The following is a 288,358-nucleotide window of genomic DNA, read 5'->3' on the forward strand; positions in this document are numbered from 1 at the left end:
CTTTGTTTTCCAGAATCAAGATAAATATTAAGTAAATAGCACAGTTTACTTGCTTTCTCCAGAATTTAAAAACTATTCCATTGCCAATGCCCTGCTGTTAAACTACAAATATTCTCCCTCTAGGCCCAGGGACTGTCATGGAAGAGGAGGGACATGTGAGATTATAAGGGCCAATTTCAAGGGATGGAATTAGTTCAGATCCTATCCAGATCAAGGATGGACACACAGATGCCTAAATAGCCAGCAAAATGAGGGACTTTGTTTTTTGGTGCCACATCATCAAGACATCCAACCCAATCATAAAGAATTTCCTGCTTTCTATAGACTTAAAAAAAAATTACAGAGAGAATATCGAGATACATAGTGACAGAGCTTCCTGAATATAGTTATTCCCAGTTATAAAGTTTATGCAAATAGATATGTAATAAAAAATGTATTGAGTACCTTAGGACAAATTCCTAAAGTGGCTGCAAAAAAATATTGTTGTACCGTAAGTCTCTAAATTCATTATCTTAAATGGTTTGCAATGTTTATGTTTTATATAACCAATTGTTATAAATCTGTAACTAAATCCAAGATTACAATAGCTCAACACTTATAGATAAATTAATTTTATAACCTGCTTTTGACATTTGTTTTTTTTCTCTTACATCGTAAAAATTGATAAATGCCTGTCTACCTCCATTCTCATCCAACCTAGAACATTTAGTTGGCTAGAAGTCTCTTTGACTTTAAGTCCCTTGGCCATGAAGTTCCCACTGAGGGACAGGATGAAGCCAGGACAGGTAACCACACCACCCTGGCAATGATGGTACAAAATAAGTTTAGCCATTGATTCTGCCTCTGGCAAAACTTGGCCAAAAGGCAGGAATATAATCTAGGCACCCCCTGTACCCACCTTCCCACCATATAGACCCTCTCTTGGCCAAGGAGAACAAACAAACAAACAAACCTTAAAACTGAGCTCCTAGCCATGAAGGGAAGGGAAGTTAGACATGCCTACTGATTTGTTTGATACATAAGGGCAATAAACTAAATAATGGGGTATATTCATCTCCTTACTACTTTATCTAAAAATTTTGCTTGGTTTTCAGCAATAGATTTAAAAGACACTTTCTTTTATATTCCTTTTCCTCCTAAATCCCAAGAACTATTTGCTTTTAAATGGGAAGAATTAAAGTCTAAAGCTAAATGCTAGTACTGCTAGACTGTCCTTCCTCAGGGGTTTAAAAACTTCCCAACAATCTTTGAAAGAATTCTGGCCAGGGATTTGAGGAAAGTAGCTTTAGGTGAAGAAATGATTTTATAATATATAGATGATACCCCCATTGCTTAACGCTAAATCAAGACAACATGCTGTAATTATATTAAGTTACTGACAATGGATATAAAGCATCTCAGGCCGTCATGGTGGCTCACGTCTGTAATCCTAGCACTCTGGGAGGTTGAGGTGGGTGGATCACTCAAGGTCAGGAGTTCGAAACCAGCCTGAGCAAGACCACCCCTCCCCCAGTCTCTAACAAAAGTAGAAAGAAGTTAATTGACCAACTAAAAATATATATACCAAAAAAATTAGCCGGACATGGTGGCTCATGCCTGTAGTCCCAGCTACTCGGGAGGCTGAGACAGAAGGATCACTTGAGCCCAGGAGATTGAGGTTGCTGTGAGCTAGGCTAATGCTATGGCACTCACTCTAGCCTGAGCAACAAAGTGAGACTGTCTCAAAAAAAGCATCTCAGAATAAAGCTCAGATTTCACTTCCCACTGTCAAATACGTGGAATTTGAATTGTCTTTTGGAATTTAGAACCTCCTCCCAGATTGGAGAGATGGTATAAATTAAATAAACAGTCCCTACCACCCACAAACAGTTGCAAAGATTCTTGGATATGGCTGGGTTTTGCTAGATTTAGATTCCTAACTTCAGGCTAATAGCAAAACCTCCCAATAAATCCTTAAACGGAGAGTGGGCCTACTTACTTGAACCAGGGAATGCCACAAGGCTTTCTCGAGTATTAAAAAATTAATGACTGCTCCTGAATCAGACCCCTCAGACTTATATAAGCCTTCTGATTTGTTCAATCAAGAAAGACAAGAAATTAGACTCAGGACCTAATCATTAATGACCTGTACCTTATTTGTCTAAACAATTAGATGTGGTAACAAAAGGATGGCCCATTTATCTGAGAATAGTGGCTGCTACTTATGATATTTTACAGGCAGCTGAGAAGATTACCCTTAGGCAACTGGTGACTGTTTATACCATGTATTTATATAATTCCTCTTCTAGAACAAAAGGGAGGCTTTTGGTTAATGGCCAGTAGCTAAATGGATATATATCAAGCTGCTTTGTGAGATAATCCTAATGTAACTAGAAAGGTGATGTCCACTTTAAATCTAGCTGCCTTGCTGCCTATGGACTCTAGTTCCCATTTCTATGATTACATTCAGATTATTGATCAAGTGTGTTCTAGTCTCCCAAATTTGATTGTGCAGCCTGTGTTAGACCCAGATGAGGAGCTCTTTATAGATGAAAATAGCCATTTGGAACCAGGGACAAGACAAAGCTAGGTATACTGTGGTTATTGGCCAACAGATAATTGAGCCACAAGCCCTACTCCCCAGGATATCTGTCCAGAAAAATAAATTAACTAACTAGACTAATTCTAAATATGCCTTGAAGACGGGGTGCAGTGCCTCACGCCTGTAATCCTAGCACTCTGGGAGACCGAGGTGGGCAGGTTGCTTGAGGTCAGGAGTTCGAAACCAGCCTGACCAAGAGAGAGACCCTGTCTCCACTATAAATCGAAAGAAATTAATTGGACAACTAATATATATATAGAAAAATTAGCCAGGCATGGTGGCACGTGCCTGTAGTCCCAGCTACTCAGAAGGCTGAGGCAGCAGGATCCCTTGGGCCCAGGAGATTGAGGTTGCTGTGAGCTAGGCTGACACCACGGCACTCACTGTAGCCTGGGCAACAAAGCAAGACTCTGTCTCAAAAAAAAAAAAAAAAAAAATGCCTTGATGGTGGTACATGTTTATGAAACTATTAAGGAAAAATAAGGGTACCTTACCTCTAAAAACAAGAAAATTAAATATGGATCACAAATTCTTGAGTTATTAAAAGCCATTTTTACTGCCCATGGAGGTAGCCATCATGCACTACTGGGGACATCAGAGAACTGTCTGTGGCAGACTTGAAGGCCAAAAGAACAGCCCAACAATTGTCCAACCAATTGGCCTTAATCCCCTCCCTCCAATTGGTCCCAATAGGGGACCCCTATTTGTGCAACAGTATGCTAGCAAATAATGTTTCCCCAAGGTCTGGGGAAATTAATTACATGCCAGCTCTCAAAGGGACAGGCAAATAGGAGCAAATACTGCTGGTGCTCCTCTGAGTATGTTTTTGTCTGTGGGGTCAATGGAAAATAACCCCTTGGACCTGTGATTGTCTAAACAGCTGAACAATGGGAGACACTTTCTTAGTGGAAATCCTTACTGCCTACTTTTCAGTCCATAACAAGTCAAAAGATGCCCATTAAGCTAGTTCCCTAATGTTTTCATAAAATAATTAGGGAAATTATTTTATGAAATAAATTTTGGATAAAAATTCCATCTGGGGGACACTGGGCCAATATTTCCCAAGAGAGATCCCAGAGGGAAATGGATATTTCTTTTGAACTATTTTTGCTACGTTAGTGGAAAGAGGGTGGCAATTCAACAATATATATTAAAAAGTTTCAGTTATAGGCCCAACACTTTTGTTCTTCGTCAAACCCCAGCCATCTCCATTTCAGCAGAAAACAGCCAGGTAATCTTTAATCTTTAATCTTATGATACATAAGATTAAAGAATAAACTAAAAAGGGAATTGTAACTGGCTCCATAAATAAATTTAAATGACCCCTATATTTTTTATAATCCTCTCCTTAATTAACTACTAATTTTTTGAGTTTTTCTTCCTAGAAATGATGGATTTTCAACAGGACAAAGGAGTTGAGATTCTGAAGGTCCCAGTGCAGACCTCCTGATGCCAAAATTCACCATCCCCCACAACCTGTCCTCTAAGCACATAGCCCCTTATTAGTTATACTACGACCTGCCCCAAGGCACATGGCCCCTCCTTTAAAAGCCCATGATCTCCATTAGTCAGAGAGACAGATTTGAGGCTACTTCTCCCATTCTCTGGACAAGACATCTGACGTATTAAAAAATTTCTTTCTTTCTTGGCAATCCTCATTGTCTCAATAATTAGATCTTTGTGCGACAAGCAATGAGACCTAGACCAAAACCCCCTTGCAGTTTTGACAACAGATCTGTGGTGTGGCAACAGAGCTTAATTTTCAAAGATGATTGTGGGGAAAAGTAGGATCTCAGGCCTGGGGCACCAAGATGAAGTGCCCAAGCCAAGGGTTGAGGTTTAGAGAATAAGATGAAAACATAGCCAATAATGTGGCATACCTGGTGAGAGCTATGCCACAAGGCAAGATTTAACAAGAATAAGACAGGAGCAGAACCGACAGCAGAACCAACAGCAAAACCAACAGGGTGGCTCAGTGCTGGGATCATGGGCTTCGGCCTGGCCCCTGGCAGAGAACTACACTGGTCCAAAATCTGGGGAAGATGCTTAGTCTGTTGGAGGGGGTTACAAGGCCCCAAGCCAGGGACCTGGTGAACTGTGGGGGCAGAAATCTAGACCAGGAATTACAAACTATCCCCAGGCACAGGAGCTGGGAAGAGGTGCCCCCAGCATCTAGTATATCAAAGAAAGTGTTCAGCAGTCAGGGGAGGAGTGCTGGTAATCCTCAAGAACTGACCAAAATAGCTGATAATCAGGAGGTAGGGAAGGGTCAACACATATTTTTCTAATTTATACCTCTGTGCAGACCCAGCTTCCACAAAGAAGTCAGGCAATGAAGCAACTGAGTCTCTCAATTATCTTCTTTAATCAGTCATAATACAGATCAACAATCCCTTATCGACAATTCCAAAATCCAAAGATCTCTGAAAAATAAAAATTCTTTTATAGTTGAGTAATTTAGCAGCAAGACTTGACCTTACATGAACTGATTTGGTGGTAACACATGACTTGAACTGATGTGAAGCTATTTATAGTTGTTATTTATCTTACTTAATGTGAATATTCATGTGTTTTGCTACAGATATATTACTGTTTGATTAGTGTACTTCCCTTGATTCTGATGGGGATATTACATAACATACAGTAAATGCACCAATTTACTTTTCTAAAATTTGATATAATTCTGACCTCCAAAATGTATTTGGCCCTAATGCATTTGTATTAAGATCTGTGAACCTGTATTTCATTTTCATTTCAAATGAAGCATAGTTCAGGGTCCCTGAAATTATTTTCTTGTCCATTCCCTCCTGGACTTGTGCCACATTCCTCAGGAAAGGGAAGTGGAGAAGAACTCAAAGAACTCTACTAAGAAAGGTTATGTTGGAATGTGACCATGAAATTGAAGGCCAGGAGATGGAGGCATCTCTTTGACCCTGCAAGCCCACTTTGACATTTTTGCCCTGATTGCAGAATGCACCAGGAGCAGCCATAAGTCAAAGGTGATAGTGTCAGGCCATGTTGAGAGGAAAAGTAGATATTTGCAGGAGGAATGATGCTCACATAAGAGAAGAAAAAGCCACTTCCTGAGGTTTGGGACCCAAAGGAGGAGGTAGAGGGAAATGAAAAGCTGAAGATACCCTGGTAACTAGGCACTACATTTCAGACTGCCCAGGGAAAGAAATCTGAGAACTAAGGTTCCAGTGATTTTGCTGACAAAGATTGTATTCAAAGATTTTACCGTTTCATTTCATTGCTACACACAGATACCCTTGATTGACCTTGTCTAAGCTGTTGGCCTAGAAAAAGCCATTATATATTCACTAATACACATTCCCATACCAAGCTATCCTGATGCCTCTAAAATGTGATTTGACTCACAATAGTTTGGCTTATGTATACTTTTTCAAGAGTACGTTTGTGTTCTTAAACCAATCACAGTATTGCTTGGATGGATTTGAGAGTAAAGGTATATTATTGATGACAGAGTTTGAACTTTTAGGGTTACAAATGGAAGAAGCTCAAAATATGACTCCTTGGTATAAAGAATATCTTTAATTACCTCTTGTATAAAGAATATCTTTAGGCCGGGCGCGGTGGCTCACGCCTGTAATCCTAGCTCTTGGGAGGCCGAGGCGGGCGGATTGCTCAAGGTCAGGAGTTCAAAACCAGCCTGAGCAAGAGCGAGACCCCGTCTCTACTATAGAAAGAAATTAATTGGCCAACTGATATATATATATATAAAAAAAATTAGCCGGGCATGGTGGCTCATGCCTGTAGTCCCAGCTACTCGGGAGGCTGAGGCAGAAGGATCGCTCGAGCCCAGGAGTTTGAGGTTGCTGTGAGCTAGGCTGACGCCACGGCACTCACTCTAGCCTGGGCAACAAAGTGAGACTCTGTCTCAAAAAAAAAAAAAAAAAGAATATCTTTAATTAAAGGCCATTCAAGATCAAAACGTATTGGAGGAAGTTTTCCCTTTGTCTGCATAAACCAGACTGACCAATCAAAAGATCAAAGGGGCAATTGACTTCCCTTCCTCTCCCTGTTATCTCAATATATTTCAGGAAAGAAGATCAAGGATACAACCAGACCTGACCCAAATAATTTAAATATAATCCCTGTCTCTTGGGTTAATTTAATTTGCAAAGAGAATCAAGTCAATCTGTTTCCCCCATTTATTTGTCCTCCCTAGCACCATTTGTTGTCCCTAAACCAAATTGCCTATACTCCTCATCTCCCACTCCCCTCCAAAAGGACAGGTACAAAAATATCTCAAGTTTATTGGGATATTGAGTAATCATTCTGTGATTCTCCCCATGCACATGGTAAATAAATCTTTATCTTATTAATCCGCCTTAATGATGAGTTTCAGAGAACTTTCAGGGGAAAGGGGAAGTTTCCCCTCACCCCTAAAATACACTACAATTTACATTTGAACAACGCAGGGGTTAAAGGCACCAACTACCTGCACAGTCCAAAATCATTTATAACTTTTTTTTTTTTTTTGAGACAGAGTCTCACTTTGTTGTCCAGGCTAGAGTGAGTGCTGTGGCGTCAGCCTAGCTCACAGCAACCTCAAACTCCTGGGCTCGAGTGATCCTTCTGCCTCAGCCTCCTGAGTAGCTGGGACTACAGGCATGCGCCACTATGCCTGGCTAATTTTTTTTATATATATATCAGTTGGCCAATTAATTTCTTTGTGTTTATAGTAGAGACGGGGTCTCGCTCTTGCTCAGGCTGGTTTTGAACTCCTGACCTTGAGCAATCCGCCCGCCTCGGCCTCCCAAGAGCTAGGATTACAGGCGTGAGCCACAGCGCCCGGCCCATTGATAACTTTTGATTCCCCAAAAACATAACTACTGTTAGCCTAGTGCCTGGAAGCCTTACTGATAATGTAAACAGTCAGTTAACACATATTGTTACCAAAAGTTTGGCACTTGTCCCTAAGGTCACATCAGAAGAATGAGGACAAATGGTTTGAGGAAAAGGAAGGAGAAGTTTATTAATTTACTGGCAAATGAGGGGGATGACAGACTCTCTTCTTAAAATACCATAGTCCTGTCTATAATCAGAAATACAGAGCTTTTAAAGGCTATTTTCAGCTTCAGGCTTTGCTGTTTAACTGTAGCATCTGGGGTGAAGATAATCTCATGACCTCTGTCCAGACAATTTCTTTGAGCCATCTTCTGTGGTACAAAGAACAAAGGATATGCCCCTGCCCCTCTGATTACTGGCCGCAGGCAGGGAGGCAGATTTTACTTCCCAAAAAGAGTGGCAGAGGCAATTTCAAAGAGACAACTTACAAAACATTTTGCCCTTTTTCAGGTTATTCCCTCTGTTACGATATCTTATATGTTCTATATATTAATACTATATTCTTATAATAAAGTAAACTAGAGAAGGGGAAATGTTATTAAGAAAAACATAAGGAAGAAAGAATATATTTATCATTCATTAAGTGGAAGTGGATCATGATAAAGGTCCTTATCCTAATCTTCTTGTTGAGTAGGCTGAGGAAGAGGAAAAGGAGGGGTTGGTTTTGCTGTCTCAGGGGTGGCAGAGGCAGAAAAAGTCCACACATAAGTGGACCTGCACAGTTCAAACCCATGTTGTTCAAGCGTCAACTGTATAGAAATTCCTTCCTACCATTGATATCTCCTTATGGCAAATCCTATTATATGCCAATTCAAATCTGCTATGTTTTCCCCAACTCTGAGAATTCCAGATGCATTTTCAGTTGCTTTAGACTTGGAAAGGTCTTCAATACTAGAATGGAGGGCTAAACACAGAAAACAATACCTTTGAGTATGCATACTATCAGGAGCAAAGCAAAAAGCATCTTGTTGCAATTGTAGGGGAGGGAGAGACTGGAAAGTTTCTAATGAACCAAGGAAGGTAAATAGAAATTAAGTGATTGTGTGCTTTATTATTAATTTTAGATATGGAAATATGTCATTAATCATCTCTTTGTTTAATGAGTTGTCTTTATTAGTTTTTATTAGTGAAAAAATTATATATTATAAGTGTTCATAGATTCTTTCTTGACCTTAGCCCCCCCCATCCTGTTTTCCCCATGACATCTTAGATTCTTTAACCATGAATTCTCCTTCTGTAATAGTTTTCAGAATATTTTTCAAGATTAGAGACTGATTATTATATTTTATATTTTTAAATAGAAACCTGCCCACCATTCCCAAATAATATCCTTTGGTTCTCTACGTGAGACTGCCTACCCTAGTCGGCCATCACTCAGTTTGCCAAATGCAATTTGATCAAACACTATTTCATTATTTATTCAAATCTCTAATTAAATATAAACAATGATACTCACTGGGTTTGCAATATCTATTTAAAGAGAGAGCCTTAGTTTGCTTTTATACTTATCTTGCTTGTATTTGAGGGAAGGGAAAGAAGGACGGAGGATTAAGACTTTCAGATTATAAACTTTTCATTATTGGAAGGACTGAGGTGGGGAAGATGATTATCTGGTAATTTTAGGAAAAGTGTTTCTAACCTGAATTATTCAGATAATTGCTTCAATTCCCTTTGCAGATCAAGACACAGTGCATTGTATTAAAGTAAATCTAACTCTTTCTCTCTAAAGAATAGATAGAACTAGAAATTCCTTAGCAGCTTTAAAACCTTTAATACCCTGTCCTCACGTGGCTGCTGAACCATAGCAGAGTCAGTTCAGTACTTTAAGTCTTTCTTAGTCCATGCTGGTCCCTATTCACCAAAAGACCTGTATGACTTCTCATTGGCTTCTACAGGGGTCTGAACGATTTGATCTGGCTGCAATCTAGTGATTACAGCTGTGTAGACAGGGTACGGGTGTGTGTGTGTGCGCTTGCACATACATATGCGGAGGGCCAAGGAGAAAAGCATGAGCCCTGGGATGTGGGTTAGTGTTTTTCGGATTTTTTTCCAACTTCTTTAATTTGGGGACAGTAGGAGAGATTTTAAAAAAGGTCAAAAGACTAAAATTCTATTAGTAAACCTGTTTGGGGGTTTAAAAAAACTCATAAGCCTGTTTGTTTCTGAACCTTTGGTCGTTAGTGATAATTGACTCATTTATATGTGTTTGTTATGCATTTGTCAAAGCATGACTCCTGACAGCTTAGTAATGATAAATTAAACACGATGTTCACATAAATTCTTCACTGCTTTTTATCCATATGCTAGGACCCTGCCTGATGTTTTTGTGTCACCTCTATAATGTGTGGTTGGCTTTGTAGTGATTTCATTATCAGCCCTTTCCCCTATGACTAAAGCTATTTGCATAACAAGTTTATCTGGTTCAAGTACCGGCCAGGCTTCTGCTTTGTCTGGAGGCTCCATCCAATCTGAAGTAGCCTTTTGATAAGATAAAAATAATTTTCATTTTGCCAGCTTCACTTTGGTCCTAATGATGTCACTTTTTTTTTTTTTACATTGAAACTAATTTCAGATCTTTGGAAGAAACTACAAAAATACTTTCCCAACCATTGCCCAAAAGGTATTTGTGAGCTATACTTTTTCATTTTGCCTCTAAAACTTTGGGGCTTTTATTAGAAATTAGATTTAGACTTCAGCATCAATGGCTCTTGAGCTGATTAGTGAAACAATAAAGATGGATTTCCTTTGGTCAATGGCCATTCCACCAAGGGCATCACAGCTGCTCAGCTTTGGATATAATGGTGACTTGAACTATGTGGTTCATTCACACATAAATTGTGCTTTCTTTTTCTTTTTTTTTTTAGTTTATTTTTCAACTCCTGTCCCGCCTGCACTCCCCCACCCCTACCAGCAAACCTGTGCTTTCTCGAGGTGGCTGACTTGGACAGTGTAGGGGAGAAAAAGTAATATCTTTTCTTCACCCATTGCAAGGTTTATGGGCTGACACTCCTATAACAAAAGACAGATTAACAAGTGAAAAACACAATAAATTTATTTAATATAAATTATATGTGACATGAGAGCCTTCAGAAATGAAGACCCAAAAACTTAGGGAAAATTATTTTTATGCTTAGGTTTGATAAAGAGTGGACAGTTGTGCAGAAATATGATTGGACAAAAAAAGGGGTGTGATCTAATGGTAACAAACTGGGAAAAACTTAGCAAGGCCTCAGTTGCCTCTCCGACTCTCTGTGTAACATTCTTTCCCTCTGGGTATAAGACAGGACACCTGTCACATGAAAGTTTTCAAGAGAGAGGGGGAGGGAAAAAGTCAGAGAGGCCTTTCTGCTTCTGTGGTTTTCTTAATGTCTTTCAGCTTTAAATACTCAGTGTGCCAAGGAGCCATATTTTGGGGTAGCATTTCCTGCACTCCATCAAGGGCTAGTGTGTTGGCATTGTCTATTTCTCAGAGTGAGCATCATGGCTGAACCCTGCCATTTAGTCATGAAATGTTAAGGCAGCCTTTCCTGTTCCTCCAAATGACACTCAAATGGGTATAAGCCGTTGCACTGAATGTTAACCAGATGAGAGCACTCTGAGGCATACAAACGACTAAAACTAATGGGCATTTGCATATATTTATTTCTAAAAAATTAGAACTCAGATCTGGAACATTTGCTTTCGCTGTAGGCCTGAATGTTGATAAAACTAACCATTTTGGGGTGGTTGTTTCCTTGACATTGATTGCATTTCCCTCAAGGCAGCGATTCTCAGCTCTTTGCCTCTCTCCATTTTGTTTTCAAGGCTGCTTAATTCCACATGGTTTTATAGTATCAATGAACAACACACTTGCAACGATAAACATCTTAACTCAGTGATGGATTAAGTTCCACAAATATTCTTGGCTTTTTAAGTCTTATTGGATTCTCAGGAGGCCATGCAAAGGGTTAATACTTCCTAGTAGAAGGACACAATAACCTTTATTTACATTACTTCACAAATTGGTAATTTTAATTAAAATGAGAAGTGGTATCTCCAGTGACAGACTCTCTCCATTTTAGATTTATTTAGCCAATGATTAGCTATTATGGCTTCTTGAATTAATTAGCATTTCTTGAGCTACAGGGAATTAGTGAATTAATAAAAACTCATGGAGAAGCTCAAAATAAAAAAATAAATAAATTAAGTTAAAACCTCCCCAGTTCTCCTCTCCTTTCTTAACATATATTGATCAATATACTTATAAATGCTACCTAACTCCTTTCTCATCTTGAAAAATTGGGATTTTTGTTTTTCCCTTCATGAGAAGAACAAATAAAGCTATAAGTTTCAAGGTTATACCTCCCTGAAGAGTGTCTGATTTAGATTACCTAATAGATCATCTAAAGACACCAAGGACCCGATTTGATCTCACTTATACCCTACTTATAAATTCAGCCAATAAAATATGATTTTCTCATGGTGTAAACCAAGAGGTGGTTGGATGTGACTTGAAATTTGAAACAGGGTGCAGTATCCACATATACTCAGAATATACTATATTGTCTTCCTAGGACCATGGCAGTGCAAGAGAAATGAGGGTGTTAGCTTCATTCAAGATAAGAAAAAGGCATAGTAAAGTGGGTAATCCAGACTGTAGTCAGCATATTCTGTTTATTTCCTGACAGATACTGGGTTTAGATCTCGTGAGAAACCAGATCTGTGGCATATGTCATAAATTTTACATTAGTGTTCATGGCACATTATGTTAGCTGGCTTCTGTGGCTGTGCTATGGATTTGTTTAAACGATGTTACAAACCTTTTTCTCCATGTTGGCTTTTCTTTCTGTTTTTTAAAAAATTATACTTTATTTTAATAATGTAAATCAAAAAGAGTCTGCAACTGAAATAAATGGAAGTGATGGTAAGCTCTGCATTTCCTTTGTGGAGGTCTGTGCAGGGATGGTGGCTCACATGTCCTCCCTTCCCCAAAATCCCACCTGGATCATCATCAGGTAGAGGCAGCTGTGGAAGAGCAGTGGTATGGGTATGCCTCCAGCTTTGTCACTTACTGGCTGTGCAATCTTGGGAAAGATATTTAACTTCTGGGATTTGAACCTGAGAATACTTACTTCAGAGTTCATGCTTAACCAACAGTAGTGATTATTTTTATTACCCTTTGCATTTGGTCCATGCCATTATTCTGAAATGGCTTTCTGAAGATGGCAATGACTTTCTTATCCGTGACACCTATGCACTATTTTAATCTATTGTCCACTTTTTATTTAGACTTCACTGACTTCCACAGTCCAGGCCGCACATGCACACACACATATTCTCTTCCACTCCCTTCTCAACAGCAACAGCATCGCTGCCTCAAAAGGAGTTAAGCAGAGCAATGCCTGGAGTGCAGACTCACCTTACTTTGCCGTGTAAACGACTCTACCTTCCCTACTGCCCAGGGCATACCTTTTCCAAGCTGAGCGATTCTCCCCCTGCTGTTAGCCAGACACACAGGTTTCTCCATGGCAAAGGAACAGTGGGAAGGGAAATATTAATAGATCCTAGGACCCTGGAGGCAGAACCCACAGTGCTTGGCAATTAAATATGGGAGGAGACAGGAGCTATGGAGAGGGAAGAGTTAAACTTGACTCAAGTGTTTTCAGCATTGGAAAGGGGCTTTTTAGAAAATATTTAAATGTTGGCAACATTAAGGGTACAAGATCTGAAGTCAGATTGTATTCTAGCATTGCCACTTAGATTTTTGGCCTTGAAGAAGTCACTTAATTTTTCTGAACCCCAGTTTCCTCATCTGTAAAATGAGAATAAAAATAGTTCTATAATAATAAATACTTGGTATTAAGATCATTTCTGTATGTGATAGAAAACTCCAAAAAGCTGTGGCTTTAAAAAGATAGGCTTTTATTATTCTCTCACATAAAGCTGGGATTTAGGCCACACACGTACTTCTGGTGTGGCAGGGCCACATGGCAGCCAAGTAGGCTCATGCCTGCATGCAGCCCTCCTAAGTATGATTTACATTTCCAAGGGCACCTCATGGGCCAGGATGGTTACTGGAGCTTCAACATTTACATGCTTATTTTAGTTAGAGGGAAGGAGAGAAAAATACAAGTCTCCTTACTTTGAAACTCTGGCAGTTTCACGCAGGATATCATTAGCTACAGCTACATCACAGCTAGCTGCAAAGGAAGCTAAAAAATGTAGTCTTTGAACTGGGCAGCAATGGGCACAGGTCACTACCAGGGCTCTATCCCTGAGTAAAGTGGAGGGTATATAGGTAGATAGCAGTCTGCATTATGCTATTTAAGGTTGTAGGAATTGAGTTATAGAGTGAGAGCTCAATAAATGTTAATGAGTATTGTATTATCAAATGATAATGGTGAATACTATAACTCACAATAGTGTGCCTTCCAAAGAAATGTAAGAGTTAGGAAGAAGAGCCTGTGGTCCCACTGGGTGATGAATCAAAACAAACAGGATCTTGAGGAATGGCAGTCATGATCCCCACCAAGGCTGATCTGTGGCCTGGGAGAGATGGGGAAAGTAAGGACAAGGTGGGAGCAGAGGAGTGGCCATGCTGACATCCCTCCTGGGTCTTTTTCTAAAACTGGCGATGTCCTCCTGGTTCAGTGCAAAGTCCCCTGCTTCCAGCCTGCTCTTTCATTCCAGGGATGCTGTAGTTTCCAAGGCTGCTTCCACTGTGGAGCTTCCATAGGCTCTGGTGCAAAAGAAAATCTGGCTCTGGGTCAGTTAGAATTTTAATTAAACATGGAAATGTAGGCTTATGTTACCAGTACTACATTATTCCAGCCCATTGATGATTTCTGGCAGGGATAAAAATAGCAGACATAACCCTTTGGCACTAATGAAGAAAGGGCTATGTGATTTTTTTTTTAATGAATTCAAAATTTATAATAGCATTTTTAAATATAATATGAATAAGTTGTCATAGATTCTCTTGGTCTTCCATGTGCTTTTGGTTTTATGTGTGCAGCTTCCATTGAAATTTTAGTATTTTAATTCAGAACTTCCTAAGGTTGTCAAATGCATGATATTTAGGTATTATACTAGGTTAATGAGTGGGGAAAAAAAATCTCATAATTGATTTTTTTTTTTTTTTTCCGAACTCCTGACCTCAAGCAATCCGCCCGCCTCGGCCTCCCAGAGAGCTAGGATTACAGGCGTGAGCCACCGCGCCCGGCCCTTTTTTTTTTTTTTTGAGACAGAGTCTCACTTTGTTGCCCAGGCTAGAGTGAGTGCCGTGGCGTCAGCCTGGCTCACAGCAACCTCAATCTCCGGGGCTCAGCGATCCTACTGCCTCAGCCTCCCGAGTAGCTGGGACTACAGGCATGCGCCACCATGCCCGGCTAATTTTTTTTTGTATATATATTTTTAGTTGTTCAATTAATTTCTTTCTATTTTTGGTAGAGACGGGGTCTCGCTCAGGCTGGTTTCAAACTCCTGACCTTGAGCAATCCGCCCGCCTCAGCCTCCCAGAGTGCTAGGATTACAGGCGTGAGCCACGGTGCCCGGCCCTCATAATTGATTTTTGATATGAAGAGCTATAGGATGTTTTTCTGAAAGAAGAATTTTATTTAAAAGGCTATATTTTAGCAAATAATGGGATTCTTGCCTTTAAGAGAGGCCCAAAGATTGAACCCTCAGTCTCAAACTATGCTCCACACACAGGTACAGAAAGCCTGGCCTTGATTCCTCATGTTATGGGCTGAATTGTGCCCCTCAAAATTCATGTTGAAGTTCTAATCCTCAGTATCTCAGAATGTGATCTCTTTTGGGAATGGGGCCATTGAAGATGTAATTAGTTAAGAAGAGGTCATATTGGAATAGAGTGAGCCCCTAATCTACTATGACTAGTGTCTTTATTAAAAGGGGCAGTTTGGGCCGGGCACGGTGACTCATGCCTGTAATCTTAGCACTCTAGGAGGCCGAGGCGGGTGGATTGCTCAAGGTCAGGAGTTTGAAACCAGCCTGAGCAAGAGTGAGACCCCATCTCTACTATAAATAGAAAGAAATTAATTGACCAACTAATATATATAGAAAAAATGAGCCGGGCATGGTGGCGCATGCCTGTAGTCCCAGCTACTTGGGAGGCTAAGGCAGCAGGATTGCTTGAGCCCAGGAGTTTGAGGTTGTTGTGAGCTAGACTGATGCCACGGTACTCACTCTAGCCTGGGCAACAAAGTGAGACTCTGTCTCAAGAAAAAAAAAAAGAAAGAAAAAAAAAGGGGCAGTTTGGACACAGGCACATAGACACACACTCATCATGTGAAGACTGGAGTGATGGTGTTTCAAGCCAAAGAACTACCAGAAGCTAGGAGAGAGACCAGGAACAGATCCTTCCTTAGCACTTTGAGAGGGAACATAGTGTTGCCAACATCTTGATCTTGAACTTTTAGCCCCCGGACTGTGAGACAGTAAATGTCTATTTTTTTATGTCACTCAATTTGTGATACTTTATTATGGTAGCCCTAGAATATTAATACACTGCATGAATGGGTAATTACAGGACCTTAAGTCATTTGATCTTCCAAGCCTTTGTTTCTGAAGATATGAGATAGCAATATTCACCTATTTGCCAGTGAAGATCAAGTGTACCCTTGAATACTGTAGAGCATCATTAGAATGTCAAGTATTAATATTACACTATAAAACCATAGTATATTTTCTTCCCTTCCTTTTTTCTCTCTCCTCCCTCCCTCCCTTCCTTCCTTTCCTCCCCTTTCTTTTCTTTTCTTTGTTTAAATATGTATGTATCAAATGTTAAGAGTTTATGTTAGATTCCTTCTAAACACAATAGTAAAAATGAGGAATTTCTGTATTGATTTTCTGGTCTTTACAAAGGACTTAAGGAACTAAACATATGCTATGCATTAAGATGTCTTGGTCACATGTACCTCTCCAAGAGGAACAAATTATCATAGAAAGAGATGGCAAATTTGTGTCATCTTGCATCCCAACACTGACCAACTAATCACCTTCTTAGCATGCTGTGTTGAGAAGGATAGAAGGATTCTGAGGCTATATCTAGGATAGAGCATTGTGATCACTTAGTGATTTTGCTATGGGCCTGAACTGGAGTAGTTGTAGCTCATACTTTTGTGGACCTAGAGTTTACATTTCTTTTTAATTTCAACCAAGTTCTTTATTATGTGAAAATCTTTGTTCATGGCAAAACTTAGCCAAAAAAAGCAAATTAGCGTAAATTAAACTATTAATAAATCAGGTCTAGCCTAAAATATCTGAGAGCTAAAATAAAATTAGTTGCATAAATTCGTAGTTGTCTGTGTGAGGAGTATAGATAATAATATTAGCAGTAAGACTTATTTAAAGCTTACTGTCAGATGTTGTACATGTGACATGGTGAAACACACTTAACTTGCATTATTTCAGTGAATCATGACTGCTGCTCTATGAAGCAGGTTACTACTCAGATGGGACACTGAGCCTCTTAGAAGTTAGGTGATGGGCTTTAGGCCTTACAGCTAGAAATTAGCAGGGCTGGAATTTAAACTCAGTTCTGGGCGCACACCCTAAGTGGGCAGTCACCTCCAGGTGGCAGAGGCAAGAGAGAGCCAGAGAGCCGAACCACCAGGAGGAAGTGGGCCATTCTATTGCTTGTTGCCATGATGCTGGCCACCCGCCTCTCCAGACTCCTGTCACAGCTTCCAGGAAACACCCTAAGTATGTATGACAGAGAATATGGAGCAAGACGTCCACTGTTGTTTTGCTCTGCCTCCTGTATCCCAGTGAGCCAGACATATGCTGGTGAGGTGGACCCGGTTGGCAGCAAAGCTGTCCTGGTCACAGGCTGCGACTCTGGATTTGAGTCCTCCTTGGCCAAGCACCTGCATTCAAAAGGCTTCCATGTGTTTGTTGGCTGCTTAATGAAGGTGCTGTAGAAGAATAAGATCTGGTCCCTGCCCCGCAGGAGCTCATTGTCCAGTGGCGAGGGGACAGCCATGCATAGACACAGCTGAAGAATTAGAGTGAAGAACATTTTCAGGGATGTGCAAGAACATTCAATGAGAGTACGTAAGAAGATTGATTCTGGGCCATGGAGTATGAATAATGCTGTCATAGGTAGAGAGTAGTAGGAGTGATTTTCCAGACAGAAGGAATAGCCTGAGCATAGGCCTGAAAGCTCAGGGTCATTTGGGACACATCCAGTGGAATGCAGCACTGACACATGAGGCTACGAGAATAAGCAGGGGAGAGTCCCTCAATTTAGAGAGTTGTGCAGCCATCACCACAGTCCACTTCTGGAACATTTCCATCTCTCACAATCTCCCTCTTGACCATTTACAGTTAATCCCTACCCCCGCTCTACCCCTAGGCAGCAACTGATTTCTATTAGATTTAGGTTTCCTGGACATTTCGTCTACATGGAATCACACAATGCATGGCCTTTCATACCAGGCTTCTTTCACTCAGCATTATGTCTTTGAGATTGATCCATGTTGTAGAATGTATCAGTAGTCCATTCCTTTTTATGGCTGAAGAATGGTATTCTATTGTATAAATATACTAGATTTATAAAACAAACAAACAAATAAAAACTCAGATCTGTGTCATATTCCAAAATTTGTTCTTATACTTGTGATGCTGGAGTGTGTGAGAGTATGTGTGTGTGTGTTTATTGAGATGAAATTCACATAATGTTACCAAACCAAACTGGAGTCTGCTCACCTGACACAGTAAAGCCAAACACTGAAGCCGAGAGCTGTAGCAGAAGAAAGAGGCTTTGCTGTAGGGTACCATACAAGGAGTGCTGGCAGCTAATGCTTAAGAGCCACCCTCACCGATGGCTTTCAAGCCATGGTTTTCAAAGACAGGGGTACATTTTAGGCAGGCAAAATTGTAAATCAATACATGGAGGTTATGCATTGGCCTGGCTCAAAAGGCAGGATATCCTAAGTGGAGGTGGGGGAGATTTGGGAGGAGTAATAGTTAGAGTTAGAGATTCTTGGATTAAACAGAAGGAATGGGCCCGGGGGCAGTGGCTCATGCCTGTAATCCTAGCACTATGGGAGGCCGAGATGGGCGGGTTGCTCAAGGAAAGGAGTTCGATACCAGGCTGAGCAAGAGCGAGACCCCGTCTCCACTAAAAACAGAAAGAAATTAATTGGCCAACTAAAAATATATAGAAAAAAAAATTAGCCAGGCATGGTGGCACCTGCCTGTAGTCACAGCTGCTTGGGAGGCTGAGGCAGGAGGATCGTTTGAGCCCAGGAGTTTGAGGTTGCTGTGAGCTAGGCTGACGCCACAGCACTCTAGCCAGGGCAGCAAAGTGAGACTCTTTCTCAAAAAAAAAAAAAAGCAAAAGCAATGTTAACATGGGTGTGACTGGCCCCTGGGGAGAAATTTAGACCAAAGATTGGTAGTCAGAGTTGATCCTATCAGTTTCCCCTGATCTGAATTTTCCATCAAGAAAAACAACTGGGCAAGGGTGTGGTGAGCCATGAGTTTGGTGGCTCATGCCTGTAATCCTAGCACTCTGAGAGGCCAAGGCGGGAGGATTGCTTGAGCTCAGGAGTTCGAGACCAGCCTGAGCAAGAGTGAGTCCCCGTCTCTACTATAAATAGAAAGAAATTAGCCAAACAACTAAAAATAGAAAAAAGTAGCTGGGCACAGTGACGTGTGCCTGTAGTCCCAGCTATCCGGGAGGCTGAGGCAGGAGGATCACTTGAGCCTAGGAGTTTGAGGTTGCTGTGAGCTAGGCAGATGCCATGGTACTCTAGCCCAAGGCAAGAGAATGAGACTCTATCTCAAAAAAAAAAAAAAAAGAAAAAGAAAAAGAAAGAAAAGAAAAGAAAAAGAAAAACAACTCAACAATCTATGTTAAGGTGTCATCTTTTAGTTTCCATAGGGAACTTAAATACCTCATGACTCTGGCTTGCCTGGAGGGCCATTGTCCTCATAAGGTTGCCCATTCATTTTTCAAGGCTAGTCAGGTGCCTGGAAATTCCCCTGAAGGGACTCAAGATTTTCCTATATTTCCATGCTCACGGGGCCCAGCAGGCCCCTAAGAGGTGTCCCTGCTCCATCTCAGTAATATTAATATATTAACCATTTTAAAGTGAACAATTCAGTGGCATTTAGTATATTCACAATATTGTGCAGCCATCTCTTTGATCTAATTCCAAAATGTTTTCATCACCCCATAGGGACACCCTATACCTATACAGCAGTTATTCCTCATTTCCCTTTCTCCTGTATCCCCTGACAACCAGAAATCTGGTTTTTGTCTCTATGGATTCTGGATATTTCCTATGAATGAAATCATACAACAGGTGATTTTTATGTTTGGCTCTTTCTTGTCCATGTTTTTTATTTTTTTTTTCACCCAGAGCCACACCCAAGAAGCCTTGAGCAAGTAGACTTTCATCCATGTTGTAATGTGTATCAGTACTTCATTCCTTTTTATGGCTGAATAATACTGTGTATATGCTTTTGAGGCAGAATGTCAGCAATCACCCCATGCTCTCTCCTCCACCTGGAGATATGAAGAGAATCCAAGTCTGACTACTCAGATACCTCACCCACTTCCCCCTGTTATTCCCCACATGGTGCCATGGGTGACCAGACTGCTAAAATAACAGGTGTTCTTCCTCTCCTCCATGCTTACAAAAGTAAAGAGTATTTGGATATAGTCAAATCATTGAGAGGCTTAAGAAGTAGAAGCACTGGCCATAGCCTAGTATGTGATTTCCCTAAATCACTCCCAATTCGGGGTGGTAGTTTTGTTATCTGGCCTCTTCTGGGTGCCCAGAACATTCCATTTTATAGGTCTTTGGTGAATTTGGGTGGTGATTTGGATCTCTACTCCAACTAGAGTGACAGCTTCCACAATACTCTCCCTGGCTCTACGGCCCCAGTCATTGCAAACCATCAGTATGATCTTTCTGAATCCTCAACCTGATCAAATCAGGCCATACTCATAATCATTCTGTGGCTCGCCAATGCTTATAGGATACACTAAAACTCTTTAATATACAAGGTTATAAGGGCTCTGGCATCTGTCTATGCAGTATTGTTGTCTCCTTCATATTCCCTGCATATTCTAGCAAAATTGAATAAATGGTACTTCCCTGACTGCTAGAAAGACTTGGAGGCCCCTCCCATCATGCTTTTATGTCAGCTTGGTGCCTTTTACAGAACTTCATAATAAGAGGGGAGAGGGGAGCAGGCCAAACATCCTGAAATTATTTGTTTGCATGTCTGTGTCCCCAAACAGTGAGTTCTTTGAGAGCAGAGAGTGTATCTTGGGTGTTAGAACTCATGACCTTTGGATAGTATCTCCTAACTATAAATATAATACTAAGGAAGAAAATGAGGGATGGAAAAAGTGATCAGATACCCCCCCCAACACATACTATCTCAGCGCAAAAACAAAATTTTAACTGTAAGAAACTGATAGCATTGTTAAAATTGAATGTGGTAGTTACATGGTTAGCTGTGGATTCTTTTTTCAGTTGCTTCGAAAATATGAAAATGATGTCAAAGCAAATGTTCCCTGGCAATCTCAGTGGTTATTCCTCTCCAAAACCCTCTGCCCATTCCTCTTCATCTCTTCCACTTCCCTTATTTTCCACCACCACCTCCTCCATCCCCTCTATCCCCACGGAAGGGTTGAAGAGGAGCCTCTTCTGAACTAGAAATTGAAAGGAACAGCTATGTGCTCACAGCCCATGATGTTTCAGGACCGCGGTCAGTAACATGACATTCTACAGAGATGGTGATTTCCTTCTAATTTAAACAACATCATACTAAGGCTGCCTTAGGGGAATATGCAGGTGTGGTGGGTGAAAATCAAGTTGTGGAGAAGTTCAAGTCCTGTGACCTCAACTAGAAAATAAAGTAAGGTTAAAATCAAAGTGTTGGCAGGTAAAAAACAATTAGGGACACTTCTCACAGATGTTAATCTTAGATATACACATTAATAGCTTGATACATTTTCTACCAATAGATTTTACTAAAGAAAATAATTTGGGATAGAAGTAAGCAGAAGAAATTATTGAATAAATTTGAATTTGAAGGATTTTTGCCTTTAGATGTTTCCATGAAAGAGATTTTCTGTCAGGGTGACTCTTTAAGTTTATACTTTCCCCAACACATAACATTGATAGTCCACATATAAAAAGAAAAGGCCAAAAATATATTGTTAAGGAAGGGAAGGGAAGGGAAGGAGGGAGGCAGGGAGGAAGGAAGGTGTGTGTTCTGGTGTCAGGAGCAGTGGTGGCTGGAAGTTTGCTGTTGTATAAAAGGGCTAAGAGGGCTTCAAGCAAGACAGGATCCAGAGTTGGACCCTTGTTTGAATTTCCTGTCTGGGTTGGCTTTTTCAGGCTATAAAAAGAGGCTTGGGAAAACAATGGAACAGAGGAGGGGTTATGTGATCTTATGCTCTAGCTATAGCAATTTCTTCCATGTTGTTCTCCATCACCTGGGGTAACACTATCACCCAAGACTGTAACTTTTAGCCACCTTTTGGCTGAGGGTGGTAGAGGATATGTAAGCTACCAGGCCTTCTGCTGCCACAGTGAGAAGTTCTTCCATGTACCCAATTAAACCATGAGATAGGAGCACAAAATGCCATTCTAAAAATTCGCTGTGGGCTAGAGGCCCAGAGAGCCAAGCAGACATAACCATAAAATTATTAGAGTAGGAGCGTGGGCACAGAGGAAGTAAGAGGGAGAGGAAAAACAGAATCCTCTTCCTCCTCAAAGTGAGCCTGCCAACTGAAATTTCAAAACGCACGAATAGATCTAAGGCTAAGAAAGGCAACTCACCAAAGCAGTAAGTGAAGCATAAACTTGTTTGAAATAAAATTAATTTTGTGGGACAGTCTGAAGGAGTAAAATAAGTAACTATTAACTGTAAGGAGGAAAACAATTTTGGATAATATGTGTACAAACTAACTCTAATCATAAAATTGGGGCGGGGCAGTGTTCAATGTGTGGTTTAGGCATGCATAGGTTTTTGTACTTGGGACAGAATGACTGAAATATTTATAATTAAGTAAATATGTTAAACGAACTTATAGTTAAGGAAATATGTAAAACTATAGAAAAACAATATCTAGTTTCTAAACCAACAGAAGGAAGAAAAGGTCTATAGAAAATTTTATCAATCCAACAGAAGGCAGGAAATGAGGGAAAAGCATCAGAGGAAAAGAGTGGTAAAAAGAGATTTCCATCCATATGACAGTGCTTTTTGAATTATCAGTTTTTCCCAAAATTTCTAGTATACAAGCTAATAAATGTGTGTGCTAATAAATGTTTAACAACTGGTTGGGTGAGGATTACTGATGTTTGTGATATAAATATTCTCACCACAACCAATTTGAAGCTACTAATGTGACATTTACCAGTTCACAAAATTCCTCAAAATGTAATAGCAATGTCTAGGGAGCTTGTGGGTACTGGTTCCAGAAAACTATTATTTGTTTGGGATACACAAGATTTCCTTCATGATCATCATACACGTATAACTTTTGACAATAAAGTAAAAGATTCAACAATGAAATATCTCTATACACCTAATGGAATGAACAAAATCTGGGACACTGACAGGACCAAATACTAGCAAGCATGTAGAGCAACAGGAACTCACATTCAAAATGAGAGTTGTTCCTGTTGCAAAATGATACAGTCACCTTGGAAGACAGTTTGGCAGTTTCGTACAAAACTAAATATACTCTTACCATATGATCCGACGACTCCCCTCTTTGGTGTTTAATCAAAGGAATTGAAACTTAAGTCCACACAAAAATCTGCACATAGATTTTTATAACGGCGTTATTTATAATTGGCAAAACTTGGAAGTAACCAAGAAGTCCTTAAGTAGGTGAATGGATAAGTAAATGTGGTACATTCTGACAGTGGAATATTATTGAGTGCTAAAAGGAAATGAGCAATCAAACCATGAAAAGACATGGAAATATCTTAAATGCATATTACTAAGTGAAAGAGGCCAATCTGAAAAGGCTACATACTGTATGATTCCAACTATATGACATTTGGGGACAGGCAAAACTATAGAGACAATAAAAGGATTGGTGGTTGTCAGGAGTTGGGTGGTTGGGTCAGGGGAAGGGATGAATAGGCAGAACACAGAGGATTCTTAGGGCAGTGAGAATACTTTGTATAATACTATAAGGATGGATACATGTCGGTATTAATTTATCCAGACTCATAGAATGTATAATAACAAGAGTGAATTCTAAGGTAAACTATAGATGTTTGATGTGTCAGTGTAGTTTCATCAGTTGTAACAAATACCACTCTGGTGGGGATGTTGATAATATGTTTGTGTGGGGGCAGGGATTATACAGGAAATCTCTGTATCTTCCTCTCAATTTTGCTGTGAATTTAAAACTGCTATAAAAAATAAAGTATTTAATAAAATAAAATAAAATAAAATAAATTCTCTGCATGCTACTTCTTTAACTGAAACTGTAAGGGGATTTATTGGGAAAGCAGGAGTTGGTGGCATTCTGTTATTAGAGTATTTATCGTACGGTTATGGAAGGCTAGTAATTTATGATCCTTGCTAGCAAAGCCAGATCAATACAGAGATAAATGTCTTCAGCACAATAGAATTTATATCATCCACATGATAATTGACCACTGTGTCATACATCCAATCATTCATCTCATTATCTGATATAACTAGCAGGAAGGCTAATATGTATGTGATTTATTAACATACACTACTGTGAAACCCATGACCTATCTAACCTGTTACCTGACTTCGGCAACATAGTGTACAGTTGTCTACCTTCAGTAATAGGATCCCACAGAAAGACTCAAACAAAGTTGCTTAATGCTAGGCATTTCCTGTGGAATTAGAAGAGATCTAAAAAATGTCCAAGCTAGTGTTACTCCGTCTGTTTCTTTCACTTCTCTTCCCTTTCTCCCAGTTGTGTGTTGTTTTTCCGCCGGAGCATGGGTCCTATCCTTGAGCAGAAGTGGGTAGGTAAATGGTCCTAAAAGAGACTTTCATGTCACTGATTTGCTGCTATATTTTGTGACACAGTCATTCCACATCATCTATCTATGTGTGTCACTGAGTTGCAAGATCTTAAAGTTCAGGACACACCACAATACCAGCCTGGGTGGGGAAGCAGCATGTCCCCTGGGAAAGACGATGGAGAAAATGAGAAAGGAAAACGGAAAGCTAGCCATTTAGAAACCTATGCATAGAGTTGATTCCCTAACAATAGAAGTAGAAACTATTCCAAACTGTCCCCTTCCCTCCCTCTTCTTTCTCAACCTCTTGGGGACATTTGTTGCCTGCAATGTCTGTGCTTTGCTTTGCAAGGGTTAATTAGATGGCCTATTATTCAGCAAATTAAAGGCTTGGTTGCCTGAGAGTTCTTTTCAGAAAGGATTAGGGTCTCTGATGAGGCTTTGGTATAATAGATGGAGCTGTTCTGCTCCATCATGTTAATGGTGGAGTTTTAAGGACTCTCTAGGCTGTCTTTGGCAGTCAGTGTCTTTATTCATTCCCTTGCCTAAAAAAGAAAAATATTTCATCTTATGAAAATTTAGTGTGTGAACAAGGCAGTAGATTGATATCCTGGGGGTGGGGGAGAGGAGAGTAAAGTGTTTATATCTTGGTCTAAAAGCACAGAGAAGCAGCACTTCTGGCTTCCTTGGGTGGCTACTTCTTGTAGAAAAACCATCTTTCCTAAGAGCAGCAGAAGCAGTAATTTGAGCCTGTAGTTCATTGTCCTTTGAAGCTTTTTTGCTCAGAAGTTGAGTGGAAGAAATGGCAGGTGACAGACATTGTAGTAGTTTGTGTCCTCAGGAACATGAACCAAGACAGCCAATAGCTGTGCAAAATTCTGATTTGCATAAAACATTTACAGCTACATATTATCAGATAAGGTTGTTTCCATACTTTTTAGTAGTGGTTGAGTTATTATGAAAACATGGCTTAGTTCATTTTCCTCTATTTGATGTTCATACTATCAATAATGTTCATATAATTAGCAATCAGCCAAAGAAGTGTTTGGTGAATTTAAGTTTTGACTCAACACAAAAGAATACACATTTAAGGGAAAGGCACAAAATGTGGGTAGACATAATGTCAGCAAGACTTTTGCAGCCCTAGATCATTATCTTGCTTCTTTTTCTAATCCCCACAACTGCCCATGTATTACGGCCTGATATTTTAGCTAGAATCATTTTTGTCATCATTTAGGGGACAAATTCAACTGTCCTATTGCTTCCAACACCCATTTGTGTGATGCTCTAGTCCTCTACTCCTACCCTTCCCCAACTTTCACCATTGGGATTTATTGCTCCCTCCTTTGAGTTGCTTTTGCTTCATGGGCTCCACTTTTTCAGCAATCTTCTTTCCATTCTTTGCAGTTAATAAAACATAGTAGCTTGGCATTGCCTTTTCTTTACTTGATTGATGCCAATATGTGGGCACTCAACATGTCAGGAATCAAGGAATCCTATAAAAATTCACCAAGCCATTGGTACATTTGGCCCTGGGTTAAGATCAGAGAGCTCCGCACTTCTATGTATTGGTCACCCACGGAGAATTTTGTTTTATTAGATCATACAAGGCTTCAGTTGGGATTAAAAAGTGTTGTAAGAAACAGCCCTGTGACACTCATGGCTATGATTACTGGAGGGTAATAGTATTCATTAAATTATGTGGAGTCATTTCTGTAAAAGTCCAAGGAAAGCTCTATTGTTTCTTTCTTTTTTTTTTTTTTTTTTTTTTGAGTCAGAGTCTCACTCTGTTGCCCAGGCTAGAGTGTTGTGGCATCACCCTAGCTCACAGCAACCTCAAACTCCTGGGCTCCAGCGATCCTACTGCCTCAGCCTCCTAAGTAGCTGGGACTACAGGCATGCGCCACCATGCCCGGCTAATTTTTTCTATTTTAGTTGTGCAGTTAATTTCTTTCTATTTATAGTAGAGTCGGGGTCTCACTCTTGCTCAGGCTGGTTTCGAACTCCTGAGCCTGAGTGATCCAACTGCCTTGGCCTCCCAGAGTGCTAGGATTTCAGGCGTGAGCCACCGCACCCAGCCAGGAAAGCTATATTGTTAATACTATTACCAATCATCATCACATCAAAGTTCTCCACGCAGCTGGTCTGTTTTTATAGCATGAATTTTAATAAATGTAGAACAGATTACGTTTTCTCTTCTAAGTTGTCTGCTAAAAATTGCAGACACAAATTTGTGGCCACCACTGACGAAGTCATTTATTTGTTATTTTAATTCCTATTTTTGTTCCTTAATTTCTCTTTTGTTTCATTTTCTTCTTCAGCTTATAATTATTTTTTGTCTCATCTTATTGCATATACCTTTATTTATTTATGTGTTGTTGCAACTAAGATACCTTAAATTATCTCTGAAATAAGATGAAATATTAAAAATCAATTACATGCACTGCTGGTGATAATGTAAAATGATGCAGCCACTATGGAAAACAGTCTGGTAGTTCCTCAAATAGATAAACATAAAGTTACCATATGATCAGCAATTCCACTCCAGGAGAAATAAAAACACGTGTCCATAGAAAAAAATTGTACAGAAATGTTCATAGTAGCATTAATTCATAATAGCTTAAAAATGAAAACAATTCAAATGTCTACCAACTGATAAGTAGATAAACAAAATGTAATATATACATATAATGGAAAATTATTTGATAGTAAATCAGAATGAATTTAATATATGTTGTAACATGGATAAACCTAGAAAACATGTTAAGTGAAAGAAGCCAGTCACAGAAGACTACATATTATATGAAATGTCCATTTAGTCAAATCCATAGAGACAGAGAGTAGATTAGTAGTTGCTTGGGACCGAGGAAGTTGAGGGGAAATGGGGAGTGAATGTAAATGAATGCAGGGCTTCTTTTTGGGGTAATGAAAACATCCTAAAATTGATTGTGGTAACGGTTGCACAAATGTGTGAATATACTAAAAATCTTTGAATTATATATTTTAAATGGGTGAACTAACCAAAGCTGTTATAAGAAATAATTTGCAGTCATTAATCAGTTGTAAATTTTTTGGAATAGTTTCACTGGTTTTCTTATATTAATACTTTTGATTTTTCTTAATGCCAGTTATGCACATTATATTTAACCCACTCATTATCAGCAGGATCTACAGACTTGTTTGGAATTGTATGTCTACAGGTATGGGGATGGCCTTCTCCATAGTATACAAACTACCTCTATATTATTTAGTTTGGTACATTTGATCCACTAGACAAAGTCAGTAGTTGTTCAGGAGCAAATTCTAAGCCTGGGTGCATAAATGCTGTCAGTTCTATTTTCACTGCTCTTTATCTTTGCATACCCTATCTCCTCTCTCCTTGTCATCTTATTCTAGCTGGTGATGAAAATAAATGAGCAAGAGTGGTCAGAAAAGTAAGAGAATAACTAAGAGATGTAGCATCAGTTTGGGCAAAGGAAAGAGAATGTTTCAAGAAGGCAGGGCAGGTCAATAGTGGTTATTAGTGTGACAGCTTGAACAGAGAGATGAGTTACAATGAAAACTAAAAAGAGGCCATAGAATCAGTAACTTAGAGGCTTCTGGGGTCCTTTGAGAGAAGTTTCAGTTGGGTAGTGAAGGTAAAAGGTAAAAGAAGGTAAAAGTTATTATGTTAACAAAGATTTACCCTACAGGTCCATCTGATAAATTTAAGTTTGCTTAAGATTCTACTGGTGGCCCCTTCTCTTTTCTTTCTATGCTTTTGACTTATCTTCAAGTTCCAGGGCTACAACCATCATCTTTCCCTTCCCATTTCCTGAATTCAGACTCTGTACTTCCTAAATGGACCCCTCTAATATACTCTCTAATGTGGTACCAGTCACTTTCTAAACCAAAGAACTAGACTGGGCATGCTGGCTCATGCCTTTAATCCCAGCACTTTGGAAGGCCAAGGAGGGAGGATCTCTTGAGCCCAGGAGTTTGAGGTTGCAGTGAGCTATGATGACAACACTGCACTCTTGCCTAGGCAACAGAGTGAGACCCTGTCAATAAATAAATAAATAAATAAATAATCAGTAAATTATCTAACGGTATTATATCCCTGCTCAAGAACCCCAGTTCAATGTGACTAATAAAGCAAGCCCAACCTCACTAACAGGACCTTCTAAGTTCTGAAAAGATCCCAACCAGATTCTCACCTCCATCACTATTACAACTGCATTATTCTATTCTATTCATATCCCCATATGAGCCTTGCATTTTATACCAATGTGCTTCTCCAAGGGGCAAGTAGTACCTTCCACTTGGAATGCCTCTCCACTGCACTTCCTGTCAATATCCCTATTGTCCTTTAAGATTCAGATGTCATCTTGTTCCAATCCAGAACACTTGTTCTCCTAGCTAGAATTGTTTACTTCATCTGAGCTATTCTAGTGCTTACATTTTTAGCCTTGAATTATCATTATTTATTTCCATGTATATTCTACTACTTCTCTCTAAATTTCATGTAATCAGACATCTCATTCCAGATATCTTCCCCCCAAGCACTTATAGTGCCAGTAAATAGTAAGTTTTTTTTTTAATGAATCAATGAATTCAATCTCACCTAGTTCTCTAAATATTTCAGATGGGTAAGTCAGGTATTACCCCAGAAGCTAATAAATTTCTTATGATGAATATAGCATCTTTTGTTTGTTTTGCACTCTCCTAGCCCCCACCCTAGTCCTGGGGTAGTCCTGAACATGAAATGGTCATGCACGGTGGAACTGGTTGTTTATTTCTTATAGGGGATGGCTGGGTACTATTCATTCCTTCCCCTTAAATGTAAAATGCATACAAAGGGGAATTGTGGATTTAATTCAGGGCAGGGTGGCAAGTAGGATCAAGAGAAGGAATACAATTCATATGACCCTGGGCACGTAAGCCCAGACTAAGAAGCAGACCATGACTGTCAAAATGGAAATTGATTTTTGAATCAAAGAAATGAGCCATACATTCAAAAACAAGAGTACTCAAAGGCTCAAACTTGAAAATGCCATAGTTCTTTGCTTTTGTTGAATTGTCAGACCCTAAAAGTTCCTTCCCCCCAGAACTTTGAAAATTCTGCTCAAGACATCTTCTATCAAATAGGAATTTGGTCCTCAGGTGTAGGAATCATATTGATAAAAAGTAGCTAATTAATAGGTACAGTATTATTCAAATCTAACTCAAGGAGTCATTGCACATTAACATTTCCTTATTGCTGTGGTTTCACTCTGTCTCCTCTGAAATTCGAGTTTTGCCAATGTGATAGTATTAAGAGGGGGGTACTTTTAAGATGTGATTAGGCCATGAGGGCTCCTCTCTTGTGAATGGGGTTAGGTACCCTTATAAAAGGACTTGAAGAAGGGAGTTTGTCCCTTCTTGCCCATCAGCCTTCTGCCATGTGAGTATACAGCCAGCATTCCTTCTCTTTGGGGGAACCATCTTGGAAGCAGAGAACAGCCTTCACCAGACAACTGAACCTGCCAACGCTTTGATCTTGGACTTCCCATCTTCCTAAACTGTGAGAAAATAAATTTCTGTTCTTTATAAATTACCCTGTCTCAGGTCTTCTGTTATAGCAGCACAAAACAGAGTAAGACACTTGTGTAGCACTCATCCTGCTAATTAGATGTGCCATAGCGTCTTTCTCCAATGGGCGGACTTACTGTATCTCCAGTAACTAGTACAGTGTCTAGTCCAACAGCTGGCATTCATTGAGTGCTCACTATGTACCACACACTACACATGGATTATCTCATTTACTCCCCACAACAATCTTTCTGACAATTTTATAGATTAAAAACTGAAACTCAGAGAATTTAATTAAAACTTGCATATCATCACATATCTATAAGAGTTAAAGTTAGGTTTAACCCCAATACCTGGCTCTTCAACTTAATATATTACTGCCCCAGTATTAGGCACCAAACATTTTTTTAAATGAATGAGTATGTGTGTCATGATTAGGAGAATAATGGGGTTTGGTGATTGAGTATATTGTTGTTTAAATATATCGGCAGGCTCTTTTAAGGATGGTATCTCTACAAAACAAAAGTCTTTTAAAATGGATTTGCAAACTTCTAAATTATCTTGCCCTTACTCATACATATTTTCTATAACTACTGCCTTATGGATTCAGCCATCACCTGTTTCAGGTGAGGATCCTACTTCCCCAACCCAGATGTGAAGCAAGATTACAATTTCAGTTCTCACCAGGGAGACTTTAAAACACCACCACATGCATGATTTGTAGACTTTAAGAAAACTGAAGTGCAGTTCAATATTCCACTAAACAGGGAGGTGATGTTTCACAAAAGTAACATCACAATGTCAGCCTGCCTTCTTTTGAGGCATTAGTCATTTTGGGAAAATGCCTGTGTTTGTCATAGTCTTGTGTTCCAGAATGGAAATTTTCTTCCAAGACAGAACACCATGAGCTCTGATATTTAACCTATAATTAGTGTATTCTCTGGAGGATTTTCTCCTCTTGATGTAGAGGCCTCTTTGTCAGTCAGGCTTCTGTGTGACGGTGATAGGAACCGCTGGGCAGCACTGTGAATCATGGGGCAGGGAAATGTTTGCTCAGATCAAAAACGTTTAGATATTCTGTAGCAACGGGAACACTTAACAATCTAAGTAGCACGCCTACGAGGAAATAGCAGGCAGTATAAAAGGCAGCATGTTTATAAAGAAATGAGAAGAGACGTAAATCCCAAGTTTTGATCTAGTTTTGTCCCAATGTATGGAATAAGATTGCTCACCCTCACATTTTTCTCACCAAGTTCACCAGTATTTTTAGTTTTTGCCTTTTCAGCTGCTCTATATCAAGTGTTTTATTCATTGGTAAACATCCATCCGGGGCTCTTGATAAATAGCTCCCCCTTGCAGGCATCCGATTTTTTGGTTAAGAAACAGCAGTTTACAAGGACAGACTGTCTGTGTCGCGATAGCATTATTGTCACAGAGCACAGGGTGCACAGACACTGCCACCTCCAGAGCCTGACCTTGCTTCTTGCTAAGAAATGTCTCCTTTTTGCCTGTTTTTGGCAGAAGCCAGGCTGGGAGATTGCTGCAAATGGCTGCAACAACCTGTGTTTAATGTGGTGACACTAATGGATTCTGAGAATTAATCTTCAGCCAAGAAAGCATGATGGAAGGTAGTAGAATTTCAAATTAGATAATGGATTGATTTCCTTCAAGGCTGAGATTTGCTTCCTTTGTCTTCTGGTGGACTTTTCTATCATATTCAAACCACCCACCACGGCCTTGTAAATCCAGAGTCACTTATGTATGTCTCATGGTATAAATAAATTTTTTATCTGTTATTTTGTCTCTTAGCATAGAAAAACCACATCTAAATCCAAATTTTAAAGAAAAAAAAGATGAAAACTCCAGGAATGTAAGAAAAAATTACTTATGATTTGGGGGGGGGGTTTCCCCTAAATACAGTCTTTGTTTAATTTCTTTTCTCTAGAGTAAAAGACTGTGGGAAGAACTGAGCTTGGGAATGTGTTGCCCCAGTTCAAAACATTGTCTTTTGCAGAAAAGGTAGCCCAGAGGTGTCTCAGATGTGGTGACAATTAGTGGCTCCTAGAATGTCCCCTCAGTCCACTTTTCTCCCATTCTGAAAGCATGGTACTAATTGCTAATAACAGAGCTTCCAAGAATGTCATTTGTGGGGCCCGTACAAAAAAGATCTATTACCAACTAAGTTTGGAATCATGGACTCAAACAAAATTAAGCTGTTTTCTCTATCCTGGTACTTGTAGGAACCTTTGATATGCTTGCATGCATTATGAAGTTCCAAACTTATTTGGTTTAGAGAATCACCAATGTTTTCTAGTCCCTCTTTTGACTAGGAAACTAGTTTCTTTTTTTGATGGAATGAATGCTTATGTGTCTAGTGCTTCCCCCAGTGCACCTCACACTGGCTGGCCCCCATCTCCCAGACAGAGTTTAACATTTTATGCATGGTTTGGTAAAAACTTTTCAGTTCTTTGCTGGGGAAGATATTCTGCATCTAGAATTTGCAATCCCTGGTTTAATAAGCAATCCTGAAATGTATATGTATATTAGAACTTCCATAGTTTTACATGTTTGTTCTCCAATCAGGTTAGAAAATTCTGTCTTGCTTTTTAAAAGGACATGGAGAACCCCCAAGGTAATCACTACAGCATCAAAAATAAACAAATGGGATCTGATCAAATTAAAAAGTTTCTGCAGAGCCAAGGAAACTTATCAGTAGAGCAAATAGACAACCCACAGAGTGGGAGAAAATATTTGCTCTCTACACCTCTGATAAAGGTCTGATAACAAGAATCTATCAAGAACTTAAAAGAATTAACAAGAAAAAATCACAATCCCATCAAGAAATGGACAACAGAAATGAACAGAAACTTCTCCAAAGAAGACAGAATAACAGCCTGCAAACATATAAAAAAATACTCAACATCTCTAATCATCAGAGAAATGGAAATCAAAACCACGAGATACCACCTAACCCCAGCAAGAATGGCCTGTATCAAAAAATCCCAAAACAACAAATGCTGGCGAGGATATGGGGACACAGGAACACTCTTACACTGCTGGTGGGACTGCAAATTAGTGCAACCTTTGTGGAAAAGAATTTGGAGATACCTCAAACAGCTAGAAATGGAAATACCATTCGACCCAGCAATAGCATTGTTGGGCATCTACCCAAAAGAGCATAAGACATTCTATTATAAAGACATCTGCACCTGAATGTTTATGGCAGCACAATTCACTATTGCATGGTCATGGAAACAACCCAAGTGCCTGTCAATTCATGAGTGGATAAGTAAAATGTGGTATATGCTCACAATGGAATACTACTCAATCCTAAGAAACGACAGTGAGCTAGCACCATTTATGCTATCCTGGATTAAGCTTAAACCCGTTATCCAAAGTGAGGCAACACAAGATATGGAAAATGGGCTCCACATCTACTCACCATTAAATTGGTACTGACTGATTAAAACTATGATGCTCAAATGGTGGTAATGTTCACCAGGGACTTGGGGGGCGGGGGAGACCCACATCTTAGGGATGTGGCGAGCATTGTGGTGGGGGAAGGGCATACCTCTAACCCTTCTTAGAGAGAGGCAAAGATATACAATGTAACCAAAAATGTAAAAAGAAATCTTTTATCAGGTGGCGGGCAGGCGGGAGGGGGGAGGAGGAGAAGGGTGTATACTTACATAATGGGTGTGGGGCACAACACCTGGGGATTGGACACACTTGAAGCTCTGGCATGTGGGGGTGGGGAGGGGTGGCAGGGGCAATATATGTAACCCTAACAATATTTGTACCCCATAATATGATGAAATAAAAGGGAAAAAAATAAAGGACATGGAGGCTGTCAGGAGTTTTAAGGATCCTGGCCTTCGGTTTCATCTTCATCCACTAAATACTTGCCAACAGGGGTGGAAGTGATGAGCCGGCAAACTTAAACAGTAAAAGTTTAGGAGACCAAACTGCAGAGTCTTAGGCAATAAAAATTATATCCTAGTTAATGGTGGTGAAGGGACTAGAGCCCCTAATTGTTCTCAGGCATTCAAAAGTGATAGTTCAGGAAGGTAAGTGTTCTAGTGGCCTTGTGAGTTATTGGCTAAGCAGCTTGCCTACTCTTGCTTCTTGCATTACCGATCTAGTTCCCTGATCTGAAATTCCTTTTACCATTTCTCCATCAATCTATAATAGTTCAATTTAGTTCCCAAACTTCCTACAATACCTACCTACCTCAACTTTTACCAGCTCCAGGAAATCTTCCCTGACTAGAGCTTCACCCTCCGGCCCCCAGTATTTTGTACATTGTAGCTGTGCTATTTTTAACAACACAGAGTGGAGTAGGAAGGGTTCTCCTGTGGGAGTTGGGGAATTAACCTCATCACTATCAAGACTTGACTTCACCTCTTAAGAGAGAGGGTTAGAATAGAAAATCTTGGTCCCGCGGTCTCTAAAATACTATACTTTTTTTTGTTATTATTTCTTATCTTAAATATATAAGCAAACACTGGCTTTTGCTGTTTCCTATGTTTCTCTTGTCCTTCCATTTTCCTTTTTTCTTTTTCTTTTCTTTTTTTTTTTTTTTTTTTTTGAGACAGAGTCTTACTCGGTTGCCTGGGCTAGAGTGTCGTGGCATCAGCCTAGCTCACAGCAACCTCAAACTCCTGGGCTCAAGCAATCCTTCTGCCTCAGCCTCGTGAGTAGCTGAGACTACAGGTGCATGCCATCATGCCTGACTAATTTTTTCTATTAGAAACGGGGTCTCACTCTTGCTCAGGCTGGTCTCGAACTCCTGAATTCAAGCAATCTTCCATCTTGGCCTCCCACAGTGCTAGGATTATAGGCATCAGTTACTGCTCCTGGCCTCCATTTTTCCAATTACATTGTAGATCCTTGAGGAAAAGGGTCACAATTTTTTGTGAGTTCATTTATTTCGGTTAATTCTAGTACTGTGTAATAAATGTTCACTGAGTAAATGAAATGATATGATGCCAATCAATGCCCGGATATCTAGTAACGCAGGACTTTTAGGTATATCTGCTCCTAAGGGAGAACTTTCCTCTATTTACCTGGAAAATATTAATTCCATTTCAGACTGGCTCTTTGCTCCCCATGAGAAAAAAAGTGTACAGGAGTGTAGAATAAGGCTATACTCTCAAGGTCTTGATGCCCTTCCCCTAAAAATCCTCCAATACAGTTGCATATTTCACAACTCTGCTTAGCATTCTTCCCATATACACTGACTTTCAGTTTTGCTGATGCAGTGGTATGACATTCAGCCACTCCAGACTTATTGAGAGAACTAACAAATCCTCTTGATCATTGCTTCCAGAGAGTGGAATGCCCACCATCTTCATTTTTTTTTTTTTGACCTTTAAGAAACAACAAATTTACTTCTTTCTTCCTTATGTGTTTCTCTTCATTATTCACTGATTTCTCTTACTCCCTCTGTGATATAGAGAGAGACCCTTTCAAACATACCAAATGATCTTACAACCTTGCTGGAAGCCTTGCTTCTTCAGTGGATGCTAAAATTGTGAAACAATGTATTTAACCTTTAATTGCAGACCTAGACTCCAATAGAGACCTGTTTTTATAAGGCTGGAGTATGGGTTTCCCAGACTTTCTCAAACCTATTCAAGGAGATTTATTTATTGAAATCCTGGAAGGACCATGTTTTCAGTCCTCACCTGGAGCACTGTCCTGAGGCACCTATCCCAAGGAGGAAGACTGAGGTAGCTCCAGCCCACTTTTCTTTTCACATGCTATGAATTTTGTTTATATGAATTGCCGCTCCTCCCACCTTCACCCCCAGCTCTCTGAGTTTACTCATGTGAAGTGTTGGGACTAGTCAACAGAGCATTTTTGACATAGATTAAGACATAGAAAAATATGTCATCATAATTATGTTTCAAAAGGCATCATGCCAGGAGAGACCAGATGTTCACCTAATATTAATAGAGACCACACCCAACCAGATAGAGGCATAACTCTTTGCTATCAGTCCTCACTAGTGGACTCAAGGGCTATAAAAAGAGCAGGACTTTACCAGCTAGACATGGCCATCTCCATAGACACTGTCTTGCTGTCACTTGAGATCGGTACCCAGCATCTGAACCAAAGGCTCTGCCCGAATCAAGGATTCCTTCTTGTAAAACATTGATGGCCATCTGGATCACCCAGGACAGTTTCCTTGTCCATGTTGCTCTCCTTGGACTGGTTCATTGACCCCTTTTTCTATCCCCGTTTCTCTTTTTTAAAAAAATTTTTCTATTTTTACTTTTGTAAATTTCAGAATGTTACGGAGGTACAAATATTTTGGTAACATGTCTTGCTTTTGTACAGTTTGAGTCAATGTTATAAATGTGCCCATTATCCAGATAGTGTGCATGGTACCTGTTAGGTATGAATTTACCCAACCCCTCCTTCCCCTCTCACCTGCTTGATTTCTATTGAGTTTTATTTCCATATGTAAAACTTGGAATTGTTGATCAAAAATAATCAAAAAATAATTGTTGATCAATTAGTTGCAGTTTAATAATGAGCACATGTGGTGTCTGTTTTTCCATTCTTTCGATACTTCACTTAGAAGAATGGTTTCCACTTCTATCCAGGTTGTTACAAAAGGTCTTAGTTCTTCATTTTTTATGGCTGAGTAGTACTTCATGGTATATCCACCTTTCTCTTGATGTTAAATGTTACTCTGTTGTGAAAATTTTAATCTATAACATTTATATCTTGATTAAGTATACTACTATGTATAGTTTGCAATATTGACTGACTTGAAAATAGTCTTGAACCTGTGTGCCTATAGCTCTGACTACCCAGTGAACAGATAGTACGAAGGAGAACTGCCTCCTTGGGAACTCCATTTAGCTTGTGGCTTTTATGATTGCATATGCGTCAATAAATGTCTGACCTTGTGGAAAGACACAAATGTTTGTGGGCCTAGTTATGTCTGACCTTGTGCTTCTGACCACAGTGCCGTAGTCCTTTTGTTCTTTCTTCCTTTTTCAGTGAACACCTACTAGTAGTCAGATGAAGCTTCAACAATTAATGCAGGGAGAAAGAAAAAGAGAGGGAGGGGGTATTATATAGGGAAACAAGAAATCTCTCTCCCTATGTTTAGAAAATATTTTGGTACAGATATGCTTGTTTGGTGATGACAGACATAATGTGACCTGTTCAAGATCACTGGGCAGGCTTAGCTGTGGAACCCAGCAGTTCCTTAACTTCTATCCTACTCATTGCCTCTGAGACTCTAGGGGGTGTGCTAAGCCACCAGCTCCTTTAGTAGGAGCTCTCAGAGGACATGGAGACTGTGTTTATTTTAGAAGTTTTCATATACCATCTCTTAAGCCAGGAGGACTGGGCCATACAACTGTATTTCTGTATTACCTCTTGGTTCCTTCTTTTTCATGTAACTACCTCTTGGGTTCCTTTTTTTCCAGGAAACATGGTTATTAGCATTTATTTTTCCTTTTAAAGTCACATATAGAGATGAATATACTTGGAATCAAGGGAAGACTGCGGATGTAAAGACATGAACATAGTCTCTTTAAGCATGTACACTGATTTTTTATTTTTTCATAGGAAATATAATAGATTATACAAAAGGCCCTGAACCTATGAAAGTCAAATGATTGATTTCTTCTGTGGCAAGGCAGAGGTAGTATTTATAGTCCTGCAGGCAGCAGAATGGAGATAATTTAGGTTCTGTTGGCTTTTGTAGCCGAAAGCTCCAGTTCCAATAAATAGGGAATCCCCTGAATCAATTCTAAAATGGACTGACGAGGAAATTTACTGAATATCTTTTCAGGACTAGAAGGTAAGGATATGAAAGTGTTTTGAAGTGAAAACTGCAAAGATTAAAGCTTTTTTTTTTTTTTTTTTGGTAAATCTAACCCTTGAGGATTTCAGAAACTTTGCTTAAATATTCTGAAAAGATGTTCAAGGTGAGGCTGAACTTTTTACCATTTGTCAGTATATTTCATTATTAAAAATATGCTGTCTCTTAGATGTTGCTGGCATGCCACTATTTAGAAAACTAAAGACATTTATTTTATGGAGTGGGCAGAATGGCATTCATTTATCCTAAGCCTCCAATGTGAGCTAAAGACTGATAGCTTAAAAGGGTGGATGCTGAAATTTCTTTCTCTCACTGAGGACAGCTACGAAGAATAAAAATGCAATGCTAATTGGAGGGGTATTCATCAGATTCAATTTCACAGGAAATTTCTTTGTATCAAAATCATCTTAAATAACAGAGCATATAGCAAAATGTACTAAATCATTGTGTTCTTTAAAAAGGTTATCAAATCTGAAACAATGTAGTTATATCAGTACGGTTTTACCAATTAACCCCAGAGGAATTTAAATGTAACCTGATTTTTACCATTTTGAGTGGACTTTTTGTTCCCCATTTGCATAACTTTATCCCAATTAATCTGAATTATATTGTAGTCACTTCCTGTTCTGAGGTTCTCTGTTTCTTCAGAAGACATTAGAAATCAAGCTGCTGAACTTTCTCTTTGAAGGTTTCTTTATGATTATTTCCTTTCCTTGCAAACTCTGAAATGCATTTTCCCTACCATCAAATAATGGATGTTTCACATATTAGGATTTAATTGAGGTGATAGTATTTACATTCCATATGCTTCTCAAATAAAGTGCATAGACTAATTCAACTTGATTCCGTTGAAAACATTTTTCTGTGGTGAAAGTTCAGACAGAAAATTGTCTGACCAGTTTATTTTCCCAATGATTTCAGTACTTCAAATTGATGGTGAAATTTTTTTTTTTTTTAGACAGTCTCACTCTGTTGCCTGGGCTAGAGTATGATGGTGAAAATTGACTGTGTTAAACTAAAATAGATTTCTGATGTTTTCATTAATTCAACTAATAGAGAATTCAGATTTTTTTCTATTTTCTGATACATATTAATAAAGAAAGAGCTATGTAAGATTAATGATCAAGTTTTATAAATGAGCTTTCTCACCTTCTCTCTCTCATATTCACAAGGGAACAGGAAGCCTAAGATTGTACTCTTGATTGTTGATTTTTGCAAACAGGTGTCTTATTAAGGATTTTGAAAAGCGGCCTTCTGTCACACAGCTCCTTGACCACCCATTTATTAAAGGAGCCCACGGAAAGGTTTTGTTTCTGCAAAAACAGCTGGCCAAGGTCCTCCAAGACCAGAAGCATCTACACCCTGTTGCTAAAACCAGGTACAGTACTCAGTGTCTTTTTCCTTTCTCTCTCCAGTTATTTATAAAAATGGCATGCCATGTGTTTTGATTTGCCCAGTGTTATTACTGGTAATTACCCCATCCCTGCATTTTTGAGAGTTTCATTTACATGACATTAAATATTCCATGCCCAGTGAATGAGAACAGGAGAGCTTCAGAAATGAACTGCCCATTTGTGCTCTTATGGCTAATTTCTCTCAGATGGCTGAAATCTCACTCTGCCTTCATGTTCAGTTAGCTCTAATTAAAAAACAACAAATGTATATATTTATTTTTAATATAAATTTGGATTTTTTTTTTTTTTTACCAATAAAGGTAACTGTATGAAAGCAACTATTGCTGAGATTGTGTGAAAAATCTTTACTTGGCTGTTGCAGACTAGAGAACAGAAATATAGCCTGTAAAGTGATTTTAGAGAGATTATGGGTTAACACGTCGACTGCCACTCTAGAAAAAAAAATCTTCCTTGGGGTCACAGTGTTTTATTAGGAAAATAGAATAAAAACTTCAAAAACAAAATCATCCTTTCTAATTTAATGAAAATTTTGTTTTTTATGTTGTTTTCTATGCATGAATTATATGTAACTTGAAAAATAGTTCTTGTGGCTCCCAAGGTGAAGAGACATAAGTTACATATGCTTCAAGAGGTCCTGGGCCCAAAACTAGCATGAGTTAAATACAACTCACTGGGCAATTAATGGGTTAAACACTGGAGGCTTTTTCTGTAATATGTTCTGAGACCATTTTCTCTTTAGTTAAAAATTCCGTTAGAGCCAACTTATTATTTTTAAATAATTTTTTCATATATTTTCTGTGCTATCTAAAGCAATGTTTTTTTAAGGAGAAGATTTTTTTTAAACGTTTATTTTCAGTAGCGAATGCTTAAAATAGTATTCCCTGGTAAATCTCTGAGAAATAGATCTTTCGTTTTTGTCCAGAGGGTGGCAGAATTTCTCTTAAAAAATGTAAATGCAAATAAACCTGCTTCCTCTGCTCAGCAATTATTTGGTTTTATAAAACTGGCCAGGATGTAGATAAGCTCCAGTCTATTATTATTAAAAGAACATTCAAAGTACTAAGGGTAAAAAATGAAATATCGTAAGTCACAAGTTCTGGAAATATTCATATATTCTGCAAAAACTGTTTACAAATCAAAAAACCAAACATTGGCAGCAGAACTCTTAGAGCTGGAGACATAGTTCCAAGGTGACTGTATTTTGCTGATTTGCTCCTCTACCACTAGATTCCCTTTTGGATAGCTCAAAATGGATTTTTTCCTACTCTTTCCCCTTTTCCACTGCCATTTCTGTTTCTGTGGATTGCCTATGGGGTAGAGAAATGCAGAGAAATTCTTGTCACTTGGTGTCTTTTTTGAAGCAGTGGGAACTTGTGTTTAACTCCCTACCCAACTGAAATCCCTTTTCTTCCCCTGCTTTTGTTCCTATACACCAGCCACTGGCCCCCTACCACCCACCTTCACATTTGCACGCACACACAGCACTACCACCAAAAATGAAGATGAAATAAAATAAGATGTAAACCAAGCAAAAAACAAACCCAGCATTTAAATGCCATAAGTCAAATCCAGTATCTCCTCCCTGTCTCACTGTTCTGAGATTTGCCAAGGAACGATTTCTGAGGCTTAGTTTGCCAAGTTGTCCAGCTTTTTCACATTTGCCTGACTTCGCTTGTCCAGATCTAGGTTCTCCCTTTAAAAACTTTTCTCCTTTTACCATAGGAAATTGCAACTCTGGGCTCTCTCATCTCCTTTCTCTAATTTCTCTTTATCTTTGTTAACTCCTTTGATGTCAAAAGCCTCATACAGTGGCAAAGGCTTCTCACAGTGTCTTTGTAATCTTGAGTTTCATTCAATAGTCTGCGTTTCTTTGAACTATCACTTAAAAAAAATACAACCTCACAAATAGGTATCAAAACTTTAAACAGCCATTTCCTTAGGATGTAGGAAAATTAATTCCCAAGGAAACACAATGGACGTAATTAACACTTAACCTGCCACCTATCCCACGTTATTACTTCCTCTTAGCAAGGAGCTGGCTACATAGATGTTTTACAAGCCCACCAGGAAAAATTCTCAAATATTATTCTATGCTGATAAGTCAATATATTTAGAGTTGTGAGTTTGCAAGTTATGGTGGAAAAAACAAAGAAAAATGGAGGTGAGTGCATAGATAAGTGAGGCAAATATCCACTCACCATTTTTATGCACAGTGAGGGCCATGCAGTAGGCAGCACAATGTGGTGGTTAAAAGCACTGGCGCTGCTGCATCTGGATCCCAGCTCAGCCACTTATTGGACAAGTTATTTAATTTTTCTGTTCCAAAGTGTCTTCTATAAAATAAAATTGTTTTGAGAGTTGTGTCAGTATATATCAATAAACAATGCTTAGAATAGTCCTCCATACATTTAACCCTCCATAAATAGTAGTAGTAGTAGTAGTAGAAGTAGTGTACATGGTCTATTTAATTCAGAGTCTCTTGTTTCTTTTTAACACTAACTACCTCTTGCCCTTAATCTGTGCAAATTCATCTTTTTACTTACTGTGCAAGATCATGAAAATAAAGAGTACTGAAGTGCTGAATGTTAAAAATATCCATTTTAATCTCTTATTCAATATGTAATTTATTCATTTATTCATTCAAGAGACATTTATGTGTGTGTATATGTCAGGCCGTATGCTTAACAGAGGAACTACAAAGGCAAATCAGATGCAGTTCCTGATAAAGAGCTAATAGTCTGGTGTGTGATACAGACAAGAATCAGATGAGAACAGCTCAGCATGAAAAGTACCTGGATAAAAGAATGCCTAGGGTATCTCTCAAAGTACCTGTGTAAGGAAGCCGACCTAGGGTTAGGATGGTTGAGGAAGAAGACCTCTGGAACTGGTGGGAAGATGATCCTTGAACTGTCCTGAAGAACAAATAGAAGACAGTAGGGTAAGGAGGTTATTCCAGGTGATGGGGGAAGAATGAGTAATGGGCAAAGGGTAAGGCAAAAGAGCTTGAGAAATCTGATGAACAATTAGTTGCCATGGCAGAAGCTCAGGTGTGGGGTAGGTGGGAGGGAGAGATGAGGTAGGCAGGAGCCAGGTCATGATGGGCCTAAGGAGCTTGGATTTTGTTCCTTAGGCACTAGGGAGCCACTGCAGAGTTCCAGAAGATTGTTCTGATTGCAGTATGGAGAATGGAATGGAGCTAGGGAAATGAGTGAGCAGATCATAGCAATTACAAATGGCAGAATATATCAAGATAATGGTATTGTTAGGATTTATTTTGATGGTTTGATTGAGAGAGATTGGGAAAAAGAGAAGTATGTCAGTGGCTACCCAAATGGGGCTGCCTCCTTGCTCTGGTTCACACTGCAATCAAATAGAAATTGCAAGACACTAAGAGACAGAGAGCCATCAAAAGATTACTCCCTCTTCCTATCCTATCAAATGTAATACCAAGAACTTCCAGATATTACACGAGGCTTCTAGCTTTCTGCCCAAAGTAGCACTCTTCAATGGTTCAAACAGTACTGGGCTCCCCATCTGGGGCAACTCTTTTGGATTTGACAGCTGATACAGAGGAATGAGGCCTATAGCCTATACTGTTCTGCTGTTCCTGCAAAGGCAAGGAAGGTTCTGTCTACTTTAGTACTTTCCCCAGGGGAGAGAGAAGTTGGTAGTTTGAGGGGGCTACAGAGAAGGCAGGTTCTTAAAGGCTGCAGAAAACTTATATAGGTGAAGGGGAAGGATCTTATGTAGAGGGAGATATTGAAGATAGAAGACAGAGAAGGTAATAGAGGAAGAAAGAGGGAGTGGATGAGGGCCTCAGAGGAAGCTTGGCCTTAGAAAGAACCTCTAAGTTGGGAAAGACACAGAGAGGTTAGTTGAAAATACTCAGAAAATTTGAGGGGGAGAGGAGGCACTGTGAGAAAACTCATATTGAATGGCCTTTATCTTTCCAACAAACTAAGCAAGGTGGTCTCAGAGTTGGCAGTAGGCTGTAAATTCCAGAGGAGTGTTAAAACTTTGAAATAGCCACTATGAGGAATATGATAAAGAATCAATTAAAGATAGACATAATGATTACATAGTAGCCCAGAAAACCCAGGTGGGATGTAACAACATCCTGTTGTAGTAAAGTTAGTGTTTAAGATAATGCATGTAGAGCATTCAGGACAGCATTTGGCAGTAGAAACTCTCAGAAAGTGTACCATCATAACTACCACATTTCCCATCTGTCATCTCAAGTAATTCTTAGCAACAAGGAATAAGAGAGCAGATACTATGGAATAAGAAAGCAGATACTATGGTCTTCTTCAGGCTGGAAACTGGCTTCAGTGAACGTGATGGGTGCATAAGGGGGCTAGGAAATGAAGGTTAGTGGGAGAGTATCCCTGGGGTTTTTTGGGGGTAGGGAAGAAAGTGAAGCCAGAGTGGCTTACTGACTTTGAGGCTGAGTCTAGTCAGAGGACTGGCAGTTGAAGATGCAGAGCAGATTCAGTGAAAGGATGGTGAGAAAAGGGATTGTTGAACTGAGATTTTGAGAGATAATTAAAAACTAGGCATAGCTGAGCTTGTGGTCAACTTCAGTAGAGTAGAAATAAATGCTTTTAAATGTTGACAAGTTGAAGAACCCTGAGATCAGAATTTGAGGAGAATTAATGAAGTGATTGGTGGGATATGGGAAAACCAAAGACTGATATCTGGGGAAGGGGTAGGGAAAAAGGAAAATTAGGGGTCAAATGCTAGAGAGGATGGTAGGAGAGTATGATATGGACTTTTAAAAAGGAGACATTGGTTAAGGAGAACAATGTTGGGAAAAGGCAAAGGGGAGCAGGGAGTATACACAGTCCCTTTACCCCCTCACAGTAAGTAGATGGTAGGTGGTGCTGGGACAAGAGCATTATGGGAAAGTGGTCCACCACAGCTGTGATGAGTAGGCAAGAATATTCAAGAACAAGACTAGGAATCATGTGGAGCCTGTTCACAATAGAGCAAGCTGTACTGTGCATGGAGGGCTTTCATTGTAAAGCCCCATCTCACTGCTCCTGGGTCTAAGTGTAACTGAGGTCAAGCTAGTACCACTTGTCACGGGATAGCCAATTAGTTGAGAGGAAAGGTGTTGGGCAAGGAAAGAAACTTTTATTCAAAGAGCCAGCAAACCAAGAAGATGGCTGACTAATGTCCCAAAGAACCATCTTAAGTTAGTAGGCTCCTTTTTATCTTAAGGGAAGGGGAAACGGGGGTAGTTGGGTTGCAAGAGAGAACTGAGGACTGTCAATGAGGATCTGAGGAGGTTGTAAAACTTTGCTCTTGGTCAGTTACCTTTGGAGGATGATGGTCAAGATGTTCCTAAAAATCTCTAACATAGCATTGTTACTCTGTATGTACACTTTCCTTATCTCCCTGGAAGTTAGATTTGGAAAAGGCATGTTTTTCACCTTTCTTCTAGCCTACATGCAGAGCTAAGCAGTTTTTAACCTAAACAATATAAATACAGAAGGTCAGAAGCAAAATGGAGCTAGTTATGCTAAGCCTCCCTTTCAGTGTTAATAAACATTCTAGCTCCTCTGATTGCTGCAGCTTTTTGGAAAGCCTGGCTGTGATCCACTCCTGTTTCACTATATATACACTATGGGTAGATGGTTATAGGTACAGATACAGGATTGCAGAGGCCCCTATGGAGAGGTGACATTGTGCTGTTTGAGATTTGATAGATACCATTACCTGATGCTAATTGTAATGTATGCATGACACCATTGGAATTTAAGTTTTTCTGGTAACTTATAATTTTGCCATAGCATATTTTTGATTCAGGTACAATAGAACAATCATGAATCCACGGCTTATTCTCTTAAAGGAGTTAAAAAGCCCTAAAATTATGTGAATAATAGTTTGAAGCTACAGCATTACTTAATCTGGCAGAGGTGCTTTTTTTTTTTTTTTTTTTTTTTTTGAGACAGAGTCTCGCTTTGTTTTCCAGGCTAGAGTGAGTGCCGTGGCGTCAGCCTAGCTCACAGCAACCTCAAACTCCTGGGCTCAAGCGATCCTCCTGCCTCAGCCTCCCGAGTAGCTGGGACTACAGGCATGCGCCACCATGCCCGGCTAATTTTTTTTTTATATATATATCAGTTGGCCAATTAATTTCTTTCTATTTATAGTAGAGACGGGGTCTCGCTCTTGCTCAGGCTGGTTTTGAACTCCTGACCTTGAGCAATCCGCCCGCCTCGGCCTCCCAAGAGCTAGGATTACAGGCGTGAGCCACAGCGCCCGGCCGGCAGAGGTGCTTTTAAACAGTTTGTTCATTTTTTTTTTATATCAGCTCCGATTTCCTTGACCTTGAAAAATGACTTTTTCTCCAAATGAATTTATAAATTCCTGAATTCATTAACATCATCTGATATGTTGTTTCATCATTAAAGTTCAGAGAAGTAGACTTAAAAACAAGCTTTTAAATCACTTTACAAGGGCTATTTATTGAGAGAAGAGCAAAATCACTGTCTAGAATGTGAATGGAGGCAGGGAAGGCACTAGGTTGGCTGCTCCATGATGGTGAACTCAGCTGTGAACCTCAGTAAAATTACAAGATCCAGCATGTCATGCCCCTACAGATGGCTTAGAACGAGCTGAAACCACAAATGCTAAAACCTTCAAATGCCAAGGGTCTACTCTAAGTATTACTTGGTAGAAGAATTAAGTTGCTGGATTTTTTTCTGCTCCATTTAATGGATTTTGATTCTGCCCTTACGATTTTGCCTGAGGCTGATTGAAACAATGACTTTAGCTTTTCTGATTTCTTTTCAATCTGCAGCAATGACCTTTAAAAACAGATTTCCCACAGTTTAACTACAGAGCTTTCACGGGTCAGCCTTGCTCACTCCCTCCCTCTTCTACCCGTAAATACACACATCCCATATTACATCCACTGAGGTGTTCCCAGGTTCTTGTATAAGTGAATGACTCCTGAATGATTACTTCATAAAGTGCTAAAGATGTTTGACACATAGGAGGTTAAAGATCTTCCTATACTCCTGACAGAGAAGAAACAAGTCTGCATGTTGATATAATTAGTTTCTGCTACCTATTAATATATACCTATATCTATATAAGTGAGTGAATGAATTAATTAATATTGAATTTCCTACTGGTGTCACTGATTCTTGCTGATCAGAAAAGTTAGGTATATCAAATACTGTTTAGTATGATTGATGATAAGATGCTGATTTATTGGGATTCTGGCCAAAACTGTGCTTAGATGAAAAACAGGCAGATACTATAGTATTAATAATTTCTACCCAAACAATTCTGTTTTCTTGTTTGTTTGTTTCTTTGCCTTTTATTTTTTTAATTTTTTTTTATTTTGGCATATTATGGGGGTACAGATTTTAAGGTTTCAATAAATGCCCTTTCCTCCCCTCCCCCCACAAGTCTGAGTCTCCAGCATGACCATCCCCCAGATGGTGCACATCTCACTCATTATGTATGTATATACCCACCCCCCTCCCACCTGCCCAATACCCTATTACTGTAGTACCTATGTGACCACTTAGGTGCTGTTCAGTTAATACCAATTTGGGGTGAGTATATGTGGTGCTTGTTTTTCCATTCTTGGGAAACTTCACTTAATAGTATGGGTTCAAGCTCTAACCAGGAAAATATGAGATGTGCTATATCACCATTGTTTCTTAGAGCTGAATAGTACTCCATGGTATACATATACCACATTTTATTAATCCATTCTTGGATTGATGGGTACTTGGGCTGTTTCCACAGCCTTGCAATTATGAATTGTGCTGCTATAAACCTTCGAGTATAGGTGTCTTTTTTGTAGAGTGTCATTGGATCTTTTGGGTAGATGCCCAGCAATGGGATTGCTGAATCAAATGGTAGATTCACTTGTATCGCTTTAAGGTATCTCCATAATGCTTTCCACAGAGGTTGAACTAATTTGAAGTTCCACCAGCAGTGTAGCAGTATAGAATTTTTTTATTTCCATCTTGATTTCTTCATTTATGAAGTAATCATTTAGTAGGCAGTTGTTTAATTTCCACGTTTTTGTGTAGAAATGTGAGTTTCTGTTAGGGTTGATTTCTACTTTTATTCCACTGAGATCTGAGAAGGTACATGGTATGATTTCTATTTTTTTAAATTTCTTGAGATTTACTTTGTGTAAATCTCTAGGATATGGTCAATCTTAGAGAATGTCCCGTGAGCTGATGAGAAGAACGTATATTCAGTGGATTTTGGGTAGAATGTCCTGTAGATGTCAGTTAGACCCAGTTGTTCCAGGGTTTTGTTTAAGTCCTTTATTTCTTTATTAATTTTCTGTTTGGAGGATCTGTCTTGTGCCGTCAGTGGGGTGTTGAAATCTCCGGTGATTATGGAGTTGCTATTAATCCTTTTGCTTAGATCCAGTAAGGTTTGCTTTATGAAACTGGGTGCACCTAAGTTGGGTGCATATATATTTAAAATTGTTATCTCTTCTTGTTGAAGTGTGCCCTTCACCATTATATAATGACCCTCTTTGTCTTTCACTACTTTTGTTGGTTTAAAAACTAAATCGTCTGAAATTAGAACTGCCACGCCAGCCTTCTTTTGGCTTCCACTTGCCTGGAATACTGATCTCCACCCTTTTACTTTTAGTCTATGTGCATCCTTGCAGGTTGCAAGGTGTTTCCTGAAGACAGCATAGACTTGGCCTGTATTTTCTTATCCATTCAGCCAGCCTATGTCTCTTGAGTGGAGAATTTAAGCCATTCACATTTATTGAGAGAACTGATAGGTAAGGTAGATTACTGTTCATTCTGTTGGGTTGGATGTTGTTGCTTTGATTTCTCTCTTGAGCCATTGTATTATCTGGCCTTTAATCTTTTGGTTTTGGTTGTTTTTATATTCGTGAGTTTTTATTATGGTGTTCCGTGCGTAGCACTGTTTTGAGTAGTTCTTGTAGGGCTGGTCTTGTCTTGGTGAATTCTCTGAGACTTTGCTTGTCTGAGAATGTATTTATTTCTCCTTCATAGATGAAGCTTAGTTTTGCAGGGAAGAAGATTCTAGCGTGGGCATTGTTTAGTTTCAGAAGAGTGAGAATGGGGCCCCGGTCTTTCCTTGCTTGTGAAGTCTCATTAGAGAAGTCTGGTGTTATTCGAATTGGCTTTCCCTTGCATGTCACTTGCTTCTTTCGTCTTACAGCTCTTAGAAGGGCCTCTTTAGTTGATATTTTGGTCAGTGTGATGACTGCATGTCGTGACATCTTCCTGTTTGCATTGAATCTCCCAGGGGTCCTCTGAGCTTCTTGAACTTGTATATCGAGATTTTTGAGCAAGGCCTGGGAAATTTTCCTCTATTATATCTTCAAATAGCTTGTCCAACCCTTGGGTGTTGTCTTCTTCCCCTTCTGGTAACCCTATGACCCTCACATTAGATTTCTTCACATAATCCCACATCTCTTGTAGGCTTTGCTCTTTTCTCTTGTTTCTCTGCTCTATCTCTGTGATGGTTTTATTTAGTTGGAGGGTGTTATCTTCAAGCTCTGAGATTCTTTCTTCTGTTTGATCTACCATGTTATTGAGACTTTCCACTGTATTTTATAGCTCCCTGAATTGATTCTTCATTTCCAGGAGTTCGGTTAAACTTTTCTTCATTGTGTCCATTTCTTTTTCCAGATCCTGGAGGCTTTTTGTGGTTTCTTTGTGTTGGTTATTGAGTTGTTGTTGCAGCTCGGTGAGTGTTCTTATGATCCACATACGGAATTCCTCTTCTGTCATTTTGGTTGCCTGATTTGGGTTGGTGTCCATTTCTAGGGGGCTGGTGCTCCTCTTTGGGGGTGTGTTTTCCGTTTGGTTCTTCATATTTCCTGAGTTCTTTCACTGATTTCTTCCCATGTCGATCCATTGTTGTTTCTTTCCTTTAGGTTTTTGTTTGGATATTCACAGTTTCTGAGCCGTTAGGTGGTGTCTGTGGGTGAGATTCAACCACTCCCTGTATAATGAGTCAGTGGGTGCCGTGATAAGGCTGTGCAGGATGCCGTCCCTGTCAGTAGGCGCTTGCTTGGAGGAACAGGCTATGCTGTTGTTTTTGTGTCCTGTTATCAGCTCTTGTTCTGGGTGGAGCTGGGTTGGGTAAGCCTGCCCTCAGGCACCACCAATGCAATTAGCAGGGGTCAAAGTTCTGTTCTCTGCTTCCAGGAAAAGCTGTCAGGGCGGGGCTGGAATGGTCCCGCTCAGCCAGAAAGTCTGCTTGTGGGGGTGGGGCTGTCTGAGACCCGCAGTCTGGAGCAGGCCTCGCTTCTTTCCACCCTCCCCAACTCCGCAGCTACTCCTGGGCCTCTGCCAGCAGTCCAGACCACACGTCACCAGGCCTCCCCGGATTGTGATGCCGGCGGAGAGGTTCCCTGCACAGAAACGCTGCCTGGGCTGGGTGCACAGCCTCCCTTTGGTGGGAGGGTTTCCCTCTAGGACGCTGATCTGCCCCTGGAGGCACACACACCTCAGCAAGCTGTTCACAAATATCCCTTCTGTGCCCGGGGCAATGCTAGACCTCGGTGCACAGGATCTGGTCTGCAGGTCCGATCTCTGGGTCCCAGAGTTCAAACTGTATCCCCACCAGGGAGAGGAGTTCCAGTCCCAATTCACCCACAGGGAGCCCAAGCTGTGTCTGTGTCTCTCAGCCTCTGAGTCAGCACCGTTCTCCTGGGAACACGGTGCCAGCAGCACCTGGGAGGGCTGGTGGGTAGGGAGCTCACAGTCTGAGTTCCCCTTAGTCAGCTGTAGGGTCCCAAAAGGGAAGGTCCCGTTCCCTGGAGGTGCCTCTGGCTGGTGGCTGTACTGTCTCTCTGGGCAGCCGCAGGTAGGGTCGGCGGAGGGGAGAAAGAGGCAATATGGCGTCTGCCGTGCGGCTCGGGTCTGTGCACACGGAGGTGCACAGGGATTTGGGAGTCTGGTGCCGTGTCTGCTACAGGCTCACCGCTAGCTGGCGGCGGCCGTCTCTGGGCTGGTGTCTGCAGGTCTCTCCACCCGCTTGGGAGCCCACCCACAGTCCCAAATGGAGGGGAGGGGAAAGGTGTTTTATCCACCTACCCTTGCCGCTGGTCTCCGGACTGCTCTGGTGGTCTCAGCTTCCAGTTCTGCTCTGAAGCCTCCTCCCGTGGAGTCTCCCAGGGTCTCAGGTACCCCTCTTTCCGGCCCTCATCTGCTGTATGCTCGCCTTCTTGCTTCTTTTTTCTAATTTCTGCTAGAATCTGTCTTTTCTGCAGAGACACTCTTTCTGGCGGTGTTTCTCGTCCGCCATCTTTGCCTTTTTGTTTTTTAAGACAGGGTCTCACTCTGTCACCCCAGATAGAGTGCAGTGGCATCATCATAGCTCACTGCAACCTCAAACTCCTGGGCTCAAGGGATCCTGCTGCCTCAGCCTCCCAAGTAGCTGGGACTACAGGCACACTCCACCATACCTGACTAATTGTTTTTTAATCTATGTAGTGTAGTGTATGTTTGATTGATATAACCTTCAGTTCACAGTAAAGATAAAGCTCACATAGTTAAAGGTATTCAGGTGGCATCTCTGTCCATATTTGACTCTCAGTAAAGTAGTGTCACTTCTAGATGGTCTGCTATTGTTTTTCTCATTCTAGGTACAGGATTATGTGCTTTAGTCATATAAAAGTTTCTCTTTCATCACCTCTGCTATCAAAGGCTATATTGAAATGGAAATAATGATTTAGAAGAAACATTCAACATTACTGACTTTGGTGTAGTAACAGTACTCTATCCTCAGTTTTCAGTAACATTTTCCTTGTTACAAGGAATCCATTGAATGTAGTGATAAGTCCATGGCCACAGAGGCCTTTGTCTTAGACTCTTGAGAGCCACCATCTTTGAGCCTGGAACTTTTCTCTCATTCTCTCTCTATCTCCCTTTTTTCTCCACCTCCAACAAATTTTATTTCACTTTATTTATGGAATATGGTGGGAGCATCAGTCATCTTCCACTCCTTCCAGTTCCACTCTTGGATGGAGGTGGGAGGGGCCCTGATCCTGGGTGTGAAAAAGCAGAGGCAGAGGTGATCTTCACAAAAGTCCTGACACATGGTGACTAAGAGGCCATCTGGCATTTCTCAGGACAGAAATAAACATCTCACTAGCATATGGCTTGTAATTATTAGGCTAAAAGAGTTTATTTCCTTTCCATCCCTGAGTTATGATTTAGAACACCTTCTTCCATTGCTTTGTTCTTCATCATAGTTGGGGAGTAAAGAGAAGAACACATCCTGCCAAGACTATATGAAGCTACTCCGACCGTGTTTGTATCTACCAACATGGAAGTATCCACTTCCATAGGCATAATTAGTTGGCAGACAGGAAGAGGCTAAGGGATTAAGGAGTTACTGTTGGATAAAATATGTATTTGTCAATATTGTTCATAGGACTTGCAGCTCAAAGAAGTTGGCAGACTCAGTGATGGGATATTAAAGAGCATTCACACAGTAATGATTTTCACCATGATGCAGGCATAGAGATTAAACTATAGTGAAAGCAGCAACACTTTAGGAATTTATTTCATGAGAACAATTCCTCTAGTATCTGAACCAGTTTGGTTTTAAAGCTCCTTTCCCACTCACTGTGGATGGGCCAAAAACATTCCAAAAAAAGCCCTCATCCTCTACCTCATCTATGCCTACTATTGTCTTAGGGGAACTCCCAGCCTCCACCTCTGGCTGTGTCTCACCCACTCTTCAAATCCTGTTCTTACTGTCTGCCCATTTCCTTCGACTTGATGTCTCAGACTTGCCCTCATTTCCATTTTACTTGAACCATGGATTCAGATACCAGTTGCCCCTTTTTCTGATCCCTGAAACCTAAGACAAACCCTATTGTCTATATCCTCCCCCTTGACTACCATGCCAAACCCAAACTCCAAGAACCAATCCAAACCAGAGCTTCCACTATAAGCTCCAACCTCTAAACTCCATTTGTTTGAGAAGGCAGGCTTGGCAGCCAACATACTTAGAGCATCATAAAAACAAGTAGGAAATCTAGCAAAAGGCAGTATAGACTTTGCTGGAATTTGAAAATGTCTTCTGAGCCCTTAAAACTATAATACTTTACCACATTCTCTTGATTTAATAGAATGTCTTTTGCTGTTTTTCTATTCATTTATCTGTCTCTCCATTCTTCTAAGCTTTGGAATACTCAATCCAAGTACCTTTTAGTTGAAAATCTGTAATTTTCACATTAAACAAGGAACTCTTCAGCAAAAATTAATAATAGCTGCTATTCTCAAGTGAGGCACTAGGTGGAGCTTGTGAATTTGAAGGAAATTTTAAGTCTGTAGTTACTAGTGAAAAGTCATTTAACTCAAGAATATTGAAAAATTAAATATTTTTTAATATAAGCCAAATTTCTTTTCTTTTCTTTTTTCACGTTGTTGCCCAGGCTAGAGTGAGTGCCGTGGTGTCAGCTTTGCTCACAGCAACTTCAAACTCCTGGGCCCAAGAGATCCTCCTGCCTCAGCCTCCTGAGTAGCTGGGACCCCAGGCATGCGCCACCATGCCTGGCTAATTTTTTCTATATATATTTTTAGTTGGCCAATTAATTTCTTTCTATTGATAGTAGATACGGGGTCTCGCTGTTTCTCGGGCTGGTTTCGAACTCCTGACCTTGAACAATCCGCTCCATTTGGCCTCCTAGAGTGCTAGGATTAAGACGTGAGCCACTGCGCCCAGCCAGCCAAATTTATTTTCATTAATTTAAACTAAAAATAAGGAAACATAAGACAATATAATGCTTTTTATAAGTATATATAAAGTCTAGAATAATTTTTTAAAAAGAGATAAAAATTGAAGTAAATCATATTTTTTCTCTTCAACAGACCCTCTAAACTCATAGCCAAAGGAAGAAAATGAAGCAGGAAGCAGTTTCAGAAGAATAGTAGCTGGGGAAGGCCAAGACAGGGCTGCAGGATTTTTTATTTTTCTGGTTGGGAAAATTAAATGTTTTTTTGAGACAGAGTCTTGCTCTGTCGCCCTAGCTAGAGTGCAGTGCCATCATCGTAGTTCACAGCAATCTCAAATTCCTGCGCTCAAGCAATCCTCCTGCCTCAGCCTTCTGAGTAGCTGGGACTACAGGTGCTTTCCACCACTCTCAGCTAACTTTTTTATTTTTTGTAGAAACAGGGACTCTTGCTCTTGCTCAGACTGGTCTTGAACTCCTGACCTCAAGCCATCCTCCTGCCTCACCTCCCAGAGTGCTAGGCTTGAAGTGATCTATCAGAGTGCAAATACTTTGCATCTATAAAACATCAATTTCTAGATTGCCTACTTCAATTTTGGGAGCAAATAATTCTAAAGAATTTGATTGCTCGTAAGCAGGGGAAGAGGTCACACATTGCTAATAACAGCAGGTAAAATCTTTTAAAAGTTGTTTTCTGTTAATAAAATATTTGGGGAATTTTTTTATGAGAATCAAGCTTAGATTTACAGACAGCATCTGCATGATTCTTAGAAGTTAAATCTGTGAAATAGAAAGATAGATTGGCATAGCACATAGACAATATGCTGCAGGCTCAGAAGATAGAATTCTGATACTAGTGATGATGTATTGTGTATATTCACACTGAAAATCACAGCTTTCTACTAGAGTGTATCTATTTGTGAGAGTGTGAGGTCTTATCAGTGCTTCCATTTTTAGTTGACTATAAAAATGTCATCCAACATGAAGCTTGACCTCCCTGTATGTACCTCAGGCTGCTTTTAAGTCCAGGTCAGGAGTTATGGGAAGAAAAAAAGCCCTGGAAAACTCACCATTGGTTCAGTGGTATTTTAAATTCTGTTATAAATTTGGTTTTATTAAATAAAATTAAGCTTCTTCTATTTCGGACCTTTATATGAATTAGCAGCAAAACTTGTGCTAGCATTGGAGATGACTACACAGCATGCTTCAGATATCCCTTTTTCAAATCTATCATTGATTGGGATTGGAAATTAAGATTTAATTTAATAGGCTAGAAAGAGAAAAAAGTTACAATTTTGTTTTATTTGCCCATTTCTATTTTGTAATACATTCAAAACTCAGTACGTAGAGCTAATATGTTTATTTCTTCCTCTTTAACTACTTTTATGAAATGCATGTAGCAAGAGGCAGGGTGTACATCAAGATTCTATGACTTCTACATGATACTACATGGTACTTACAGCAAAACTTTCAGTCAAAGCCAGCTTCTGGGACCTGGCTAGGTAGGATAGTACCAGTGGGTGATATCCTTGTAAGCTGTGGTGATGGCGGGCATAAAAAGTGAGAGGGGTTCAAGCACAGTGGCTCACACCTGTAATCCTAGCACTTTGGGAGGCTGAGGTGGGAGGATCGCTTGAGGCCAGGAGTTCAAGACCAGCCTGAGCAACATAGAAAGACCCCATCTCTACAAAAAATAGAAAAATCAGCCAGAAATAAAAAAAATCGTGGGGTGAACCTATAGTCCCAGCTACTAGGGAGGCTGAGGTAGGAGGATTGCTTGAGCCTAGGAGTTTGAGGCTGCAGTGAGCTATGATGACACCACTATACTCTAGCCTGGGCAACAGAGCAAGACTCTGCCTCAAAAAAAAAAGTTACAGGGAAGAGCCAAGCAGTGATGCTTCTCTGCTGGTGAATTTATAGTACATAGGAGGACATTTTACATGTGATGTTTGTTTAGTTAATTGTCTTCTGAGTAATGTGTGGAGTTATGGAAATTGTTGATTCCAAATTTTAACAAGGATGTAACAATAGTACATGGTATATTTTTTTCAATATTCTTGAATTTTTGCATCCATTACTGTATGTGCTTTCACAGCCACCTGTGAGATACATAGATCAGTCATGAGTCATTCTTTTTATAGATGAAAACACTGAGATACTGAATGTTAAAGGATTTGCTCTAATTTCCCTCAGGTACCTCAGCTGGACTTGGTCTTCCTATCCTTATCTCTGAAGTCTCTGAACATGTCATGTGATAAGATTGTGAATGAGCCACCCTCATTGCCTACTTTCTGCTACATTATTTGCTGTCTTAATGGTAATACTCTCTTGATAAATTTCTAGGCATGAGAGGATGCATACCAGAAGACCCTATCGTGTGGAGGATGCTGAAAAATACTGCCTTGAAGATGATTTGGTCAATCTAGAGGTTCTGGATGAGGTACTAAATACTTAGTAGGCCATTCTCATTGATGGCATTTGTTTCATGTGAATGGTCTGACCTTTCTCTTGTAGGCCGTGTTCTCCTAAGGTCATTTGGCAATTTAATTGTTTGTATAGCTGTGGGGTGAAGCTCAGGGAGCATTCAGTTGCTGTAACTATGTTCCTGTGTATGATCATTTATAGTTCCTAGAATGATGAAGAGAAAAAGATTTAGATTTTTCCAATAAAGCCTTTTACATCATAGGCCTAAAAGATAGATTTTATCAGCTAAAATCATTTTCTGTTTAATAAAAATTACAATTAACCCTTAAGTTAATATTTTTTTTCATAAAGAGATGCATCATTTAGGGAAATAGTGGAATTAATATAGCTTGAATTCTAAATTTAAAAACTGTGATAATCCCATTTAAAATATACATGTTTAATAGAGCTGTTAATTGCACTGGATCTGTTTATACTGAGTACAACTCTGGGGATTTTTAGTTTCAATGCCTGAATCACTAAAGTATAATATGAAAGTTTTCAGTTGTATTATATATTCCTACCACCTAGATTTTACATGTAATGCTTTGAGAAATGAACTTACCATTTTGTCAGTGCTTTATCAATAGGAATGATCTATTATATAAAATTCTAAATACAACATTTTGATTGGTTGAGACAATTTTTTCATAATAATAAAAACTGTGTTGAATACTTCAAAGCCTTTTAGCAAGTCCGTAGTAGGCCTAATTCCTTAGTATATTCCTATTTTCTCTTCTTTCAGGGTAAATATTGGCATCACTTTAATGATTTAGGATCATTATGGTAACTATATGATTTAAATAGACTAATTTCATCTTTTAGAGAAAGATATTCTTGTAGGGATAAATTTATTGTCACTTTTAGAATCTCTCTTTTGATTGGAAATAACGCTTACTCTCAATACTATTTATCCTCTTCTTAGGATACAATTATCCATCAGTTGCAGAAACGTTACGCAGATTTGTTGATTTACACATATGTTGGAGACATCTTAATTGCCTTAAACCCCTTCCAGAATCTAAGCATATACTCTCCACAGGTAAGGGATGTTTTAAGAGCACATTGCTCCTTAATTAAAGGAAATTAAAACTCATAAAGGCAAATGAAAAGAAGGAAAAAGTAAGAATAAAATTATGCTACCCTATAGGCGTATACCCCAAACTGCAGATAATGCAACACAAATGGAATTCTTACACTTTGGGGGTAACTTTTTAAAGCAATCTGTAATAATAGCTATTATTTATTAAGTGCTTATTGCATGCCAGGCCCTGGGTCACTTCACTTACTTCTCACAACCCCGTGGCACAAGTATTATTGTTAAGCCTAGTTGGCAGATGAGGAGACTTACCATAGGCTGAACTTCCTTGTACAAGCCCACGAAGCCAGTCAATTCAGAAGCAGGATTTGAACTAAGGCCTGCAGACTCTAGTGCCTGTGCTTATACAGAATTCCTGATGCAGCAAGTCCCCTAATAAGGGACAAAGTCTTGGGTAACAAGTAATGAAGCACCAGATGGTCCAGTAGAGCATTAGAGGTTTCTTTTAAATTAATTTTTTTTCTTCAGTTTTCCAGACTTTATCATGGAGTGAAACGTGCCTCAAATCCCCCCCACATATTTGCATCAGCAGATGCTGCTTACCAGTGCATGGTCACTTTCAGCAAAGACCAGGTAAGAACTCACCTTTCTTTCCTTCCAGTAATACAGTAAGACATGTCCTAGCTTCCTCTTCAGCTTGTAAGTCTTTCTGAAACCTTTCCATTCTGGTTGCTGATACTGACCCAAAGAAATAGAAAATGAAATAGTAGTTCAGTAGAACTGGAATGCTGATAAAGCCATAGTAGCAAGAAAATGTGAAAATCCTTTTCAAGAAAAATGAAACATGCACATAAAGAGCACTCATTTTCTCTGATAAAATGTAATAAAGATATTTCTAATATGAATATAATGAGAACATAGTGCAAACATAACCTGATTACATGGCAATGATTGTAATAAAAACAGGACATAGAATGGCATACGTGAAATTCTTTCCTTAATAGGAAAGAATTTTCATGATCTGGTCCTTTTTGTATGAAATATTACACAGATTGACAGTGATCATACACCACACCATTTAGCTGCTGAGAAATTGTGATGGATTGGGCAAAGACCAAATAAACTTTAAACTCAATGCCAGTTAAACACAAATTTTCCTCATACTTTTACCTTTCTAGACTTCTTTTTTTTTTTTTTTTTGAGACAGTGTCTGACTCTGTTGCCTGGGCTAGAGTGCCGAGGCGTCAGCCTACGTCACAGCAACTTCAGATTCCTGGGCCCAAGCGATCCTTCTGCCTCAGCCTCCTGAGTAGCTGGGACCCCAGGCATGCGCCACCATGTCCGGCTAATTTTTTCTATATATTTTTAGTTGGCCAATTAATTTGTTTCTAATTTTAGTAGAGACGGGGTCTGGCTCTTGCTCAGGCTGGTTTCGAACTCCTGACCTCAAGCAATCCGCCCGCCTCGGCCTCCCAGAGTGCTTACCTTTCTAGACTTCTAATTCACAGTGGTGACATATCCAACCTTTGACCCCTCCTTTGCTTTCAATAGATGGGCATATTTTCCTGTGTTTCTTTATTCTGTTTGAAATAGAAGTAGTCTAATCTGGCAAGCAAATTTTATGAACGAATTACTGTGCACATTTCCTGTGACTTGTAAGGTCCCAGTTTTGGGATTTGTTTGTGGAATAGATGAGATTATAACAGTGCAAGTTACAAAATGGAATACATGGATTCACTGTAGGTTAGAAACTTGGCTTCTCCAAATTCTTACCTTTCCCGGAGACTTATGAAATGTCCATAGATTTCATAGAGAAGAAGTAAAGGAAAGAAATATACGTGGTTTTCAAGTTAAAAAGTTGCCACACTGTGTTGTCTTTTTTCTAACACCACTTCTGACATCAAATGTGTCTTTTTCAACACCAAACAATTCTCTGACACAAACTGGGTGTCCAACAATTCAGTTCAATTCTGACACTAACTATCTGGAGTTAGTACAGACTTCACAGATTAGGGATCAGTCCTACAAAACTCTTCCCACTTTAGAGGCCAGTTGCAAATGGTTTACTCAGGCTTCCCAGACTTTCACCCAGCCAAATACAAATTCAGGGATTCCCACAACATCCCTCAGGTTTGATAATTCACTAGAATGACTCATAGAACTCAGGAAAACAGTTTATTTATATTTACTGGTTTATTAAAAGGGTACAACTCAGGAAAAGCCAAATGGAAGAGATGCATAGGGCTATCTACATGGAGTGAGGGGACATCACACACAGCTTTCATGCCTTTTCTGGGCACTCCAGGACCTCAACATGTTTGCCAACTGGGAAGTTCTCTGAATCTTTTTGTTTAAGAATTTTTATAACTCAATCTCTAAGCCCCCTCCCCTTTCTGAAGTAGGGAGGTGGGGTTGAATGTTCCCACCCTCTAATCACATATTTGGTCTTTCTAGTGACCAGCCCCCACCTGAAGCTATCTAGAGGCCCTACCTTGAACTCTCTTGTTAGCAATAAACTGAGGCATGGTTGAAAGGAACTCCTTGTAACAAAAGATGCTCCTATCATTCCTATCACTCAGGAAATTCCAAGGATTTTAGGAGCTTTATGCCAGGAACCAGGGACATAATTTTATTATGCCACACCTACTAATTTCCTTTGTACATAGAGTTCCTAGAAATGAATGATAAAAAGATCAACAATACAATAAAAAATAAGAAAAGGATATGGACAGGTCACAAGAAAGAAAAGCTTCTTAAGCATATGGAAAGAGGCTCAACTTCACTCATAATTTTAAAAATACAGATTAAAACTGTACTGAGATACCATGTTTTACCTATCAGATTGGCAAAAGTCCACCATACTCTGTTGGTGAGGCTGTAGGAGAGCAGGCACTCTCCTATATTGGTATAGTCCTTAGGAGAACAATTTAATAGTATCTATCAAATTTATGAATGTATTTACCTTTTGATCCAACATCACCATTTCTAGGAATGTATTCTGCAAACCTGCATATAAATATAATGGCTTATATATAAGGTTATTCATTGCAATAACAACATTTAAAAACTCAAGTACCCATCAATATGGAACTGGTTAAATTGTAATACATCTTTATGATGGAATAAGTAGCAGTATAAAAGGTTAAAGAAGCTCTCCTTGTACTGAAATGGGAAGATTCCTGAGATATATTTCTCAGTGAAAAATTAAGGTGTGCATTAGTATATGTTATATGAAAACCATAACTAAACACACAAGTTGTTTCTGTGCTATGAATTCTCCATCTGACACTCCATTTTCTGTGTCAGTGCATTGTCATCAGTGGAGAAAGTGGATCTGGGAAGACAGAAAGTGCCCACCTGATTGTTCAGCATTTGACTTTCTTGGGAAAGGTATTGACTAACCTGCTTTATGTATCAAGTTCCTACAGAGTAACTGCATCTTTTGCAAATGATGAACATACTGGTTTTTTTTCTATATTAGGGGTTACATAAAAACATTCCATCTTTGTTATGTTTGCCTCCTGATAGTGAGGCCTCTTACGATGTCAGCATGCTCTCCTTCTTTCATGTGGAGAGGAGAATAATGCCAGCATGAAGTTACTAGTTTATTGGCAATTAATTTTCATGTTTTCAATGTAATAGAAACATTTAGCCATTAAGTAGTAAAAGTGGGTAAGCACTAGGAACAGGATCAGGGAGAGCCACTACAGTGATTAAAGGGATGGAAAAGAGAAATCTTTGAGCAGAAGATGAGGGAAATGAAAATTTTTAGCTTAGTGAAGTGGACATTGAAGGAATGACTTCAAAAGTAGTCTAGTAGTTACTTATACTCAGAATTAGTGTATTAGGTGACTAAGAAAGAATTTATGGAATTGTCTTATAGGTAAGGTTTATTGAATATTATAATAGATGACTGAGAAAAGTTATGGGATCTGTTTAAAATTCTGTCTAAACTGTTTAGGCACTTCATCTGTCAAGGATTTTAACATGGAGTTAAACAAGGATTCAACATGGAGTGTTGAATTTAAAAACTACTGTTCTAATCTAGCCTAATTTGATTCATATGCACATGGACAGGTGATCATCTGAGAAAACGATGCTGGTGGTTGATGCTAATTCCCCCTAAATGGAGCTCTTCATAAAAGGAAAATGTGAAATTTGGTGGGCAAGGGAGGGGTGCCTGGCAGCTTTGCTGGAGTAATGTTTCCAGAGGTTCCTCTTGACTGTTCTCTGTTTGGCACAGGCCAATAATCAGACCTTGAGAGAGAAAATTCTACAAGTCAACTCCCTGGTGGAAGCCTTTGGGAATGCATGCACTGCCATCAATGACAACTCAAGCCGTTTTGGAAAATATCTGGAAATGATGTTTACACCAACTGGAGTTGTGATGGGAGCAAGAATCTCTGAATATCTCCTTGAAAAATCCAGAGTTATAAAGCAGGCAGCGTAGGTGTACTACTTTATCACTCTATTTTTGTTCTGCAATATAAACTGGGAGGCTTTGGGAATTCTAAAGGTTCCATTTTTCACCCTTGTCCTTAGCGTTTTTCAGATTCCCCAAGAGCAAAGGATTGTTTAAGCAAAGGATCAGTGGTAGTCTTTGACCTAAAAGATGTTAAGGTGTTAAGGGGCAGAGTACGAAGGGCCAGGGCAGGTGTGCTTTTGGGATAGGTATGCCTATTTCTCCTGAGTTGGTTGTGTCAGGTAGAATTTAGCAGCATTGCAGACACTTTTAAAAATCATTAGGCCAGTTAAAATTGAATTTGTCTATTTAAAAAAGCGCTGAGAATATTTCACATGCTACTTTTCTTCCTAGATTGAGAGAAAAGAGAGAGAAAACCCCAGTTATTCTATTTTTAAGGAAAGCAGTGTGGTAATAGTAATCAATAGCATGGACTTTGCTGTTGGTTCAAATGCTGGCTCTGTTACTTACCTTGGGCATTTCACTAACTTTCTCTGTGCCTTATCTGTGAAATGGAGATGCAGCTAGTATGGACCTCGTGGGTTTGTTGTGAGGATTAATGAGTTCATTTGTATAAAATTACCTAAAAAATGCCAGGTATGGTGCATGCTATCAGAATGTTAACCACTCTTCCTATTATCATTAGAATAATAATTACTATTACTGCCAGACATCAGAGTTACTTAGGAGCATGGCTCCATACATACATATCAATACATTATCGAATGCCTGCTGTATGCCAGTGCTTTGCTCTTTGCTGAGGTTACAAGAGAAAACAAAATAAAAAAGATTTATTTTCATGGAGCTTCGAGTTTGTGGTATATGGGAGAGGAATGGGGGAGGATCATAGGCATTAAACAAGTAAAATCAAATGTGGAACAATTGTGATAAGTACCAGGAAGCAATGTAGGTGCTACAAAGGTGAAACAGGAGAAGGGAAGGGCAAGTAACCTAGTCCAGGAAGAAAGAGGGCTCCCTGTGTAGGAGACATTTAATCTGACATCTGAGGATCACTAGGAGTTAGGCAAAAAGGTGGGGACAGGGCAGGGAGGGAGAGAGTGGCAAAGATCAGATGGCAGATGATGCAGGCCTTTGGAACCAGGCTGAGGATTTTGAACCTTTTTCTAAGGGCAGTAGAAAGCCGCTGAATGTTTTCAAGCAGGGAGGTCACCAAACCCAACTTGCATTTTGAAATGATCGCCCTAGCTTCAATGGGCGAGTGAATTGGAGGAGATGTGAGAGGAATTGTGTTGATACCATTAGGAGGCTGTTGCCAAATCCACGTGAGAGAGAATGTTGGCCTGGGCTGAGGTGGTAGCAGTGGAGATGGAGAGAAGTGGAGCAGTCTGAGAGACACTGTGTGAGTGGAATCCACAGGACTTGTTCTAAGTTGAGAACTCAGATGTCTTCCTCTGTCAGGCATTTGCCATTTCCTCACACAGTAGGGACTGGTGTGAACATCAAACAAATGAACAAAAAGATAGAGTGAGAATCATTTAAGCTTCCCTGGGGCTTCTTGATTAATTTTTATGAGGTCCTCCAATTCTTTCTCCCAAAATTAGGATGATTTTTAATTTTAGGGAGGTACCCCTGACAGAATGCAAAGAATAGCACTCTGTGTTAAATGTAAAATGGTCTTTTACAAAGATGTGAGGCTGATTCCACTCACAGCCATGTCACTTGTGATATGTTGATAATTAACATAAATATCCTTATCCATTGCTTTCCTCATATGCAGTATGGGCATAATAATGCCAATCTCACAAGGCTGTTATGAGAATTAAATGAGCTGAAGATAAGATGGGCCTGTGCAAGTCCTATTCATCTAACCTTTGTGTTTCAGCGCACTTCCAGGCATACTATAGAGTCCCCCTTAGGGCTGGGTGTGGTCATATGACCAGTTCTGGCAAACGGGCAGGTAATGACAACCCTCCAGAGTCTGGCAAAGTGTAAGGTGGTGGCTGTCCCATCAGTGACTACAGTGAGCACAGCCCCACTGCTGACTCCTCCCCCCTACCCTCGGGACACATACTCTGAGCAAGAAGTGAGTCTTTATTGAGTTAAGCCCGAAGATCTTGTGACATTTGTTATGCAACAAAACCAAGCCAATCCTGATAGATAAAGAGATGAAAATCAAATTGAATTTATGCTAGGGATGTTGGCAGGAAAAGCATGGAAGAATTGAGAACTAAAGGTATCTGCAGAGAAGTTATAGGAAGGTCAGGCCAAGATGTGTCAGCCAAAGCTTGCACATTTAACGGAGGTTGAAGAACAAGTGATATTCATCCCAGGCATACTGGTTCCCATCTTAGTGAATGATGCCAGCATCACTAGGTGCTCAAGTTAGAAACCTGGGAGCCAGACTCCAAGTCTCTCTCCCTCACCATCCTTATCTAGTATATTTGAACGTTCTTTTGGTTGTTTCTCCAAAATATATATAAGCTCACTCTTGTTCTCCAGCACCACTGCCATTACCCTATCCAAGCTGCTATACTTTCTCAGCTAGACCTCTTAATTGATCTCTGTGTAACCATATTGACTTCTTACAATCTAGTCTTCATCCTGCAGCTGGAGAGTACATTTTCTAACACAAGTCTATTCATGTCACATACTTATATTGCAATCCAGCTCCAGTTCAAAATTTCAAAGAATTCCAATTGCTTAATCAAAAAACAATCCTAATTATAGCCTAACAAGACCTTGTGTGGGCTGGCCCTGCCTACCTGTCCACCCCCTTCTCACAAGCATTGTTTGGTCCACCTACCATACGTGGGTATTGTGCTCAGAGCTTTGTGTCTGAGCTGCTCCCTCTGTTTGGAATGCTTTTCTTCCTTCTCTTTGTAGCTCCTTTCAGCTCTTTCTCATGCTTCAGGGTTTTACTTAAGTGTTATTTTGTTTTAGAGAGTCCTTCCCCTGACTTGACACAAGTAACCCACCCTTACTGTCCAACATGATTCTTTATCTCAATCCCTTGATTGTTTTTTTCAAAGCCCTCAAATTTTCATGTTGTTTCAACTAAAAGCATCACTAGAAGGGATGTTCCAAGAGGACATGAAACCTCTTAGTCCTATGTCCCTGGCCCCTGGCTTAGTGCCTGCCATGACTGGCATGCAATATATTTATTAGTTGAATAGTCAGCTTTTAATTATCTATATGTATCCCATAATATCATATTGTATTCATCAAACATACACAATAAAATTTATTTAAAATAATAAAAATGAATAAAAAAATGAAAATAAATTTATTAGTTGAGTGAACAGATAAATGAGAAATGACATCTAGAATGCAGGGCAGGGATAAAAATGTACCAGAAGAGCTTTGACAAAATAAACAACCAAAGGAAGATGAAGATGCCCAGGAGAGGCTGAAGAAAAAGTTGGAAGCCATGTCACAGGTGGGGTTGAGGGGGAGCAGGAAGACAAAATTTCTTTCCACAGAGCTAGATTGGCAAAAGAGAGATTTGCCAAAATTCAAGGGTATCAATGAAAGAGACTGTCCTCAGGAAAGAAAGGGATCCTGGAGCAGTGCTTTTCCAACTCTCTGTGCTGAAGGACCAGTTTTTTTTTGTTTGTTTTTTTTTTTTGTTTTTTAATACCCAGTATATTGTGAACTAATACCTTTGTAAAATACAATGAAAATTATTCATCAGAAAAATTATCATGCTCTTAGATGTCATTGCAATATCATTTTCCATAAAATGTCTAGGCATGTATTTTCTGGTTCCTTCTATGGTTATATGCTGGTATCAGTCCACAGACCATGCTTAGAGTAGCACCTATCTAAAAGGACTCTGGCCATGGTGGCTTAAAAGAGGTAGATGGCAGGAGACAGAAGGACTCATAAATGACATTTTGAATGGTATTTGAAAGAATACTGTTTGGAGAGAGTGGAGACCTCATTTCTGGGACCATTTCTGTTCCCTAATCTACTGTATGACTGGCAAGCTACTTCCTGTCTGGGGCACCAGTAAAGTAGGGGGTTTGTCTGATCTTTCTAAGCTGAACCTCACTGTCTCTGAAGCAACAGGGGCTATAAAAAGAAGGCATGTGGCAGAGATACGTAGGCATTTTGGCAGAAATAGAAAACTTTCAACATGTGTAAAATGTCCTAGTCTCTAAAACCTCCCTCGGCTTATAGTAAAGTTATGTGTGTTTAATAATACAGCCTTTTGGCAATTACCATACTAATCCCATTACTATTACTATTCTGTAATTAGGAGGTAGCTTATTTAATTGCCTGAAAATGTAAACTTGCTATGGTATAAGATTTTGCACAGAAAGAAAATGGTGAATTACTTGGGATGGGGAAGCACAGAATAGGTTATTAATAAATTCCCTTTTTTTTCAGGGGAGAGAAAAATTTTCACATATTTTACTACATTTATGCTGGTCTTTATCATCAAAAGAAACTTTCTGAGTTTAGGCTTCCTGAGGAAAAGCCTCCTAGGTAAGTGTCAGGGGTTTTGATTATTCATTTTTAGTAAATATACAATTAGCAATTGACAAACTTGGAAGTAAATGGAGCTATTTTCCTAACTGGAAGCTCACAGTCTATTTAACTGAAATACCCAGAACAAGGTGGCAGGAACTGCATCTCACCATTTGCATATTCTAGAAAGTTCAAAAACTCAACTGTAGCCATTTTATTCAGCCCTCTGTATCATATTCAACTGCAGTATTAGACTACAAAGGAAATGCCCTTGCAAAGACGAAGCTCAAGTGGCACCTGCCCTGGCATTTGAGGTGCCATTTTCCAAGTCAGTGCTCATTCTGCTTGTTCATGCTTCATTTCATTTAGGTACATAGCTGATGAAACTGGGAGGGTGATGCATGACATAACTTCCAAGGAGTCTTACAGAAGACAATTTGAAGCTATTCAACACTGCTTCAGAATTATAGGGTTCACTGACAAGGTAAGTGATCATCAAGAGAAAAAGAAACTCAAGTGTTAATATTCTTAGATGAATGTGAGTGAAGATATGAATGTTCTAACTTGGGGCAGGATGCTTGCTTTTCAGATACCAGGGTGGTCTTGCTCCTCCAAGTGTGTTCCAAAGACCAAAAACATTGTCATCATCTGAGAGCTTGTTAGAAAAGTAGACTTTCAGGTCCATCTAAGAATGACTGAATCAGAATATACATTTTAGCAAGATGTTCAGGTGAGCATCAAAATAGATGAAGCACTGTTGTAAGGACCATGTGCCAATAAATTGTTATCATTGTCTTCAATTCACTATGCCTGTAATAACAAATATCAAAGCAACACTGCATTTTCCTGAGTTGAGGATTGTTCCAACCATTAAAATGAATTGTGAATAGGAGTACAGGAATATGTAGGTTAAACTTAAACCACAGAAATATATTTATGCTGGTAGCTTCTTGGGCACCAAGACAAATTAATTATAACTCTTTCAACTTTCTTGCAGTTACTTCCTTCTCCATGGTACACAGTTGCACATTATTAACTGTAGCTCTAAGTACTGTACTACTCTTATCATCCTAGATACAGGCTGTCTCTATTAAATATATGCTAGGGGTGACAGACAATATTTATACCCGTTGGCTCAAATATTATTCTGTGATACATTATGTCATAGTTTCTGGGCTTCATGCCATCAATTTTGCAAAATATATAGATTCTTTTGCTTTTCCAACAAAGGGGGTGAATGATTAGGAGGTAGGTGAGAGTATTAAATCTTAAGGGATTAGATTACAAGACACTCCAGTTACCCTGGGACAGCCACTCCAGATAAAGGATTGCTTCTGTAATCCAATGAGTTTGGCTAGCCCTTCCCTCCCCTGCATGGTTGATTTTAGTCATAATAACACCTTTTTCCCCCCTAGCCAGCTGTTAATTTTCTCTGTCGGCCTCCCACAGACTTTAAGCTGACAGACAGTAGAAAATCCCAAAGGTCAGATAAAAATAAAAATATATTTCCCTTGGCTCCTTAGAGGAGAGCAATTAAACAGGTTCCAGCATTGTTAAAGGACCTTTATGCTTATTAACTTATAGAACTGGCTTTTATCAAAGAAGAGTCAAAGCATGGTAGAGACGGCAATAGAGCAATTTAAAATCACCTGGGTCATGCCAGGGTATTTGGAAGCATACTTCCTTAAAAGGGTACAGGAACCATAGAGAAGTCAGGGTTAATAATAATTATTAATAGGATTAATATTTTGCTTTTGGTGAATACAAAGATGGTTACAGAATACTATGAAGAGATTGGTCCTAGTTCTAAAAGAAAGTATATAATGGTTATGTTCTAATAATAGAAATGTACTGCTAATAATAATAAAACAGCTGCTGTTTTAGGATAAACAACATTAAAAACTGTTAAAATCTATTTTATGCTAACAGCATTAAAAGCAATATTAAAAACAGAAGAAATTAAGTATGTTCAGTAAATGTCCTTGAAGTAAGCCATGGCTAACCTCTGTGGGAAAAAGGAACAATGGAAATGAATGAACGATTGTATGAATGAATATGAAAAGAAAGAAATGTAAAAGATGGTGAACATTCTTAATTTGTGCCTGGGCTGGAATGTTCTGAATAACCAGAATGTAACAGTGTGTGTGTGTGTGTGTGTGTGTGTCTGTCTGTCTGTCTGTCTGTCTGTCTTCACCATATCCATATTATTATAATTCATACTGGAAGTAAAGCAATTTATGTCAGTTAGCAACCTTGGAAATGGAGGAAAGAGGCTGGATCTTCTTTCTCTGACAATGAATTCTGTGGTTCTATCTCTACAGACAACCTGTTTCGCTTACTTTATGCTGTTCAGCTTACTTTATGTTTATAAACTCAAAGTACTGTGAATAAATTCAGAAAGATGCGGTAAATGCAGTCAAGCAGCAGAGGCCAAATGGCTGATGTAACAGAACTTCCTTTTAGGTTTTTCTGGCAGATATCTCTAGATAGAGCTTAAATGAACTGGTCAATTTGTTAAAATTACAGTTCTTGTCTTTTCTTATAATGTCACTAGTTCCCTGCAGGAATTCCTTCAGTTTTTCCCAAACCCTAACAGCAAAATTATGAGTAGCAAACCTTAGTGTGGACTCAGGCAGATGAATTTTAATTCTGGGACACCAGCCAAAAGTATCTGAAAGAACACTTGACCCTGAGTTTATTGTAAAGAAACTTCCCTGGTGGAGGAGTTTTCTCCTGATCATGATGGTTCCTTACACAGGGGTTTGGGGGATTATACCTGAAATCCTATTGTGAAGATTGTATTTTTCAACTCTTATTTCAGAAGCCAAACCATACTATTTTTGTTTATACTTGTCTTGCTGGTAGGAATTATCATAACATGTTAGATAGATTGAGGTTTAGATGTGTTTATATTTGATGCTAGTTGAAAACTTTTTGGGCAGATGATCTATATGATGGTCAAGATTGAACATATATTGCAGATCTCTGGATGCAGAGGTTAGGGAGAAGCCTTTAAGATCAAGGCAAAATTTCTACCCTCTCTTCAAAATAGATTATGAATTGAGAGAGTACTGCTGAAGAGAGATTGAAGGGGTTATGTGTTAAAATAAAACTTGGGAGTCTTGAGGATTTCCAATGTCTTGATGGCAGACAATGTGATACCATTGAGGTTTTTTTTTGTTTTGTTTTTTTTTGAGACAGAGTCTCATTCTATCGCCCAGGCTAGAATGCTGTGGTGTCAGCCTCCCTCACAGCAACCTCAAACTCCTGGGCTTAAGCAATCCTTCTGCCTCCACCTCCCGAGTAGCTGGGACTACAGGCATGAGCCACAATGCCCAGCTAATTTTTTCTGTGTATTCTTTTAGTTGTCCAATTAATTTCTTTCCATTTTTAGTAGAGACCGGGTCTCGGTCTTGCTCAGGCTGGTTTCGGACTCCTGACCTTGAGTGATCCACCCACCTCAGCCTCCCAGAGTGCCAGGATTACAGGAACGAGCTGGGCAAATATTGTGAGCTTTTGCAAAGGAGACTGAATAAAAGCATTGGTGTATAGCTCATAGGGAGAAGGCTCTTCAGCTTATTCTATTACAATGCTTACAGCAGAACTGGTGAAAAACTAAGGAGACTTACCAAAAAAAGACAGTAAAGACAGACTGGGAGGGGAAGTAAATTCCTGGGGAGAAGCCAGAGAAACAATGATCTACCATGCCGATCAGCCAGGCAAGGGTGATTTCCTGAAATCAGCATCAGGATAGCAGAGAAAACCAAGGTTCTTCTCAACTTGCAACTTAACCTCAACTCTATGTAGGGAATACCTGTGTCAGTGAAGGAAATGTCTTCTGAGAAAAAGAGAGATGCAGCTAAGACCATATATCCTACAGTGGGGCTTTTTTTTTTTTTTTTTTTTTTAAGACAGAGTCTCACTCTGTTACCTGAGCTAGAGTGCCATGGTGTCAGCCTAGCTCACAGCAATGTCAAACTCCTGGGCACAAGTGATCCTCCTGCCTCAGCCTCCTGGGTAGCTGGGACTATAGGCACGCACCACCATGCCTGGCTAATTTTTTCTATTTTTAGTTGTTTGGCTAATTTCTTTCTATGTATAGTAGAGACGAGGTCTCACTTTTGCTCAGGCTGATCTTGAACTCCTGAGCTAAAACAATCCTCCCACCTTGGCCTCCCAGAGTGCTGGGATTACAGGCGTGAGCCACCACGCCCAGCCTTTCAGTGGGGCTGTGATGGAGAAATGCTTTCTCTTTTCCGCTTTTGCTGGTTGAGTGAAACTGAATTTATACTCATCAACAATAAATTGAGAAACCCAGTTGGAGGACTTGTTAGTTTTCTTGAGTGAGGGCATTCCATTTTATCATACAGGAAGTTGGAAACTGGTAGAAAGAAAAGGAGGTAGCTGCATAGCAAGATTCTGTAGGAAAGGCAGAGATGCCAGGAAAGGCTGCATAGCAGGAGATGAGGCAAGAGAAAATGGACAAGGTGAAGCAGGCAAAAAAGCCTTCCCAGGCTGTCTGTGAGGAGAAAAGGAGAGAAGTTTGATCAAGAAGTTTTAGGGAGGGAGGAGTAATCCCACAGATGGACATACAACTGATTGAATTCTACTGTGACTGTATATGGGTGATGTTTTGACCTGAACACAGAGGTGGATCTCAAGGCTGTGGTCTTTGACAGCCATTTTCTTTGATGATGATCATCTCGGGGGTGAAATGCCTGAAGGCTTTATGTTGGGAGTTTCTGTGGCTTGTACTGTAATACATGGTGTGTGTGTGTGAGAGTTTTAATTAGAGGAAATACATTTTTTTTCTAAGAGTACTGAGAGTTTTAGATAACCCCTTGAGATAACTGGACATACAAATAGCAGATATAGAGCTAATTGCAAAAGAGTCTCTGTTTTACCCTCCGGGACCTGCCTCCGTGAGAAATCACTCTATGTATTCAGCAAAACTCACACTGTATTGATCAAGATAATTTGGTGCTGTCATGTTAAATCCAAGCAAGACCCAGAAAACCCATGTAATAGGTGTTTTCCTCAGCCACTCTTAAGTTCTATGGTTAAACAGTGATTCTCGAAGTGAAAAACATGACATCTTGCCTTTGATTTAGAAGCTAGAAGAACAACATTTATCTCTAGTAGAAGCCTGATTTAAAATCTTCATTTGTCTCTGTAGCATTATCAGGTATCCAGCAGATGTCACTATTACAGTCTGTGTTCCTTTTTGGTTTTTTTTTTTTTTGACTTTACTGAGTAATGTTTATAGGAAGGCTCAATTTGTGGGGCAATGCTTTATCAGTCGTCTAATGACAGTTCCTATTAGTTTCCTGCTATGTATAGTACTAACTTAAATTACCCGCCTGAGTGTTTTTTGTAGAAGTAATTTTTATCTATAAGCATAAAATGTAGAAATTTCATGGCTATGTATTTTATTGTTTCACATACAGAAAATGTAATTTTTTAAATAAATAAGTCTACTTTTTTTAAACCACTAATGGTATTCAACTTTCAATACAAAAACAGGAATTAGATAATCTGAACTTTTTAAATTCATATTTCTGACACCAAATATGTGGGGCTTTCTTTTACACACCAACAAACACCAGCTGGGTGTCCTACTGTTCAATTCAATACTGACACTACCTACCTGGCATTAGCATGAGATACCACAAGTTAAGGGTTCAGTCCCACAAGACTGCCCAGACTTCAGACACCAATCACAAGTCCCACACCTCCTGTACTTCTGACTGGCTATAAATTGGGAGTTCCTCCAACTCGACCCTCAGGTTTGCTAAAATGGCTCACAGAACTCAAGAAAACACTTTACTTACTGTTACTGGCTTATTATAAAGGATAAAACTCAGTAATAGCCAAATGGAAAAATGCATAAGGCAAGGTATGTGGGAAGGAGTGCAGAGCTTCCATGCCCTGTGAGCACACCCCGCTCCCAGCACCTTCAAAATGTTCCCCAACCTGAAAGCTCTCTGATTCCCTTTGTTTAGGGATTTTTAGGGAGGTTCCATTACATTCTTTTCTTTTCTTTCTTTCTTTTTTTTTTTTTTAGACAGAGTCTCACTTTGTTGCCCAGGCTAGAGTGAGTGCCGTGGAGTCAGCCTAGCTTACAGCAACCTCAAACTCCTGGGCTCAAGCAATCCTACTGCTTCAGCCTCTAGAGTAGCTAGGACTACAGGCATGTGCCACTATGCCCAGCTAATTTTTTCTATATATATTAGTTGGCCAAATAATTTCTTTCTATTTATAGTAGAGACGGGGTCTCGCTCTTGCTCAGGCTGGTTTTGAACTCCTGACCTCGAACAATCCGCCCGCCTTGGCCTCCCAGAGTGCTAGGATTACAGGCGTGAGCTATTACATTTTAATGATTGATTAATCCTTAGCCATTGGTCATTAACTTAATTTCTGCCCTTCTTTCCTCCCCAGAGGTTGGGGAAAGGGGGATCTGAAAGTTCTAACGCTATAATCACATGATTGGTTCCTCTGGCAACAGCTCTCCATCCTAAAGCTATCTAGAGGCCCATCAAGAGTCACCTGATTAACATAAACTCAGGGATGGTTGAATGGGGCTTGTTGCAAATAACAAAAGACTCCTAACACCCCTATCACTCAATTACAAGGGTTTTAGAAGCTGTTGTACCAGGAACTGGGGACAAAGACTGAATACAATGTTTTGGTCTACATGGGGGTTTGGTTCCGGGATACCCCCTTCCCACCATATAATAAAATCTGAGCATACTCAAATCCCACAGTTGGCCCTGTGGAACCCACATATATGAAAAGTCAGCCCTCCATATATGAAAGTTTCGTATCCCGTGAATGCTGTATTTTTGATCTTCATTTGGTTCTGTAAGTGGATCTGTGCAGTTCAAACTCATGTTGTTCAAGGGTCATCTGTATATATTTTTTGTCAAATAACAATATAATTTCACAGATAATTATCACAGATAATTTCTAGTGAGTCTTTCAAAATATTTCCTGACTTCGCAACTATATATCCCATAATTCAACTTCAAAATGTTCTAGCAAGCCATCAATGAATGCCCTCCCAACAATTCCATGAAAACTATATTCAAAAGAGGTTAAAGTCAAAAGAGGTCTCTTGCTTTAGACAAAAGATTGAATTTGGAAGCAGGTATTAGTTAAGGTAAAAGTCTAAAAGTGGTTTAAAGAGCAAAGAGCATTAATTCTCTCTTACATAATCATTCTAAGTTAAGAGGTTCAGGTTGCAGAACAACTCCATGCCATGTGATTGTTGGTGTAAAGCATCGTTGTCAACAGCATGGTTGAGGCTGGGTTGCTGGGAGTTCCACACAGCAATGAGAAAGAAAGCGTGGAGGAGGCATTCTCACTCCTGTAAGGCCTGGGCCCAGAAGTGGCCCACATCATTCTGTTGGCTTCATTGTTAAGATTGAGTTACATGGCCAACCCTAACTACAAAGGAGGTTGGGAAATTTGTCTAACCTTGTGCCCAAGAAAAGGGGGAGAATGGACTTAGGTAAACCACTAGCAGTTTCCACCACAGGATCAATTCATCGGTTTGACTGGCAATGACTTTCATACATGGCTCTTGATGTCCTTTTCAGGAGGTGTACTCGGTGTACAGAATTTTGGCTGGGATTTTGAATATTGGGAACATTGAGTTTGCAGCCATTTCCTCTCAACATCAAACGGATAAAAGTGAGGTGCCCAATGCTGAAGCTTTGGAAAATGGTAATTATTTGATGCTACTTTAATAGTTTTTCAAGACTCTGTAAAATATAGTGCAGCTCTTGCTGATCCTTTTACAGCTCTGGATGTTTTCCACTAGTCAGTATTTCCCCAAGGATGTCCTGTGGAACATCAGTTCCTTCCATAAGCTACAAATAGATGTTCTGCAGAAAAGAATTCCATGGCAGGTAAATTTGGGCAGTGGGTCTTAACCTTGGCTGCTTTTGAAAATCATCTACAAATTTTGAATAAAATACAGGAGGTTTGACCCCATTCTGAATTCACTAACTCAGTATCTGCAGGAGAGAAAGCAGGCATCTTTTTGTTTTTAAGGTTCTACTACAGGCAATTATGGTGACACAAGGAATGAAAATCCTCAGTTATAAAAAACAAACAAACTGATTTAAAGAAAATAAAATCTTTTTGTGTTAAACTACAGCACATTTTAGAGCCTTTAATATACTAAAGTATTTTGTGAGTCTCTAAGGGGAGCATATAGTCTGCAGCTATTCCTACAACTTATTTGACAAAAACCCATTTCCCCCCTCTCTTTTTTTTTCATCAATGAAGAGCCTTCAGAACTGTGTCAGTCTGGATGCTTGTTGGGGTTAGGGACCTAGCATTTTTATCTTTGATTCTGAAGTCCTAGGATAGAGCCTTGTACATAGTAAATGTTGAATAAATGCTAACAGACTGACTGAATGAATGAAGGTCTGACCACATTACCTAGTGTCATCCTACTCCTTGTTCCAGCTGCCTCCGTTCTCTGTATTAGCCCTGAAGAACTCCAAGAGGCCCTCACTTCCTACTGTGTGGTCACCCGGGGTGAGACCATCGTCCGTGCCAACACCGTTGACAGGGCTGCTGACGTCCGAGACGCCATGTCCAAAGCCCTGTATGCGAGGCTCTTCAGCTGGATTGTGAATCGCATTGATACGCTGCTGCAGCCAGACAAAAACATATGGCAAGTTCCCCGGGGAGCAGAGGCCTGGAGAGAGCTGTCACTGCCCTCAGTGTCTCTTAGATTTTGCAAGCAGAAACTTTTAGTCCTCTCTGGGGGTTTTCTTTAGCAAAGCTTTGTAGCCTTCTCCTTTAAAAGACACAGAGAGATCCAGGAGAACTGAAGTGTTTATACCTGAGAGGTGAATGATTGATGGAGCCATTAAAGTGTAGAGTTTAAGAGTATAGGCTTGTCAGGAGTGGGACAAACTGGGTCCACACTCAATCTCTACAGCTTAATCAGCTGCATGTTCTGAGTCACAGTTTTCTCATCTGTAAAATGAGGATACTAATATCCTCCTCACAGTGTTGTGTTTGGGATCAAATGAGATTTTTCATGAAAAGTTTTAAAGCACAGTATCTTACATTATTATTACTACTACTTCTATTATTCTACTTTTTCTTTCCTAAGCATTAGTGGTTTCCTATATTGTAGGAGAATTGACAACATCAAATTGGGAAGAGTACTGCTCCAGTTAAACTTTGCAGGTAGATAGGTGGGAGAATGAATAAGCAGCAGCTACAGCCCCTTCAAACAGAGTGGCCCCTCTTTAATCTGTTTTATATATGGAGCTTCTGAGCAAGATTTTAAAGGATTCTACAGCTAAAAAAAAAAAAGTAGTTGAAAATACTGTTGTAAGATGGAAAGAATAAATTGTTTAAGACACAAACTGTTTTTTCCCTTAGGGGTGGCAAGATGCTGCTTCCCACATGTGGGTGGGTAGATGTGTTGAGGAACACTCAGGCACATATATTCTCATCATCTTGAGATGGATATTTCCTCCCCTAAAGAGTTTTATTCTTCTCTTGCATACAGTCGTGCAGATGACGGAATGAATGTGGGTATCTTGGATATTTTTGGATTCGAGAATTTTCAGAGAAATTCATTTGAGCAGCTCTGCATAAACATTGCCAATGAGCAAATCCAGTACTATTTCAATCAGCGGGTGTTTGCTCTTGAGCAGGTAATCATGAACTCTGAAGTAACTAAACCTGATGGGAGAAAGGTGTCTCCAAGCTGCCCCCAATTTGAAGCAGAAACCCTGTTAGGCTAATAGCTAAAAGACTCTAGAGAAAAAATTGGATGAGAAAAAAATAGGTGTCTAAATAAATAAGCAATCTAAATGTAGTCTAAAAAAGTCTTGATTTCTGTGGAAAGGTACATTTCCTCATGAACGGAGCTGGTGACAAGCCAATTATTTAAATCTTGATTCAAAACTCTTTCATGCATATTTCCCCAAATGCTGTATTCTCTTCTATTTTATTTAACTAAAAATATCAATGATTGTGTCCAGAATGACACAGGATGATCTTGAATTTAGGACATAGGTTCTTAACTCCATCTCTAGTCCCCATCTTCTATGTGCCAAATCCCACAGGAACTGGAGGGGTGTTTCCAGGGTGGAGTAAGATATGTTCTTGGTTTTCTAGAAATGGAAGTCTTTCCCCTATGAGCTTAGTGGTAAATAAAACAGGGTGAGAAACTAGTGGACCCACGTGTGGGGGCCCTTTTCCTGTGGCAACAGCCCATATAGCGGAGACTGCCCACCTGAACCCTTACTCAAACCCCAAGACTCTCTTCTATATGAAGTAGTTACAATAACAAAACATTCTCACCAAGCCTCTTGGATTCAGGGACATTGTTTTAATTCAAGAGTGAGGACACACAAACTATACTGTGATTAGATAAACACAAACACATTGAGTAAAAATACAAACATTGGTTGTATGACTGGAGCTAGATAAATCTGAATAGCGCTCCTCTCCCTACCCACATCGCACAAAACTTGACCTTGTTTCAGTTCAGGGTCCTTTCGTTTATTTTTCCCCGGGGAAATCTGGAATTTTTCTAGTTTCCCAGGCCTAGATGACTCCCTCGCAGAATCCCTGAAGAAGAGAAGTCTGCTTTCCTCGTGGTTTAAACCATATTCACCAAAATAAATCTTTTTTCAGCTTTACTTCATTTCTACATTAGTTTCTGAATTAGGAGTTACTAAGTCTGTGTTTGAGAAACAGCTTTTGCCAGCTTTAGCTGGCTGCCATGGGCCACCTGTAAGTCAGATTAAAACACAGAGCTTCAAGTTTTATATGCAGATTTCTTTACTACACACATAAAACACACTATTTTCCACATTTACATTCAATGTTGCCAGACCTAGAAAGTTCATGCCAAAGTATCCTGGGTGGTACCAAGCCCAGTTTGAGGGGCTAGAGAGATTCACAGTCCATTTCCCTCCAGATGGAGTATCAGAATGAGGGCATTGACGCTGTACTGGTGGAGTATGAGGACAATCGCCCGCTCTTGGACATGTTCCTCCAGAAACCCCTGGGACTGCTTGCACTTTTGGATGAGGAGAGTCGGTTTCCCCAAGCAACTGACCAGACCCTGGTTGGTAAGTACCTTTCAGAAAAAAGGCATATGCACTTAGAACAGAACTTGACTTATGTCATCAAATGAGTACACTTTAATGAATTTACCCTATATATTTTGTCTACCTGGTGGGTTGTAAGAGTACAGAACCTGTTTTTAATTGAATTGAAGCATGCTGGTGGAACTTGCATACTAAAGCAAACCTATCACCACCCTTAAAACCTCCCTACTGTCTAATTCCTGCCAACACAAATACTATTACCCTATGTTGATATCATTTTTACACCTTCTTTTCCCTTATTTCTCATAACCAGTATTTTCTTCCCCTCTTTTGTACACTCACCTCATACCTATGCCTGGACCCTCATCCATATCTAGTCTGAGTTAGTGCAGAAGGCCCTTCTAGTCTCCTGGCTTTCAGGCTCTCCACTTTCCTATTCTACCTTGGACACCTCAGTCAGTTTAGTCTTTCTAAAGCCACCGTCTCATTAGGTTATTGTTATCTACAGATGAAGATAAGGCACTCCTCATTGGCATCAAAGGCCTTTTATTTTTTTACCCCTGTTCCTCTTGAACTCTCCTTCTTCATCTTGAATCTTTAGAGTTTTATGTGAACTTTGTTTCTAACTTAGATTGTGAGATGTTGGGGGGCAATGAAGCTCCAAATCTTGCATCCCTTTAGTGCTTAGCACAGTTTCTCACACACAATAGCCTCTTAACCATAACAATAGCAAAAATTGTTTGTTGAGAGAGGAGCAGAAAACTTCAAACTTTTTTCCCAGATGGAAAAACAATTTGTGGCAGAGATTCATTTCTATCAGTTGAAATTGTTGCCCTCAGTGGTTTCTTTTTATCTATATTGTCACAAGTTACCAAAATGAGTTTAAACCAGGTTTATTTGCCTTCCATAGGATATTCTCATGGTTTTAAAGCTAATTCACAGGGCTGCTGGTGTCATCAGTGTCTGTGCTAGGAGTTCTTAGAAACAGCAGGAGAACATGCAATCTTAGAGCACAGCCTGTGACTCAAGACCATACTTAACAACTAAACAAGGGCCCGATCATAAATCCCACCATATGAACGATCTTTCTCCACCTTTGTACATACAATGAAAATACCCTGCTGGTCTGAGAGCCCTTCTTCTGATTCATTCATGGATGGAGGAGCATGTTTTTGTATGAAAGAGCAAGCAATTCATATTGTAACTTTCCAATATGAAAATCCACACAGATAAATTTGAAGATAATCTACGATGCAAGTACTTCTGGAGGCCCAAAGGAGTGGAGCTGTGCTTTGGCATTCAGCACTATGCTGGAAAGGTGAGGCATGTGTGACAGTTATTAGACCTGAATGTGACAAAGGATAAGCATCCATATTACTCTGTCTGTGCTGCTCATGAAATTGCTTGCATATTTCTTTCTTCTTTTAGTTCTACTTGAACACCTAATCATAATTCTCAAACTTTCTCAGTGGTGCTGCTCACAGAAAGTTGCCCCTGGCATAGAAGCAATTTCTCGCTGGGGTGGCCCACAGAGTTGCCATCTGCTTCTCACCTGAGGTTTGGCCTAGAACTGACAGCTCTCCAGAGAGCTAACATATTATAGCTTTTTGCAGTGTTTAGTGGTGAATGTTCACATTCTAAAGTCATTTAGAGATGTGTAGGTAATGGAGGAGGGTTAATATCACAGTGGGGCTCAATTTTTAGTACTTTAATTATATGTCTAAGGGCCCCAAAAATGTCCAGATGAAAAGGAAAAAAAAATCACATCATTATCCAGATGTTAAGCTTTTACAACATTAACTAAATTTCTACTTTTCATACATTATGCCTCAGTTTCGATTTCAAGTTCCTGAAGCAGATTAGTGACTGATTCAGGAAATTCTCCAGTCCTGTAGCCAAAAACTTGTTGCTCATGTTACTCCCAAAGGAGCCATTTGAATTATGGCTAATTGGTTCCTGTGGGGTCTGCTGAGGTCCTAAGTCCAGAAAATGGGTAGGAGTTCAATAAAAGGCATTTTGTAGTATTTTGTTGTTTTAAGATATATCAAAATTATCTTTCATATTTTTATCATAACATTGAAACTAATTTTGCCTGAATAAAAGTTGGTTGAAAGGTAATTCTTATACAAGGAAAATAGATTGTTTTTCTCTATACATAGTACTTTATGGCATCTATTTTGGGTCTTTGTTAGAAATTGCAATTCAATTTTTGCCTTTAAGTACTTCATTTATCTTAGCATTGGTGTCTGACTGCATATTAATGCCCTCTTCTGAGTCTGGGATACCAGAATCTACCCTTCCTCCTCCCCATTCTTCTCTTTTTCTGTATCATATTCTTGTCCCCTTCCTCTCACCCCTTTTTCCATCTCTCTGTCCTTTTATACCTATCTCCTACTTGCTTCTCTTCTTCCTTCTTTATCCCTTATCCCCTTTCTTGATTTTAGGGGGAAAAAGGATTTTTTTTGCTCTCTGTGCTCTGTGTCCTTTGCTGAATTTATTTGCCATTCAAAGATTATTTGGTAGACAAGGGATTCTCTGAACTAGCTCCTCTCTGTTCTGAGACCCAAGAGCTGCTTAGTATCCTTTAGTGATCACTCAGATCTTGTGAGTACCTTGGGAGGCAGTGAGAATACAGTGGTTGAGTATGGAGTCAAACTACCTGGGTTTTGTTGCCTGCCTAACACTTGTGAGATGTGTGACCATGGCACGTTATTTAGCCTCTTTTTAAGACCCTGTTTGCCCACCAGTAAAATGGAGATAATAGTGTTTACCTCATAAGATAGATGCTTTGTACATAGTGAGTGTCTAATATATTTTAATAATTATTCTTTTGTGACATATCTTTGATAGGACTCTGTTAAAGAGCAACTGGACAAGAAGTTAAGATAAACTTACCTGTCAAAATGATATTTTCCCCTTATCTGCTGCTCTGGATTTAAAAGCATGACTATATCAAGATAAATTCTATGTAGAGGTCAATTAATGACTGACAAGACAACTTGCCACTTTCACCAGTGATGGACAGTTGACTTGGGTAACTTGATATTTGCCATTTATATTGCAGGTATTATATGATGCTTCTGGGGTTCTTGAGAAAAACAGAGACACTCTTCCTGCTGATATTGTTATAGTCCTGAGAACGTCAGAAAACAAGCTTCTTCAGCAACTCTTCTCAATCCCTTTGACCAAAACAGGTACTCTGGGAACCCCTGACAGCCCTGATGCTTGTACAAGATCAGCTGGCATTTTCTAGTTAGGGTCTATACTGCCAGGGCTGCACTACTAACATTGAATTTCTTTAAGCAGTAGTAGGTAAGGTCTAAGTTTAAGTAAAGGAAAGTGATTGTTTCTTTTGTGATTTAATTGCACAGCATCAGTATATATATATAGAAATATGTACACAGACACATGTACACATGCATACACTTTCCATAACATCAACTCTCAGACTTCTCCCTTGGTCTATCACTTTTCATTCTTCCATTTATAAAACCATATGACATCATTAATTCATGCTAAGCACTCTAGAGTAGTCTCAGTTTACCTAGACTTATTGGGAAGATTAATTCTATTCACATATGATTCCAAGTGAAAGGAATGTGGTGAATCAAAGGTCTTCTGATCATGAGATCCTCAAAGGTCACCTGGTCCAACTTTGCATCCCGTCGTTGATCCACCCCACTGCTCTCCTAACCAATTAGGAACAGGTCTGTCACTGGCCTACATACATGGCCTTTGCCTACTTACAGTCAACTTCTTTTTAGTTGCTCTGTCAGTCCTCATGCCAGAAGCAGGAAACTAGGGCCAAAGAACACAACTTCAGGTCTCTGCTGTTTTGTCAAATGCATCCTAATTGGGTCAAGCTCCTTTGATTTACCTGGGATTCTGTTGCTTTTGGCTGGGCAGCCAACTCAATCTTCTCACAGTTCTACTCTCAAGGGCTTTATGTTTTTGAGGCTATGTCTGGAAATAGCAGTGGCGTGTTTTTAAGAAAAGTGGGGAAAGTCAAAAGCAGTGGCGTGTTTTTAAGAAAAGTGGGGAAAGTCAAAAGCAGTGGCATGTGCCTGTAGTCACAGTTACTTGGGAGGCTTGAGGTGGGAGGATCACTTGAGCCCAAAAGTTTGAGACCAGCCTGGGCAAAATAGTGAGCCCCTACCTCAAAAACAAACAACAACAACAACAACAAAACCAACCAACAAACAACAACAACAACAACAAAAGAAAACAGGAGGAGAAACCTCTTTATTAATATCTCTTCATTCTTTTCTCTTCTTCCCACATCCCTCTTGAAATCATTGGCATCTGTGGCCAGCATGGGACCTTTGCATGCTAAAAGAGAGTGGCTGCCAGGTCCGATTTTTAGCAGCTTGCAGAGGAATGAAAAGCCTGGCTAAGAAAAAAAATCCACAGCCTACAACTTTTATTTCATCTTAACTTGGAAGGAAAGTTGAAATCAGGCTCTTAACTTTCTTCAAACATGCTCCTATAAATAAAACTAGTAGCAGGGTGCCCATCAGAAGGCTGCCCTCCAGCTTTCTTTCCACACCTTCCTTGGGGCAGCCAGAATTTAATTCATTATGGATGAATTAATGCTGGGGAGCAGGTGTGGGCAGGGCTAGCTGGGAAGCAGGTGTGTCTCCTCACCAGAGACTGAGAAATGTGGACTCCTTATCAGATGACTTCAGTGTAGAGGCGAAGAGAAAGCCATTATTAATAGGGGATGTGCTCTCTGGGAAAAGAATAAATCCAAATAATTCTTTAGCTGTCATTTATACCTTCCCATAAAAATGAGTAACTACTTGTCAAATCTGTTTACAACTTTGGAATTTCCAATTTTTCAACCTTTGGCAAAATAAAAACAATTTCGCGGCTCAGACCACTAGGTGACGCTGTGCAGAAAGTAAGGCTCTGCAGCGAGCCCTGTTTCCCTGGCCCCGCCTAAACGTGGGGGAGGAACAGAAACAAAGAGCCTCCGCTGCTGCTCTGCTGCTTTTTTTTTTTTCCTTTTCACTTTTGCTTTTTTTTTTTTCCTTTTCACTTTTGCTTTTTTTCCCAAAGAGCATTCCTACTGTCTTGTAACTCTTTCTGAATCTTGTCTTGAAACTACACACCACACCACCTGATGGAAACAAAAGGGGAAAATAAAATAAGACTAAAAACAAATGTGCTATGCTGACAAGCTTCTTTATATTCGTGAGTTGTACATTATATATAATAATTTCTTTGGAAATCCTAAGCTTGATTTTCTCCACATTTTGAGTATAATTAAGAAGCTACAAATAAACATCAAGACTAATAAGCATGATTCTATTTTCTTTTTCAGGAATTACTTATGTAAAAATGCATTCAATCAACAAACGTTTATAGAACAGCTTCTAGTAATAAGGCACTATTTAGGCAACAAGGTGTATGTAGAAGCAAAGGTAATATGGCTTTGCCATAAAGCAACTAGAACTTTCCTTTAGTTTCATGTTCTATCTAGGATTGGGCACTAATTTATCTTTTTATGACAGTACCTGCCCTCAAACCTCAATTCTAAAGTGACTGTACATCCTGTATTGAATGTCAAAATATTAATAAGCTTCTAAATTTTAAAAACATCCACATGCTCTATTTTTTGGTTTTATTGTATTCCAGCCTTTGAAGGTGGAAAACCTCACTGGACAGAAATAGATTGTACTGTTAATTGCAAGTGCTTGTTTCAGGCATGTGCCCCTTTTGAAGGGGGAAGTGGCTATACATCTTGGTATTCCCACTGGAAATAAGGTCACACACATCCTGGCATTTTGGAAAAGAATATACTAATATTGTCAGTGTACGAGAAACTATTTTCTTATCATTTTTATTTTTATTTATCTTGCATCAAAACCTTAAATAATTGTTTTATTAAAATTAAATGAAGCACTAGTTCAGTGAGCATAAATACTATGGGCAATTACTTTACAAAACTCTTTTGGGGGATGAACTATGGGGAGGAAGGAAGAAGATCAAAGCTGGGGAGCCGGAGGCTATTAGCCACAAACTTAAGAAGAGGGCCATTGTAGGACTCCTCAGTCTCAAGAGGAGAGGGCATTTGTTAAGAAGACCCCTAAGGGATGTTGGCAGTGCTCTGGCTCCTGATCTTGGTGGTGGTTACATGGATGTTTGCTTTATAATATTCATTATGTTGTCCACTTGTTTTACATACTTTTCTGTATGTGCATTGTATTTCATAGTAATTTTTCCCCCAAAGATAAAGAAAACCCCTTAAAATGCAAGTAAAAACTTTAATTTCCTTATCAAACAATTCCTTACAGTTAAGTTGAGGTTTCCTGGTAGCTACACTGCTGCTGTCCTTTGCTTTCAAAAGCAGGCATCAGAGAGCTCCAGGCTGACTTTCCTGTCCTTTCAAGTTAGCCTTCTCCCTGGGCTGCTGGGCAGATATCAGTCTCTTCACAGTGGATATCAAACAGTACAGTCATGTGTCAGATAATGATGGGGATACTTTCTGAGAAATGTGTCATTAGGCGATTTTGTCATTGTGCAAACATCATTGAATGCACTTACACAAAGCTAGATGGTATAGCCTACTATACAACTAGGCTATATGGTATGGCCTATTGTTCCTAGGCTACAAAATTGTACAGCATGTTACTGTACTGAATATTGTAGGCAACCGTAACACAGTGGTATTTCTGTATCTAAACGTATCTCAACATAGAAAAGGTACCGTGAAAATATATTATTATAATGTTATGGACTACCATTGTATATGTGGTCTGTCGTTGACCAAAACATTGTTATGAAGCACATGAATGTATCAAGGCTTGGTTTAATTTCTTATCAAGGTCGAGAGGATCAACCTCTGTGTGTGTGTGTGTGTGTGTGTGTACATAACCATAATATAAAATAGGAGATGGTAATCCAATTGGCGTTTTCCTATTTCTGCCCCTCTGCTTTTCTGTTCATGTACATTGTAGAGTACTGAAGAGATTAAAAACCATGGGGAGTGAAATCAGGAGGCCCAGAGTTGTGGGGAGACAGGGCTCCTCCCAGGTTTCTGCAGCCTCTGTACCCGGTGACCCTTTCTGCTGGCACAGATGCATCTGGTGGCAGAGGTGTCTGTGCCTGAGGGGCACACTCTTGTCCAGGGTTTTAGTGATGATCAGGTAAAGGGAGGCTGATCAGTCAGTGTGGATTCTCTCTGTTCTCTTACGCTTATACAACCACCCTTCTGCCTACAAATGGCCTACTTCAGACGTGATAAACTTTTCTTTGTAATCCTTTCTATTGACAGGAAATACTCTGAAGATTTTATGTCTGAAAATATGATGTGGCAGCAACACTGCTTTTTAACCCCTCAGCTAGGACTTTTCAAACTGAATGATTGAGGTAGAAAAACATTAAAAGGGAAGATGTTATAACAGGGATTCATGGTATATTTTCCTGTTTGGGGAGTGTTCCACGTACTACTCAGAAACTGAGAGAAAAGTTCAAAAGGCTGAGGGGAAGAAAGAGAAAACGTTTCAAAAACAACTTGAAAAAGTCACTTGTGTCTTTAAATAATGAATTCTGACTTCCAAAGAGTAGTTTGGGGTTTTTTAAGGAGTTAGGAACTTGGGAGTTAGGAACTTAGGAGTTAGAAACTAGAAAAAATAAAAGTAGCACCAGAGGGAATATTCTCTGAACCTCAAAGTCTAATTTTGCTTCAGAACCTAGAACTGAGTTTTGCCTCCATTACGTTCTTCTGTCAGAACTCTCAGGTCTCTCCCTTAGAATTTTATTTTCAGTGAAAATCAACAGTAAAGTCTTTCTTTGACTTCGATTTGTTCCTCTTTCTATTTGGATAATGGGAGAAAATGAGCTCCCACATTATGATATCTGCAAAGAATTACAACACCTTCACTGCTGAAATCCTTGCTGTCAATGATCTGATTCCTGATTTTTTTTTTCAGTATATTATGGGGGTATAAATGTTAAGGTTACATATATTGCCCTTGGCCCCCCTTCCCCCCTTAAGTCAGAGCTTCAAGCCTGTCCACCCCCCAGTTGGTGCATATCTCACTCATTATGTATGTATATACCCATCCCCCCACCTGCCCAACACCCGATGGATGTTATTCCTATATGTCCACTTAGGTGGATCAGTTAATACCAATTTGCTGGTGAGTACATGTGGTGCTTATTTTTCCATTATTGGCATACCTCCCTTAATAGAATGGGTTCCAGCTCTATCCAGGAAAATACAAGAGGTGCTATATCACCGTTGTTTCTTATAGCTGAATAGTACTCCATGGTATATATATACCACATTTTATTAATCCACTCATGTATTGATGGGCACTTTGGTTGTTTCCACATCTTTGCAATTATGAATTGTACTGCTATAAACATTTGAGTGCAGGTGTCTCTTTCATAGAGTAGCTTTTGTTCTTTTGGGTAGATGCCCAGTAATGGGATTGCTGGATCAAATGGTAGATCCACTTGCATTGCTTTAAGGTATCTCATATTGCTTTCCACAGAGCTTGAGCTAGTTTGCAGTCCCACCAGCATTGTAGGAGTGTTTCTATCCCTCTGCATCCACGCCAACATTTATTGTTTGGGGACTTTTTGATAAAGTCCATTCTAACTGGAGATAAGTGATATCTCATTGCAGTTTTGATTTTCATTTCCCTGATGATTAGAGATGTTGAGCATTTTTTCATATGTTTGTTGGCCATTATTCTGTCTTCTTTTAGAAAGTTTCTGTTCATGTCCTTTGCCCACTTTTTGATAGGGTTGTTTGATTTTTTTCTTGCTGATTTTCCTGAGTTCTAAATAGATTCTAGTTATCAGCCCTTTATCAGACGTGTAGCTTGTGAAATTTTTCTCCTATTCTGTGGGTTGTCTGTTTGCTCTCTTGAAAGTTTCTTTGGCTGTGCAGAAGCCTTTTAATTTGATCAGGTCCCATTTATTTATTTTTGTTGCTGCTGTGATTGCCTTTGGGGTCTTCTTCATAAATTCTTTGCCTAGGCCTATGTCTAGAAGAGTATTTCCAATGTTTTCCTCTAGAATTCTAATAGTTTCACACCTAAGGTTCAAATCTGTTACCCAGCATGAGTTGATTTTTGTGAGAGTTGAAAAGTGTGGGTCCCGTTTCAGTCTTCTACATGTGGCTATCCAGTTTTCCCAGCACCATTTATTGAATAAGGATTCTTTTCCCCAGTGTATGTTTTTGTCTACTTTGTCAAAGATTAGATGGCTATATGAGGACAGTTTTATATCTGGGTTCTCTGTTCTGTTCCACTGGTCAATGTCCCTGTTCTTGTGCCAGTACCATGCTGTTTTAATTACTATAACCTTGTAGTATAGTTTGAAGTCTGGTAAATTGATACCTCCCATTTTGTTTTTGTTGCTTTTGCTATATGTGGTCTTCTCTGGTTCCATATGAAGAGTAAAATTATTTTTTCTATATCTGTGAAAAATGATGATGGTATTTTAATAGGGATTGCATTGACTCTGTAGGTCACTTTGGTGATTCCTGATTCTATAACTCCCAAAATGAATGGCATTAAGCTCTTAAGAGAATGTCTTTTGGTAACCATTTCTCAGTTTCCATTTTCCACCTATGGCTACCCCTCTATCCTGACAATTTAGCAAAAGGGTCTGGCAGATGAGCTAAATCTAAGTGACAAAGTTTCAGGGCTACCGACATGGACAGTGCCCCGCTCTTATTGAAAGGGAGACTCTGATGAGCCAGCCCCATTAGGAAGCCCTGGGGAGTGAGTTCCTCCTCACACAAAGAACACACCTTTGTGTGCTTCTTGTGTGTGTCTCTGTCCATGTCCAAGTTTCCCCGTTTTATAAGGACACCAATACAGTGAATTAGGGAGTCTACTCTAGTCTACTATTACCTCCTCTAAATTTATTACATCTGCAAAGACCCTATTTCTAAATAAGGTCACATTCTGAAGCACTTAAGGGTTAAGACTTTAAGATATAAATTTTGGAGGTGAGACAATTCAACCCATAGCAGTCACTTTCTGAGTTGGGGAGAGGGCTTTGGAGAGTTTAAGGTCCTGGGTAATGAGGTATTGCCAAGAAGGAGAGAGTAGGGCTGCCAAGCCCTAGGCCTAAATGAGCACAGGATCATACTCCTGGGTTTGAATGGCTGAGGCATGAGGGGGTACTGTAGGCTTCAGCAAGGCTAGTCCCTAGTTTGACCTTCATGTAAAGGTCAGGGTATTGACCCCAGAGAATTGAAATTGCCCTTATTTGGGCGAAAAGAGCAAGGGAGTCCCAATTTCCTTGGCTGGGGGAACTGTGTGGCTTGTAAGACAGAGGAGGGTCCATGCTCCCGATATCTCCCTTGGTCTCTTGTGTTACTTCTGACTCCGGTAATGAAACATGGTTGGTTTGTTTTTTAAATAACTAAGCCTGCCATTGGAATGCATCTTTTCATCACCAGAGACATTATTGTATTAATACCATCACTATTACTAACTTTTCTCTTTGCAATACTAGAATTTTACACTGGAATCTGGGGTGTTGTAATTTCCCTGGAAAATAATTCCCTAGACCTCTTTATTTTGTGAAAAATGCAGCACTAGATCTTTGCAAAAGAACTAAAGATCTGGAAAATAAAAGAGCTCTCTTTAGACCCATCACAACAGTGAGCGTATACAAAAGGATAGAATCAGATGCTTTATCCAGTCCCATTTTCCTGGAAATAAGGCCCATGGGTGAGAACAAGAGTCCCTGCACCACACATTCTAAGTCCAGAGAAGGTCCAGGAGTTGTTGCAAGTTACCTCCATCCTCTGACCTTGGGCCACATGAAGGCAAAGAAAGAGCACACTTTTACTACCCCCATGCTAGGGAAAGGACAGAGTTCCCAAAATAATCACTCATGAAATTTGGAGGCAATTATTTTTTTAAAAAGATATTGACACTTGTGTCCCCTAATTGGATGACTGCTTAGCTAGCAATATGTGTAGCCTTTCCCTTCATAGGGAAAAGATAACTGGAGAGTAAGAGATTGTCATGATGGGGAACTGTCCTCCTTTGCATTTTCAGTTCTTCAGAAAAATGGAAGATTCCTTTATGAGCCCACAGCCCCACCACTATCTGAGGATACAGAAAAAATTGAAGGCTACTGTCTCATTAGGAATCAGGTAGCACAGGTCAAAGAGATGCACACATCAGATGAATGCACCGTGCGTATTGAGCTCAGCAGGTCAGCCAGAAGATGTGGCCTAATCTGTCAAGGGGGGTCATGTTACAGTTTGCTAGGACTGCTGTAATAAATTAACATAGACTAGGTGGTTTAAACAATAGACTTTTTTTTCCCTCATAATTCTGGAAGCTAGAAGTCCAAGATCAAGGTGACAGCACGTTTGGTTACTTCTGAGGCCTCTCTCTTAAGCTTGCAGATGGCTATCTTCTCATTATGTCCTCACGTGGTCACCCCTTGGTCTGTATGTATGTTGTCTGTGTCCTACTATCCTCTTCTTATAAGAACACAATCAGATTGGATTAGTTCCCACCCTAATAGCTTCATTTTAACTTAACATGTTTAAAGGCCCTAGCTCCAAATACAGTTACATTCTGAAGTATTGAGGTTAGGGCTTCAACATAGGAATTTTGGAGAGAACACAACTCAGCCCATGACAGATCACTAAGAACTGGGGTAGCTGTTGAGTGTGAGCTTCTTAACTCTGGGGCTTCTGGAGGCTATCACTTTCCTCATAAAGCTCAAGGACCATTCTGACCAGCCAGAAAGGGTCTGCAGCATCACCTAGTCAGGGAAGGAGAGCTCTGTCCTCTCATCCTTTCCTCACTCCCTCACCCATACCCAAGGAGCTAGCCCAGGGATGTGTGTCAGAAAAGAACACCCCAAGCCATGAAAGCCACACATCCAGCCTGAGGGGAGCAGGAGTGGGAAACAAAGCTTCAAGTTGATATGATATTAAGGGTTAAAAATAAACAAGAATGGACCATCAAAACCATAAGTAATATTTAGTAACTGAGAATCTATGAAATGGGGCTGAGAAACAGTTAAGGTGCTGCCATCCTCACAGAAAGCCGGGTGGGAGGAAGTTAGAAAGAAAAGGGAAACTGTTTTTTGCTTATCCTCAGTGAACCGAGATGCCTCAATACACTGATTTCATGCCTAAGATGCAAGCGGAGAACCACAAAGCTTTCTGCAGACATGATCTTGGGAGGCTGGCAGGTTTTATCACTAGCTGGGGATTCATCCCAGCTCCAGCCTGGAGCAGGTGACAATCAGATTCTTATCTCAGGAAAAGGGCAATGACACTGAGAGTCACTTGCGAATAATGGAAATAGCAAATGTTAATTACATGGACTCCTCATCTCCAACAATCTATAAGCTGTGCAATTCAGCGCCTGGGTCCACCCAGCTGTGCAATTCTGTCTCATGTGATCATCTTGTCTGCCTGACAAGATCCTAAGCTCCACGAGAAAAGAAACCAGGTCTTCTGTTTGTTTATATACAGAACTTATCGTTTGTGCTAGTCATATTACTTCACAGCTTCATGCCAACTCTGCTTTCTAGAATTACTTCTACTCCTCACCCCACCCCTCATCACCACACCTTCCATCCCTGCCCCTCCCCCCATGGCCTCCCAAATCTCTTTTTCTTCAAAATTCAGACTTAGCATCAGCTCCTCCAGGAGGTTTCTATCAGGGTTGGGTGAAATTCCTAGCACCACTAGAATATAAGTTCCATGATGACAGGGATGTTGTCCATTTAGTTGGCTCCTCTTTTAGCTCCTAGAAAGGAGCCTGGCACATAGGAGGTGCTCAGGCAGAGGGGGATTTCCTAGTAGTCCTGACAGCACTTGAAGTACATCACAAATGTGGATTGTCCTGTGATTTATGGTTCTGTCTGGAAGCCCACCAGAGCCTGAGATCTATTTTAACAAGTTGTGAAATTCAGAAGAAGTAGCTCCATTAAGAACGCCATATTCCGAATGTAGAGCGACGGGCATGAAGCCTTTATTAGGATTCACACACAGAGGAGTGCAAATGCAATTGTATTTACTTCTGGCATCTGAAACTGATTGCTGGCTGCCTTCCTGTGGTGGAGTGGGTGGGGTGGAGGCTTTCCCTGTACTCGTGACTCAAGTACAGACTGTGCTGGGAAGCCACGTACTCCCTCCACATACTCCCTTAACATCACATCCTGTCTCTGCAATGTGGCTGCTCTGGGGGCTCCACCCATCCCTCCCCCACCACACTGACCCTGGGTGGATATGTGAGTTCATGTCCCACCTTACTGCGACAGCCTGCTGGGAGGACCAGTGGGGAGGCCTCTGCTGCATCTGTAAGATTCCGTGACTTCCTCTGCTCTGGAACATGCTAGAGGAGGTGGCACAGGGTCTTGGCATCAGCTGGAGAGCCCCAGGAGAAATTTCACACATTCCTGGCTCTTCTCCTGTTAATAGTTTTCCGCCCTTGTCTAGAAGAGTCTGATTTTCTTTGTAAAGCTTGTTGAGAGAAAAATGTGTGTGTGGTGATGGTTGTGGAGTCAAAGAGCATCTCTTGAAATTCTTGTTGCTTTTTTCCCCATGCCTGAAAGGCTTTAGGTTTTGAATTTGTTTTCTCAAATTGCTATTTTCTTTTTGTTCAAATGTAAGCAGCTTAAGTGTTTCTTTCCTTTTTAAAATTCTGCCTGCAGTTTCTTCTAGCCTATCAGCTATGGTGGAATAAAGAGTCCTAGGCTGTAAGTCAAGAGACAGGTTGTGTGCTACCTGAACTGTGCTTTGCCTCTGGCAGGTTTGATTAAGAGCTCTGACCAGTTTCCACATCTGCAAAGTGAGGGATTTGCAATAAGAAGAGTCTCCAGATTAGATGGGACCTTAAGGTCGAACAGACCAACCCCTAAAAATGTCTAGCCCAAATGTTCAGTCTTGAGTTGCTCCGGTTTGAAAGTTCTCACTTGGCTCTCTTTAGAGAACCTTATAGGACAGTCCTATCCAGTGTAATACAAAATGTTCTATTAGCCACATTTTTTTATTAGTTACATTTTAAAAAGTAAAAATTAGGAGGTGAAATTAATTTTAATAATGTATTCTCTTTAACTCATATATCAAAAATATTATCAGTTAACATGTAATTAATACAAAAATTATTGAAATATTTTAATTTTCTTATGCTTAGTCTTCAAAATCTGGTATGTGTACTTCTGGCACATCTCAATTAGACTAGCCACATTTCATGTGCTCAGTAGCTGTCATATTGAATAGTGTGGCTACAGAGAATTGCTGTCCTAGCCACAGAAGTGCCTCATTCCTGCCCTAAGAGAAATAAAAAATGCCAAGAAGCCCCTCTTGTTGGTCCTCCCAAAGAAAATAAAGTTAGGTGAAACAGGACAGAATGGCGGTATAGATTCATCTCTTCATAAAATATTTTATTGTGTATAGACTTGACTTGAGACTGTCTGCCAATGTGTAAGAGAAGTTATTGTTCTGGATTTGCAGAGATGGAAATGTTTCATATTATTAGTATTGAGCAACGTTTTCATGAAACACTAGGTTTGTGGAATGTGAAGAAGTGTGAGCTGAATAAGAGATTTCCATGGTCAAAAAGTGTGGGGAATATTGATTAGAAAAATCCAACAGGTATCTCTACTGTAGAAATGCCAAGGACTTCTGAAACTAGTAAGATCCTTTTGTAAAAAGCACCTTAAGAGTCAAGAATTATGTAGGACCCACTAGGGCAATGCTGATCAGAGGATTTTCTCCCTGAGTCTGTCTTTTTCAGGGCACCTTTCCAGTGTGGGTCTTAAATCCATTTCCGAAAGTTCCTCCTGCTATCCTAGCTCTAGGAGTCCTGTTGTTGCTAAGTACCCGAAAAAGAAAAACTAAAAGAAACTTCAATACTGAGTTGTGATAATGACTCTAATATTGAAGAAGTTAGTATCTGTTGTGAATCAGATTCATTATCTTTCTCTAACACATTTTAGTAGTTCTTTCATAGCTTTTAAATAAGGCAATGAATGTACATTTTATTAAGTGGCAGTTCAATTTAGAGCCATTTTGTTTTATTTCTTTAATGATCCTGTCAAGTATAGCAAATATAGTAGCTCTGATTTTTCAAATGATCAGAATATAAGAAAAATAAATTCTCCTGCTTTCTGCCAGCATCTTTCTCACTGATAGAAAAGGAAAAAGGTTCCCATTTAAGATTAAAGGTTCTATACTTTTATTTCCATATTTATTTCATATTTCAATAGCTCATATTGGAGAAAAAGTCTCAAAGCCATTTACAGTTTATTAATTCATCCCTCTATTAAATTTCTTTATAATGGGGCTTTTGGGTCATTTCCTTCCCTTAGTAAAAGATACCTCCTGGCTCTTTAAATCAAACAAATGTGAAACAAAGCCATTATAATTATCATCTCTCTACTTTAGAGATGGATCAAAACTTAACATTTTTCCCCCCAGGAATTTAGGTCATGTTAATAGGAACTGTACTTTTCTCTTCAGAACACAAGACCAGCTTCTAACAGTCTGGTCCATATGTTAGAAGCATATAAAGTTAATCGTTTTGCTTTGGTGCCAACGTGTTGTGTGAGAAGAGAAGCTGTAAACCACAGCTGTATGGAGTAACAATTGCAAACTTTACTGACTCGCACATGTGAGACATCAGTCAACTAAATTAAATGTTGTTTAACTGAACTTAAGAGTTGGAGGTTGGGAGAGAGGACTGCTACAATTTTATTAAGGTTTGAATTTAGTAGAGTGGTTCCATTCTTTGCATTTCACAAAGGTAATTTAAGTTATACAAAAACCAAATCAACTGTTTCCAAATGATTAGGTTTGGCTTAGCCATAACAATAGTGATGCTGGGTAATCAAAGGACCTTTGTCCAGTTGACCTGGTTTGGTGTGTAAATAACCAAAGAAATCCAGACATCATCTAAAATCAATTGGGCTCAACCAATTTGACCAGGCAGCAATCCCATCAACTACTCAGTGGTCTTCCTTGAATAAGATCAGAATCCATGAAATGACCACGATGTAATTAGTGCATCCTGATGGGCTCTCTCAGTGTTACTGCTTAGTCCTCTGACCCTGGGCAAGAGACTTGAATACTCTTTGCTTCAGTTTTCTTTCTGTATGGAGTGGTGACTCACTTTAAGCCCTTATTATAGCACAATATCTACTATATTGTAAACTCTCAATAAATGTTAGTAGTTAAGTGTTGTTAACTCTTTTCTGAGCTGGAACAGAGTGAAAAATATGGGGCAAAAAAAGTGGATTTTTACATGTACTTCCTTAATCTTCAATGGATTTTTTTTTAATGAAATAGTCAATAACATTGTACCCTACTATGGGTTAGTTCTCTCTCTCTGTTTCGAGTTTGAGATTTCTGTGTTTTAAGAATAATACCTTAAGAAGATAAACAAGAAAGAATAAAATAAATCCCCAAACCTTAAATCCTAAATTTATTTACTTTCTTTCCTAGTCATCCAACCCAACATTTAGTGGGGCTCTAGGCAATAGAAAATTGGATAGTCTGTAAAACTCTGATTCACTGAAACCCCTTAATTGATGGCATTTTTGTAAATCTCACGATACATGCTGAACCCCATGAATATGTACAACTATTGTGTCAATTATAAATTAAAAATAAATTTAAAAATATATATGTGTGTAGATATGCTGAAGAGATTGTCACTAAGCTGAACCAAATGATTTAGCTTAAACTATTAATAAAATTTGTTGGCCAACTGGTACCTCTAGAGGTTCCATGGGACTCCAGTCAAATCTCCTGCAGCATCAACATCTGCATCTTCACTCACCACTGAAACTAAGTTAGTTGTAAATTTAACAGTAACATATTATATTCCCTAAGCTCAGTAAACATTCATTCAGCCCCATGGATGATGAAACCAAGATACTAAAGGCAAGTAAGTCACTCAAGCCCTCCTAACAAGTAGGTGGCAAAACTAAGACAAACTCCCGGCAGTTTGACCCCAGAACTCACATTCTTAACCACTGTTACTCTGAAATCCAGGCATCCAATAGCTTGTGCAGACAGTCTGAAATATGAAAAGATCATGACATGGCCATGGTACGTGAGGTGAGCTGGGGCCTGCTCCTAGAGGGCTTTGGATTTCATGCCAAAATTTGGTGCCACACAATTTGTTCATTTATTCATTCATTCACAAATAATTATTGAATACTTACTATCTGCTAGGTATATTGTGGTAAGCACTAGGTATATGTTGGTAAATAGAATAGATTTAGTGTCTGCCCTCATGCAGCTCAGAATCCAATGGGGATTCACAGGCACACTGTTAATTATTAATCGATTCATGGGTACCTTTCAGTGTTGCATCATTAATAAATATCTCTGGCTTTGGTGAGACATTCTCTAGAAATATTTAAACCATAAATCTCTTTCATTCAGTTTTATTATTCATCCATAGTGCTATACAAACTCTGTAAAATGGTTCACAGTTAATTGCTTATCTCCTCAGGATAATGAGCCATAAGTGTTCTTGGATGGCTGAAAGAAAAATCTGTGATACTGAAGTGTGCCAAGAGATGGTAGATATAGTCCATTTCTAGGAGGCAAGAGTAGACACATTCTAAAATTTTGTTCTCATGCATTGTAATATGTTCAATATACTTTTTTTCTTGTCTCTATCTAACGGCATAGACAAAGGATACTTTACAAGTCTTACAGGTGATAAGGAAATATTTTTTAAACTAATCAATGGGAATAGACATAGATACTTGGTGTCTGGCTTCACACAGCTTGTAACCTCTGTAAGGAATTAAGTCATTTCTAAAGATTAATACTAATATAATATAGCATATTTGCATTAACTTGAAAAGACTCAGAGACAAGTGTACTCACTAGCTGCAGCCTCTAGAATTAGTATAGAGCTGTGATGCTTGTAGAGTTCCTTCATCAGATAAATAATCTTTCTTGGCCTTTATTCTCAATAGGTTCTATTCTTTTATAAAAAAATTGATCTGTAGCATAAGACTAATTTAGAAAGTTTTTTAAATCAATCAGTTATTTTGGATACAGTATAACAGTTCCATAGAGTTAAGATCTCAAAAAACAATGACTGTACTTAATAAATAAGTTATATTAACTTTATTTTTCAACACGCTATGACACATATAAGGTTCAGTAGCCTTTCTGGGTACTGGCATTTTATGAATTGGAGATACACATGCACGCACACACACACATAAATAAGTGTGTGTGCATAGGTGTCCAGAAACCTTATGGCAGTGTAACTTAGATATGAATAATGCTGGCCAATTAGGCATGTTGCAAGTTTTGTTTACTACAGAATACTGCCTTTCTCAGTGTGCCTTTCCTTATTTCTGGATTCTCAAGTTATTATAGTTTTTCTTAAGGATATGCATATGGGTATTCATACTAAGTCCTTTCATGAAGGAACTAGTGATAGGGAATAGTCATTCCTTGAAATAAAGCAAAAATAATTGGTAAATGTGAAAGTTAGACTTGGATGCCTGCAGATCAAAAGCTAACCTTGAGTGCTTTTAGAGACCCAGTAGAAAGAAGGTTCATATAAGTGATGATTGCCTTCACATTATCACCCAATTTTTCAAAATGTCTGGTATTTGCCAATATGCAAGGTGAAAGGAGCATGATTTTTACTAGGAGAATAGATATATTGAAGATGAGCAACTTGAATTCATTAATCTTAAGAACATTGCTGAGAGGAAGCAAAAAACTATACTTCTGTCCTCTCCCTCATGTGCTAAGGAACAAGATTGATATAAAAATTAGAGAATTGAATAAGCTCACTTTAGCAAAGCTCACAATACCAAAGTGAAGGAGGAGGAATAATTGAAGAGACCATAGCAACAGAGCCATCGCTGTTGCTCATGGTCAGCTCTGAAGTGAGCACTGGCAAATTAAATATCTCAGTAAAACTGTCATCTAAGCTTCCTCCATTTATCTAAGCCATGTGATCATCAAAACCTCCTCCCCCTTCTATTGCCTACCAAACTAACAGTATTTGCCAGTATATTGCTGAGGATTTTTGCATCTGTATTCATCAGGGATATTGGCCTACAGTTTTCTTTTTTTGTTGCGTCCTTGTCTGGTTTTGTTATCAGGATAATGCTGGCCTCATAGAATGAGTTTGGAAGTATTTTCTCTTTTTCGTATTTTTGGAAGAGTTTGAGTAGGATTGGTATTAATTCTTCTTTAAATGTTTGGTAGAGTTCAGCGTGCGTGAATCCATCAGGTCCTGGGATTTTCTTTCATGGGAGACTTTTAAATTACAGCTTCAATCTCATTACTTGTCATCAGTTTGTTGAGGTTTTCTATTTCTTCATGGTACAACCTTGGTAGGTTTGTATGTGTCCAGGAATTTATCCATTTCTTCTAGATTTTCCTATTTCTTGACGCACAGTTGTTCATAATAGTCTCTAATGATTCTTTGTGTTTCTGAGGTCTCAGTTGTTATATCTCCTTTTTCATTTCTGATTTTATTAATTTGGGTCTTCGTTCTTTTTTTCTTAGCTATTTTATCTAAAGATTTGTTGATTTTGTCTATCTTTTCAAAAAAGTCAACTTTTTGTTTTGTTGATCTTTTGTATTTTTTAGTCTCAATTTCATTTCTCCTCTGATCTTCGTTATTTCTTTCCTTCTGCTACTTTTGGGTTTGGTTTCTTCTTGCCTTTTTAGTTCCTTGAGGTGCATCATTAGGTTGTTTATTTAAAATCTTTTTACTTTTTTGGTATAGGCATTTATTGCTATAAAATTCCTTCTTAATACTGCTTTTTCCGCATTTCATAATACAATTTCAAATACAATTTGCTATATTGTATTTCTATTTTCATTTGTTTCAAGAAATTTTTAAATTTCTCTCTTAATTCTTCATTGATCCATTGTTCATTCAGTAGCATATTGTTTAATTTTCATGTGTTTGTGTATTTTCCAAGTTTCCTCATGCTATTATCTTCTTTCATTATCCATTCAGCCACTCTATGCATTTTAATTGGAGAATTGGAAATATTTACATTCGGTGTTATTATTGATAAGTAAGGACTTACTACCGCCATTTTGTTGCCGGTTTTCTGGTTGTTTTGAGACTCCTCTCTTTCTTCTTTTGTTAATGTCCTGCTTTGTGGTTTAGTGATTCTCTCTAGCAGTATGTTTTAATTTTTGCTTTTTATTTTTAGTGATTCTATTGTAAGTTTTTATGCTGTGATTACTGTGAGGTCTTATAGGTATAACAAGTTATTTTATTTTATTTTTTTATTTATTTTATTTTTTATTTCAGCATATTATGGAGATACAAATGTTAAGGTTATGTACATTGTCCTTGCCTTCCCTCCCCCCTCGAGTCAGAGTTTCAAGCATGTCCATCCCCCAGATGGTACACATAACATAGCACTCACTATGTATGTAAATACCCATCCCCTCCCCCTACCTGCGTGACACCCAATAAATTTTTTTTTTTTAACATTTTGGTTACATTTTATATCTTTGCCTCTCCCTAGCAAGGGTTAGAGGTATGCCCTTCCCCTCCACAATGCTCACCATATCCCTCAGATGTGGTTCCACCCCTGACCCCCCAAATCCCTGGTGAACACTACCACCCTTTAAGCACCATAGTGTTAATCAGTCAGTACCAATCTGATGATGAGTACATGTGGAGCCCATTATTCTGATCTTGTATCACCTCACTTTGGATAATGGGCATAAGCTTAATCCAGGATAATATAAGCGGTGGTAGCTTGCTGTTGTTTCTTAGAATTGAGTAATATTCCATTGTAAACATATACCAAATTTTAATAATCCACTCATGAGTTGACGGAATCTTGGGCTGTTTCCATGTCCTTGCAATAGTGAATTGTGCTGCCATAAACATTTGGGTGCAGATGTCTTTATAATAGAATGTCTTATGCTCTTTTGGGTAGATGCCCAACAATGCTATTGCTGGGTCAAATGGTATTTCTATTTCTAGCTATTTGAGGTATCTCCAAATTCTTTTCCACAAAGGTTGCACTAATTTGCAGTCCCACCAGCAGTATAAGAGTGTTCCTGTCTCTCCACATCCTTGCCAGCATTTGTTGTTTTGGGATTTCTTGATGCAGGCCAATCTCACTGGGTTTAGGTGATATCTCATTGTGGTTTTGATTTGCGTTTCTCTAATGATTAGAGATTTTGAGCATTTTTGTATATGTTTGCAGGCCATTATTCTGTCTTCTTTGGAAAAGTTTCTGTTCATTTCTGTTGCCCATTTCTTGATGGGGTTGTTTGATTTTTTTCTGGTTAATTCTTTTGAGTTCTAGGTAGATTCTTGTTATCTATCAGACCTTTATCGGAAGTGTAGAGAGCAAATATTTTCTCCCATTTTGTAGGTTGTCTATTTGCTCTAATGATAGTTTCCTTGGCTGTGCAGAAGCTTTTTAATTTGGTCAGATCCCATTTGTTTATTTTTGTTGCTGTGGTGATTGCTTTGGGGGTCTTCTTCAAGAATTCTTTGCCTAGGCCAATGTCTGAAAGGGTTTTCCCAACATCTTCTTCTAGGATTGTTAAGGTTTCATGCCTTAGGTTTAAATCTGTTATCCATCTTGAGTGAATTTTTGTGAGAGGTGAAAGGTAGGGATCCTGATTCATTCTTCTGCATGTAGCTATCCAGTTTTCCCAGCTCCATTTATTGAAGAGAGATTCTTTTCTCCGTTGTATATTTTTGTCTGCTTTATCAAAGATTAGGTTACCGTATGCAGATGATTTCATCTCTGGAATCTCAGTCCTATTCCAAATATCAATGCTTCTGTTCTTGTGCCAGTCCCAGGCTGATTTAATTATTATTGCTTTATAGTACAGCTTGAAGTCAGGAAGACTGATGCCTCCCAGTTTGTTCTTTTTACTTAAGATTGCTTTAGCTATACGAGGTTTTTTCTGGTTCCATACAAAGTGAAGAATTATTTTTTCTACATCTGTAAAGAATGATGGTGGTACTTTGATGGGGATTGCATATATTCTGTAGATGACTTTAGGTAATATTGACATTTTAACAATATTGGTTCTACTAATCCATGAACAAGGTAGACTTTTCCATCTGTTTACATCTTCTGTAATTTCTTTCTTTAGTGTTTTGTAGTTCTCCTTGTGTAAGTCTTTTGTATCTTTCATTAAATATATTTCTAGATATTTAATTTTCTTTAGGGCTATAGTAAAAGGTATTGGATTTTTGATTTGAGTTTTGGCTTGACAGTTCTTGGTATATATGAATGACTCTGATTTATGTATATTGATTTTGTAACCTGAGACTTTACCAAATTCATTTATAAAATCTAGGAGTCTCTTGAACGAATCCATGGGGTTTTCTAGGTATAATATCATATCATCGGCAAAGACCGAGAGTTTGATCTCATCTGCACTCACTTGAATGCCCTTAATATCCCTCTTTTGCCTGATTGCTATAGCTAGGACTTTGAGCACTATGTTGAATAGAAGAGGAGATAGTGGGCATCCTTGTCTAGTTCCAGTTTGAAGTGGGAATGGTTTCAATTTTTCCCTATTCAGTATGATATTGGCTATGGGTTTGTCATAAATGGATTTGACAATTTTAAGATATGAGCCACCTATGCCTATTTTATTAAGATTTTTTATCCTAAAGGTGTGTTGGACTTTGTCAAATGCTTTTTCTTAACAAGTTATTTTAAAGAGACAACTTAGGCCGGGCGCGGTGGCTCATGCTTGTAATCCTAGCACTCTGGGAGGCCGAGGCGGGCGGATTGCTCAAGGTCAGGAGTTCAAAACCAGCCTGAGCGAGACCCCGTCTCTACTATAAAAATAGAAAGAAATCAATTGGCCAACTAATATATATATATAAAAAAAAATTAGCCGGGCATGGTGGCTCGTGCCTGTAGTCCCAGCAACTCGGGAGGCTGAGGCAGTAGGATTGCTTGAGCCCAGGAGTTTGAGGTTGCTGTGAGCTAGGCTGACGCCACGGCACTCACACTAGCCTAGGCAAGAAAGCGAGACTCTGTCTCAAAAAAAAAAAAAAAAAAAAAAAAAGAGACAACTTAGAACACAAATAAAAGAATAGAAACAAACAAAGGCAAAAACACACACAAAAAAATTTCACAGTTTAACTTCACCCCACTCCCATTTTGACTTTTCTTTTTTTTTTTATTTCAGCATATTATGGGGGTACAGATTTTAAGGTTTCAATAAATGCCCATTCCCCCCTCCCCCCACAAGTCTGAGTCTCCAGCATGACCATCCCCCAGATGGTGCACATCTCACTCATTATGTATGTATATACCCGCCCCCTCCCCCCTCCCATCTGCCCAATACCCTATTACTGTAGTACCTATGTGTCCACTTAGGTGCTGCTCAGTTAATACCAGTTTGCTGGTGAGTCCATTTTGACTTTTAGTTGTCTTCATTTACCGTGTTTCCCTGAAAATAAGACAGGGTCTTATACTTATTTTTCCTCAAGAAGACACCCTAGGACTTATTTTCAGGGGATGTGTTATTTTTTTTTTTATGGTACAACAATCTACATTTATTCATCTTCTTCTTCTGGAAAATCATCTTCTTCTGGAAAATCATCATAACTCTCCAAATCCCAAAGTCCATTCTGAATTTCTTGCGACTCTATTTCCTTTAGAACCATTGGCCCCAATCTCTCATGTCGAGCAATAGAGCTCTCATGGTGCAGATGAGGAGGGCTGCTTGTCTTCTTTACCACTCCTCGACGAAATGCATGGGTTGTCTTATTTTCAGGGTATGGCTTATATTGCACAAATGCTTAGAAATCCTGTGAGGGCTTATTTTATGGGTAGGTCTTATTTTCAGGGAAACATGGTACATATTTTTATATTACCTATTTCTTAACAGGTTGCTGAAAATATTGTTTTTGATAGATTTGTCTTTTGAGTTTCATACTAGTTATGAATGGATTGCACACCACAAATACATTAATAGAGTATTCTGAGTTTGTCCATGTATTTAATTTTTTGTAGTTTGAAAACTTCTTTTGCACGTTAGTGTTTTATTTCTTCCAGATTGAAGAACTTCCTTTAGCACTTTTTGAAAGATGGGTCTGGTGGTTGTGAATTCTCTAACCTTTTGCTTTTCTAGGAAAGACTTTATCTCGACTTAATAGTCAAATGATAATTTTGCTGAATACAATATTCTTGGATAGCAGTTTTTTTCCTTTGAGCACTTTGAAAATGTCATTCCATTCCCCCCAACATCTATGATTTCTGTTGAGAAGTCTATTGCTAGACAAACTAGAGCTCCTTTATATGTTGTTTGCTTCTTTTCTCTTGCTGCTTTTAGGATCCTCTCTTTTTCCTTGACTTTTGAGAATTTGACTATTATATGCCTTGGGGTATTCTCATTTCCTTTGAATCTATTTTGTGTTCTAAGACCTTCATGTACCTAGATATTTATACCTTTCTCAAATTTTGGAAAGTTTTCTGTTATTATTTCTTTAAATAAGTTTTTTACCCCTTGCTCTTGCTCAGCTCCCAATAACACTTAGATTTGATCTTCTGGGATAATTTTCTATATATCATAGGCAGTTTTCATTTCTTTTCATTCTTTTTTTTTTTTTTTTTCCTTCTCTGACTTTGTATTTTCAAATATCTGGTCTTCGAGCTCACTTCCTCTTCCTTTGCTTGGTTCATTCTGCTGTTGAGATCCTCTAAAGAGTCCGTCAGGTTGGCAAATGTATTTCTCGGTTCCAAGATTTCTGTTTGGTTTATTTTTTATTATTTCAATCTCCTTGTTAAATTTATCTGATAAATTTATGAATTGCTTTTCTGTGTTATCTTGGAGATCGCTGAATTTCTTTAAAACTGCTATTTTGAATTCTTGCTTAGAGAGCTCACAATTGCTATTTTGTTAGAGTCAGTCATTGGATTTTTGCTGTGTTCTTGTGGGGAGGTAAACAGTTCCCTGTTTGCTGTTGTTTCCTGTGGGTATATGTCTGTGTCTTTGCATGAAAGGATTATTTATTCTGGTTTTCTCTGTCTGGTTTGTTTGGGGGTTTTTTTGGTTATGTTTTTGTTTTCTGAGACAGGGTTTTGCTCTGTCACACAGGCTAGAGTACAGTGAGGTGATCATGGTTCACTGCAGCCTTGAACTGCTGGGCTCAAGCAATCCTGTTGCCTCAGCCTCCCAAACAGGGAAGACTGTAGCTAGGACTACAGGCATGTACCACCATGCCCAGCTATTTTTTAGTTTTTATAGATATGGGGGTCTCACCAAATTGCCCAGGCTGATCTTAAACTCCTGGCCTCAAGTGATCTTCTCACCTTGGCCTCCCAAAGTGGTGTTGGGATTAATTATAGGTGGGAGCCACCATACCCGGTTTTTTTTTTTTTTTTTTGAGACAGGGTCCCACTGTGTCATCCAGGCTGAAGTATAGTGGTGTGGTCATAGCTCACTCTAGCCTCAAACTCCTAGGCTCAAATGATCCTCTTGCCTCAGCCTCCTGAGTTGCTAGAACTATAGGTGTGTGCCACCATGCTCAGCTAATTTTTTAATTATTATTTTTTTGTAGGAACAGGGCCTTTGCTATGTTGCCGAGGCTGGTCTCAAACTCCAGGCCTCAAGTGATCCTTCCACCTTGGTCTCCCAAAGTGCTTGCAGATGTCGACCACCATACCCAACTTGTTTTGGTTTTTATTGAATATATTTGTTTAGCAAATCTGTGATGCTAGGTCACTGCCTCCTTTTCTGCTCTAGGTGGTGCCTTAAGCCTAGGTTTGCCTTGGCCCTAGTAAATGGTTGGAGCACTACTTATCCCAAATGGGGGAGGTCTCAAAGGGGTTATACCAGTAGTGTGGGAAAGCTGGCTATGGGTTTGTGCCAGGGGACCTGCTGAACATACCTCCTACAGCAGGGAGCTGCTGAACAGCTGCTCTGATTTGACATCTCCTTTGAGTTACAAAGCAGTTTCCAGGGCTGGGGATAGAAGTTTCACTTCTCTCCTTGATCTCCGCCTGTCCTCAGGGATATTTCTCCCTTCAGGCAGTCATGATGTTTCCTGTGGGTTAAGGGAAAACCAGTCACCTGCCAGGGAACTCAAGAAGGTGGGAAAGCTGGTTGACCACCTCAATTTCACTTTCTCCTATGTAGAAACTGTGAGTTGGGGTAGCTTTTCTGCATGGTTGGTGCTGGGCAGAATGAGGGAAGGGGTATTGTGGATGTGGAAATCTGATTCTTCTACCATTTACTCAGCATTTTTCTACTTCTCTGTGGCTCTGGGAACTGTCTCGTCCCCATACTTGAACTCTGAGTTGTTGCTGGTGAAAATCTCTAAGTTGTGTATTTGTTTTTTGGTTTTCAGTTGAGGGGAGAGAATCCAGCTTGCCTCTATGCTGTCATTTTGGTTTTTTATGTTTTTGGGTTTTTTTTTTTTTTTTTTTTTTTTTTGAGACAGAGTCTCACTCTCTTGCCCAGGCTAGAGTGCTGTGGCATCAGCCTAGCTCACAGCAACCTCAAACTCCTGTACTCAAGCAATCATACTGCCTCAGGCTCCTGAGTAGCTGGGACTACAGGCATGCGCCACCATGCCCGGCTAATTTTTTCTGTATATTTTTAGTTGTCCAGCTAATTTCTTTCTATTTTTTAGTAGAGACTGGGTCTTGCTCTTGCTCAGGCTGGTCTTGAACTCCTGAGCTCAAAAGATCCACCCACCTCGGCCTCCCAGAGTGCTAGGATTATAGGCATACGCTACCGCATATGCTGTCATTTTGGAACCAGAAGTTCCAGGACAACTGTATTTCATTAATCTCTGTAAGACCCATAGAAGGCCTTTAATGTATTATTTCAAAATATGAATAACTTCAGCATTATTAAATGAATGTTCCCCCCTGCTTTAATACTATCCCTCTTACCTGGACACTAGATAATGTATAGGTACTCAACATTCCCATCAGTAGAATCATTCCATACAAATTTTGTTTCTAGAAGCTTTCCATGCCATACAAACATCTCACCTAAGTAAAGTAATATATTTACCTATCCATTAACAAATTATACCTGGATTAACTGTCACAGGAGAATAGTGCTCTGAAGGTTTAGAACAAAGACAAAAAGAGGTTTGATGGGTAGGAGCAGGAAGGTGTGTACTGCATTCAAGGGTGGGACAAATAAGTAGGAGGAATTTGTTGTTGGGGTAGGGATGTTGGGGTAGCCATGTTGTACCTTCAGAAGTGAAAATAGGGAAGTAAAAAAGGGCGTGGGAAACTTGAATACATCCTTTGCCTGAATTGTGATTTTACCCAGGACTTGCCCTAGTTGGACAGAAAACCACTGTGCTGTGTGTGGAGTTTGCTCTGAGATTGGAATAAACCATTCTCACACCTCAGTGACACATGCGTGCTGACGGACAGGTGTATGTGGGTTTTTTGTTTTTTGTTTTATTGGGTCAGGTCCTCTTAGGTAGTTGTTGGGTAAATGTCAACAGTTTAGGCTGGCTAGTATTTTGTGAAAACATACCATGTCATGTGTCAGCCATGTTATTTCCAAGCAAACTCCACCCAAAAATATATGGAGGAGTTTTCTACATCTTGCTTTAATTTTGGAAATTTTTGTCATTAAGACAGACTAAACTAGCAACTTCTACCAATGTGGTAATAAAATTCAGGAAACTGAGAGCAATTCCACCAGTGACTATGTTAGGAAAGGGAAGCCTTGTTAGCTACTTGAAGTAGTCTAGGATTCGGGACAGTTGTCTGCTAGGCTGACATCCTGTTTATGAGTTTTAAACCTTAAGGAGTAGGAAGAGAGTTACTATTTTTTCCCTAGCACTACAATTTGAGATCTCTGGGTCACAAATCTTTAAAGCTGTAGTTTACATTCTAAATAAAAATTAAGCAGATCAGTGAAAAAATTGATTTGGCTTCCTTCAAGCAGAGTCTAGAGATGTTAATTATCTGGAAATTCCTTAAAATAACAGACAATTGCCAATTAAAAGTCAATACAGAAATTCGGAAGGGATTTCTCTTGGGCTTTGAATTTCTCACATGCATGATAAGGGCAATGTTGTGTATTCATAAAGAGAGTGAATTTGTTATCTGTGCTTATCTTTTTCAATAAAAAAGATAGGAGAACAGGTTGGTCTCTTATTCTTGATTTCTTCACTCCACAAAACTACAACCCTTTCTATATATAGTCATGCACAAGATAAGGACATTTCAGTCAATGACAGACCACATAAATGACTGTGGTCTCATAGATTATAATGGAACTGAAAAGTTCCTATTGCCTAGGGATGTCACAGCCTTTGTAATGCATTGACTCATGTGTTTGTGGTGAGGCTGGTCTAAGCAAATCTACTGTGTTGCCAGTTGTATAAAAATATAGTACATACAATTATGGATAGTACATAATTCTGGATAATGATAATAAATGACTATGTTACTGGTTTATATATTTAGTATACCGTATTTTTATTGTTATTTTAATATGTACTCCTAATTATTAAAAAACACAAAGTTAACTATAAACAGCCTCAAGCAGGGCCTTCAGGATATATTCCAGAAGAAGCAATTATTATCATAGGAAATGACAGCTCCATGTGTTATTGTCCCTACAGACCTTCCAGTGGCACAAGGTATGGAGGTAGAAGACAATGATATTGATGATCCTAGCTCTGTGTAGGCCTAGGCTAAAGTGTGTGTTTGTGTCTCAGTTTTTAACAGAAATTGTTTAAAAAGTAAAAAAGAAAAAATTTTTAAAAATTAAAAACATATAAAATAAGGATATAAAGAAAGAAAATATTTTTGTACAGCTATACAATGTGTTTGTATTATTACAAAAGAGCCAAAAAGTTTTTAAAAATTTAAAACTTTATCAAATAAAAAAGTTACAGTAAGCTAAGGTTAATTATTTAAAAAAGAAAATATTTAAAAATAAATTTAGTGTAGCCTAACTCTACAGTGTTTATAAAGTCTGCAGTAGTGTACAGTAATGTCCTAGGCCTTCACATTCACTCACCACTCACTCACTAACTCACCGAGAGCAACTTCCAGCCCTATATGCTCCATTCATGATAAATGCTTTATACAGGTATACCATTTTTTATCGTTTATACCATATTTTACTGTATCTTTTCTATGTTTAGATATGTATAGATACACAAATACCATTGTGTCACAATTGCCTACAGTATTCAGTACAGTAACATGTTGTACAGGTTTGTAGCCTAAGAAGCAGTAGGCTATACCATATAGCCTAGGTGTTGTCAACCTAAAGAAAAAGATACTAGACAAAATTATCTCTAAATATCTTGAGTTTATTTGGGAATAGAAATAAGGATTATAATCTGGAATACATGAAATGGCAAGCCACTAGTGCACTGGGTGAGGGAAGTTTTTATTAGCAAAAAGAGATTTATATAAGCTGCTTAGAAACAGAGTTCATTGCTTCCAGAAGTTCAAAGCCAGAGTTGTCAGTTAATTGGTGGAGATGCTATTAACTGGGCAAGTGTTCTTCTGAAAACATCTTAATTGAATTATTGTGGTCCTAAAGAATGTCTAGTGATAAGCCTTATCAAAGGAGGAGATGAGTGAAGTATGCAAAAGGGTTTCTTTTGGGATTTTTAGAAAGCCCTTGGAAATAGTTCTTATCTCAGATATGTAAGCATGAGCTTCCTCTCCTTCAGGCCTTCCTGGGCACTACTTTGTTTGGGTTTGACATAAATGATTTCATCCTGGTATCTACAACTTTCACAGTGTGTAGACTATACTATCTAAGTTTGTGTAAGTACACTTTGTGAGGTTCCCACAATGATGAAATCATCAAATATGCATTTCTCTGAATACATCCCTGTCATTAAGCAGCACATGACTGTATATATTAAATTATCCATGTTCTTTTTATAAGAGATTAGGCCATGTCCAAGTGGCCTGAGAATTCTTCTGATCTATTGTGCCCATTTATTGATATTAACCCTTAAAGCCATAAACACCAGGGGAGAAAGTAAAAACTGCAGAACAAAATTTAACATCACACATGATCTCCCTTCTTTTGGCTTCCACAGCTTGTCATGTTTTGTGGCTATCTTAAGTTATCTCAATGTATCAAATCTAAAACAAATGCTTATTATAGATTTAGGATAGATGGCTATGTAAAGACAAACTAAGTGGTTTTTTTTTTTTTTTTTACCATACAAAATACTATAGTATGTTTTTTATAACTATGTCCTGAACTTAATTCCTTGCATTTTATTAGCTACAGTTTTGTAACTGAAATTAGAACATTTTAATCACTGCAAATATCACACTAGCATAGGTCTGTTCCAAGCTAGCTGCCCAAATGTTTCACAACCCATTTTTAAGACAAAATGCAGTTTATTGTTTACCACAATAAGGGAGAATACCACCTTTTAAAGCTTTGGTGAAGGGAAGCCAAGGTCAGAATTTGTTGAGAAATCATGTTTGATTTAAGGCAAGTCTTTCAATGTGGGGGCCCTTGATTAACACTGGGTAAGGATCACAGTACGACAGGATTGGTGGAAACAGCAAGGGGAGGATTTTGGAAAGAGGGATTCATAGAATCATAGAGTACTTTCCATGGAAAAGTTGATGGGTCTTTCAGGAAGTTCCTGTAATGAGCAAACCATTGCCTGGGCAGGAGACTCCTGGAAAGAGAGTCAGGCTAATAGAGACAGGAATTGTACAAAGTCTTTGTAATGTAGATGGTAAGATGTGGTTTCAGTTCTCACTTATCCAAGCTGACTGTGGGGTACATGGTTTCAGTTCTCAGGTCTACTGAGATAACTCAGTCTTGTAACAGATGAACTGAAGTATTTGATTTTTTATTTACAGCTCCTTATATTTGTAGCAATTTGACACAAACAACTTTTTACATTTCAGCATTGCTTAGCAATCATTTCTCAGTTTATTAGTCTATTTCTTGTGTTTGGAGGGAAAATCAAAACAGAAAAACATCCGAAATAAATGTCCTTTAAATCCAGAGGTGGAAGCAGAGGGAAACTGAATGCTATGCTTGATTATTTAAAACATCAACCCATCATTTTGGGCAATTTTTTTAAAGGTTGAAGATGAAATCATTGATGCTGGGTACTTTCAGTAGATGAAAATCCTCTGAAGCAGGTAGAAAATTACCATCTTTTAAAAGTTCCAGCTCTGTCTTCAGGCCACTTGTCTCTTTCCCGTTTAAGTTGGAGGCAGGGAAATTGTCTGAGATCATTGTAAGTGCCAGTTCAGACTCTCTCTTAACCCAGTTACAGAATAGGATATACATTCCATTATATGCCTCTAACTTCCGTTTTCTCTCCCACAGATAGGACATATAGGACACAGTTGGTAGTCACAGTTTTGAGAAGCAGGAGGGTGTTCTGGGGCAATGAGGTATACTCAGCTGGAAAGAGGCTGTCTAGGGGTGAAGCACTGAGGATGCTTAACATTTGAAAGAAGTGTGAACACTGTATTTACATTTAAATTAAAATGGAAACTTTGTATAGGTTATGTTTCTGAAAGGTGTGTGTGGCACATCTGCTGAGGTCTATTGTTTATTCATGCTGTAAATCCTTTGAAATGTGTTAAAATGCTTCCCACTCATTATAAAGCTCCTGCCACCCCTGGATTAGGACTTTGATGTCACCAATCCTGCTTCAAAGGGTTCTTTCTGGGCTATTAATCACAGTTTAGCCTCTGAAGATATCGCCAGAGAAAACATTTGGACATCTTTGTGCTAGACTTGCTAAAACTTTGAAATCTTGAGTGTCTTGCGTATGCACAAATTGCAGCACTTCCTTTCATTGACAACTTTTATTTTGCTACAGAATCAAATGACACTGTAGGTAAAAATGCAAATAAATCTCTTCACACACTTGATTTGGGGGGCAGGGGAAAAGAGAAGTGGTGAAGGGTGGGTGGGTAGAGAGGAGGGGAGAAGAGAGTCTGAACAGGCCACTCAGCCCCTTCAAAGGTAAAAAGGGATAGGAATCTGAGTGACTAAGAGTTGCCTTATGTTTTCTTACCCTTTTTTTTTTTTTTTTTTTTTTTTTTTTACTAGCCAGTCCTCACGTAGAGAGTTGGTGAGATTCCCTGGTCTTTTCTTGCCTTCTACTCTCTGCTCTGAGACCTATGTGAACAGCAAATAATAATAATAAAATATTAGTTAATGTGAAGTGAGTACTTGCTTTGTACCAGTCCTGTGTGGACTGTGCTTTTTATGAATTATCTCACTGAATCCCCATAACAATGCTGATAAGTAGGTAGTACTGTCTTCATATTATAGACTAGGAAACTGAAGCTCTGAGTTAACTGAGTTAACTGAAGTTAACTTGCTCAAGATCATGCCCCTGGAAAATGCAAAGCCCCACAAAGCTCCATTGGCCTCCAGGAATCGGAGGCTGCTTCCTCCCACTGCCTACCCCACTGGTTCTCTGGGAGTGGCCAGGTTCCTCCCTATGTGTTGAGGGATTGATGGGATTCAGGACTCACTATCTCAAAGTATGGGATGAGACCCTCAGATGAGAGGTGCCATCCCGATACCCAGAGGAAAGTAGCAACCTTCTCTCTGAAGACACAGGGACATAGAGAAGAATCTGAACAAACAGGCCTTGCCATGTTTCCCCAGTTTATTACCATTAAATCATATTCTTTTTCCTATCATCTTTCTCCATTACGCTCCCTTTTATTTCCTTATGAAGGTTCCCTTGTCACCTAAAACTTACATTAAATAAATTTGTATGCTTTTCTTTTATTAATCTGTCTTTTGTTATAGGGGCCTCACCCATGAACCTAGGATGGGTAGAGGAAAAAACATTTTCTCTACGTTATAGCATCCTTACTGTCTGATCTACCTATCAGTGTCTATGTCTCTTGTTCTCTGTCAATCCAACTTCTTTCTCAGGAAAACTTTCAGCATCTTTTTTCTTCCATATTCATCTCTATGAATGACTAGCAGCACCCTAATTGGACTATTTGTTGTTGATGTAGTGAAAAATATATAACATGAAACATATCTTCTGAACAAAATTTGTGTACAATACAGTATCATTAACTATGTGCATGTTGTTGTACAGCAGATCTCTAGAACTTTTTCATCTTGCATGACTGAAGCTCTATACCTATTAAGCAGCAGCTCCCCATTTTCTTCTGACCCCAGCCACTGGCAGCTACTATTCTACTCTCTGATTTTATGAGTTTGACTACTTTAGCTACCTCATATGAGTAGAATCACGAAGTATTGTGTGCTTCTGTGACTGGCTCATTTCACTTAGCATAGTATCCTACAGCTTCATCCGTGTTGTAGCAAATGACAGGATTTTCTTCTTTTTTAAAGGCTGAATATTCCATTGTGTATGTATACCACATTTTCTTTGCCTATTCCTCTGTCCATGGGCATTTAGTTTGTTTCTACCTGTAGGCTATTGTAATGGAAAGCAAATATCTCTTTGAGATCCTATTTTCAATTCTCTTGGATAAATACTCAGAAGTGGGATTGCTGGATCACATGGTAGATCTACTTTTAATTTTTAAGGGAACTTTCATTCTATGTTTTCCACAGCAGCTGCACCATTTTATATGCTACTAACAGTGGAAAGGGTTCCCATTTCTACACATTCTCTTCAACACTTGTTATTTTCTGTTTTTTTTTTTTAATGCAATCCTAACAGGTATGAGGTGATATGTCATCTCATTGTGGTTTTGATTTTCATTTCATTTCCCTGCTAATTAGTGATACTGAGTATCTGTTCATATACCCATTAGCCATTTGTATACCTTCTTTGGAGATATGTCTATATGTGCAAATGCTTTGCACATTTTTAAGTCAAAGTATTTGCTTTTTTTGCTGTTGAGTTGTAGGAGTTGTTTATACATTCTGGATATTAATTCCTTATTAGATATATGGCTTGAAGATATTTTCTCCAATTCTATAGGTTGTCTCTTCACTCTGTTGATTGTTTCCTTGGCTGCACAGAAGTTTTAGTTTTATGTAGTCTCATTTGTCTATTTTTGTTTTTGTTGACTGTACTTTTGGTGTCATATCCAAATAATCATTGCCAAGACTGTTACGAAGCTTTTCTTCTATATTTTCTCCTAGAGTTTTATAGTTTCAGGTCTTATATTAACTTTTAAATTCATTTTAAGTTTATGATATAAGGTAAGAGTTCAATTTCATTCTTTTGCATATGAATATCCACTTTTCCTAGAGATTACTTTTGCCCATTATATAGTCTTGGCACCATTGTCAAAGATCATTTGATCATATATATATATATGAGTTTATTTCTGGGCACTCTGTTCTGTTTCATTGGCCTATATGACTGTCTTTATTTCAGTAGCATAGTATTTAGATTACTGTGTCTTTATAATATGTTTTGAAGTCAGGAAATGTGAGGCCTCCTTGAGTTTTGATCTTCTTTCTCTCAATTGTTACAGCTATTCTGAGTCTTTAGTGGTTTATAAGGATTTTAGGATTTTTTTCTACTTCTGAAAAAGATGTCATTGGGATTGTGATCGAAATTGCATTGAATCCGTAGATCACTTTGGGTAGTATGGACATTTTAACAATATTAAGTTTTTCAGTCCATGAATAGTGATGTTCTTCCATTTATTTGTGCCTTCCTTAATTTCTTTCAGTGATGTCTTGTAGTTTTTATTGTATATGTCTTTTGCCTCCTTGGTTAAATTTATTCCTATTTTATTTTTTATTCTATTGTAAATGGAATGGTTTTCTTAATTTCTTTTTTGAATAGTTCATTGTTAGGATATTGAAATGTAGCTGAGTTTTGTTTGTTCATTTTTGTGTCCTGCAACTTCACCAAAGTTAGTTCTAACATTTATTAATTCTAACGATATTTTTTTTATATGGGCTCTTCAGAATTTTCTAAGATAAGATGTCATCTATGGACAGAGATAATTTTACTTCTTCCTTTCTGATTTGGATGCCGTTTATTTCTTTTTCTTACCTAATTGCTCTAGCTAGGATTTCCAATACTGTGTTGAATAGAAGTGATGAGTGTGTGCATCACTTGAAGGAAATTAGAAATATTTAACCCCAAAATATATTTCTTTGACATATTTTTGAGATGGCTGCCATGAATCTCACAGATAGAAATAACACTGCAAAACTGACTTTTGTGGGGAGGGGGAAATTTACATCTGTGGAGAGTGCAGCCAAGTCTGTCCTTTGCCAATGTAGACACCTTTAAAGGTCTGGGGGTGGGGGGGACATTTCCCATCTATACCATCTATTCTCTCTAAGGGCTGCTAACTGTAAGGTTTCATTTACATAACAAGACCAGCTTTACTAGTCAAGCCTCTTCCTTTTTCCCTCCCTGTTTTTCTGCTTTCAAGCCCCCATTCTTTAAAAACCTCTGAACCTCATTGAGGAGTAGAATCTTCATTCTGAGGGATGCCGTGTATGCACATGAAAATAAATTTGTAACTTTTCCCTCCTGTTAATCAATTTGCCTCATGTCAGTGATTTTTTTTAGTGAATCTTAGCAGGCCAAGAGCCTTTGCTCCCTACATCCTGTTCCTGATCATAGAGAAAAACTTTCAGGTTTTCATTGTTGAGTATGATGTTAGCTGTGGGCTTTTCATATATGGGTTTTATTATGTTGAGGAAATTTCCTTCTATTTCTAATTTGTTCAGTGAATTTAATAGTTTTATGTTGTTTCTTTTTTGTTTATAAAACTAATATAAATTTTATTTTATTTATAATTATTAAATAAATTATTTAAAACTTATAATTATTATAATTTATATCATTGAAGTTTCAAAATCCAAAATTTTCCAATATTTTTTTAAATTCAGAGCAGATTATTTGGAAAATTAAAAAAAAAAAATACAAGGACACAAAGGAGAGTTACTGGTGGTCCTATTCCTTAACTCTTCCTTCAATTTAAGTTCTGTGTCTTTTTTCCCTCAGGTAATTTGGCCCAGACAAGAGCCAGGATAACAGTGGCCTCAAGATCTTTGCCTCCCCATTTTAGCACTGGGAGAACCAAGGTGAGTAGCAGAATTGCACTAAAAATGTTATGGGCCAGAGGGCTATTCCTGCCACAGGGATAATGCTAGAGAGGGCAGCATTAGTTCCCTTCATCCAATGCCCACTGTCTGGACAATTCTGGTAATGAGGTGGAAGGTATTTAGGATTTAGGGGTTATGAAATTTGAAATAACATCAAGGAATACTTACAATCCTGATTCTCAGAAAGACCACTTAAGATAATGCACAATGGCACCTGATAATAAAGTCCATCTAAGAAGAGATAAAGCATTTTCCTTGAAGCTGTTACCAGCCTACACCAATGACAGAGACAAACAGGAATCAGCAGAAAAGAAACTAGACTGTTTCCTACTGCTCTGCTTTGCTCCCTTAAGAATGAGTTGTACACTTGTCTGTGCAAAGGGAATGTTAGAAGGGTTAATAAATATCTAGATGTAAAATAACATTTTTAATTGTACTACCCTTCTAGCTAAAGTTTAGCAAGGGTTTCAAGGACTGCTTGGGTAATATTCATTGCATATGCTAACACCAAAAAAGAATTATCTTGAAATAATGGAGTAATAAATGGGTCACATCTGTGAATTTTCTTATCTTTTTGTTTACAGTGGATATTGACTTATTTAATGAAGAATAAGTAATTTGGCCATACGTTAATACTGTTGAATATTATTCCAAAATTGATGCAGACATACATATTTATACTTACTCCCTGAGAAGAAAAGACTTACTTGCACATAGTAGGAACTCAAATCATTTTTGTTAACAATAATTTTTATACCCAGATTGCTATTTACAATTAATTATAATATCCTACATTACAACCTTGCTATTTTGTAGCAAGATATTAGGACTATTAAACATGGACTATATAAGCCTCTTTAAGACATTAACATAGGAGTTTCAGTGGTTCTGAGAGCCTCTTGATATTACATGTAAAATTTTATTTGTATAAATACAGTTGATTCTCATTATTTATAAATTATGTTCTATGAAGTCATTGCAAGCTCTGAATCACACATACTGAAACATTTTGCTCCAAGGTAAATATGGGGTTAGGGTCCTGTGATGCTCTAGTCTCAGTATTTTGTCAACTGGTCATTACATAATCTCATTTTACATGTGTTTCTGCCTAAAGAGAACTATTTAACATATATTTCTTCCAAATAATTAATTATATTCAATATTTCTTTATATAAAACAATATTTTAATTGCTGCATTTGTGTTGTTGACTCACCACCAACAAAGCTTATCTAATTTACACGTTTTAGGAACAGGATGGTTCCATGAACTCCAGTTCCATGGGTACATCACAACCTTCCTGTGCTTAGGAACAGTAGACAGCCTTTCACCACTATACTTGGGGGACCATTTAAACAGCAAAATTACTAAATAAAAACCACAAAAATACAAAAAATGGGGCATTAAATAGACCTCAAAAAGAATACCATGTTTATAGCATGAGAGCTGAAACAGGAAGGCAGAGCGTCACCTGTTTGACCTCAACTGGAACCATGTGCTGCAGGGCACTCAAATTTTTCATCTCTCTATTCTTGTTTATGAATGACCATGAAAGCATTGTGAGTATTGACTTTGGGGTGCCAAAAAATTTTAGCAAACAGGCAAATCTGCAAATAATAAGAATGGACTGTGTATGTATCTTTTGGAGTCATTGGCTTCTACCAGATTATGCAAGGGATAATGACACAAAAAGATTAAAGCTCCCGCCCCACCCCCTTTAATACTAGTATTTTCTATCAGCTCACATTCTTCTCCTTTCCTCAGTTTGTTTATTGACTACTGGCCCCTGCCAGAGCCTGTTCCTCTATCTTCCATACTTTTAATAGCAGCACAGTATTGCCTCTCTCCCTGCACTGTCTACCATTGTTCAGACACCACCCACATGAAGAGTGTGCCTTCTAGTATGTGGCATATATTTACATCATTAAAATAATAATTTGTGTGAGTAAGATGAAAATGACTAGAGATTTATTTTCACTTAGAAAGGAGACGAAAGTTGAAAGTCCTAATTAAGGCATCCAAAAATATGAAGGGCAACAACAGCAATAAGAAACAAAACAAAATAAACAAGTAAAAAAACCAACTCCAGCTACCCTCTGCCTTATCCAAGATAAAATAACAGGAGTGCCCCTGGATCAAGCTGAGCTCTGTAAGGTAGAAAAAGTAATATCTTTTCCTTACCTATCATAAGGGTTATGGCTGAGACCCCTATAGTGAAAGACTAAAGATTAAGAAGAGAAAAGCATACAAATCTATTTAATATAAGTTTTAGATGACATGGGAACCTTCAGAAATGAAGGCCCAAAGAAATAGGGGAATCTGTATTTTTATGGTCAGTTATGCAGAAATATGATTGGAGAGCAAAAGGGTGCGATCTAATGGTAATGAACTAGGGCTTACTTAGCAAGACCTGTTTTTCAGATTCTTCTTGGTGTTCCTGTGTGATATTCCTAACCCACAGGCATAGGTCAAAATTTCTGTCACATAAGGGTCTTCGGAGGAGAAGGGAGGGAAATGGTTTTATGGCCTGCTTCAGAAAAGGAGGGCAAGGGGAAGGTGAGAATGACCTTTCTGCTTCTGCTGATTTCTCAAGTGCCAAGGTCCCATATTTTGGGATAGTGTGTCCTGAACCCTTTCAGCTTCAACACGTTGAGCAGCACTGCACAGGGCCAGTTTTCAATGCCATTCTTGCCTTCCCCCTTCAGTACTATAGAGGCTTTTGAGAGGTGTGATGCAGTACATAGGTTTTTTTTTTTTCTTTGTTAAGAAATAGACATATAGGAATAACATTTATCAGGCATTAGGCAGATGGGAGGGGGAAGGAGGGGATGAGTATATACATACATAATGAGTGTGATGTGCCCCATCTGGGGATGGACACACTTGAAGCTCTGACTCCAGGGGGTGGGGGGGGGAGCATCACATGTAACCTAAACATTTGTACTCCCATAATATTCTGAAAAAAAAAAAAAAACCTGAAAAGAAAAAAGAAATGGATATATCACTTGATAGCAGTAAAAATTCTTGACAAAAGGCCCTGTCAAGAAGATAATAAATATATGCACTACTGAGGTTTCAGGATGCAAATAATGAGTACTTACAGAGTCCAGGAGAAAAATTCTTCAGTTTTTCATTTATTGCTGGTTTATAGATGGTTTATGGGACTTTGGGGAGTCTATGTCTTTATCTAAGAGTGAATTTAGCTGACAGATAAGGCAAATTTTTTATTATGATAAAGAAATTAGTTTATTAAGAAGACATAACAATTCTAAATCTTTATGCACCTAATGACAGATCTTTAATATACATGACACAAGGAACTGACAGAATTGCAAGTATAAACAGACAAATATACAATTTTAGTCATAGATATTAATATCTCTCTAATACTTGATAGGATAAAAAACAGATTTGATAAAGAAGACTCAAAAATGTTGATAGAAATTTTATCCAAATATATTTATAGATTCAATGCATTCCAAATCAGAATTCTAGCAGGCTTGTGTGTATGTGTGTGTGTGTGTGTGTAGAAAAACTGATTCTAAAATTTATGTGGAAATTGCAAAGGACCTAGGATAGCCTAAACTTCTTTGAAAAAGAAGAAAAAAGTTAGAGAATTAAAAAGACTTGAGTTTGAGTCTTAATATAAATCTGTGTAATCAAGACAGTATGGTGATTGTGGTAATGGACTCCCAGGTGTATATATATGTTAAAACTAATAAAAATTGTATACTTTAAAATATGTCCAGTTTATTTTATCCCAATTATACTTCAATAAAGCTGTTAAAAATGATTACTGCTAAGAAATCATGAATTTTAAGTAATATCAATGCAAGAAAAGAATGAACAACAAAATATGACAGAACTATACTTCTACTCTCAGTAAAAACCTGTTGTTATACACAGTGAGGTTAAAAACAGCAAGCTAATAAAGCAAAAAAATTAATAAGCTGAAAAATAATTTCTAGGAAACTGTATGTGATATGTGGATTGAAGACACAGTTAATATATCACATTCTGTTTAGTTTGCCTTGAGATTTTTTTAACATTTTAAATTTTTAATTATTAAATGTACATAATAGTTGTATATATTCATAGGGTACATGTCATGTTTTGATACAGGCAAATAATGTGAATTAATCAAATCAGAGTAATTGCGGTATCCATCACTTCAGGCATTTATCATTTCTTTGGGTTAGGAACATTCCAATTCCACTCTTTTACTTATTTTAAAGTATACCCTAACTTATGTTGATTATATAGTCACTTTGTTATGCTATCAAATACCATTCATTCTTTTTTTTGCACCTATTAACCATCCCCACTTTATCCCTCCTCCCTGCTATACTTCCCAGCCTCCAGTAACCATCATTCTACTGTCTCCATAAGATCAATTGTTTTTAATATTTAGCTCCCACATATGAGTGAGAACATGTGAAATTTGTCTTTCTGTGCTTGGCTTATTTCACTTACCATAATGCTCTCCATTTCCATCCACGTTGTTGCAAATGGCAGGATTTTATTCTTTTTTGTGGCTATATAATATTCCATTATGTATATGTATCACAATTCCTTTATTCATTCATCTGTTGATGGACACTTAACTTGATTCCAAATCTTGGCTATTGTGAACAGTGCTACAATATACTTGGGAGTATAGATATCTTGTCAATATACTAAAGTCCTTTGTTTTGGATATATATCTAGCAATGGGATTGCTGGGTCATGTGCTAGTTCTATCTTTAGTTTTTTTAGGAACCTCCATACCATTCTCCATCATGGTTGCACTAATTTATATTCTCACCAATAGTGTACAAGGGTTCTCTTTTCTCCACATCCTTGCCAGCATTTATTATTGCCTGTCTTTTGATAAAAGCCATTTTAACTGAAGTAAGATAATATCTCTTATAGTTTTGATATGTATTTTTCTGATGGCTAATGATGTTGAGCATTTTTTCATACACCTGTTGGCCATTTGGACATCTTCTTTTAAGAAATATCTATTCAGAGCTTTTGCCCATTTTTTAATCAAATTATTTGAGTTTTTCCTATTAAGGTGTTAGAGCTCCTAATATATTCTAGCTATTTATCCCTTGTCAGATGGGTAGTTTGAAATATTTTCTCCCATTCTGTAGGTTGTCTCTTTCCTCTGTTGATTGTTTCCTTTGCTGTGCAGAAGTTTTTTAGTTTGAGGTGATCCCATTTGTTCAGTTGTGCTTTGGATGCCTATGTTTTGAGGGTATTACTCAAGAAGTCTTTGCCCAGACCAATATCCTAAAGCATTTCCCCAATGTTTTCTTTTAGTAGTTACACAGTTTCAATCTTAGGTTAGACTTTAATAAATCTTTTTATTTGATTTTCTGTATGTGAGAGATAGAGGTCTAGTTTCATTCTTCTATATATGGATATCTAGCTTTCCAAGCACCATTTATTGACGAGACTGTCTTTTCCCAACTTTATGTTCTTGGCACCTTTGTCAAAGATGAGGTCACTATAGATGTGTAGATTTATTCTGTTCCATTGGTCTGTGTGTTTGTTTTTATGTTACTACAATGCTGTTTTGGTTACTATACTTCTGTAGTATATTTTGAAGTCAGGTAATGTGATTCCTCCAGTTTTGTTCTTTTTTCTCAGCATGGCTTTGGGGCATTTGTGGTTTCTTGTAAATTTTAGGATTATTTTTTCTATTTTGTAAAGAATGTTATGGACTGGAAAGTTGTTCTGGATGAGTCAGTGAGTAAATGTGAAGGCCTAGGACATCACTGTATACTACTATAGACTTTATAAATACTGTCCACTTAAGCTATACTAAATTTTTTTAAATTTTATTTATTTATTTATTTTGAGACAGAGTCTCACTCTGTTGCCTGGGCTAGAGTGCTGTGGCGTCAGCCTAGCTCACAGCAACCTCAAACGCTTGGGCTCAAGCGATCCTCCTGTCTCAGCCTCCTGAATAGCTGGGACTACAGGCATGTGCCACTATGCCTGGCTAATTTTTTTTCTATATATTTTTAATTGGCCAATTAATTTCTTTCTATCTTTGGTAGAGACGGAGTCTCGCTCTGGCTCAGGCTGATTTTGAACTCCTGACCTTGAGCGATCCGCCCACCTTGGCCTCCCAGAGTGCTAGAATTACAGGCGTGAGCCACCATGCCTGGCCTATACTAAATTTAGGAAAAAAAATTTCTTTCCACGATAATAAGTTAACCTTAATTTACTGTAACTTTTAAACTTTATAAACCTTTAAATTTTTAAAAAAACTTTTTGGCTATTTCGTAATAATGCTTTGCTTAAAACACAAACATACTATATAGCCAGACAAAAATATTTTCTTTCTTTATATCTTTTTTCTGTAAATTTTTGTTTTTACTTTTTAACCTTTTTGGTTAAAAACTAAGAAACTAACACACACATTAGCCTATGCCTACACAGGGTCAGGATCAGCAATATTACCGTCTTCCAGTTCCACACCTTGTTCCCCTGGAAGATCTTCAAGGGCAATAACACATATGCCTTCTACTGCAAAACCTCCTGAAGGACCTGCCTGAGGCTCTTTCACAGTTAACTGGGTTTTTAAAAAATACATAAGTAGAAGGAGTACACTGTAAAATAATGATAAAAGATATAGCATAGTAAATTCATAAACCAGTAGCATAGTCATTTACTATCATTATGCACTGTATTATGCACTATACGTAATTCTGTTATATGTGCTATACTTTTATATGACTGGCAGCATAGTAGGTTCATTTACATCAATATCACCACAACATGTGAGTAATTTGTTGCACCATGATGTTATGACAACCACATCATTAGGCAATAGGAATTTTTCGGCTACATTCTAATCTTAAGGGACCTCATATATGCAGTCACTGACTGAAATTGTGTTATGCAGTGCATGACTGTAACAAGTCCAAGGCCACACAGCTACCCAGTAGAGGAGCCAGAATTTGAACTATGTATGTCTGATTCCAAAACTTTGTGCTCAATAGCATGTCATTCCCAAGCTTCCCTTGCCTAGGAAAGCTTTTCTAGTCTTTTTTTTTTTTTCCCTGACTGAGATAAAAATATATAAGATACTTTGGTCTTTTGAAATCCCCATTTTGGGGAAGAAGAGTTTGTTAGATGATGCTCCTAATGGAATCTACTGACTGGTTGTTTCTAAGAGACTTTTAAAAAATTAAATGATACTACTATTATCTAAATCAACTCAGGAAGACAAATTCTTAGGTCAGACAACAGTTTTCTCGGTCCTTTTTGGGGCTGGCTTTGGAGTTCTCTGGGAGGCCTGGTGCAGACAGAGATCTAGTTTAAAGGGCTGAGAGAGGCAACTTCTGGTTTGCTGTGTCTCTGAAATTCCCTCTTTTAGATCCACACCAAGTTCAGAAGAACCTTGTGACTATGAAAATATACAAGAGACCCTTGACCAAACCCAAGACCTTTCTAAAGTCTTAAATTAGATAATACACCTATAGTATATCATTTATTCTGTCAAATACAGTCAGTTCTAACAGACAAGCATTAGCATGTCGAGGTTTTGTGTAACAAAGAACAGGTTTTTACTTATGTCCCAAGCTGTATGTGAGTGCAAGGACAGGACTAAGTTATATTGAAACACAGATTCTGGGTGGTTAGACAGGGGCTCCCTCCTGCCCATACAGCCTTATAACTTTTGGAGTCCAAATTGGCGTTTCATTCTGTATTTTTCCAATTTGCTGTAGGGGCCTGGTACTGATCTTGAAAATAATGCTGATTCTTTTAAATTGTGTCTCAACTGCAATAATACACATCAAAGATTTTCTGGTCACTAAACTGTTACATTCTGAAATGCCGAGGGTCTGCTGTGTGTTCTGAGGGAGGGTAACAGGTCAATTCATCAATATCTACTAATAGAAAAATATGGATGAGCTATTCAGCTGCTCTTTCTGACTGCGGGGCTGGTGCTCACTGGCTAATTTGAATAAAAGGGGAGGGAAATGAAGGAGGAAAAGCAAAGTTCAAAGTAAGAGGTGCTTTATCAGGGAGGATCTCTGAATAAAAGAAAGTAGTAGTGAAATTCTCAAAAGTTGTGTGTGTGTGTGTTTGTGTGTGTGTGTGTGTGTGTGTGTGTGTGTGTGTGTGTGACTATATGGAGGTCAGGTGCAGGTGGCGAGATGGCGTATGGAGGAAGAAAATAAGAAGAAAAAAGTTAAAGAAAACTCTTAGAATTTACAATTCAGCCGAAGTCCAATCCTAGCCAAGATCTTTGCTTCAGTCCTGATTAGCTTACCTCCAACCTCACCAGCTCTGAGGTCTGTCCTCAAATGGGGATGAGAAGAGGAAAGAAACCTCCCAGTATACCTATCTCATGACCTTGGAAAGAATGCAACACCACCTGGGTAGGTGGGGTGGGTATGTTGTGTTTGTCTTCCCTTTTTTCATTAGATTAGCCTTTCTTATTAAAAAAAATTGGTTTTTTGTTTTGTTTTGTTTTGTTTTTAGAGACAAGGTATCACTCTGTTGCCTAGGAAGAGTACAGTGGCACGATCATAGCTCACTGCAGCCTTGAACTCCTAGGCTCAAGGGGTCTGTTTCAGCCTCCCAAGTAGCTAGGACTACAGGCCCACACCACCATGCCTGGCTAAATTTTTCTCTTTTTTTTGGTAGAAACAGGGTCTCATTATATTGCCCAGACTGGTCTTGAACTCCTGGCCTCAAGTGATCCTCCTGCCTTGGCCTCCCAATCATTAAAGAAAGTAAAAAGTCAAACCTATTGGTGGTTGTATCATTGTTTCAGCTGCATGTGAACGAACTGATGGCATCCAAAGTGCAGCCCATACAAAGAAAGCTGCACTGTCCCCCATATGTCATATTCCTGCTTACTGTTTCAGTTGCTTTCTAGTTTTTGATAACTTAACTCCATGATTTGTCCCCTTCTTAAATAAACCTGTTTTTTAAAATCCAATCCAATTGAAGCATTTCATTTCATTTTGCACACAGTCTCATAAATATCCCTCCAGGTAAGCCTCATTATTTCCCTTCTCCACCCGGCACTCCCCCAACCCACGTCCTTCCCCTTTTAGCACCCATTTTTCATTTTCACTGAAGAAGGAGGCAGGCATCCTTACCCCATGGCGAAGTGGCTGCCTGGACAATAGTCCACCAAGTGAAATTCATGCGCTGACAGCAGCATCTTCCGGTTTAGACATTCCTACTTCATGCCCTTGCCACCTGTTCAAAGTAGATGGAAAGCTGCCACAGCAAAGCTGTTGCTAAAAGCCATTCATGTCTTCTGTAAACCAAAGCCGAGTTTTTGTTGTTGAGTTACGATAATGAATCACAGGCTGCTTGCATTTGATCCCTATAACTGTTTTCATCCATAAATTCCTTCTAGTCAGCCCGGGTAGTTGGGATAGATGATTGGGAACAAGTGTCTCCCACTAGGTTACTGAGCGATTTGGTACCTGAGCTCTCATTTGCAGTGAGCATGTGGGAACTGTAGGAGGCAAGAGGAGTGTTACAGCATCAACATCTTATGGCATGGAAGGCAACTGGTGCTGGCCTCATTCCCCGTAATACAACCTGGGCTTTAGGTCTATCATGTTTTTATAAACGCCCAGCTTCATGGGCCTTTGCCCAATTTTCCTTTAGGACATAGTTGGTCTCATGTGACATTACTGGAGAATTTAACAGGTGCCCATTAGAAGATGGAGAAATATAGAAATGGCATTAATAGGAGTTTACACTGAGACCATATGGTACTTTGCAGAATGCAGTGATATTGTCAAATGAGATGAACAGTGCACATTACTTTTTTTTTTTTTTTTTTTTTTTTTTGAGACAGAGTCTCACTCTGTTGCCCAGGCTAGAGTGAGTGCCGTGGCATCAGCCTAGCTCACAGCAACCTCAAACTCCTGGGCTCAAGGAATCCTCCTGCCTCAGCCTCCCAAGTAGCTGGGACTACAGGCATGTGCCACCATGCCCAGCTAATTTTTTCTCTATATATTAGTTGTCCAATTAATTTCTTTCTATTTAAAGTAGAGACGGGGTCTCACTCTTGCTCAGGCTGGTTTTGAACTCCTGACCTTGGGCAATCTGCCCGCCTCGGCCTCCCAGAGTGCTAGGATTACAGGCATGAGCCACCACACCCAGCCTGCACATTACTTTTTTTAAATCTTTTATATGATTTTAAAAATTCTCTCCACAGTTTACATTATTGTGTCTTAAACACCAAGTCCCTCAGATGTTTGACCAAATAGTCTTTCAGATTTTAGAAAACCTGGAGAATGAATTAAGTGTTTACATCCTCAAACCACTTTCTTCCACCTATGCTTCCAGGTAGATACTCTGGAGGTGATACGGCATCCAGAAGAAACCACCAGCATGAAGAGGCAAACCATGGCTTCTTACTTCCGGGTACGGACTCTTCTTGATCTCTATTCTGCCTCCTTCCAAAAAAGGGACTCTCCAAGCCTTCTGTGAAAGGCCAGATAGGACGGAGTCATTGAAACAAGGGCAAAGTACAAGAGCTAGTTAAGGAAGGTGGGGGCAGGGGGAAGCATGGCAGGGAGAGAACACTGGGCACACAGTCTTGTCCAGTAAATGTGCTGCTTCTCTTAGCATTTGAGTTGCTTCTTAGCCTTAAAGCTGCTGGAGTCAGCCACTTTTCCAGCATACTATATAATAGTTAATTAAATTCCAGAAGGTGGCTTATCAAGTTCAGATACTGAGAGAATCTTAGGACTTTATTTTCCTAGATTGAATTGACCTATTATAAAACCCATTGCCTGGGCTCTATTATTTCCCATTTCTGCCACCTTGATTTCTATTTCATCTAGTACAATGTCTCCTTTGGGCAAAAACATTGTCTCCGGAAGGGCTCTGTTAAATGTACATTACATAGCAAAGATAAGACACATGCATTCTTGTAGCAATTTGCACAGATTTGCTTATCTTCAAATTATAAAGCATTGGAGTTGGAAGCCCCTTAGAGATCATGTCCCACTGGGAGCTAAGGTTGCATCATGGTAGAAATGCTATTAGAACAGAGTTGGAACTGATCTTAGGGACAGCAGAATAAGGTGGTAAGATGCGCTGGCACAGGAAAGGACTTGGCAGGGACAAGAGGTCAGCAGGAAGCTGGAAGAGTGAAGCAGGCTGAAGGGTAGGACCTGGGAGCCAGCACTGTGGATAGGAGGCACCATGGAAAGCTAGCAGTGCAAGAAGGATCTAAAGGAAAGCAGTCAAACTTAGCCAATTGTGCTTCAGAGGCAGACTAGAATTGGGCTCAGGATATGAATTGCAGGAACTCCAGACCTTTGGGTCCAGCACTCCATCCATGCAGTGTTTCCTGCTAGAGCATCTCTGTCAGGTGGGCATTCTGCCCCTGCCTCATCATTCGAATGTTTGGACATTTCTACTTGTTACTTGTTTCTTGAGACGCACCTGGTCCTGCCCCCTTTGGTGGCTCTATGTTCATCCTCATCCTTCTACTAACGTGTGTGTGTGTGTGTGTGTGTGTGTGTGTGTGTGTGTGTGTGTGTGTTTTCCCATGAGATTTAGAGGCTATATTGACTCTGTGAGATTATCCTCAAGATTCTAGGGCCCCCTCTATCAGTAGAGAAGCCTCTGGCTTATAGTTTTTCAGAAATATACCCATAACAGCTAGTTTGGTGTCCTCAAAATACCAGTTTCCAAATGCTAAACCTGAAAAATAAGGTTCCTTAATAAACTAAGTTACATCAATTTTGATTAGTAGGAGGAGTGATTATGAAATAATGGGACTAATTTTCTGTGTAGCTTCTAATTGCTGGTGAAGGCATACCCAAAAGAGGACCCCAAACAATGAATACCCCTGAGGAACAACTGAGGCTTCTCTGCACAAGCACCCCTCTGGTTTTTCATGTCCTTTCCTCCTCTTTCTGTGAGATCCCTGTACCAGCTGGTTGGTATATGTTTATTGATTTTCATTATAATCTTCTTTTTCTCTAATTTTCTTGTTTTATTTGCCTTTTTCTATTTTTTGTTCTATTACCTCATTAGCAGTAGTATCAGTAGGATTTGCTTAAATTTTCTGATGCTTCTTAGGCTGCAGAAGCAATTAACTCTTTCCCCAAAAGCTGGACATTTTAAATTACAGATACAGATTGTGGAACATTGGCTTGGCATACCAGAGATAAGCACTCTACTTATGGTGGTGGAGTTATAGGGTAACCCAGAGTATGTTCTTAGCTAAATTTCTGCCACATAGGAATATTGCTTGGTACTAGGTAATGTTTAAAGAATGCTTTTGAATATGCAGGCAGCTATAAGTAGAACTTATATTATCATCTTGTTTTGCTGATTCTGTGTTCTGTCTCAAAAACACCCATGAGTCCTTCACAAGCCTCAAACTGCTCTGGAGGCCCCTGCAGACCTGTGTTGTAATTACCCATTACATTATTGGTATCTTCATTTCATGTGCATTTTTCTCCCTTGTAGTATTCTCTGATGGATCTGCTCTCCAAAATGGTGGTTGGACAGCCCCACTTTGTGCGCTGCATTAAACCCAATGATGACCGAGAGGCCCTGCAGTTTTCCCGAGAGAGGGTGTTGGCCCAGCTCCGCTCCACCGGGATCCTGGAGACAGTCAGCATCCGCCAGCAGGGCTATTCCCACCGTATCCTCTTTGAAGAATTTGTGAAAAGGTCAGACCAGCATCTTTGGAAATATGTTATAGTAAATGTAGCTCTACCCTGGCCATCTCTGTCCCCTGAGGTTGCTCCTCCTGCCCACTTCCCTCCAAACATGCAATTGTCTAATTACCAGCTACCATTTACTTGCTTAAATGTTGCATTTTTGCTGTCATCCAATTAAACTGCAGTGATCCAGAGGACAGGTTAAGCTTCCTTCTGATCATATTTTTTTAAATGTCCATAGGCATTTGTACGTTATAAATCCTTAGGTCTCAAATTCTCTGTATATTTAATTGTTATGATGAAAATCTCTCTCCATAAGTGGGTCCAAGATTCTGGTGCATTTGAATGCACCCAAGTACCCACTCCTCTTCTAGAGTCTAGCATTATATAATATAGTAATTAACACATACGTAGAACTTAAAAACACATAGCACTGTCCTAAAATGTGTAATCTCATTTGATCCGTAGACCAACCCTATAAGCTAGTAGGCTCCATTATCATCCCCATTTTACTGGTGAGAAAATGGGGGCACAAAATGAAATTAAGTGAGTTTCCTAAAGTCTCATGCTGGTAGACGGAAGAGCCAGGATTTGAACCTGGGCAGTCTGGTTTCTGGGTCCACACTTTTAATCTCCTCAGTCCACTGCATTCAATCAATTGTTTTGAAATAAATTGCATGGAGCTTTCGAAATCCAGAAACTGACTTGTAAGAAGGAAATGCTGCTCTTTTCTACACAATTGCCATAGGAATGCCTTATATATGCATATGATTACAGGTAGAACTGTCACAGAATTTTCTGTGAAGAAATAAGGAGAACAATAACAACAACCCAAAAAACACTCACCTCTGAGAAGCACTGCCATCTGAAGATGCCCAGTGAGGAATATTATTATAAAATCCTTTATAGAATCTGTCTGACCCCCAAAGCCATCTTTAGTATCTTTTTACCTCCATTCTGAAACATGTGCCCAAGGTCATTTTTCCAACTTTTTCTCAGGAAAGAATGGATCCTAAATACAGTAGCTTGCTTCATCAAGTCTTCCAAACTGCTAAATTCCATGGAAAAGCTAAGCAAAAAAAAAAAAAAAAAATGCCTTGCGATTAAAATTTTTAAATTAAAAATAAGAATGAAATGGCTTACTTTTTTTTTTTTTAAAAAAAGTGTCTTTGAGCTTCTTTTCTTCTTAAATTTGAAGGTAGAACAAGAAAAAAAGATTATTTTAGCTCATGAATGTGACTAGTCAAGTATTTTTAGCAACAAAGTGTTTGAATACATGAAAATATTTAAGAAAACAGGTCACATGCTAAACAGATTGGCACTTCTTTGTTCGTAATCAGAAAGCCATTAGGCAAGTATGAACAAGAATTTCAAAATGTCAGTAAATCTGAGGATATCAAAGATTTCTGAGCCAGCAAGTTAATTGGTATTTTGATCCTTTTGAGCAACTTAACAAAATGGATGAGCTTGCAGTTTTCCCCCTTGATGTTATTCAACAAATAGGTATGCTTCTTATCTTCCTGTTCAAGTGTGCTGTTTTGTAAACTCTTAGCTGGAAATATGCAGACAAAACAATCAAAGGCAGGAGCAGAGCCATTCAGGGTTTATCAAGCAGAGGTAAATAAAAGACAGAGACTCATTTATTACTTTTTACATTTTTTTTTTTTTTTTTTTTGTATATTCTGGCGTTCAGGACTGAAACCCTGACATGTTCTTGGGATTATGTTGTTGGGCTCCAGAAATGGGAAGGACTTCCCAAACCCCCATATCACCTAAGTCTACCGACTTGGCAAAACCAAAAATGCTTCCTTGCCCCTATCATCGTTGAATTTTCTAGCAACTTAGAAATGACTTAGAAATGACCTTACTTATCCTTTAGTCATAGAGTCTTTGAGGAAGCAGGTGTCTCCAACACCATCTCACCAATGGAGCCAAGTGAGTTTAAAACCTTTATGCTCTGAAAGGGCCAGGAGCTTGGTCCACTGAAGGTTCACTGAAAAATCAACTTGCAAAGGTCAGATTAATCAGAGAAGAGGCATTTAATGTATATACATGAGAACCTTCAGAATGAAAACGCAAAGATATAGGGGAAATTTTCCATTTTTATGTTTAGGTTCAATAAAGTAAGGACAGCCATATAGTAACATGATTGGGGAAAAGGGGTATGATCTAATCTAACAGCCTGAGTGGGGAAACCCAGGAAGCCCTGTCTGTCTATATTCTTCTTGGCCTCTCTGAGCATGCATTCCTTCTTTCTGGGTATAGGGCAGGGCCCTCTCTGGAATAGGGGTCTTATAGCCTACAGTCAAACAAGGTAGGTCAGATAATTTCTTTTTGGCCAGTTTTTACACAGAAAGACAAAGGGAAAGTCAGTAATATTTTTAGGTTTTATGGCTGGCTTTGGGGCAAAGGGGTTCTAGTTTCTATGACCCTTATTGGGGAATAGGGATTTTAGCTTCTGTGGCTAGCATTGGGAAAGAATGAGACTGAGAGACAGAAGGGCAGGAAAAAGTCAGAGAAAAACTTTTGTTTCTGAGAATACTTCTGAGGCCTTCATTTTGAGGTATTGTTTTCTGAGCCCCAACAGTTCTTAGCTAGGCATGAAAGAGGCTACCTGGAAATGCTGGGCATGTATACAGTTGAAACCTCCTTGAAGTCATGCTGTCAAAGGACATCACAAAAAACCACTGTGAGCATTCATTGTCTTCATGGTCAATGCATTCTTGAAGTATAGTGTCTCAGAAGGTCTGTACTGGGCAAATAATATGACTGCCTGTGCCGGGATGTGTTCTGGAAAATGTCTAAAGGATAGGGCTAAGTCTAATGTTTTGTATATTAAATAATAGTAATAATAAATAGTATAATTTAATAAGGAGACGTAAGTTCTAGTCTCCTTTTAGACATAATATTTGGCAGATAACCCAACATTTATGTAAAAGATGTTTCCTCATCTGCATGACAAGAAGGCAAGAATACACATAGCACACCCACAACCTGAAGATTTTCAGGGATTGCTTGCAGATACCTGGGCATTACTTAGTCTCTCGTTCTTCCAGGGTTGCTCACCTTCCCCAAAATGAGCTCACTGGATGGGAGACCTGCATCTACCAGGGCCTAATTCATGACAGTTGTTAAATCACTGTTTGTTTGTTGAGCAACATGAAACTCTTCCCTCTTCTCTTTCATTGTCATCTTCTATTTCTTTTCATGATGGCATGGAGAGCCATGGTACCCTGGTGTCTCCTTCATCTCATCCTCCCTTCTATTCCTCCACTCCTTCTCCTCTAGAAACTAGGAGTGACCTTTGACTTCTCTCCTCCTTTAAATAATCCAAAGCTCTGTTGACTTAACTTGCTAAAGTTTCTCAACAAGATTCCTTTGGGAGTTTCTCACCCCTTCTCCCAAGACTTTAGTCCCAGGCCTTTTGTTATAATTATTATTAACAGCTTAATTGAGATATAATTCACATATGGTAAAAGCTAACTTTTAAAGGACAAAATTATATGGTTTATAGTATATTTGTGGGGTTGTGCAACCATTACCATCTAATCTTAGAATATTTCTCTATCTAATAAGAAACCCTGTACCCATTAGCCATCCTTCCCTTTTCACCCACCCCACCAGACCTAGGCAACCAATGATCTAATTTCTGTCCTATGGATTTTCCTATTTTAGACATTTCATACAAATGGAATCATACTACATGTGGCCTTTTATGTCTAGCTTCTTTCACTTAGCATGGTGTTTTCAAGTTCATCCATGATGTGCTAAGTATCAGTATTTTATTCCTTCTTATGGATGAATAATATTCCATCGTATGGGTATAGCACATTTTGTTTACTCATTTATCAGTTGACGGACTTTTGTACTGTTACCATTTGGGGGCTGTTATGAATAATGCTGCTTTGAGCATTCATGTACAACTTTTAATGTGGACCTAGGTTTTCTTTTGGGTATATACCTATGAGTAGAATTTCTGGGTCATATGGTAACCCCGTATTTCAAGTGACTGTACCAGTTCATCTTCCCACCAGCAATGTTATGAGAGTTCCAATTTTGCTCACCCTCCTGCCAGTTTCCTAAATGTGCTTTCTGTTTTCTAAAGGGCCATGAGAGTAGGATTAATCTAAAATTCATATCTGAGCATGTTGCTTTCTTGATTAAAATGACCATAAAGACACCCACTGCATGAGCTTTAGCTCCCCTACCTGGTGTAGGGAGTCTACTTGATTTGGCCCCTGCCCATGTTTCCAGCTTCCTCTCTTTCATGTCCCCACCTCTTCAGCTTACACTCCAGATAAAAGGAACCACTTAGACCTTCCTCACACCGCATAAATATATCTTATGATAACACTATTCTGTAAATGGAGGCTAATTACTTGGCATATTAGTCAGAATCTCTCAATAACAAGTGACCTAAACTCAACTCAAAATAGTTGAAGCAAAAATTCAAAGGGGGGTGATGTATTGGCTTATAAAACTAGGAAGTTCAAAGATATGTCTGAATCCAGGGAATCAAACAATTTTATCAAGCCACTGTCTTTTTCCTTTTATCAACTTTGTTTTTCCCTCTTTTGAGTCTCTTACCAGCCAAGCAGGCTCTCCTTACATGTTGGCAAAGACGGTCCCTGGAATCTTCTGTGGGCTAAGCAACATCAGCAGCAAGAGAGTTTCTGAGAGTTCTTACACAAGGAACTCTGTGATGGTCCCAGCTTGGATCACATGCTCACTCCTGAAACAACCACTGTATTCAGGGACATGATTGGCAGGGCCTTAGGTCAAATGCCAGGGATGGAGTCAACCCCACTTGAACCATGGCCTAAAGTGCTCTGTTAAAGGAAAGAGAGAGGGATATGGATAGGCTAAAACAATAGGCATTCATTACCCTTTGTTTTGACCATTCTGTTCCCTAGAAGCAACTGTAACAATGCAGAAAGGTCCACCCCAGCCCAAGTATCTATCTACCTATAGAAGCCCTTTAATTTAGAATTTTCTAAGAACAAACATTTTGTTGACAATAACTGAATTTAACCTTGGAATAAGAACTATGTATCATATTATGGTTTTAAGTTAAGCATATTTTGTTTTGTTTTGTTTTTATAGAACTTCACATACAATATAGTGGGCTATTAAAAACAGTTTCCAGCTCCACTTCACTAAGGGGTTAGAGAAAACCCAGTCTTCTCTGGCCCAGTTTGAATTCATCTTCTTGCATTTGACACATTTCTCTTATCCTTTCAGTGTGGTCCATTACATTCTTGTCCCACATAGAACCATGCTGGGTATCACTTCGCTTTGTCAAGGTCTCTTCTCCCAGCCTTTGTAATTTAGGTATAATCTTTAGTAATTGCTTTGCTCAGGAAGGCTGCCTTTTCCTGTTCATACTGCAAAATTCTTATCATTATTTCTTATTCTCTTGACAAAAGTGTCTTTCCATTTCTGTGGATCTGCAGATTTTCCTTCTTCCTGTACAATCTCTGCATAAAGTTGTTGGCCAGCTGCCTTTGGCTTCTGAATTTACCTGCCCTGAGAGGCTTTCTGCCTCTTCAGGGCATTAAAAGGAGACCCCCTCTATTCCTGTTGGCAGCATGTATAATGTCCTAAATGGAGTAGAAGTTGAATCAGATTCCCCCTCTGTGCAGAATTAGGGTCTTAGTAGCACTCCCATGATATTCTCCCTGGGTGTAGCAGCTCAATCACAGCATTGTATGACCAGCTATCCAAATGAATATAAAGATTCCCAAACGTTGCTTCAGTGAACAGATTTATGTTTAGCCTCAGAAAAATTCTAATAGGCCAGTCTTCTGCATAGATTTAGGTGCCAGGGTTCTAGGAGTCCAGTGGCACAAGAGAACTAGGAGTCTCAACATTCAGTCTGTAAAAGCATTCACTCACTTTTCTGTTTTTGGCTCAGTACAACTCAGTTCTGGCTGATTACAGGCAGAATTATTCTAGAAAATCTGCCTCTAGAGTTGGGAAGGAAAATCTGGGGATTTGACTGCTGCCTAAGTATTAGGTTATTAAGTATGAAATGTCTGATTTCCTTAAGTACCAAGTTTGACAGTTGATATTGCTGACATTACACTTTGACACATCTTGTTTTATTTTTATTGTGAAGGTACATTCTCATTCTTTCAAACACACCTTTTGGCTTATGATTATCTTTCATACTTTTTTAGAGCAATTTTTGTGAAACCATGGATAAATCAAAAATTAGTGATATTTTCAAATATGAGTTCCATTGTGGAACCAATGCTGCTCAGACAGCTCTAAATACCGACAAAGTATTTGGGAAGGATGTGGCTAATGAACATACAGTATGTTGATGGTTTGAGAACTTCCACTCTAGTGATTTTAATCTTGAAAATGAGCCACATGGGCAACCTGAGACCAAGGTGGGTAATGATGAGCTGAAAGCTGTAATGGAAGAGAATCGATCTCAGCCTACATGTGAATTAGCAGCAAGGTTTGATGTTACTATTCCAACAATATTAGACCATTTAAAACAAATTGGCAAGGTAAAGAAGCTGGATAGATGGGTTCCGCATGAATTAAATGAGCTTCAAAAGAGAAATCGTCTCAAAGTTTGCTTTTCTTTGCTGTCACAACATAAAGGCAAACCATTTCTATGCCATATTGTTACATGTAGTGAAAATGGATTCTTTTTGACAATTGCAAGCATTCGGGACAATGGTTGGATAAAGATGAAGTGCCAAAACACAGTCCAAAACTGAATGTTCATCAAAAAAAGCTAATGCTGTCTGTTTGGTGGTCCAACGCTGGTATTATCCACTATAGCTTCATGAAACCCAGTCAATTGATTACAGCAGATGTACACTGCAACCAATTGGATGAAATGAAAAGTATACTTGCGATTAAGCAGCCAAGATTGGTCAATAGAGACAGGCCAATCCTCTTGCAAGACAACGCTTGACCACATGTCGTACAAACAATGCTTCTCAAACTACAAAGGCTGGACTTGGAAACTCTGTGTCATCCACCATATTCACCAAACTTTGCAGCAGCTGACTACCACTGCTTCCAGGCTTTGGACCACTTCTTACAAGGAAAAATATTTATTCTCAACAAGCTGAAGAAAACACCTTCTGCGGTTTCATTGCCACTCACTCTCCAGGCTTCTTCGCTGCTGGCATAAACAAGTTTTCAGAGTTTTCTGGGTCTGTCAATTTCTGAGTCTTTGCAGAGGAATAGAGGGTTGGTATAAATCAGATTGCTTCTCATCTTTCCCCATTGTAATTTAGGATTTAGCTTTCTTAGTTCTGCTAAATCTGTTACCATTTTTCCTGTTATCAAAATCTTCTTGTGCTTATCTTCTCTCCCTTCCTTAGCTCCTTTTCTCTATCTTCACAAAACATTTATGCCTTTAAAAAAGTCCCCTTGCTGTCATTTTATTGGGGTTTCAGGAGGGAGAAAAAGTAAATGTACCTATTCAATCTACCATCTTTACCTGGTTGTCCTTTTCATGTATTACCTGCTGAAAGTATGAATGAATAAAAATAAGAAATAAGAAAAAGTAAAATAAATACAAAAAATAAATTGATTAATGTATATCATCTTTCTTATACTGTATATCTGATTTTCTTTTTAAATTTATTTTTACTTCCCTGACCCAGGACATCATAGTTTTGCACACAGTGTAGGAAATTTCCAACAAGAAAGACCACTTCTCTTTTTAAAGACAAGGTCTTGCTCTGTTGCCAGGTTAGAGTGCAGTGGTGTCATCATAGCTCACAGCAACCTCAAACTCCTCAGCTCAAGTGATCCTCCTGCCTCAGCCTTTGGAGTAGCTGGGACTACAGGCATGCATCACAAAACCCAGCAAATTTTTCTATTTTTTGTACAGATGAGGTCTCACTATATTGCTTAGGCTGCACTTCACTATTTTGTGGGATTTTGTATACTGTAATCTGGGACTATACGAGATCTACACAATGTGAATAATACCTTAAATTTTCTGTTTCTCAGATCTTCTTTTTCCATGGTGTAATATTTCTGATTATTCTTTTCCTATATCTTCCCTTTGTGATTAAAATGAAATTAGTGAAGGGTTGTAAATTTGTAGAATTCCCTGGCAGTGCCAGAGAGAGCATACAACTGCATAAAGGAATTAGTCTAAATGTATAGCATAATGGAATGGACACTAGATTTTCATATTCATTGAGATTGAGGTTGATCCTCTCAACAGCTTCACAAACAATTTGTTCCAAAAATCCTTCTGTTGCTCAAAATATCTTGTATTTGGAGCTTCCTTCAGAACTCAGCACACAATTATCTTATTTGACTTATAGAAACATCTAGTTTGATCACCTTTTCTATTAGACTTAGCGCTGAATTAATCTTGGCTATTTTCAACAATTAACACACAACAAAAATTTACCAACTTTGAAGGTAATTTTTAAATGGAAGCTCAGATATTGATTCTTAAAATGAGTTTCTGAAATGTCTGTGGCAATAAGAGCATTCTTAAGGCTATACTCTCCCAGGGAGTTGGGAGAGAATGATATTTGGAAAGGAACCAAACTTACTGGACATATTAGTTATATTGTGATTTTTTTTTGTCAATCAGATACCTGATTTTATAGCCACCTTCTGAGTAGCAAGGTCTCTAGCAGCTACAGGAAGCCATGTGAATCCCAGGGGTTAATGGACACAAGTGTTGCTGTTTAACATTTGTGAAGAACCAAAGTGTCCTCAGAAGAAATTTCTCCTAAAAAGATATTTATACACCTCTGCCCTTAAGTGTGTGTACACATCTCTAATAAAGTCCTTGCACACAGTAGGTGCTCTAAAAAATGGAATGAATGATTCTATCCCCTTACCCTTCAACTAAGGTGCTTTATTATTGATGCTTTTATCTATTTATACTCTAAGGGAGAAGATCCACAAAACTCCTCATTGAGGTCATCCCCAAAGTTGACCAGTTCTTGGATTCTAGAGTAATCTTTTGAGATCCAGGTATTCTCGCCAATGTGATGGGATTAAGACTACTGGGATTTAGGGATGCTATGTCTGAGGCTGTGAGAGGAGAGGAGGTGAAGGAATTGCCTGAGCAGAAGCCTGAAATAAGTGTAAATGTTAACTGCCTAGTTGGGAGACATATATCAGCAATCTGGGATTACAGCAAAGCATGCTCCAACCTCAGAGCCTAAGGGGTCTCATGGATGAAAAGCCACAGAGCAGCCTGACATGAAAACTTCTCATGGCTGTAGAGGTAGATTGCAATATGTCAGCCTGGGAGAAGGGTCTCAAGGCTTCCATTGTTAAAACACTGGGCCAAGTTCCTTCTCTCCCTTTCTCTCAACAATGCCTCAGTTAATGTAAAACCAATCTCCCAGTGGAAAACATGTAGTTTCTTTGTTCCTTGATCAAATGGGTTGCAGCTACTGAAGTTAAAGATTGATATCCATGTATATAACTTGAGCTTGGGATAAAATCAGTTTACCTTAATTAAAAAGGTTGTACCTACTGAAGAATTATGTGGTTTTCACTTCTAGAAAGGAGAAGGAAATTAGCTAGGACACATTGTGATTTTGGGGGGACCCCCAAAACCTTTGATCATTGTATCCCATGATTTTTTCACATGAGAGCATTGTATTTTGCAAATATTATTTCTGTGTCTGTGTCTTTGTTTCTCTCATCTCTTGCAACACAGTCTGCCAGGGGACTCTATCTTTATTGGGGATGTCACGAACCCCCAATAATTGGTGCAGCGAGCCACATATCATCCCTAAGTCCCAGTGGTCTTAATCCCACCACCAGTGAAGGGTCTGTAATGACTCTAAACATCCAGACATTCTTAGAGGTGACCATTATTTTCAAGTCTTTCCTATTTGGACTTTGATCCTTGAATTCATGTTACTAAGGCTCATCCAGGTTGGTTCCTGAATGAATCCAAGAGGCAAGTATGCCTGTCTTACCCTATGGAAATCAATGACTGAATTAAAATTCTATGTCCTTGCTTGGGGATTCCTTAAAACAAATATTGATGGGGCTAACTTATGTTAAAAAATGATAATAATGAAACCACAAAAAGGAAAAGAATGAATAAAATAATGAACAACTTGGAGAAAAAGGGGAAGAGGAGAAGAGGAAGAAGAAAGCCTCCCGACACAGGGATCCAAAGCCATGGCCTGTGAGCACAACTTCACTCTCCAGTCCCAGCTGCAGACCTGGCTCCTCGATCAAGGCATGTTTCCTTCACAGGCTGGATGTGACCTCAGAATTTCTCCCAACACAGTGCTGCAAGAAGCACTGCCCAGTCCATCAGCTGATGCCCAGCTAACCTATTAGCTATTCTTCTTGTAGCATATTCTAGCTACTTTATAGTAAACACCTGCCAAGCCCTGAGCAGCAGGGTTTAGGGTTGACTCAGAGAAAAAATTGCTAGCTACTTTCCTCACACATTTGGTTGGGAGAAGAGAAAAATAGATTTTTCTCAAAGAAAGGAAAGGAAGAAGGAAGAGATGGACATTTACTTATTGAGCACTTGCTTATGGCAGGCTTCATGGTAGGTTTTTACTGATGTTATCTCACTTAACACTGGTAATAGCCACCCAAATAGATGATATTATTCTGGTTTTACAAATGAGAAAATTGGCTCAAAGTCACTCAGAGAGTATGTAGTTGGTACAGTCAGGATATAAAATGAGAGTCTATCTGATTTCAGCCCATCCTCAAAATAAATAAATGAGGTGGTTGAACACATCTGAATATTCATTGTGAAATCAATCTGTAGAATTCAATCAGAAAAAAATCCATTAATAATTTCTGTAATTGTAAAATAGAATAATCAGTTCTAAGTTTAGCTTTTATTACAAATTAATTTGTGAATAAACTCAGCCTCAATTTCCAATTCCCAGTGTCACAGTGTTTTTTCCCCTTTAGAAGGCCTCTTATTTAAAGTTTATAAAGAGGCAGCATCAGCAGCATCAGAAACATTTATTAAGCACCCATTATGTGCAGAAAGCTGTAGTGAGTAACACTGCATCAGAAGGAATTTATAATTTCAGGACTTTTGCAACCTAATAATAGTACAGATCAATGTGATTTCTTATCCCAAGGCCCAAATTTAGGAGTCTTCCTAAGGATATAATGAATATAATGGCTTTTTTTTTCTGGCAGCAGATGGTGGCCAGCTGTTCTCTCTCTTTACTCAAGGCCAAACACGAAGGGAAAAAATTAAAGTAAGGGGCTTATAGTAAATATAAGAAAGAACTTAATAAACTAAATCTGGATTTTTATATACACAAAGGGAAATGGGCAATTGGGAGTAATTATCATATTATCCAAGCCAAAATAGCTCTGCTACTTCCATTATCTACATAAGAGAAAATTATTTATGTGGATTGAATTGTTCAGATAATTGTCTAGTATTTTGTGTGTCTGAGTAGACAGTCTGGGTTGTCATTGATGTAGATTGAGGTGCCTCAAGGAGTATTTTAAAATAGGAAAAGTGTTGATGTTCTTTGCCATATGACTCGGGATGTTTCTACTTAGATGTAAGTGATATTGATCAAATTAGTAGATCCATGATTCTTTGACCAGGACTTGGGTCCATTTTAATTAAACCATATGGATTTTTACCCAATGCTTAAAATTAACTTTCAATTGCAAAAATAATGTATGAGTACCTTTTCCTCTATAATTTTTAAGTATTACATAAGAGGCTAAAATCTTTTTTGTTTTATATCCCTAATTCCATTTCCCAGCATCTGCCCAACCATGGCCCCTCTCTAAAGAATAAAGGCACTTTTATTCTTTTGATAGTTTTATCCTTTCAGAATACATACACATACACATACACACACACACACACACACACACACACACGTGTGCAGTTACAGAAGGAGGGGGGATTTGCACTTTTAGCTTAAGGCGAATCACGGTTTTTTTTGTTTTGTTTTGTTTTTTTTCCCAGTTGGCAACTGCTTTTCTATTTAATGATATGTATTGGAGATAAATCCATGTTGTTCTATAGCTCTGACAAATTTTTTTAACCTCCTCATTGGAATTGTGATATTTAGCCATTTCTTTACTGGTGAATACTGAAATTATTTATAATTGATTGCCAGCAGCTCTCCATAAACAATCCTAAATATTAAACATGTGTGAGGATTTCTTTAGGGTAGATTCTGAGCAACTGACAAATGTCAGTTTCAAAGGGAAAATCATGTGCTCCAGAAACTCCATAAGTCATTTGGTCCTAAGATGACAGAGAGACATGGGAGTCTGATAGACTGTGTCACTGGATACAAGTCACTTCATTTCCCTGGGATTCTGTTTCTCTCTTTCTGTTTCTCCCGGAAGGCTTGTTAAAATGCAGATTGCTGGGCCCCATCCTCAGCGTTTCTGATTCAGTAAGAGAAGAGAGAGAGAATGTGTGTGTGTGTGTGTGTGTGTGTGTTAGAGAGAGAGAGAGAGAGAGAGAGAATTTGCATTTTTAACAAGTATACAGGTGGTACTGCTGCTGATACTGACCAGTATACTACACTGAAAGCCACTGTTCTAGTTGTATGTTGAGGAGAATATCCTATGAAAGAGATCATAGTTGAAATTCTGAGAGCCCCAGCAGACTATCTCGGGAAATTTGAGGAGTCTTCCAATTTACTCTCCAAATACAAGATGGTAACCCAAGATTTGTCACAGTAACAGTATTGGAATAATTATAAACACGAGTTTTAAAATCACAGAAGCAATTCTTTTAGTGTAAGGAAGAAGTCCACATAGCATCTTTGTTAGAAGAAATCTTAAAGGGCCATCCAATCCAACTACCCTAGAATTTCTTCACCACCATTCTTGACCTTTTCAACAAACTTCCTGTTGAACAGTTCCAGGGTCTAAGAATTCATTCATTGGCTCCTGAGGAAGCCCCTTCCATGTTTATAAATGTCTAATCACCACCATGTCATTCCTAACTCTGACCAAAACCATCCTTCAAATGCTTCTAAGCATCCATCCCAGTTCTACCTTGTGGGCCTTACTGAACAAACTGTCTCTCTTCTCCACTTGATGGCAGTGAATTATCATGTTCCTCTAAGTCAGTGGTCTCATACTACATAGTATGTCAAAATCGCTATTAGGGGCTTATTAAAATATGGATTCCTAAGGTCAAAGCCCAGAGATTCTATGTCTGGAGGGTGACCCAGGAATCCACATCTTTTATGAAATCTCCAGGTGATTCTTTCTTTCTTTCTTTTCTTTTTTTCTTACTTTTTTTTTTTTTGCCCTGAGTAGAGTGAGCCTTGTCAGCCTAGCTCACAGCAACCTCAAATTCCTGGGATCAAGGGATCCTCCTGTCTCAGCCTCCTGAGTAGCTGGAACTATAGGTTCACACCACCACATCCGGCTAATTTTTCTATTTTTAGTAGAGATGAGGTCTTGTTCAGGCTGGTCTCAAACTCCTGACCTCAAGTGATTCTGCTGCCTTGGCCTTCCAGAGTGCTAGGATTACAGGGGTGAGCCACTTGCCTTCCAGGTGATTCTTATAAAGATTGTTTGCACTTGATAGTTTAAGAGACCTTGCTAAGTCTTTTTGTTCCTAAGCTCAATGCTCTCTGCCACTTCAGCAGTTTCTCATATGACATGGCTTCAATTTCCTCACTATCCTTGTTGCTTAAAGCTGCCTGCCAAAATACACTTCGAAAATATACTCATTAACCCCCTAATTTTTCTTTATACCACTTATCCCTATTCAGAATCATGTCCTTCATATTTTGTTTAATGTTAGTCTCCCCACTAGAATATAAGGTTCAGGATGGCAGGGAAACTGTCTGCTTTGCTCACCCATGTCATTCAGCACTTCTCCCATGCCTGGCACATCAGTAGATCCTATATAAAGTTTTATTTTATGAACAAATAAATGGAGATGAAAAACTGATTTAATTTAGAAAGTGAAGAATGGGGACAATATGGTTATACCAAAGCCCTAAATCTATACAGAATAAACGATCTATTCTAAAAGAAAGAAATTTGCTTAAAAATTTTAAAAATAAAAAAATGTTTCAGTCCATAAAATGAACCTTAAAAAAAAGTTTTCACTATTGACTTCAGTCTGTGCAAATCTCCATGCAGAGGTACAGATGTTTTGTATTCCTTTGAGTGCAAAACTCAAATTGGAGGGATGAATCAAAGCAGAGCTCATTCATTATGGGATGGGATTTCAAACCCATCTAGAAGATATGAATCCCTTTCCTAATGTAAAAATGCAGGAGCAGATGAGAAGTACAAATTTATAATGTAAGGTGTTACAAAAATGTAAACAATCTCCAAGGCTAATACAATTTTTGTCTAAAATGAGTGACTCTTCTCCCCTCCAGGAGTAAGAGGAATCATTAGGAAAAAATAGAGGAATTAAATTTATTGTATATATTGTTCATTGTTAGAAAACATTATTGAAAATAAAAGTCCAGCCCCTTACATCAAAGAAATGAAAATTAAAACCACAGTTCAGTACCATTTTATACCTATTTTGGCAATAATCGGTAAGTCTGATAATTCCTTATATTGTCTTGGATAGAGTAAGACTTTCTTACTCTACTGGTGAGGTTACAAATCAGTGTAATCTCTTTAGAAAACAGTTTGAGTTTCTTAGTAAAGTCTAATCTGAACATAGTCCATGAATATTTCCACTTCAAAGGTTATAAGTAGAAAAGTGGCAGTATTTTTGAGCCTAGAGGCCTTTTTGGACTGCTTAGTAGCAGTACATCTACCTAGGTATGAGGACTTCTGCCTTAAAACCTGCCATGTGTGTTCCCCTTTGGGTCAAACCTCTATGGTATAGATTTTTGTACTTCTTTTTTTCTCTTGTTAAAAGATAATGTTCAGAAGAAGATAACATCATGACTGGCATACAGAAACAAAGATGAATGTGTTAAAATAATTTATTTTATGAGATATGAAGGAACCAGGCAGATGTTATAATCGGTTCAAAAGAAAAGTCAAAATAGCACAGCCTATGTGAAATAAAGAGAGGTTGAGATGAATTGCAAATGGAGATAAAACTGGTTTTCCACAGTGGGGAGGAAGTCAATTAAAATCACCACCAGACTGGACAGAATTTATGTATGTATCTATCAGTTGCCTGGAATTTAGAAAGAGTTGCAAAGAGGATGAACAGGACTAGAATCTGATAACCCAGGAGGGTATATTAAAGATGATACATAGAGCTTTCTACTGAAACACAAATGTCTTACTGACACACTAGTCCAAATAGAATATTCTTTGGATCTTTCACACGTCTGTCAAGGACAGCTTGACAGCTGGTACTCAGGTATAAGAAATGGACACTTCTAAGACAAAAGGCTAATATTCCAGATCCCTATAGACACTCGAAAGTTCCAATGAGGTGAAAGATGCTGGAGAAAATTTATGAAGTTGCGTTTTATGACCCAGAATATGGTCTATCATGATAAATGTTTCATGTTCACGTGAGAACAGTATGCATTCTGCTGTTGTTGACTGCAATGTTCTATAAATGTCTGTTAAGTCAAATTGGTTGTTGAAGCCTTCTGTATCCTTGATGATTTTTCTGCCTACTTGTTCTATCAATTATTGGAAAAGAATATTGAAATCTCAGACTATAATTATGGATTTGTCTATTTCTCCTTGCAGTAGTATCAGTTTTAGCTTTATGTATTTTCAAGCTCTGTTATTAATTGCAAAAATGTTTAGGATTTCTTAGATCCTCTTGATGAATTGGACTCTTTATCACTGTAATAGTTTTTTTATTTTTGATATCCCTGGTAGTTTTTGGGTTTTGCCGCTGAAATCTACTTTGATATTAATACAGGTAGTTCAGTTTTCATTTGACTAGCATTAGAATGAAAAATACCTTTTACTTTTCACTTATTTGTGTCTATACCACAAATTCACTTTTACCATAAATTCACTTATATGTGCATTTTTGGTAAATATATATTTATATTTAAAATATATTTAAAATATATATATTATAGTTGCATTTTGCTTTTTTACCTTGTCTGAAATTTTCTGCCTTTAAATTAGAATGTTTTGATCATTTACATTTCACATAATTATTCACATGATTAGGCTGAATATATCGTTTGGCTATTTATTTCCTATTAGTCTCATCTGATCCTTGTTTTCTCCTCCTCTTCTTCCTGTTCCTCCTCCTTCTCCCTTTTTTTCTTCTTTTTCAGGATTTATTGAGTATTTTGTATGATTTCATTTTATCTTCTTTATTGACCTATTAGCTGTAGCTCTTTGTTATTTTAGGGGTTGCTTTATGATTTATAGTATATACATCTTTACCTTATCTTAGCCTACCTTCAAGCGATATTATACCACTTCACATATAGTATGAGAATCTTACAGTAGTCTACTTCAATTTCTTTTCTCCTGACCTTTATACTGTTGTCATACATTTAATTTATCTATATGTTATAAAGCTCATAATACATTATTATTTTTGTTCAGTCAAGTATATTTTAAACCGATTTGAATAATTAAGAAAAACGTGTTATATATTTACTAACAGTTCCTCTAAGTTCCCCTTCATTCCTTTATGTAGATCAACATTTTCATCTAGTATTATTTTCTTTTTGCATGAAGGACTTTCTTTAACATTTCTTATAGTGTAAATCTTCTGGTGATGTATTCTTTCAGCTTTTGTATGTCTGAAAAAATCTTTATATTGCCTTTATGTTTGAAAGATATTTTTACTGGATATAGAATTATTTATATTTCAGTACTTTACAGATTTAGCTCTATTATCTTTTCATTTGCATTGTTTCTGCTGAGAACGCTGATGTCATATTTATCCTTAGCCATCTATATGTAACTTGTCCTTTTTCTTTGGTTGCTTTTAAGATTTTCTCCTTATCACTGCTTTTGAGAAAATTTGATTTGACGCCCTTTGGTGTAGTTATCTTCAAGGTTTTCTGTACTTGGAGTTTGTTGAGCTTCTTGGATCTATTGGTTTATTATTTTCAACAAATTTGGAAATTTTTAAGTCATTATTTCTTCAAATAATTTTTGTCCCCTTCCTTTTCCCCCATCCCCTCCAGGGATTCCAATTACATGTATTAAGGCCCCACAGTTTGCTGATGCTCTTTTTTATTTTTTAAATTATTTTTTTCTCAGTGTCTCATTTTCTATAGTTCCTACTGTCATTTCCTCTCTGCCTTCTCTTTAATGTCCTGCTTCTTCTGGAGGAAAGTCTGGAAGTTTTGGGGAAACCTGACAGTCTTTGTTTCTTTTTCCATTTTGGAAGGTCAATATTTGGTCATTACAGTTTCTTAGACTTATGTTGGTCATAGTCTTCTGAGTGGAACCATGAATATGACCAAAGAAACTTCCTCTTGCTGAGATAGACAAGGTTTCATAGGACAACTTTGGTACACTTAAACCAAATCTCTCTTTCTCTACTTTGTCTTACCAAAGACTTTCTCCATTTGCACTAAAGAACAGAAGAAAGAAAAGTGAAGAGAAATAAAAGCTCCTGTCTGCCTCAAAGGCAATATTTATTCTTTAAGTTAAATGGGTTATATTTAACTTGAGGCTTTGAGAGTCAGTGGAGAAATTCACCACTATTGATTGGGTGAGAGATACACATACATTCCAAACAATAGCATTTTGTTGGGACCTCTCTATAAAGAGCATAATAAAGGGTAATATGGAAAAACCATAAAAGTCTAGGAAGTTCTTGTATGTAAGCAGACGATGTATCTAAAGCATACAATGAAACTAAAAAAGGTCAATTCTTCCCAAATTTTCAAATTTTTTTCATGTAGAAAAATGTAGGCAAATTCATCAATTGTTTCTTTTCTGGTAAGAAGTAGCATTTAACTTTACTCTTTTTTCTTTCTTTCCCTGGCATCAAAAATTAAACTTTATTCGCTGGAGTCATATCAGTTCTTTAAAAAAGAAAAGATTAATGAATGGTATGGAAGTCAACTCAAATAATAATTTTAGCCTTTGTCATTTACTTTTTGTCATCTTGGATAAGTCATTTTATATCATTGAGAGTGGTTTTCTTCATCAGTGGAAAGGAGACTTAATAACCTAGAGAGATTGTTTGTTTTAAAATAAGTCCACAAATTATCTGATACTCCCTCCCTTCAAGAAGTGGAACTTAAATCTTCTTCCATTGGATGTGATTGGGACTTAATGACCTGCTTCTAACAAATAGAAGAATATGGAAGAAATGATGGTGTATCATTTCTAAGCCTAAGTCATAAAAGGCATTGCAGATTCCTCCATGCCCTCTCTCTCCCGCCTCCCGCCCCCCCCCTTATTTCTCTGTGATCCCTTGTTCTGAGGGAAGCCATATTCTATGTCATGAAGCAATTCAAGCAGTCCTCTGTTTTGTGTTTGAGTGTGTGTTTTGAGGCAGAGTCTTGCTCTGAGGCCCTGGGTAGAGTAGAGTGGCATCATCATAGCTCACTGCAACCTCAAATTTCTTGGCTCAAGTGATCCTCCTGCTTCAGTCTCTTGAATAGCTAGAACTACAGGTGGGCACCAGGACTTCTGGCTAATTTTTCTATTTTTAGTAGAGACAGAGTCTCGCTCTTGCTCAGTCTGGTCTCAAACTCCAGAGCTCAAGCAGTCCTCCCGCCTCAGCCACCCAGAGTGCTAGAATTACAAACATGAGCCACCATGCCCGACCTTTGGGCAGTCCTATGGAGAGGCCCATGTGGCAAGGAGCTGAGGCCTCCTTCCAACAGCCAGTGAGGAACTGAGGCTTCCTACCAACAGCCATGTGAGCGAATCATCTTGGAAATGGATCCCCAGTACCATTCAAGCTTTTGAATGACTGCAGCCATGGCTGACATCTTGACAGTAATCTCATAAAAGACCCTGAGCCAGAACTGCCCAAATAAGCTGAATTTTTGACCCTCAGAAACTATGAGAAGATAAATGTCTGTTTTTAAGGCATTAAATTTTGAGGTAATCTGTTATGCAGCAATAGAAAATGAACATATCCTAGAATCTTACAGATTCTTCCAGTTTATGGATCTATAATTTAAATGCAGAAGGATATATCTCTAGTTGCCTTTTAAACTTTTACTAATACTTCCCAAACTGCTTTGCCTGGTATATTTAAAAAGTTTTCCTTGAACAGTCTCCATTCCATACAACAAAACATTTTAGAAAAAACCTTAGTGACTTTTTCCAAATAGAGATATTTTCCAACTGGGTATTTACTATTTTGATAGTTCTTATATTTTAATAAAATGAGACCTTGGGAAATTTATCATCTTTCATAGACTTCTGGAACAGGAAGGGCTCTTAGGTCCTTGGAGGGCCATTAGGAGCTATGTGGATTCCTTGACATGTATGCAATGTGTTGTATTAAGAGCATTTTCTAAGATAGAATATGTATAGCTTTTATCAGATTTGCATTGAGTCTTGAGCCCCATGTCTCCCCCACAGAAAGAGTTAAGAACTACTTGTCTGGTTCCTATTCCCACCTGTGGGAATTCCAGCAGAGAGAGGTGAGTGACTTACCCACAGTTAGAGACAGAGATCTTCTGACTCTTAACTCAGTCCTCAGACTCCAATCTGTGAGATAAATTCTACCTACAAGAGGCAGCTTAGGGAAGAACTGTTTTTGCAATGCCCTTCAATGTCCAGACCCTCAAGACAGACTTTTACATTGATTATTTTGCTATTGTATTATTTCCTGCTTGTTTAACTCACAAGCTGCTTCAGGAAGGAGGTGGAATGAGTCTTTTCCAAAAGATCTCTCCTCCTGGCAGATCTGTTGGCTTGGTTCCGTTCAGTTTCACCTTTATAGTGAAGCATACAGGAGCTCAAAGTAATTTTTCACCATGGTACCTGCTGGAATCCAAAATTACTCCATGAAGGAAACACACGCTTCTTTGACTTGATTACTATAGATATGTCACACATGTTTCTTCAGTATATTTTCTTCAGCACTTCTTTGCAGTGCTGTTACCCATCTCTTTCTGAACTAAGCTAGATATGATTATCATCATCATCATCATATTAATAAATGAAGAGATTTGGGTTGATGGACTAAAAATCAAATTTATGTTCTAATATTTATGTTAGTTCAGAATACATTCTGCCTATTTAGAGATTAGCAAGTGTTAAGAAATACCCACAGGTGCCTGAAACATAAGTATAAATCTTTAGAGAATGAGAACCTATCTTGTATTCCTCTTATATCTTGCAAAGTGCTGGTCATTCATTAGGTTCTTTTTAAATACTTCATCGCCAATAGCATTGAGCATGAGCATGCCAGGGTTGCTTAAAGCCAATAGAGCCATGTTATAAATGACCTAAAAGTATAAGCAGTTCTCATTTTACTACTGAATTTTCTACTTTAAGCTATCTGTACTTCAGCTTTTCCATAGACACTCACCCCAGATAGATTTGCCAGTTATTGCCACCATCCCCATGTACTCCAGGACCCAATCTTTTTGCTGTGGCCAAAGCCAAGTCAGTCTTGAGAGAACATGGGGCTGAAGAATCTGTGCTGACACTATCAACTGCCCAGAAAGGCCTAAACATAACTCCTGGCTGTCCATCCTCCCACTCAGCTCCAGAAGATAGCTGCTGTGAACAGGTTCCTAGGTTTGGCCAAATGATCTAGCATCATCCGGTCCACTGTTCAGGTTCAGACTCAGAGCCTTGGAAACAGTCCCAGGATTTCTAAATGCAAATGTTTCCAGCAAATCCAGCATTATATTCTAACTTTTAAAACAATCTCATAGCAAGAAGATAAAGTTAAATGACTCAAGTACTGATCAGGCATGTTTATTTTTCCATAAACAGAAAGACATGGGTATAATTAGCAGGAGGAAGGAACATATTTCATATTTTGGTGATTTTTTTCAATAAGAAAAAACAGTTCTATATTTGAAAGTAATTTCACAATAGCACATTATCCTTGTCTGAGGAATGGTAGAAAAACCCTTTGACAAGGAAGAAGTTTATTTTTAAGCTTCCAAGGGGTTGAATTTAATTATAGATGGCAATAAAGAGCAAAGAAAAGATCCTTGAAGTTTTCTAAAGAAAAACTAAGGTGAGATTTCCTAAAAGGATAATATGTTCAACAAGTTATATATTTTTAAAAACAGAATAAAAGAGAAGAAAGGAAAGGGGAGAAAAAAAAACCTTTTGGTAGTGATGAAGTTCAGGACACATTACCCGGAAATGTGGAACCGCATTTGAGAAAATAGCAGAGGCAGGAAGGTCACTCTCACCTTCCCCTGCTCTTCTCCCTGAAAGCAAGTCATAAAACCCAGGAAGGATTTTCTGACCTTCCCCTGAAGCAAGACATAAGATCTCCATGTGAGAGGTACCCTCCCTACATGCAGAGAAAAAGAACATCCTTATCCTGAAAGACAAAGGACAAAAAGAAGAATCTGAACAAACAGGCTTTGCTAAATTCCTCGTTTATTACTATTAGATCATACTCTTTGTCCAATTTCTCCATGACTATCTATTTCTTCATCAAAGCTGGCATAAATATACACAAGTTTAATTGCTACTTTAGGTCTTTATTCCCTTATGAAGGCTCTTGTGTCACCTAAAACTTATGTTAAATACATTTGTATGCTTCTCTCTTATTAATCTGTCTTTTGTCATAGGGGCCTCACCTGTGAATCTAGGAGGAGTGAGGAAAAGATGTTTTTCTTCCCCTGCAGTGGTCCTCTTTGAATACACCCAGAAACTCTTTCACTGGAAGTTTGGAAGTACACTAAAATGATGTAATTTAAGAAAACAAATACAGTTTTGGTGATGGTATCCAGAAATAATACCTACTCTATACCTTGAGTAAGACACATGGCTCAACAGAGAGAATCAGCAGTTATAAACTGTGATCACTTCTGCTATCTACAGATTGCTTCAGATGGGATTTTGCAGAGTCAAAATATGTACAATGGGATTTTAATTATTTTTATAACAGTAATACTAACATTTAAAAATTTTTGACTTTTACTAGGAGAGCTGTCTAAATTTCAGCTTTCTAAAAGGATTATTTTGATTTTGCATGCACAAGATGCAAGTATGCATTGGATATCATCTATAAAGCAACATTAAAAGGGAAATACACATTGCAGAAAATGTGAAAGGAGACAAGAAACAAGTTGATACATATAAACTATGTATCTTTTACTGCCTAATATGCTACTATTGGTGCTTAAGAAATATTTACTATTAAAAAAACAAGGCGTGTCAATGGTTTCCAGAGCAATTCTACTGTACAGAATCAAATGATGAAAAATGCTTCATTTTACTCTTTTATTTTATAGGTATTACTACTTGGCATTCAGAGCACATCAAACACCTCCTACTAGCAAAGAGAGCTGTGTCGCTATCTTGGAAAAGTCCAAATTAGATCACTGGGTGCTGGGAAAAACAAAGGTAGTTCTTTATTTATTGTTCAGATTGTCACCTGTGATGCTGTACTGCCTGCCTTTGTTTCTTGTCAGTGATAGCACCAGCATGAATGGTTCTGTAACTTGTGTAGCTTAGCAGACAAGACCCCAACATAACAATGGTCTTTGCTGGTCTCCAGTTGGGAGTCCAGGGACCTCATGGACCAGAGAAGGAAGGTTTGCCTCCTGTTCCGAATGTAATTTGAGAGCCATTTAGCATTTCTAGAATGAGCTAAAATCTTTGAGCTCATTTTAAAATGTCCCTTTTTTCAAGCTACTTATTCCAGTACCACATTTAAATACAAAAATCACACTGATGGCAGTAATAAGTTTCTTTTAGAGTTTTTTTCTGTTTTTTCGTTAAATTCATGTTATGTTATATACTGTGTACCCTGATTATTAGTGTCATCTGTGTGATTTGGTAAAACATCACATCCCTTTAGGATCCAATGTTTTTATGGTCCATTTGGATTGCCCCCAAAGCCAGCTTATCCTGAGTGTTGATGGCAACAACATGGCTCCTCAGCTGAAATTAGATAATGTGGATCACCCAGGTTCCTCTCCTTCCAAACTTCCACTGTAGGTCAGTCCTGCTGGTTAGCACTATCATCAGTGGCTGTGGGGAAAGAGGGTAGAGCTTAAGCTGAGAATGAAACTCCTGGCTGACATGACACAGGCCTGGAGATCATTGGGATCACCTACAATCCTGTTAACTTCATCATCTGTTTACATCAATAATCAAAGATGGGCGGCCGGGAGCAGTGGCTCACACCTATAATCCTAGCACTCTGGGAGGCTGAGGCGGGAGGATTGCTTGAGCTCAGGAGTTCGAGACCAGCCTGAGCAAGAGCAAGACCCCGTCTCTACTATAAATAGAAAGAAATTAGCCAAACACCTAAAAATAGAAAAAATTAGCTGGGCACAGTAACATGTGCCTATGGTCCCAGCAACCTGGGAGACTGAGGCAGAAGGATCCCTTGAGCCCAGGAGTTTGAGGTTGCTGTGAGCTAAGCTGATGCCATGGCACTCTAGCCTAGGCAAGAGAGTGAGACTGTCTCAAAAAAAAAAAAAAAAAAAAAAAAAGATGGGCTCATCCTTAGAAGGGAAATGCATTTGTCCCCAAGATGTCAGTAATATGAGCATAAATCAATCACTATAAACTTTATTTAGATAGTAGTTTTTAATATTTTCATTAAGAATTTATTGCAGTAGAGTGAATTTCTGTTGAGGAGCCCATATGTAATGCTAAAATAATGTCTCATTTCAGGTTTTTCTCAAATATTACCATGTTGAGCAATTAAATTTGCTACTGCAAGAAGTCATAGGCAGAGTGGTTGTGCTGCAGGCATATACCAAAGGGTGGCTTGGAGCTAGGAGATACAAAAGAGTCAGAGAGAAGAGAGAGAAGGGAGCCGTTACCATACAGTCAGGTAAATGGTTCAGTTCTCATAAATACTGCCCCAAGTCTTGGCATTTCATTAAACACTGGGGCCTACTCACTTGTTACTTTTTTCAGTGGTTTCTTCTCTTTCTCATTCCCCTCCAACCTTCCTTCCTTTCTTTCCTTCCTTCTTGTTCAGCAAGTATTTATCAAGTGCCTACTACAGATCAGGCCCTGTGCTAGGTGCTGAAAGAAAGCCATGAGCAAGACAGTGTAGGGACAAAAGGAACTTTCTTTCCTTGCCCTGAAACTTCAATAATTTCAGTCTATAAAACAATTGACAAAAGACAGAAAAGGCATGCAAATTTTATTAATGTATAAGCACACAAGAGTCACACAAAGTTTGAAGGGCTAGATAGTTGAAGCTTAAATACCCTGTTCATAGGAGAGAGGGAAGTGGAGGATATAGGCAATTGGAGAGGAAGATAAAAAGATTTTTAGGGGAGATGAATGGGCCCCCCAAACAGACAATAGCTTGGGACAGAGTTTGTGTGGGTTCTGGATATGGTGTTAGCTCTAGTTTTTTGCACTATGCATCCCTTTCCTCCAGCAAAAATTTAGTATCTTCTGGAGGATGCAGCCTTTAGGTAGATAGAGGATTTTAGAGAAAGCTCTTCCCTGCATTTGCTGCTCCCCAGGTACTCTCAATTTGAAGAACATTATATGAGCCCCAACAACCACTGTGATTCCTGACCTTGCAAATAAGCAAACAAGTCTTCACAACATACTATACCAAGACAGAGGCAGTATGAGTGGACCCATGATGTAAAACCCTACTGGCACAGACACGGTACCACATCTCCCAGAATGATTGAGATAATATATACTTCAGGTCCATGACTAGGTTTTCAGCATCAGAGTTACTAATGCCGTTTCCAGAAGGCTTTTCTAGCCCAGATGGTACTTCTAAACCAAAGGAACAAATTGCTAGACTCTCTCATATGCCCAGACCAGTCAGTGCCTCTTTGTATACATGTATGTGCCATTTGTGTTACAAACAGTATCTGAGCCCGTATGCTACGGATGAATGCTTGTGAAAGCACCAGATCTTGAACAGTGTGGACGATTTCCTTTGTGCTCCCATAACCCACCATCATAATGTACCCTAGTCCACTTTGGACTTTTTGAGGTCACCCAGCAATTTGGAGAGTTGTGATGTTCAGATTGAGGTAGGAGGAACAAAGAGAAAAGACACTCACGCTCCTGGTGGGTGGCTTAATGTCCCAGTTCTGAATCTAAAGGACTTACTGCCCCCACCCCAGAGAGTCCCTTCCTCTTTTCTCTCCTCCTCTTCACCCATCTTCCTGCTTTTTCCCTTCCTAGCCCACATCTCCCTCTCCCTCAGCACACCTCTTGGCACAGAGTCCACATCACAACGAATCCAGTGTTGTGCCACTTATTATCTGCCGTGACTGCCCTCTTTATCTTTCTCATCTTCGACTTTCATGTTTATATTTTTCCCCCAAATAAAAAATATTGAAAGTGTCAAGCGATTCCAGTTCCTTCCCACCGTCCCTCCAAGCCCCTTTCGGCTACACTGTATCACCAAGTCCTGAAAATACGGCTTCCCCCAGGGATTAGAATGACAGGGAAACCCCTGGGCTAGGGGTCCCACATGATTCATCAGTGGAATCTAGAGTATTCTGGAAACTCATTGCCTGAACATCTCTGAAGCCAAGCCCTCAGTACAGAGAGGCCCTTCTTCTCCACCACAGCTCACGTAGCTCTGCTTATTTTGTTCAGTGAGAAAGCAGACGGGAGGAGGAGAGGGGTAATAGATTGGAAGGGAAAACAGCTTATATAAATTCTCTGGCACGTTCCTAAATTAATGTCATTCCTAGCACATGGTTTTATATTTTTAGCCTGGAGAGGATATGATGCTCGGAGGAAATTTAAGAAAATAAGCAACAGAAGAAGTGAGTCTGCTGTTCATATTCAAGCAGGTAATTAAAACATCATTTTCACAGTGGCCGCTTGAAAATATTCTGTGACTAAGATCCTATGAGTTTAGAAAAACTGAAAGGTTAATAATTCAGGAGCTCTGGGATGAGTCAAGGGTTCTTTCTAGTGGGGGGTCCTGGTGCTTGTTCTGACACCCACTGTGTGGTAACAATGAGACTAACAGTGAGCGTTTGTTGCATGCCATACTTGGCCAAGGATGCTCTGACTAGGTACTCTTATGCTATCGATTTTATAGAAAAGGAAGCCAAGGCACAGAAGTGAAGTGACTTGTCCACAGTCACACAGTATTAGTGGCAGAGCCAGCATTTGAACACAGGCAGTTTGGATAGAGTCAACTCTGCATACTGCCAGCTGAACAAATCTCTTTCCCTCTTCACATGTCCCTCATCTGTGAAATGAGAGCACCGGTTAAAAAGGTCTGGAAAGTGCCTTCCAACCTTGAAATTCTCTGATTATATGCAAGACCTCTCAGCGTAACAGAGGAGGAATAACTCAAGGACTATCCCAGCAAACTGACTTTCCCAAATCCAGGCCTATATGTGGCTAACATGGTCCTCTGGGCCCCACAGGGCGAGCATACCATGGCTGTAAGGGCTCAGCTTGCCCTTGGCAGCTTGAGAGCGAACAGCTCTGGTGACTGGCTCATCCATCCCCTCCCTGGCTCTCGGGTCACTCTGCTCCTCCGCAAATGTCAGTGTCCACTGTGGTTGCTAGGCTGGCTCCCGTCCTCATTGAAATTGTGTATTTCTAATCGAGGCTCTGGAAGAAACAGGCCCCTGAGCACACCAGGCGCTCCAGGAACTGCAAGAAATTGGAGATAGAACAATTGGAGACAGAATGAGAGAGAAGTAGCTAGGCCAGTGGACTCAGCAGCAAGGAGAGAGAGAGGGTTTCACATGCTGCTGAGCTTGAAGCAAACCCTTAAATAAAACAGCTGCAGCCTTTTCAAGGAGGTCCCTGCCCAGAACCTGATGTCTTCATTCAAAACTAAAATATTTGGGAGGAAGGGGTGCCATTTAAATGCAAATGCTAATTTTTAACACCAGGCCCCTAGGAATTCTAAGCTCTACAACTTCAAAGCCTCAGGATGAGGCTGCAATTCTTGTTGCAGCTTAAGAAAGACAACTCAAAGTGCATCATTTGTGCCCCACTTGCCGCCTTTCAACACACACACACACACACACACACACACACACACACATACACATGCACAAGCGCGCATGCGCACGGTCTCCCATTAAAAGAGGATATTGGACTGATTTCTGATCTTGCAGTTTTGTCCAAAGCCGAACATGCATCATACGTTTTAAAATATAAACTTTGAGCTTACATATTATTGACCCACTGAATCCAGTATATAGGAATTATAAATCCAATTTTCCCTACCTGAAAATCATCTTTAGAGAGCTGCCTGTTTTGCACTCTGTTGCTGCCAGGAGAACACTGGAGTAAAACAGAGATAGGTCTGCTTTGTCATCATGGTATCAGGATAGTAATGATTACATCTTTTCAGTGGAGCACTTATGAGGTAGGTACCATGAAAGGATAATTTTGCTTAGTGGAACTAGAGAAAACACATTTCTTTAAGATGTCTCCTGCTTTTATCCTTACAAGCAACCCCCTTTCCTTAAGGCTACAGCCAAAGTATTCCACTAACTGAGTCTGCAGGGGCTTAGGCAGGCATGAAGGTGGCAGAGGGTGCCCCTTCTGCCCTCTTAGAAGTAGAGGGTGGCAGCCAGAGCAAAAGCAGACAGAATCTTTTGCCCTTCAGTCAACCCCATGGACAGGAATTGACATGCTGGTTTTGTGTTGGTGTTAAAGATGCACAGATAGGGAGATGAGATTTGAAGGCACAGTTGTGTTTATCTAAAAAGCTAAGCAACTCATTCTGACTTTCCTATTTGGGGCTGTAATCTTCCCAAGCATGATCTTCTCATTACAAACTCCTCTTCGATCCACTAAGACATTTCCAAGTAGAACAAGACCCAGAAACAGAGGTTCCCTTACTTTTAGAAACCTGTAGGAAATGGCATAGGGATGTTATCTTAGCACAACCATTTCTGCTTGTTTCTTAGGTTATTCTATAATTTATTATTTTTTAAACAAATCACTTCATTTGAAATTTAGATTCTGTGGAATGCATTTGTTTGTATTTCTAGTTCTGGCCCATAGTCTTTTTTTTTACATGGTGTTGCTAAGATATGTTATACATTTTTTTAAAAAGAGCAGACCTTGAAATTTAGGAAGCATTTGGCCTACATGTTGCTACAGAGCAGTGCATATTGAAATTTGTTTTCCTTTCATCTCCTTCCCAATAAAAGCAGCCGCTTGGCTTATCCCTTTAGCTTCCTCAGAACTTCCTTTCAGAATTCCCGATCTATTACGGCACATTCACATGCCAGAAACAAGATGCCTTTTCATGCTGTCAACCTTTTTCATCTGAAATGTAAATTAATTCTTGCTGGTATGCCTTGACAGAGATCAAAGTCAGGGTATTAACCTTTCTGGGCTTTCTCCTCGTAAGGACTGGGCAGCCCCTGTTAGGAGCTGGGTGTCCTTGTTATCGGGCCCTCCTCCAGGCAGCCCTCAGTTTAGGAGCCACCATTTCAAAGGCTCGCAGTCCTTTTGGAAATGTCCTCTCATCGTTACTTTAAACTGGGTGAGAAATGATCTGCCTGGTTAATTCTGGAGAGATAAGCATGCTCACTTTAATTGTGGGCACTTCACTCAGATTCTAGGAGCTGGTTTAAGTGGTTCTGACAGCAAGTGATCTTGGTGTGATGGAGGGAGAGTCAGGGTTCCAGACTGGAAACCTCTCCCCTCACGCAGTGGGTCATTTCTTGCCTGTCAGTCTTTGAGGTAGGCCACATTTGCATTTTCAAAATAAACAGATGCCTTTCAAATACATGAGCTGGTGGTCTAGAGATCTCTGTGGGCCCAAACAGTTCACCAGCCAGTGATCAAATGCTGAAAGAGAAAACAAACAGAAAAAAATACCCTAGGTACACAAGGATACATTTCCTATGTGTATAACCTTGCACAGTCAATAAAGGGCCTTTATGAAATACGGGGAGGTGAGGAGAGAAGGAGTGTAGGATCCTGAGCAAAGGGTTTTTGGGGGGGTAGGGGAAACAAGTTTGCATGTCACCTTAGTGAGAAGTGCCATGTTTTATTGTTTTTATTATTGATTGATTCTGATAATGGGTTCTTGCCATAGGAAAACACATTCCTTTAAATGCCAAAGAATTAAAAATATGTACTTTTCTTAATCAGAAAAATAAAATTGCACATATTAGTGTCCAGATAGATGGAATATTCTCAATAAAAACTAACAGTTACATTTATTCCATTACTAATCTATCATATTTAAAAATTAACTCAAGTTTCAGAAAGTAGACCGAACTAGACTTCTTCAACTACAAAATGCATATATCCCTCAGTGAATATATTATCAAAACAGACAAACTGCAGGGAATTTTTAAAAGAGCTATGATGTCTCTTTGTTAATTTTTTGAAAGCACTGGCTTTAAACTGCCCCTCTAATTCAGGATTTTTTTTTTAAAGGGAGCAAAGTTGTGGGCCTCCTTGTCTCAAAGGGGAAAAGCCCTCAGAGTAGGTGACAGCCCATAGGGGCTGGAAACAGAATTTCCGAGTGTCTCCCAAGAGGAATTAGTCTTCCAGTACCACCCCTCTATCCCGACCCCATATATACACATAGAGGAGCAGGGAGAGCCCACTGATTTACAGCACAGTTTTATCTAATTGCTTCAGTGCTATGGAAATTATTTTCCCTTTCTTTCTGTTCTCTGATCAGCTTCCTACTTATTCCCCTCCTTGGCCCTACCAACAACACAGATGTTATCAGAAGATAACAATAGCTCTAACAATGATGACCATTTCTCCTCTGATGCTCTTTGGGGAGAGTGCTTTTCAGAGTGTCAGCGGGACTCTGTCACGGCTCTGCTGGGGCGCCTTCCTTGAGCCTTCAAACAGGCGTGTTACACCGCTATGGCTGGAAACCACTGGGTGCATCATGTGACACCCACAAAGCGGAGCTGCTTTAAACGCTGCTTCCAGAAGGGAAAGTGAGCATGGCATCCAGACAGGCTTGACCCTACACTGTAACAGAACCAAGTTTTTAGTGTTTAAGACTGCCTGAACTTTTTTTTTTTTTTGATCCTGAAACTTTAGAAGGAATGCCTGAACTTTAAAACCTTTTCAGGTTAAGGCTTTCTCCTAGCCTTTTCTAACTTTAAAAGGATGTTTCCTTTAGCATTCTTGGTGGGTTGGCAGTGATTACATGGTTGCAACAATTTCCTGGAACTAAATTTCCAGAAATATCCCTGTAACTATATTTAAATTGGGGATATTTCTTTCGTTCATTCACTTAACTACTATTAGATTATTTAAAAATGAGATGTCCAAATTTGAATGAAAAGTTTAGTTTATTATATCTCAAACAAGAAGCAGTACAATTAATCGAAGTATGCACCTAAAATATCAACACAGTTTTGCCATTGTAATGGTAGCTTGCTTATGCCAGCAGCGAAGAAGCCTGGAGAAAGAATGGCAATGGAATCATGAAAGATGTTTTCCACAGCTTGTTGAGAATTGAATATTTTTCCTTGCAAGAAGTGGTCCAAAGCCTGGAAGAGGTGGTAGTCAGTTGGTGCAAGGTCTGGTGAATATGAAGGATGACAGAGAGTTTCCAAATCCAACCTCTGTAGTTTCAGCAGTGTTGTTTGTGCAACATGTGGTCGAACATTGTCTTGCTAGAGGATTGGCCTGTCTCTATTGACCAATCTTGGCTGCTTAATCGTAAGCATCCTCATCATTTCATCCAACTGTATGCAGTAGACATCTGCTGTAATGGATTGACCAGGTTTCATGAAGCTGTAGTGGATAATACCAGTGCTGGACCACCAAACAGCATTAGCTTTTTTGATGAATATTCGGTTTTGGACTATGTTTCAGCACTTCATTTTTATCCAACCATTCATTGTGCTGAATGCTTGCAATTGTCAAAATAATCCATTTTTCATCAAACGTAATAATATGATATAGAATTGTTCACCTCTATGTAGTGACAGCAAAGAAAGGCAAGCTTCGAGATAATTTCTCTTCTGATGCTCATTTAATTCATGTGGTACCCATCTATCTAGCTTCTTTATCTTGTGGATTTGTTTCAAATGGTCCAATATTGTTGGAATAGTAACATCAAACCTTGCTTCTAATTCTCACATAGGTTGAGATAGATTCACTTCCACTGCAGCTTTCAGCTCATCATTATTTACCTGGGTCTCAGGTCACCCACATGGCTCATTTTCAAGATTAAAATCATCAGAATGGAACTTCTCAAACCATCAACATACTGTGCATTCATTAGCCACATCCATCCCAAACACATCATTGATATTTTGAGCTGTCTGCACTGCATTTATTCCATGATAGAACTCATAATTCAAAAATAACTCGAATTTTTGACTTATAGTGTCACAAAAATTGCTCTAAAAATATTTTGAAAGATAATCATAAGACAAAACGTGTTCGAAAGAATGAGGATGTACATTCACAATTAAAAAAACCCCAAAACAACGAGAAGTGTCAAAGCGAAATGTCAGAGACATCAACTGTCAAAATTTAGTACTTAAGGAAATCGGACATTCCATACTCAATAACTTAATATTTGTTAAGCAACTACTTTATGCTGGGGCTACCATGGTAAACAAAGAGATTTAATTTGGAGTTTCAAATTCTCCCACTCCAATACACAGGGCTCTAAAATATGCTCTCTGGCAAGGGGATACTGTTTGTATAAACCAGGTACTCTATATTAGACCAACACTCATTGAAAAGAAGCTCTATAAAATCTAAAACAATACAAAGAATAAAAATCATTGTAAAACACAGCCAAGGGTATGCATTGAAATGACCCACGATTCTTAAAGGTAAAAATGACCACAGTAGATATTTTTCATACCAATAAAGCTATACATAAGTAGAGTGCTAATCACAAGCCACACAGGAGGAGAGTTTCAGTGATTGCACCATTGAGAGAAATGGTCCACTGTGAACAAACAGAAGGAAAACAAGCATGCCCTCTGTCACTCCTTTCTGTGTCTGTTTGTTGTTCTCCTTTGATTCCACTTTTTCTTCACTCCAGTTTTATTTCTTTGAAAGATCCCTAGTCATTTCAAATAAAAGCTTAATTCCTTAAAGTAAGTCTTTTTCAGAGGAAGCGCAGGTGTGAGACGAAGGTTCCAAACTCTTCTGGGCCCTAGGGCAGGAGCCAGCTGCCTCCCTTTTCCTGGCATTTTAGGCCATGTCCACACCATAGCAAAGAAACATCTAAGAAAAGAACTACCTGGTATGCCTGAGCTTGGGTTGAGTTGTGAACTGCAAACTAGTTCCCCTGTCTTCTAAACCTCTGTTTGATGGAAGACAGGGTATCCTTCAGACTTAGACAAGGGTTCAGTCCACTCTCATGCTATCTTGGTTTCTCTAGCTCTCTGCAAGTAAAGGGCTGGGACAGGTTTCTGACAGCTATAGGCTTAACATTTTGGAGGGGGAAATGTTTGGGCAGCAAGCATTATGATTTACCTTGTCTGTGACAGGCTTAGAGCAAGTGGTTTATAGCAGAGAGAAGACTGGCCTGTGGCTTCAAGGTTTCTGTCAAGAAATGAACTCTACCAAACCTCTCTTTGGCACAAACAATAGAATTCTTGTCTTGGCGTAGCTTGGAATGCAGAGAAATGTCCTTTGCTGTGAAATAAAATTATTGACCATGTTACGATTAAACAAGCTAAAATGCAAGTACTGTTTACCTAATGCACAGAGAGGAAGCTACAAAGTCAATGTGGGCTTGAGGTCCACTGGTGCCTGATGTCATATTGACATGGCATGGAAATATGCTTAAGACAAAACTTTGGTGCAGCAGTTGGACCCCACCCCCACCACAGGGCTCAAGATTAAAACTTCAGAGGAAACCCATGGACAGAGCCTCTTCAGTTTGGAATCATTTTTCTCCATTGTGGACCTCCTATAGAACTTTAGAATGTGGCCACAAACAGGTAGTGCCTGAAATGGTATCTTAACCACCTCAACATTGCATAGAGCAACATTATTGTGATTAATAACACACTTGAGTTGCCTTTATGTCTTTAAATTTAAAATATTTTTCATGTAGAACCGTAAAATGTTATGACATTTTGTAACTTTTATTAGTTATTTAGACAGTAACTACATAATATTATAGTAAAGAAACATAGGTTGGGCATGGTGGCTCACGCCTGTAATCCTAGCACTCTGGAAGGTTGAGGCGGGATGATCACTTGATCTCAGGAGTTCAAGACCAGTCTGAGCAAGAGCAAGACCCTGTCTCTACTAATAGTAGAAAAAAATTAGCTGGGCTTGGTGGCGCGTGCCTGTAGTCCTAGCTACTTGGGAGGCTGAGGCAGGAGGATCACCTGGGCCGTCCTAAGCATGTGAAGAATCAAAGAATTTAGAGTCAAAACAATGGACTTTAAATCCTGGCTATGCCATCATTTGCCATGTAGTTTGGGGAAAATTATTTAATTTCTGGGCCTTAATTTTCTCAGTTGTAAAATGAGACTCATTAGGCCTAATTCTCAGGACTGTTGTGAAGATGATATCAGGTAAAACATGCAAAGCATCGTGCATAGTACCTGGCACATAGTTGGTATTCAATCACTGAAACATTAGTTCCCTCTCTCTGCCCCTTTCCTAAATGTGAACTTCACTGGAACAAAAAAGTCTGTGAAATACTCCTTTATGGTGAGCATAATAATGTTGTAACTTCAAAAAGATGAAATAATTTCACTTTTAGAGAAAAATAGTACCTGTCATATCTCAAATATGGTTATAATAAAATCTTTATGAAAAAGAGAATTTTCTAAATCTTAACTTATGTCATGTTTGACAGGGAAAAATTAGAATACAACAATAACACGTGAAAGATTTCAAGTGGTTTTGGTTGTTTCCAGTTTTTCAAAGAACTGTGCTCCATCATGCTGAGAGCTTGATTCATTTGTATAGATAAATTTTTCAGGGACTTCACAATTGTTAAGATTTAGGTGATGTGCTACTGACACCATTCTCCTCCCCTCACTGATTTGAGGCCTTTTTGTAACTTATTCTGAAAGACAGCAAGTCTCCCCCTTACCTCCTTCCATGAAGCCAGAAATTCTAAAATCCAGGAGCTAAATATCACCCAGATTTGTTGCCTGCTGGTGTGGAAAGTGAGTGGCCTTTTAGATGTCTGAATAGTTGGAAGATCTTGGTGTGCCTATCATGTTTAACCCACAGTGACGGGTGATTGGCAGCATAACAGCTGAGTGACAGCCATTTGGCCAGGAGTTCAAACTCCAACACGATGAGCCATAGCAGGATCACAGTTTGATTTGCTGTGGCCATGAAGTCTGAATCACCAAATACAGAGGCAGAGGCAAGGGTGACAGCTGGTAGCCATTCTCGTCAATAAAATTGTGATGGTTGAGATGCACAAGTAACCAGAGCCTGCTAATTTCATAGACTTTGAGCCAAGTGCTTAGTGTCAAAACCAGCTATGGTCAATGATGCAAATGGTTGTGAAGGGTCCCTTGTCAACAGCAAGGCTCTCCCCCTCAGACTCTGTCCTCCTAATGGATTAGAAGCAGATTGGATCCTGCTTTCCAGGAATAGATCCAGTTTGAGGAGGAGGCCTTATTTTTTTAAATTCTAGTAACTTCTTAAAAGTCAGGTTTATGAAGGTATAATTTACATACAATAAAATTCAAACACTTTAATAAAACTGGACAAACACATACAATCAGATAACCCCCTCCACAACCAAGAAAAAGAAAATTTCCAAAAAATTCTCTTGTTCCTTTTTTGTCATACATCCCTCTTTCACCCTCAGCCCCTGGTGACCACTAATGGGGTTTCTGTCCCTATAGTTTTGCCTTTTCCAGAGCATCCTATAAATAGAGTTATATAGTATGCCGACTTTTGACTTTGGGGTTTGGCTTCTTACATTTAGCATAATGTTTTTGAGATTCATCTGCACTGTTGCATTTTATCAGTAGTTTGTTGCTTTTCCTTGCTGAGCAGAATTCCAGTGTATGGATGGCCACAATTTTATTCCTCTACCAGCCAAAGGACATTTGGGTTGTTTCCAGTTCTTGGTGATTATGAATAAAGCTGCTACAAACATACAGAGCTTTATCTTTCCAAGAAAAATTTCTAAGAAAGTAAATAACCTTGCTTCATAGGAAACCAGAACTGTGTGAGCAGGAACGATTCTAGAGGTGGAAATTGTTTCCCTTTTGATTAGAGGACGGACATCCTTATTTTCCTAACATCTTATACCTTTGCATAGCAAGTTACAGTTTATACAAAGCAGTTTCACTCACCTTACTTCCTGCAATTGTCATTCTAGTAACCCTGAGCGGTAGACTAGGAATCTTTCCTCATTTTACAGATGGAAGCTAGGAAGTCTCCTGAAATCCAAACTTCTGAATCCTGATCTGCTGTCCTCCTCCCCACCCCCTAGACATTTTCTCAACTTCCTGTCTATGCAGAACATTCTTTTTTTTTTTTTTTTTTTTTTTTGAGACAGAGTCTCACTTTGTTGCCCAGGCTAGAGTGAGTGCCCTGGCATCAGACTAACTCACAGCAACCTCAAACTCCTCGGCTCAAGCAATCCTGCTGCCTCAGCCTCCCAAGTAGCTGGGACTACAGGCATGTGCCACCATGCCCGGCTAATATTTTATATATATCTTAGTTGGCCAATTAATTTCTTTCTATTTATAGTAGAGACAGGGTCTCGCTCTTGCTCAGGCTGGTTTCGAACTCCTGACCTTGAGCTATCTGCCCGCCTAGGCCTCCCAGAGTGCTAGGATTACAGGCGTGAGCCACCACGCCCGGCCTATCCAGAGCATTCTGCTAGGTTCTTTGGAGAGGGTCACAAAAACAATATAAAAAAATGTTTTTATTCCCATCAAGAGAGGACTGTCTCATAAGAAACCAGGACTGACACCCCTGGCCCAAGCTTGAGAGAAGTACTAAACTAGGCCAATTAACACAGCCACAAGAAGCAAACAGTCTATGAAGTTACCTCCAGTTGTTTTTGGAAACAGGCGGGACATAAATTATAAGAGATAAATCCAACCTGAAGCTGAGGGGAGTCAGAGACAATAGAGTGACAGTCCCTAGGTGCTTGGAGGGAAGGAGAATTCCCCAGACAACGTTTCAGGGCGGGCAAAACACTGATTTCTAGGATCATGGAAAACCTCCCTCCGTGGCTTCCAAGTCGGGGAAAGCAGTTAACAAGCAGAACTTTCTTTGAACTCGGTCAAAGTTTAACTGGGATAATGGCTGGAATTAAGTGCTGGAGAATCAAAGTGGAAAATGTTTTCATGACCTGAAATTACTGAGCTTGTTTTGTGTAGTAGAGATGGAGGCCAGGATTTTTGATGGGGCTGTGAAACAAAAAAGTATCAATTCTTTAAGAAAAGGATTTGACTTTTTCAGTGCTGTTTTTGGTGGCATTTCCCTGTCAAACCTCCCACAAGTTGGCCTTTTTATTCTTTATATTCTGATAAGATGGCTGATGACCAGCTGTCACTCCAGCCAGAAACCACACTGGCCCCTTGTGAAGCCTGCCAGCAGCAGTTAGGAGGAAAGGCTGGGCTTTTGTGCCTCATCTATATGCGCCTTCTGTGCCAGATATAGTGGGTGCCCTTTGCCAGGCCCATTATGAGGGCAGGAAAGTTTACCCAGCCTAGATTACCAACCAGAAAATCTACCAGGACAGTGTTTCTGTCCTCTGGGTGGGTCACCAAACACCAGGCCAGGCCAGAGCCTCTTTCCACAGCAGCTGATCTGTGGGACCCTTAGAGATCCAGGCATGTGAAAGAATGTGGGAACGTCTGAATTTTTGCTTCTATTTATAAAAAGAAAAAAAAGAATAGGGATTATGATTTTTAAATGTTTAAATAAATGGGGCCACACCATGTAATATTTTGGGATTCAGGCTTTAGGACAAAACTGCTTAGGTTGGAACCCTGGCTCTTCCGCTCTCCAGCTGTGTAACTCTAGGCTAGTCATTTAACCTCCCTTTGTCTCAATTTCTTCAGCTGTAAAATAGGAATAATAATTTTCTTATAAAATAGGAATAATAATTTTCTCTACCCTTTAGGGTTACTATGAGGATTAAATGAGTTAATTTTTGTAAAGGGCTTAGAACAATGCCTAGAACATAATGACTGTGTTTGTTAAATAAAAATAATGGAGCTTTCTTTATGTCCTCTTCCTAATTTTTCTTCCTCCCCTACTCCCCAGAGCCAAATCAAGCTGAATGTACATACTTGATCTTTTTCTTATCTTTCTTCTAGTGATTTCAACCCTTAACATCTGACATGCCCCCCTACCTCCCCACCCTCAAATTAGATTTTCAGGGATGCCATAATAAATTACCACAAACTTCGCAGCTTAAAACAACAGAAATCTACTCTCCCACAGTTCTGGAGGCTAGAAGTCCAAAATCAAGATGTCAGCAATGTTGGTTTCTACTGGAGGTTCTGAAGGAAAATCTATTCCATGTCTCTCTCCTAGTTTCTGGCAATCCTTGGCATTCCTTGGCTCGTAGGCCCATCACTCCACTCTCAGTTCCCACTGTCACTTCCCACTGTCACATGCATTATCTCTGTGTCTGTGTGTGTCTTCACATGGCCTTCTTATAAGGACATCAGTCATTGGCTTTAATACCCACCTTAATCTAGTGTGACCTCATCTTTAAATAACTAATCACACCTGTAAAGACTTTATTTCCAATAAGGTCATGTTCTGAGGCTCCAGGTGGATGTGAATTTTGGGGTGACACTGGTCAACCCAGTACAACCCTTAAAAAGTTTCAGGGTGCTTTTCTATCTTTTATCTCTTTTTATTCTTACTCCCTAATTAGAATGAAAGCTTGTTGAGGGTAGGGCCTACGTCTCTTTAAGTTTAATATGAGGCAGCTGGTGTTACTTAACATGAGAATGTTTACTGGGCCACCTTAAAGGAATGGAAAGACAGGAGTGACACCAACCTGGGTGTGGGAAGGTGGTGCCTGGGATAGTGGAGGCAACCAGAAGAAGGGAGAAAGACAGGATTTTAAAAATCCCATCTGAGCAAATAAGAAAGGAGAAAGGTCAGGCATCCCAACTATTCTAATATGGTATATCTGGAAGTATGCTGGCAGAATTAGAAACATCCAGAGCCAAAAGGAAGGTGCAGGAAGAGCAAGAACAAGGTCTAGGTCACAGGCCAGGAAGGAAGGAGGTGGGGGTGGAGTTAGGGTTGACTGCCTCAGGGCAGAACCTGTAGACTACCTCTCCTGTGAGGAGGTGAGGCCCTGCTGCCAGTATGGGTTCTATCAAAAACCAAGAGATCCAATTGAAAGAACCCACCTTCTCCAGATAGCTGAGCTAGATTTTGGAACATCTTCAGCTGCTTGTGACTTTGAGGTCATGGAGAATGGAAGAAGAAATGTGACAGCTGGGAAAATCCATTTGGTATTTTTCCAATGGAGCCATTATGTTAGGGAATCCAACAGGAAGTAAGCTGACTGGACAGTGAAAAGCTGCAGTGGGATAGTCCTCAGCTGAATGTAGTGTGTAGCCTGTCTTTTCCATGACGGCACAAGAAAGGTTGGTTGTCCACCCACAATGGCCTGTGATCAGGGCTGTAAGATCAAAGGAACGGAAGGGCACTCCCAAGAGGGAGAGATGTGGAGGGGAGGAAAGAGCAGCTTCCTAGGAGAGACCTAGCTCCTCTTTTGACCTCTCTGGTAGTGGCAACTGAGGGACAGCAGGAAGGCCATCCAGTGGTCAAGCCAGCAGTCCTGGCTTTGTGCACTTACAGCTTCTGTTTGTCACTGAGTTCTCCTGTTTGGCTAATGTGATCAGCAAAATGACGGTTCCCCAAATTACCCAACGTCATGGGAATCTAGCCAGGACAATTATTAATTCTCCTATTTCCTATTATCAGGCCCTTCCTCAACCACATTGTATTAATAAGCACCAAATCCATAGATGAGATTCATCACTTTGGTGTCTCAAATCACAAAAAAAGTATGTGTTTCCCTAGCCAAGTTGTATCACCCAGTTGGTAATTCATCTAGGTGTGGGAGCATAATCTTGAAAAATTCTTCTTTTGTTTTATTCCACAGGGGGCACTTCAGACCAAAGCAGTGATCCATATCCCATTGTCACAGGGGGCACCAGGGGAAGTACCCAGGCTCAAGACTACAGAGAGCCTGGTGATCATAAAGGTGGAGTCCTAAGAGGTTTGGGATGGGTGTTCCCTATTCAAGGGCATTCTAGAGAAGTTTCCAAAGCTGGAAATGATCACCTATTATATAAGGACCTTCTGTCTGCCACTCTAACTTTTTTCCTACAATTGGCATCTGATTAAATTCAGGTGCAAGCTTGCCAGGGGCCCTGAAAGGTGATTTCACAGAAGGGGAAAGAGTAGAAGAGATTAGCTCAGCTCCTTTGCAGCTGCCCCTCTGCCTCCATGGGAGACAGGTCTAGGTGCACCTCTCCTTATGAATCGCTTTTCTTCAACCCATCCTCTTGGGGCATACTCTGACATATCTATATAGAATTTACCCTAAGATTTAGGAAAGTTTAGCTTCTTAGGAAAATGCATACACCTCAAACTCATTGAGATCATTAATGGAGGAAGGAGCCCTGTGGACAAAAAATTAAAACTTGGGTTTCTAGTCTCAGCCCTCCATTAATTGATATCCTCAAGCTTCGGTCATGGTAAAATGAAAGAATTGGATTAAATCAGTGTTAAAATCAACATTTAAAAATGTGAAATCAACATTTAAAAATGTTAAATCAATGTTAAATCAACATTTAAAAAATATTGAAGTCTCACCTTTTTGCAGTTTGAAGGTCCCTGGACCTCTGCCTGAAGAAGCAGCTATGATTATTGAAATATGGCCTTTAATGCTAACACCTGCATTTTATGAAAAGTGAAGATGAGTTGCCCCAGATTTTGCAGTGGAGTTTACAGTTCTAGTTTCTCTACTAGACCCAATGCCACAGCCTAGCGCACAGGCAGAGAGGCTCTGGGCACTTCAGAATCCTTTGCAAACTCTCACTAGACCTGTGTTTCAAGGAAATTCAGAACTGGAGCTTTACCTTAGGGCAAAGAGGTTAGGGAGTAGGAGAAAAGAGAAGCAGCAGGAAGCAAGGGAGCAGCAGTTCTTGAACTTGAGGAGCCTTGAGGGAGAAGACAGTGAGAGAATTTTCATTTTCAAAAGAAGGATGTCTAGCGGTTACTGATCTAGGGTCTAGACCACCTTTTTCCCATAAAAGTCACAAATAGGAGGTCCTCTGATGTGGGAGGTCACAAATAAGAGGTACCCCGCAGATGTTTTATGTTTAGCTGGGCACAAAAATGATTTTAAAAAAATTTCGAACCTGAATGTCTCTAAGTGGGACATGCATCTATGGTTCATCACAAACCCCACCACTCCCACCCTCTTTGCCTCATGCTTCACACATTTATGTTACCTAGGTGGCCCCAAAGGCATTTACCTTTCCAATACCTGCTAATGGTATTTTCATTTTTTCCCCCTGACATTCAAAAGCTTTTCCATCTTATTTCAAAGTGGTCTAGTAAAGACTTGGCTCAATTTCCCTGAAAAATACGAATGGCTCAATCAGGTTTTGGAAGGACTCAATCCCTCCAGAACTCCACTCCCAGTACTGCTTTCCTTCATTACGCCAGAAACTACTGGGCACCTTCCCCAAGGAAAGGTGACCCATCTCTGGAGAAATTTTTATTGGCCACACCTGCACATTCCCCAAGTTTGGCATTTTATGAACATTTCTGCTATTCAAGTTCATATTTTGTTTTTCAGCCATGTCATTGGTCTAATTTCTTTACCTCAACCTAGTGACTTAAAATGAGTCACCTTATTTCTGTCTCTCTCTCTCTCTTTTTTCCCTCTCCATCCCCATGTCTCCATTTCTTTAATCTTGCTCAGCAATTAATTTGCTAGAGAAATGCCAGGTGATTCCAACTATCACCAGGACATACTTTAAAATATTTGACAATTTTGGATCCTGCTTTGAACTCAATGGTTTGATAATCTTGACCTATTTAAGTTTGTCTTTTTAGTCTGACCCAAAGCCTTCTCCTGGCTCTTCAGGCAAAGCTGGGGGATGTGAGAGCAGACTTCATCTAAGCTTTATTAAGAATACTCTGTAAATTTCTGTTTGGTTTTTATACTTCAAATAACTCTTGAAATCAATATTTTGATGACTGAAGTGTAAATGAATAAGAAACATGGAATAAGTTTTCCCTTCAATCACATGAACAGAAATTCTATGGGTTTTTATTGAAAACCCAGGCAAAGTAACTGGGGTATTTGCTGAGCCACATTACGGATGTTATTTCCTCTCTTTCTGATCTTGGACATAGCACCTTTGAAAGGAGAGTCCCAAACCAAAAGGGATTTTATGGCTTTTTTTCTGGATTTCCTTGTGCTTTTTTCCTCTTTGGATTGTTTTTAAATTGCTCCTTTTTTTTACTAAGGATCTCAAAATAGGTGCAGACAAAAGCCTGCAATCTCAGCTTTCCACACGGGCAATACCACTGGGGCTTTGATCAGTAGTAGCTTTTGGTGCTGCTGAATTGGGCCAAAGAACAAGATTAAAAATTATTTGTGCTGATTTCCCTTCTTAATAGGGAAATAGAAAGATATTTGTGTCCCTGAAGTAGGCTCCTCTTTTTTCTTTTTATGTCAATTCTTGCTTTTATGTTGCTTATCACAGTATTACAACTGAGCCTGGACCAAACAGTGTTTTAGAATCTATCCAAGAGGGAAAAAAACCTGCCTGGTGCTCTAACTGGAGAAGTTTATCTATCAAGAAAAGGCAGGAGAGGGAGGAGAAGGGAACCAGTTAATGAAACTCTAAAAAGCTGTGAATATTTTTTTTTATTTCTGGGGTTTTTTTTTCTTCTTTCAATATTGTTTCACTGTGTGGTCAAAATTGAGGGGGGATAATAAAAATGTAATAATGTCTCATTTAAATTTTCTCTTTATCCTTTTGATGCTTAGAACAACAATAATAATAACAACAACAGATGGTTTTATCTACCACTATAGCTCAAAGAATTACATTTCCTCTACACAAGAGATATTTATGTCTAAGGAACCAAACTAATGATTTAAAATCAGAACATACTCTTTTCAGAACAGATAACACAAAAATAATTGATTTCTATATTTCTGTCTTTTTCTACACTCCACCTCTGTCATACGTTCTATCATTGTAATATCAACTATTTATATTCTATGCATCTTCCACAATATATCACAACTGCCAAGTTCATAAATTATCTTTTTTGGTTATATTTTGTTTTGGATGCTCCTAGATTATCTAAAATAAGGATGGTAAATAGGTGCAAAGTCTCTTTCTAATCCTAACTGATTGGTAGTGACTACTTGGAGCCCTGGTTCTCAGCCCTGGCCACACATTAAAATTATCTGGGGAGCTTTTAATAATTGATGCAGTTTGTACCCCAGATAACTTTCAGAATCTCTAGGGACTGGGATCAAGCATGTTTAAAATCTTCCCAGGTGTTTCTAATGTACAGCCAGTATTAAAAATCATTGATCTGGAAGCAGTGTCTCTCAAATTTCAACATAGATCACGATCACCTGCAGAGTTTGTTAAAAACACAGATTGCCAGGTCCTATCTCCAGATTTTCTGATTCACCAGGTCTGGGGTGGGACCCAAGTATTTTCATTTCTAACAAGTTTCCAGGTGGTGATGATGCTGGGGGGTGGAGTTCCAACTTTGAGGACCACTGATATGAAGTTAGTGAAGTTGAATTAAGGTTCAGTGGAAAAGAGGTCCATGATTAACAAATCAATGGCTGCCATGGGCACAGGAAGGAGGAATTGTCTTATATTTGTTGACTTTACTCATCAGTAAACTGTTCTCAATCAAAATGTAGAAATAGGTTACTTCCAGTTAATCCTACCCACATGATATTTTGTTCCCTGACCTACTATCCACTTCAGTGGATAGCCCAGCCAGGACTGGAAGCTGGTCTGCTAACTGTATCTGGCACAGTGCCATTCCAGCTATTATATGCTGCTTCTACTAGGACCTACCTGACTTGGAAGCCTTGCATCTCTGTCTACTATTTATATCTATTGACAGAAAGAGATGGCTTGTTTTCCTATCAATGAAAACTATAAAGCATGAGTTATTTTATTCAATTTGCTGGTTGGGACCTAGCACCAGGCAAGACCTGTAGTCCCAGAACAGGTCAGTTTTAATGACATCTCTTAGAAGAACACTGCAGAAAGTCAGAGAGATGCATGAGGGCAGGGAGAAAAGAGCTACAGAGAATGTAGATGGGCACCAAAACCTAGCCCTGCCTACTTCTGAGCTTATCGTTAGACCTCTAAGTACTCGTTTCTTTTTTTCTCAGTTCTGAAGGGCTCTGTATTTCATAAGAGCCATGCACAAGCAGAATCCAACAATGGCCATGCAGAGAATTCAAGCAACTCTTCTGCTGTCACTGAAAAAAATGGGTAAGTCTCATTCATAAGGGTTCCCTCAGGTGCTCTGTTTCAATGGGCAATGTTTCTACCACTTTGGAATTTTGATGAGTTGGAGAGAGTGGAACCAAAAAGTATTTTCTATCAGATTCTCCCATGTCAGAGGTCATTACCCTGTGGGCAGAAGTCTTTATTCTACAGAGTAACTGGAACACAATCCTGCTTTTTGGGTTCTCTTCTAAAACCTGTTTGTAGCCTCATTAGGTTAAAGCAGTGGTTTTCAACTGGGGGCAATTTGCTCCCCTCCAGATATTTGACAACATCTGGATACAGTTTTGGTTGTCACAACTTTGAGGGAAGGGTTGTGCTACTGGCATCTAGTGGATAGAAGCCAGTGATGCTGCTAAACATCTTAGGTTACATGGCACAGCCTCCCCACAACAAAGAATTGTCCAGCCCAAAATGTCAGTAGACCTAAAGTTGAGAACCCTACAGCCAGGCATGTTGGTGCACACTTATAGTCCTAGATACTCAGAAGGCTGAGGTGGGAGGATCCCTTGAGCCCAAGAGGGCAGGCAACATAACAAGACTCTCATCACCAAAACAAAATAATTTGAAAACCCCTAGATTTAAGCTAAATCAAAAAGGCAGTATCACTTCTTGTTAAACTATGGATTTTAGTTAAATATAATTCAAAGAGAACAGAGCAGAGCTATCCTTTCAATGAACATCTGAGCTTCTCAAGGTCTGCAATGCCTGTTACCCTGGCTAAATGTGGGCTCAAGTCACTTTAAGCCAGGCCAGGCCAGGCCATGACACCTAGGGTTGAAGACTCAAGGAACTCCTAGGACTGTTCTTCAGGGAAACCTTCATAATCTGCCTTCTCTAAGAAAAGGTTTCCAGGACCATCAATCATATCACTAGAAGGAGGACACAGTTACAGTAAGAACTGGACCATTGCAAAAGGAAGGTCTAAATAGAATGAAGCTTGCCTTATTTTCCCCAAAATTGATTGTGGGGAACTTAATTAAAACTTTAGTCAGGGATTTGAAGAAAGGTCATTAGACAGTTTTTTCTGAAATTTTTCACCCAGAAAAAAAGGCAGTCTTGATTTATAATTTAAAAAAACAATTCTTAATTTTTTGAGACTTAATACTTTTGAGATGTGAAATATTCTCAATATGTCTATAGTGGTCTCAAAGTGCCATTGGACTAATTTTAAAGTAGACTGCTTTAGACTACTTGCCTAAATAGTCAGAATAGCTCGTTTAAGAGTACTTGAGGAAAAGACCTATTATAATATATCAGAAAACAAAGTTTACAATTTCTGATGTGACAGAAAGATCACTGAGCTTGGCAGGTGGAAGACTTGGGTTCTGGTCCTTGTGGTAACTATTTCCAACTCTTTGACCTTGGGCAATTCTATGACGCAGTTTGGAAAATGACTTCAACCCCAGAATGGCTCCTCTCAACCTTAGCTGATGAAGGACTTTGCTGAGAATGTCAGGACAGTGCTCTGAGCTCTTCCAATGCCCTTCTCTCCACCTTAGAATCTCTCCTTATCTTTAGCTGTCCTTTCCTCCTTTGATCTCATCTCCCAGACCACAGACCCTCTTCCTTTTATAGTACTCCTACCCTCTAGGTCCTACCACTATTAGTTAGCACTGCCCCTCCTTTGCTTTCCCATCTTTCCCACTCTGCTATCTCTTTCCCTTTTGCTTATACCTCTCCCTATTCCAACAAAAGCCTGCCCTTGGCCCTGTCCCTCCCTCTTCTTAGTTTTCCCACCGAACTTCTCAGACCTAACATCAAGGCCCGCTGCCTCATTCTCTCACCAAACTAACCTCTCCATTCTTAATACTGAAGTCTGATTTGTGCCTTCACCATGTCCCTAAAACTATCCTTGGAAAGCTCAGCTCGTAGTTGCTAGAGCTTATCTTCACCAGATGCTTTGCAGCATTTAGTTCCAGGGGCCATGCATGCTTTCCTCGAAGAGCCCTCTTCCATGGGTGTCTGTAATACTGTGTTTTGCAAGTTCTTCCCCAGAGATATCCTCAGTCTCTGTTTTCTCTGGCTCCATTTTTCTTCTTTTTCACCCACTATTAAAATGAAGGAAATTGTCCAAGTCTTGACTTTCTTCTTTCTCTACTTCTCACCTGGGCGATAGCATTTCCCACTGTATATTCTGATGTCAACTCTCAGCTGTGTGAGCACGAGTCTCAGATCTCTGGTCTGTGCTCCTCAGTCCTCCACCCAACTCCTGCTGAACATATTTTCCTGATTAACACACCAGAATCTCAACAGAAAATCCCCCACTAAAGCACGTCTTCCACCAGACCTCCCACTTCTGTAAGTGGCACAAACACTATCTTGTGACCTGGCTTTGGAACCTGGCACAGTCATTCTTGATTCCTACCTCAGACTTAACCCCACCTCCAATCATCTGCTATGTATCCTTCCCTGGTCCAGGCCTGCCATTATCTCTTCCTCTTTTTCCTTCTCTCCTCTTTACAGACCAGCTTGCATTTTTGACACCTGATCAATTGTCCTACAACATATTCTGACCTGTTCAAAAAACTTTAATGGCTTCCTATTTTAGACCAAAAGAGGTTCAGACTTCTCAGTCTGCTGTTCCACGCCTCTCCCTAGCTTGGTCTAGTTGGTCCTCCAGGTTCACCTCTGCTTTGTCCCTGTATACACTCTGTGGCTGACCAAAATCAAACTTCCTATTGTTCTACCAATGTATCTACCTCTCCTCTTTCTGCCCATTCCTTTCTGCTCAATTCTCACATTTTGTCAAGCAACATTGTCATATCTCTTTCCTCCATGAAGACATTAATTTTTTTAATACTCCTTGAACCATAGCCCATGTGTAACTGTACTACTCAAGGTACTATTTCACAACAAGATTATAAACTTGTGCCCAAATATGGATCAACTCAACTGCTTTCTCCATCAAGAAAGTTTGTTACTAAAAAAAATCAGCTGGACTAAACAAGGTACTTGGTGATGAGTTGATTTTCATTGTGGCACAAACTGCTTATGTCATGGTGAGTGGTAACAGTTTTCAGACTGGGCCCTCACACCACACCCTGGTGCTTTTCATGTTTTGCCTGGTGTTATGGCTGACCATGTGCTAGCGAGTTAGTTTTTCAAGGGCAAAGACTGAGTCTTATTCTTTCTTGTATCCAATACACACGGTAGGTATTCAATAAATTTATTCAGCTAATTTCCAAGGCCACTTCTCAGCACTCAGATTTTTATGAGAGAAATGTTCTTCCTGCTCAATCTTTGAGTGGTGGCAGCAATAAGAGGATCCAGAATAGTTTATCAAATGTGTGTCGGGGCATCCCTCCTCCAGGGGCCTGGGGTCCCATTTTTTTCTCTGTGTTTGTCAACTCACTGTTCTGTGAATCAACACAAGGGTTCATAGGAAGGAAATCTTGGGGAAAGGTTTGGGACAGGTAGAAGAAAAAGAGAGCTGGGTTGTGCCAATGGAGATATTCTCAGTGGCAAGTAACAAGACCCCCAACCAGTAGATTCAAGTATCCTTAAGGACGAGAGGGTCAAAAACAGAAGTTCCAGGGCTGGGTCAGCCATTCAGGGACATCACCAAGGACACAGGTCCCTTGCATGTCTTTGCTTTGCTACTTTCAGCATGTCAGCCATGCCCCCACTTATGGTCACAAGGAGGCTAAAGCAACACTAAGCATGACTACCTCACATGGCAATGTCCAAAGCAGGAAGGAGGAAGTGGGCGGAAAGAGGGCTTGGCTCAGGAGTCTCCCTTCATCTGTTGGGAGGGAAACTTTTCCCAGAAGCCCCCCAGGAGACTGCCCTTGCATCTCTTTGGCCAGAATCTGCACTGGTGACTCTGCAGGGGAGCTGCAAAGGAGAATGGAAAAGTGAGCATAAGCATTTTCAGCTTCTACAGGGGTAGAAGCAAAGAAGAAAGTAGGAGAGAGTAGGCAAAGAGTAGGAGAGAGTAGGCAAAGAAGAAAGGGATTGGGGAAACAACCAACAATGTGTGCCACAAGAGTCTGGAGGGGCAACGATGGGAGTAGATAGGTCCCAGGGAAAGATGAAGGGAAGGCAAGGTCAGAGGGAAGAGTTCGTAAGGAAGACCCAGACATGACAAGAAATACTCCTGAGAATAAGAACAACAGGGAAGTGGTGAGGTTATTATTCAGATTCACCCAACATTTATTGCTTTGCCAGGTCTTTTCCAACACATTATCTCATGTAATTCTCACACCAGCCTTTTGGGTTGGTGTTACCCAGGCCATGTTACAGATGAGTAAACCAGACAGGGGAAAGCTAAGACAAGTAGCTCACAAGTGCTATCTCAGAGGCCACTGCTGGTTTGGATGTATCAGATTGATCTACTTCTGCCCTCCATCAGCAAGTCTTGGAATCACTAGGTCATACAGTGTCATGCAGAGAATAAATAGCAAGTCTGAGGCTTGAATCCAGATCTTCTGTCTCTAACAATAATAACAACGGTTAACATTTAACATTCCTTAACAACTCTTTGGGTGCTGTACTGTTTTATTTTCATTATCCTAGTCAATCTATGGGAGAAGCACACATTTTATAATTTCCGACATTGAGAGACTACAGGTAACTTACCAATGTTACTTAGTCAGTAAATTGACAGAGTTAGGATCTGAACACAGGCCTCTGAGTCCAGTACCCATTAACTGGTACATTCTACCAGCTCTCTAAGCTCTGGACTCCAATTAGTCCAGGGCTTTTCTGTTCTATCCACGTTGTTTCTATACCTGTCATTGCTTAAATCTTAAATCACAACCAGTTAAGGAATACACTCTGATTGTTATAAAACTGTCCCCTTGTGATTGATGGAGAAAATTCCAGCATCTGGTTCTTGGGAGAAAGCCTAAAAGCCTCATGGGAAATGTGTGTCCATCTATGCATGACAGGATGGGGTTAACTTGGCTAGGGAGAAAGAAGCCTTGGGTTGGGGTGATGCTTCTCTGCTTCACTCCCAACATGAGCCTGTAACTGTGTACAGTGAATGGTAGAATGGAAATAGTCTTTAATATTGTGGGGCTTTGTTCCCATGATGGTAATCCTCCATTTTAATGCCGATAAGTACAATGGTGAGGATTATGCCCCTTAATTTAATTTGGCCTGCATATGGCAAAGCCCTCACAAGGCTTTTATGTGACATTCTTTAGCACAGCTAGCCTGTTGTCGTGTAAAAGGAACCCGGATGAAGGAGGCAGGAGATTGATAATGCTGGTGCAGATGTTTTTACACGGCAACTTGTAACACACTCCCAGAGAAGCTGCTTCTTTGTGGGCTACTCCAATGAGGATTCAGACTCAGCGTGATGGGAACCTCTGTGACTCAGGCAGCTCGAGGAGAGCTGGCATCTCACAAGAGGGGAAAACGAGCGCATATTTCTCTTGTGTGTCATCCTTGGAGCTCTGGGGCTTGGAGCCAATTGGGCTGACCTCAGAATTGATGAGCCAGAGAAACAGCCTCCCAGTCAGCAGGGACGACTGTGGGCCAGATTTTCATGTGGGCTGTGAAGTGAAGTACAGATTGCCACATATCTTGACAAACACTCTGCGTGGGGGGTCATTGCAGAAATACGTGACAGTTCTAAGACAATTGAACAGGACAAATCCTCCAGCAAATTAGCTACCACTGTGGCCAAGTTAGTATGCTAACACATTGGAGGACCTCGCATGGGACCAGAGGGAAAATGGCAGCCTGGTGAGGGAGTGGTGGTCGGAATAGTAACCTTCTTTTATGAAGTGCTTATGATGTGGTAGACACTCTATATGTTATTTCATTGAGGTAGAAAAATGATGGACTTTGGCGACAGACTTGAGTTTGAATCTTAATTCAACTACTTACAAGATATGAGAATGTTGGGCAAATTCCTTCCTCTCTCTGAACTGCAAAAAGAATAATTGGGAGGATTAGAGATAATCTATGAAAGGCACTAGCATAGTTCTAGCCACATAATTACTCAATAAGGGATTATGGTGAGCCATTGTTGGTCATAGTAACAGAAGTAGTAGCAATAATGGTAGTAATGATAGTATTTAAAAGGTTTCTATAAAGCTAAACTCATATGAAGGGTCAAGACCTCTCTGACTTAGCTCTGAATTGTAAGCTAAAATAAACATTGAGGCATCCAACACTTTTGAAACTTTGAACAATATTCACTCTCTCTTTTAACTTGAGAGACAAATTTTATTTTCTTGTGTTCCTGGCCCTCCTCTCAGGGGGTAAATCTGAGATTGATTTTGGACCCAGTACATGCCCTTACCAACATGGCCAGGATGCCACTAGCACACCCTCAAGTGACAACTTTCAGAGCATAGTTGATTGTTAGTGCCTTCTTAGGCTTTCTAGATTTTTAGTATACTAATTGGTCACATTTATTTTTGAAACCTTTTTGAAGCTATAAACCTTATCACCATCTGAAAGGAACTTCAAGGAAAAATCTGTTTTGAATTCTATTTTTCCGTATGGATTTGCTTATGGCTATACATAAATATTTATCTGAACTATTTCAACAAACCCTAAATCATCAATGATCCTTGTGCAAAGGACCCTTTTAGAAGATTTGTGTATGTCATGAATGTCAGTAATCTCTTTATAGGACCAAATTCCAGGGACCAGAGGCCTCTTTTAAAATATTTGGAGCTGTTTGGTGGTTTTCAACATGTCTTTTGTTTTCTTGTTCTGTATATCATCTGTTCATACTGTTCCTTCTGGATAGAATTCCCTTGTAGTCCTTTCTTTACCTGTTCATATTTCACCTGTCCTTCAAGGTTTAATTCATCTGGCACCTCCCACAGGGCCTTGAAGCAGACAAGGGCAGGAGAAACAGAGTGGGCCATGGCCGAGAGGCAGGATGGACTGGGGTCACTGTGAGGAAGGTGAGGGGTCCAGTGGGAGGAAGGCTGCAGGTGGGGTATGAGTGGAGTGAGGCAGGGAGAACTGTTATGGAGGTAATAAGGCAGATCAGAGCTAAAATATGAGAGGCTTTAAAAATTATGCAGAATATTTTGGGCATTATTCTATAGGCCAAAAGGTGTAAATCCATAGTCTTTGGGTAGAATATGGTCTGCAGAAATATTTTGTTTGGCCTACACATTGTTTTTAAATTTTCTTAATTAGTTTCCAACATATGAAAATAGAAAGATTTCATGTAACAATTCAGATACCTGATAGCTCTTGAAAAATTGGAGTATCTGGCAATAATCTGCTGGAACTGAGTAGGAACTATCTTCTATAGATCTCTACTCACTGGCCTGTTTAATTTATAGCCTGGCCCTGCTAGCATCTGAGTTTGATTCCTGCCCGCTGTGTGCAGAGGCACCATCCAGGTGGAGGGAATGATTTAGCTACAGCCTCTGGAGCCAGACAGCCTCTATTCTGGCCCAGGTTTGTGTCCAACTAGCTCAATGACCTTGAACAAGTATGTTTCTAATAATAGTACCACCTCATGTGGCCACTGTGAGAATAAACCATAGGAAACATTTAAACAACTACCTAGCATGTAGTAAGTGGACAAACATGTTAGCTGTTCTTACTATATCCCATATGAGATAATAAACTCTAGAGCTAAAACTATCACATATTTCCATATCACTCATAGAATCTAAAATCTAGAATCTTTGGTTATTATCAAAAAACAAAATAATTGATGAATATGTTCTCTTTGAATTTTTATTTCTGTGAGGTCCAAAACTAAACTAAATTTAATTACTTTTTTCTCAAGAAGTTCCTATTTATCTTGAGTTTGACTTGAGCATACCAATTAATTTTTGATAAAGTAAGGAGCTGGCTTTCTCAAAAAGCCAACAATGCTAATTAAACAAGTAAAGGGAGATGCTGTTAACACTGTGTAATTTCTCTGTAATGGATCTAACTTCCTAACTCAAAAATAAACCCAAAGTTTGGGAAGATGCTTAATTATGTGTTTTGTTTAGGTAGCTAAGTTCTTGGCTGGTAGCTGTCTATAGTTAATATCTCAAGTTAAGGGTCAGTTGCTAGGAAGCAGGACAGAGTGAACTTTGGCAGAAATGATGTTAGAATGCATGTTAGACTTGAGTTTTCTGACTACCACCCCCTTACACCTGCCATGCAACCCACACTTCAGTGTAACATTTTTGTGCCTGGTGCCTCAAAGTTTAGCACAAGAACTAATTTTTGGTTTTCCAACGTATCTTATATATAACTGAAGTCACAACGCCATCCCACTAAGGCCTTCAATGTGATCACCTGTGGACATGAACTTTTGTGGTTACACTAATCTATCGCTAAATACATTTGCTATTGACAAAGTTGCTTTGAAAAGTTGACCTGCAAGGTTGGGTTCACATTGTCTCTGCAAAACCTGCATATTTACAAAGCCACTTTTTATTTTATTTGGATAAACATCATCTAAAACTGAATGATGTATTCAAGATTCTAAAAATTTACTCTTTAATTTTGTCAGATGGATCTCTTCTTTCTTATAGAAAAGCAATTTTTTTTCTTTAAACAACTCAATCTCTCTTTAGCTCTCTCTCTTTTCCTTCCTTTCATTTCTTCCTCTCTTCCTTCTTTCTCCCCTCCTTCTTTGCCTGCCTTCCTTCCTTCCTTTCTTCCTTATTTGTCTTTCTCCTTATACAATTGATACCTATATCTCTAAAGTTCTGGATTCTAATATAAAAAGCAATTTCAAGTAATGACAAAATCTGGTAAATTCTCTGACCATTTCTCCATCCCTTGTCCCCTTCCTATATTACCCATTTTGTGAGTATAGGAAATTCTAGAAATTTAGCACATTGTTGATACCTACTTTGTGTTGTCATCCAGACCTTTACCGTATACAGGCTCAGAATGAGTTTCTGCCCAAAATACCTTTGCATATTGAGCCTATTGTGAGGATTTTGAGAAAATAAAATGTACTCAACTGGAAAATAATACAGGAAACAAAATTTGTATAAAAATGAATTTAATATAAGAGTGCTTCATTACCAACACTTAAAGAAACCTAGACTATAATTCTACAGGTTGAAAGATTAACTTTGTACATTTCCACAATCTTATTGACTTTATTTCACTTTCTTCTCTCAGGCAAAAGGAAAAAATATTAGTATTTCATTTTTGAGAATTTTTTATGAATGAAATGGCAGTTGGTTCCTACCTGTAGAATACAAATATGCCAATATATTTTCCATTAGCATCACCCAATCACTTTAAATTAAGAATTAAATTGAGCAAGTATTTGCCATAAAAGCTATTAACAGAACTGATGCCGCAGTCTTTCTGTGTGCATCTTAGTAACTTTTCAGACATGTCTCCTTGATGAGTGAAAAAAACAGGGGGATGGGTGAATTTGTTCTTTTCAGCTGAATGGTGAGGTCAGGAAGACAGAGCTTTGGTGAAACAGAGCTCTAGTAACTGCTGTGATTGGGAAATAAGATAATAATATCTTGATATCCTTGATATCAAGAATTCTAGTGGACTAAGTAATACAGTCTGGAGATGCAGGCAGGAGTGGCCTTTCTCACTGTGGTCCAGACCTTCCCTGGAGAGCTCTTTGTGTCAACAAGAACAGCCAGCTCTCCTGGCCGGCTCCCAGGACTCCGAGTGGGGCTATCATTTTTGTTTGCTTTGCAAATATCTTAATGGGAAGTGGTTCAACACCACCTATGGGTTAATCTGAGAGGTTCTGCTTGGCAGCTGTTAGCTCTGAGAACCACATGGCCGCTCTCGGGTGGAGAGAGTCATGCTAGCTGTTAACTGCTCAGTGCCAGGTTGAGGCATCATCTTTGCTTATTGGATTTATGGACTGGCAGGAAGCACCTTGTTGATTTTTATTTTTAGTTTGTTCCTCCTGTGAGAGTAAGGATGTTATTCTCAGATCCAATTGTGCTTTGCTCTCTAAGGCAGGGCAGTTGTTTAAATTCTATTCACTAGCATTCAGGCATTCTTTCACTTACGCTCATTCTCATAGAATCTGAATTTGATATTAAAAGTGGTGGTATGGTAATGGTGGAGCTGGTATTGTTGCCAGAAAAAGGATCTAGTGTGTCAGCCTACAGGGAGGGCAAACAGTGGCAGCCACGGCCCTGTGTCTTCACCTGGGATCTAAAGAACTGAATAGATAGTGAATTTCCCTGCTCTACTGTTCCCTTAGTCTCCCCCCCATCCAGCCCTTCACCCTTCCACCCCTGCTTGAACGTGGCTTTCACTTGTCTTGACCCATAGGAATGCTTCCCTGGGTGACGTGACCAAATCATGCCTTTCTAGATCGGTGTCTGCTGACATGGATGCAGATGATCTCTTTCCTTATGCTTTCCTCACTGGATTTCAGGCTGGGTTGGATAGTTTCCACAAAGCAGGTTAGGGAAGTCCCTGGAGTAATGACAAACAGTTTCCAAATGCCCCATTTGTAAAAATGCAAAAAGTTTATATTTCACTGTAGATCCTAGAGAAAATGTCCAGCTACCCTCAAGAATGGTGCAGCCCTGCTTCTAAAACCTTGTTCTTTCCTGGGGGGTCTCCACACCTGTTTGTAGGGGTACCTGTGATTGAGAGCAGAGCCCTTGGAGTCCACTAGACTTGATGCTATGGAGGGTAAGAACCTCATGAACTCACTTATTTTCTCAGAGCCTCAGTTTCCTCATCTTTAAATGGTAGCTCAAATGGCACAATATCCACCTCACCAAGTTGTGAAAGTTAAGTGAGAAAACGTATACAAAGCATGTGGTATCTTATCTGACATATAAAAAGCACTCACATATAGTAGTAAGAGGAAGAACCTCACGAAGTTGTGAAAGTTAAGTGAGATAATATATACAAAGTACATAGCATCTTATCTGACATATAAAAAGCACTCACGTATAGTAGTGAAAGGAAGAATTATTGTTCTCATCTCTGAGGCATCTACCTTTTTTTATGTAATCCTTAGTATTATGCATTTTTTTCCTGAATTACTCATTTTGAAGTCTGTTACTCCCAATCCTTTACAATCAAGCCAGCGCCAAATTGAGAACAATTATAATAAAGTAAAGTAAATAATGATGATAAAAGAGAATAATATGTTGAATAAAATAAGAATTCATGAATCCACATTGATAAAAGGAAGATAGGAAGGAACAGGGTAAGCTCTTCCTTGCAATAAAATGTGAAATAATAAAGGTAGATGGAATGATGGAAACAGAAAATCACCATTTGGCAACTGTGAAAATAATAATTGTTTGAGGTAAGAATCAGGAATGGATGCTAAAACTAGTAGGTGAAAGTTTGAGAGTAATAAGCTATTTGCATAGGCTCAGAGTAAATCCCCACAAGGAACTTACTGATTGCAAAAGGACAGTGGAGAAACCTGGCAGAAACCACCTTAACCAAGTGACAAAAGTTAGCATCACCAGTCATCGAACAAACTGACAGTTGTGCCTCCTGGTGTGATACACTGAGAAGAAGACAACCTCACTTCCATGGATTTTCTGCCAAATGTGCATAACCTGAATTTAATCATGAAGAAACAAGCAGACAAACCCAAACAGAGGAAGCTTCTACAAAATGACTGGCCCATGACTCCAAAATGAAACACAAAGGAGATCTGAGGAACTATTCCAGGTGTAAGGAGACTCAGCGAACATGACAACAATGACAGAGTGTAATCTATGGTCCAGGATTTTCTTTTCCTGTAGAAGACATCATTGGCACATTTGACAAAATCTAAATACAATCTGTAGATTAGAAAATAGTATCATATTAATTCCCTGACTTTGATCATTATACTCTGGTCATATAAGAGAATGCTCTTTCTTTTAAAACACACACACGCGCGCATACACACAGACACTGAAATATTGAAGTATAAAGGGGTATCGGGTTTGCAACTGACTCTCAAATGGTTTAGAAAAAATTTAAGTATATTTGTATGTGTGCATGTATATCAGTATGGAGAGAAAGAGAAGAGAGAGCAGATAAAGAAAATAGGTAAAATGTCAATGGTTGGAAAGTCTGGTGAGGAATATAGAGAATTTCTTATACCATTCTTGCATCTTTTCTATAAATATGGATGTAAATCAAAATAAAAACTTACAATAAAAAATATCAAGTCAGTGCCACCTCTTGTCCTTTAGATAGGGAACTTCATCAGCTACTTTCTCTTTAGACTCCTAATGCCTCTCTATACACACCTAAATGGCTATCCACATCATCATTGCCTTGCTTAATTACTGTCCTCAAGCTTTTCTTCTGTGACATTGTTGACTAGTCACCACCCACTGTGTACAAACTAGTTTAGACTTTTCATTTTTAAAAATTCCCTAAAATGTCCTTCTCTCCTCTCACATCCCCTCTCTCACCTGTCCTTGAGCCCCATCATTTAGTGTCATGCACATCATGCACTTCATTTCAGCACTTCTTGCTTCTCTTTGTTCAAACTGAACATTGCTTTCAGAAGTAAAGGGAAAAAACTGTGTTAAATATTATCTTTTGGGGCTGCAGTGATAAAAAGAACATCCTCCAAGGAACATGAATGTTGGACCTATCTTTTCCTCTGACTCACTTAGACAAATCATGTCACCCTTCTGCACCTCAGTGTCCCCAGTTACAGCACAAAAGAATGTAGTAAATGGTCACTGAAGTTTCCTTTATCTCTGCAAGCCTATGCCCTGGCCTAATCCAGTCTTTCAAGTGCTAGAACTGTAGATCAAAAGTAGCGAACCCAGAAGTTACCTTAAGACCTTCCCCAAAGGAAAAGCATAGGTTCCAAAAAAAAAAAAAAAGCCACTCAAATACCCCATTGTTATGATTCTCCTTTGAAATTTCCATGTTTAGAGACTTATCTTTCAGTGCAAAATCATAAGCAATAAGTAAAATACTTTGTTAAGTATGCATTTTATTTCTAACTTTTGACCATGTATACATCTCTTAATTTAATCCTTTTAAAATCCTGTTGTCTCTCTGAGCTCCCTTGGCTGCTGACAAAGAACTGAAGTAAGCTTCATGGGTGGTTCCAATAAGGCAAACATTCTCAGCAGAATGAAGAAAAGCCTTCTGCTCCTACCTTAGACTTCTACACAGTGACAGCTGCCTTCTATAAAGTAGTGAAGGAGGAAAAAGAAAATAAATGAGAATGCAAGAACTGGCAAATTAAGACAGTGTGGGCTCTCAGTTGGGGAAAAGCAATGAGGCAAACAAATATGATCAAATTTAAAGGGCTCAATGGGATTTGGGAAATTAGCATAAGTGCATAAATCTAACTACTGCTAACTTGAAGCAATGGCATTATGAGACATTTATGAGCCTTATAGAGCTCTTCTGATGAATTTGTCCTTGAGCCATGTTCTAAAATTTAAAATAGTTGTTTGTTTTAGAGCAAGCACATTTCCATATATTTAAGTATAACTTGTATATTTAACTCATTCAGCAAAGATACTGATTGGGGTGGGATATGGTGTATGCATTCAGAATTGTTATAAAAGTTACCACGTATCCACATCTAATGAGAAAAAAATAAAGGTGTGAAGTTCATTCCTTCTTGTTTCCCTTTCTCCTCCTGCTATAATGGTTATCTTATTGCACACTGTTATTGTTTCTCTTCTCCTGTGCTCTTTGTCTTTCCTTCATATCACACATTGAAACCCAGGAATACTGTTTTTCCTTTTTGGAAATTAAGAAATGCCTACTATAATAATGAAGCACCACCTTTCAAAGAGATAAAGACTCAATACCCAGTGCTGGAGGTATGATAGGAAATGGGTCCTTTCATACTTTTGTGGATAAGAGTATTAATTTTTGTTGCTTTTTAGAGGAAAATTTGGTGATACAAGGCAAAAGTCTTAAAAGAGAAAAAAATTTTCTCTACCCTTTAAACCAACAACTTTATATATGAGATTTATACTATGGAAATAACTAGATGAGTACTCAAAAATGTATGTACTGAATCTTTAATGATACATTATTTATAATGTGAAAAAATTAAAATATCCCAAAATAAGAGATTAGTTAAATAACTTATGATAATCACTCAATAGAATATTATATAGCCATAAATATGATGATATACATGTACACTTGCATATGTGTATATCACACACTCACAAATATGTGGAAGGATACTCACAGTTATAAAGGGTAGTTTAAATGGTAAATATAGCATGAACCATTATTTTTTAAAACATGTTTTATATGTATAGAAAAATATCCAAAAAGATATACACAAGATATTAGATAATTATATCTGAGTGTGGGCATTTTCCGTAATGTTTATTTTCTTCTCCTTGAATATCTGTATTTTATACAGTACCACATTGTTTTTAACCATACAAAACAATTTTTAATTAGAAAAAGGGAAAAAAGGCAACATTTTGCAACCAGTTCTTTTAGTCATTTACTTTGGGGAGAACGGCAGATATTACTTTATTTTCACTGATTAATGGTTAGTAAATATTCAGACAACTTGGGAATTTAGAGCATTTTTATCAGCTGAACGATAAGAAGAAAAGACAAATGAGCACAGCAATAGCTAAAGCTCCGATATCTCAAAAGCCGAGTGGCTTATGGTACTTGCTCTTGTTTGGTCTCCTACCTTGATCAAAATTTGATAAAGCTCACCTTCAGTAGGTGATTTGCAGATACTTTTAATTGGTCAGGATGTGGCACCGGACAAATCAGTTACACACCAAATTTTCAGTATGTTTATGCTCAATAGATTGTGCGAATATGCCAGGGAGCCTCCAACTCTGCCTAGAGTGGGAGTGGGGAGGGTGGGAGTCGGGACAGGAAAGGCTTTTCAGAGGAGCTGACACTTAAGCTAAAGAGTAGGAATGCAATGGCCAGGTGGGCAAGAGAGGAGACAGCATTCAAAACCATGGGAATAGAAATACAACCCTGGGAGATTTCAGGGGTCTTTGACAAATGCTTATTTGTTGTGATGGAAGTGATAGTGAACAGGAAACAGAAATATTCTAGAAATTGTAGCTTTCCAGTTTTTGTAATGAAAGATAAATTAACGTATACATTTTAGATGCCTTTGAATTTGACACATAATACACAATGGCACATAACAGATAATTTGTGTTCTTCTGAAGACATTTTGTTACCATCCACTCTTCTGTGCCTTTAAAGCTATTTAAATAACTACACAGAGTGAGAAGAATATGCAGTTACACCTGGGTGATGCAAATCAGAGAAGAGTAGATGCACAGTGACAATAATGGGGGATTCAGATCTGGGTGTTGTTCCACATTTATATCCTCAGCCCTTACAATGTTCAGATGCCATATAAGAACCAAATAAGAACGCTTGAGTTAGTTACCAGTTGTGGTTCGAGCTATGGCCAGTTCCTGTGGAAATCCTGTTAGCACTCAAGTCAACATGGGATCTTTAACAAAGGACATTATCTTCTTCTCTGATGTCATTACTTAAATGTCTTAATTTACCTTCATAATTTGAATTATTGAAACCATTTCTGAAAATGTTTATGTTTTCTATTATCTCTGATGATAATAACTTCCATAAAGAAAGTTATATGACTTATTTACCTGAAACTTACCTACCTCAAGATTTTTTGGGCCCCTACTGTGTTAAAATATCCTTGTCTGAGCATATATTCTGTAGAGGGGTTTGGTTGCTGCTTCTTGGGAACAAGAAGTTGACCTCTTTTTATTAAGAGCTCTGTGTACAAAACATTTTTGTACAAAGTAATCAAAGAAGCAGAAACAGATTTACTTGGTTATGCTGATTAGCCTTTCTTCTACGGCTACCAAGTGAGACACAAGTTTATGGGAAAAATACTCCCAAATTTAGAGACAGCAGGAAGCTAGCAAAAAATCAACCAACAATGAATTAGCTGTAACCTATCCTGTTTTGAATTAGAATATGCTTTCAAGTGTGAACAACTAATGAATTTCTCAGTTTGTCTAGAAGCCATTCTAAATTATAATTGATAAAAGATAAGACATAATCTTAAAAACTTCATCAAAATTAATAAAAAGTACCCAAAGAAACTAATTTAAGTGAAGTTTAGAAAATGGAGAATCACAGGGTAGCCAGTATGTCTCAACCCCCATGCAAGAAAAAAGTTACTGATTCTAATCCTAAAGTAGAAAAAGGCCAGTTATGAGACAAGCTTGATTGATCAGCTATGTCCCCAAAGTGCACCCTGCTTCCTTTGCTCTAATTCCAACGTGTAGTTTGGTCTCCAGAGTATATCAGCCAACTAGTGAGGGGAAAAGTATCCAGATTATACCATTCATTGTAAAATCACACACTGGCATTCTGCTTTTCACATATGACTCTTCCAAGTTTGGTTAGTACAACTCAGCTCTCCCCCAAATCATCACCCCTCAATGAACTGACAAATTGAATTTTGGAGCCTGTGAAGCTGAGGCCCAGTCCCTGGACCACGGTGACTTCACCTAGTGCCGCCAGCGCAGCATGACAGAGCCAGCTGGCCTCGTGTATCTGCTGCAGAAGAAGGGAGGTGCTGGGCATTCTCAGCAGCCCGCTACTCGGGGCCCAGTTTCACCCTGCCTCTCATCCGGTCACACTGGGACCAGGGTTTAAGAAGAAGGAATTAGACGTGAGTTTTGTTTGGGGGCTTTTTCAGGACAGATGCCCAGCAGAAGGGTTCTCAATGGTGACTGAGAGTTTCCGTCTCCCCTAAAACCCACAGTTCAATGAACCGACTTGAGTGAAGCAGCCGAGTCCTGGAAGCAATCTGTTTGAGACTTTAGTTATGCTTCTAAGAGGCCATCGGAGCTCTAGAAATATGCAGCGAATTATACAAAGAGAGAGAACTACCTCCTACTCACCACCCTTTGATAGCCAGATTCATTGCTCTGCCATTTAGCATGTGATTCCTAACAGAGGCTGATGGCAGTATTATTTTTTTTTTATAAATTTTCCTACAGTTCAAAAAATAATATCACAATTCAAAAATAAATACTTCCTTAATATTATCTAATACCAATCCATAGTCAAATTTTCCCAATTATTTTAAGAACATCATTTGCACATGTTTATCTGGGACAGGATCCAATCTAGGACATTACATTAAATCAAGGTGTTATATCCCTAAATCTCTTTTAGTATGGAACAGTCCCTTTTTCTCTCATAACACTGACCTACTAAGAGATTGGGCCTATTATAGAATAGCTCACCTTCTGTATTTGTCTGCTTGCTTTCTGTGGTCTTAGCTTATCCCTCTATGTGCTGTGTTTTGTGTAAACTGTTAGACAAAAGACTTGATTAGATTCAAATTAAATGTTTTTGATGAAAAGGAAAAAAAAATCCTGGGTAATTTTAAATACTTCATGTTGCTTCACATCATAAGACAGTGCTGTCCTGGCATTAGTGGTGCTAAGGTTGAGCACTGGTTAAAATGATGACCTTCTGATTTCTCCACTGTACACTGTTCTTCTTGTGACCTGAAAGAAGGAATCTGTATGGTGGTACTTTGGCACCATATGTCCTGTTCCCCATCAATCATTTGTCTAATGACTTTATCAACAGTTGATAATTCTTGCCTGAATCGATAATTTCTCTCTGGCATCTCCTTTTCGATAGTCAGCAAGTCTTATGGTGCACTGCTTACCAGTTTATGGTAGGAAACAAGTCATTAGCTTCTTGGTCCTTAATTCCCTCATCTGTAAAAATGGGGATAAAAATAGAACCAATCCACATGGCCATTGGCAGTATGACATGAGAAAACTATGTGTATACGCTTTGCCCAGTGCTTGGTGGCATGTATGCATGCAATAAATAATAAATAATAAAAAGTGTTGGCTTAAAAAAAAAAAGTGTTGGTTTTTTATTATTATTTTTCTTATTTTGGTGGTGACGGATTACAGAGCATTATCCACTTGCTGCCAGTCTCCTGTCCCTGAGGCAAAAAAAAAAAAAAATGAAATCTCTAAAAAGGAGTTGAGGCAGTTAGACTTTGTAAGAAAATTAACCTGTACCATTTTTTAAAAAATCAAATTGGAATTTTTTTTAATAAAGACTGCTCAGAGCATTGTTTCCCAGGATGTGTTCTAAAAACCAGTAGTCCCTCAACATGCTCCACAGGAAAATGGTCCATTATTAAAATAATGCCTAGGAAATGTTTCCCATTCTTTTCCTCTCTTGGAGTTTCATTGTGCATATTATTCAGTTAAAGGTTCTGGGAAAGCCTCTCAGGAAAGAAACTTGCTTAACTTTGATTAATCAAGGATTTTCTTATTTATTTACATATTTCCTCACTCCCACCCCCTTTTTAATACCAAGTAATACACATAAACATTACATTGAGCTGCCTTAGATTCATTCATTCTTTCAAAGGCTTGAATGAGGAGGGAATCAAACTGACGAGCCGACATCTCCCTCTCTGTGGAGAGATGGGAGGTGTGGGAGGTGTTTGCCACTGGCCTTCGGATCCTGAAAAGCCACACAAGCTAGAGGAGTTCTCAAGAGGTTCATTTCTTTGTTGGAGCAGAAAAGGCAGAAATTGGGGACTTGGCAGTAATCCCACAGCTAAACTCTCTTCCCTAGATTTTCTCCTAGAGGACCTCAGTATCCACCCCCTTGTAGGTGTCTCATAGCCACTGGGACTTGCCTAGGCTGGACAGGAGTGAGTCCCTTCGGCCAATGCATAGAGACTGAAGGGCATGGAATGTATCATGGTTCACAGGAAGAGCAAGGATTTGGGGTCAGGTGAACATGGGTCAATGTCTCAGTATTACCAGGTATTCCTCATGATACCTGAGAACACACCTTAACCTCTCTGAACCTCAGTTTCTTCATCTGTATAATAGGTACAATTAAAGTCCTTAGCTCAAATGGTTATAAAGCTATCATTAGATATCTAAAAGCATTTTAAAAATATGTAGTGCTATATAAATGCTAATTAGTTTAATTGTAGTGCTAAGGGTATTCTTACTGATCCACATGGCCCCATGTTTTGTGGGTCCACTAGTCATTCTTTTATTCCTTTAACTTGTCTAGTATTTACTGAGCATTGACTATGTGCTAGGCACTGGGTTTGGGGTTGATGTAGCATATGGAATAAAGCAGATCCAGTTCCTGACTTTATGGAGCTTACATTCCACTGTAGGAGGCATATGATTAACAAATAGACATGCAAATAAATATGTAATTATAGTCTCCTCCTCCCAGGTACTGATGTGATATTTTTTAAATGGGCATATTGCTTATAATCTACTATAAATAGATGCATTTTGAAGATAATATCCACAAAAAGATATATTGAAATGAATCTGTTTATATGAAAAATAAGATTATTAAATGTAGAACTGGAAGAGACCTTAGGAATAATTTATCTCAATCCCCTCATTTCATAGATGAGGAAAACTAGGACCCAGAATACTATAGAAATTAAGCCAAAGTGTGTGTGGTGTGTGTGCGTGTGTGACCGTGGATATTGAGGCAGGGATTAGAACACAGATTTCCCTTTTCTAGTCAGTGCTTTCCTCTCTGCTGGGTTCCATCTGAAAGGCATTGTAAAGACAGCTCCTATTTTAACTGTGTTATAATCACACTTTTATACAGTGTGTTCCAATTACTAGAAATTAGGGACCCAGCACAGTTGATTTTTCCAAACTTTGTTTCATGAAACAATATTTTACTAGATGTTAATAGGTTATCACTTTAAGCTTCTTGGTCAAATTACTTTTGGATACCTGCATCTTCCCTGTTCTTCACTTTAGAGATCTATAATTGTTTATTGTGATTATAAAAGATTATTCCTATAATCTTTTAAGGAAACCTCTGAAACTATGTACAAACCCAGAGTTTCCCAAATTTATTGGATTACAGAATTCATTTTAAATTCTGTAACCTTGAATGTGATTAATGGGCTGTGCAGGAAGTATAGCCTCAGCATCAACTTGATTGGCTTCTTGGTAAAGTTTGTGGAAGCCTAATAGTGCTCACTAAACCAAATTCAATCACACGACTTAAAAAAGGGCAATTCCTGGGTCGTAGGAACTCAGGCTGACTGTGGATGTGTAGTGACATGTAGGAGCAACACCTAGTTGGATACACTTCCCTAAGTTGATCGTGTTTTTTTAACTGAGCACTAGAATGGGAAACAACGAAAGCTTAAAGAGTATGTTCTGATACATCTTTGAAAAAGCAGCCCTCTTAAAGTTTTTTTAAAAATTATTATTTTCATGCCTTTTAAAAATTATTATTGTCGTTGTTTTTTAGGCATTCACAAGCCCAGACTTCTCCAAAGGGGTGTGATATCTTCACAGGACATGCAAAGAAGGTAGCTGGACATCTTGATTCCAAGTAACTGTGTCTCCTTCCTTCATACTCATCCGAGTCCATGAGCATGAAGCCTGTCTGTGCCTGCCTGGTTGGGCCATCCAAACTTGAAACTGTTAGTGACATTTTGAAGTCTTTGAGACAAAAGCCCAGCTTGCTAAAGAGCTTTGGTTCAGTAGAGAGACAGGGAGGTACAGTGGAGAGAGAATCAAAAGCCTGGAAATTTGCTGCTGAGAATAAATGTTAGCTGCTCCCCGAGGTGATTTGTCTGTGCACTCCACTCTCTACAGATGTTAGAGCCTCTTTTTGAGTAAGGACCCGAGGTTCTTTGGTAGCACTTTGATATCCTGCTCGAATTCAATATGTGAAATGGAGGCGTCTCTCTGTGACTTGGAGCCCACAGCAGGCTTTGAAGTCTGATCCAATTTTTGCTGCCTACTATTTGATGTTGAAAGGATGAAATGAAGAAAATGTACAGTTTTTGCCAGTAACTCTGCTGAGCATATGTAAGATTAAAAAAACAAAATCCTTTGGATGATGTACTTAGAAATGTTAAGTAGATTAATACCTTCCTATAGGTTTTCTATTTTCTTTCTTAAGGATAAAAATTAAGTATAGGTGAAAATCAGTGCATAGCTGTTTTTATATTCTGGACTATAATTAATTTAAGAGGGGGCTGGGTTGACTTACTCAGAGGAAGAAATAAATGAATGCAGCAAAAGGTATTGAGACTTTGCTTCTAATTGCCCCAAGGAGAGGACCTCCACTCAGTTCTATACAAGATGGGAGTGACATACAAATGACTCCAATATACTTAGCCTCTTCCCCTTACAGTCAGGGTTAAGGGTCCCTTAGTTAAATGGAAGCCCATGTCCTTAAGGCTGCTTTTTCAGAGGATAACAATAATATTTCTCTTACTGGGTCTTTCTGAAGCACTCAGTTTCTGGGACTGATTTGCTGTCTTCTCGGACATGCCATCCTGCTCCAGACCACCAAAGACCGGGTCCCTGGGGAGCCTCTCAAAAACCTGGTAAGGAGAACATTTTGAATTACATGCTGCTTCTACTGTTTGCATGTTTGTGTACTTTTTAGTTCATTGTTTGAACAGGACTGTCTAGAAGGCAGAACTCAGTTAGTTACATGACCTAATGTTAGCAAAAAGTTCAGGTTTGGGAAGCCATACAGGCAGATGTAAGACTTGTCTTAAAGGTAGGAGTTTATAACCTATCCATGCCACTTAACTTTACCTTTCTGAGGGAGGATAATGAATAGCAGAGGATATTCTTTTCCCTTTACTTATAAGAACCTTAAATTAGCAAACTGTTCCCAAACTTTATTTTATTAAAAGGAAGAGAAATAGCTGGCAAGCTTTTAGTGGATCAGATCATTCGGGGTCAAAATCTAGCGTTTGATAAAGAATATGGATTTAGAGAGTAGTTCTGTTGTTTTGGCAACAGGAGCATTCTTTCAGCAAAAATGCAGACATCTTGTCATATGCCTTTGGGAAATGACTATTTCTGGCCCCTTTTCTAAATTCCTTGCTACAGAATATGGTAAACGTCAGTTTCAGGGTTGTGTGTATTTACACTCAGTACTTCTGGAAGATAAAATAGAAACATGATTGTAAGAAACATTTAAAAAACCAGAAGATACTAAGGACAATGTGGACTATTCTAAGGAAAGAAACCTTTTCAACTCAAGATACTGATGTGACATTTAATGTCAACCTCATCTATTTTTCTGAAATATGTAGTAATTTCTCAGGTCTTTCCACATTTTTCCTTAGCCTGTTTTCAGTGACAAAGTAGTACAATGCAAAGTGGGAAGAGCATAATAAATGTGTAATGACCTTCAGTCCATATGAAACTTAAACTCTTGGAAAGAATCAAGAAAGAATGATTCCATTAGAGGAAAACCTTTTAAGTGGATATTTAGTAAATGATAAACTAGTAAGGAAATATTTTCCTCACAGCCAGAGAGTGTTCAGGAATAAGGCCACAGTGAAGTAAGGGTAGGAGTAGTACAAAAAAGAAGTAAATTTAGAGGAAAGTTGGTATGATGGAACAGAATCCATTATGCAATAATTTGGTTGGTACTTTTCTCTATCCAAACAGCCAATCTCTATCTTTTAATTGGAGTATTTAGAGCATTTACATTTAATATGGTTATTGATATATTTTAGTTTAAACCTGTCATCTTGCTTTATATTTGTCCTTTCTAATCTTTGTTTTCTTTTGGCATTCTACCTTAAAATAGATGTAATCCCTAAAAAGAAAAGTTTTAAGTATGGTTGAGTAGCTACACCATACTGACAGGTTCTGGAGTCAGACTTGCCTGGATTTAAATCTCTACTATTCTATGTTAATCAAGTTATGTAACAACTCCTTACCTCAGTACCTACACATATAAAATGAAGGAAATGTAGTTCATAACTGAACAGGTTTTACTGAGGATTAAATGAGCTAGTGTTAGCAAAGGGCATAGCATACTGTTTGGTTGATAGCAAGGGTTCAGTAAATGTCACCTGCTGTTGTGGTAATTATTGTTATTGATATTATATAAATACAAAGGTAATCTATGAGTATGAACAACAGAGAAAGTTCTTTTTGTTAGGCATTAAATTTTGGTGGGGTAGGGTTCAGAAGGAGTAAAAGTATATTACATTTTGAATTAACAATTATTAAAGAGAAAGAGACTTGTTGGATTACAATCATCTTTCCTATTCTTTAGGAAAGTATATATTAATAAGTTACACATCTGATTTGCTATAAATGGTTCATATGCACTTTCTTCTTACTACTGTTGCTTCTTTCCTATCTAAGTGATTTTCTATTGGGTCTCTCACCATAACTGTTACCTTCCCTTATGCTCTTGTGAACTGCATCCTAAATGGTCTTACTGTCTCCATTTTTCTCCTCTTTCAACTTCTCTTATGCATAGATGCCTACAGAGCTTTTCTAAAGCAAAGCCCTGATCATGACATACCCTCCCTCCATACTCTTCCGTGACTCCTCAGTATCCCAGCATCAACTCTAACTTTCTTAGCAGGAGCTTCAAGGCTTTCTCTGTTCTGGTCCTAATCTTGTTTTCTACCTCTAACTTCCAATAATCTCTCTTCCTCATTCTGTACTTCAGAATATCCAAACTATTCTCTACACTTTGAACAAGCCTGGTGCGTTCTTTCTCTCCTCTGTGATTGTTCATGCTGCGCCTCTGCTCCGCATGTCCTTCCCCGGTCACTGACAGAATCCTCACCATTCTCCAGAGTCCACAATGGCTGCCTACTCCATGACTTTTCTAATAGTACTTTTCACATCCTGCTTATAGTTATTTTCATGCATCTACTAGATTTTTAAATTTGTAGAGTCATGTCTTTCCATTTATGAGTTCTCTCCTCACAACCCAAGTCCACAAACTGAATTCTGGAGCATCCAAAGCCATGATGAAATATAATGAGAGCAAGAATGAAATGAAACTCAAGTAAGTGAGTCAGAGAAAAGTTCTAAAATGTGTTTCTAGTAATCCTGGAACAAAATAAATGTGTCTTAGACACCCCCCAAAAAGATACAACCTACTAGTGGAACAAATTAAAATAATCTAAGCTGTTTCATTTTGTAGCTATTGTTTTAAACAGGGAGAGAAGAAAAGAAAGTTTGGGCAAGAAAAAGCATTATATATAAATCAAATTTCCCTTGACCTTGGAAAGCAACAAAGATGAATTGAAGAACAAAAATTTTTCAGTTTTCTTTTTGGTTTGTTCATATTATCAGTTGCAGAAATAAGGGTATATATTCTTTAAGAGACATTTTAGCACATTATGCCTTTATATTTAATTCTTTGCCTTTAATGACCCATTATTTTAACCCATATTTTGTGGAAGGCTTAATGAGAATATTGTAACTTTTTCAGTTTTTTAAAAAACACTAACATCCAACAGGTTTGCTTTCTAACTTGCAATGAGAACTCTGTTGTTCTTTGTAGAGTTCTGGTGGGGTGAGTATGAGGAACACAGAATGAATCTATAGTTACTCAAGCTCAGCTTGGAGCAGCCGTGCAAAGAAGTCTATAAATGTGAGGTTTGGACAAGGCTGTCTTTAGTCCCTTAATCAGAGAATCTAAGAAGTGTCCCTAACTGGCCTATGTGGGCTGACACATTGATCACACATGAGAGAAAAGCACAACATGCGTAGGAAATACATAACACAAATCACTTTGCCACTAATCTAGGCGGTTAAATTATTTAACAGGGATGTCAGGAATGTATACAGACATGATCTAGTTTCACTATGTAAACAATTATACTTTAGGCATTTGTTCTATTTATTTATTCATTCATTTATTCAAAAAATAATTATTAACACTTACTAAGTGCCAGAAACTGTCCTGGGCCAATATTTCTCAAACTGTTTTAAAATACCAATTTTTGGTTGGTTGGTTGGTTGTTTTCCAAATTTCCACAGTCTGAGACTTTTGTGAAATACAATAAAAATAAATTACTAGAAAAATAATCATGTACTTGGCTATTGTATCAATATCAAATTCATGTCCACATGATGCTACAATGTGACAGAGGGAGACAGACAATAAACAAAAAGCATAACATGGCTGGGTGGGTGCAGTGGCTCACACCTATAATTCCAGCACCTTAAGAGGCCGAGGCAGGGGGATCGCTTTAGGTCAGGAGTTTGAGACAAGCCTGAGCACCATAGCAAGACTTCGTCTTTATAAAAAAAATTTTTAAATTATCTAGGCATGGTGGCATGTGCCTATCTGTAGTCCCAGCTACTCAGGAGGCTGGGGGCTGCGGGGTGATTGCTTGAGCCCAGGAGTTGGAGGCTGCAGTGAGCTATGATCATGCCACTGCACTCCAACCTGGGTGGCAGAGCAAGACCCTGTCTCTCTAAAACAACAACAACAACAATAAAACAAACAAACAATAAGCATAACAGATAAGGCAATTGTATGGGTGAAGTGTTATCAGGGAAAAACACAGCTGAAAAAAAGGCGACTAGGAGTGGCCCAAGTGGGGGATAGGTTGTGGGTGGCTGTGGTTTTAAACAGGGTGGCCAGGGTGGCTTCACTGAGAATGTGAAGCTTGAATAAAGGCGGGAAGGCTGGGAGCCAGTTTGCCATGTGGGTATCTAAGAAAAGAGCATTCCAGGCAGGGGAGCAGCCATGACACAGGTCCTGAGGAAGCACATGCATGAACTATAAATATGTGAAAAGTAGAAAGAAGCCAATGTATTAGAGCTGAGAGAGGAAAAGGGAGAGTTGTAGGAGATGAGGAGCCAGGTAGTGCGGATCACTACTTCTTAATGTCCTAACAAACACCCTGGGGATGTCACTAAAATGAAGTCTCTGATTCAGCAGGTCTGGGTGGCCCTGAGATCGTGCACCTGTAAAGAGCTTCCATGTGGTGCCAGTGTTGTTGGTCTGAGGCTCACGTTATGAGTAGTGGGTGCAGTTTCAGTGAAATGAGAACCCGATGAGCAGAGGAGTGACATAATCTTAGTTATGATTTAAAACAATCCCCCCAGCTTTGGGGTTGAAGATTGACTAGACATCATGAAGGAATGAAATAGTCTGTTTAAGCACATTTTCCAGACAACTGAAACTTTCTCAAACCTATAACTGCCTTTCATATTGAGTGTACCAAACGCAGTTCTTATTTTTTGTGCCCTGGGGCATAATAATTAACAATTATCACACCGGGCTGTAATGCAGAGCAATCATCAGAGACCATTATGAAATAAAGCCACCTACTCTTGCATTAAATGACCCTTGACTATTATGATTTTTAGTTAATGAGCCAGATTCTATTTCTTCTTTCTTCTCTGTCAACACAAAGCTGATGTTTCTTGCTATTGTTAACGTGACTTTCCATGACATACATTTCTTCCCCTTCTTTGTTTCTTTTTCTTCTTTGTTATGGTCTGAAAAACAGGTTTGTTTTTTTTTTTTTCCATGACATACATTTCTTCCCCTTCTTTGTTTCTTTTTCTTCTTTGTTATGGTCTGAAAAACAGGTTTGTTTTTTTTTTTTTCAGCAGTAAGGGAAATGGGACTGAGTGGGGTATCCTCTATGAATAAAAAATCAGAAAATCTGTCATTTGTGGTACCTACATTAGGCACCATGCCAGGTCCTTTACTTATATTTTCTTAGTGTAAAGTATACCAGCATTAGTTTAACTTTGTAGCCTGTGCTTTTTAAAGAACATTCATTACCTGCTCATGGGTTTCCTGTTATACCTGACCTAGGTGAGATACCTCTGTTTCTCCTATATGAAGTATACCTTAATCATATTTTGAAGATCAAAAGGTTATTGCACTTGCTAAGAGTAACTGTAGTGACAGTGCATCTTAAATTTTTAGGGTACTGAGGAGCAAGCAATATTGTACCGGCCTCCCGAGGGGCTCATGGTTGACAGTCACAGTGTTGAGTGTGGTAGAGCCACCAGAGAGTGTGTGGTGTCTGGCATTAGGCTTTAGTGATTGATTGCAGATCTTTCATGGTCTGTCTACGCCACGACTGCTGAGCAAATCACACACACTTTCTTTCGCCCAGCTGCTTCTTTAACATCATCTACTTCATTATTTTCCTTTACCTTTCTGGTTGCTCATTACTAAATTTTGTTGGTCTTGGCAGAAATTCAGCAATCAGAAAGCAAATTTGGGCTGTATTTTATCCTTGCAACTCTTAATCCTTAAGATAATCAAACATCTCAATTTTCCTGAGGCTGAAGGGCTTCCCAAAATTTAGACTTTTCAATGCTAGCACCAGAACAGTCCTAGGCAAACTGGGATGAATTGATCACCCTATAATGATACTGGAAGTTGAGCTCATTGTGGGCAAAAACTTTTTTTTAATTAGATGATTACATCTGGCAAGACTATGCCTTAGATCTGTGCTACAGAATCGCTTCCCACTGGCCGCCTGCATTTGGAAGGGACTGCAAGCAACTTGCAAAGCAGCAATGCTGTGATCATAAAGGATCAGATGTCTCCCATGTGACAGGAGAGCATGTTCCTATAACAGAGTCTTAAAGGCCACATAAGCTCCCTCAGGAAAGGACATGGAAACTAGACACTATACCAATGGGAGGCTATTGGGCCTCTCTGTCCCATACCCAGTTTCATTCCTGAATGCCACACACAAGATTGAGAAGCCACCGTGTATCTTCATTTATGGGTAGTCTTTGTTTGTGTGTTCTGAATCCCTGCTTTTTTGGCTCCCTTGGGCTGAAAACATCTTTCCTTCTTACCTGGGTGCCAGTGAATTCACCTTAAATCCTCATCAGTAAATTTTGATAAAGTCTTATCTTGGGATGTTTCTCAGTGAGATGGCAAAAGAATTACAGGTATAGAATTCTTATTGTTAGCATATGAGGTGGGAAAAACACCTTGTTAAGGGATCTTTTTAGACAGGTGGTTCTTGAACTTCAGGCTTGCCAGAATCTCCCAGAGGGCTTGTTAAAACACGGATTTCTGAACCTGTCTTAAAGTTTCTGATTCTGTGTAGAGTAGAGGGTAGGATTTATATTTTTATCAAGTTCCCAGGTGATGAGATGCTGCTGGTCTGAAGTCTTCCCTTTGAGAACCACTGCTCTGGAAATTCTCTATGATACTACATCAAATCAGAAAACGTGGGCTTTACATATGTGGATTTTGACTCATTCATTCAACAAATATTTATTGAACACCTACTATATGTCAACCACAGGGCCAAGAAATGAAATAAGACACTTAAGAGACAAGTGCAATTCTAATATCTTGCTCTTTGCAGCTGTTATTTTCCAAAGCGGGTTTGGTGACAAGTTGAATGCCTTCATGTATCTCAAATGGTCTCATTAACTTCTCAGGAATTTGTCAAGAGCAAAGTTACACTTACTTGTACAAGTTTTACTGTATGGGAGGAAGATTGGAGCCTTCCAAACTTCTAAAAAGTCTATAAAGTATTTTGATTTTTAAAATTATTAGGATATTTTGCCTTTAAAGGTTATTTCTATTAAATATTTTATAAATTATACTCCTCTGCTAGCCTGGCTACAGTATATTCTCCCACACTCTAAGTCCCACCAGATCCGAATGTTTTCACATATCTCTAATGTGTATGTCATTGCCATAATATTTGTGCTCTGGCTTTTGTAAAGGAATTTAGGCAAGGCTGGTAAAAGGATGTGCACAGTTTGTGGGCATGAGGGCAAAAGGATGGAAGAAGGAAGAGAGAAGATTATAGTTCTCCAAATCTCAAATTTAATTTCTAACTTAGCCACATTTATATTAACCATACATCTTTTCCTATTTTGCTTATAAGACCTTTCTCATTTTTACTAGATCTCAGTTTTTTGTTTGTCTTTTGTTTTGCTTTGCTTTATTTTGTAATTTTGGAGAATATGAACAGAGTGCTTGGAACATCAATTATAGTCCTAGCAATCAACCCCAACTGGGGGTCTCTAAAGGAACTTTGTAAGATACCTAGATTCATTATGGTGCTGCGTCTTCCCTGAAATGTGAGGATCAGGATGATAAGGAAAAAGAAGGGATGTACTCCACGAAGGTCGATGGTATAGCCACTCCTCAGCCAGCTGAATCAGAACCAAGATTCTGATGCCATTGGCGGAGCCGAGGCTGGAGGAGACTAGAGGAGGCTGGCGGGCAAGGTAGCCACAGCTGTGAGAACAGGCAGTTAGAAGCCACGGAGGTCATACGCCAGGCCACCATTCCTGAGGCCACATACCTCAGGGAAAGCCTTTCAGCAGCCTGTTCTTGTTCCTGCAACTCATTAAAGCATGTTACAGAGTTGCATAGTTTTTTGACGTTATTTCTGCTTAGATTATTACTGCAAACATATCTGAGAAAAGTTCTTGCTGAACTTTTCCAGTGCTTTCCTGAGTTCATCAGGTCATGATGAACTTATTGCCAACGCCAAGTTAGGTTCTGGCATTGACCCAGGACATCAGGAGTGCAGCTGCCAAACAATGAAAGGCGGGTGGTGTGTGAGTCGAGTTAGGGTATTTGGCTTCCAGGATTGGATGTTGATGGCACAGCTGTAAAATGTGCCTAAAGAATTTTTATTTTTAAATTCTTTTTTTATTTGATGTAATTAGAACAGCAAATACTCTCTTGGCTGTCCTGTTAACCTTAGCTGCCTAGTTTATTTCGTTTTAAAGGATTCTTTCAGCTACCAAAGTTCCAACAGGCTATTCATTTAATGGACATTGGGCAATTTTCTATTTATTTTAGAGTAAGTTGCTTCTTAACACTCTATGGACCAACCTATCAAGCTATTACTAGTAAGGAAAGACCGTATTTTGAAGCAGCAGGTCCAGGTCACTTTGTATGTAGAATTTTGTTATGTTCAATAAATCTATTTGGAAGAAAAAAAATAAACATATAGTTGTTTAATGGTAGGAATAGAGTGATTTTTCTTCTTTTTTACTTTTTGGGGTTTTTTCCCCCAAAATTGAGAATAATAGAGTTTTTTAGTTTGGGGCTTTTGTTTTTTGTTTTTTTTTTTTTTTTTTTTTGGTTTACAGAAATATTGAGCATAACGTACGGAACTCCCATATACCCTTTTTCCTCCCTCTCCCAGTTTCTTCTATTATTAACATCTTGCATTAATGTGGTTAATTTATTACAATTGGTTAGCCAATATTGATAATATATGAGGGTTGACAAATGTATAACGACATGTATTCACCATTACAGAATCATACAGAATAGTTTCACTGGCCCGAAAATCCCCTGTCTCCACCTATTCATTCCTCCCTTCAAGCCCTTGGCAGCCACTATTTATTTATTTATTTATTTATTTAATTTGCTGTCTCCATAGTTTTGCTTTTTCCAGAATGTCATATAGTTGAAATCATATAGTTTGTAGCCTTTTCAGATTGATTCTTTCACTTAGTAATAGGCATTTAAGATTCCTTCATGTCTTTTCATGGCTTGATAGCTCATTTCTTTTTATTGCTAAATAATATTCCATTGTATGGATGTACTACAATTTGTTTATCCATTCACCTATTGAAGAACATCTTGGTTGCTTCCAAGTTTTGCCAATTGTGAATAAAGCTGCTGTAAACATTTGTATTCAGATTTCGGTGTGGATGTAAATTTTTAACTCATTTGGGTTAATCTCCAGAAGTGAGATTGCTAGGTTGTATGGTAAGACTATGGTCAACTTTGTAAGAAACTGCCTACCTGTCTTCCAAAGTGGCTGTACCATTCTGCATTCCTACCAACAACGAATGAGAATTCCTGTTGCTCTGCATCCTTGCTGCCATTTGGTGTTGCCAGTGTCTTGGATTTCTGATATGTTATTATTAGGTATGTAGTGGCATCTCATTATTTTAATTTGCAATTCCCTAATGACATATGATGTGGAACATCTTTTCATATGCTTATTTGGCATCTGTATATCTTCTTTGGTGAGGTATCTGTTCAGATCTTTTGCCTATTTTTAAATTGTGGTGTTTGTTTTCTTATTCTTAAGTTTTAAGAGTTTTTTGTATATTTTGGATACCAGTCCTGTGTCAGATATATGTTTTGCAAATATTTTCTCCCAGTCTGTGGTGTGTCTTTTCATTTTCTGAACATGTCTTTTGCAGAACAATAATGAATTCTTAATGTATATAATCAGGGGAAAAATGTTTTTAAATGGTTCACACTGATTCCCACCTTGGCTTGGCATCTATTACCTACCCAAGAAAATAAGAACAGTCTGAGAGGAACAAGGTAGTTTGCTGTATGGAAGTTGAATATATGAAACTATGACATGAATGTGATACCTAAATTAAATGTAATCAATTTTAAGTGCTGTAGGGAGGCAAGATAGATATAGTCCCAAATTAGGGCAGGAACAAAAGGAACTTGGATACATGACTGTGTGTAGAACCATGAAAAGATTTTTCTCTCATTTTTCATTTTTATTTGACTCTTGGTTTTCTCACTAGTTATGTTCTTTAAGTAACTATTAATATAACTCCAAGAAGGACTGGGAAAACTTTGAGGTTGTTTACTTCCACTAAAAACAGTATTTAGCAAGTAACAGATTTTTGGTTTAAATTCAAAGAGGCCTAGGAAAGAGTGAAGTGTACCTTTATTACTCATTCGTTTGCATAGTCATCCGGCAGATGTTAATTTAGTACCTATTAAGTGGCAGACATTATGTTTGATGCTAGGAAGATGGATAAATGCATCTGAAATCAAATTTCCTTTGACTAAGGTGTTGATAGGAATGAGCACAGGAGCTGTGGGGCTTCCACAGAAATATCTGGTCTCTGGGTAGCAAAAACATTTCAGATAAGCTTCCCACAAAGCTGAGACCTGCAGGGGGATCAGGAATTGACCATACAAAGAGTAGGAAAAGTTGTTTCCAGCCCTCTGCTTGTTCCCTTTCTGCACTGGGAAGAGCTCATATCGAGAGAAACAAGATTAAGGTGGTTTTTATTTTTTACTTTTTAAAAAATTCTGAAATGTAACATGCGTATACAAGAAAATGTTTAAAACAGAAATGGACAGTATAATAAATTATTATAATGCAACCACCCATGTCAGCAAGACCCTATCTCAAAAATATATATGTGTGTGTGTGGGGGGGGGGGGGCGCCAGGCATGGTGGCTCACACCTATAATCCTAGCACTTTAGGAGGTTGAGGCAGGAGGATCACTTGAGGCCAGGAGTTTGAGACTAGCCTGGGCAACACAGCAAGACCCTGTCTCTCAAAAAATTAATAAAAAAAATTAGCCAGATATGGTGGCGTGTGCCTATAGTCCTAGCTACTTGGGAGTGTGAGGCAGGAGGATCCCTTGACCCCAGGAGTTTAAGGTTACCATGAGCTATGATCATGCCACTGCATTTCAGCCTGGGCAACAGAAGAAGATCCTGTCTCTAAAAAAAAGAAAGAAAAGAAACTACTACATGAAGCAGGGGCTCCATTAATGAACTGAATAAAAGTGTATGAGTCTAGAGCAAAGAATAACCAGCCCACAGAGATGGGAATTACCCTGCTTTCTTAATGGCAACCCAAGTTGAAAATCAGAAGGCAGAGTACAAGTGTGATATTTTGATCTTAGCTGCTCTGGGCATGGGTAAATATAGCAGTAAAGGACAAATGGAGTGGACACTTTGTAATTTGACCCTTGAAAATTTGGAATGGAGCTTTGGATGTTCTATCCCCCACTGATACCCCAAACATTCAGCCCTTGTATAATGAGTTAGCATGGAAACTGTCCTTTGGAGGACAAATCAGTTAAGAGCAGAAACAAACCTAGAGCTCTTTGCATTTATCTGATTTCTGTACAAATGCAGAATTTGACATTTAAAGTGGGTGTATGCCCATTGGGAAAACCCAGCTATTGTTTCCTGGCATAAAAACTTCTTTGAAATTAGGATAGTGTGTAAACTCATCCACTGAGAGCTATGTAGATCTCTTGCATTTGTTTCTTGGACCTGTTTGATTTGTTCTTTTAAATAGGCTGCTTGGGAAAATACCTGGCACCCATTTAACAGAAAACGATATCATTAATTTCTTTCTTTAAAAAGGAAGAGTCCCTTTGGAAACACTGAGTCTTCTTAAGATCAGACAAGCCACTCTGATCTCTGGGTAGACTGGCTGTTCTAATTGCTCACTGCAAAGCAGCCAAACAGACCTTTTTGGATGGTGGAGAAAGAAAATGGGGATCTGAGTTGGTGGAAACTCTAAACATTCCTTATACCATTTATATGGATTAATGAAACATAACTCCCTCCCATTACACAAATTGCCAGGCACAGAAAATACCAATAAATTGGTCCTACTCTTAAATGCAGTAAAGATTCAAGGTGATAAACTCTTGAGACTTGTAGTAATATCAAGGGAAAATCAAGTACAGTGTATAGAAATCTTAGCACACTCCCAAAGACTTGGCAACTTGAATGTCGAGAAAGAAAGAGTTGTTAATTTGTAATTAGGTACTTTCAAAGATGATTCTCCTTGGAGGAGTGAGAAATAGCAAGTGGCAGCAGCTAAACTTTATTAGATGCTTAGCATGTACCAAGTCTATTCTATGTGCAGTAAGCCATTAAGCTGGACTCTTATTTTTGAAGGACAGTCCTGACCCAGAGTCCCCTCAAAGTTGCCAGGGCATCACAAATGCACATAAACACGAACACACATTCTTAGGAACCTAGAAGCACAGATCACAGAACAGGGAAGTTTGGTGTAATAAAAGGCTTAAATACCAGGCTTAAAGCACTAGAAAGAGGGGAAAATGTGGGACTGGAGGAGTTTGGGTGTGGTGGGGGGGACAGTGCTCAGGCAAAGCTCTGGTCTAGGATAGAATACATGACTTGAAGTGGGAGGACAGAAAGTCACTGTGAATTGTTCTTTATTGGAAGAAAAATTACAGACTCATTTCATATCCATTGTTTATTTTGAATTTCTCTGTCTTGTCATTAACTCAACTATATTCATAGTTTTGCAGTTTAATAAGAAATATATCGGCCCGGCGCTGTGGCTCACGCCTGTAATCCTAGCTCTTGGGAGGCCGAGGCGGGCGGATTGCTAAAGGTCAGGAGTTCAAAACCAGCCTGAGCAAGAGCGAGACCCCGTCTCTACTATAAATAGAAAGAAATTAATTGGCCAACTGATATATATATAAAAAAATTAGCCGGGCATGGTGGCGCATGCCTGTAGTCCCAGCTACCCGGGAGGCTGAGGCAGAAGGATCACTCGAGCCCAGGAGTTTGAGGTTGCTGTGAGCTAGGCTGACGCCACGGCACTCACTCTAGCCTGGGCAACAAAAGCGAGACTCTGTCTCAAAAAAAAAAAAAAAAAAAAAAAAAGAAATATATCTATTCTTTTTTTGTAATCATGAGTAATGTTAATCCAAATCTAACAGCAGTTCAAAGTAAACAAAATGCCTTTACCTAACGCCAATAACCCTCCAGCCATGGCTTTATGTCCCTTATTTTGCTCTCTTGCTTTTGAGCCTAATTAGGGTAGAGTATTTAAAATCCTAAACTCTGGCCAATGATCAAATAATCAAGTAACTTGTCTATAATGTAATAGACTTTACAGTCTACAGCTAAACATAGGACTACCTGGCCAACCTTTTGAGGCTTCTATTTCCCCTTGTGCCTTTATAGGGCAAAGAGAAAAGACATTTAAGAAGCTAAAATGACCATCCAAAGAACCCTCAAGAATAGGCTGGGTCAGAGAGCTGATCCAGAGGTATTACTTCCTTTATGTCTCCCTAGAACCCAGCTCTGGGTTGGGTTCTAGCTTTGGCTATTGGTTAATAAAGGGATTACTTTTAAAGGTTGGGGCAGGGTACAGGGAAATCAAAAAGGATAGTGTAATCCTCTAAGGACCACTGAAAGTGGAGCTATTATACACATGTAAAAGGGCAAGGAGAAAGCATGGCATCTGGAACCCAAAAGGAGAGAGTCGTGTGAGTATAGAAGTCTTGAGAAGAGAAGTGACCTTCAGGTAAGGATACAGTCAACACAAGACAACCCCACAGGAAGGGAGCTGGGGAACAAAAGAGAATATTCTTTCTCTGTCTCACTCATTCTCTTCATTCTCTTTCTTCCCTCTGATTTCCTGCTAGGGCTGTTTATTGGCCAAGCCAGATCAGTCCATACAAGTCAACTTCTGGGGCCCAGAACATGATAGAAATGGAAAAAGAATGGATTTGGAGGGAAGGAATGCTACAGCATTTAAAAGGATACAATATAACTTCAATTCCTAATATAAAGTTCATATCCTCTCCCACAGAGATGAAAAATACTTCTTTGGAAGATATTTTTTTAAAGTAGTGCTTCAGTTAGGAATTGTTCTCTGCTTCAAGAAACACATACTGGAATACAATGACTTTAATAGATAAAAATTTATTTTCCTTATGTCACCAGAAGTCCAAGGGTAGGCAGTTTTTGACGTTGGTTCAGAAGATCAAGAATGATGAGCAAGGCCAAGCCTCTGTAAATCTCTTCACTTTCCTTTCATGGTCCCAAGAACAAGATAAATGGCTACTGCTGGAGCTCCAGCTATCATGGCTGCAAAAGAATTTTCCTGGAAGCTCCTCCCAGTGACTTCTGTTTATACCTCATGGGCCTCCTTTATCTACAGGAGAAGCTAGGAAGCATATTTGAGTTGGTTACATTGCTGCCACCTATGATTTAAGAGGTTCTGTTAGGAAGTAAGCAGAAAAGAATGGGTTTTGAGTAGACAATGAGTAGTTAAATACTATCCTATCCTATCCTATCCTATAAAGATAGAATTTAATCATCTGAGATGCATGTGCCCAGGGCATTGTTTCATGCTAGTTTCTGAACTTGAAAATTTTTAAGCATATGAATCAGATATTCCCTCCTGAATTATCATATTTGACCGTGGGTCCTTCATAGAATATCAAGACATGCAGGCAAGATAAAGGCCACTTATAAGAAATGCTTATAAAATTCCAAGGCACATATTCATTTGTTCCTTGTGCAAACAGTTTGTGCATAAAATGAAGCTATCTCTGGTAGAGTCTAGAAATAGGAGAAATGGAAAAGATGCACTTTGTTAGCATACTGGTAGAAATTTAAAGGATATAATTTTTGTACAAAAATATTTTGCAATGTGTATTGAGAACCTTAAAACAAATTTCAGACTTCTTATCCCAACAATTTACCCAGAATCATTTTTTTAAAGTCTAGAAAAAGTTAAGAGAAGGCTGGGCGTGGTGGCTCATGCCTATAATCCTAGCACTCTGGGAGGCCGAGGCGGGTGGACTGCTCGAGGTCAGGAGTTCAAAACCAGCCTGAGCAAGAGCAAGACCCCGTCTCTCCTATAAAATAGAAAGAAATTAATTGGCCAACTAATATATATAGAAAAAAAAATTATCCGGGCATGATGGCGCATGCCTGTAGTCCCAGCTACTTGGGAGGCTAAGGCAGTAGGATTGCTTGAGCCCAGGAGTTTGAGGTTGATGTGAGCTAGGCTGACACCATGGCACTCATTCTAGCCTGGGGCAACAAAGTGAGACTCTGTCCCCAAAAAAAAAAAAAAAGTTCAGAGAAAAATTAAATATAGCCATATTGTAGAATAATATGTAATTGTTAAAATTATATTTATAAAGCATTTTAGAATAGGAGAATTATTTTATTATCATAATAATCTAAGGCTCTGCTGCAGTTTTTCCTGAGTATTCCAATCCTCTAAGTTCTTTTTTTCCTTTAATATCCAACTGAAATGGTTCGAGTTCCCATCCTACTTAATAGTAGGATTTCTACTCTCTGCTCTTTTGTTGCCTGTCACCACCTCAAACTACAAGGGGAAAAAATACTCCATTAGAGAGAAATTGACAAAGAACTTTAAAGAGCAGTTCATAAAAGGAGAAAATACAAATGATCTATGACTACATGCAAAAATTTTCAACCTCAAAATTTAATGAGAAATGAAAATTTCTTGCATATCAAACAGGCTAGGATCAAAAATAATAATACATAGACAGTCAAGAATACAAGAAAATGAGCATTGATAGTATTGTTTGTGGCAGGGCAATAGCCTTTTTAGGGAGCAAGCTGCCAATATATTAATATCATTTGACCCAGCAATACCTGCTGTAAACTTATCCTCTGTATATAATTAGATTAAGCTATGTACAATATTTTTGTGCCTGTTGTATTTTTTTTTCAATATAAAAAGAACTCAATGATCTTCATTCTGGGTCACTCTGAGAATGGTGGTAAATGAACAGGGAAGTGTTTGACATGATACCCAACACACAGTAGGACTTAATAAGTGTTTGCTGAATGAGGAATTAATTCAGATGGATAGTTTCTATGGGGGAATTAGTTTTGTTTCAATCAAATAGCATCTTACATCTTGCATTTTAGTCACATGTTGTAAATATTTCTTGTCAACGGTTGTAGCCATTGGAATGTAGCTCAGAAGATGGGGTACAAACATCTGCCTTGAACAATAGGAGACTATAAGAAAGGGCATTTCTTTCTGTTTGTCTGCTTTGGGGTTTTTTTGCACAATCAAATTCATTATGAAAATGAATGAGGTCTCCAAGTAAGAGTAGAGAGAGAGATTAGTAGTGGGCCTTGAAGAAGTCCATAGGGGCAAAAAACACTCAATCAGGTGTTCTGTGGTTTATTTACCTATATGCAATGCTTTGAATGAGAAAAAAAATTAACTGGGTTATCTGATGGATAAGCATAATCATTTTAGAAAATTTGCATAGTCTAGAGGAGAGATGGTCTCAGGCCCTACTGAAAAGGAGGATAGAGCTTGCTTTAAAGTCTTTTCTCCTCCTCTGCTCAAATACTTTTCCCATAACACACCTTAAAAATCTCTGAACCTTTGTTGCAAAAGAGCCTGACTACAATAATCAGTGAAGACAACTTGAAATATTGGTATTCATATCAGTAAGTTATGACACATTAAAATACACTTGGATTTTAATGATGAAAATATGTTGAACTAGAAGCTTAGGCAAGTTTCATTATTTTCTCAGTAATTCCCAACAGATTACATTCAAATCACTAATGTAAGAAAATATCTAAAATAGGAGATTAAAGGATTTATTCTTAACTGTTTATATTACAAAGAGAAGGATGAAGTAATGTTGCTCAGAAGGATTCTTTGGGTTGAAAGTGCAGCTTAGGTACATAGTGACTAATAAAAACAATGAGTTCTAAAATATGGCCATTGCATTATTATTTTGTTGATTGTAATGCCTGAGAGCTTTTTCTTTGTGAAGAAGCATGTAGGCAATAGTGTTAAAATAAAATTTATAGTTTAGTCTCATTTTTAATATGCATTACAGCTAGAATTCTATCACCTAAATTTTTCTAGGTTCTGCTTACCCTGGCAATATTGTTATTGTTATTGAATATCGTTATTGATCTTATGGAGGGAGTTTTGAGTGGCCAGTGAGAAAATTCTAATTTTTTCAATAGCATTTTTCATAGATCAATTTATTATAGATATCCCCACTAAACTTAGTAAAATATTGAAATTTATGAAGTTACTAGATCATGTGGATAAAAGAAAGCTCTGATTTTTAAAAATTATGTACCAAGTGTGAGTGGGTTTGGCATTTTGAAGAGGATCTAATTCTCAGTAAATAAGTCTTCTCTGTATAAATCTGAAGTTCAAATGGTTCTGATTAGTGCCCTGCTGTCTTATTGGTAGCTCCTGGAAGGCAATAAGATTAGTAGAATGCATGAATTCCTCATATCTTGTCCTGATTGAGTCCAGGTTTAAGAGCAGGGCAGTAACTCTGATGAAGAACGACAGCATTCTGTACCTGAGTCACAGACTCAGATTCTTAGGACTTTAACATGGGTGTATGTCAACCGTCTAACCTTTAATATTGTCCTATTTTTAAATGAGACACTTAGCCAAGTAGATCTGAGAAACAGGTTGTAGAATCTTTACAAGCAACCTTCAGTTGAAACAACAATTTGAGCTATATTTATTGTATATATTGTCATGAAGAAGACATCTTATTATTAGTATCTTTCCAGAGTCTATTTCCTAAAAGCAAAAATAAAATTATGCAGTAGAGGAGGAAGAGGAAGTGATTTAGTTAAAAACTTGATGCCAATTGTATTAATGTATTCTATCGAAATTGTCATTCTAATGCCCAAATAATGATTAGATCAGTATTAATGAAATGAATAAGAAATTCAGTAAGGTCTTTGTGAATTTCCTTAAGATTCTCAAATGACCGTGTAAATTTTCTCCCCTAACCATGGATTTTAGGTGACATTAGTGAAGGTTATTCTAGATCCAAAGCAAAAGACTTATAGAAATGTTTGAAGCTCCGTTTGGATCTGAAAGTATGACTTTCCTTTGCCTTTGTTTTTTTTTTAATCACATAATGAAATGTTTAAGAAAGTTAACAGGATACAGCAGGATCAGAGCAACAAAGAACAAATCACTGAGCCTTTCTTCTGAACAGCAGAAGATACTTTATTTTAGCCATTGGCTGAGGTTGGCATGGGAATGAACTGCTGAACAGTTCTTCTTGTATCACTGACAGGCCTCCAGGCTAAAAGTCCGGTGGAAAAAAGTAAAACACAGGAAGAGTGACAAACTGAATGTCATTGTGAGGAAAGCCACACCTTTTATTGCTTCTTATAAGAACCAGAAATAACTACAAATGTTTGGAAAGTAGTGTCTTATGTAGTCTTAACACAGACCAAAATTCTGAAAAGCTTGATGAATTTTAGGAATTGGGATCATCATGAGTCAGAGTCATGCACATTTTTTATGTACTTTTAAGTAAAATTTTATATTCCATCTAGCAGCTTTTTAAAGAAGTAATCGTATTAACATCAGCTAGGAAACAAATACATTTTACAATAGAGCTTTAAGCAATGTGCCAAAGTGCACTGATAGGTCATGGATGGGTTATGGTTGTACCAAGATATTGAAGTCTTCAGCTCTCAGAACAGCCAGGCAAGACTGGGCAACTGGAGTTACCTGTGTTTACCTGGTCTGTGTTTACTAAGCCATACAAATATTAATATTACCATGTTCTATGTGTGCCATGACATGGCCAAGCCTGAAAATCTCTCCTCTGTAGACATACTTTGCAAAATCCCTGAAGCCCATAAGAAGGAGTGTGTAAAATGATCTTATGTGTAAATAAATGAAGCAGAAAGAATGTAGTATACATCCCCAAATAGAATGCATGATATATTTGGTAATAACAGGGACAGAGTATAGAAGAAGATAAATGGAGGAAGACTAGGGACTTCCCATCTGGGCTTTGCTCCTTCATTTGCTTGACCATAGTGACTCTCTAACAATAAATACTCAGAAATGTTCTAGCAAATGTTCAGGAGTGAAGGCATATGGGCCATTTGATTTTGTTTGTGTTTAAAATATGGTTTCCACACAGATGGCATTGGTTTAGCTGTTGTGTGACTTTGTTTGGATCTTCTTTTGCTCAAATAAGAGATGAGAACCATAGCTCTTTGAAATTCAAGCTCCCAGGTCTATATGCTGCAGTTTGCTCACACATTCTGCAGAGGTACAGGCTCTTGTCCCTGTGAAACCTTTGCTTATCAGTGAGAGCACAGTGACTTTCAACAGCGGTTTCGGTTAGTTCTTGGAATATTAGGATTAAGGCATTAAAGGAGGCCGTGAAAATTGCATAGACCGTGAGTTTAGATGTTTAGATATTTAGATTCCAGAATGTAGTTGCTGTCTCAGGGATCTGGCCATGACACTAGGGCTGACAAAGTCAATTGACTATTTATTTGAAAGATTGGATAGTTTTCTTAAAACATGTCTAGGGACAAGGTCTACAAAAATTAAGTCAGTGGCATATGTATCCTATTAGATAAGTTGATGTTTTCTATCTAAAGATATTTTTAGACAGCTAGTCTGCTATTTTTTTCCCTCTAACCTTGTTAGTGAGGGTGGGTGGAGGAGAGAAAAACAAACAAACAGAAACCTTAAAATACTAGAAATTTATCAAATTGTGAATGTCATTTTTTTATTAATCATCGTGCCTATACTGTCTCATTACCAGGGACCCAAATACTACTACAGGGAGCACTAGAGCTCCAGCTTTGTCTCCTCTTCTCTGCATTCAGCTTTCGTTAGGTGGGCTCTTCACCCTTTCTTCCAAAAGTTAATTAAAGTCAGTGTCTCACTTTTGCATTTCCCCAGGGTAGGAAAAAAGGATAATTTTTAATAATACTTAAGTAATATGTTCTGTTCTTCCTACTAATGTGGTAACTTAGATAATGACTGTATGATAAGATAAAATCACTAACAGACTCTGAAGGACTTACCAGTGGGATCCATGGACCTGCGCTTGAATTGTGTGCTACTCCATAAGCAGAACAGTCATTTCCTTCCTAGGACCTTGTGAAAGACAGAGACTCTGTAAAACCATGCTGGGTTATTCTTTCAAGCTCTGCTTTTTGATCCACAGAAAACTGAGAGCCATGGAATTGTTTTGCTCTTTTATTCCCAAAATCCTAGAATTCAGACAATTTTGCCAGGTCTTTCTGTAGGACCTGGCTCTGTTTGAAAGGTCCTCATAATAACAACATGGATTATTAGAACATGAGGTTATTCCACTTACCTAAACCCTTTTTAACTAATTTGGAAGAGGATTAAGGAGACTCAGTCACTGGTATGATCCTGGAGGAAGATCCAAGATTAATAGTTCTGATTTGCCAGAACTATTGTTTCAAATGTTGTGAAATCAGACATAGATATTGTATGAAAGTGCCTGGCTGAAGAAAAAGAATTTTCCAATTTGGAAAGAAAACCAACTTCTCCCAGCTGCTATAACAGGAGTAGAGAAATGATGTTCAGAGGAAAAGGAGATCTGAATGTAAAACATTAGTTTGAGTGGTTGGAGTTGGGTTGGTTTGTTTATCTTCCTTTTTTATTTAGCTCCTTCTCTTATGGTAGGTAGCCTTATGTAATGAGACACATAACTAATCTTTTTCCTGTTGGATCTCTGTGAACAAAATAATAGAATATTCCCATTTCACATACGAGAAAACTGCTGCTTGTAAAGGTTGGATACATTGTCCGCACACATACAGCCAGAAAGTATCAGAGCCAAGATTCAACCCAGTCTTTTCCTCCTCCAAAGCCTGAGATCTGGATTGCCTTGCTATGCCGTCTTCCATGGCAAATGCATGTTACTCGTTTCAATGTTGTCAGACACTTAACCCTGCATTTTGGCAGTTTTCCTTAACCAATATTGTAAGGCCGGCATGGCTGATTTTACCATGGCTGAAATTACCATTCTGATTGTTTGTCCTTGAAGAAACAGTAATTTGCGCTTTATTCTGGCCGTGTTTTTGGATGCTTTATTTGAAATTTTTCTTAGTGGTTTTGCAGGTATCCAGATAGTTCTCAATTGTTGTACAGACATCAGAATAAATAGTTATTCTACAAATTAGTGTTACCCCAGCAACCTATTCTTGTAATGCTGAGAGGCTTCCAGGTAGAAAGTCCAGTGGAAAAAAATAAGTAATAGGCAGAGCATTCGAAGTTCCCACAACCTTGTCCTTGAGGCGCTTGCTCTCGTTGCTCTGTCTGTGGTGCTGGGAACATAGATAGGGCTCAGTCTTTGTGAAATGAATGAGTCTATCCCATCATCCTAAAAGGCTCACCAATAACACCTCTCTTGCTAATGTAGGATTATCGTCTAAAAGCATGCTGATAACATAACCTTATGTTTCCTGAGATAGATAACATTTATATAGATTTAATTTATCACACTAGCTGGCTGTCACCAAGCAATGAATAATTTCTAAAGGAATAAGATATTTTGATGGATGTTTTTGAGGAAAAACAACAAAAGGATTTGTTCATTCCTGAATATACAATGGTTTGTTCTTTGCTGTGATCCATTCCACAGAAACAGAAATATGAATGTGATTCTGTAACCTGCCCTCAGGTGAGATAATTGTTATTATGTTGTTATGTGCAGGATGGAATGGGATCCTGGTAGAAAGGCATTTAGCCTGGACTTGGGAGTTAGAGAGGGTTTCCAGGAGAAGATAAGCATGAGGTCATTCTTATAGGGGCTAGTAGTTTGCTGTGTGGAGTGTAGGCTGAGCTCTGAGGAACAATAGAAGTGAGCTGGGGAGGTAAGCAGGTGTGAGATCAGGAACTGCCTCATACTAAGCTGAAGAGTGCCATCTTTTTCGGAACATTATGGAGAACCTCTGCAGATATTAAGCAAAGGAATGATATACCCATTTAGAAAATCATATATGGCTACCATGTGGAGAATAGATAGGATGGAAGCAAAACTAGAGATGAGACTAGTGGAGAGGAAGTTGCTGTGGTCCAGGAAAGAGCTGATGAGAGCCTGAGTTAAAGCAGTGAGATAGATGGGATGATTCCTGCAGGGAGGATGACAGTGGAGGATACAGGGCTTGGTGACTGATGTGTGGTGGGGAGTAGTGGAGGGAGGAATCTGGAATGAGAAGCCTTTGTTTCCAGTTTATGCTCTTCCTGAACACATTGCAGAAAAGTGATGCCTTTCAACAACTTTTTAATGCAGAGAGTTTCAATGACAGCTGCTAAAATTATGATGAAATGAAGCTAGAGAAGTAAGTGTGAAAAAAGGGTCAATTTTTTAAAAAAAATTTTGTGGCAAAATACACATATATAATTTACCATCTTTAACATTTATAAGTGTACAGATCAGTGGTAATAAATACATTTATATATTTTTTATTTGCCTTTCTATCACATTTTCCCTTCCCCTTCCCCAACCACAGGCAACCACCAATCTAATCTCTATTTTCATGAGATTCACTTTTTTAGCTCCTACATATGAGTGAGAATATGCGATATTTGTTTTTCTGTGCTTCATTTATTTCACTTACCATAATGTCCTCCAGTCCCATCCATGTTGCTGCAAATGACAGCATTTCATTTTTTCTTATGGCTGAATGAATATTCCATTGTGTACATATACTGCCTTTTCTTTATCCATTCATCTGTTGATGGGCACTTAGGTTGATTCCATATCTTGGCTATCATGAATAGTGCTACAGTAAACATGGGAGTGCAGGTATCTCTTCAATATACCAATTTCCTTTGGTACATATATCCAGTAGTGGAATTGCTGGATCAGACAGAAGTTCTAACTTTCATTTTTTTTTTTTTTTTTTTTTTTGAGACAGAGTCTCACTTTGTTGCCCAGGCTAGAGTGAGTGCCATGGCGTCAGCCTAGCTCACAGCAACCTCAAACTCCTGGGCTCAAGCAATCCTTCTGCCTCAGCCTCCCGAGTAGCTTGGACTACAGGCATGCGCCACCATGCCCAGCTAATTTTTTCTATATATATTAGTTGACCAATTAATTTCTTTCTATTTATGGTAGAGACGGGGTCTCGCTCTTGCTCAGGTTGGTTTCGAACTCCTGAACTCAAACGATCCACCCACCTCGGCCTCCCAGAGAGCTAGGATTACAAGCATGAGCCACCGTGCCCGGCCTAACTTTCACTTTTTGAGGAACCTCCGTACTGTTATCCATAGTGGCTGTATTAATGTACATTCTCATCAACAGTGTATCAGGTTCCCCTGTCTCCATATCCTCTCCAGCATCTGTTATTGCCTGACTTTTTGATACAGGCCGTTTTAATTGGGGTGAGATGTGCTTTTCACTTGCATTTCTCTGATAATTAAGGGTCAGGCTTTCAGTTTGCCATTGAAAGATTGATTGATGGGTGATAGAGAGGTGGAGGAGGCAGTCAAAAGTTAGCCCCTCCCCCTTGCACCAAATGCACAAAGCCCTGCCCTCCAGGCCAAGGTTGGCACCTTTTGATGTAATGCACTCCTTGTGCAACATGGAAGTTGTTTCACCGGGTGATCATCTTTTCAAAATAATTTCAACAAACATAAATATCTACAAATATATTTCACTTAGTTTGAGAAATAAATGCACAATATAATGTATGTTGTGAATCTATGTTTGGTTTCTCATTTATTCCAGGCCAATCTGAGAAATAATACATGACTGGTTTTCCTCTGGATAGTCCTGATCCTCTTATCCCTTCAATAATTTGTCATATACACTCTGATCTCTCATGATCGATATTTTGGCTGTGCCTTATAGTTGGTCTCTGTGTTTTATTTATCAGGGATAGGGCCCATTAAAAAGTGTATATTTTTTAAAGCTACATTGTAAATCTCTAAGGCAGAACAACTCTCAATGGGAGAATTCTGTTATTCTAGAAATTGGACTGCTTTTTAGGAGATACTATATATAATATGTACGCTATAATATTGTATCAGCAAAGTTTAACTGATTTTAAAATTGAACCACATTATCTAATAACTAGTAAGATGTAGGATGCTTGTGAGTCAAAGTACAAAAGGACTGTAGAGTCACTACCTATGTAATTTATTCAAAATAAATTCTTCCAAAAAGAACTGCAACTAGGCTTAAGAACATAAGCCTGTGGCCCAAAGAGGGCTATCAGTGCCATTTTAAGTCTAGGTAACTGTTTATTTTCCAAAGTAAAATGAATAGCTGGCAAAAGGCAATTAACCTTATAAGTAAACAGGAATAATTTATAGCATTTAGTGGCATGCACAAGTCACTTTAATTGACCTTTCATAGACATAAAATTCTCCTAAAAATAGTTTGTGACATTATTGAATAAGTTCCAAGTGGAAAGAATGACTGTCCCAGCACAAGCTGGAAGAATATTTCAAGTTAAGAGGTGAAAAGATAATGTTAATATATATTTAATTTTTTTTAAGAAAAGGAAAAAACTTTATCAAAAAGACACCTACACATAAATGATCATTACAGCACAATTCACAATTGCAAAGATGTGGAATCAACCCAAGTTCCCATCAATTCATGAGTAGATTAACAAAATGTGGTATGTGTATACCATGGAGTACTACTCAGCCATAAAAAAGAATGAATTAATGCCTTTTGCAACAATTTGGATGGAACTGGAGACCATTATTCTAAGTGAAGTATTTAAAGAATGGAAAAACAAACACTACATGTACTCGCTATTAAATTGGAATTAACCAATGAGCACTCATGTGCACAGAGGGAAGTAAATCTCAGTGAAAATCAAGCAGGAGGGAGGGAAGAGAAGGGGATGGGTGAAAACCTACTTAAATGGTACAATGAACACTATTTGGGTGATGGACACACTTATAGCCCATACCTCAAGCATTACAAAAGCAATCCATGTAACCAAAAACATTTGTACCCCCTTAATATTTTGAACTTCTTAAAAAAAGAAAAAGAACTTTTAAAAGACTGGATGTGGTCATTAACAGGACATATGAAATGATCCTGTTTAAGATTAATTTCCATCAATCAACCATAGTTGCCACTTTCCCTACCCAGTCACTCAAGTTAATTAATGATTAACTATGGTCTCAGTTGTGTTCGATGACTGCCTGGTTATTGTTTATTAGTGCTTAGAGCTGGACTATGCCTTAGAATTCACCAGCCTAATCTCCTCATTTTGTAATGTAAGAAACTAAGGACCAAGAAAGCAAAATGACTTTTAGTAACGCAAAACAAAGAAGACTCTCACCCTATACTGCTTCAGAACACTGAAACCATTAATATAACATACATTATGTATTCATTAATCAGAAACACTTTATTGTGTTCTATTTACTAAAGATAAGTAAATCACAAAGCCTTAACTAGTTTTGTTCTGAGCTGTGACCATCTTGATGATAGGCACACATGGTGGGCTCTCATTAACCTTCATCAGTTTTAAGAAATACTTAATTCTAATTGGCTTTATTTTCAGTTAGCCATTATTTGATTTATTGAGATTGACCAGTATAATATATGGCTTTTAGGATTTTAGCACAATATGGGGATTTTTTGCAATGCAGATATTTTCCTTTTGCCCAAGGTAATAATAGACAGGGATGAAAACACTGGTTTAAAGAGAGTGTCTGCTGATTTACATATTTTAAAAGTATTAAGATCAAAGGTAATGAGAATTTAATCCATATGGCATGCAGAAGATAAATAAGAATATTAATACTGTATCAAATACTAATTAAAAGAAACACATGGATCTAATTTTAAGAATGTAACGCAAGGATGAAATTCTCTTTGTAAAGTTAAGACATGATTCTCTTGTAAAAAGGATAGTTATGGTGAGTTGTTTTTTTCCCCCTCAGGGTGAGAACTGGCTGGTTCATATATATAGCTTTCATAGAATCAGGATAATAATTATGAGCACAGTGATTGTGCTTTAACAGTTGACAAAGAGCTTTCACATCTTTTTTGATCCTCAAAGCAAACCTTTTAGTTCCTAGAACTCTCACTTCCATTACATTGAAGAGGAAATATGTTCATAGAGGCAAATGAACCTGGACCTAACTAATCAATCTCAATCTTAACCTCCTCTATCTCCTTCTTCCTCTTCCTCTTTCCCCTTTCTGCTTCCCCTTTCCACCTCCTTTAATAATTATTCAGAAGGCTATAGGGAGATGAGCACTCTCATTCTCTGAAAATAATGGATATATGAACTAGTTTTTAGCATATCTACAACGGTTCATACACTTTACTATAATCATTTCACTTTTAGGAATCTAATCTCAGAAAGTAATCAAAGATATGGTGAAATATTTATGCCTAAGGGTATTTGCAGCATCTCCAAGTGAAAAATTTAAATAAACAGTGTCGAACAAAAGAAACTTTGAATTATAATCTATCTTAAATGATCTAATAATGTGGCCCTATTAATTAATATTAATAATTAAAATTATGTTTACAAAGAATATTTACCATTACTAGCAAGTGTTTGTATGTTGAAAGTAAAAGTACAATATAGATTAGATAATGTAATTATATATATATATATATATTTATATATACCCATATATTTATACTTATTTTATCTATATCAGGGTCAGCAAACATTTTCTGCAAGAAACCAGAGAATAAATAGTTTAGTTTTTACGGGCCCTAAAGTCTCTGTCACACTTACGCCACTCTGTCATTTTAGGGTAAAAGAAGCATAGACAGTACATAAACCAATAAGCATGGCTATTTCCAATAACACTTCCTGCACACTGAAATTTGGCTTTCATATAATTTTTTTTTATTTTGGCATATTATGGGGGTACAGATTTTAAGGTTTCAATAAATGCCCATTTCCCCCCCTCCCCCCAAAAGTCTGAGTCTCCATCATGACCATCCCTCAGATGGTGCACATCTCACTCATTATGCATGTATATACCAGCCCCCCTCCCCCCTCCCACCTGCCCAATACCATATTACTGTAGTACCTATGTGTCCACTTAGGTGCTACTCAGTTAATACCAGTTTGCTAGAGAATATATCTGGTGCTTGTTTTTCCATTCTTGGGATACTTCACTTAGTAGTATGGGTTCCAGCTCTAACCAGGAAAATATAAGATGTGCTATATCACCATTGTTTCTTAGAGCTGAATAGTACTCCATGGTTTACATATACCACATTTTATTAATCCATTCTTGGATTGATGGGCACTTGGGCTGTTTCCACAGCCTTGCAATTATGAATTGTGCTGCTATAAACATTCGAGTGCAGGTGTCTTTTTTGTAGAGTGTCATTGGATCATTTGGGTAGATGCCCAGCAATGGGATTGCTGGATCAAATGGTAGATTCACTTGTATCGCTTTAAGGTATCTCCATATTGCTTTCCACAGAGGTTGAACTAGTTTGCAGTCCCACCAGCAGTGTAGGAGTGTTCCTCTCTCTCCGCAACCACGCCAGCATTTTTTGTTTGGAGATTTTTTGATAAAGGCCATTCTCACTGGGGTTAAGTGATATCTCATTGTGGTTTTGATTTGCATTTCCCTGATGATTAGAGATGTTGAGCATTTTTTCATATGTTTGTTGGCCATTATTCTGTCTTCTTTAGAAAAGTTTCTGTTCAAGTCCTTTGCCCACTTTTTAATGGGGTTATTTGATTTTTTCTTCCTGATTTTTGTGAGTTCTAAGTATATTCTAGTTATCAGTCCCTTATCGGATGCATAGGATGCAAAAATTTTCTCCCATTCTGTAGGTTGTCTGTTTACTTTCATGACTATTTCTTTGGCTGTGCAGAAGCTTTGTAGTTTGATCATGTCCCATTTATTTATTTTTGTTGCTGCTGTGATTGCCTTTGGGGACTTCTTCATAAACTCTTTGCCCAGGCCGATGTCTAGGAGAGTGTTTCCAACTTTTTCCTCTAGAGTTCTAATAGTTTCATACCTTAGGTTTAAGTCTGTTATCCAGCGTGAGTTGGTTTTTGTGAGAGGTGAAAGGTGTGGGTCCTGTTTTAGCCTTCTACAGGTGGCTATCCAGTTTTCCCAGCACCATTTATTGAAAAGGGATTCTTTTCCCCAGTGTATGTTTTTCTCTGCTTTGTCAAAGATTAGATGGCTATATGAGGACGGTTTTATATCAGGATTCTCACATCTGTTCCACTGGTCAATATTCCTATTTTTGTGCCAATACTATATTGATTTAATTACTACAGCTTTGTAGTATAGTTTGATATCTGGCATATTAATGCCTCCCATTTTGTTTTTGTTGCCTAGAATTGCTTTTGATATTTGGGGTCTTCTTTGGTTACATACGAAGCGTAAAATTATTTTTTCTATATCTGTGAAGAATGCTGATGGGATTTTAATAGGTATTGTATTAAATCTGTAGATCAGTTTGGGTAGTATAGACATTTTGATGATATTGAGTCTGCCAATCCACGAGCATGGTATGGATTTCCATCTGTTTACATTCTCTGCTATTTCCTTCCTCAGTGTTTCATAGTTCTCCCTGTAGAGGTCTTTTACCTCCTTGGTTAAGTATACTCCTAGGTACTTTAATTTCTTTGTTGCTATTGTGAAGGGAATTGAGTCTTTGATTTGGTTCTCAAGTAGATTGTTGTTGGCGTATATGAATGCCTCTGATTTCTGTGTATTGATTTTGTATCCTGAGACTTTACTAAATTCATTGATCAGTTCCAGGAGTTTCTTGGTTGAATCTTTGGGGTTTTCTAGATACAATATCATATCATCAGCAAACAGTGAAAGTTTGATCTCTTCTGCCCCTATTTGGATACCTTTGATTCCATTTTCCTGTCTGATTGCTGTAGCCAAGACTTCCAGCACTATGTTGAACAGAAGTGGAGATAGTGGGCAGCCTTGTCTGGTTCCAGTTCTAAGTGGGAATGATTTCAATTTTTCCCCATTCAGTATGATGTTGGCTATGGGTCTGTCATATATGGCTTGTATCATTTTTAGGTATGTCCCTTCTATGCCTATTTTCTTAAGTGTTCGTATCATGAAAGGATGTTGAATTTTGTCAAAAGCTTTTTCTGCATCTATTGAAAGAATCATGTGGTCTTTGTTTTTGCTTCTGTTTATGTGGTGAATTGCATTTATAGATTTACATATGTTGAACCATCCCTGCATCCCTGGGATGAAGCCCACTTGGTCGTGGTGGATTATTTTTTTGATAAGTTCTGGATTCAGTTAGCTAAGATTTTGTTGAAAATTTTTGCATCTATATTCATTAGGGATATTGGTCTGTAGTTTTCTTTTTTTGTTGCATCCTTTCCTGGTTTTGGTATCAGAGTAACATTCGCTTCATAAAAGGTGTCGGGGAGGTTTCCGTTCTTCTCGATGTTGTGGAATAGTTTCTGCAAGACAGGTACTAGTTCTTCTTTGTAAGTGTGGTAAAATTCAGGTGTGAAGCCATCTGGACCGGGACTTTTCTTTTTAGGGAGATTTTTAATTGCTGTTTCTATTTCAGCTGTTGAGATTGGTCTGTTCAGGGAATCTATTTCTTCCTGGTTGAGCCTAGGGAGGCTGTGTGTTTCTAGAAATTTGTCCATTTCCTCCACATTTTCCCTTTGTGTGCATAAAGATTTTTGTAGTATTCATAAATTATATCTTGTATCTCTTTGGGATCAGTTGTGATATCTCCTTTTTTGTTCCTGATGGAGCTTATTAGAGATTTCTCTTTTCTGCTTTTCGTTAGCTTAGCCAATGGTGTGTCAATTTTGTTTATTTTTTCAAAGAACCAACTTTTTGTTTTATTAATCTCCTGAATAGCTTCCCTGTTTTCAATTTCGTTTAGTTCTGATTTGATCTTGTTGATTTCACTTCTTCTGCTGGGTTTGGGGTTGGTCTGTTCTTCTTTTTCCAGCTCTTTGAGTCATTTCATTAGATTGTCTATTTGTGATCTTCTTGTCTTTTGGTTATAGGCATTTATGGAGATAAACTTTCCTCTCAGAACTGCTTTAGCTGTGTCCCAGAGGAGTTGATAACTTGTCTCTCCATTGTCGTTTTCTTCATAGAATTTTTTTATTTCATCTTGATTTCTTCATTTATGAAGTAATCATTTAGTAGGAGGTTGTTTAATTTCCACGTTTTTGTGTAGAAATGTGAGTTTCTGTTAGGGTTGATTTCTAGTTTTATTCCACTGTGATCTGAGAAGGTACATGGTATGATTTCTATTTTTTAAAATTTCTTGAGATTTTCTTTGTGTCCTAGGATATGGTCAATCTTAGAGAATGTTCCGTGAGCTGATGAGAAGAACGTATATTCAGTGGATTTTGGGTAGAATGTTCTGTAGATGTCAGTCAGACCCAATTGTTCTAGAGTTTTGTTTAAGTCCATTATTTCTTTATTAATTTTCTGTTTGGAGGATCTGTCTTGTGCCGTCAGTGGGGTGTTGAAATCTCCGGTGATTATGGAGTTGCTATTAATCCGTTTGTTTAGCTCCAGTAAGGTTTGCTTTATGAATCTGGGTGCACCTAAGTTCGGTGCATATATATTTAAAATTGTTATCTCTTCTTGTTGGACTGTGCCCTTCACCATTATATAATGACCCTCTTTGTCTTTTACTACTTTTGTTGGTTTAAAAACTAAATCATCTGAAATTAGAACTGCCACACCAGCCTTCTTTTGGCTTCTATTTGCTTGGAATATTGATCTCCACCCTTTTATTTTTAGTCTATATGCATCCTTGCAGGTTAGATGTGTTTCCTGAAGACAGCATATACTTGGCCTGTATTTTCTTATCCATTCAGCCAGCCTATGTCTCTTGAGTGGAGAGTTTAAGCCATTCACATTTATTGAGAGAACTGATAAGTAAGGTAGATTACTGATCATTCTGTTGCGTTGGATGTTGTTGCTATGATTTCTGTCTTGAACCATTGTAATATCTGGCCTTTAACATCTTTGAGTTTTGGTTGTTTTTATATTCGTGGGTTATTATGATGATGTTCCGTGCGTAACACTGTTTTAAGTACTTCTTGTAGGGCTGGTCTTGTCTTGGTGAATTCTCTGAGCCTTTGCTTGTCTGAGAATGTTTTTATTTCTCCTTCATATACGAAGCTTAGTTTTGCAGGGAATAATATTCCTAGGCTGGGCATTGTTTTGTTTCAGAAGAGTGAGAATGGGGCCCCAGTCTCTCCTTGCTTGTAAAGTCTCATTAGAGAAGTCTGATGTTATTCGAATTGGCTTTCCCTTGTATGTTACTTGCTTCTTTTGTCTTACAGCTCTTAGAAGGGCCTCTTTAGTTGATACTTTGGTCAGTCTGATGACTGCATGTCGTGACGTCTTCCTGTTTGCATTGAATCTCCCAGGGGTCCTCTGAGCTTCATGAACTTGTATATCCAGATTTTGAGCAAGGCCTGGGAAATTTTCCTCTATTATATCTTCAAACAGCTTGTCCAACCCTTGAGTGTTGTCTTCTTCCCCTTCTGGTAAGCCTATGACCCTCACATTAGGTTTCTTCACATAATCCCACAGCTCTTGTAGGCTTTGCTCTTTTCTCTTTTTTCTCTGCTCTATTTCTGTGACTGATTTATTTAATTGGAGGGTGTTATCTTCAAGCTCTGAGATTCTTTCTTCTGTTTGATCTACTCTGTTCTTGAGACTTTCTACTGTATTTTGTAGTTCCTTGAATTGATTCTTCATTTCCAGGAGTTCGGTTACACTTTCTTCATTGTGTCTATTTCTTTTTCCATATCCTGGAGGCGTTTTGTAGTTTCTTTATGTTGGTTTTGAGTTGTTGTTTCAGCTCGGTGAGTGTTCTTATGATCCACATACGAAATTCCTCTTCTGTCATATTGGTTGCCTGATTTTGGTTGGTGTCCGTTTCTAGGGGGCTGGTGCTCCTCTTTGGGGGTGTGTTTTCCGTTTGGTTCTTCATATTTCCTGAGTTCTTTCACTGATTTCTTCCCATGTCGATCAGTTGTTGTTTCTTTCCTTAAGTTATTGTTTGGGTATTCACACACCTTGTTTAGTTTCTGAGGCGTTAGGTGGTGTCTGTGGGTGAGATTGGACCACTCCCTGTATATTGAGTCAGTGGGTGCCATGGAAAGGCTGTGCAAGATGCCGTCCCTGTCAGTAGGTGGCGTTTGCTTGGAGGAACAGGCTATGCTGTTGATTTTGTGTCCTGTTATCAGCTCTTGTTCTGGGCGGAGCTGGGTTGGGTAAGCCTGCCCTCAGGCCATTAGCAGGGGTCAAAGTTCAGGTCTCTGCTTCCAGGGAAAGCTGTCAGGGTGGGGCTGGAATGGTCCCGCTCAGCCAGAAAGTCTGGGTGTGGGGGTGGGGCTGTCTGAGACTCGCAGTCTGGAGCGGGCCTCGCTTCTTTCCACCCTCCCCAAGTCCACAGCTACTCCTGGGCCTCTGCCAGCAGGCCAGACCACAAGCCACCAGGCCTCCCCGGACTGTGATGCTGGCGGGGAGGTTCCCTGCACAGGAACGCCACCTGGGCTGGGCGCACGGCCTCCTCCTGGGAGGAGGGTTGCCCTCTAGGACGCCGTTCCGCCCCTGGAGGCACACACACCTCAGTAGGCTGTTCATGTATAACCTTTCTGTGCCCCGGGCAATGCTAGCCCTCGGTGCAGGGGATCTGGTCTGCAGGTCCGACCTCTTGGTCCCAGAGTTCAAACTGTATCCCCACCAGGGAGAGGATTTCCGGTCCCAATTCACCCACAGGGAGCCCAAGCTGGGTCTATGTCTCTCAGCCTCTGAGTCAGCACCGTTCTCCTGGGAACACCATGCCAGCAGCACCTGGGAGAGCTGGCGGGTAGGGAGCTCACAGTCTGAGTTTCCCTGAGTCAGCTGTAGGGTCCCAAATGGGAAGGTCCTGTTCCCTGGAGGTGCCTCTGGCTGGTGGCTGTATTGTCTCTCTGGGCAGCCGCGGGTAAGGTCGACGGAGGGGAGGAGGAGGCAATATGGTGCCTGCTGCGCGGCTCGGGTCTGTGCACACGGAGGTGCCCAGAGGAAGTTGGGAACCTGGTGCCACGTCTGCTACAGGCTCACCGCTGGCTGGCGGCGGCCGTCTCTGGGCTGATGTCCGCAGGTCTCTCCACCCGCTGGGGAGCCCACCAGCAGTCCCAAATGCAGGGGAGGGGAAACAGCAAATCCACCTACCCTTGCCGCTGGTCTCCGGGCTGCTCTGGTGGTCTCAGCCTCCAGTTCTCCTCCGCAGCCTCCTCCCGTGGAGTCTCCCAGGTCTCAGGTACCCCTCCTTCCGGCCCTCATCTGCTGTATGCTCGTCTTCTTGCTTCTTTCCTCTAATTTCTGCTAGAATCTGTCTTTTCTGCAGAGACACTCTGTCTGGCGGTGTTATTCGTCTGTCATCTTGCTCCACCCCCCCTCATATAATTTTTATGTGCCACAAAATATTATTACTCTTTTGGGGTTTTTCCAACCGTTTAGAAATGTAGAAAGCATACTTAGCTCTATGGACTACACAAAACAGCCTTGGGCAAATATGGCCCAAGGATTGTAGCTTGCCAACCCCTGATTGATATTACAGACAGAAATACCCTAAAATAGTTACCTCTGGGTAACTGGATTATAAGCAGTCTTTATTTTCTTCCTTAATATACTTGCCTATGCTTTCTACATTTTCTCTAGTACATGTATTATACTTTAAAATTGGGGAAAAAATAAGGATTATTTTTTAAAATTAAGAGGTTGTCCAGGTTTAACAATGGTAACTGGCGGGGGCAGGTTTTGAATAGAAAACCCCTTTCTACTAGGCCTATTGCCTCCTAGAATCTCATAGCTGGAAGGGTATTTGGAGATCTATGAATAGTAACCCTTTATTTTACAAAAGGAAGACTCCAGAAACTTAAACAATTTGTCCAAGATCACATGGCAATTAGTGACTTAGTCCCAGCTAGCCCCAAGCCCCAGACTCCCTATCGGGTGCCCTTTCTTTAAAGAATTTAATAATTTAACAATTCTTTAGTTAACCAGTATTAGAGGACTGAAAAGGCAAAAGGGAGATACAATAGTATCCCAGAGATAATAACTTTGGAAGCAGCTACCACTCCTAAAGCTTGAGGAACAAAGAGAAGATGTGATTGTTTGAACTTAGGCTTGGATGAGGGGGCCTCATAAAGTTGAAATCCAGACCTCTGAGTAGGGTCACTGACCAGCTGGTCTCTGAGGAGATTACTGAGGCTGGTTCTGGGAGTGTGAGGACACTGCAAACTGGAACTGCTGCTACTGCTGGAATCAACTGTTGCTGCAAGGATAAAGATCTGCTGCTGTGGTGACACTGGTAGGAACAAGAAGCACATGGGGAGAAGCAAACCCCTCCTTCCCATTCCTACCCTGCAGTCTTCCTCTAGCACCCCCTGTTGGCAGTTTAACAGAGTTATATGGCAAATGAGAAGTATGATTTGTAGTGTCCCATTCTGGCGTTAAAAAAAAGGGTGGAGGGCCAGGCACGGAGGCTTATGCCTGTAATCTTAACACTTTTGGAGGCCGAGGCAGGAGTATCTGTTGAGGTCTGAAACTGGACACCAGCCTGAGCAAGAGTGAGACCTCATCTCTACAAAAAATTAGTTGGGTATGGTGGCGTGCACCTGTAGTCCTAGCTACTTGGGAGGCTCCTTGCTTTAACCCAGGAGTTTAAGGTTGCTGTGAGCTATGATGATGCCATGGCACTCTAGCCCAGACGACAGAGCAAGACCTTGTCTCAAAAAACAAAACAAACAAACAAACAAAAAAAAACCAGTGTTGTAATATTAGGACAAGAGGGAAAGAGAAAAGAAATTAGTGTTCTTTATGTATACATACTTGTGCATTTAAAAAAGTAAGAAAAAATGTGTATAACTGCTGTTGGTCCTTGTACCTGCAAGTGGAATGGTCACAAAGCAATAGTTGATCGATGCTTATAATTTCCTTATTCCTTACTGTATGATCTCTCAGCAAGGACCTCAGCTTGTTGAGCTTTTTTGCCTGGCAAGGTGACCCAAACTTTATTCCTGAAGGGTCTGACTCTTCAATGGTTCTGCATATTTCTTCTTCCTGTAGTTTTCCATTAATTTTTACTATGGGGCATGCAAGTAATAAGAGGTACCCAAAGAATCTCCTGGGTTCCAGACATAGTCCTCTTTGCCCCTATCCTGTAGCCCCAATTGCTAGCTAATTGGGATCAATACACTGAGTAATCTCTTTCTTTACCTGTTGTTTCAGTAACATAAGGAGCCCAAATTGCCAAGTAGCAGTGCCATCTTCTAATTCAGTGGATCTATTACTGCATCCCCTAGTGGAAGCATTCCTTTCTTAACCACCAAGACCTTCAAACCAGCAGAACTCAAAGTTGTGGTGACAAGGAGCAAAAATTCTATATTTTAATTATTTAGAAAGTAATTTTAAAAATCCAAAGTGGACTAATCATCTCTGATTTATCACTTCCCTGAAAATATATTTTTACCCTTGATTTTAATCTCCTTGAGGGCAAAGTCTGTAGCTGTTTCAAGTTTGTATGCCCCGTGGGCCCTATTATAACATCTGTAGGCAGTCAATAAATGCTGGTTCAATGTATAGGTTGATAGTTCGCTAGATATCAGCTAACTGGTTAGTATTTACAGACTAAAAAAAATTTTTTTTTCATTTTTGTTTGCTACCTAACATATGAAAGCTAGATTTCTTCAGCCTCTTGATTTATGAATAAATAATGCTAATCTGTGACTCAGCGATTCCATTTATCAATATTAGGTTGAGGATTATAAGTATATGAATTCCTCAGAGGAGATGGTGGGTCTCAATTCCCCATCAGAATATCATGGCTTTTAGGTAGTGCTTAATAGTACTGTGAACTTTGAAATGAAATATTGTAAATTTTAGAAAATTTATTTTCCTGTAAGTGACTTTAAACAGAGAAACATTTCATTAGCTCCTCTTCCCAAGTCCTGAGGATCCTCTGAAATGTGAACCAGAGCTCTCTCCCACTGCCTGGAGCTCCTTCGCAACATCAAACACTTAATGAAAATGTTTTCCTCAAACCTCAAGCATTTCCAAATATTAAATGTGAAGAGGAAAGCTCTTGCTCAAACTGCAAAGTGTTCTAGAACTGCAGGGTATGTGAGAGTATATGTGTACACTACGTGTGCGCGTGCACAAACAGGTATGTTTTTCCTGTTTAATATTTTGGAAATAAATTTAATGTTATGCCCAAACCCTCTTTAAACAAGGTTGCATAAACAGACATACCTGTTTGGGTTTGACGGGTCCCCAGTGTTAACTTCAAGGGTTCATTATGAAGAAGAAGGAGGGCATATGCTGTCTCCACAACACAGACAAGCTGTCAGCCTGAGAGAGAAAGGGGTTCTCACAGACACAAGGTCGCAGCCTGCTGCTCCTGGGGTTGCAAAGTCTGGGGATTATAGCTTAAAACCCAAGGGAGGTTGTTTGTGGGGATGGGGCAGAGGTGGCCAAGAGGATAACAAAGCAGATTAAATTTGATTATATCCATCTGACTAAAGCACAATTTTAAGGATTGATCTGGACTTTTAGAACAGAACAGCTGTTGAGTATTTGAAGTTTCACCCTCTCCTGAGGTTCTGTGAAGTACTTTAAATAAATAATATCAAAAGTAGGTTCCCAATGAGTGGGTATTGGAAACTTAGTGTTCGCTTTCTGTTGAAGTATTTCAAAAGCATCCTAAGATAAACATAGCAAACACTCATAATTACTGCTAAAATTTGCATTTTACATAATTTCTGCTTTGTTAAAAATGTACTAAATATTCTAGGCTAGTAATATATTCAGTATATTATCCACAATTTGCACTCATTTCTCTGAACTAGCTGCTAAAACATTCCCATTGTTCACGTGTGAAGCTTGCTTTAATGAGTAGATACTGTGATCTAAGTGAACAGACCCCTGCCCTCAGGAATTGTGCCATCCTCAGCCTGTGGTAGCATCACAAGCTAACCCCAGGCCTGGGTCTTTAGCAGTAGCTCCAAAGTGCTTAGCACTTTGTTAGAAAAATGACTTTGTAACTAAAATCCTATACAGTCCGGGAGCAACAAGTTATTATTTCTAAGAAATCTGCTTTCTAATTAGTCTGTACATCCTGGGCAAACTAAAAGTTCTGGATTGAATTTAATTACTCAGCATATTTGTAAGGCATGTCACTATATAGAAGCAATTATTCATATAAAGGCAATAGAAGTATACTTCTTGGCTGTATAACTAGTTAGATGGAGAAACCATCACTAGCAAGAGCTGCAGAATCAGCATCAGCAAATGTAAAGTTTTGTGATCTGATACTTTCTTTGCACGAAAACTTTTCAAGTTATTTGAGCACAGTGGGGGTGCTGTCAGTTACAACCCTAATAGTCAGTGCTTTGATTTTCTTAATATGATTATAAAAAATTTCAAACACCCAGAAGAGAAGAAAGAATAAAAAAACCCACGTAATAAATCTAACATCTTATATTTGCTTCATGTTTTGTTAAATTTAAATTATTTTGAACCCCTCCCCCATTATTATGTCCCAATTCTATCCTTCTTCTCTTATTCCCTATCGTTTGTGGTATTTGTCAGCTTTTAAAATTCATAATTTGTTGTGCTTTTTGAAAATATTTTATGTACTTTTTTCTTATTCAAAATTAATGTTCAATTTTTATCTAATTTTATATTTATAATTTTATATTCTTCTTCTTAAAGAGAACTCCTCAAGTTGTATAAGCATCAGGTCCCACAAAATCTTATATATATGAAAGCACAAATAGCATATGTTTTTAAACTTTGTATAAATGCAAATTATGTTTATCACTCTGCAGGGGTTTTTTTCCTTGAAATGTTTTCATATTTATCCATGTTGATACATATAGCACTCTCAGTAACTTCACAACTACAACACAATATCTATTCCCTTTTCCATTGACATTTAGGCTGTTCATGATTTTTCACTATTATGAATGATGCTTTGATGGATGTTCTTGTACATACCTCCCTATGTACAAATGCAATGAGTTTTCTGGGGTATACACTTCCCTAGAAAGGAATTGCTGAGTCATATAGGATGCACGTCTATTGTTCAGAATATTACCAAATTGCTCTCCAAAAATGTAATACAAATTTGCACTCACACCAGCAGACTAAGAGCCTTCCTTTTCTCCATATTCTCACCAACTTTTGGAATTTTCAGATTAAAAAAAATAAATCTCCCAGTCAGAAACACAATGGCATATCACTTTCTTTGCTTATCTCTGATTAATAATAAAGATAAGCACTTTCTCATAGGTTAATAGACATTTGAATTTCGTTTTTGTGAACTGCCTATTCATGTCCTTTATCCATTTTCTATGCAGCTATCTTTAATTTTTTTGTAAGAATTATTTCTATATTATGGCTCTTAATTCTTTGTGGGTTATATGCTTTGCATATATATTCTCCTAGCCTGTGTCTTGCCTTCTATATTTACGTATAGTATCTTTTATTGAACAGATAATTTTAACATAGTCAGTTTTATCAGTTTCTTTTCTTTATGGCTTGTGAGTTGTGTGCCATGTTTAAAAATCTTCCTTCCCCAAACTCATAAAGATGTTAAGCACTGTATTTTTTTAAAGTTTTAACATTTTCTTTTTCACGTGTAGGTATTTGCTCCACCTCAAATTTATTTTTATATGTGATATATGGGATGTGTTTAATTTTCTTTTTTTCTATACATATAACTAGTTGGTCCTGCTCCACTTATTGAATAGTGCGTCCTTTCCCTATTGATTATAAACCATCTCTATAATAGATTGTTTCAGTTTCCTATCACTGCTATGACAAATTACCACTAATTTGGTAGCTTAAAGCAGCACAAATTTATTATCTTACAACTCATGAGGTCAGAAGTCCAAAATGGGTCCCACTGGGCTAAAATCAGAGTGTTGGCAGGGCTGCATTCCTTCTGGAGGCCCTACGGGAGAATTCATGTCCTTATATTTTCCAGCTTCTAGAAACCCCCTGCATTCCTTGGCTCATAGCCCCATTCCTCCATCTTCAAAACCAGCAAAGCCAGACCAATTCATTCTCACAATGCCATCTTTTTGACACTGACTTCTTCTTCCTCCCATGTCCGCTTTTAAGGACCTTGTGATTACATTGGATCTACCCAAATAATGTAAGATAATCTCCCTATTCTAAAGTCAGGTCAGTTGATTGACCACCTTAAATCTATATGTGACCTTAATTCCCCTTTACTGTGTAACCTAACATATTCACAGATTTGGAGGACTAGGATGTGGACATCACTGTAGGGGAACCAAGAAAGGGCATTACTCTGCCTACCGCATAGATCAAGGTTCCTAGTTTGTTTCTGGGTTTTCTATCCTGTTCTATTGATTTGACTGTCTATCTCTGTGCCAATATCACACTAATTATAACAGCTTTATAATAAATTTTAATACCTAGGAATCTGGGAGACAAGTCCCATCTCCCTCTACATATCTGATATTGTTCTTCAAAATTTTCTTGAATATCCTTGCTCTTCTAATCTTCCATAGGAATTTTAGAATTAGCTCATCAAGTTGCACAGAAAGTAGGTTAGAATTTTTTCTTGAATATGTAGTTTAAGTTAGAAAGAATTTCTATCCTTATAAGAAAAAAATATCATACCTATTGAACTAACTCAGTTTATGTTTTATGTCACTCAACAATGTTTTTAAAATATTTTTCCTATAAAAGTATTTTATATCTTGTCTTAAATATATTTATTGATTTTGATTAAAATTATTTATCTATTGTTGCCTAACAATTAATTATCTATTGTTGCCCAAAGCTTAGAACAACAATTTATTGTCTCACAGTTTCTGGGGGGTCAGGAACTCAGAAGCAGCTCAGCTGTGTGATTCTGGCTCAGGATCTTTCATGATATTTAAGTCCAGATGTCAGCCAGGATTGTCCAGATGTTAGCAGTCCTCTGAAGGCTTGACTAGAGCTGGAAGATCTGCTTCCAGCATGGCTATTAGAAGGAAGCCTCAGTTCCTCACTGACTGTTTGCAAGAGGCCTCAGTTCTTTGTCTCAGGAGCCTCTCCTTAGAGTTGCTTTAGTGTCCTCGTAACATGGTGGCTGGCTCCCACCCACAAGGGATTCAAGAAACCACAGTATCTCATATGACCCAACCTTGGATGTCACACCCTGTTATTTCTGTGGCATCCTACTGGTTACATATATCAGTCCTATTATATATGGGAAGAGACCACAGAAGTGCATAAATACCAAGAAGGTGGTCAAGGTAAGGAAGAATCACTGGGGCCATCTTGGAGACTGGCTACCACACTTTTATCTTCCGTTGCTATTGTGAATGCGATATTTTCTTGTATTATATTTTTGAATTTGTCATCGGTGGGATACGGAACATTATTGATTTTTGTATGTCAATTTTAATCATCAACTTGATACTTTCAATAGTTTGTAGATGGTCTCAGATTTCCTATATAACCTTTCATTTTGTTTACAAATAAGAAAAATATATTTCTTCATTTTCAGTTATACTATTCTTTTTTCTTACCTTATCACATTGTCTAGAAGTGTCAATACAATGTTGAACATAAGCAAAGTTAATGAGCATGACTATCTTGTTCCTGACCTTAGTAAAAATGCCTCTAAAATTTCACCATTTAGTATGATTTTTGCTGCAAATTTTTAACAATTTAATTTTATGAGATAAAGTAAATTACCTTCTATTCCTTGTTTGATAATACTTAAGAATATTATATTTTATCAAAAGCTATTTCTGCATATATTTAGACGAACCACAGAAATAAAGTTCTACTTTAGATCATAAAGTTTAGTCTACTATAACTTTCTAGTAAGGTAGCATAATTGGTATTGTACATTAACAGACTTTTTAAAATGTTGAACCATCCTTGAAATCCTGGAATAAACTCTAATTGATCGTAATGCATTTTTTATTCACTACTGAATTTTACTTGCTAATGCTTTTGCTAAGACTTTTGTAGTTTCTCCTCATAGCTTAGTGGAGTTCTGTGGAATCAGTGACTTCAGTGTTTTGCAGAAATCTTTATGTAGGACCCTGACAGACAGAGCTCTTGGGTGCTCTCTCACCGTGGTGCTTTTGGTCTGTTATAGCTACATGCTATCACTTTACTTTTAGTCATAATTCTCCCAGACAATGTACATATGCTGAAAAAGCTAAGTTAAGTCTGAATGCTGTGCCCCTAAAAATACATAAGCTTGAACTATAGAGGAGAACAAGATTTAGTGCTCAGAGATTGTGGTTTTTTAACTTATTCTCATGAATAGTGGTTAAATATATGCAACAGTAGCAATGAACATAAATATAATTTAAACCCACAGGACATTATTCAATATTAAGAGAACCAGAAACTGGCAAGTCTTGGTTTGGGGTTTTTGTCTTGGTGGTTATTGTTGGGTTTTAATTTTTGGTTCTTAAATATGCGCATGTACATATATACTCCAGCACTTACCTACTTTCCCCCCCTTTCCTATTATAGGAGCCCTTATAGACACAGATCATTCTTTTCTATTAAATAATAATAATTCAATAGACAGGAAGCAACTGCTATGCACCAGGCATGAAGTATTGGAACACAGTTTTAAGCAAGACAGAAATAGTCCCTGCTCTCATGAAATTTGCAGAAGTGAAGAAAGACATTTAAGTGATAATAAGGTTGAAAAGGGTTGTTTGAAAGGGGGCTTTCAGGGCGCTTTGGGAGCATATAGCAAAGGAACATAGCCTCATCCAAGGAGTCAGGGAAGACTATCATAGATAAATTATAACTAAGCTTAGAATTAAAGGATGAGTTAAAAATTAGGTTTGTACTAAACAGTGGGAAGGGTGTTCCAGGCAGAAGGAGAAATACAGAGGTTGGGAGAAAAAAAGAAAGCAGGGAACAAACAAGAAACTAGAAGTCCAGTCCATGTGGTACATAGTGTACCATAAGCCTGGAGAGGAAGGCAAGGTTCAGAGCTTATAAACAGGCTAAGGATTTGGCTGTTATACTAAGTATATTTTCCATGACACCTTAATAAGCCCCCTTGCTCACTGGTAGGTATTAATTAAAGTTTGTTGAATGATTCAATACAAATGTCAGATGGATTTCCTTCTTCCTTATGCATGTTCTCAGCAAATGGAAAACTCCAAACACTGCTTGTCTAATAGCTGCAGCCAGGACTGGCTCCAGAATCCCCATGTTGTCAGATATTAGGGACTGCAGCCTGGTTAGGGAGCTGCTAGAAGGCTGCTAGAGAGCAGCCATGAAGCTACATTTACACTTAGGCCCATTGCTTCTCCTGAGACTGTGTTTATTGAAGTAGCTGTGGAAGGGGTGCTGGCATAGATTATAGGGAGGGGCCTGTAAAGCCATGCCAAACTTTCATTTGACCCTGTGATTTGTTGCAGGCTTCTGTGCAAATCTGGATCTTGCTCAACCCTCACAATTTTAGCTAAACAACTTAATCTTCATCTGATTTAGTTAAACAACTTAATCTCTATCTATTTACTGTATGTCTAATAATAACATGGTGGTATGTATTAGTGAGTTCACTTTTCAGGCAACTTTTTTATGGCAATTTTAACAAAGCTGTAAAAAGTGTGCGATAGAAAGGAGCCAAAAGGTGTATGTCATTAACAACAGGTAAAAACAACCCAAAAAGTTGAGAATCATCTTAATCTAAGATAAGATATACTACAAGGTTTTAGAAGCCAACAATTCTAAAGCAGCCTATTGACCTTCTACCTATCTTTCAGGAGGAGAAAAAAAAATCTTTGTGAGGGCAAAGGCTTTTATGTAACTTAACTTTTTGGAGAAGTAGTTCTAGGACTGTAATCAGATTCAAGTTCATGTGGCTAGAGACATACTAGCAGTAGGTCTGGGAAATTCCCAGGAAGCAAATAGACAGGAGCTTCTGGGTTTTGATATCACTGTTTGAGGGTGCAAATATGAAGTCAGTGTAATAACTGCTACTTCCTTTCTTAGACTTTGGAAATAAAATAGAATAATATAGGCTTTGAGTATGGGATGTGTATGGGATAGAGTCAAGCTCTGGGGGAGTAGCATTGTTTTTGAGGGAAGATGACCTCACTGCTCTCCTTTCTAATTCTGGGCTCTTTTCTGGGGTTGCTATGTTCCAATCACACATCCCTGGTTGGGGGGGTGCCCTAAACAGCTGCTAAGACAGCCAATGGACAGCACCAATTTACAGGTGCTCAGCAAGGACTTGCCCTCTTCCAAACCCAGGAAGAGATCCAGTTTCCTTCAGTGGCTTGCTTTTCTCACAATTCCCCTGCCCCACTTTGCCCCCTTCCTTTCTTCTCCTTTCTTCTAATCTCAACTTTTTCTTTAAAAAAAAAAACAAAACAGTAGGAGTTGTGGCTCCTAGGACCCCCAGAATAGTGAAATAAATACTCAGCAATAGGCATTAAATGTTTAAACCTTTTGTTAAGAAAAACAATTGTCATTATGGTCTTTCTCTCTTGAGACTCAGGGGAGAGAAAGAATGGGATTTTCTCTTTTACTCTTCCACATAATCTCCTCCTGAGCTTATTCTCTGGAGATCAACAGATCCTTTTCAGCCACAACTCACTTCAAAGGGTATCAAAGTAGCAGCTTGGCTAGAAGACACAACCCCTGGCCATAGAAACTAGCCTCTGGCCACTCCTGACAGCTCCCCCTGCCCCTGTACTGCAGAGTCCACACCCCACATCCTAAGGGAACTGATTGGACTCTAATTTTAGCAAGTGTTTGAATGTATTTGTGTGTGTGACTACTACTTGTCTCCCCTACCAGAATGATAAATTCTTGAGAGCAAGTCTAGTTCCACCTCTGGCTCCCACTGAGTGTTGATCAGAGAAAAGGCCTCAGGGGAGAGAACTCATCCTCCCTCACCTGTTGTCATGAGACACAGGCTGTCAGTTAGTGGTTGGGTCCTTTCTCACTGAGCCTTTTCCCTCTAGGAACAGTGCATCGTTTCTAAGTTTGCCTCCACCATTCCCTTGGCCACATCCGAAGTCTCCATGAGAAATGGGAATAGCAGTTCAAGGCTGGAAGCACAGTTTTTCTGAATTCCCATTTTACTTAGGGCCACTGGTCTCTATCCATACATGAACCCACACCTTTGCTCTGAAGAGTCCATTTCTATCATAATTGCATTTCTCTGTGGAAAAATCAAGACAGGTACTATCATCATCTATGCATAGTACTTAACAACAGCAACTATTTCTTGAGCATTTTATTCAGCACTTGCAACTGGGTTCAGTGTTTTTCACAAAATATGGTATTGAATCCTGACAATATCATTATATAAGTAGGTACCATCACTCTTCCCTGATAAGGAAACAGGTTCAGAGAGGTTTCACACCTTTCCCAGGCTCACACATCTGGCAAGCGGTACATCTTGGCTTCAGACTCAGGTCTCATAGTGAGGAAAAAGAAAGTTTTCTATCTTGAAGATGTTATGTTTCATATGTGGCAGTAACTTTTAAAAAAAAAAAAAAAATTAAACCTCAGAAAGCAAACTCATTTACAAATGACCTTTTTGTTTGTTTTCAAGATATCCTGGCAAAGAGCTATTTATTTAGCCTCTCCTGTCCCTGTCTTGCTTTCTTTCCTTCTATTTATAGTTGTATTTACATACTACAAAACTAATGGATCCAAACAATAATATGGTAGCACTCAGATTTAGAATGTCTTATGTGCCTGCCACCAGGCATCTGGCTAATTAAATGAATCTGAATTTTTTTATTTGATTTTAAACTTTTCATCCCAGATTGTGGTCCCCTGTGGGGCTCTAATTTTGTGATATCTCTCCCTCCAACAAATTTGGAAAATATTATAAAATTGAGGTGGATGGGGTGTGGGTATCTATACCAAAGCAATAGATAAAGCTTTTTTTCTTTTTTTCTCTTTTTAAAAGAAAAACAGAATCTCTACACCCATCACCATTTTCATGAAGTATTTATTTACCAATTAGTCAGCACTGTGAACTGGTTGATTTAATGATCTCTCATATGATTTATGCACAACTTTTATTAATTGAGCCTGTGGAGATGAAGGGGAGATATAAATTAATGTGGAAAATGTATCATTTGTCATTCCTTTAAGGAAATACAGTTCTCTTCAACTATCTTTGCCATTTTTTTCCTGTTAAGTGTTTCTTAGATTTTAGGTAAAGAATTACATAAGTACCAGAGAATACTCACAGGGATTGGTGTTGGATTGGACCTTTCATACTTGTTAACATGATTAATAAGATCTTGTATTGATCTGTAACTTGATTCTTAATAGTTATAGTATTTCAAAGGGAAAAGGCAATAAGCTTAAGTTAAAAGGCTACTTAGAATTTCCAACATTGCCATCAGCCAAGCAAGCTGCTAATGAGTTATTTTTAGGCAGTCTTGCTTTGATTCTGACCCTTAGGAGAAAAACTGAAATAAGTTTTCAGTAGACACTAGGTAGTTACCCTAGAAATCTGGGACATTTTCAATAAGTCAGCCTAACTGAGAACCTTTCCACCCTTCTGTTCTCAGCTCCTGAGACCCAGGGCCATGCTATGGACTGTTTCTACTGTTTCTCCTCTCATGTGGCAGTTCTCAACCTTGGCTGCATGTTGAAATCACCAGGGGAGCTTTAAAAATATTGATCTGCCTGGGTTCTACCTTCAGAGATTCTGATGTAATTGTTCTGGAGTGTGGCCTGGCCATTGGGATTATTTTAAACTTCCCCAGATGACTCTAATGTGCAGCCAAGGTTGAAAATTACTGCTCTAGGGACATGCACAGAGAAGAAACCTGTTAAATAAGCCCTACACATAAATTTCAGCATGTCCTCAAGTTTCTACTAGCCTGAAAAATGCATCCCAGGTGAATAATGTATTACTTGTAGGGATTCTTTGTGTGCTGAGCCAAGAAGAGTTTCAGGAGTTACTTGAGCGTGTCTTTTTTTATAGGGGAACCAAGAGAGTATCTGTACTAAGACCTAGCTCACCTGTGAAAGCCCAAGGCAGAAAGAAGCAGCATGAGTGAGCAATGTGCTTGCTTCCATCCCCTCCCTGCCTTGTAGAGCCTTGAGCTCTTGCAGAGCCACTCTCAATTTTGCACACCCTTTTGTGGTTTTCTAGGATGGGACACCAAGTGACATGGGTCACAGGCACTCTCTCAGCTTGGCCCTCTTGTGACATCTATGAGATGACCAGCAAGCATTAGGGGTACCATTTGTAGGCAATACAACAGTTTAGGTGATCAGAACACCTATAGCTATAGTCTTATCAGCAATAGCCTCTGAACGAGCAGCCAAGGAAATAAATTAGAGTTATAGCTCTTGGAGTTAGAAATCATTTCAAGAAATCACATAGTGTTTGCTCAGGAAGAGAAGGTTTTATTGTCCCCACTTAGGAAAGTGGCACCTTTGTTTGGCAAAGTGAATTTACTAAGCAATGGAGTGAAAACTAAAAACTAATATGCAAGTCTTCTTCTCAGTGAGACTCTGTTACAATCCAATACTACATCTCTATATTGCTTTGCGTTTGATCTTTGACTTTGTGGCATGAGGCCATTGGTTTTGGTTGTCTTTACTTTGTGACCCAAAATTCACAGGCCCAATCATTTTGTAGTGCCTTTGCACTAGAGTCAACAGAAACACAAAGCTGAGAGCAGTAATTTTCATAGCAGCCTGGGCCTCACCAACATGATTTATGTGTTTTTTACTTGAAGACTATATTTTAATGCTGAGATTTTTCTGATTATCTTTTTGTGTGCACCCGCTCACCACATGGGCTCTTAATTTAGAAAATATTTAGCAATTACATGTGGAATTGATACTTTACATAAAAGCAAAAATGGTGCCTGTTATGTATGTTACTAAAAATTTTGATGTCTTTTATTTTTCTGGCAACAGAGATATGTGACCCAAAGAAATTGCTCATTATTTTTCATTTTCAGTGAGATGAAAAGTTAGTTCTTAATTTAAAAGTAGGTCTGCCGCCAGAGTAAAGGTCACATGGTAGAAGTTTTGGTTTCACTGGGCCTGAAGCCTTTACCAGGCACCAGAGATTCTGCTGTGTACTCATAAATTTTAATTACTGATGGCTGTGAGTCAAATATAAATTTGATTTGAACTAAATCTAAAATTTTGTGAAATTAATTTTGATGTCAAAATCAGATAACCTTGCCAGCTTCATAGAACATAATTCTTTCAGAAACTGCTACTTAGACAAGTGATTATCCAAATATTTAACAGTTTGTATAAACAACACTCAAGTAAAAGCTTTGGAATTCAATTCAGATGTATTTTCTTTTTTTAAAGAATGGGTATGTTGGTTTTCTGTCTTTCCAAGTCTACTGAATGCCAACGTTGCAAGAATTTCAGCATTTTTGCTGAAGGGTCACTTTGTGATATAGAAAAATAATATAAATAAACCTGTGCTGCCAGTTGTATAAATATACAACACACACAATTACATATAGTACATAATATTTGATAATGATAATAAACAACTATGTTACTGCTTTATGTATACTATGCTATATCTTTTATCATTATTTTAGAGTGTACTCCTTCATCATTATAAAAAAGTATACTGTAAAACAGTATACCATGTTATGCCAGCAACAGCCTCATACATCTTGTATTTATGGCATGTTATTTCTTGATTGCATCACTTTCTCTTGTGCTTAATTTAATCTTATGTTGTTTTGCTCATCGTGGCCCCTAAGCATATAAAATCCATGGCTAATGTTGCCAGTAGAGGCCATGTTGTGCAATTGACCTGGTAACAAAATTAAAAGTGATTAAGGACAACAAAGATGGGAATTCAGTGATCATTTTGGCTTTCCAGTCAGGCATGTTCCATTCCACCATAGCTATGATCTTGAAGAACAAGAACAAAGTGACCAAAGCTGTTAAAGGATCTGCTTCATTGAAAGCAATGAAACTAACAACAATTAGAGAAGAGCCTGTATCAGATATGGAAAAACTTCTAATGACCTGCATTGCAGAGCAGACACAGAGCAGACACAGAAGTGTATCCCTCTCGGCACCATGACAATCGTGGACAAAGCAAAAAGTTGTTTCATAAAAGGAAAGGCTGGACCTGACTATGATGTTGAATTTACTGCTAGCTCTGTGTGGTTTAAATGATTCATTACATGATGTGAAAGTGAGTGGGGAGTCTGAGTGCTGACTGGAAGGCAGTTGAAAATTTTTTGGAAACTCTAGATAATCTGATTGTGGAGGAAAATTACTTGCCAGAGCAAATCTTTGATATGGATGAAACCTCCCTATCTTGGAAATGGATGCCTGAAAGGACTTTCATCCATCCATAAGGAGGCCAGTTCAATGCCAGGTTTCAAGGCTTTTAAGAACAGGGTAACAGTCTTGCTTGGGGCAATGTTTCAGGCGCTTTGTAATCTCACACAATGAGAACCCCAGGAATTTCAAGCATATCAATAAGCACACACAGCCAGTGTACTAAGGAACAATAAGAAGTCACAGATGACTCAACTTCTCTTCCAAGATGCCCTCCTGAATTGCTTTGCCAGTAAAATGCAGAAGTACCATTTGGAGAATAACATACCTTCTAAGATATTGCTTATTGTTAATAATGCTTCCACTTGTTAGCGATCTTCATCCCAATATCAAAGTGGTGTTTCTCCCTCCAAACACCACCTCTTTGATTCAGTCAATGGTGTAAGGAGTTATAGCAGCTTTTAAAGCCTACAACCTCAGGTGGACCTTTGCCCAGGCAATTCCCACAACTGAGGAAGACACTGATGCAACTATGGAAGGGTTACATTTATGACTACATTAAGAAACTTGCCTGGGCTTGGGGTGATGTCACCAAGGAGTGTGTGAATAGCACTAAGAAGAAAACACTAAAAAGATTTGCCAATAACTTCAAAGGATTGCCAAGGATGAAGAGATTGCAAAAATCAACAAGGCTGTGGTTGAGAAGGCAAATGACTTTAACCTGGGCATGGATGAGGAAGAATTAAGGAGCTCCTAGGGGTGGTTCCTAAGGAATTGACTAATGAGAAGTTGTTGGAACTAGATTGGGAACACATAGCTGAAGAAGAGGCAAGAGAAAAGGAAACTGCAAGAGAAGAAAAAGAAAAACTACCCCTAAGAAAATTCAGGGTTCAGTAGAAGCTTTTGCAGATCTCAAGAAGTTCCTTAAAAAGTTTGAAAACATGGACCCCAATACTGAAAGGTTTTCATTAATTAATAGAGGGGAATGTTCATGTTGCATTATCTGCTTACAAGCAAATCTATGAAGAAAAAATGAAATAAAACAAGCAAACCACCAATGGGCATATTTCTGAAAAGAGTAACGCCTTCTCAAGAAGAGCCTCAGGCAGGACCTTCAGGAGGTATTCCAGAAGAAGACATTGCTATCATAAGAGATGACAGCTCCATGCTTGTTATTACTCTCGAAGACCTTCCAATGGTACAAGATGTGGAGGTAGAAGATAGTGATATTGGTGATCCTGACCCTGTGTATACCTAGGCTAATGTGTGTGCCTTAGTTTTTAACAAAAAAGTTTAAAAATTAAAAAAGTAAAAGATTTTAAAAATTTAAAAATGCTTAGAGAATTAGGATTTAAAAGAAAGAAAATATTTTTATACAGCTGTACAATGTGTGTTTTAAGCTAGGTGTTATTATAAAAAGTTCAAAGTGCTTAAAAAATTTTTAAATGTATAAAGTAAAAAGTTACAGTAACCTAAGGTTAACTTATTATTGAAGAAAGTTTTTTAAATAAATTTAATGTAGCCTAAGTATATAGTGCTTATAAAGTCTACAGCAGTATACGGTAATGTCCTAGGTTGCCTTATTTACTCACTCCCTGATCACCCAGAGCAACTTTTAATCCTGCAAGGTCCATTCATGTTAAGTGCCTATATAAGTATGCAATTGTTTATCTTTTATACCATACTTTTACTATACCTTTTATATGTTTAGATACATGAATACCACTGTGTTATAATTGCCTACACTATTCAGTATAATCACATGCTATATAGGTGTGTAGCCTAGGAGCAATAAGCTATACCGTAACCTAGAGTAGTAGGCTATACCATCTAAGTTGTAAATCGTAAGTACACTTTACGATGTTTACACAATGACAAAATCTTCTGACAAGGCATTTCTCAGAACACGTCCCCATTGTTAAATGATGCATGACTGTATATATATATATATATATGTATATATATATGATATGAGAAGTTACTTTCCAGGACAAAATCTTGTTAGAGTTACTTTCTCTAAACAGAACCAAAAAGCACAGAAGAGTGAATGTTTCCAATGAGTAAAAGGACAAAGATTAAAAAATTGAAGGGTTCTTTTCCTCAAAATTTCTCTTTTCTCCTTAGAGCATAAGAGTAGACACCCTAAGATGTTTGGAAACATGAAAAAACTCTTCTATATTCTGGTGTTACATCTAATGAAATTTCTCATTATATCCCCACCCCACCCACTCCCAAACCCCTCCCACCCCCATGTTAATATATTTCATTTTAAGCCACATGTAAGGAGGGAATCAGACACAAGGCAGGCTGAGAACCAACCAAACGCTCTGTCTCCTCACACCAGCTGAGGCTACTTTCTTCAAACTTCTTTCCAAACATTTCCCTTTCCATTACCAGAGTAGTATACCATATGAGATTAATTGATTGATTTTTTTTTTCTCTTTTTGCCTCAAAACTCTCTGAATCTACACAATCCAATTAGCTAGATGTTCGTCTTTGTGTTTTCCCTGAATGGCCAGGGCATACCTGAATGGCCAGGGCATAGAACCAAGCTAAGAAAATCTATCTGGATTTGGAGAAGAAAAAGTGGTCTGATGCTCTCTTTGAAACCCAGGAGGGGAGGGTAAGAGAGGGAAACTCCCTTTGACACAAAATTTAGAATTCCCTGGACCGTGGGCAGTCTTGTTCCAAATGGCCTCTTTCCCTCAGGCCCTCTCAGGCACTGCTGGGACACTTGGCTGCACTGCTCTCTTGACACCCACAGTGCCTCAGAGTTTTAATTGTGCAGTGAGATCTTTGAGTCAATTAACTGGACAGACTATGTCCCAATATCCAAAGGACACAGATTCCTGATAAAATGGGCTAGTAGAGGAAAAAGGTCATAATACCACATTTGCTCTCAACATTTAAAAGTGAACATGATCAAAGTGGGCCTTTGGATACTTTATTATCTCTTGCTATATGGAGCTTATGTTTTTCCAATTGCCTCAGGCATAGATAATTTTTTTCTTTCCTTAGGAAAATCTATTGACATAATTATTAATTTAGGTTTTGATTGCTCTCCTTTGAGCATCAGCAGATTCCTACGGACTTAAGAGCTTGTATGGTATCAATATGTGCCTGCAATTTTAGACCTTCATGAAGGCTCATCTCATTCCCAGGAGGCCTAAAACACTTGGGCCTCTGTATTAAAGGTTCATAAGGCCTCCAGTATTTCTCATGATCATGTTAAATGAGTTCAAACTACTTTCTCTGAGATCAAAAATAAAAAATCAAGGAAAATATCAGGGTTGTAAACAATACCTTTTCACATTTCAATGGACAAAAGAGATTTTCTATGAAAACGTGAGGTTAATGACAACAGAGTCTAGTGACAACAAAGGGTGACTAACACCCATCAGCTGGCAGGCCTAGTGTGGAATAAGCAGAGCAGGACAAAGACTATTTTTTTCTTTTTTGGCAAATTTTCCCACAGATTTTTCAGCCCTGTAATCATAGAATGTAGGTATTCAAAAGGATCTTAGAGATCATCTAGTCTAACAGGTGAGGAACTGAATGAAGCCCAGAGCATGCAATTGGCCTAAAGCCCACACTTCCTGGTTAGCTTTCCTTTTTTTTTTTTTTTTTTTTGTTTGAGACAGGATCTAGCTCTGTTGCCCAGGCCAGAGTGCAGTGGAATCATCATAGCTCACTGCAACCCCAAATTCTGGGCTCAAGCGATCCTCCTACGTCAGCCTCCCAAGTAGCTGGGACTATAGGTGTGTGCCACCACACCCTGCTAATTTTTCTGTAGAGGTCTTGCTTGTGCTTAGGCTGGTCTCAAATTCCTGGCCTCAAGTGATCCTCCTGCCTTGGCCTCCCAAATTGAGCTGGTTAACTTTCTTAATGTCTCTTCCCCCAGCCTTCTGCTAAAAGAATAATGTATATACAGTATACACCAATATTATCTATTGAACTGAGTAAAACATATTAAGCTTGATAGTGAAAATCTAGAACCAGCTGCAGGTGCTTTACTTCCCAGCAGAAAAGTTCCTTACACCTACTATTTTGAGATGAACATGCAGTCATTTCCCAACTCAAGGCAATATATTTCTGAGCACCTCCACACCAAGCGCCCCTTATACATTATCTTATTCAATCTTCACAATATCTCTGTTGAAACAGATTTTTAAATTCCCACTTACAGATGTTTAAAGTGAGGTATAAAGAGGTTAAATCATTTGCCCAAAATCTCATAGCTAGTGCTAAGATTCCAACCAAATCTATCTAAGCCAAAGCCCTCACCATAACCATGCCATCTCATATATACAGTAAAAATCACTGTTATATATGCCATTCCGTTGATAGAGGTGCTTTTGAGGGATGTTTTAGGTAGGGCAGGAAATACCCCTAACAAGCTTCATATTTGGGTGAGGTTGATGGTGCAGGAGCCCCCTGGCAACAGTAATGAGGCTGCCTTTCAAAGGCATAGGATTCAAGTGACAGATTCCCTTTAATAAGCTCATTTGCTATGCTCTGGGTGAAGACAAAAAGGAACCAAATATTTGCAGAATTTTAGGCTGAGAAGAAAGACTAGAAAGTCTCTCCAAACCCCTCAATAAACCTATGAGAAAACTGAAGCTCAGAGAAATTAATGCTGCCATTTCTAGGTTAAGACAAGAAGAGTGAATAGATTGGCAGGGAAAGAGAAGAGAAGGCAATTGACATTTATTGAGCACTTACTGTGTACCAGGCTCTGTTCCAGGTGCTGTTTGAATATCCTTTCCTTTCATCTGCCTCCCTCGCTTGCTGCAAGGTTCATGAGGGCAGGGATCATGTCATTCTGTTTAGTGATGTAGCCTTGGTGTCCATCACATGACCATCATAGATGCTCAATAAATATTCCTGACTATTTGAATATAATAATGAATGAATCCCTCACTCTTTAAGAAAAATATTCTAATCTCCATTTATAAATGAGAAAACTGAGGTACAGTGAACCAAAATAGCTTATCCAGGTTCACAGAGTTTACCTAAGTCAGCAGGACTCCAAAGCTCACAGCCCCTTGCACACATCAGCACAGAAAAGATAAGTCACCAAGCAGATATGCAGACCTGAATATCAACTGTCACTGTCTCTCTCTGACCTCTTAGCAAGAGCTGGAGAACAAAGACCCAAGTGAGGTCTGCCAGTCCTAAGATGTTATTCTTATCACAAAACACACTGGCATCTACTTATAATATGCTGCGAGGTATCATAAGTAATTAAAAGAGAACTGCACATCTTAAAATAAATGAGTTCCATACACTTGAACATGATGCAGCCTTGGCTTTCCACTGTTTTGTTTCCAGCTCTCTCTGATGTGCCCCCTGGTAGTCATTAGTCAGAAGCATCTGTAAGACTTTCCTGTATCATGAAATGTCTGACCATTTTTCATAGAGAATCCATATTATTTCATGAAGCTCACTGATACTGTACATTCTGATATTCATAATGACACAATAACCAACACTTGTTAGTGTTGTCAGCCCAGCGAATTCCTTCTCCTCCACTTCTTTGATCATGTCACCTTCCTTCCTTTGGGAACTCGTCCCCCAACATACACACTTTATGTTGTTCCAATGGAACTCTCAGGCAAATTACACTAAACCCTGGCCAAAACTTTGGGTATGTGGCCCAAGCCTAGTTTATGAGAATCACATGTCCCTGGACCACTGTGACTAGCCCAGGGTAGGACAAATGCCTCAAGTTAGGCCTCTCTGAGATTTTATGTATGGCCACCTCTTACCTCCAAATCACATCCTCCTGCCCCACCACTTCTACCACCACCACCACAGCCAGGAAGAGAAAGGTGGGAAGAGGGGAGTCTGTAGGCTTACAAGGGAAAGTAGGGGAGAACAAATCCAGATTACATGATTTTAGTTGCTGAAATATCTGAGCCAGTTTTTCAAGACTATTCTCTCAAGTAAACCAATGTTTCCTTTTCTGGATAGACAAATTTGAGATGGTTTCTGTCATTTGCAGCTAACGGACATCTAACAAATTTTCTCATAGCAAATGGGAATTTTACCACTGGACACAGGGAATGAACAACACGATGGAATAACTTTGTGCTGCGAATTCATTGCCCTGAGGCTGGCAGGGCCTGAGCAGCCCGGTGACATCGCACCCAGTGGCAGGTGTGTTGAGGTAAACTATGCCACAAGCTAAGACCTGCCTGTCCCTCATATGCCAACCCCAGTGGCATCTGTAGTCCAGTCCCACCTCCTCCTTGCAGCCTTCCCACCATGCTTTTCTCTGGTTGTTCATGGCTGCCCAGTGCCTATACACTTTGCTAGCACACACACAGCTTTGTTGCCGAACTGGATTTGCACACCTTTGTCACTTTTCTGTCTACTTTCCTGAAGGCAGCCCAGTACTGGGCACAGAAGGTAATTATTAAATCATTATCAGCTGCACTTGACACAGTTGAGTGGGTAGTGTGGGGAGGGCCTAAGGACAGGATTGTGCCACAGGCTTCTGAAAAAGAACCTGTGCAGCAGAGTGCCAGGATGGACATGGGCACTGGAGCCTAATGATCACATCTGGCCCTGACATGGACAAGCCATGGGATCTTGGGCAAGCCACTTATCCTTCCACAACCTAAGTTTCAGTGTCTGTAAAATAGGAACAATAACCATAATTTTGCAGGGTTGTGGTAAGGAGTAAAGATAATACATGCCAGTCATTCGAGGCAGTCCGTAGCCTGTAGGAAGTGTTCCAAAAATGGCAGTAGTTCTTGCACTACTGCCTTAACTAAAGATGTTCAGATGGTTGGTGGGAATCTTGTGGCCCCTAGGGACCACAGCTTTAGAAGGCAAGACTAAATTATGAGGTCAAAGCCATTATTAGCCTTCTATCTCTGCCATGACTTAATTTTTGTCTTCTTCTCCTTATTTATTATTACTCTTTGCATGCTTTAAGGGTATTCCCAGCTATCCAGGGTCCTCCAGCTCCAAAGAACATACCATCTGGGCCTTTGTAGGCTTCCCTTCTCACTATTACCCCAACCAACCTCTCCCCTTGCTCAGCTAGTCTCATTAATGAGTGCAGTTTCCGTGGCACTGTTGCTAATGAATTCACTCTTCCAAATATGGTTGCATCTTAGTGGGGACCTTTTGTAGTCAAGATGCCTGAATCCAGGTGTTTTCAATGTTTTTGCCACCTATAACACCTTTTGTTATTATTCTCCCTCTTGTGGATGGTATATTTTGTAATTTATATCTTCTCCCAAGGATAGAATTTATTTAGTAAAATTAACTTTTCCACTTTATTTATTATAGGAATGGTTACTACTAGGGCTTAACCCACCAGCATGAGACAGTCAACATTACTGTACTAAGTTAATTCCTGGCCAAAAGGAAAGAAATTTGAAGTTCTAATTAGCCTATTTGTGATTCTGGTTGGGTTTGTTTTAATACTGCAAATAATCCAAGAAGCCCATTACAACCTTTCTGAGGGGCATCGCTTCCCTAACTCCTTCAAAAGCTGTCATTTCAGGCAGAGGCCGGAGAGAGGGAGGGGGCTGGCCTGTGAGCCCCTCACATCTCACCTGGTAGGTGGTCCCTCTGTTGACTGTTTCCAATTTCCAGCCCCTCTGCCTTCTCCTAACCCAAACTGGCTTTTACCTAAGTTCAGCTGGGCCTCAGAGTACAACATAAATCGTGCAGAACAATGTTTCTAACTGTTCCACATACCTAAGCATTACCACACATTCCTAATTGGACATGATTTGGCCATGAAATTCCTCAGTTCTGACTACATGTTTTCTCCCAACCATAAGGTTGGTAGGGGAAGAACAACTTTAAATAAGCATCTCTTCCTCTGTTCTTTTCCATCCTCTGCTCCATTGCGGAACACACCTCGCTCTGCCTCCAGGGCATGGAGAATGCCCTTCAAGGGAATAAGAAATGACGTATTTTGTAGAAGGCAACCTCTAAGCTTAATTAAGATTAAGAAACCATTATTCTTCACACGCGGTCACCAGCCACAAGCCTGTGAAATGAGCTTAGACTCCTTCAGAGGAGTCCCTTTGCTTGCTAGCCCCTGCTAACTAGATGCTGTACCCTACTTTTGCCTCTTCTTGACCCTCGTGGAGTTGGTTTTCTAGCTACACATTTTTCTGCGTAGGCAGGAAAACATGACTAGGTGGAGGCAGAGGAGGGGAGATGCCATTTTAGGAGCGTGGTGTCAGAATTTTGGGGCTGTCCAGCGTTTACCTTGCCTTATTACTCTCAGCAGCCCCATCTCCCTTGGGAAATCTCACTGTCTAGGTGGGAGTAGGGGCCATCTCATCTCTCTCCCACTACAGAGTCATGGAACAAGCCCTTAAAAGAGATCCTTCCAAGCCGGTGCTCCTCCTAGTCTCTGGAGCCCACTGGGAAGGACATGGGATGGCTGGAGAATAGCACCAGCCAGGCCTGCTTTTGTCACCTGGCCCTCCAGAGTGCCACTGGATCCTGCCTGTTGTCCAAGCTGGGTTCTCTACCCTCCCATCAATTCTGTGAGTCCCTGACTTCCTTCCAGTGAATTCCCTTTTTGCCTAAGATGGTCTCAGTTGGTTTCTGATGACTGCAGTCAAGAACCCTGACTGACTCTGGTGTTAACCTCAAGGTGAATGAATCTTCTGGACGAACACATGTATTAGTATCTATTATTAGGAGTTCTGCTGCAAACATATCTGGCTCTGTGGTTCTGCTGTTTATTGCTCATGGAACCAAAAAGCTTTGCATTCTATTAATAATACAATGACTTGGAATAAGATAGCTAGACAAACATCAGGACAATGTTGGAGAAGAGAACAAACAATTCTAAAAGGATCTAGTTGTGCAACCTATTTCTCAACATAACATCTAAACATCATAATTATAGCATTTGGGGATAGCTAAAATGATTGATTTTGCAGAAAATATTTGTTGTTTAATTACAGGATCATATGGGTCTTTTGGCAACCAACAGATGCCAAAACAGACTTTAAGCACCATCTTGAGAAACTTGTGATTTGCTTAGTGTGCTTTTAATTTAAAGCATATGGTTTCACATTCAACTGCAGTGTCCAAAATGAAGACATTAGCAATGAATCACTCTATTGGAGAAAACGCAGTGCTCCCAGACCAGGTCTTTTGGTCTGTGTACTCAAATGGTTCTGTTTAGAGGCATAAACACGAAGCAGCTCTCCCTGTTTTAGCCAAGTGTTCCTGGGATGCATGTGACATCAAAGGCCCTCACAAACGAATTCCCCTGCAATGTACAGTGCTTGGCACCATAGCCTGCCTCCATCTGAATAAACAGAGTGCAGCTTGGTCGCTGGAAAGTAGGATTTGAGTGATCAGAAGGCCGAAAATATCATGTATTTTGTGGCAATTCTTTTTTTAGTCCCTTGGCCTCCTAGCTTAGCCTGATGCTTCATTGCCCTTCAAGGATCCAGCCATTCTTTGTAGAAATTCAGAACCTACAGGTGAGGGATGGCCAGTAAGGATGTAGAGTGTGGTGATAAGAATGTGGGCTCTGGAGTTAAATGGCCCAAATTTGAATCACCTAGCCATTTCATAGTTGTGTAGCTTGAGTAAAGTAGTCCTGAGCTTCAGTTTCTAAATCTGTAAAATGGGAATAATAGTACAAATCTTTCAGAGTTGTTATGGGAAGTAAATGAAATTACCTATATCCAGAGCTAAACTAAGAATGAATCTGGTACCTAGTAAGATGTAATAATATAGTTAACTATTACTATAATTATTGTTAAAGGCAGGACCTATTTTACTTTCACCTCTTTGCCTCAAGTCCTGTCATGCCTCTGCTTAAATTCAATACACATTTAATGAAGTGTCTACTGCAGGTTAGATGCTTTTACATACTTCTCAGAGTACAGCGTGGCTTGAAAAATAGCTTTTGTATTTCTCTATTCATTTTCTTCAGTGTTTCCACCCATCCTGTCTTCATTTCACTCTAAAAGACATTCTCTCTCACCCACCCCCATCTCCTCCCCACCTAGTAGAAAGGACTATAGCAAGCTAAAGCCCAGAATTCTGTTAGTATAGGTAGCACCTGTTTGGCCATACTCCGGGCAGTTACATCAAAGGTATATTTCAGAAGGTGTATCCAATCTGCTTTATTCTCCAAAGAGAGCTCTGGGTAGAAAAATTTCTTCCTGCCAGAGATTTGTAATAGCTCTTTACATACAAGGCATAGTGATCTTTTGTTAAGTATAGATGTAACAAATATTTTTCCCACTTATCACTTGCCTTTTAATTTTGTTTGGGTTCCATTTATTACTGATGTTTTTTGTTTTTACTATTAAAAGAGTTTTTTCTCATTTTAATGTAGTCAACTAAATATTTTAGAGTGCCTGCCTTTGGTGTCATGCTTAGAGAAGTTTTTCCTACTCCATGATTATATATTCACTCATATTTTCTTTTATCATTTTTTAAACTTTTTAATATTTAGATTTAATATGAATATCTTTACATTGTTTATCTTTAAACTCTACAGAACTTACTGGCACAAATTATTAACGTAATAGGTCAGCCATCATTGTTGATTATTTTCCCTTCCTGGAGGTCTTGCCTTGCTACTTTATAACAATGACAGCTCATGGAAGGCACCAATGAAAGAATGCAAAAGCAGCCCATTGAGTGTAAGCAACAGAGAACTCTAAAGACAAGCACATTCTTGTTTGTACATAGTTTAATGATTTGTGGCAATACACTTTAATAACTTAGCCTTTTAATTTGGGGCTTCTGTTGCATTTGTAACAAAATTTTGAATACAGAGTGAATCACTGAAATTAATATAATTTGTCTTACTTCTCAAGGATGCTAGGGCAGCAAAAAAGGTTAAATTCACTCTTCGGTCCCTTCTACTTTTTATTTCTGCTGTTCTCTTTCCAGCCAAGGATTTCATCACCTCAGCTTGGACTACTACAATGTCCTTTTTTGATTCTCTCTCTTCCATTCTTCTAATTTATTCTACCTGCCACTGCCATTACTACATGTTATTCTCCTGATCAGAAGCCTCAATGTCTCCCCAGGGCCCATGGGATGAAAGACAAAAATCTTTAAGGATGACTTCAAACCTTCACAATCAAACTTTATTTTATGCCTCCATCCTAAAATCTCCACCTCCCTGACCCTGAAACACACCCCTCTAATTTAACAGTGATCCTAGGGGGAAGGTCTATGGGCACTTTAACTGCCTCCAGAATACATTAACTAGATTCATGGAAAAGTCCCCCCCCCCCAAATAAAAGTAGTAGTAGTATTTGAAATTGAAAATATTAATTGTCTGTGTAATATAGAGTATGAAAGAAAGCATGTTTAGGAAACTTTGCTATTTTGAAAGAATTTAGTAGCATAATATCTAATAAAAAACAAAACACTATGCATTTGCTATTTGACAGCCCATATAATATTCTCTGTTTTCTAAAGGATTGTTTTTCTAAGTATCTTAAAACTTTCATATTTTTCTGTCATCATTATTCCTCTGGCACAGGCTAGTGTTGCTGATATCCCCAGATTTCACAGATGAAAGAGTTACAGAAATGTCAGCCGTCTTTCCTTACCACAAAATATGAAAATAGTAGTTATTCCCAGTCCAGCCTTTTTTGGGATTTAGGATGATAGTTGTTTACTTAACATTGGGTAAAGCTTTTGTGTGTTCTTAAACAAGGGTTTTGTATAATCATTCAAGAAAATTTTTGGTTTGATGGTTTTAAAATGCTAAGAAAAACCTAAATGTTCATCAACAGAATACTTGTTAAATAATGGCACATCCATAAAATGGAATACTATGAAGCCATGAAAAAGAATGGGTTATAGCTGCCACATGATGTTCTGGTTAAAGACAGATTGCATATACCACAGTGATCCCATAAAATTATAATACTGTATTTTTATTGTAACCTTTTCTATGTTTAGATAAGCAAATACCATTGTGTTACAATTGCCTACAGTATTCAGTACAGTAATATGCTGTATAGGTTTGTAGCCTAGGAGCAATAAGCTGTATCATATAGCCTAGATGTGCAGTGAGCTCTACCATCTATGTTTGTGTAAGTACACTCTATGGTGTTTGAATAGAGACAAAGTCACCTAACAATGCATTTCCCAAATTTTTCGTCATCGTCAAGCTCTATTTATTCCTGAGCAAAAGCCTTCATGTTATATTGAAACATGAAAAAAGTAAGGTACAGAGTGTATAAATATGCTCACATTTGAGGGTTTTATTTTTATTTTTGTTTTACAGGCAGGAGATACAGTTTTAGAATTGTATGTACATAGAATATTTCACTCAAGATGTTAATGGCAACAGTTTTTTCTGTAGCAAGGACTAGGGTTCTGGGGAGGACTTATTCATTCTATAATCTTTTGTGCTATTTGATTTTGTTTCTATATCTATTTTTAATTAAAAATGTTAAACTTTTTTTACTTAAATGTAAAATGAAATTTTATCCTCATTTAATAATCCTTAAGCTAAGAGGGAAGTCAACTATATCAAGAGATACAGAAACCAACTAAGTCAGCATTTTGAATAGAGAGGAAAAATAATTATCTCTGAAACAGAACATTCTGCAATGACTGCATATCATTCAGAACTAAAGAGACCAAAAAAAGATAAATCAAGGATAGAAAAGCTATAGTAATTAAAGCAGCCAAAACAGTCTCCTTCCAGAAATAGAGAAAAAGAAAGTAGAGGAGATGACCCTTGAGTAGTTTATAAAGAGGCCACATAATGCAGAGGTGCACATTTACAATTATTATAGTTAATGAGGTCTCAAGCCTCCATTTTTGCTGATGGTAGAAAACAATCTGGTAGCTTCCAGGCAAACTCTACCTCTTCCAGGATTTTTCATAGTCTGTCTTTCGTAAGTGCTCAGTTAATTCAGGCTTCTTCTCCCTCAATCTTCTTCTTGTATCCCCTTTTTCGCCAAATTTTAAAATATTTTTGCCTGTACCTATTGTCTGTATTTTCCTCATCTACAGAAGTCCCTTGAGCCCCACCACTCTCCTGAAACACGTTGTCAGGGTAGCCAAAGACCTGCAGGGTGCAAGATGCAGAGGGCCTTCTCTGTCCTTTTGGCTAAGCTGAACCACTTGGCCTTCTTAAACCATTTTCTTTTCTTAGCTTCTGTGAAGACTCACCCTCCTGGCTTTTTCCCAACCTCATGGCTGTTGATTTTTCCCAACCTCATGGCTGCTTTTCATTTCCTACCAAAACTCTAAATGCTAGAGTTCCTCAGAAGCTTTATTCTTCTCCCTCTACGTTTATTCCCCAAACCTGAAATTCCACTGATGTGTCGATGATGCCCCAGTTCACATGTCTAGCCCAGAATCTTCTCTGGATTCCAGACATGCATGTGTAGCTTCCCACTTGACATCCCCACTCAGATGTTTCACAGGCCTCCCACATGTAGCATATCCAGAACTGAACTCTTGATCTCCTCGTCGTCTTAGAAAATTTAATCCTCCCTTGACATTCCCTGTTTGAATAAATGGCATCATCCTCCACCTGAGAACCCAAGCCAGAAGTCTGGAAGTCATTCTTGATTATTCCCTTTCCCTCATATTCCACATCCAATCCATCAGCAAGTTCTGTTTTTTGACCTCCTACATACATCTTAATTTTGTCCACTTATTTTCCTCTTCACTGCCACAACCCTGCCCCAGACACCCATTGCCTCTGACCTGCGGTAGCCTCTCCACTTGTCCCATTGCTTACATTCTTATGCCACTATATGTATGGGACTCCCACCAGAGACACTGATCTGCGTTAAAGAAATAAATTGCCTCATATCTTCCTTCTTTTCATTCTCCTTCAGTAGCTTCCCATTGACTTAAAATTCAAACTTCCTCCATGGCCATCAACGCCATGGCCGTCAAAGTCATACACCCGTGCGCAGCCTATTTCTTCAACTTTATCTGACGTCCGCTTCATCATTACAGCCCAGCCACACTGGGCAGATCTGATCTGCCTCAAGGACATGGGTATAGTGTTTGCATATGCTGTTCCCTCAGCCTGGAATGCTCCCTCACCCCCACTTTTATCTCTCCTCATGTGGCTAGCTGTCATTCTTTAGGCCTCAATATAACTGTTAGCTCTTCAGAGCGGCCATTACCTGCCACCATGTCCTCTAGCTCCCTTTCCTCTGTAATTCAGACTGATGACAACCTATTTGTTTCCTGTCTGCACTTATAATAATGTGTAATAATTTACCTGTTTATAGTTGAATCCCATCACTAGAATGAATGAAATCTCCATGAAGGTATGGGTCATGTCTGTCTTGCTCACCAGTACATTTCTAGAAACTAACACATGGAAGACACTCGATTTATAATGAGGATTGCCGTGGATTTAGTAGCAATGTGTATTTTTTTTGCAATCATTTTTCTAAGTCTGCTATGATGTTCCTTAAAAAATAAAAGTGATAAATATGCTCTTCTCTTAATAAATAATTATAGTTTGGGAAGAAAACCATTCATGAGTAGAAATTTATATTCCTATTTTTCTCAATTATAATAAGGTAAATCATATGAGATTGTTGTTATTGGATAGTTTGTTACCACCAAATGACAATTTCTTAAGTTGCAAACTAATAAACAGTTAAAGAAGTTGCACATATTTAATTTAAGCTGTTGTATCAATTGGGAAAGATTAGATTATGATGCAGAAACAAACAATCCCCACAACTCTGTGGCTTACAGACACAAAGGTTTCTTTCTCACTCCTGCTACACTATGTGGGTCAGCTGTGGCTTCTTCTATGTCCTCTTCTCTTCAGGACCCAGGCTGATGTTGCAGTTTCCAACTAGATCATTAATGGGAGTTGTGGCAGAGACTTGGTGAACCACATTCTAGTTTCTATCAGAAATACACACACTCTTTTGGCCCACATTTCCCTGGCCAATGGAAGTCACGTGATTTCTCCTGAGTGCAACAGAGTGGAGAAATGAATCGTTCTCCCAGGAGAGGATCTTTAGGGATACAAACAGGAAGAGTTAGTGTAAAAGTGATACTGTCTACCACAGTTACCCTAAGCAGCAGCTATCACTTTTACCTAATAGTAGCTATCTACATTTCAGCTGTATGTCCCAGCAGTAGACAAGATTGGACTTATGCCATTTAGCTTGCTCATAAACACAATACTATATAGGAAAAATATCTACATTAGTGTTCTGACCTGTATTTAGCATTTTATAAGTAATAATGTAGGTTTGTTTTATTTACCAGAAGTTCTAAGTGAAGGAAAAAAATGTATAGAAATTAGGAATTCCAGAGTGACAAAAATCTCTCAACTTTGATGATTTGAAATATTTGTTTTGTGAAGGGGAAATAATATCATTAGGGGGTCACTGACTTTTGATGTTCTGGATAAACTTTTACACTTATAAAGATGCTTATAAACAAAATCCAAGGATGCTTAAGAAGTTGCCTGAAATTTGAGGACAGGTACATTTCTGGAGGCTTTCTCTTCTACCAAGTTGATCTTATGATGTAAAGAATAGTTACAAACATAAAGATTGTTTGGAAACATGTGAGTTCTGAGCTAATTACTTGCATAGTTTCTCTTTGTACAAGATACAGATATTTACAATGTGTAAGTGCCACTGACTTCTCAGTACAGTTCATGGGCTACAAAAGAACTGGTAATTAATAGACATTAAAAGGATGGCACTTTGTAAGCATTCCTTTGATTTCCCAGTGGGTTTATACAAGATTGAAGGACCCAAAACCTATTAAGAGAAGTTTCCACTAATGAAAAACAGCATTTTTCATATCTTCTCCTTTGCTTCTCCAGAGCTGATACTTCGGATTCTTACTACTGTCCAAATGTCCTTTACATAGAAGCCCTCAGAAAGACATCACCCAATAGAAAAATAAAGAAAAACACATAACTTTGCTCATTGTCCCAGTGTGCTCTAGCTAGCTCATTCGAGCCTGAAGAGTGTGTGTGTGTGTTTCAGCACTCTTAGCCTCTCATGAAATTAGCCATTGATCTAAAAGTCAGAGATGCAAATCCAGAGAAAACTGGAAGCATTCCAGGGCCTACAATAAAAAGTTAATTACCTAAGGAAAACTACAAGAAAGACTTTTGTTTTCCACCAAAATCTCCTCCCCAGGCTGTTAGCTATGTCGTACATGGGCCCGATCGATATATTAGCGCTTGAGAACCAAAGTCCCTTGGAATAAATTAATCTGTCAGGGAAAGAAATAAACAAAGAACAAATTAACATGTTTTAAGACATTGCTTAAATTTTCATAAATATAGACCTTGAGATGGGATGATGAGTTCCCAGGAGCCAGAGCTAATATTTGGTTGTAATTAAGAGTTGCTCTTTCATGTTTCCTCTGATGTAGGTGGGAAATCACCCACGTGCTTGCTGAGTTTCTTGCTCATGCTTCCTCACAAATGCCACTGTTTACTTCATTAATAAGAAATGGGTGCTGCACAAATTATGTTGGCACACTTAGTTTGTTTCACCTCTAGCTGATAGTAAAATAAGGAAATACTATACACACACGTTCACACATATACATGCACACATACACACACCCACATACACACACACATACATACCATACAATCAGGTATTCCTTCAGGAACTCCCATACATTAACTTTTTGGTGGCTCAAAAGGACCTAATGACCTAATATGCGATAGACTAGACTCATCCAGGAAGTGTCAGCATTGCTGAGAAAGAACCCTGAGGTGCCCCACACTGTGTGCAGGTGTGGAGTGTCATTACTGATGATTAGCAGGAAGAACAATAACTATCTAAGCTACTCATTTGGAAGGACTCATTTAGATACATGTAGATACTTATCTCAAACTAACTTAGACTAAAATGCAATTTATTCAGGTTCCAACCATGTCATTAAGCTGCTTTAGCACTGCCCATCGCTCAGTGCTACTTACTCTCAGCAGCTGGCATTTTCAGTGCCAATAAAATGGCCACTGCTAGCCCAGAGCCTACATTAGAACTCAGGATCCCAAAAGACAAGGGGCTGCCTCTCTTTTAGTGTCCATGTCTCAGATCTCCTGGAGTAGCAGTCCCCAACCTTTTTGGTACCAGGGAGTTTTGTGGAACACAATTTTCCATGGATGCGTGAGAAGGGGGGATGGTTTAGGGATGATTCAAGTGCATTACATTTGTTGTGCAGTCAAACCTCTCTGCTAGTGAGAATCTGTATTTGCAGCTGCTCCCCAGCACTAACATCACCACCTCAGCTCCACCTCAGATCATCAGGCATTAGATTCTTATAAGAAGCAGGCAACCTGGATCTCTGGTGTGCACAGTTTATGGTAGGGTTGGCGTTCCTATGAGAATCTAATGGCCACTGATCTGACAGGAGGCGGAGCTTATTCAGTGATGCAAGTGATGGGGAGTGGCTGTAAATACAGATGAAGTTTCACTCACTTGCCTGCCGCTCACCTCCTGCTGTGGGGCGGTTCCAACACGCAGTTGCAGGCCTGGGGGCAGCAATCCTAGAGGAACTGTGACCCTACATGGGTGGTAGGCCCACTCCTAGACCAATAACTATGGGTGGACAGGGGAGCCAGGCCTGAGCTGTGTGTTCATACTGATTTGGGAAGAGAGGAAGGAAGAATAATCAGCCACATCCAAATAAGTAGAATGTGTTTCCTAGACTGTCTTACCACAGCAGAGGGTAGAGATGTTAGACAAGCCAAAACAACCAGTGTCCACCTCAAGAATTTTATTTCTTCTATGCAAGTCAGCCAGACTTGAAAAAAAAAAAGAATTTTATTTCTAATGTAATGTATTCATTATGCTCAATTGTTTAGAGACCCCTGTGTTTATACGGCAAGTTCAAGCTTTGTTGAGAAAATTGATTACCCTCTATCAAGTGCTCAAGTCATTTTCTATCAAGTTCTAAACAAAAACTCCCTAGAAGTCTTGAATAACAGAAGTGAGATACCCACATACATTTCTTTTCCCAGCTATGATAGGTCTGTCAAATAAATTAAAATAACTTCCTACTTTCCACTACATTCTACTTTATGGAATACAGTTATGCTAAATATCTTATGACTTACCATTACTAAAGCATATGCAGGAAAAATAAACAGAGTATAGTACTTTTTATCAGTTGAGAACTTTTAAAATGCTAATTTATGTGTTTGAATAATTTCATAACTCAGCACTCTTGAGGATTTTGCATTTGGGTAGTAGATAAAATTTGAATTGCATATTTTGATGTGAGATGCTTGTTCTAATTATTGGGCGATTTATATATTGTGAATCTAGCTTATATAATTCTCAGTACCTGGCGACACAGCTGGAAATATACTCTCCAAAGCTATATTATCACAGAAAAGAGACAAAAGCCTCTGAACCAAGTATTATAGTTGCAGATCTGGAAGGCCAGAGAAGTCATTGAGTCTATTGGCCTTTTGGGAGGCAGGATAAGCATAGCTTGTGCTTTACTAACCTCCATGTAGGACTCGGATTAACCTCAGCGAATAGCATGGCAAATTCATCAGGACTACAAACAAACAATGTTCTGAGATGGATAGAATTAGCAGGTCAGCCCCTGGGCAACGAGAGAGGCACCACCTAGATCCTTCTGAAGCAGAGATTTGGCTGATTAAAAACACTCTGCCTCAAAATTACTTACATAACTTCACATAGAAGCAGTATATTTAACCCATTATTGTGGTACCTTGTTTATTCTATCAACAAGTGATATATCTTAAAGGACTAGGCTTTTCTGTTTATTTTTTTTAAAGGGCAAGGGCCAGAGTCATTTAGTAAAACAGAATCTCCCACAACCAGCCCCAGGAACATCACTTATTGCAGCAAAACTTCACACAAAATGTGTATGAAAAAAATTGTGCAAAATGGGGGTGTTGAGGACAGTGGGAGTAGTGGAACCTATGGAATTCTACAGATTGGAAATGGAATCAGCAGGAGTAGTTCGGTATTTTCTCCATGAAGGCTATATTCCTGGGGATGGGTGAGGACCAGGCAGGAGAATTCAAAAGCCCCCTACTACTGCATTCAATAAAATAAATAAAAGACAGCATGCTAAAGAGACTAGCAATAACATTTCATAAATATTTGAAAACAACAACCATGAGTATAGCACAATTAATTTCCATATATCTTCCTTTGGTCATAGGAAACTTGTCAGATTCTCCCTCTCTATAGTGTCAATGAGGGTTTTACAAATATATTTTGCTTTGCTACAGAGAATGTGCAGACTGAAAAAGGGGTTTTCCTCCTGTGTGGACCTACATCTATATGTACAAATTTCACAAATCAATTTTTGAAATCCATTTCCTTCTCAGCTCAACAATCCTTCTTGAAAATTAGAAAAATACAATGTCTTTACCATTCTAATGGATCTCAGGCTGGCTGTCAGGGACAGAGTCCCACCCACATAGCAGCAGTGGACTGCTGGGCCATACCTCCCCGTGACACCTGGGCAGGATACAAGAGCCCAAACTAAGCCACACCCTCCCTACCCTACAAAGCTGTACTTCCAACAATTATCACAGCATAAACCAATGCATTATCTTATCTTTCACCTGCTCCACTCTTTGGTCCAGCTTTTATGTAAGGAGACATTTTACAAGAAAGAGCATTATTGGCCGGGTGGTTGGGACCAGGACCAACACTTAGCTTGGTGTGTGGACAGGTGACTCTGGTAGTCAGAAAAAAGGGGCCACAGTCCAGCCTTTCTCACCATCTGCCTGGACTTCTTCAGTAGCTTCCCAACTGCCCTTCAACTCTCATAAACTCTTCTTTGAGCCAACACCAGATTATGTTAATCTTACTCACTCTCAGTAATTACTTTTCAGAAGCACAGAAACAACCTCCCATCAACTTTTAGTTTGGAGGACTGAACACAATCCAGCTCCTACCTCCCAAACCTGCCTAGGATCTGAGTTCACTCTGGTGCTGATGGGACTTCACAGCAAAGGTTGTTCCATTAGCTACCTTAAGCATTTTGGCCTGAAAAGTGTAACTTTTAAATATCATGGAAAGTAATACATACACATGTTTTAAAAAGCAAACAGAAACCTCAAACAATATAAAAAAGGAATACAGTAAGAAGTACATTTCTCTTGCTAGCCTTACCCCAAGTCCCTGTTAAGTGTCTTGTGCCATTAATATGCAAGCAAATAAATATGTACCTTCATATATTCCTACAAATCATAGTCTGAGATTAGAAAACGTGCAGTCACTAAAGCTTTTAGCATCAAAGCCACCCTAGATGTTTACTTTACCAACAATCATCCATACTAAATCACCAGACAAAATATTTTATGAAGCTTTAGTATGAGATTGGCTTCAAGTTTGGATATTTTTACCTAACAATTTTTTTTTAAAGAAACCTCTCATATTCATTCCCAGGAATCTTATAACTCTGATTAAGGCTGAGTTTTCTTTACTTAAAAGTCATGTTCATGTAGTCACACACATATCCTAAGGAAACTGAAATTCTGCATGAGAACAATGAGAACCGTCAAAATCAGAGTGAACCCAGCTACAAACCTTTAAGGACAGGATCTATCCATGCCTTTTATTATGTCCACAATGTTTTATTTCTGGCACTTGCATGTTTCTTTTTAAACAAGCTCTGTTCTGTGTGATTGGGCCTTCAATTAATATACTATCTCTGACAGGCTGGCCAATTATGGACATAAATTGGCAAAAGTTTAGGATTGGATGATGAAAAATGATCCAGGTATTTTTGCTTTTCTGCTGAGCTGCCAACCACCTTGATTACCCCTCCAAATTATGCATACTGCCTGGATCAGCAGCCAGTATCACCTGACCCGCCTACGCTGGTGACCCTATATCTGAGGCTATTATTCTGGATCTTCCCTATTAATTTCCCCCCTATCCCAAGCATCTATAAACTTGCCAAAAGCTTCATGATGGTAATTGTAGCAATATCAGAAAAGTACCTTCACCATCTAAAAATAAACATACCCTGAGTCCTTTTCCTTGCACTGGATCCTTTGATATCAGAACTAAAGGTGTACTGAAGACTAATGTTAAAACCCCACAATAATGGACTGGAATACAAGTTCTTCTTACAAATTCAGCTATAATATTAGTGATTCTCACAATAAGAGTAGAAGCTTATTTAAATTAGCATTATAATATATCTTAAAGATCACTTTATAGGACATCATCTCTGTTCTCTAAGTCTAATAATCTGTGATCAAAAGAAATAAAATTCTGCATTTCAAACATTTTTTCTTTCTTACATATTTAGAGATAACGGGGAGGAGGAGGGGAGACCCAAAAGTCTAAAAGAAAGAGAAAAACAATTTAATCAATAATGTAAATTAATTAGTGACAATGCAATATGCAATACCTCTCACTTCCATCTTCTTATACAAATTGCCTTAGAATTACCTTAGAATGTAAGCCCAGGCTTGTTTTAAAATTTTCACCGTGTCAAAAATTACAACTTAAATGATCAACTTGGACACAGCCTAAGTAAAGCTGTCTGTTTTTTTCTTTCTAATGACTGGTCATATTGTAGTGTGTGAAATAGTTAAATGCATTATTTGATATGAGCCCTACCCCATACTTCAGGCCTCACATATTCCAGTTAGGTCATTATGCAGCACGTGTGTTATGATCTCTAGCCACTATCAAAGTACTAGAAAGAGTTTCCTGGCCATACACATGGTCCTACACTAGTCCCAACCTAGATGCCAATAACTGGTCCATCATGGCCAGGGATTGACCTGGAAATGTGACTGCCTGGCGCTACTCTCTTAAATGAACCACTTTGAAAAAAACATAACTTTCAGTGAAGGGTCCATGTTGGAAATAATGTAACTGTTCATGTTTGTTTCTCTACAAAAAAGTCTCCATGAAGTTTTTATTTTTTTCTTAATCCAGCTTTGACAGCCTCTCTCCTTCCAGATGGTGCCTGGAGCCAAGCCTGTGAGAGACCCTTAGTCTCCTGCTGCCTCTTAATGCTGGTCCTTGATTGCTAATGACCTCTGGCTGGACTGGCTCCTTAACCCGTTTAACCCCTCTCTGCTGGGTCCCCATCTCATGCAGCAGGAGAGGCCATGAGAGCTGGAAGTGGGAAGGTGCCAAGTCAGCCAGGGCCTCCCAGCCTTTCAGAGCTGGTGGCTCGTTTCCCAGCACCATCACGGATGTCCAAGATCACTCCAGTGGAGAGCCCATGTTAATATGATTTTTTTGGTATTGTCAGATAAATGGTACCAGGTTTCTGATTGTTAATATTTTATTTGACCAAGCCAAGACAACCAAGTCCTTGAAAGAATGTTTCCTTCAGGGGCCAAGAGCTCCAAGGACCACTGATAAACCTCCTTAAATATGTTCATTTGGAAACTTAAATTGCACTGGAACTGTCTTTTAGTCTTTTCAAACTTAGTGTCCAGAACAGCTCGTATTTGCGTGTGTGTGTGTGCGTGCACACGCTCTTGGGCATAGACACCCAAGTGTCTATGCCTGAGTATACAAGTAGCAAAGAAGCCTGAGGGAAGGGGATAATTAATTTCCTTGTCAAGGCTTAAATCACTTGTATAACACTGGACATACCCATTTTCAGATATGCTGGTAACAGCTGTAAGTATTTACTTTGGTTAAGTTGGCTTGTTTTTTGTGAAATGTTGGATGGTGCTTATAGCTATACTGATTAGGTAGGTGACCCAGAGAGTGGGGATTTAAATGGAGAAAAAGGTGATGCTGCTAATTCATTAAGAAATCTTGAGTCCAATGGAGAGACTCAGGTCAGTTATAACTTCCTCAGAACAGGGAGGGCATGAGAAGTCATCATCTTATGCATTGTTTCCATAATGGATTTTTTAAATTTCATATTGGATGGTAAGAAAACAAGACAAAGAAATTTAGCAATCCTGTGTGACTCTGAAGAACTGAAGTCTAGTCTCTTGATTGCAGCAGAAAACTGAAAGCTTTGTGCCATGCTATTTGTATAAATGTTTAAATGTTCACAGGATAATTGGACCAACTTGAATTTTATAATGTACTTAGGAAATTTTGTCCAAAATTCAGCACAAAATAAGAGAATAACCCAAACCTAACTACTTTCTATTTAACCTTTGTTTCTCCCAGATGCTTACTATTTTCTTGGCTTTTTTGGAGATTAAGATTGAAAGAACTATAGTGATTGCATTTGTCACCACTAATACTTCATTGACTTCATTATTGCATCTCCTTAATTTAATGCAAAATAAAAATTATACCTGTGATTCCATTTGGGTCTATAATTCACATTCTTTTCTATATCTGATCAATCACACACACACACACACACACACCTGCCAGGCATTTGTCAGTATAACCTCCCCAAATCACGTCATTCACACTAATGACTGCCCTCTCTATGTGTAAAAGTATTTTTGAATTTATGGACCTGGGTGGGTGTTTGTACAGCTGTGCAATATTAATCTATACATTGCAGTTTTTGCTCACAGCTGGGCAAAGGGGAGTAGGTAAGATTATAATGAGGTCTTTTAGTCTATCAGTAACCAAATGACCCAGAAAAGGGTTCAGATGAGCCCACCTTGTGCAGCATTTCTCTTTGAATGAATGAATTGTTATAAAGAAACTCTGGTGTATTTATGGAGAATTTTTCCCCTGAAGCCTGAAGATATTTTGATTGGTCTTCTTTAAATTCCAACAAGCTGAGAGGCAAAAGCATTTATGTCAGTTTCACAGATGAGGCCCCAAGAGGTTAAGTGGCTATTGCTCTGCAGTTACAGCATCTTAGAGTTGGGAGGGACTTTGAAGGGCCTCTCAGCTAATGGTTCTCACCCTTTCCTGCCTTCACGCTGGCTTCAGGCAACAGACCCCCATCAGGCATGTCTCTCATGGCACACAGATGCTCACACATTGGGAGGGAGTGTGACTCTAAGGAGAGCAGCGTAGAATCTTCGGGTTAGAACATGTGTAATTTACCATACCACCATCCTCTATTTAAAAAATCACTACATCAGTCCAACCCCCTCTTTATTGTTTTACAGATAAAACATGGCAGCCCAGAGGGGCAAGGGATCCACTTTAGGTCACATATCAATAAGTGCCAGGACTTGAACTATGTATGCCCAGCTCTTCTGACCTCCTTGTCCAGTCCTGGTTTCATGAAAGCTGACCAGCCCCTTGCACACTAACAGCAGGAACTGGAACCGGTCCTCAACTTAGAGAGTGAGGCAGCAGTGGGGATGAGCGCTGCAGGGAATCAAAGACCCAGTCACAATTAGTTTAGCAAAACCAGCACTATCTGGTGTCTCATATCCTCAAGCATTTAAAATGTCGTTCCAATCTTCAAAGAAATTCTTTTATTCCATTTTTATCTGCATTTACCCAGGACATTGTTTCCCAGCTCCCCACTAGTTCACTAGGTGATTTGCATCTCATTAGGAGCTCCAGAAATGCCATCTCTCAGGCTGCTGCCTGGCATTGCGGGTCCACTAAGCATCAGATGTAGGTCTTAGATTTTTCAAGTTGACACTTTTGAAAAAGCTGAGTTAATGCTCTTTTCCCACTGGGTGCAGTTTGGGTGGCCATTTTCACCTTAATGCCTGCCCCCAGTCTGGGACCAGGTTAGGGACCAGCCCCTGTCAAGAGGGTACAGATGAAATCAGTCATCACCATGGGAAAGCACGTGGTTTTGGGGAATATTGTGAGGCCTTAGAATAAGCAGTTTAAAAACTCCTAAAAACAGAAAGATGTGACATGATGCAAATATTCTGAGCATTATACAAAGTAAAACAAAAAGAGGAAACCAATAGCAAACCATCGCTGAAGCTATATAACTAATTTTACACATTTGCCTTTTAAACATTTTCGACTGGTTCCAACCCTCCTGAGACCCCAGAGTTTTTGCCCTACATTTATGTTTTACTTTAAAGAGAGTCTCACATGGTCAGAATGTTTTTTCTGCTTTGTCATTTATTCATACCCCAACCTCCAAAAGAGTGCTGAACAGCATCATAGCTCTAGAAACCAGAGATGATATTTCCACGGTCAGCAAAATTGTTCTTTTGGAATAAGAGAAATGATTTCTCCAGTGTCCAGGGAAATAAGGAGCCCTCACGTCTGCTTTGGGCTTGAGCCATTTGATGCAGTTTCCAAAGCAAAGCAAACGCCTGCCAGTGCCTGGTGACAGAGGCTGCAGCCCTTTCAGGGACGCTTCCCCTTTCCAGAGTTCCTTTTGCCCAGTCGTAACAAAACTTCTCTGAGCCTATGCCAGCTTTTCAAAATGGCAACTAGCTAATCTGCAAAATCGATCTAAGCTTTTAGGAAAGTGTTAAATCCCTGTTTTTTCCAACCCTGGCTACAAATTAAGGTCACCTGGAAGGGGGAGGGGCTTTAGTTTAAACAATAACAAGGCCAGAGCCCTACCCCTGACCAACTGAATTAGGATCTCCAAGGATGAGGTTGGGGCAGCTGTGTTTTCAAAAAGCCCTTCAGATGATTCTCATGGGCAGCCAAGGTGGGGAACCACTCTGGTATAACAAGAATTACAACCACCCCTTAGCAGCACCTGCTATGCCTCTGGCACTATGTTTTTTCTTTGCATATATTATCTGTCATGCTCACTACAACCCTGCAAGGAACAGGTAGTCATCACCAAGTTTAGGCCTCTAGTAAGTACTAGAGGTGCCTTCCATACTCTAGTTTTTCTGACTCCAGTGCTTTTCTCTCCCCTCCCCCCCAACACATTTCTCAAAGTGTGGTTACGAAAGTGATTTTTAATAATGTATGGATGTTATATTAAATAACAATGAATTATGTTAAAAAAAATGTTACTCCTTTTTCAATTCTCAATTTAAATTCTTCAAATTAAAGGTAAAGTCTTAGTGGTACTACTATGTCTTAAATTCCTCCCACATTTACTCGTCACTCTTTGTAATAAACCTTTTAAGAAGCCCAGAATTTTCTGTGGAGAAAGGAATCTAGCTCAAGTATGATAATAAATTGTTTCATTTTCATTGTATTTACCATGTGGTTTGTTTCTATTTATGGCAAATGATACTGGCTTTCTATTTACATTGGTGAATAAAGTTTCATTTTTTTTTTTTTTTTTTTTTGAGACAGAGTCTCGCTTTGTTGTCCAGGCTAGAGTGAGTGCCGTGGCGTCAGCCTAGCTCACAGCAACCTCAAACTCCTGGGCTCAAGCAATCCTCCTGCCTCAGCCTCCCAAGTAGCTGGGACTACAGGCATACGCCACCATGCCCGGCTAATTTTTTTATATACATATCAGTTGGCCAATTAATTTCTTTCTATTTATAGTAGAGACGGGGTCTCGCTCTTGCTCAGGCTGGTTTTGAACTCCTGACCTTGAGCAATCCGCCCGCCTCCGCCTCCCAGAGAGCTAGGATTACAGGCGTGAGCCACCGCGCCCGGCTAAAGTTTCATTTTTAAAGAAATGTATTTAAGCAAAAAAAATTAGTTGATTTTAAAATATTAGATAAAGAATAGTACAGGTAATCTTGAATATAGTAAAAAAATGTTTAAGAGGTAAATGAATGAAAGGAGTTTAAGAAATACTCCCCTATAACATGCTAATTTTTAAAATAGGCACATTGGCTGGGCGTGGTGGCTCACGCCTGTAATCCTAGCTCTCTGGGAGGCCGAGACGGGCGGATTGCTCAAGGTCAGGAGTTCGAAACCAGCCTGAGCAAGAGCGAGACCTCCTCTCTACTATAAATAGAAAGAAATTAATTGGCCAACTAATATATATATAGAAAAAAATTAGCCGGGCATGGTGGCGCATGCCTGTAGTCCCAGCTACTTGGGAGGCTGAGGCAGGAGGATTGCTTGAGCCCAGGAGTTTGAGGTTGCTGTGAGCTAGGCTGACGCCACAGCACTCACTCTAGCCTGGGCAACAAGTGAGACGCTGTCTCAAAAAAAAAAATAAAATAAAATAGGCACATCCACACCTGTTGGCCAGTGGGACCACTCACCTACCATCCCCCGCACCAGACAGGCAACAACCTGTTCCATCCATTTTAGGTCTAGGTAGGACCTATGAACTTTCCTGCTGCTCCCAGCTGAATAAGAATCCTGAAATACAAATAGCTAACAATCATGGAGGGTGGGGAACATTCACCCTTTTCCAGTAATCAATGACATGCAAATAGAAACACAAATAAGGTGCAATTTTTACACCTATGGAATTGTCATGCTTTATCTTAAAGATTTGTCTCATGCTGGTGAGGGCCTACGGAAATGATGATCTTTGGCACAGGTGGTAAAAGTTTATTTTGCTGCATACTTTCTGGATGGCAATTGAAAAAAACAAATCATAAGTTTTTAAAATATGTATACCTTTGGCCAATAATTCTACTTGTAGAAATTTATCCTAAGAAATAATGAGGATTTGCCAAAGATCAAACTGTATGTTCCTCAAAGCACTGTATATGATGGAATAACATTGAAAACAACTTTTATGCCCAAAATAAGAAATTATATAAATTAATCATGGTTTGCCCATAAAATGAAACATCATGAAACCATTAGCAACGGTGCCATTTAAACTATCTCTCAAAGACAGATGAAAAACTTGTCCCAGCTGTAGCTATTGTTGTAGGAATGAGATCAGGGTAGGAAAAAAGACAAACTTTTCACAGCTTAACTTATTTGAATATTATGTGCATTTATTAATTTAAAAAAATGTAACTCTAAAAGAAAGATATTAATACTATTTTAAAGTAGGCTGGGCCGGGCGCAGTGGCTCACGCCTGTAATCCTAGCACTCTGGGAGGCCAAGGCGGGCAGATTGCTCGAGGTCAGGAGTTCGAAACCAGCCTGAGCAAGAGCGAGACCCCGTCTCTACTATAAATAGAAAGAAATTAATTGGCCAACTAATATATATATCTAAAAATTAGCCGGGCATGGTGGCACATGCCTGTAGTCCCAGCTACTCCGGAGGCTGAGGCAGAAGGATTACTTGAACCCAGGAGTTTGAGGTTGCTGTGAGCTAGGCTGACTCCACGGCACTCACTCTAGCCTGGGCAACAAAGCGAGACTCTGTCTCAAAAAAAAATAAATAAATAAAGTAGACTGATAGCATGGAAAAATATTTATGACTTTATTGTTAAATGGGGGGAAAGTTGTAACCCAAATTAGATGAATGACTGAATTTGTTTAATTAAAAAAATTAATACATATTCCCAGAAAAATATTAAAAGGACATTAAGAAAAAAATACTAATGGACTTGTTTTTTAGGAGGCCAATTTCATCTCCCCCCTTGGTAGACTACAGGTTTCTCAGAGGTGTCCCAGGATAGGAAAGGCCTTCTTCCTATGGGAAGCCTTGACAACAACATCCCAATTGATGAGAACCACAGAATAGGCCACATAGATGGAAGAGAGCTTAGCAAGAATGGTAACTAGTCAGTATTCATTCATTCATTCATTATTTGCTGAGTGTGTGCCAGTCCCTGAGCTATGAAATGGTTTCAGGGGAAGTTATTGCCACCTCCCTAACTAGTAAGTAGAAAATTCCACAGGCACTAATTTAACTAGGGGATGTTTTCTTTGTAGCAATTTTGCAATTTTGAAGAAGATTGTTCATGACATAACATGGCAAGTGGGAAAATTTGTAGCTTTCCTTTCATCTTAGAAAGCAAGATCTGAATTACATGCACCCCAGGAGAAACTCTGTCTTTCTGGTGTGTGTGTGTGTTTTACAAAACCCCTCTGCGTTCTTTAGTTCCCCCGAAGTTAGACTTGGTGAGGTGAAAACTTATGAGAATGTCTCAGTAAAAGAGCAAGCATCATAATAGAGGCCATGTCCTAGGCCTTGAGATTTTAAATCAAGAATCCTGAGTTCTAGCTCCATCTCTGATGGGAGACCCAGCAGAGAGGCCTAAGTTCCCTGGGCCTCAGACCTCTCGGATATAAAAGCAAGGGGCCAAACCACAGAGATTTATCCCCCTGGTCATGACTTAAATTTGAAAATCCTGACTACTAAGGCAGAATTCCCCGTTCCCCTATCCTACACTACCCCCACACACACACCTCCAACCCCAGTTCCCTGTCAAGGCTCTGAGCCATTCCTCAGGGCATATCATGAGCAAGAGGTTTACAGCACGCTAGAAAGATTCTTCCACAGACTGCATTTGAAGGTAGTGTAGATTATTTGGTAGACTTTCTGCCAATGTGGTTCTTATCGGGAAGGAAAACTTTAATATGGTCCAGTACAGTGGTTCTCAATCCAACTGCACATTAGAACCACCTAGAGATTTTTTTTTAAAAAATCAATGCCCAGGCCTTGATCTGAGCGTTTGGATTTTAAAAGTTAAACAACTGGTATAGCATAAAAAGAATACAGTTGGTTGAACATTGAAAAACCTGAATTCTCATTTGGGCTTTGCCTCTAACTTGCTGTGTAATCTCTTAATCTCACTATGCCTCTGTTACCTCTTTGGGGTTAGTTGTCCTTCCCAAAATGAGATAAAGTAAAGAAAAAGATACTTTGCAAAACAAAATTTGCTACATAAAAATGAAATGGTAAGGGGAAGAGGCACAGAGTCTGAAAAGACAGGTCATCTCTTTGGAACCTATTTCATGGAAGTATCCACTAGCATACCACACAGCATGGTTAACGCTCATTGAGGAGAAAGATTGTCCAGCTGACAGCTGGGTTATTGTCACCTCCAAAAGCCCTGAGAACCTTAGTTGGAGAAATGACGTACCTCCCTTTATGCACAGAGCTGGCAGAGCTCTGTAAATTAATTGCACAACTCTAATCCCATTTAAATGCCCCAGAGGTATAGCTCACAACCCCATATAGGATTTGCCATCTGTAAATCTAGAACACTGAATGCTCTGTTTGCTTCAAGGGGATGTTTTACTTGGCAAGTCACCCTGGGAATGCCTCATCCACAAAATGGCAATCAGATCAGCAGAATCTGATACTGCTCAGAAAGTATCCACACCTGCTGAGGGCCCAGAGGAGGGTGCCTAGGACTGTGGCTCTCCCTCTCTTCCCAGGACCCCTGTGCACTGGTTGCCCATCCCTCAGGGGCCAAGAACCCATACTGTCCCAACAGGCCAGGCAATATTTGGGCTGCATGCTGCCCTACCTTCAGTTGCCCTTCCCTTCCTGCCCATCCTGCTAAGAAATTTACCAGAATTGGCATATCTGTAGCAGGTGATAAAGACTGAAACATTAAGTTTTAGAGGACAGTGTAGGAGGGAGCATTTGTAGCCAAAATAATTGTCACTCAGCCATTTCCTTCTTCATCTCTGAGATCCTGGAAGAGAACAAAGAACTTCATGTGTGTTTTAAAATTGTCCATGAATTAGGGTTGCCAGATTTAACAAATAAAAATACAGTACAAACAGGTAGATTGGAATCTCAGGTAAACAATCATTTTTAATATGTCTCAAATATTGCATGGGTGTAATAAAAAAAAACAACTATCCGTTGTTTACCTGACATTAAAATCTAACTATGTGTCCTGTATTTTTTCTGGCAACTCTAGCTCGAAAATACCTGCATGTTCAATAAAGAGAAAAGAAAAATTAAATTTCCAAATAAATTGTTTGAAGTTATGTAACAAGTCCACTGAATTCAACTATTTGTCTCTCGTCAACAGCTTGGATACGTGTACAGCCATGCAATGCGATGGTCTGGGAATAGGGAGTAAAGAGTATGCATTTCCCAGTGCTCCTGAATTGCTATTCAAATTTCTTTTGTTTTCGGACAGATTTAGCTCCAGTTTATTATAAACTTCTACAACAACTAGAAGAGAAGGATGTGTAGAAGGTCTTAAATATGAAATCAAAAGGTGCAAGGGTTAAGGGGAAGGTGCAAAGATTCTTGAAAAGGGAAGAGACTTATGTTAAATGCAAACTGGTATTTGTAACACAATGTGTCTTTAAAAAGCACAATAAGGAGGTAGCCCCCAGTGGATTACAAACTAGAGAGTTTGGTTTCCCTTACAGACATTTCTGTGCTGTGGAAAGAGGCCACTTTCAGAATACGAGCGTCATTGTCTTCAAAGTAAATAACTCATATTCTAACATGAATCTTCAAATTTAAATTGCCTGATCTACATAACTAATCAAACTGACTAGGTAACCATCAGATAACAATATCATTCTGTATATTAATGCAAACTGACTGCCTCAAAAGCCAGGTCCAAGTCTTCACTCTGCCACTTCCAGATTTAGCCTTGCTTAATTATAGTTGCTTCATCTATTGAAAAAAGAAATAATTTTTATCCTATGTGCCTTATTGATTTTTTAATTTTCAAATTTTCAAAGGAAAAAATTATCATAAACTTCAGTGTACATGCATGCATAGATTTAATCAATGTGCTGTATGCTATTTCGTATTTTACTTCTTTTTCCAAAGTTAGACTTTTCATCTGTTAACACCATACATATTTATCAGTGCCTTGTTGGTACCTTCATGGTGTGATACAATACTTATATCTCAGAGTTAATTTCTACCCAATTATTAAATATTTGTCATGTTTCTAGCTTTTTTCTACTACAAAAAGTATTATTATATCTGTCTTCATACAAACATTTTTTTCTTTTGGTTTACTTCATGGGAACATGTTCCTTAGAACAAGTTGCTCAGCTCTGGTTATTTATGATCAAGTTGCATTTCAGAAAAGTAGAGCCTGTGGATTTATCTGGGGCCCATTGTTTTTGGATCTTTTGGCTTATGCTAATTAATAATATAGAAAAGCATAGTAGTTTTTTTTTAATTGAAGCTGTTTGTCAGGGTGGTTGGACATTTTTCAGTATCTCATTTTCTAACTGTATTTCAATATACATGAATATTTCTGTGTCTCTCTCTTGCCTCAGCCTTTCTATATCATGGATGTAGACTTTTATGGGTATATATCTTTTGGCGGGTATATATATCTTTTAATTGTTTTTATCTTTCTGATGCTTTTTTTTTCATTTTAGTTTTGTTAGTGTCCATCATATAGAATATTTTTCTTTAATATAATCAAACCTTTCCTTGTCACTAATATTTTCTTCCACAGTTGACATAGTCTATTTACTTCCCTAATAAGTTTTTTGGGGGGAAAGGAGAAATGTTTAAAATTTTTAACTATATAACTAATCAGAATTTATTGTGGCCTGTGAGAATCAAGAGGTGTATTGAGGCCAGGCGCAGTGACTCACACCTATAATCCTAGCACTCTCGGAGCAATCCGAGGTGGGCAGATTGCTCAAGGTCAGGGTTTGAAAACAGCCTGAGCAAAAGCAAGACCCTGTCTTTACTAAAATAGAAAGAAATTAATTGGCCAACTAAAAATATAAAGAAAAAAATTAGCCGGGCATGGTGGCACATGCCTGTAGTCACAGCTACTCGGGAGGCTGAGACAGGAGGATCGCTTGAGCCCAGGAGTTTGAGGTTGCTGTAAGCTAGGCTGATGCTATAGCACTCACTCTAGCTTGGGCAACAAAGTGAGATTCTGTCTCAAAAAAAAAAAAAAAAAAAAAAAAGAGGTGTATTAAGGAAAGTAAAGGATTTAGAATTTAAAAAAGAAAAAAAATTAATTTGAGCCCAGCAAGCCTGGCTTACAAACTTAAATAAGTCACTTAATCTCTTAAGACTTAGTGTCCTATACTAGATTGAAATCAGAGACTTTGTCTTATTTTTCTCTTTGCCTTTCCCACAACATCTAGCAAAGTGCCTTGCATATAGGATAAATGTTATAATGTCTGTATTTAAGTTATATTTTTTGCGTGTTGCTATCAGATTTTTCCAACAGCATTTACTAAATAATGGTTCATTTCCCAATTATTTATTTGGTTGCTTACAATTGGTCATATATCAATGATACCCAGATTTGTTCTAATGACAAAGCACCTGGAAGTTGCAGCACTCTGCATAACATCATGAAATACGGAGATATTAAACTTAAAACTATGAAAATTAAAATTTGATGCTAAATCAGACAACCAGTTTATATAAAATTCTAGTATAGTATAGATACCATGTGATTAGACACCAACAGTTTTTAAAAATTTATGGGAGAAATGTTGAAATTGAGAAAATTCTATCCAATAACTTGATTTCTTTTGAGAACCAGGAAGAAAATACCAGTCCGTGGAACAGCAAGTTCGTCAAGAGCAAAAGCTGAGAACCACATCTTATATTAAGCATTGCCAGTAGAGAAAATATAAATAAAAGCCTCTGATCAAGTGTAAACACCAAATAAATATGAAGTCCAGCTGAACTGGGCTGAACTCCAGCTGAACCCCAAAACTATTTAAGATCAGTCTTTTTGAGTTGCCATGGATGGGAATTCCTGCAACATTAAAAAGTCTAAGAGAGAGTAGATGTCAGACCTCCAGTGCGTGTTCACACCAGCAACCTAACCTCTGGAGACTTCTGTCCATTAATCTATAAATCAGAAAGGAGACAACACAAAAGGGCTTCACAACCTCACACTCTACCATATTACAGAATATGGATTTTGCAAAGCAAACAGGGAATAGGTGTGTTGGAACCATCAGATGAAGATGTGGACAGGGATGCCTCTTATGGCTACTGGAACCTTCGGCATGCAACATCCTTTTGCTATGCTAATAATATTTTTTCATTGAGCTTACTCCTACTAAGACCTATGATTTAAAAAACAAGTTTCTTGTTAAGACAATATGCTGTAGTTTAAAAAGAAAAACAAACCTGTTAGAGCCGGAGGTAAGTGATCTGGGGCTGGCTACCCACCCTGCCACTTGATCTGAGATGAGTCATTCCACAGTTATTGGCCTCAGTTTCTCTTCTGAAAAAAATGGGTATTTAGAATGGATGGTTTCTAAAATTTTGTATGGTTCTAATAGTCTTGTCTAAACATAGATATGTCCCAATTCAAGAAAAATGAAGATACAAAACTTTATACTTAGGAAATAGATAATTTGCTATTCATAATGGTCCTTGCTAAGTCACTCTTTATTTAAAAAAATTACCCCAGAATTTTTCTAATGGTATTCTCTAGTGAAGTTAAAATATGATTCCAAGTAAAATCTTCAATTCTTTTTAATGAATAGTTTATGATAAACACCCTATCCAGAAAAGTGATCTCTCTTCTCTAAACAATGACATTCATGGACAGTATCCTATGATAGGTGTGACTATGTGTGCTTGTGTTGGCAAGAAGTTAGAACTGCTGAATCTTGATTCAGATGTAGAGCCACAAGGATAGCAGATTCCACAAAAATCATTTGCTTAGAAGGGAAATGAATCATGACTTCATGTGACACGTGGTTTCTTAATCTCCAGTGCACTTCCGTCCAGGGTTCTGAAATCAGGACTAAGTGGGAAAGACTGCTCCGTGAAATCATGCAATCATCTTTTCCCTTCTCTTTTACCACTGCATGGATCAGTGGTATTGTTCAAAGCATTTCAGTAAATACTAGCTCAAGCAATTTTTCCCCCAAAACATAACCCACCAAAAGGTTTGTTTCTCATCTCCCCAGGAGTATGTGTGCTCCAGATGTCTTTGAACTCTCTCTGTAGGATGTGGTGCAAATAATCCCAGATTGCCTTGGCTGTCCTGGGTTGTCTCACAAAGGGCACACTACTCCACAAAGGCTGACCACCAACTTCCACTGCACCAGTATGAACAAACCAGTTTGCTTTCTGTTACGCTGGACTGCTGATTCTGATCAGAAAGATGAAGGCAAAGTTACAGACAGTGGCCCTTGTTTACACTTAGCAATTCCTACGTGTGTGTTTTTTAGGATGATTATCTCCTAATATTAGCAGAGCTTCTAACGTGCCCATTAAAACAGGACACAGTTTCTACTAAGTGCATTTTATGTGAAGAGCTTTTTCACTTAATTTTCCCAACACCCGGGATGGTTTTCAGTAAAGTTTTGCTGTCTTGTTGCAGGTTTAGAAAATGGTCTTGCACAGAAGCAGCGAACACCTCGCCGACGATGTCAGCAGCCCAAAATGTTGAGTAGCCCTGAGGACACCATGTACTATAACCAGTTAAATGTGAGTTCAAAGTGGCCATAAAGCTGTTTCACTGGCTTTGTTTCCAGTTAATAATTCTGTTATTAATACCTGTTCCAGCCCCTCCAGCCCCACCCCCACTCTCTTATGCTCTCGTCTTGAACATGTGCTTAGGCTCTTTATCTGTTGCTTTCATGTCAGGATGTCTGCCTTCACGGTGAATAATTGATGTGGTTTATCAAAGACGAGCAAGATGCATGCTTCATCAGGCTCACTTGAGCCCTTTGATCAAAAAAATTATGCTGTGACTTCTGATATTATCAGCATCTGCTTGCATTCAACACAAAATCACTTTGAATTAAAAATTAACGACTTGCTGCTTTGCTTTGACTGTGTGTTCTTGGCCCTCTCCACAGGGAACTCTAGAATATCAAGGGAGCAAGAGGAAGCCAAGAAAACTTGGGTAAATATCTGTCTTCTTAGTTCTAAGCAACTGTAAACAGAAGGAGTCCTTTGTGATATTACAGAAAATGCAAAACTTTCCAGAGAGGCTTCTAAAAATATGCAATCCTGATATTACCACTATTATTGACATTGGAAACTACTTCTCACAGTAGCAAGTATATAAAACTTGAATTTATTCTGTCCAAAAAGGCTGAAATTGTCACCTAAGGGTAATTGTTATTTCTCATAATTATTCCAGGGAATTGTACTTTCTTCATAATTGGAGACATGTAGTGAGTTGTATAAAACTCTCCTTCCACAAATAAGAGCTCTCTACAAAATACAAATAGGCCACTTCCTGCACATTCTCCTATCCCTGGGCCTTAAAACATGCACAAAGAAAAACTTTCCCCAGTGGTTACAGGACAGTAAGGAGTTTGTGGCTCATTTGCTTATTAGCATCTCAGTTGAACATAGCAATGAAGTAAATAACCAGTACTAGTTTGACAATTGGGGAATGTCAGAACTTTCTTATCTAGAGGGAACCAGATGGAGACAGAAAATTTAATCATATAAATCAAGTTATTGTACAACATGACCACATCTTCCAGACACTACTAAGATGGACCCATCATCCATGTGTGACCCAGAGCTGAAAGCCCTTGTGGATCAAACCCCAGTACTTCTGTGCAGGGAGACCCTGAGTTACCCAAACTGTCCTTCCCCTCCAATGTTGGGACCCAACCCTGTTCCTACTACTCACACAATTTTTTTTTTTAGCTCCCTAGTGATGAATGTGGCATTTGGTTTCTTTTTCTCTTGAAAATCCTGTTCTTTTCTTTATTGCAGCCAAATCAAAGTGCTCGATGGAGAAGATGAATATTACAAATCTCTGTCCCCTGTGGACTGTATTCCCGAGGAGGACAACTCAGCCCAGCCTTTCTTTTTTTCCTCAGCCTCCAAAGGAGACTCCTTTGCCCAACACTGAGTAGTACTTCCTGAGCCCAAATCTGTCCAGGGTAAGAACGATCGTGGTAATGGACTGACTGCCATTAAATAAGAGAGCACTGACACAGGGTCAGCTTCTTTGGGCAAACAGTCCATGTCTGAGTCTTCCTGGCAATGTGCAGATTCCAAAACATCTTCTCATATCTCTGCCATTCTCCCACACCTGGTGTGCACCTGAGCTGGGCAATCCCTTCTTTTCTCATCCTATGGGTCCCTCTGGGACACTGAGAACATCACAACAGTGATAATAATAGTCATTCATGCCCCCAACATCTAAGAAGGTAACAATCTCACCATAGGCCAGTCATGAACTTTGATAATATTTCTTTATTTTTCCTACCAAGTCACTTTTCAGTCTATGCACAGTATGCCCCAGTGGGCACCCAGGAGTCCCTTTCCTGTCTCCCCCCCCCCAACCCCCTCACCTGGGCTTCCCACAGGGTCAGGGTTCCATTGCTGAGCACCCCTATCCTGAGGGGTACACCCACAGTCCCCTAGGACAGGATAATTTCCTGTGTTTAGGCAGAGAGGCCTGAATCTTTCCAATTCTTTCTATAAGGCAAATACCCCTCTCTTGGTAATTATTATGCTAAGAAAGGTTTTGCCTCTTTATTCTGCCTTGCCAAAGTACCCCCATCACTTTAGTAATAAAAAGAAAGGAAATGAAAATTTGGACCTGCCCAAATCCAGGTCACCCAGTTTTGTAATTCTCCATTCATTGGTCGGCCAACTCTGCTAGGCTTTGAGTGGCTGCAGGGGAAGGATCTTATCTTGTCCATCTTTGTGTAGCAAGAGCCTGGCACAGTGCCTGGCAGAGTGGACATCCAGTGAATGTAGAATAAGCGGACAAACTTAGCTTCGTTCCACAGACATATCTGACAGGAATATTACTTTCAGTTATATGTCATACATGATTAATCACTTTTCTTATACCGTAAGCTCTGATTTTTTACTCAAGGTTGAGCTAATCCTATTGTAGTGATGTTATATATTATAATACTTGATATGATTCAGTATGACGAACTTTTTTGAGTACCTATTCTATATAAAACAATATGTGAGATTGCTATGTGATATATAAAAACAAAAAAACTATAATATCCTTTCCCTAGAATAGACATTATTAACATTCTTCTTACTCTAAAATACTTGGTAGATAGTATGAAGGGAGTACCTAGATTTTGAGGAAAATAACCTTGAAGAAATAGAAAAAAAAAAAAACAGAGTTTTGAAAGGAAAGACATTAATAAGCATTTTATGAACATAAATAATGAAATGAGGCATTTAATGATCTCAAAATTGTAAGTTTACAAGAAAAAGAAGTATAACCAATTTTTCAACAGCTAAATTTTACTTTTTTAAAAGTGAGTCTTGATTTTTTTCTAGATCTTCACCCAAAAGGTAATGTTTATAAGATATGCAAGTAGAACAGATGAAACACAAATTTTATTTTATTGTTTAAAAAAATAATCCCTAGAATATATAGATTTTCCTTTTTATTATTAATATATGAGTGCTTTTAGAAGTTTCACTTTTATCATTGATTTGTCTACTTTCAGTTTGATAATATAGCTGCTCTTCAAACTGTTGAATTGAAAATGTTTACAACTTCCTACTTGCCCATGTACAATGTAATTATAAACCTGCCTTGTTTCTAATTAAAATATATCTATAAATAAAGTTTAAAAGAAAACAGAAGTAATTATAAAATTATAATTGAGAAGCTCTGCAATAGTTAGTGATTGATACAGCTATAACTCCTAACAGCACTTTAGAAACGGTATTCATTATCAGTGCAGCATAGATAAGACAAACAGACTATAGACATTATCCTTGGCTAGTCACAATGCCACAAACTCCAAAAGCAATTCTTAAATCAAGCAGATGAGAATGATGCAAATTGGAATCTTGTAAATGTCTTATTAGATTTATCGAAGTATTATAATATGCACATGGCAAAAATCAAACAAAAATCAAATAGTCCAGAGAGTTTATAGTGGACAGCAGTCTTCTCCATGATTCCCCCCAAGAAGAAACCAATTTTTTTTACTATTTCTAATTCTAATTCTTCTAAGAGTTTCCACCATGTCTCTGAATAATTTGCTTCTACCTTCATGGGTTATCATTTTAGACATTTACTCTCCCCCTTTTGAAAAATGTAATTTATTTCAATCCCCCTTCTCATCTCTCTTCACTTCTCCTAGTATTATAATTTTATGTTTAAATTGTTGCTGACTGCCTTTTGAACTTTAAATTGTGTAATTAAACACTTATTTTTTTGTGCTATCAACTTTCGATAATATCTCTATGAGGGCGAAAACCAGCACACTCAAAGACAATGTCCAGACAAACAGAAATAATTCTGGGAATAGGACATTTTTGAGAAGCTCCACTGCAGACCCTTGGTGTTCATACTCTGAGCTGCTGCTGCTTCCATTTTGGTTCATCTGCAGATGGCCTCCATCCATTTTTTTAAACTTTTCCTTAAAATATAAACAAATCAGAAAATTCAGCTCAATAAATTATCAGAAAGTGAACATAGATGTAACCATCCTCCCATGTAGAACTGCGGTCCCCAACCACACCTGGGCTACAGACCAATACTGAGACCGTGGCCTGTTAGGAACTGGGCTGCACAGCAAAATATGAGTGGCAGGGAGCTAGTGAAGCTTCATCTGTATTTACAGCCACTCCCCACCATTGACATCACCAACTGAGCTCTGCCTCCTGTCAGGTCAGCAATGGCATTAGATTCTGGTAGGAGGGAGAACCCTACTGTAAACTGTGCATGCGCTGGATCTAAGTCATGTGTTCCTTATGAGAATCTAATGCTTGATGATCTGAGGTGGAGCTGGGGGGTGAGGCTAGCGCTGGGGAGCAAATACAGATTATCATTAGCAGAGAGGTTTGACTGCACAATAAATGTAATGCACTTGAATATCTCAAAACCATATGGTCCCCACCAGTCTATGAAAAAATTGTCTTCTGTGAAACCAGTCCCTGGTGCCAAAAAGCTTGGGGACCTCTGGAATAGAACATTGTCAGCAGCCTGGAAGCCTCCCTCCTGTCTCTTCCCAATCACTACTCCTCCTGCACCTCCTCAAAATAAACATTCTCTTGACTCCAGTGCTAAACACTTCCTTGATTTTCTTTATAGTTTTACACTTACATGTATCCCTAAACACTATAATTATGTTTTACTTCATAGTTAGGTTTGGAGAACTTTATTTAAATAGAATCATACAGTGAGTCATTTTTAAGGTCTTGTTTTTTTCATCCAGTGTTATATTTGTGAGGTTCATCTATATTGTGGAAAATAAATGCAGTTCATTCATTTCATGATTGTGTAGTATTCTAATATATGAATATAAATAATTGATTTAGCCATTCTACTTTAAATGGACAAATATGAATTGTTTCCAGTTTGGGGCTATTTTGGAAATTGCTGCTGTGAACATTATTGTATCCGTTACTTGGTGTTTATTTGCATGGTTTTTTATTGGCTAGATACCTAGGATTAGAATTGCAGGGTCATAAGGTATACATATTTGCACTTCAGTAGATAATGCCAAACTGTTTTTCAAAGTCTGCTGATTGGCTGAGTTCAGGGTGGAGTCATAAGTAATGTAAAAATGTGTAGAAATGGTCTCCTTATGCTGAGTTAGTTCTTTGTTATGAGCCACTGGTGTGGGTGGGTCAGCCAATCCACCAGAATGCAATTCCTGGATGATATCTCAAAAACTAGCCTTAGGTTTTATAAGGGTGATATTATGTATGGGCTAAGAATTTTTATTATAGGAAATCAAGCTAGGGAATAATGACTGGTTATATGTATTCTTTATACCTACCACAGTTCCCACCTTATGACCCTTTATTAATTTTATAAAGGGTGGTTTTAGGATTACAGGCATGAGCCACCATGCATCACCTAAATTTACTCATTATTTCCAATAATGTATCTAGATTATTTTGCATTTTTTACATACACAATTTTATCATCTGCAAATAACTATACATTTTTCTTCTTTCTTTTCAGTATTTATACTTTATTTCTTCTTAACTTGCTGCCTGTATCAGTTAGCTATTGCTGCATTACAAACCACCCCAAAACATCACATGTTTCTCATAAGTCTATAGGTTAGCTGAGTATGTCTACTGATTTGAGACAGTTTTGCCAGAGTTCACTTGTGTATCTGTAATTAGCTTCAGGTCAGCTAAGTAGCTTTGCTGATCTTGGCTGGGTTCCTCACATATCTGGGGCCACAGCAAAGACAGCTGGGCTAACTTAGTTCTGTTCTGCATGGTCTCATCCTCCAACTTGCTATTAACCCAGTTACAGAGAGAAAGAGAGAGAGTTGTCTATTGAGGCTTAGAACTGATATATTGTCAATCCCACCTTTAATCAAAGCACATCAATCACAAGGCCAGTCCGGAACTAAGGGGCAAGCAAATAGAATCCATCTCTTGATGGGAGAGGCTGAAAAGTTGGTTAAATTGCAAAGAGAAGGCATACAGAGAAGAGAAAGAGAGAAAATTGGGGCCATTTTTGTTATCAATCTGATCTGGGTAAGATTTCCAGTACAAGGTTGATCAGGAGGGTTAATAGTAAATACTCTTGTTTTTTTCCCCAATCTCAAAGGGAAAACTTTCCGTATTTTACCATTAAGATATTTGTTGTTCCTATCTATTCCTAAAAGGATTTTTTCCCCTTATAGGTGGTTGAATTTTATCAAATACTTGTTCTATATATATTCTAGTAATCTAGTGATTTTTTCCTTTATTTTGTTAATGTAGTGAGTTATACTAGTTTTCTAATGTTAAAACAACCTTGCATTCTTGCAATTAATCCAACTTTCTCATGTTGTGTTATCCTTTTACTTATTGCTGGATTTGATTTGTTAATTTTTAATTGTTAAGTTTTAATTTAACTGAAAATATCTTTATTTCACCTTTATTCTTGAAAAATACTTTTGATGGGTATAGAATTTTATACTGGTAGGTATTTTCTTATAGCATTTTAAAGTTAGCATGTCATTATCTTTTGGTTCTCATTGTTTCTGTTGAAAGGTCAGCTGTAAGTCAAATTGTTGTTCCTTTGAAGACAATCTTTCTTTTACCCTGACTGCTTCTAAGGTTTTCTCTTTCTTTGGTTTTTCGAGGTTTTACTATAATATGGTTCTCATTCATATTTTCTTACTCCCTTGGTTACTTATTGCATGCTAGAAATTATATTTGCAAAATTATTTATAAAGATAATTTGAGGCCCAGGATAATATTCCCTTCCCCCATAAAATAGTAATAATTTCTGGGGAGCGTGAGTAAATCAGAATCACTTTAATACAACCTCAGAGCCTGTAATGGTTTGAAAGTAGCCTGCAATCTCTAGATTGCTGGCATGGCATGCACCTGTAGTCCTAAGAGCAGTCTACACCTGGTTCAACATCTCCTAGAGTGTAGCTCTTTGTGCTCCTAAGTCCAAGTGTGTGTGTGTGTGTGTGTGTGTGTGTGTGTGTGTGTGTGTGTGTGTGTTGAGAGGTAGGTGTTTAAGAATCCAACTTGTGTCCCCATGGCCCCACACCATTGAGCCTCACAGCTTCATAGTTATCTCTTCTGGAATTGACAAATGCCACACAAAAGAAAAGTTGCTCCAAATGCAGAATTTCTGTCTTCTCCTAGACTTTGGTTCAGTATTTCTTTACTCTCTTGCCAGCTCCCTAACGCCTTCAATCAGGTATGTTTTAAATTTTGCCCTAATTTTCAAGGAGAGGGCAGTTTGAATCACCTAGTCCTTTATTACTGAAAGTGGGTATCTTCTTCCATCCATTTTTCACCTTCCAGAAATATGTTGAGATCTCTTTTCTCTTGATGAGTCCCTCTTCCAGTTTCATCACTATTTTGAGTTAATTCTCTTTAGTTCTTCTTTATTGCCACTTAAGTGAGGTCTCAGGAATCTAAGGAGACAAATGTGTCCATGTTATATCTGCCATGTTGTACCAGGTCCTACTTAAAATTTTTTTTAAGTAAATCATTACTTTAAAAAAGTAATCAAACAGCAAATCAAAAAGTAAATCAAACAGTATTTGAGCTATTATTTTTATAATAGTTTTACTGAGATATAATTCACATATATACAATTCCCCTTTTTAAAGTAAATGTACTTGAACTGTTATTAAGAATAAGTCACTTATGCTACACTTCACGACAAATCTCCAGTTCCCTGCTGACAGTTAACATAACCTCCAATAGAAATGGCCTATTATATCATATATAGATATTTCAAAGTTTAAACACTGTCCATAAAGTAAACTTGGGGATTCTATTTTTTTAATTCTATTTTTTTATTTTTAAATGCTCCTTTTCTATGTAGCTATGAGAGAATTATATTAATTTTCATCCTAAATCAAATTTGTGTAAAGTGGAAATTTTAAAAGGATGTTGAGATATTTTCTCTTAAATATTTTCTTGTTTGTGTCCATGACTCACTCACAATGCCATATCTAATCACACCTGGTGGTTCAAATCATTTGATCCATGGAGGACCTCTCATTAAAGGCGCTAACTTGTTATTGATCAAGTTAATTGGTTGAATGATTGAATGGGCATCACTTCAGATTGTGTCTGTGTATAAAAGCTGGTTTGACTGTTTTCATTGAAGTGTTCAGTTTTCAGTATACTCATGTTATAAGTAGGGAAGGATTTTGTACATTTACACATGACATATATGAACAATGACCATCTGTGAATAAAATGGGAGGTTGGGGAGAACCCTATACTTGTTTAGTTGGGTAGTGCTTCCCACTTATGTGAACCTCTGGCATTTACTGTTCTCCAAACCAGCCCTTTGGTCAATGACAGCAAAGAATATTAGTCTTTTGAGTCACACAGAATGTTTCTTCATTCACACACTCTTGAAGTTTTACTGGGCCATATATCATTCAAAACCAAAGGAGGGAACAAAAATAAAATGACAGTGGCAAAACCCTATTGCAATTCACCCTGTGATGTTAAAAGCAAAGAAAATATTCCTACTAATTAACATTCCCTTGATAACCTTGGATAGTTGGATGTCACTTGCCAGATCAGTGTAGGGACATAAATAATGACATATCACTGGCCTGTACACACAAAGGAGGTTCTATTCTAGAACAGTAAGAATCCTTAGAAAATACTTAGGCCAATCCACACTTTGCAGATGACAAAACAGATGACAAAACAGAGGGCAAGATGACTTGCCAAGGGGTCAGACAGTGAATCACTAACAGAGTCAAGACAAGAATCCAGGTCAGTTTATTCTACACCCTGGGCTCTTTGTACCAAACTGCCAGGCTTCCCAGTGATATCATACTACCCAGGAAGAGACTTGCAGTACACAGAACAGACAGCTTGCTTAGAAAGGTGATGTTCTTCTTTCCAAACATATTTCCCTAATTCTCCCAACATGTAAGATATTGATACCAGGCCTAGTGCATTGTAAGACTCCACAGCTATGGACAGATATAATTTGAGACCATCTAAGGCCATTATTGAAATAATATTTAATAAGAACTGGCAATTTCACTAACATTGTCCTATGATATACTATTCATACTAACTATGTTAAATAGGTAAAAATTATAAATGGTAACTCAGTAAGGTTATGTTACCTGACCATGGTCAGACAGCTAGCAGGGAGAAGAAATGTGCTAATCCAGGTGGGTCAGAGTCCTACACTATGCTCCTTCCAGGAGCCAAGCAGTGAGCTTGGCTTCAGTGTCTTCAAGGAACACTTATAATTAAAAGACAATCTGCCTATGGCCAGAGTAACGCAAATGCAGTTCAATATAAGATATGCTGTTGCTTTCATCTAATTTTTATCTGACAATAGTGCTAACTGACATGTATTGAGTACTAATTATGTTCCAAGCCCTGGCTCTACCCTTATTGTTCTATTCAATCTTCACAGTAACCTATTACATAAATGTTGTCATCATCATCATCATGGGTACCATTTTTACAGAAAATTGAGGTATGGAGCAATTTAGTGATTTGCCCAAACCCCCACAATTTGCGGCAGGGACTTGGTCCTGGGCAGTTTGGCTCCAGAGCACCTGTAATCACTCCTCTACACTGCCACGTGGATGCCTCCAGCCTCCATGAGAGGCCTGCAGAAGGGCCTTGTAGTGGCTCCATCAGGAAAATTGTGGGGATTCCAAATTACCAAAGGCTCAATGGAGGCAGGGTTGGAAAGCTTTTAGACAACTATTATATGAACTATAAAAGTATTGGATGTCATAAGGCAATGCGGAATAGCCTTGATAGGAATTTGCAAAGAAATTCCTGATCTCCTGGTGTCAATGAACAAGACAATAGGGAAAATGATGTGAGTGTTCTGTTTGGAGACCAGCCTGAGCCATCTTTCATCTGAAAGAAAAATGCCTAAAATTATTGTTACAGTCTATACTTTTGCTATAATTAGTTTCTCAGATGAGTTAACTTTTGAGAGCTGGTCCTCAAACAATAAACCAGGATAGACAAGTTTGTTGGAATTAATGGGCAATAAAACGTCTGGGGCGTGTTGTGCAAAGGCACCTAGAGGCACAAAGAATGCTTATGAGCAAAGAAAACCTGAAAGGATAAAGGAAAGCAGGGAAAACTTCCCTGTCAGTTCTGGCTGTAGTTCTGACATTTAGAACCTACAAATACCCAACTGTTGTGCAAATATAACTCTAACTTAACAGTTTTTATTTTCAAAAGTCTTTTATTAGAAATAGCATGCTATTCCTACGTCACATGATTTTTGGTTGAGTCATTTCTGCTTTCATTTGTAGAACATTCAGACTGAAAAATCAACCATATAATTCATCAGACTTTCCCTCAGCAACCCAGTAGTAAATATATCCAGGTAGTAAAATAAATAATGTCAACTTTCATAATTACTGATATGCAAAATTTGTTACTAATTTTGGCCATTCAGGGAAATGGTATATCTCAATGCTAAGGTGCTAAGGATTAACAAACTACAGCCTAAATAGGCCAAACCTCCTGACCCACAGCCTCTTTTTTTTTTTTTTTTTTTTAAGAGACAGTGTCAGCTGGGCTCACACCTGTAATCCTAGCACTTTGGGAGGTCGAAGTGGGAGGATAGCTTGAGGTCAGGAGTTTGAGATCAGCCTAGGCAATAGTGAAACTCTGTCTCTATAAAAAAATAGAAAAATTAGCTAGGCATGGGGACACATGCCTATAGTCCCAGCTACTCATGAGGCTGAGTCAGGAAGATTGCTTGAGCCTAGGAGTCTGAGGTTGCTGTGATGATGCCACTGCACTCTAGCCACAGTGACAGAGCAAATGTCAGTGTGTTGCCCAAGCTGGCCTCCATCTCCTGGGTTCAAGCAATCCTGCTGCCTCAGCCTCTGGAGTAGCTGAGCCTATAGTCACGTGCCACTGTGTGCAGCTCCACAACTTTTTTTTATAGATAAAGTTTTATTGGAACACAGTCACACCTATTAGTTTATATATTGTTCATGACTTCTTTCACACTACAACAAAGTAGTTATGACAAAAACCGTACAGCCCACAAAATCTAAAATATTTACTTCTGGCCCTTTACAGAAAAAGTTTGCAAACCTCTGTTCTAGACCATTAATCAGAGGAATGGAGGAAAATTTTTTCTAACAACTTTCCAGCTATTTTGGGAAGACATCAAATAGATTTGGCCTAGTGAAAAATTCTTGGACTAGCAGCCTGTTAATATAAGCTGCATGATTAATATTATAATATATAAATGGGCCTATGGAATATGAGCCAGTGAGGTAGTCCATGTATTAATCAATAACTATGGGAAGAAGGAAGACAGTATGGAATGCTTAACATGTCACCAGGCACCCTTCAAAAGAGAAGCAGGAAAAAAAAATGGGTGAAGGAGCCCCTTGGAGAAAGAACAGTAAAGAATCCTTTCAAAGCTGTGTATTCCTCATGTGTTGAATAAAGGCACTGAGCTTCTTCATGGGGCCTACCCCTGGGTTTCCAAGGACCTTCAGTCATTAGCTTCATTGGCTTTCGTGAATCCCCACAAAATCCCAAGATGTTATGTCCTGAAATCCGGTATCCTATATTCAGTTCCAGATTTGGATGTATTCCTGAATAGTACCATCAACAATCATCAAACTCCTGAAGCATCTATTCAGTACACTGGGTCTCTCTGGTTACTTACTACTGTTCTAACATCTTTAGTTTCTATATGAATAAAATGTCTGAGTACTTATCTTTTATTTTAATTATTAGCAAATTCACATCTTTTCTTCAATATTAATACATACAAGCTAGCTGTAACAAGAAACCATTCTCATCTGAGCACTACAAGATTCCCAAGTTCTCTAAGACCTGAGTAGTGTATTGTTAACAACCAACTACAAACTAACCTATGCATTTTGGGTCGGATTAGGAGTGACTAATAATTGTACATGTAACTGGGTAGCTGTAGGTTCTTGACAATCATGACAGATAATCATGTGACCAAATAGCAGCTTAATTGAGATTTAAAAATTGTCACATCTCTCTGAAAGGTACAATAGAAATTATCTCTATTACTCCTATGTCTATATTTTATGGCTTGAAACAGGGCTTGGGTCTGTTAAAAAATATATTCATTTATTCAACGAATATATATTGAATGCCTACTCTATGCTAGGAATTGTGTTAAACTCATATTGCCAACTATATATTATGATATTATTATTACTATTACAGAACCCTTACATTATTCTGAGTTTCTTTTTTTTTCTACATTCTTGCTAAAGTAAGCCACAATAGACAAGTTCTCTGATTTTTCTGATAAATATTGAGCTGTCCACTTGATGACATTTTTACATAAAGATCACAGGCAAAAATAACTTCCTGCAAGGACATCAGAGGCATTACCCACTTTCTCTTGATGGCTTTGGCTCCAGGGGGTCAAAATGTCATATCATATTTAACCAATACTGTTCCCTCAGTGACAGTGCCCCCTTTTTTCCATCCCAGTTAGAACTGAAAGAGAGTCTGCCATTTTTAGCTTCAGGATATGTGTGAAAGAGCCATAAGAACACAAGAAAGGGATGGGGAGGGGGCGGTGTTTCAGAAACCTGGCTGTCCCCCGCTCACCTCCAAAGAACAGAGAGAAGTATTGGGGGCAAGAGCCATCTTTCCTTCTTCAGAACTAGGAGAGACATGAGAGGGGGTTCTTGGGAGTTAACCCAGATCAGAAGGGGTCAAAATCGTGACTGCTCACCCAGTGTTGCTCTGGTGCTTCCCAGCCGAGGGCAGCAGAGCCACCTGCAGTGAGTGCCGCAGCAGGCCTTCTCCTGAGCCCACCCAAACCTGGGCACACAGGGCCCCTCGAGGTGGGATGAGGGAGATTCTAGACTCCCAGTGATTCCCATGCACAAAGAAGTATAAGAAATCCCATTAAAATCTTTATGAATTAGGTTAATTTACAAGTCTTTAACTTTGAATGAACTATTAAATCAATAAAACATTGATTTAAGCAAGTGTGGAAAATATTAGAAGGGAGTTTATTAAAACTCAAGCCCTTACAACACAATGTTGAGTGAGAAGAATTTACCTTGGAGAGGGTCTGGCTTTCTTCCCACCTTCTTGTCTACAGCTTCCCCCATTCTCCCCACCCCTCTGTCCCTTCCTTCCTGTGGGAAGGGCCATAGGACTAAACACTAAACAATAACAGCAGCAGCAGGAACAAAGACTAAAGGCCAGACACAGAGCAGAACTAGGCATTAGCTCACAGCTAAGAAAATGTCACTGAAAAGATAAAAGCAGAGAAGGCAAAACATCTACGTTTCTGTTGTAGACATTTCCTCGTCATTTATACAGATAGATATAGAAACAGATATATCCCCTTCAATCTGTGAAGATTAACAAGACTGGCAGAATTTATTCCTGAAATAGGAATTTCCTTCCAAATTATCCCTGAAGCTAAACTTCTTAATAACTATTACAAATGTTGTATACTATTATCCCTATTATAAGAAGTAGTTGTCCTAGTTCTCTCTTTCTATCGTGTTCTTGTGTTGCCTAAACAGATTGACACCCGCTGGTCTCTTTCCTCCTCATCCTACTGCTCTCAGAAGCCTTGTGCTCCATGTGACCACTCTTCCCCCTTGGCCAGGTTCTCTCTCTATCTTCCTAACTCAGCTATGGTCCCCACACTCCTTCTACACACTCTGTATGGTTTTAGACACATGGATGGAATAAACATCCTTGCCCTCCAGTTTCATGCCATCTACAGGAGACGACAGGAAAAGGTGCCCAAATCAGATGCTCAATTCAACACAGATCTTTGTGGCCACTCCTCAACATCTTCTCTTGCTCCTCTCTCAGCTCACCCTTTAAGTCTGCAATTTTTCTCCTATGCCCTTTACTTTTCTCTAAATGCTATCTTTCCCACACATCACTGAAAACATTTCGCTAACCAGAAAGAGCTTCCCTTGGGGACATTAGATTAAACAAAATGTATTTGATGATGAAGTCATTTTAAAATTTTAAATCTTTTTTTAAAGTAAGTACAAGTACCACCTGGACTTTGAAGAAAGACAATAGTTGGCCAGGTATGGTGGCTCATGCCTGTAAACCCAGCACTTTGGGAGGCCAAGGTAGGAGGATTACTTGAGGCCAGGAGTTTAAGGCCAGCATAGTGAGACCTCACTGCAAAAAAAAATTTTTTTGAAGATAGTTGACTTCATGGTTTTGTTTTATTTTATGGGGTAATCAAGACAGCTTTTAAATCACTCCAAAATAAAGAAGAGGGATGAATGAGCAAGCAATGTATGTTCTATCCTATATATGTTTTCTGGCAGTCAAACAGCTAAAGCACAGTCTTTCCTATTTCCCTCCTGATTGTAGTGGAATATACATATTGGTGTTAAGACAGATATTTACATATATATATATATATATATATATATATATATATATATGGCAAAGTGAGGAATTTAAGTGGAGACTATGCAGGAACTAATTCAGCATGAGTTATTGGTTAATACCTGAGGGGGAATAACACTAGGAAGACCATGAAATCAGACCATGTGGGAAGGTTTTCTGTAAATTAATATTTTAATTCATGCCAAAAAAAAAAAAACCACATGAGAAAATGTTACAATGTAAATGGAGATCTTTTCCTACTGAAAAGTAAAAATAGCTCTCCAAGTGAGCAGAAAGGGATTAGGGAACACTTAAAAAGGTTGTATTACTGTACAGCAAATCAATCTTTATTTATCTATCCTAATGAAGCACATCAGTCCAGAGTGGCCAACCAAAAATATCACTAGTATTAGACTTTAGGATATATGTAAGTCATTCATTTCAACAGGGGATCAAGGTTCTGTTCTTGGAATTCAACAGATTTCAAACCAGATAATTAACCAGGAAATATTTAGCATGCTCTTATTATGTACAGAACACTCAATATAGTGTCTTGAGGGTGGCAAAGACTTGGCACCTTATGGTATAGTTTAGCTATTCCTTCACATTTATCTAATGCCTTTTCCAAGATGAATTTTTCTTTTCTCGTTCATTCACATATTCATCCATTTAACGAATCATTCTCAAAAACCTACTATATGCCAAGCGTTGCTCTGGTCCTTGGGTGAGATACATTGGTAAACAAATAGATAAAAAGCTTTGCCCTCTTACTCCTGTGGAGCTTCAATTCAGGTTAGAGGATGGCCGATAATCAATAAGCATAATAAATAAATCAACTACATAGTATATCTAAAGTGGTCAATATCCTCATTTGCTTGGGATAGTCTCAGATTACAGACATTGTCCTGAACCCTTGTTCCAGTTGATGTCCCCTTTCACTCTCACAAGTGTTACATTTGGTCAATAAATTGCATAGTCTAAGTATGTTTGAAGTTAATAAGGATCTTGTAGAAGGGGGGCAGCAGAGAGTGGATTGCAATTTTAACGGGGTGGTCAGGGTGGGTCTGATTGAAGGAGAGATATTGGAGCTAAGATTTGAAGAAGGTGAAAGAATTGGCCAGAAGAATATGATTTTAAAAGTTTACATATTTATTATAAAACATTGAAATAAAACCAACGTGTAAAAAAGTTAAACAGCCTTTCTCCTTCTCTTCCCCCCCTTGATTCTATTCAACAGTTTTTTTTACACATTTTCATGCTTTTAAGGCATATATATCAGCTTTTAAAACATAAGGTGTGTCATGTCACATATCATACCGCATTTTTGAATCAACAACTTACAAAAACATCACATTCTAAATTTTA

At 38.9% G+C, this 288,358-nt stretch overlaps 1 protein-coding gene and 1 long non-coding RNA gene across 2 annotated transcripts in view; one reads left to right on the forward strand and one right to left on the reverse strand.

The window, feature by feature from the left end:
- The first annotated feature begins 55,319 nt into the window (after nucleotides 1-55,319).
- Nucleotides 55,320-238,469, forward strand: MYO3B (myosin IIIB). Its single transcript, XM_076005394.1, has 27 exons — nucleotides 55,320-55,406; nucleotides 56,355-56,471; nucleotides 56,997-57,101; nucleotides 59,775-59,858; nucleotides 60,712-60,914; nucleotides 65,281-65,379; nucleotides 65,731-65,845; nucleotides 72,960-73,086; nucleotides 73,837-74,042; nucleotides 74,898-75,047; nucleotides 76,322-76,475; nucleotides 77,684-77,772; nucleotides 79,519-79,648; nucleotides 92,207-92,238; nucleotides 94,501-94,524; nucleotides 102,132-102,159; nucleotides 108,580-108,595; nucleotides 110,374-110,388; nucleotides 121,806-121,817; nucleotides 122,647-122,656; nucleotides 122,765-122,827; nucleotides 124,892-125,097; nucleotides 147,354-147,465; nucleotides 148,747-148,909; nucleotides 164,093-164,209; nucleotides 168,389-168,491; nucleotides 238,367-238,469. Exons 1-27 carry the CDS (start codon nucleotides 55,320-55,322, stop codon nucleotides 238,467-238,469), a joined length of 2,670 nt encoding a protein of 889 aa, XP_075861509.1.
- A 40,965-nt stretch (nucleotides 238,470-279,434) lies between these two features.
- Nucleotides 279,435-288,358, reverse strand: part of LOC105880705 (uncharacterized) — a 16,054-nt gene continuing 7,130 nt past the window's right edge. Inside the window, exon 4 of the long non-coding RNA XR_012920498.1 lies at nucleotides 279,435-280,053. This is a non-coding gene — a long non-coding RNA (uncharacterized LOC105880705). The remainder of the gene's footprint in view (nucleotides 280,054-288,358) is intronic.

Source organism: Microcebus murinus, chromosome 8, assembly GCF_040939455.1.
Source record: "Microcebus murinus isolate Inina chromosome 8, M.murinus_Inina_mat1.0, whole genome shotgun sequence".
Lineage (NCBI taxonomy): Eukaryota > Metazoa > Chordata > Mammalia > Primates > Cheirogaleidae > Microcebus > Microcebus murinus.

Excerpts from the sequence above, each read along its gene's own strand:
- MYO3B (XM_076005394.1), top strand. The coding sequence starts at position 55,320 with ATGCATACCAGAAGACCCTATCGTGTGGAGGATGCTGAAAAATACTGC. Across the intron at positions 56,472-56,996 it reads TAAGCATATACTCTCCACAG|TTTTCCAGACTTTATCATGG; the intron begins GTAAGGGATGTT and ends TTTTTTCTTCAG. Across the intron at positions 94,525-102,131 it reads GATCTCAAAAAACAATGACT|GTCACTGCCTCCTTTTCTGC; the intron begins GTACTTAATAAA and ends CTGTGATGCTAG.